A 264,963-nucleotide genomic window follows, 5' to 3' on the forward strand; every position below is an offset into this window, starting at 1 on the left:
TGGACAGGAGTCTTCTGAGTTCATTCTTGTACAAGCAGGTGAGTAACCATCCGAGGAATAGTCTGGGTCCAAGTAGACTGGAAAACAGCACTGGCAGAATCCCTAAAATGATGGTCCCACTGAGAAGATAGAGAAGATAAAGTCATTCTGAGAGCTTATGGACATATTTTTTGACCATACTTTTAATAATGCTATTAGTGGAATCTTTATTTAGCCGCTGGACCACTCCCATTACAACCAGGGGGTTATCGAAAAACTGAAATCATCTGACCTCCAGACGGAGATTTATTTAGTAAATAATGGCTGTTTTATGACAGACTGTATCTGCAGCCCAGAAATTGTATTGACAAGTCGGCAAGGCAAATTGCGCAAATTTGCAAGTAGCCCATAGTCCTGCAGGTTATTATTACAATACTTCTGTGTCTAAAAAAAAAAATAAATGTTTCAAGTAGGAGCTTCAATTCAATAAAATATGTTAGAAGATATACCACAGCAGCATTTTCCATTATTGTTGGGGTTCCGCTGCTTTTTGACAGAAAGAATAGCATAGTCTGCAGTACTGTTCTCACTCAAAATAACAAAACTCCCACTGAAACCTGGCGGACCCCTTTTTAAGTCAATGGGATCTGTTTGAAAACAGATCTGTCATGGCTCCATTAAGAACAGACATTAGTGTGAACAAAGCCTTACATGTACAGGAATATACATTTGATGATGTGGCAGAGCTGAATCTCTCAGATTAAGCAGAGCTTAAAGGGAACACGTTGCATCAAACATGCTGACCGATCTATGACCAGCATGTTATAGAGCAGGGGGAGCTGAGCAGATTGATATATAGTTTTAATGCAAAAGATTTAAGAGGATAATATGTCATTTATTGATTGACTGTGGGCTAAGGAGTCCAATGGGCGGTCTCACTCAGCCTGTAATGCATTTGTGTGGATACAGAAATAACTGCCAATCACTGTCAATCAATGGTTGAGACCGCCCACTAGACCCTCAGTATTTAGGGATTCTAATCAATAAATTACAGGTTATCCTGAATCTTTCCCCACAAAACTATATATCAATCTGCTCAGCTTCTCCTGCTCTATAACATACTGCCTGCAGACTGGACAGCATGTTCGATGTGACAGGTTGCCTTTAATTTGTCATGACACAATTCATCATAATATTAAATTGTTGATCTGGTTTTGCATAGGACTGCATGTAAACCTACTATATAATTCCCAATATGCCAAAACAACGCAGCCACAAAATGGTAAATAATACACAGCTTTGCTACATCTCTATAGCGGAGATTATTAGACAATGTGTATGTCCTTGGGTGAACCTTTGTCTGAGGACAAACATCTGTCTCGTATCATATTTAATATTTGTTGTCCGATAACAGAAGGTTAGTTTGAGGACAATGATGTCCATTAGCACTGCATGGTATTCTCCATTTCACACTTTGCTTCTTGTTAACTACTGTATATTATCATGTTTTGGTAGAAACCCCCTCCTCGCCAAACATCCTCAGGGTGGAGTCTTACTCAAGCACTGCTATGGTTGAATTTGAAGAACCAGACTCTACTGGTGGAGTACCCATCCTCAAATACAAGGCAGAATGGAGAACTGCAGGAGCAGAGACATGGCAAACCTCTAACTTCAGTGCCCGGGATGGTAATTGAAAAGACCATTTTAATTTCCTTTTTCCGACATGATTGTTGTATGTTTCATGAGAAATATTCTGATATAGTATAAAGTTCAGGTTGGTGGTGACCTTTACCTTGATTCTCCGGGGCTCCCGTGCCTAACTGCATTACCTTGGCCTTCTACCTAACGATCTATGAAGTGTGCCATGTGGTTTATACAGTATACATCTAGTACGTGGTATACAACCCACTGTACAGATTATAAGCATGTAGCACTGATTTGTACAGTTAGCACTCAGTGTAGTGTAATCAAAATATTATGGAACTCTCAATACAATCTTCTCCGTCCTCCAGGTCTTGAGCGCTCTGAGATTTCTAAAAACCTTTTGCTTATACAGATGTGTCCTTCCTTACCTTTTGTCTTACCTTAACATATTCTGAGATGTGTGGCGTAGGATGAACAGCTTTATGATTTTGCGATACTCTGTCACGAGATGTCTATGCTTTGCGTCTATGCATGGTCACCCAGTGGTTGTGATGTGAATTACATCCAGTCAAGTGTTTTGCTAGCATATCGTGAGATTGTATTGAAATGGTTTCATGAGAATTTGGAGTCCTTAACCAAATTGAAGAAAAAAAGGTAACGGCGGACAAATCTGTACTCTGCTATTGGAATGTAGTCTTCCACTTTTGGGACCAATTGCCACTAGGAACAACCTACAAATAGCAGATTAGCAGGAAGACCACCATCGTCGGTTTTCCTATTTACACAATAGGAAACCTGAATCAACCCCTTTATGTCCCATATGTGTTATAATGAAGTTCATGTATTCTACAAACAACAAGCGTGGTTCTTTCTTATTATTATTTAACTCTATCAATGTTCGGTGTTTGCAGAGAGTTCAGAGAGCGCTATCACAATCGGAGGTCTTAGGCCTGAAACATCATATGCTGTGAAACTGTCTGCTATCAATGGCAAAGGGATTGGGGAATCATCTCCACCTTATGAGTTTGTGACTCAGCCTGTCCGTAAGTAAATTTAGATCTTCATAGTAATGTGTTATATATATATCTATATCATGTATCAGGTACCCACACAGCCGATCCTTTAGCTATACAAACAGTAGACTATATTTCAAGACATATAGTAGAAAAAGTACACGCTAAATGTATAGATGCAGAATACTATGATGTTGATACCATGGACTATACAAAAGATGCAAAGCTAATTTAATTTATGATCAAAAAAGCCTGAGATAAGGGTAAAGATTTATGTACTTACTATAAGTTATTGGGATTCCTTAATTTGGAAATTTTCCCATATAAAACGTGGATATTTATAGCTGGATTCATTCATGCAATTTTTGATGCAGTTGTTTAAACTAAAGCTCATTGAAGTGGATATGAAAAAAAGCAAACATATAGAGAAAAGACTGACACCTCTCCTGACTTTGCTCTAAAATACTGCACCAAAAACTGCATTAAAACGGCAAGTGTGAATCAAGCCTAAGACTAAATAAGGATTTATCTTTATCGTTTAAGCCTCTTAAAAACTATCTTCTTGGGCCATTTCTATTGGATACAAATGGCAAGAATCAAAATAATTTCTAACATAAGTAATATGAATATCATGTATGCATTTTATATATAATAAGGTGGTTTGGTTGCATGTAAATTCCTACAATGTATATAATTAGTACAGCCATTTAAAAATATGATCAAATTTGTATTTTCACATATGGATTGGATTTGTTATAGACCTCTTTATATTGTGGCATATGAGTGGAATGTAGAATGCATCCAGATGTAGCAGAGCTGAATTAGGCTAGAGCTACACGGCCACTACTGCTTTGCAGTCATTTTAAGTAGATAGAGCCAAGTAGCGAACCGCAAGTTGTTGCGACCATTGCAAGAAATGCACTTCCATTCATTTACATTACTGCGACATAGGCAGTGAGACTCAGCGTTCTTTGGACGTTCTATTTGTGTCACAGCTAAAGTTGTCCTGTAGCCCTAGTCATTTAAGGGTGGACAAGACAGATTTTGTTGCAGAAATCTCTGCAACTGAAAAGCAGTACCATTCATTCAAACAAACGGAATTTATTTTCAGTTGCAGAAATTTCTGCAACAAAACCTGCCATGTGTGAATCCACCCTGTTAGGGTATGTTCACACACTTAACGAAAAATGACTGAAAGGGAAAACAGCTCCTGATTTTCAGACGTTTTTTGAGCAACTCGCGTTTTTCGCGGCGTTTTCGCTGCGTTTTTTACGGCCGTTTTTGGAGCTGTTTTCAATAGAGTCTATGGAAAAATGGCTCCAAAAACGTCCCAAGAAGTGTCCTGCACTTCTTTTGACGAGCCGTCATTTTACACGCCGTCTTTTGACTGCGACGCGTAAAATTACACCTCGTCTGAACAGAACATCGTAAAACCCATTGCAGGCAATGGCCAGATGTTTGCAGGCGTAATGGAGCTGTATTTTCAGGCGTAATTTGAGGCATAAAACGCCTGAATTACGTCTGAAAATAGGTCGTGTGAACATACCCTTAGGCTGAGTTCACACATTGCGCTTTTGTCGCAGATTTGATGCAGATTTGACCCTTTTGCATTCCGAAGGTAAAATCCACAATGAAAATCTGTGACAAATCTGCGACGTGTGAACTCAGCCTTACTTTTCTGCACAAATGCAATAGGTTTACCTAAAGTCTTATTGAAAAACACTGATAACTCTGATACAGTGATGAGCTGTGCCAAATGACAAAGTTTAGGGTATGTTCACACGGGCCATTTTAAGCCGTTTTTCGGGCCGTAAACGCCCCGAAAAATGGCTGAAAAATCGGAAGCAGAACGCCTACAAACATCTGCCCATTGATTTCAATGGGAAATACGGTGTTCTGTTCCGACGGGACGTTTTTCTACGCCTCATTTTCATTTCATTTTTTGAGCCGTTTTTCATTGACTCAATAGACAAATAGCTCCAAAAACGGCTGTAAAAAACGCCGCGAAAAATGCAAGTTGCTTAAATGGCTGAAAATCAGGAGCTGTTTTCCCTTGAAAACAGCTCTGTATTTTCAGACGTTTTTTGTTAAGCGTGTGAACATACCCTAGCTCTGCTGCATTAAGAAACCCAGCACTGCTACACCTCTGTACCTGTTTTCCACTCGTATTACTAAGGCTGATAAGAACTTTATGGGTTTTAACCTGCAAATCTTTATTCAACATTTGCCTTACAAAGAAAACCGCTTACTTTTCAGATGAGTTATCTGGGGAGGGGGAATGAACACATAACCATATAATCATTTTGCGTAATTTGTTGTTTTTTGATTTAAACACAAATTTTTGAATTGACACCTTTTTAAGTTCAGTCTTTTCCTATGAATACCTTCTTGTGCCATTGGGGGTATTAAATGTTTTCGGCCTAAGCACAACTAGAGGTTATCTCATAACGTTGACGTTCTATTGATTTCATTTTCATTGGATTTCATTACTTTGTGTGTTCACATATTTGCTTTAAGTTCATCCTTTCTTTTGTTGTCTCTTTGGCTCCATCTCACTTGCATTCTCTTTTATTTCGAACCATCTCTCTCCTTTCCATCTGTCTGCCACCCTTTGGAATACCACAGATTTTTCACATCCACGTAAGTGCCTCTTTGCAATCTCTCTCTTTCCATGACATCCATTGCATCCCTAAATCTGGCTCTTCCCGCTGCACACATGTTGCCAGGGTTTAAGAGGACATGAAATGCGTTAGGATGGGCCTGCAATGTTTTGAAGGACTCATGAAATTGAGTGATATTATGTACAGACAGGTGATATACATATAATTGATATGTACTATTGGACTATGTTATGGGGTGATATTATAATTTGTAAACATATAACCTTTCATAGGATCTAGTCAGAGGTAAAAAGAGCATTTCTACCCAAGAAGTGTTTAGAAATAGATGCAAAAAAACAGATCATCATGGCGTAACATTAAATAAAAGCATATTCTAAGTGGATACGACTTTCACCCTGCTAAGGTTCTGCTACATGTAAAGTTGAAGGAAGTAAAATAACCCCTATTGCTGCCCACATATTCTGGAAATTTTTTATAACCCCTGGGACCAAGATGAGACCCAAGCAGAAGTTAGAGACTTCTATGAGAGTCACTATAGGACTGTAATTCAAACTTGTAGTGGGCCAGGCCATATTCTTGATTTAAATATTCGTGGGGTGAATGATTTATGACTTCAAAGTGACCACTGAGAATCCTTGTGCGGCTGAATTTGCAGTGTAGTATTCAACCTACAGATTTGTCCTTCCTTACCAATCCTCATATTCCAACAAATCCTGAGATGTGTGGTATGAGATGACCAGCTTTGAAATAAATATGATTTTGTGATACTCTGTCACGAGATACCTATGCTGTGTGTCAATGTGTGGCAAACCAGTGGTTGTAATGGGAATTACAGCCTGTCAAGTGTTTTTTTTTTTTAGCATGTCACGATATTGTATTGAACTGGTTTCATGAGAAATTAAAATCCTTAACTAAATTTAAGTAAGGGTGGACGCATCTGTATATCTACTCAAGACTGTAAATCTATAACTTATAATAGTACAATTTTTATAAAGTGAGCATGAAAATAAAAAGGCAGAAGCCAATAGCAAACTAATGGCCTAGGAAAACGGCAGTTCTACAGGGCCTTGCAAGGGTAGCATTTGCTATAGAAATGGCTGGTGTGTGTTCAGTCTTTGAAGTTTTCCTTTTCATCTGTTAGAAAAGAACAGTCTTCTCCTGGCATAGGGGTAGTCACTACAGGAGGGTTCTGGCTGAAGGTTCTCTTTGCCATCTCCAAAGCAGAAAAGCCATTGATTACAAACAAGAAAGGTGTAGACGAATATCCTTCCAGGGCTTTTGTAAGTTCTGATCTGTGAACAATATGACTGGATCCAAGCTCCACAAAAAATATAAAAAGCCTCCTACAGAGAACCGGGATTTATGATGTCTTACTCCGGTAAACAAGTTAAGATGACTTGAGTCAGTCTGGGTTTGAGTCAAAGGCTTTTTTTCTTTCTCCAGATCACGGCACACATAAACTGTGCTATATTCCCTCACGTTGTATGACTTTGTCAGCTTTAAAGAGGAGAATAGAAGTCTGATTTATAGATAATCACCAAGAAGTCATAGGTTACCTCTAGATATATATGATAACCTGGCACTTTTATTTTCTACACTTCAAAGACAAAGTTTATTTCAGGTACTTATTGTTGAAAAGTTTATTACTGATACTGCTAAGTATCATTTTAAGCATGGACAGGAGGTTCTAACTACAGATTTTGATTGAACTCTATAAACCCACTTGCCCGCTCACGGTAACATTGCGGTGGGGGGTCATTAATGGGTGCCTACTGGACACCATGCAATCACTACAATGTCTCCATGCAACCTGGCAAACTGAGAGCGTTCCTGCCACAAGAAAATGCCCCTGTGGCTCTAGCTACACCACCTGCAGACACAATAATACAGTACCAAAAGAAAACCATTTTTTTCCTTTATGTTTCTGTTTTCTCCAGATTAGTGTTTATGACTTTTTTTTTTTATTGGGTGAATAAGTGAGACTTGTCTGCTCATATATATTGACTTTTTTTTATATAGGTTAACACTATCAATGCCGTCCCTTATTTGTAGTTGTGACAGAGCTGAATTTATGTTTACCTGTTTCTTTATTGCAATGTAATAGCTCACTGATTTGGATAAATTAGTAGGTTTACCTGCCGAACATATAATAATAATACATTGAGTGCTTCATGACACACTCAGCTCTGCAGCATTGATAGATTCACCATTAATCATGACATAATCATATTAATATTTCCCTTAAAGGGTACCTTGAATATTACTGGTATTCTCTTCTCCTGCCAGTAGTATAAATCTGACATTGCGCAGTACCACCCAATCAGCTGCCTTCTTCTCCTGCCATCAGATTTAAAGGGGTTGTAAAGCATAAGAAAAAAAGGGTCTGATTTTATTTCGATAACAGCGCCACTCTTGTCCAAGGGGTGTGTCTGGAATTACAGCTCGGCTCCTTTAACGTCAATGGGGTTGAGCTGCAATACCAGACACAACCCATGGATAAGAGTGGCGTTGTTTCTGTAAAAGAATCAGACCCTTTTTTTCTAATCGTGCTCAATCCCTTTAAACTTCTGGCAGGAAAAGGGAACGCCTGCATCAGTGGGGGTAATTATTATTATTATTTTTTTTTTAAAGTATTTTAATCAAAATCTCAATTCTTCATTACTAGTGCTTCAGGATACATCCTGGGCAGGCACTGTACATTACTATCTGCATAGAGAATAGAGCAGCACTTGTGTAACCCTGCTTTATTTTCTTATGCAGGTCCATATAGGAATAGCCAGTGTCTTATTCCAGACATGCAGTTGACAGAACCAACCGAGAAGAAACCATTTAAAGAGACTCTGTCACCATATTATAAGTGCCCTATCTCCTACATAAGGAGGTGACAGTATAATGTAGGTGACAGCAGTGCTTTTTATTTAAAAAAAAACGATCTGTTTTCACCACTTTATTAGCGATTTTAGATTTATGCTAATGAGTTGCTTAATGCCCAAGTGGGCGTGTTTTTACTTTAGACCAAGTGGGCGTTGTACAGAGGAGTGTGTGACGCTGACCAATCAGTGACCAATCAGCGTCATGCACTCCTCTCCATTCATTTACACAGCGCATAGGGATCCTGTTAGATCCTTATGTGCTGTCTTATACCTACACATTTACAATACTGAAGTGTTTAGACAGTGAATAGACATTCCACGGGATGTCTATTCACAATCTTTGCACTTCGTTACTATTTCTGTGGTAGTTACAGCAGAGGACGCGTAATCTCGTTGTAACCTGCCATCTACAGCTTAGTCTCGCGAGATTACGCTTCCTCTGCTGTAACTACCACAGACAGAGTAATGAAGTGCAGAGACTGTGAATAGACCTCCCGTTCAATGTCTATTCATTGTCTAAACACTTCAGTATTGATAATGTGTTAGTATAAGACAGCACATAGCGATCTAAAAGGATCCCTATGTGCTGACTAAATGAATGGAGAGGAGTGCACGATGCTGATTGGTCAGCGTCATACACTCCTCTGTACAACGCCCACTTGGTCTAAAGTAAAACACGCCCACTTGGGCATTAAGCAACTCATTAGCATAAATCTAAAATCGCTAATAAAGTGGTGAAAACAGATCTTTTTTTTAAATAAAAAGCACTGCTGTCACCTACATTATAGCGCCGATCTCCTTATGTAGGAGATAGGGCACTTATAATGTGGTGACAGAGCCTCTTTAAGTAATTAGCTTTCCCCTGTCAACAGCAGTGGCCTAGATCCGAACGATAAAATCCCAGGGAATCACTTTAGATTTTGTGCAAATTATAAAATGCATAGACCTGGAGCATAAAAACAACACAATGTATAAAACATGATTTATGTACAGTAAATATCAAGCATAGTCATAAATACAGAGGTAGCCATCTTTATCTTGACTCTTAACGCATTAAATACACATCGGCAAGAAATTTTAACTCAACTTTTTTAATGACTTTTCAATCGCTTTTGTTCTGTGATATCTCGTTGCAGCAAGTTATCGGAGTCAAGATAAACATGGCTACACCTGTATTGTAATGCTATGCAATATCCACACTGGACTCAAATGTAAAGGTCTCACTATTATAGACAGAACAGGCTGTGCTTTATCAGTGCTTTTTTTTCTAAGAAAAGTATATAATGTAATACAACATGAATGTTCATATAGCAGAACAAACACTGCTTCATGCAAGTTTGAATATTTTTGCATTCCTCTAGGAACAGTGCCACCTGCCAGTACCACTGAAGATCCTAGTGAGTAGAGCGTCACCAGGGTGGACTGTTTGCTGTGTGCATGTCACAATATTAACAGTTTTCCATGATTTTGCACTAAAGCCGACCATTACCGAGAATTTGCCCCCTATGGCGGAGAATGCGGGTGCTTTATCACAGACACAGAAGTGCAGCTTGGGCTATCATGCAACGTTTGTAAAAACCCTTAACATATATATAATACGAGTGACCCCTTGGATGACAGGGTGGCTGTTTGGCCGCCTCAGCCACCAGGTGCAACTGCAACCTCAGCACTTGATATAGTTATGCCTAGGACTGGACAATTATGACCGAAATAAAAATCATGATTAATTCAACATGTAACCTCGATTACGATTAATAAACGTTTATTTAGGCCACACCCCTTTTTGAATGCCAAGCCCCTTTTTGCATGCTACGCCATTGAATTAATGTTTATCCCGAGCCTGCTGTATACTACTGTATATAACATATCCCCTGAAACTGCCCCACACAGTATATTGCCCCATAGTGCTCCCCACACAGTATATTGCCCCCATAACTGCCCACCCACAGTATAATGCCCTATAGCTGCCCCCACACAGTATAATGCCCCATAACTGCACCCACACTGTATAATGCCCCATAGCTGCCCCCACACAGTATAATGCCCCTATAGCTGCCCTCGACACAGTATATTGCTCCCCATAACTGCTCTCCACACAGTATAATGCTCCCTATAAATGAGCTCCACATAGTATAATGCCCCCCACACAGTATAATGCCCCCATAGCTTCCCCTGCACAGTATAATGCCCCTATAGCTGCCCTCTACACAGTATAATGTTCCTATAAATGCCCTCCATAGTATAATGCCCCCCACACAGTATAATGCCCCCATAGCTTCCTCTTCACAGTATAATGCCCCTATAGCTGCTCTCCACACAGTATAATACTCCCTATAAATGCCCTCCACATAGTATAATGCCCCCCACACAGTATAATGCCCCCATAGCTTCCTCTACACAGTATAATGCCCCTATAGCTGCCCTCCACACAGTGTATTGTCCCCATAACTTCTCTCCACAATGTACAATGCCCCCCATAAATGCTCTCCACATAATATAATGCCCCATAGCTGCCTTCCGCACAGTATAATGCCCCTATAACTGCCCTTCACACAGTATAATGCCTGTGAGCGTCCAGCGATATATAGTGAATGGTAGAGCAGGGACCTTATGGCTCCCTGCTCTACCATTGGATTCAAATGTATCAGATATAGTTGAAAATGCTAAAAAATAAATACATTGAAAAAAAACGAAAAGCACAGGATGACGTCGGTTAATTGCGCTGAATTTTGATTACGGTTATTGTTCGATTAACTGCCTAGCCCTAGTTATACCCATGATACATGGGCAAACGTGTTGGAGGGAGTGAGACATTGCAAAAACGTGGCTCCTCTAACATTGTTTAAGGTTGATGAACTTTCTTCAGGTGCACAGATTCTCAGGTAAACCAGAGATGACTTTCACTTGCATAGTAACCTGACACTATTTAGAGTATCAGCACATGGTAATACCAGTACATTGTAACTTTATACAGATTGACTGTAAACTGCAAGATCCAGAATGGTGAACGCAGGTGATTTTGGGTGCTGTGGTGCATGTCTATTTATATTAACTAACTGTCAAGGCTTTGCCTGGTAAAATGATAGCAGTGTAGAAATGCAAAATGTCCCCTTAGCATGACCTGTCCATTAATAAGTTTCTGATATCGTAGTCATGTTTGTTGCCGGGGTTTGTTATTCTCTACTATTTGATGGGTTATTAGGACTTGATGATTTGTTGGCTCCGTAATGAGCCCATTGCACCATGTGTAGTGTGTGTTACGCACGGGGTGTTGTGTGCCGCCGCCGCCTCGGTGTGAAGATGTTGAGCGGACAACTGCAGTTTATTATGATTGAACTTAGCTGCATGAGGGTGAAAAGTTGGTTCCTCATAACTGCAAATCAAATCACATCATTTACTGCCTCTTAAAGCAGGAGGCACACGACATATCAAAACCCATAAATATATGCTCTCAAGTCTCTTCCCAGTAGTCAAAGGACAAAGCAAAAGTGCTGCAATTTGGAAAAACAAGTCCAGTTTTACAGAGGTGATTAAATATTAATGCAGAATGTATGATAAGGACAGAGTGAATCTGAAGTTGAACTTCTATCTGAACAGAACCCACATACTGTGTTCAATATATCTAAAGCATAGGATGGAAATTCCTTAAAAATAATATAATGATTTACAATAAAAATTTAAAATTAGCATTCAACTTTGTGGATATTATATTGGAGGACCTGGCATGTCCATGTATTACATGTAAAACCCATTGATTTCAATTGGAATTGAATAATTCAATAATCTCACCTATGGTGGCGCTGTTGAAAAATGAAGCACTTACTGATAGATTGATCAGATTACAGCTGATGGAACGGTTTACAGATGTTGCGGTGCCTAGTAGACAGCATAGGTTAGTTCAGTGTTTAAAGGACCACTGAGGATGTTACCTGGAGCACCTACATGTGCAAATGCTAACCATAAAAGATTATTATTGGTGTTTGTTTGTGATATTTAGCCTTGAAATCTCAAACAAATTAACCATATCTTTCGTTAAATCACCTTTAGTCCAAGCAGTTTGATTTTATGGATTAATATAGATTTCAAGTCAAGATGTAAAAAGACATGTTTGCTAAATGTAGGAGGAACTGATAAGAATTTGGTAGTCATGGGTAGTTCACATGGGCTGTATTCACAGAGATCTTGGCATGGATTCTTTTCTTTTATTTCTACATCACATCTTCTCTGTCCTGGCATCTTCAAACATCACCTCATTTTATCACACAATTGACATTGGATTTTACATTGTTTTGGGCCCGATTAACTTATTTTGCATTAACAATTTTCACTCCCTTCGCCATCCTGTGCTGGTGTGAATAAATCTCAACTTTTTTTTATCTTTTAGATTTCTCTGCGACATTTTACATTTTTCTGTGACTTTATTACAGCGGAATTCAATCATAGCCAAATAAATCAAGGTCAACGAAAAACTAAATTTTTACCCCCAGTGCCTACAAAACACTGTGTTATGCTTGTCCTTTTACAATGTCTGTGATTTAGGTTTGCAAGCAAGACATTTGATGAAAAAGGGGGGCAACAAATTTTGCAACCATAACTAGTCCAAAAATTTTACAATTAAAGCCGCCTTTTCTTCTACAGGTGTAATCTTCTTCTGCAAGGACTAACAACTATAGCGGGAACAAATCTCCCCCTCTTCTCTTAGCAACTGCTAACATGTTTTTATCTTTCAGCTCTTTCAACAAGTTGGGTCCCTTAACTCCGTCAGCAGAAATAATCTTGTCCTACCGTGATTGTAATTAACATTATGATGCACTTTTTCCTTGCCAAATATTCCAAAAATGAACCGCTTACCATTTCCAGCTGTAATTTTATTTTATATGTTCCCAGCTTTTTGTCACCTAATGTTTTATGTTACCTTCCCTTTATTTAGCCCTTAAATGTTTCTTCCCTTCTCTCATCGTTTACGTTCTTTTTATATTTTTCATGTGACCTCCCTCCACTTTCCTTTCAACCAATCATGTGCGTGCTATCATGTGAATTGTCATGTGACTTGCATGGTGCTGCTGATGTCCTCCTCGCTGGTGAACAGAAGGTAAAATTCTTTGTTCTGGTTGGTTTTGCGGCATAGTCGGGAGCACTTTTTTTTCTAGGACAAAGATTAGTTGTTTTTAGGTTCCTTCCCACATTTAACAAAGATAGAACGAAGACATTTTAGCTCTGGTGTAAACTTACTGCTTTGCATAGAGGTAACCTCCACTGAATAAATTACCCAGAAGGGTGAGATGCTAATGTATAGACCGCGTATAATAGGCAGAAAAACATATAGCCTTAAGGCTGGCCATAGAAGTGGCTATGGTAACAAAACAATAAATTCTCGCTTACACCAGTTTGAGAATTTATTGGACATTTTTTTCTTTATTACTTGCTGTTACTGCAACTATCATTCAATGACAACTAGCTGAGAAAGTCCCATGTGAACCAATGCAAATAATCATTGCACTGGTGTTTGCTATAGTCAGTTGAATGTCCAATGGGAAAATCATTCAGATCATAGTAAAATATTGTGCAGAAAAATTTAAGTAATTTAAAAGAAATATTAATAAAATTCCTCTAAAATGGGTGTAAATATTTAACATTCATGTCACCTTTTCTGGGATATACAAATACAGTGGACTGTTACACTGTAATCTAATGTCAGATAAATACCCCATACAGTATTATTGCATTGAATACTGCACTGCATTCATATTTTATAATATTTATTCAGTATAAGCTAAATCCAAAAACCAAAGTGATTACAGTTATATATATATATATATATATATATATATATATATATATATATATATATATATATAGCAAAAATTAACATTACATTCTAGACAATTCATGAATATGTCATCTCATCTGACTATACTGTATAAAGCAGTTACAGATGGGGACATTAATCACATTTTAACATATGTAGTTCTTATGTTGAAGTCCTTACAAATGCTATAAGGAATCCAATATTTTGTTTCTTGAATGACATATTACTCCAATCATTGCATTAAAAACAAGGGACCAGTTCAGACCCCATCGCAGTTCCTAAGATAACAAACATTTTATTGATCTAATGATTTTATATTCATGGACAAAATATTATTATTACAGAAATTTACAATATTATTCTGTTGAGACCCCCATATTTTAATTAGCACATTGCACAAACAGTGGCATTTTTCTAGTTGCATTACTAATCCTAATATTAAATCAGCACTACTAACATGCAAAATGTTCCTCCCCATGTCGCATAGACATTGAGAGAACAAAGAACAAAGAAACCGCCTGCTCTGTTTAATTTATTTTTAACTTTGCTATTACCTGAATTATACTAGTTCAGTGATGTCAGACTTGCAGCCCATACAATGTTACACCAACCTGCACTAGTACTTTTCATCTGTACTTCCTTTCCGCGTTACCTGGAGTAATTATGGTTTCTTCCATGAGCTACATCTAAAATTCATTATCAAAAGATCGAAAAGAAATCTTGTCAGAAGAACAGTAACTAATCACCTTCCCAAAGACTCTAGCTCGAAATATAAAAAGACATGGCTATTGACCATGCAGATGAATTCTGAAATATAAGCCTTCAGCAAAAGTATTCAGCATGGTACTATTGAAAACAATATATATTTGCAATTACTGATAGAACATTATTAATTCTCTCACATTGATCTGTTCTGAAAAGCAAATCCAAAATTCGGTCATATCAATATCCAGGACAGCCAAAGTACTTAGACTTTTTCTAATAGCACTTGTAGCAAGTATGGGCTGAAAGTGACCGCAACTCCGATAGTGATTTTCTAAAAATAAGTAGTGTGAACATAGTGGAAGATAAGGGTTGGAAGATGATCACTGACTTTCCCTATCACAATGTAAGTACAGGTGTTGCCTGCAGCAGCATCCAAGGTGCTAGGAGCTTGGTTCATATAAGCTGAGTGTCTGCATCCCACCTAGCCCTGTCACCAAACATAGGTTTCCGAAATGAGAAATTACCCTGCTGCTTGAACTTAGGCTACTGTTTGGCCAACATTAAAAGGCTGTTAATTAAATAAAAAGTCAACCCCATCTTCACTCTGTTTCATAGAAAATTTTCATAGATATTTCATCTCGAGATGATCTTATTTGGTATGCGTTTGCCTTCATTCAACTTGTACAAAAATGTAGTTTTCGGTTTCTAGCTTCCAGAGATTATCTGGATACAAGTTGGTATACCAGAGCTAGTAAATTAACATGGGTGCCTGTTGAATTCAATACATTTTATACAGTAATAGATTTAAAAAAATAAAGGAAAGCTGTGCAATTAAAGTTGCATGAAGGCGCAAACAAAGAAGCAAATTAAAGCTTGTTTGACTCTAGGAAACACCGAACTGGGATAATGAAAGCCATGTTGTTTTGTTCCTTTATTCCTAATGCATGATGCATGAAGTTGCACGTCTCCTGCCTATCAATGCTAATCCGTGCTCATCTGTAAAATCTGGGTGCATGTTTTGACACCATTTATTTTCAGTCAAAGATATTGTCACCAGAATTTCACAACAGCCTGTCAAATCCATCTCCTTCATTTAACCACGTCTTCTGTAACGATTTTCTTTTCCTCAGTGACTATGCCAGATGTATTTTCAAGTGACTAATCTTCCACTCTCTCCTCACTAATCCTCTTTTTCTTATTAGCTGCATTCATCACTAACCCCTGCATTTTTAGTTTGCTATTCCTGTTTACAGATCATTCATTTTTTTCTTTATGCTTTTGTTTTAGTTTTATATATTGTTTTGTTTCTTAAAATTAGCAGGTCCCGTTCGTTGAATAATCTCCATGTAGAGGGCAGTGTAAATCATTTTTTTCTCCATACTAAATATTCCACTCTTCTTCAGTCCCCGGGAAAGGAGCACTAAAATGCCTATGCGACCACTTATGAAATTGGAGTATACAAGAATTATGAGTTTAATCCGCATAGAAACAGTGGATTATCCACTAAGGCTCTTATCAATATTTAAGCGCCATTTAGCTGCTTTTGTGCTCTACAAAGTAAACACTTCAAAAGAGTAACATTTATAAGAATTTATTAAGGAAATGTGTTCAGTTATACAGAATTGAAGGAGAATTTTAGATAATCTCAAATATTGGCCGCTATAGTTAAATTTTTTTGGACATTTTGGAAAAAAGTTATCTGGAAATTACTCTTTCTACTTTATTTCAGATATATGTATATATTTGCAATTTAGTGCATTGGTATTAAATATATTATTATATCCTATTATTAGGATAAATATAAGTGTACAATTTGCAAACAAAAAAATTACTTACTCTAAATCTAATTGGTAATAACAAAATAAGATAACATTTAAAGAACCGGGAAATAGGCTAAATTTATTCTCAGTTGTTTGGTGTAAAGTGTGGCTTCCTATATCTGTTTATATCTAATAGATCTATAACTTTACCAGTGCATGACATATGATTATACATGTTTTTATTCAATACCATTATCAGAAGAAAGAGCATAGCATATAGTAGAGTCAATTGGTATAGACAACTAATCACAGATATACCTGAGTACCTTTCTCTTGAAAAGAAATGAATTGTATATATGTATCTGTCAACCTTGAGTGATTCAATTTGCACTATATTGTTGGCTGATTTTGTATTGCTTCTTTTATTTTAAAGACCTGCTTTGTATGACATTCCAGCTTGTGGAGCTTCAAGTTCAGACTTTAGTGGGTGTTCCCTATAAAGTCTCTCCCTCTTCCTTTCTCTCTCTCTCTCTCTCTCTCTCTCTCTCTCTCTCTCTCTCTCTCTCTCTCTCTCTCTCTCTCTCTCTCTCTCTCTCTCTCTCTCAATGTCATAGCCTGTGTGCCTGTGTCTCCTGCCCTCTCACACTTGCAGGGCTTTTCAGGGTGTGATTTTTGTGACAAAATATTTCTCAGAATTGTCCTAAGGGAAATATAACCTGCTGTGTGTGTAAATAACACTAACCTGCCATCACTATAGACACCTACACAGTACTCAAAAGGTTAGCAAAAAACAGTGGGTTTGCTTGTAGTCTATAACCATGAAGCAGCAGCTGCCTTAACTTGTTATTCATAATTTCACATGGGAGCTGAATACCCAGAGTAGTCAGATATTTTCATTGAGTAGTATTTGCAAAGTTCCTTTTTTATTTTCATTGAAGGCGCAGATAGCCTTTAATTGCGTAAAAGACAAATGTTGCAAAATCCCCCAAAAAAGAAAAAGACTTTCAAAAGGAATGCATACATGAATTCATTTGGTTCAATAATAATAATGCACGGATTTGTCATGTGGGATAATCCTCCTACTCTGTGAACAAGATATTAGTAGATGTTATTAATTGTCTATATTCCAATGTTCTCTGGGTTTACTCTTTATTTTATATTTTATGGGTTTGTAGTTTTTTCTGATATTGGTATATTAAATAAAAATATTGATAACCATTTGTCATTCACTGGTAAAACTTGCTTTGACTAGATTAGAGACTAAGCATTAAATCAGAAGACATTGTTACATTAATCACTGTAAAACTACCCTCTTCTTCTGAGAACGTAATGTTATTTCCACACTTGCTTCTATTTCGATAATGGGTTAAATTTTTATGAATAAAACTCTAGCCCCCAAAATGGATGCCTCCAAATCTTAATGTGATGTGTGTTAAAATGCAGCCAATGAAGGTACATTTATGTACATGAAGGAGATCAGAATTTCCTGTAGGCCATTAATCTTAGCAATCTATTGTAAATAATGAAGAATAAAATGGCTCCTTAGAGGCGCAGGATCTCCTTGGTGCTAATGCTTATATACACAACATGTATAACTAGAATTATGCGTTAGAGCAAAGTTACTGGAGGGGGTTTTACACTGGATGATTATCGGGTAGGGAAGCGTTCATAGAACGCTCGATGCCGATAATTGTCCTGTGTAAAGAGGGCAGCGATCCGCAGATGAACGAGCAAACGCTCGATCATCTGCTGATCGTATCGTTTTAAAAAAGTAAAATATTATCATTGTCGGCAGCACATCTCCCTGTGTAAACAGAGAGACGCGCTGCCGACATGATAATAATGTATGGGGATGAGCGATCGGAGTAACGACCGCTCTTCCCCGTCCATAACTCTTTCTGACAAGAGCAAATGTGCGCCGATGATCGGCGGTGTAAAAGGCTCTGGTCATATAATTATTAGATGACAATTATAAAACAATCATAAACCAATGACGTTATATAAAATAAGTTTTTTTTTAATAACATTGAATATATAATAATACTTCTATAACATAGAACATAAATAGGACGTGTATTCTTAAAAAATGGTTCCTATGGTTAAACAATGTATAGTAGAAACCTATCACAAAGGTCACATACCAAGTGAAATACGCAACTATAACTACTGTTGTATATAAAGCCAATGCAGTCCTTGTGTGAATGTTTTAAGGTCAGTTCACACAGAGTTTTTTGATGCAGGGACCACGTCGGATTCAGCGCCAAACAACGATCCAACTCGCCTTCCATTGATTTCAATAAGAGACAGAGGCAGTTTTTTTTCCTGGGTGGCTTTTGGCTCATCGTGAATAAAATACTGGTATATGCTTTCTGTGAGCGGTTTCTGCCTCTGACCTCTCATTGAAATCTTTGGGAGACAGAAAAAACCTGCGGCGCTTGTTTAGAGCAATTCTTTGCCCCTATTTGTGCAATAGATTCAATGGCTGCGGCCAAAAAACAAAAAAAAAAAGTGTTGAACAACGCTGGCAATGCAAAATTTGCCTTAAAGAAACTCTAAACCGGGTCTTATAACGTTATATTGTGTTGAACGTTTGAATTGCTCCTCTATGTAACAGAGTGCCTATTCCCTTTATCTGGTGTTAGTCCAAAACAAAAATATTCTCTGTGTTTTTTTAAATGAATGTATTTAGTTGGCTTGTTTTAATCGTGTAAGCTACGGAGTATAACAGCTCTAGAAGTCATCTCAGATACATTTACTATAAGTATTGGGCTGTGAATAAAGCTACCAGTTCTCCTCTGTTAGTTATTCAGGTCGTGTCAGCAGTCATTTAACCGTGAAAAACACTGATTCTTTCCAGGAGAACCAAGTGCTCCTAAACTGACAGGCCGTGTTGGAGAAGATGGAAATTCTTTTAAAGTCATTCTCATCAAGCAAGATGATGGGGGCTCCCCAATCCGCCACTACCTGGTCCGCTACAAAGCTGTAAGTACACTATAGTATATGTGTATTTTCTTTGGCTCATTGCTTCTTTTTTTTTTAAGACATTTTCCTGTTGGAATTTTCCTGTTTTTATGGCCAGTACTTTGCCTTCTGTTTCGGGAAGTTGCCATATGGGTCCCTGCCTCTATTCTGCCTGTTTCTGCCTACCTGCACCGATCCTGGGCCTTGTGATAGAGGGAGCATCAGTGATACAGATGCTACAGCTCTGAGTAGTGCCCCATAGAAGTCTATAGTCCCAAGATGTAGCTCCGTTTGCCGCTAATTAATCATGTCATGCCCAATATTCTTCATAATACAGTGCCATATGGAGGCACATTAGGGCATAGTACAGAACCGTGTGCCAACACTACTGTGTGCATTAGGCCGTTTACTCATTTTTACAGGTCAAAGTTTTAGTTCTTTGTACTCTCCTCCCTCTATTAGCACCTCGAGTGCTATTCTTCAATTGTATTATGTGGTTTTGTGTTTGATTACATTATGCTTTATATTATTTATATATCATTATATATCCTTATTTATTAATCATTTATACATGAGTGACAGTAATAGCTAAAATTTGAGTAAGAGTGACTGAGAGAGTAACAAACAGTGTAACGGGTGCAAGCAAGATAATGCGTGTGTAAGCAGGGAATAGTAGGGAAGCATTTACTATAACCTTTATGTATCCATTCCATCTACACTTGCTTTTTATATATAATTCTACATGTCTTATAGTTTGAAAAACTATCAACCATTGGTCTATGCCTATTTTCCTAGAAAAATTCAGTGGACTGGATGCCTGAAATGAAGATCGCATCAGTCAGTGATCACATTATGCTCCGGGCTTTAGACTGGAATGCTGAATACGAGGTGATTGTTGTGGCTGAGAACCAACAAGGAAAGTCGAAGGCCGCGCTCTTTAACTTCAAAACCACCACAAAGCCCACAGTCATTCCAGGTACAGTTTATATCTTACAGCCTCCCCTTTCTGCTTAACCATTAACGCAAGATTGCTGCTTCCTAGCTAATGTGCTTGAACATACCCCTGACCAGCTGCTTGCTTATAACCAATCACCATAACTGGTCTTGCATGCACAGCTTGTGTTGTGCCTGGACCGTGTCTTGATGCAGTAGGCTGAACGTGAATACGTTGCAAATATTACTACAGAGCGACAATTAGACAGTAGATTTCTTGTTGGTTTTGTTGACGTTTTTGTAAATGTCTTGTAAGTAATCTGTAAGGAATGACCGCTGTAAGGTCTCTGCGTCTTTTATATCATTTCAGTGTATTTTTTACTGCCATATACAATGCAGGAAACATTATAATGCCTGTCAATATATGAAGCTGACATAATTCTAGTCAAGGATGCACGTATTGACCCCATATAAAATAAGAATTCTGGGGTAAGTTTTCTTACAACACTTCATTGTGCTGGTCCTCTATTATTCCTCCTGTAAATGTGTGAATAAATTCACAACTGGGTGTTACCATTCCTCTGGTCAATTGGACACTGACACTGTTAATCAGTGTTGACAATGTCAGACTGTGTAGGGACCTACCCTATTGACAATGGGAATGGTCACACCCAGTTGTCAAGTTATTCATAAATTTCTAGGAGGAATAACAGAGGAATATCACAATGCAGAGTTCTAAAGAAAGATGCAGAAAAACTGTTATTTCCTGGGGAATATGAGTATTTACCAATACAGACATGTCAGGAGAGGCAACAGTCCAGTTCTCAAATGGATGACTAAAACAGTCATCTTTCAGAATATTAGAAACTTAATTTACCTTGGTTAGTCAAGTATTTTAACGCTTACACTAAAATCTTATTTGGCTAGAATTTAAGAGAATTAAATTGCAAAGCCATGGGGTATCCATTTCAATTCCCCATGTATGCAAGAGGTTTGAGTATTGTGTCCTAGTTGTGCTCTGGGTTGTCCCACTACAATAACTTATCACCTTTCCACTGGTGATAAGTGCTTGATCGCTGGGGTCCCACCACTGGGGCCCCCACTGATCAAGAGAACGGAGGTCCAAAACCCTTGTATGAATGGAGTGGCAGGTCACACGTGCGCTGCCGCTCCATTCATTCTCTATGGGACTGCCGTAGATAGCCGAGCGCTGTAGTGGGATAACCCCTTTAATTCTATGGTAATGTCATGCATGCCAGATGAGCGAACAGAATGAACTGTATATGGTTCTTGCTTTCTTAAAGGGAACCACTGCATGTCATATTTTCACCTTTAGGAATATACAGTAAAGAAGTTTGTTCTGACTTTATATAGAAAATATGATTTTGTAGCTAATAAAGAAACACTATAAACTGTGCATATGGGTATTTGAGCGCTAAGTCATAGCTTGACCAGATTGGACTGAATTATTCTTAATTGTACTTTATGGAAAAGTTCTGTAGGTTTCTTAGTGGTTTTATGGACAGAATCCTGTAGCACCTAGAACAAGATTGTTTGCGGTAGAAACAACAGGAAGCCCTCGATGAAAACGAATTTTCCATGGGAGAACTTCCGTGTATTTCCAGCGATCTAGACAAAAACAATTCTGGTCATGTGTTATGGGGTCTATAGTAAAATGACCAGATTTGTACGTTATAAAAAAAAATATCTTTTGTACTGTATGAATGGATTGGTCTGATGTTGTTAATGCATTGGCAATGACTGGTGGATTCTGAATGAATCATTTTAGGATAACAGTTTAGGACGTAGTACCCTTATGGGAGGGTGGGAAGTAAAACTTGGGACCCAAACTTTTGGACCCAATTCATTTCCAACATAATTTTAGAGGTAAAATATCATCTTTCAAAGTAATAAGGATTAGACTGGACAAATGTTTCTTGGTCTTACTGTATTATCTCAATTACTTGCTGTAGGAGGCCTGCTGTATGAATATTGTGCTAGTGTCCACTGAATGATCAAGTCATATGATGCAACCATCATCAAGCGTCTGTGGTACAACAGCTTTAATTATTATTCTATGTTCACACGCACAATTAAAAACTGCTGAAAATTATGGAGCTGTTTTCAAGGGAAATCAGCCTCTGATTTTCAGCCGTTTTTGAAACAGAAAACGTTTTTGGAGGCAGCGTATTTCAAGTGTATTTTGAAAAATAAAACGAGGCCAGAGCGGGACGGGGTTAGCAGGGATAAGAAGAGGAGGAGGCCTAACCTGTTTCTGGCTAGGGTGGTGTCTATACCCCAGCAGCGTACAGTGCCTATGAGGGTTTGGCCTCTTTTGGATCCCCAGCAGTCTTTGTTTTCTTATGATTTTTAGTGAGGGTTTTTATTCTGTTTTGTAAAAAAACAAAGAAAGAACAACAAAATTGGGTATTTTTGTTATTATTTTTTTTTCTTTGTTGGTTGTTTTTGCAATAATTTAATCAGTCACAGCTGTTAGTAGATACAATGCTCGTATGGTGGAGTTTGGGCCACTAGGCATCAACATGCCACAGGGTAACCGGTGCTGGACATAGGATGCCGGCGATCTACTGGTTTATGATTGATGTTAATAAAATAATATTAGATGTGGCTGACTCCCACCTAGAAAAGCGGAGTTAATGTCTGTTTCCTTGCTTGGTTATTGAGTGGGCCTCATTAAGGGTAGATCTTTGGATTCTGTATGGCGCTCCCTACAGTCGATCCCTCATTCTACAACATTTTAAAGACACAATGCCGTTTCTATTGTCATGGTACAGAAATCTACGCAAATGTCTGATAGAAAATATGTACTGTAATTGATACTTTTGATTTTGTGTAGACTGCTGTGTTCATATTTGGCAGCTGTTTTTCGCATATGGATAAATTGCAATGTATTATTTTGTTATTGCAGTTTCCATCTCATTTCTAGAATCTTGTGGATAAAGAATAAATTATTGAGTGAAATAATTGTACTTCTCTTTCTGGATATATATCTTGTTTTGGAAACCGCTTTGCTAAATTTTGATAGAAGATACTTTCTCTCGATATTTGTGAGAGGAAATAGACATTTGTTTCATTGGAGATGAGTTCTCCAGAACAGCAATAGCGCTATTTACATTACCGGATATGAAATAAAGACATCCATTGCGTGTTTAAAATCAAGAATCAGTACATTTTAAACAAAGGGGTCTCTGCAATGACTTTGAAGCTAAAACCTAATATAACTTCTAAAAAAAAAAAAAATTTCAATTCAGTTGTGTCTAAGGGTTTGCGTCACGACTTTTCCAGCTCAATGCTATATTTTGTAAAGTTGATGTCGAAATCGCATTCACTCATTATTTTTTTCAAACTCACTGCTTTTCACTTTTTTAGCTGACCACTGTTCCTCTTCGTCCTTATGATAGTTACGGATTCGTGGGCAGGCTTTCAACTCGCCCCCACGTGACCCGATACGTCTCTTGTAACTTGGTACCTCCCTGGACCTCTAGTAAACGCAAGGTGCTCTACTGCGCATGCCTGGGTCCGATCACTGTTTCTGTATGGAAACTGTCTGCTGGCCGGAGGATTTACACATTTGCCAAACAGGACAGGATGCGGTAAACTACCAATAGCGACGGGAATCATACAAAGCGTCTGTCTTGTAAGCTAAGTTGGTAAATAACTAGAAAACTAAATGTATTTTATTTGTAGATTTTCCTAATTTTTCATTTACCATTAAACTAAATCCAATGTTAGTCGTTGGACTACAACCTTTAATATTAAGAGTTTCTCCGTCTAATATATCAGTAAGGGTAAAATAAAAGAACATTATGCGTGCTTCCATTTCCTAATATATTTTCTATTAAAATTACTTTCCGCTATTAAAATATCTGTGGAAGAAACATATAAATAGAAACTACGCCTTCTGCTAAAGTCATGCTTCCACAAGCCAGAGCTTTAAGGGGTTGTCCACTTTTAACCACCCACTTGTTAATAGTGGATAACCCCTTAAAGGGTCCCTCAACAATAGACTGACCACTGACCACCCTCAGCAATCAGCTGTAATCTGTGACAGTAACCTGACAGCAAGTGTTCAATTCCTCTACAGCGCCGCCACAGGTTAAATGAAGCATTGCACAGTTCCGATTGAAATAGGATATTTAAAAAAAAATTCTAAACCAGACATCCCTTCTAATGACTACATTTTATTATAAAATATATTAGGAACTATGAGCACTGCAGCCATATTTGCGTATAGATAGAGGACCACTTTAATTAAGATGTACTTGGATGCTTAAATATGAACGTAACATTAGAACCATGACTACTGATATATATATAACGGAGTGCCTAGAATATCAGTAAAGAAGAACCATATACATATCTAATGCTGTCTCAAAAAACATTATTTCTTCATTTGCGGGTAAAGATTCATATTCATCATTTGTCTGTCAGATCTTTCAACACTTGGTAGGACTTGTTAAAACATCTGCAATTCTGTATATTTCTGTATTGACTCTTGGGATATCTAGGATTTATAGCACTTCTTATTTTAACTTCCCCAGAATGGCAGTAAAAACCAACAATTATCTAAAAAGAGCAATAAAAGATGGAGATCCAGGGCTTGATATAACTTTACATTGGCATTGTATTGGCTGCCGTTATGGGTCACCACCTTTGGAAATTCATTATCTGTTGGACCAAGATTATGGAGAACCTTCTAAACATATACAGGAATATTAAAGGGGAAGACTGACTAAGACAACTCCTTTGCATATTCCTCATTAAGGCATATGGATGTCACAGAATAGGGTCAACCTAAGTATAAGTATCAGCGACTAAGTATTGATGACTCCCGTTCTGGCAGACCTAGGCCTTACTTGTATTACATGGACCGCCATTTAATTGGCCACAACTTCCCCTGGAAATAACAACTGATTACTGGTGGTATAAGAAGCCAGATCCACAGCAATCAGCAGATTGGCGGGCTGACTTTGTTTAAAAAAGGAGTTGTCTTCAAGACAATATGCAAGAGGATAACTCAGGGACTACTCTTTACTGGTATTTTTATTTTAAGGCACAGTGTTTTTTGTTGATGAAGATAGTTGTTTTAGACAGAGGTCTGTTTAAAGTAGTGATTTTAATGAGAATTGTCCTTTTGGGTTAGATCCTCCCAATTTTGCTGAGCATATTTTTTAGCTCTATATCTTGCTCTGGTGTCTTGCGCTTGTCTCCTGTGTGAGCTCTAATTTACTGCTAACAGCTTCTGCTTCTTGGCTTGCCTCAGTAACCATGCTATTCCGTTAACAGCCACCATCTTTTTTTCTTTTCTTGTTTGGCTATGCTGAGTTTTGCTACATTTTTTTCTCTGTATTTGTGACCTGTTCATTTTCTTATCTGTTTTCTCTTTCTTTCTCCTTCCTCTCTTCCCTATGATTTCTCCCGCTTCCTTCCTCTGTCCCTGAATTCTCCCTTGTCTGTTATGTGTCACTTCAACCACCCCTTGGACATCCATTCTTCTACATGCACCAATTACTCTCGCCAACAACCTCTTTCCTTGGAATCATTGCATCAGCAACCAATATCGGGAACTATACTGTGTCATCCACCTCTGCAGCTTTGCTCGCCTTATTTGTGACTGTACTTTTCTCTTAAACTACTTTTTACTTTGCTCCTGTAGATGTTTCTCTCGTCTAGAGAGAGGCAACCATTCAAGCCCATGTCATGTGTCTGAGATTTTATTTTCTAATTATTTTTTCTTTTTTTAAGTTTAGAGAATTTGGGGAATAAATTAATTTATAATCTCCACCAAAATGTTGTCACCTCTGATTGGAAGGGTGACCTTAGTAGGTGGGGTTAGAATTTCACGGAAGGAGATGTCTTATTGAATAAAATGGCAAGTGGTATTCTAGTAGAAAATGGTTTAGGTCAAATTGTGGCAACTTTATTGTACATAATTAACCTTAAATAGTGTCACCTCATGTAATTTTCATTTATTTTTTTAAAAAGGAAATGAGGAACATTTGGTAGGAGCAAATCAAAGAGTGTGTCCATATGAATGTTTTTAAGGTGCATCGATGCTTTGATATCTGTAAATCCCACTACCATGATTTTTTTTTTCTTGGTGACCTTAACTGCAGTATTATATGTGCTATACATTCTGTCTCTGTATTAAGTCAAACAATGAAATGTTCACCAAAAGCATTATACAATATTTCCCTCAAAAGATACAGAAGCAGAGCACACCCCAAAATGATATCACTGACCAATGTAGGAAAAAAGTATTTGCAAAGTGCCATGTTTTCTTTCGAATTGTGGAGATATTTCTTAGGAAATATAATAGTTTTAATGCAATTTTATAAATTCTGCATGGAAAAATAGTATTCAAGGCTAGAGCTGAAGGACGACTTGTGCTGGATGATGCCCAAGGCAAAAGTGTGATGAGATTGTAAAGGGAGCAAAGTGATGCCATGGCAGTGGGACTTGCGTCATGGAAATGATTTTCACACAACAGTTATTAACTGTAACTTTTGCTGGCTGAAATGTTACAGAACAATTGAGTCGCATTGTGACACCGAGTTGTATGCTACTCAATGCTTCTCTTAGGACTTCTCCTTCCAGATAACATCACACAGCAAAAGTTGTCTTCTAGCTCTAGTGTACCCATCCATTGCTTGCATTGGAAGCCTTGTTTTGTGGGCTGAACCAGTGCCTATGAGAATGTAGCTTCAATTTCACATTCACCGATATTACTATAGCAGTCGCCATTGTGTATGTGGTTCCTACGGAAGGTGCATCCCACAGTTCAGCATACTATATATTCATATTTTGTTACTACCATCTCATATTGATTATATTATGTTCTTAAATCAGTGACTTTAATATAATTTAGGACAGTACTAAAATATTAAAACAGTATTCTATATGATCTTTATGAGGAATTCTCACCGTTTAAGTTGTCTTCTGCCCTCACTCTAGTGATATATTTTATTATACCATAATATAGATGCATACAGAGCTTTGGAGATGGAAATCTAGTTTATGAGTAAAAAGGTATTCCACCCCCTGAAATAATCCCATATTCAATTGATACCAAATTATAAAGAACAACATATTGAGGGTTGACCCATGGCGGTTCCCTTAAAATGCATAACCATTTTCCAGATGTGGTACTGCCAGTAAAAATAAAGGTGTAATTAAACTGTTAATCTCAACAAATAGTTCAGAATCCATGGTCGCCAGTGTTTTTAGGAAGCATAATGACAATGTTCGGGGGTTTAACAACCTCTCCTGTGAGTTAGCCATGTGGGAATTAGATGGGTGTCATATATTCATGTACATAAGTAAACAGCACAATGTTTTCTTTTTAAGGGGGTTTCGAGCATAAGAAAAGAATGATTGCTCTTGTTTCAGAAACAGTGCCATTCTTGTCCATGGGCTGTGTCTGGTATTACAGATTAGCCTTATTTGCTTGATGAACTGTAATACCAGACACAACGCATGGACAACAGAGGCGCTGTTTTTGTGAATGAAAGCAGAATTTCCACTCTCATACAACCCCTTTATTAGATATGGTTCCTGTACTATTAGAGACGTTTAGTTCAGCCACTTTTTACATGGAGAGGTAAACAGATTTGTTCATATCCTAAGCACTTCTCCATTCGTTCATGTAATAATTTACCTTCCATAATGTACCTGTTGTAATGGAAGTCAGTACGTAGGCTGTAACACTAATTATCTCTATACAGTTTGTAAATGTATTAGGAACCAAAACAATCTCTGAGCCATTATAAACTGAATATTCATGAATAATGTACCACTAGTGCCTGATGACTCACAAGTGTTACTGGTTCTTAGTTACTTTACTCTTACAAAGTATTTCAATAAAATGTATCTTACATAATAGACTTCCACCATTATGTGTAGGCCATGAATTTCTAATTACTATATTAGCTGATGTCAGATTTCAGTCTACGTTAAGCACATTACCCCGAGCCCTCAGTGTGCCAACTGTGATACACGTTGAACTATGATTTTTATAGACAACTGTGTTAAGGTAATTAACATGTGTAATAATAAAAAGCAACAATTAGAGAAAGAAGTTAAACCATTGTTTTTTAAAAATTAACTGAGTTGATATTGTATTATAATGTTTATTATCTGTCAGTACTTTCCTCATCTTTGATATTTTTTTTAGTTACTGTCTGTATTACGCATTGCAATAAAAGTTTCAAGACACTTAAATATCAAAAGAAGAGATATATTATATAGCTCTTACGTTTACAACCTTGTACGAGGAAGGCAGCCATTCTGTTTTCAGTATTGGTTAAACTGACTTTCTTTAAGGTGATGAGTGGACTTTAACGTTTAGTGTGCAGTATAAGTAACGGGCTATGATAATAAATTCTAGAAACTCCTTCATAACCACCGTGCCAAATTTTAGAAATTAGGATACATTCTTTGCTTTAACAAAATGAGGTCCAAATTCGTATGTACAACTTTTGATGAACGTGTTTATCCTAATTGAATGCTAGAAAGGTGAGATTGATGTAGATTGAACATCACATATCTACAACACTTGCAAATCATGTCTGTCCAGGCTACGGTGCACATGGTGTAGTGTTTCCCAACCTTTGTCCAGGCTACGGTGCACATGGTGTAGAGTTTCCCAACCTTTTGTAGCTTTCGAGCCACATTCAACTTTGAGTGATGGTTGGGAGCCATGTTCAAAATTCAGATATATTTGTAGATAAATATTTCACTGTGAAAGGTAGAAAGGTGAGATTGATGAGGATTAAACACCAAGTATCTACTAACTCTTGCAAATCATGTCTGTCAAGGCCATGGTGTAGATCAGAAGCCCCAAACCTTTAACACCGTGTAAGCCACATTCTAGTAAAATATGGAGATATATTTGTAGATACATATTTCAGTGTGAAATTTAACACACTTGTATTTCACCATCCGAATTGACACTCTTCGGGATTAGGATATGCCCCAATGTTAATGTCATATTGTAGCCAATGCATATTCTCATAATAGGGCACCTATGGTGAGCCACATGTATAGTACACACTATCTGGGGACAAATTGGTGGAGTATATGACTTGCCAACAGTCCTGGATTTAATTGTGCTAAATGTTAACAATTCCAAGATAATTAAATATAAATAAAATGCTAGTGTTACCCAAAGAAATAAAATTAAAAAAAGAGTCGTTTTTCAATATTAGTATAGACTATCATTTGCTAAATATCCTTTGCGATATTCCCAAGCAAGAACTCTAGATTAAAAAGAAAAGTTACGTTTGTTCTCTATCCTTTATGCACCCTAAAAGTGCTTCTTCTTAACCATGAACAAAGAGTATATTCAATGAATGTTCAACATGGGGTTTATATGGGGATCAAGGGGGCCGGAAAGAATTGAAAAGACACCAATATAATGCCAAAGTAAAAAAATAAATAATTGGCAGCTACCCTACTGTAATCAAAGTACCAGCCTTTTTCTAGAATTACTCTTATAATTTCTCTCCATCGTGGCTGCTGCTCAGCAAACCCAACAACCATAAAGATAAAATAAAGGTTACCTGATACATTTAGCTTCCTGTATACCGAAATGAAATATAGGATGTTTAGGTTTCACGCTTAGTAATGTCTGTGGAAATTTTTATTATCATAAAAGCCATGCGTATTAGTAAGACTTATTAACCCTCTTCTATGTAAAATGTCACTTTTGTTACCCGTACATATCTTTCAATGATATGGTCTTCAGAACGGATGAACATCAGCACATCTTTTAGTTTACGCAGCTTCGAATGTTTAGTGACAGCATGCATTACATTTGACGCTCCCGTCTTCACCAGAACCGTTTTTCTCTGTATCTTGTCCATTCTCCTGCTTGCTGAAAGGATTTGTTTGTGAGTGATATTTTAAAAAAAAGAATGGATGGAGCGTGTATGTATAAACATTGAACAAAGCCAAAAGCCATATACATGTATCTCTTGTACAGTTTATTTCATTGGTGGAGAATTTCCTAATAATAAAATTCTGGAAAAAAAGCTAAGTAGTGTGGAGCTTTTTTTTTTTAACAGTCATTTTAGTTGTTTTACAAGGACTCTACAATGTTTACCTATAGAACTCCTATGTTCCGTCATAGACTAGAATTTCCAATTTCAAGATCTTGTGCCAAATTTACTGCTACAAAAGATTGCATGTAGTAGAGATTCCTGCTGTGTCCTTTTCAGCTAAATTGCTTCCCAATTGTAAATCTGTAATTTTGTGAGCACACAGTTAGGGACACCAAGCTGTAAATGGAAAAAAATTGGCAGGAACTTTACTCAGGGCCACATCAGCACCAGGCGAACCTGTGCAGATGCCAGGGACCAGTGTGCTCTATGCTTGCAAAGCTTTGACAAGAAACCCACTTTTACTCTGTTGTCCATGTGGCCACATACTCCTGACGCTAGCCCTTACTTTACTAATTGAAGTAAAAGCCTCTCTATACTGTAAGTCTTTTTCTAAAAAAAAAAAATTGTTCTACCTACTTTCTACTAAGATTCATTTAAATGAAGTCCTCCAAATATCTTGCGATAGAATAATGCTGTATAAATAATGCCACCTCTATAGAATGACTAATTTAGTGTAGTCTTCAGATAAGGAATACTTGTCCGGTGTATTCGTCAACCTTCAGCTTCACTTTAGAGATCCCAGAAGCAAGAATATGGTGAAATCCTGTTCCTTGTAAAACCCCCTCAAAAAACAAGGGGGCACTCCCTCCGTCTGGAGAAAAAAAGGTTCAAGCTGCAGAGGCGACAAGGCTTCTTTACAGTGAGAACTGTGAATTTATGGAATAGCCTACCGCAGGAGCTGGTCACAGCAGGGACAGTAGATGGCTTTAAAAAAGGGTTAGATAATTTCCTAGAACAAAAAAATATTAGCTCCTATGTGTAGAAATTTTTCCTTCCCTTTTCCCTTCCCTTGGTTGAACTTGATGGACATGTGTCTTTTTTCAGCCGTACTAACTATGTAACTATGTAACTATGTAATAAGACGTAAGAGCAGATTTTGGCCATCGTGGATGCTGCACACCGCTAAAAATATATTTTTCCATATATATCATATATAAAAGACAATAAAAAATATTAGCAAGGGAAATGATTAAAATACAGAAAGTAATTTTTTATGTCAAGTATTCTCCAACTTGTTTCTCTTGAATACCGATTTTGGGTCTGCACTGTTTCTGGGTCTGCATTATAAGGCAAGTAAGAATAACCACAACTTTTATCTTTGTCACATGAAGGTTCTACTAGCTTATTGTGAGTTTGGAAGAGCTAATGTATGTTTGGACATAATCATGTCTGCCTAATATTAAAATGAGAAAAGTTGGATGCTTTCTTCCGAAAGCAGCTTCACACCTGTCCACCGATTGTGTGTCGTATTGCTGTTCAGCTCCATTCACTTGAACATCAATGGAGCTCAGTTGCAATAACTCACACAACCCGTGCACTTGTGATGCTGTTTTTGGAAGAAAACTGCTATGGTTTGCTAATGCAGGAAACCCACAACTTTAGCACTTACACTGCTAACAAGGTGCAGCCTGACGTTCTTGGGGCATTTACATTCTAACATCTGAAACCATCATAAGATAATCTCCTGACATGTCGGTTTTAGTAAATAACTGTAACCCCATGAAATAACAATTCTGGAGAATATTTTCTATACATTTTCACTTTCTACTTTTATTCCTCCTAGAAATTTATAAATAAATTGACAACTGGGTGTTACTAGTTGGGGGGGGGGTGTCCCTACACACACTGACAATGCCCAATCAGTGCTGACAGAGTGAGTCTGTGTAGGGACACGCCCCCTTGACAAGGGGAATGGTAACACCCAGTTGTCAATTTATTCATACATTTTTAAGAGGAATAACAGAGGAATTGCACAATGTAGAGTTCTAAGAAAAGGTGTTCCAGAGATGTTATTTCATGGGATATACAAGTATTTATTCAAATAGACGTGACAGGAGAGGTCACAGATCCTTCTTTTAATTATTTAAAAGTTATCAATCATCAATCATGTAATTAAAAGATAATAAAAACGTCAAAACAACCTTAACCTTCTTTACAGCTTTGATAATAACTCAATAGATCACTGTTCTCATATGATATAGTAATAGTTTGACTTATTTCTTGGTGAGTTTAACATTGCATGTATGTTTTGGGCATACGTTATGTAGTCTGATACTGATGTATTAGCAAGTAGAAAGATAGTGGAGTACCACAACTTCAGGATCGGACTTGTCCAGGCAGGCTGCTGACTGATAGTGGTCTAAGCCCCCCGGGCATAATGGTCATGGGCCTGTTATCAACCACCATAGTTATAATGTGATTAGTTGGGTTAACAAATTCTCTTTGATTAGCATTTGCCATGCCCTTAAATTTATATGCATGTGAGTAATGGCCAATGGGCCCCATCAGGCCATGAGCCCTTGGGCACTGCCCTAAGGTTCAGCCCACCCCTGTGTACAGGTTAGAGGCAGCTTAAAGTGGCTCTGTCCCCAGTTTATTAATTCCCTATCACCTAACTAATCTAATAGGCGCTTTGATGCTGTTAACTACAGTGTCATTTGTTTTAAAAAAAACTTTTATTATTTTAAAAGTTATAATAGTATATTTTTTTTATACATATGCTAATTTGGCTCTAAAAGCCAAATAGGATGTTACATTTTATTTTCACTCTGGGTGGTGTAAAAACAACTGTATGACGCTGTCCAATGAGTGTCATACAGGTCTCCTCTTCACAGCCCAGCGTGATCTCGGCTTCAATCACAAGATCACGCTGTGTTGTCACGTCCGGCCGCAGGTCCTTAACCACATCGACTCAGTGGTACTCCAAGTAGACGGTCCCCACATCGCCTATAGCCATGACGGACAACTCTCATCCACAGCAGCAGCACTTCTGTGTATGAGAGTCATCCGTCATGGCTGGAGTCGATGTAGGGACCGTCTTCCTGGAGGAGCGCTGAGTCGATGTGGTGAAGGACCTGCGGACGGAAGTGACAACACAGCATGATCTCGCGATTGAAGCCGAGATCACACTGGGCTGAGAAGAGCGTCAAACAGTTTTCTTTACACAGCCCAGAGTGAAAATAAAATGTAACATCCTATTTGGCTTTTAGAGCCAAATTAGCATTTGTATAAAAATGAACACAACTTTTAAAATAATAAACATTTTTTAAAACAAATTACACTGTAGTTATCAGCATCAAAGTGCCTATTAGATTAGTTAGGTGATAGGGAATTTAATAAACTGGTGACAGATCCTCTTTAAAGAGACTCAATGCATAATCTCTATGAATTCTGGGACTGAATAAAGTATGTCAAAATATACATATTGAGCAGGATTTGTTGCATTTTTTAGCGGTGTGCCTTTGGGTTAACTAATGACTTCTCAGCAAAATATGATAATGTGGTCTTGGCTTATTTTCCTTGTCAGACTAGAGCCATGTAATCTTATCCCCTCAGGTTTAGCTTTTAATTTAAAAACATTGTGATAAGAAATTGAATGAAGTCAGCTCTCTACGTCATAGAAAGTCATTTGCTGCAACGTTTGTGGAAACATAACATCTGCTTTATTGGATGGTTATTAGAATTTCGTGAGTAGCCATATCTAACGGCATTCTCTGTTTTTTTCTTTTTAAAGCCACCACAAGCACCAGCCCTGGTTTGGGTACAGGAGCCATTGTAGGCATTCTCATCATCGTCTTTATTCTTCTGTTGGTGGCCGTAGATGTAACATGCTACTTCCTCAACAAATGTGGTCTGCTCATGTGCATTGCTGTCAATTTCTGTGGGAAAGCTGGCCCAGGTGCCAAAGGAAAAGACATTGAAGAAGGAAAGGCAGCGTTTTCGTAAGTAAACCTGTTATGGTCATATTAGATGTATAGTTTTTTTAATTGGGCCAAATATAAAAGCATTATACATATTTAATTTATTCATATTTCAATAGATTAATTTGGAAAACTTTAGAGTCGTGTCTGTTTCTTCATACATAAAAGGAACAATGAAATGGGCAGTTGCTAAAAGTCGGAAGTCTTAGCATTTTTTCATCACTAACATCTAAAGCTGGCTATATACATTAGATGAAGCTGGTATATCTGATGGATTTTGGTGGGATTCATAGACAATCTAATGTATATGGGGGCAGCCAACATCATATCAGGGCAAACATGGATCAGTCATGATAGATTTGGCGTATCTCCTATGGCAATAAAAATACATGCTCAACCGATTTGATGTGTGGTTATCGGTGAGTTGGAGGATGTTGCTATAGGTTGAGAAAAGGTTTGGCCACCATCTATATTATGTGTATGGCCAGTTTGAGGAGGTTTTTATTAACGTAAAGGCAAATTAGTAATATAGCAAGGGTATTAGAATTTTGAGGCATTTTGAACACTACTTTAGTTGTTTTCCTATTATTTTTTTTGCTATTGTATCTTTTTATTACCTGACTGTAATAGAGGAGGTGGCCTCCATAGTTGGACACAAGCATGGAATAGTAATATACTATCGTACATAGCATGTGAGGCTGAAAAAAGACAAATGTCTATCCAGATCAGCTTATTACCCTGCAATGTTGATCGATCCAGAGGAAGGCAAAAACCCACGAGGCAAAAGCCAATTTTCCTCATCTTAGGGAAAAACTCCTTCCCGACTCAAAATCTGGCAATCATAATAAATCCTAGGATCCACGACCCATCTCCAGTAATCTAGTAAACATAACTTATAATATTATTACACTCAAGAAATGCATCCAGGCCCCTTTTGAACATTGTGAATTTACCATAACAACTTCTAGCAGAGAGTTTCATATTCTCACTGCTCTTACAGTAAAGAATCCCTTTCTTTGGTTGTGTAGAAACTTTCTACACAATGATGCAGCCTTGTAATAGTTACAGTGCTGGGTATAAACAGATCATGAGAGAGTTTTTTGTATTGACAGTTGATATATTTATACATATGTAGTAGGTTATTAGGGCATCCCATCAGCTGTCTTTTTTCTGAACAAAATAACCCTGATTTTGATCCTCTCTCTGGGTACTAAAGTCCACCCATTCCATTTATTACTTTAGTTGTGCGCCTTTGAGCCCCATCAAGCTCTACTTGCTCTACTGGTGCCCAAATCTGTACACAATAGGGCAGATTTACTAACACTGGTTTAAATTTAGACAGCTAAGAATTAGACTAGATGCGCCAAACTATTCACAGTGGCTCATTCTGGATGATAAATTTGGCACACCTTTAGGCACTTCTGTCTGAATTTATACCACCACTTGGCACAATTTGGCACACCTTAATCAACACCTTCATTTCCGCTAAGCCGTTCCCCCTTGTTGAGCAAGTCGCAAATATCTGTTCTTTTTGGCCCATTTCATTGATAAATTTTGCTAAAATGATTTGCGCCAAAAAGAAGGTGCAACTTAGGCCAGAATTCTGGCGCAGCGCCAATAATAAATCTGACCTAATATTCCTTGTTCGGTCTTACTAGTGATTTATCAAGTTCTGAACTATGTTCTCATCATGTGCGTCTATGCCCCTTTTAATGAACCACATGATCTGATTTGCTCTGGTTCACAAACGATAAATTTCTATAATTAAATATTTTATGTTTTCTCCCATAGCCTCAAACTGTAAAAAAAATATGTTATAGCTTTGAATTTTCTGGCCATTGTATTTAAAATAAATTTTTACCCATATTATATTTGTACATAAAGGCAATCGACATTGATGTATACATATATTTTATGGTTTATTATTGTTGTTGTTATTGCTGTTTTTGTTTCTAGTTTTGGAGTTAACAGTTTAGTGTGTATGTTCTTTATACAGAAAAGACGAATCGAAAGAACCTATTGTTGAGGTACGAACAGAAGAAGAGAGGACACCAAACCATGATGGAAGCAACCAGACAGAACCCAATGAGACCACTCCACTAACAGGACCTGAGTATGTGGGATCCTTCATAGTTTAGTGATTTCATGCAAAAGAGGGGGGGCACGTCTCAATCTTTTAAATGTTCTTAATGTAGGAGAAAAGTTATATTAAAATTACATTATTACCAGCAAGTAACATCTCCGGGACCATACAAAATTGAGGATAATGCAAAATCGACAAATGTTTTTTGGGTTAAAGGCAGATTTTGCCGTTTTAATTGATCAAGTTTATATCATTTTAATCAGTCTCATCTCACCTCAGTTAGGGGCTAAGTATCGGAAACATATTTGGAGACATATATCAAAACTGGTGTAAATGGAAAGGGAGCAGCTGTTCATTGTACAGTCTGATTTCATTCTCCAAAGAAAGTCTTCAAAATGAGAGGGGGAAATCTGATTCGTTGAAAAGAGGAACTGCCCAATTTTTCCCTTGCACTAATTTTGATAAATCTTCCCCATTGTTTCCTGTGGCTTCCTGTGAGGCTGCAGGGAAATGTGGTTTAGTAACTGGTTGCCCTTTGCAGCAGCTCTGGCTGATAGGGGACGAGGGACCACCTCGATATCCTAATGCCCTAACTGGTCATATGGAAATTGGTTGTCCTGAAGAGCCATCCCCTTTAAAGAGGTTGTCCAGGATTAAAAAAAGGGTCTGCTTTATTCCAGAAACAGCACCACATGTGTCCATGGGTTGTGTCTGGTAATGCAGTTCAGCCATACACAACCCATGGACAAGAGTAGTGCTGTTTCTCCCAAAAAGTTGACCTTTTTTTGTATCAGAGCGCTTTCTTCTAATGAGCCGTACATCTATGCCAGCTGGATTTGGTTTTCAGCGTCTGCAAAAGTGTTTTGTTCACTGACAGCAAAGAGACATGTTGAAAAATGTTAAAACTTTGTACAAAAAAATCTACCTAACATAACTATTTACAATGCCAGGAAACTGATTTTCTTACATCTCAGTTTTGGACCAGACCACTCAGAGAATATTTAATTTAATGTTTAAAACCATCTGTAGTTGTAATTAACCCCTTAAGAGCGCAGCCTATTTTATGTCTTAATTTTCCCATTGAACATTTATGGCATATACAGGATATGCTATAAATGTCCTATAGACATGATAGACCCTGATTTCCATCCTATGGCTGGGTTCACACTGAGTTTTTTGGCTACAACGTTATCCCAAACGGAATTTTGAGGCAGATTTTCCTCTGTCTGCACGCCGATTTTTGCTGCGTTTTTCGCAGTTTTTTGCCAGCGGCCATTGAGCGCCGGGGGCATAAAACGCAGCAAAATACGCTTTCTCTGCCTCCCATTGATGTCAATGGGAGGTCAGAGGCGTAAACGGTAATATGTAAACGGTAATATGGTATAAGGTAATATGTCCCTTCTTTTTCCCGCGAGCCGGTTTTTCCGCTCGCGAGAAAAAACGCCTCCGCCTCCCATTGAAATCAATGGGGAGCATTTTCGGCCGTTATTTGGCGCGTTTTGCGGCAAGGTTTCCACGTCAAAAAACTCTGTGTGAACTCCCCCTATGTTTTCTTGCTCTTGCTGCTCTCCAGCCACTGACTGACGAGGTGGTAAGGAGCACTGAAACAGCCGTGCTGGATGAGTTACATTGTTTCCGTAACTCCCATATAAATGAATGGGGAGTCAAGGATACAGCCTAGCTCAGTCAGTTTGACTGTTTCCGCGCTCACGACCACCTCGTCAGTCAGTGGCCAGGGAGAAGCGAGAGCAAGAGAACCTAGGACAAGGGTTTGGGAGGCCCCGTTCTAGAAAAAAATGGAGGTCCCAGATGTGGGACCCGCATCTATCAGATATTTATGGCATATCGTTTGGATATGGCATAAAATGTTGAAGATGTAAAACCTCTTTTAGGACGCAGAATTTTTTTTCTTTTTCATCTCCGTATACTGTAACAAAAGCCAGCTTTTTTTTTTTTTTTTATGGCAGAAAATACATATAATGTATTGAATAACTTTTATTAATTTTTTTGGTGGGGAAATAGAAAAGAAAAACAGCAATTTCGCTATTGTTGTCTTTTTTTATTTATTAATGTTTATAACATTCATCCTGTGTTATATGTTAACTTTATTACGATTCCGTCGCTATCAAATGTATATAGTTTTTTTAGGTTTTACTACTTTTGCACAAAAAAAAACCTTTTCTTTATTTTTGTCGCCGCATTCCAAGAGCCATAACATTTTTATTTCTCTGTCAATGCAGCTTTATGAGGGCTTGTTTTTTGTGGGATGACTTGTAGTTTTCATTAGTACAATTTTGGGTTACATACTCTTTTTGATTACTTTATATTCCTGTTTTTGGAAGGGGAGATGAAAAAAAAACCTGCTGTCCTGGCATTGTTTTTTTTTTTCCATTTATCCTCACGCTGTTCACGGTGTGGGATAAATAACACGTTCATTTTAAAGTATTAGCCGGTACTACATTAAAGTATTATTTATTTTTTTTGCTTAGGATTAATTATTTTATTATTGGGTAAACTTTATTTGACTTTTTTTTTCTTCAATATTTTTTAGTCCCGCTAGGGAACTTGACCCTGTAATTATTTTATCGCTCACATACTACTCCTGTGTTGCAGTGTATTATACCTGTTAATCTTATGCTGAGAGGCAGCCTATTAGATTGGCTCTGGGTCTATTAGGCTCTGGAACGTGTTAGACCTGGGCTACATTATTAGGTGGAAAACAACTAAGGTTACAGCTAACACCCGCTGCAGATGGCGGGAGCACAGCTCCTGAGCCCACAGCATCTTTGTACCGTGATTGTACAGCATGGTGCAGGAACTTCCCACTCCCCATCCCGTACTCTTGCGGCGTGGTGCGGGATTGGGTTAAAGCCTAGTTTCATCTTCAGCACTCCCGATACAAACATTATGGAATCTTTTAAGTAGCAATTCCCCCTATAGTCGGCACCATTGTTATAATACAGCAACGTAATTGGGGAATGCTGCCGAAGATAAACCTAAAATGTTCATACTTCAGAAATGTACAGGGAAGAAATAACCCTACAAGGATGCCAACTAACCCGAGCTAATAGTACTTCTCTTCCTTTTTCCACCTTGCCTCTCTTCAGTATGACTATTAACAGTGTTTACCTGTCTAACCAGTAATCACCTCAGTGTTACTATACCTCTGTGTGTAAGATAATGTGTTTGTGCGGTTTACTCTCTTGTGTATCTGTCACTTGTTTTCTTCATTGTCTACTTTCTCTTTCTCTCTGCTCCTATGCTTCCCGCAGGCATCCAGCCGATACAACAGCTACCGTTGAGGATATGCTGCCATCTGTCACAACCGTCACCACTAATTCTGATACTATCACAGAAACCTTTGCCACTGCTCAGAATAGTCCCACAAGTGAAACCACCACCCTCACTTCTAGCAGTGCCCCTCCACCTCCTGACTCAAACTTAGCACAGTCTGCTCAAGCAACTCCCTTGAAAAAAGAGGCACCATCAGCCCCCTCACCTGCTCCTGCTTCTTCTCCAAAGGTTGCCCCATTGGTAGATCTAAGTGATACCCCGTCTACTAACAATTCAGCTAATTCTGCAGCCAATCAAGGAGGAGTTTTGAATCCCAGTTCTGTCACCACTGAGGCTCCCAAAGCCATTGCTAAGCCTCCAGCGCCAGTTCCAGCCGGTACCACAAGCCCTCCAGCTACTCCTGAACAAGTGAAGCAGGCAGCATCGGGCACCAAAAGCCCAGAAAAAGAAGCAGGACAACCCAGCACAGTGAAAAGTCCAACGGAGGCTACCAAGAATGAGGCAGCTTCCCTCAGCAACACAAAACCCTCCCAGGGTGAGGACTTTCAAATTGATGGGGGAACCTTCAAGACTCCAGACATTGACCTTGCAAAGGATGTTTTTGCAGCTCTTGGAACTTCTTCTTCTGCCGCTGTGGCTAGTGGTAAATCTCCTGAGTTGGCTTCTTCCACTACAGACACCTCTGTACCGCCTGCTTCATCCAACACCGAGTATGGCGTCTCTTAATCCTCTTTGTTCGTTATGTCTTGTGTTGTCATTTTGCTGTGTTGTGCTTGTCTTCTCTAACATTATTGCCTTAGCTAACTCATAAAAATGTGTCCCTTATGAGTCCAACCACAATTCTTTCTTATGATGATTTACATTATCTTACATTAATATTTCGCCTTTTGTTTAAGGCTAATGCAGCCATAAAATTTATATTTAGTTTTTGTATTCCAGGCTATCCCCTAGGATCATAAAGGCAATGGATGTGAGACATCTTAGAGCACATAGAGCCTTAATGTGATGTCATAAGTAATCATTTAAATAATAAGTAATATTAAGGATTAAACCTTCTGCATTACAAAGTAGGACGCAATTTTCCGGGCCTCTTTATTCAATACTTGCCTTTTTGGTTATTTGGGAACTTGAATGGAAATCTTCATTGTTTTCTTCAAAAGGATGAAAATGTGTCCTCGTCTTGTAATAATCATGCAGGTGCCCGGCTCGTTACAGTTACAGTACTCATTCTTCTAGTGAGCCGTGCACCTGTGTGATCATCACTTAACCAGGGCAGGTTTTCAACTTCTGGAAGTAAGCAAACAAAGGGGTTTGCCTCGGAAATTTTTAGCAGACAATGTGCTAAAATAATAAAAGAAACATTACTCACCTAGTATATAGCCCACCACTCCAGCACCACCGCTCCGGTGGTCCCGCTCGGATTTGTTAGCTGTCCTGCAGTAAAGACGTGCCGTTTACCTGCACAGGACCGTTGCATCCCCGCTGAGGCTAGCGATTGGCTACAGCGGTCATGTGCGTGTAGGCGGTAGGTCATTTCTCCAGGACAGCGACAAAAGACAGACGGGACCACCGCAGCACTGGAGCAGCGAGCATATATCAGATGAGTTATGTTTCTTTTATGATTTTATCACATTCTCTGCCTTTAGCAAATTTTTATTTTGGCTCGAAAAACCCCTTTAAGCTTCCCATTTAATGACTGCCGGCAGAGATCTTAATCCTTAAGTAACTGATATGCAAAGTATTTGAGAAAATAGCACAAGTTTTCATTTTACAGTGAAAACGCTTTATTTACTGAAACCAGAATTCCCCTGTAAGGAGCCATTTACATTTTTAGCCATGGATATATGATATCCACTGTACATACACACTACCGGTACTATTTATGATGTTACTTTGTTAGCTAATAATTGCCCTACATGTCTGCTTAAATCAGGAAATATACGGCTTCTCCTTGGTAGTCTTTAAAGGGGTTATGTGGGAAGCGAAAAGTATTAGCAGTGTACTGAAGTAGGTGATATACATTCTGGTCCCGCGTCTCGCTGATTATGAGATTGTAGCGGGGCCAGTCACATGACGAAAAGTCTTGTCATCATGAAGAAAGACTGTGCCACTAGACTTCCGATCCCCCGGCAGCGCTATAAAAAAAACTATTAAATCTCATAATCAGCGCGACGGGGGACCGGAATTTATATTAGCGAGTGTACTCACATACTGCAGTGAGTGCACTGATAAAACTTTTTGCTCCTCACATACAGATGTAGCCGTCATTATCTTGACTTTTAATGCATTAAATACACAGTGGCAAGATCCTTTATCTTGACTTTTTCAATGACTTTTCAATGGCTTTTGTCGTGTGATATCACGCTGCAGCAAGTTATCAGAGTCAACATAAAGATGGCTACATCCGTAACTCCTGTATAGACTGCCTGCTGGATCTCATAAAAGAGAATCAATACTTTTTGCTCCCCACATAACACCTTTCAGGCAATGCATCCTGGGGAAAAGTATGGTAGCCACCTATTGATGGCGCTAGAGAGACAGTTCTTATCTGTCTGGAGGAGATCTAATGTGCATGATTTTAATTGAAACCAGAATTGCTATGAAAAACTTTTGGGGCACATTTATCAATGTTATTGCACCTCGGTTATGGCTGGTAATACACCATATTTTTGGTGCATTTTCGTCGCTTTTATTATACTTTTGCAACAAAAAGAATTTCCGCTCGCCACTTTAGGTCATATTTTTAGAATATGGGCATAAATTTATCAAGTCATGAAATGTGCCAGATTTATCACGGTGTGCGCAAGTTTAGCAAACCTAGAAAGGACGATCTTTTCAGCCCACATTTTTTTTTTTGTAAAAGGGGCATTTTGCAGAAGTGAAATATGTCTATTTATTGTTATGGGTATTCTCCATTCACTTTTCAACCAATTGCAGCAGTTTAAAACAGAACTGCAGAAGGTGGTGAAGAATGGTGATATCAATAAAACCAGCGTTTACTTACAGGTCAAACTTTTGGGGATTGTGCTAGATGTCAGTTGTTTGCTCCCACCTGATCATATGTTCTGCTTTCTGATATGGACAGGAAATACTGTGATGTCATACAGGATATCACCCAGCACCAGCACAGACAGATAATATAAATATAAAAAGTAGGGCAGATATGCAAATTAAACCCACCGATTTTGATACTCGGAAAGCTATCATATGGATATTTGGGATTCCAGTACAGTGGCACATAAGTTGACTGTTTAAATTGCTTATCGGAGATTCGAAAAAAGGATCTCATCTTATTTCCAGGAACAGCGCCACCCTTGTCCATTGCCTGCGTCAGGTATTGCAGTTTAAACCTGATTAGGTGAATGGAGCTGGGTGGCAATTCCAGACACAACCCATGCCTTGTTTTTGGGAGGGGAAAAAAGCAGACACTTTTTTCTTGTTTCTGGCAATTCTTTTAAGTTTAATGTCTCTTGACTAATAGTGTGGCCTTATTCGTGCGGCTGTGCATGAAATCTATACAGGATCAGGGTTTTTTTCGGATGATCTCACACTGTTTTTTTGTTTCTTTATCTGTCCTCAGGAAGGCCCCTGTAGAAGAGAACTCTAAGCCAGAGGAATCAGACAACAAGAGCACCCCTGCAGAAGTGAAGACAGTTCCTAATGAAGCCACTCAGACAAATGCAAACGAGAGTAAAGCATGAGTCCTCCTAGAGGGTGCGGGTGTGTTACATGGGAAGGGGAAAGTGGATACTAAAAATAATGTTTGAAGAGCCTCATGCTAGCCATTTACAGAGTGAGGTTCATACACACAAACACGTCATCATTCCTCTTAAATCTTGGCCTTTGTTGTTATAATTATTATTATTTTTGTTTTGTTGCGTTATTTTTGTTTTAAGAAAACCCGTTTGTTTTGTGAGACTGTAGAAAAGGTTCATCTCTTGTGTACACACTTTTTATGAACAAAGCCTGGTGGGAACATTTCAATATGAGATTTCCCATGCAATTTCCCGAAATAAAATTACCATTCCCCAATTATTTATCATACGGGAAGGAAAGGTTTAAGACAGTTAAGACCAATGCATGTAGCCGAGTTAAGGCCTTTACCAACATGGGTTGTCCATGTCAAGTTCTACCAACCCTTAAGAGCCTAGTTCTATTCTTAAGTAATACAATATGTGACAAAATTTGTATGTTTTGCCCTGAAAATTTGCTCTTTTCAGTTGTTGTAGCCAGTTCTACTTGCATGGCTGGCAGTGAGAAGGTTTACATGTTGGCTGTCACATTCTACCACTGTATAGGAAATAAAATTGGAACAGATGGAAAGTAATCTGTATGTGTCTTAAAGTCTTTCATCCTATTATATTAACTAAATGGTTAGTACATGGTTGAAAAATACTGCTTGATGGCTTAATTGTGTGTGGCTAATTCCTTGTATCATTTATTTAAGGGTCACAGAAATTTGTCCCCCATATTATTTCTATCTGTATGGAATCGTCATTATTTGAGCTTTATTCAATAGAAAGCATCAATGCCTTATATTTGGTTATAATAAATAATGGTTGGCAGTTGTAAGGATGGATTGATGTCCAACATGTGACAAAGTAAGTTGGGCATCCTGAATTTTAGTGCATCATGTAAGAACACTCAGGCTGGTCGTGAAATAAAGGGATCTATTGATAAAGAGTGGATGGGTAATACATGGCAGACCCTAGTTTGGCGCCTACACTGGTTATTTGTGAAACCAGTTGGAAAAGGTAGACTGGTCATAGGAGAAAGGTTGAACTTTTTGGTTCCTACTCTGAAGCCATGGTCAGAAACGATGTCCTGACAATTTGATAATGATGTGAACCATGGTTGAGTAATCAGGATTTGCAGCGTACAGAATGGAATATGGACCCCAAACAATGTAATTCAATGTATTTTCTTCTGTGTTTGGTCTTACCACTGAAGGAAGGACCTGGAGTCCGTCATAATCTTGCCAATCTTTGATCTTCATGCTGCTATAAGGTCTGAATGTGTCTTTAACGGATGTATGTCAAACGTCGGGGTTGAAATGTGTTATTGTGTCGGTACATCCCAGTAACAATATATCTCACATGCAAAGTGTTTGTGTATGCACTCTAGCACCAATATTGTTGCTGTTTTAGATATGACTGCTTCAAAATGTGCTTTCTCCATATAGACATATACTATAGCAGGTTGAATTTCAATAATGATATCATTGTAGTGGCTCCATTGAATTTTTCTAAAGCAGTATTTAAAGACATCACAAAAAGGAGGCAGAAATTTGTTGGCTGAAATAACATTTCTGAAATTGATCATGGATTGACAAAGATCAAATCGTACCACAAAGGCAGGAAGTGGAGTAAATTGATAAGATACACGATGCCCCGTCCCATCAATGGCTCCTAACACACAAATGACAACTGTAAAGGGACATTATTTCATTCAAAATGTAAAACCTCTATCTTCTTTTCAAAGAAGAGCCGATCTCAACCACAAGTCTAATCAACATTTGTTTTACCTTCAACCAGTTAGTGCAGTTATCACGCTTTGATGTATAAGTGTGAGAACATAAAATGTAGTCGGTGGAAACCTCTCTCTAGACTTTCTAAAATAATTTTTATAAATGTCCAACTTACAATTTTTTGATTTACCACCTTTTAAAGTTTAGAACCAATTATCTAGCTTCTTCACAACGGCCCATAAGATACTCCATTATAAGTAATATTTTATCATATATTATATTCAGGTTATAATCAGGCTCCTGAAAAAAATATTTCATGGTGTCAATGTATTGGAAATGCACCGCCTTATAATAAGTTGTATCATTCAAAATAAATGCTGTTCAAGTGGACGTGTCTAACCAAAGAAAGGCAAGCCATTTTGGCAGCTCAATTAAAACTTCTAGACATACTACCTATGACTTTCCTTGTAGTTAGTGACATCATTTAAGTATAATGAACCTTGACAATGTCACCGGTTTCCAGGGAATTGCTTTTGCTGAATATTTACTTAGCCCTAACAGTGACTGACTCCACTGTGTAAAACCAATAGGTCAATGAAAGACAAGTCTTTGTAACAATTTGCAATCAGTTATGGTACAGTTGTACAAAGATGGTGTGGGGCAAGAAATTCAAAAAAACAGTTATGTTTAGGTTTTTATCATTTAGTACATAGATTATATTTCCTATTACATGTTATATGAAAGTGCTAATCAGTGTCTTCTCTTGGAGTGATGATATCCAGTTTGTTCACATGATCAGCCATTGTATCCAGATTCACGAAAGTTCTACAATTGTAAAAAATCTTCTCTTTGCTTAAGACAGATTGACTTATACACATTGGTGGTGTATATGTTGTGGGCTAAACCACAATTCAATGTCCTAAAAAGGTCACTGCAACATCGTTGAGATACAAAGTCCCTATACCATTATTGATTTAGGGTCTTTGGAAGCCTGTTCTTAAAAACATAATTTTGGACCACAGCTTGGCTGCCATTACTGAATGTGGGTAATGGCCCCATTGTAAAGCAAGAATGGATGGTAATTATATTAGACCCAACACCTTCATTTATGGGAGTTGGCTTTTGGGGATTTAGCTATTCTGTGAATGTGAACCTTGTGGTCACACTTTCTCTCCATCTCAGCATTGCACAGAATCATTTCGGGATTTGTATATTTTCTGTTTCCTTATGTAGGATGCCAAATGTATATTTTTGCTTTTACGTTATATTTCAATTTGCAGTATTGACATGCACATTTTGTTAGATAATCTTTTATATTTTGTTGTCCTTGTTTACATTGTATTGTTTTTCTCATCCTTTTACAATTCGACATTAGTTTTTTCTGGGGGTTTGTGTAACTGCATTTTTTTTAAAAATAGACATGGTATATATAAATATATATATTAGATTATTAGCATGCGTGCTTTGCAATGAGATGTTTTGAGGGGAAAATAGATGTTTACAATAGACTTGGTCCTGTCTAATTTCACTAATGAAAAGTCAAAATTATCACACAACTCGACATTCAGCAAAATTATTCCACTTTTAAGTCCAGATACAAAGGAATAAAAAGCAAGGGCTGTTATTGAGCCTGTAGAGATGGGAGTCTCCAGCTCAGGTTATCTCCATTCTCCTTCTCTATTATAACCTGCTCCAGATTCCTTCGGAAATAAGCGAAGGGAGGACCAACACTCTGTATCAGATAAGAGAATTGGACATAAGCAAGAACTGGTCCCTTGTGTCCTGGATCGTGGTGGCATACTCAAAGAGTAGGACCCCATTTTTATTTTTGTTGAGTACCCCTTGACTCCCTTTGTATGCCCCTGATAAGCAGTATAGCATGTTGGGCTGCATGCATATTGCAGTATATACTTTGGATAACCAGAAAACTAGATCAGTGAGGTACAGTACAGTTTCTCTCCATACATCAAGACATTAGTTTATTATGGCTAGCTTATTTATGCTGTAAAAGTAACAGTATATTCAACCAATGTAATACTAAAGAGGTGCACTATGGCTGTATTATGTACAAATATGGCTGTATTATGTGAATGTTCGCCATGAAGATGACTCTTATATAAGGACATTCTTTATGGTTCTGGTACTTAAAAGTGAGAATGAAACTCCTAGTAAAGAATAGATTCCTGTACTAACAAATACTGGAAGACGTAACGTTAACTAAATTGTATCTGGTAGACTTTGGGCCAGCAATAGAAACTTAAAGGACAATATCATTTTTTTTTATAGAAAATACTAGTGAAGTGTTTTCTAGCTGTTAAACATTTCTAGAACAGTACAGTGAATGTTAATGTCTGCATTGGCTTTAGAACAGCAGTCCAGAAGCAATACAACAATCTGGGCAAATGGACGTCATAGAGGCATGTCCCCCGATTCTGTGAGCCGGAGAGGAGAGCTGCTAACAAGCAGCAGCCCTCGCTCTCGCAGATGCAGGCTTATTCATTTCAATGGCCGCATGTCATACTACATTTCCCCTGTAGCCGCTGCAGGGGAAGGTACAGACGGGTGCATCTTCCCCTGGCAAAATCAGCTGTTTGCCGAACACTCATAGTTATTGTGGATACTTGTTCGAAGTGAATGCAGACAGTTACTGTGTCTGTTCTATGACATTTGCTTGCGTGTAAACTTTGTATATGAGAGGTGTGTGAGAAACGCGTGGGGCAGTCTTAGTTTCTTATTTAATTGAAGATTGCTACCCCTTCTGTTCACAATAATGCAACAACCACTTCAACTATTTTATGTATTGGCCAATGAATATATGCCAAAAGTCTTTCATTTAGTGCCAGCTCACACGTGTAGTCCTATAAACTTGAATTTGTTATTTTTATTTTATTTTTTTCTTCATATTACTTTTACCACAATGCTGAAACCATTTCAAATACACCTCTTTTCATACTATAAACAATTTGAGTATGTTTGATTGATACTATGTACTATCGTTTTGTTTAAAATTATCTTTGGTAAGGAAATAAAACAAATAAAAACAACAAATTTGTATTAAAATAATTACAAAAGAAAAACCCTTTCCCCATTTTGCTGTCAGCTTGTGCACAGTAAACGCGTGAATATTAGTGTGAAATGTGTTTTTGTCATAGTATCGAAATAAAAAATAAAAGCATCAAAAACGTCTAGTTCTGGTGGTGGAACAATAGTTGGTGGGAATTACGGCCTAGAAGACTTTTACAGTCAAAAATCCTGGTGAATCCTTCATAGGGTTCCTCAGATTATGTCAAGATGACAAAGTTCTGCTACAGTGTGTTTCCATGCATTTAACAGTGGATGAACATTTGGTTAAAATGGAATAGTCATTATTATTATTTTTACTTTTTTTTAAGAATGCATCTTGAAAGTGAACAACGCGAAATACATTTAAACTGTGAAAAAAGGTCTTGTCACAATGCTCCGTGTTTATTACGGTTTGTTTTTTTCTCTTTTTTTGCGTTATCACTAATTCTATTAGGGATGAAAATGGAGGGATTTGCTTAACACTCAATGAGTCTATAGACTTTATGTTATGCCTTTCATGTTTTCTCAAGAAAGTAACATTAAATGTCCTACAAAAATGAGACAAACCTTTGTATCTTGCAAGGACGTAACCAATTATACATCCCAGTTATTCCCAACTTTTTTTACTATGGGAAACCCCTGGAAATATTTTCCCCTACTGAGGAACCCTAAAACTAACCCCCTACAGTTCTTGCTTTTGAATCCTACTGGGGAACCCCTAACAAGGCTCTAAGGAACATCAGTAGTAATACTGAACCCTGGATTGAAAAACACTGATCTAGGCACAGGTCATGTAACATCAAAGATTTTCCAGGTACCTCATATGTCAATGCAGTTATTAGTTCTAGGTATATTTAATAATAACTAGTAAGACTAATTTCTCCAAGTATGAAGCTAGTAAAACATACTGGGTTGTGTAGTTTTGCAACTGCTGGAATGCCATATATTGCCTACCATTGACCTAGAAGAAAGCAACTCAGAAGATGTTTGCAAATGGAGTTCGTCCTTGATGTAATATCGAAAGGCTTCTACTTTTCTGAAAATAATGTTATTTTTTTATGACCAAGTATAGGAAATGAGACACTGAATGTCTAAGCTGAGCCTTGGGTCATAATTTGTTAGCACTACAACACTGTTTTAGGGACCAAGAATATATACACACTTGTCATGTATGAGTACCTATGTATTATTCTAATGTTAGGCACTGTATATTTATCTACAGAGGAGAGCAAGCTTGCATTGCATCCTTGGGATAGTCATTTGTTTTTCTGTGACAAAATGCGTACGCTCATTGCTGGGTTTGAGATTTAAGTTGAAACATTTTGTATATGACACCTGGGTTAGGCCCATATTTTGTGCTGGGCCGACTGCAGTTCAAATGCCTCCATTCACATCCCTACCCAATATTCCCTTCTTCTGGGGCCTTCTCTCTTGTTAAGGAAAAAAACTTTTTACCAAGTGAATCATTGACAACCAACTTTATTCCCATTCTCACTGCTGTAAATACTGAGTACTAACGGAGAACTTTGCATTCTGTCAAAATACTTGTGTTCAATAAAAGTTACAAAAAATGGACAAGTTCTCATGGTTCTTTTTTTGTGTCATGTTTCCTAAAAAGTAGCAGATTAAATTGTCATTTAGCACTCTGTCTTAATTTAAGTATCCAGTTGGATAAAGTAGTCCAACATGTGGGACTTAAGGTGGTTTACAAACTTTACATATGGAAGCCACCATACATATCCTGTACTGTGATGTCACACTCTGAAAAACGACCTCGTTTTATTGGGAAGGTCATTGGGATGTGGAACAATATCTTGGCATCCATGTAACCAAAGTAGTTTGTACCAGTCAATGGTTCGAGTTGAATTAATCTTCCATTATAACTGCAATAATTAAAATTTCGAACATGAATTGCACTCCATGTAACAGTATTTGAGGAGCAAGGTTGAAATGGTGGATGAATAACCTGCATAGTGTCATTGTGTTTCAAGCCTGGAATTAGTTTTGTTTTTTTAATGAAATCGGCTGCATTACAACATTTTGAGTTAAAAGAAGAGTTAAAGGGGTTTTCTTCATAAAACATTAGGGCATATGGACATCATAGAGGGAGTCTCTGTTCAGGACCCCCTCTATGAGTCAGAATGGAAAGCCACTCTGTAAGACTAGCTCCCACTCTGACTAACCTTGGTCATCCCTGAATTACATGGAAAGCCATTAATTTAAACGGCCGCTATTTAAAATTACAATTTCCCTGTAGTGGTTACTGCAGAAGAAATGTCTGGCGAGAAACTGCTTTCCCCACTGGTAACAGCGATCACCATGGGTTAGTGAAGTCGGACCTGCAGCCATTTTTCTGGTTTGAGCTGCTATAAGTTCACCCGCATAAAATAGGGCACCATTACTGTCACGCACAGAATCTTCATGAATAAACAGGGCTTTCAAAAAGAGTATTTTTGCACGACATGTATATTATTATTTTCAAGGTCTACACAATGGTCAAAAATGTGTCATACCTGCTGTAGATACAGTGGAGCCGGAAATACTATGATTCACTTTGGTAATGTTCACAAGTTTTGGGAGAGAATACACAGGGTGACATCTGAGATCTCGGGCATCCCGATGCCAAATGCTCCAGAAGCAATTATTTTTCCTGTACTCACCCTTATGAAGTCACTTTCCAGGTATCTTTCATGAGTGGAGGAACCACTGGCTTAGTCACAAGAAGCCTCCACATGTACACAAAAATATAGTGGAAATGGTTTTCTCAATTCCGATACATCTCCAAATACGACCTGATCGTCTCTTCTGCCAAATTCAACTCTTGGTCTTGAAGCTTGGGGTGTTTCTTCAAAGGAATTTAGTGTATCAAATGATGTTCCTTGCAAGATTGGTTAACAAGAAGTAGGGGACAGATGGAAGGGAGTGTGACTGCAGGATCAGACTACACAGGGTTTGTTTGTAGTCTGTAAACATGGAGAAACAGGTCTACAATGGTAGGTTTTTAATCAAGACTATTTTCAAAGTTACTTTAAAAAAAAAAAAAAAAAAAAAAATTTGTAGATGCATTGCATCCATAAAAAAACAGATTGGAAAGATGAATATACCTCAAGTCCTACAAGATTCTGTGTTCAGACATATCTGCCTTCATGAAACCGGGACTCCGGACATTTGGTATCTTCCAGCAACATTTACTTGTCTTGTGTAATGGCAAACCGTACCACGTTTTCTCATCGTTCATTATTACTGGTTTAATTTCTATATCTTGAAAATGTAATTAAAACTAGAAAAATAGAATTGCAGCAAGTGTTTCCATTAAGATGATGTTTTAGGAGGAGGTCAAGAGCTACTTTTAAAGGGGCTGTTCAAGATTAGTAAAAAGGCATTTCTTTTTTTTCCAGATACAGCACCACTTGTGTCCATGGGCTGTGTCCAGCATTGCGGCTCATCCCCTATTCGCCTAAATAGGTAGAGCTGCAATACCAGACACTGTCCATGGACAGGAGTAGAGCTGTTTCTGGAAAGAATTTGGACACTTTTTTCTAGTTCCGGCAACGTCTTTAAGCTTTGGACATGCATCTGTAAAAAATTTTAATCTACCGTTGAATATATGACATTACTTTCATGCTTATACTGTATTACATTTGAGGAGTAATTTTTGCAAAAATCATGGTATTTCTGAAGCCTTGACTAACTTTTTGCACCCAATTGCATCTTTGTAGACAGATGTCACGTGCCACATTTTAAGATACCAGTGACAGAGACGGGCTCATTTATTAACTTTTCTACACCTGTTTTCTGGAGTAGAAAAGTTGCAAATGGCACACAAGTCACAATCTGCAGGAAATTACGCAGATCTCTCCAATTTTACAAAAAAAAAAAAAAGCGGACCTTATATTGGAAGAGGCGGAGCAGCACGCAGACTGACAAGTTTACCATAATTTATGCCAGAAACTGACGTAAATTATAGCGCAAATCTATGCCAGTTTGCAGCTGGCATAGATTTGACTCTTTGGTGCACGGACGGCCAGAGATGCGCCTAATTTATTAAAAGGCGCGTGTCTCTTAATAAATTGGGCGCATCTTACTCCATCGTATGAAACGCCAGTCCTAGAAAATCTTCCCCACAATATTTATTTTATGCTTAAATAGGGGAAAATATCTTTAAGAATCGTTCATACAGTTAAATAGCCAGTCTGCTAATGATGCTTAATGACAACCAAAATAAATTAGTCTATATTAATATTTTAAGACACTTAGTTAATATAGAAAGATAAACTGTGACAGAAATATATGAAGTCATTACCCTGCACCTTAATTAAAACCGTATCTTCGTGAGTTGATGCAGGGCTATAAAGTTTCATATTAAGCTTGTACTTGTCAGGATGTTGCCTTTATTGCTTCTGTTAATTTAACCAGGCTATTAATCATTAACATTAGCAAGACTACATAGAAGGACAAACTTTCACAAAGTAAAACTGCTAAGTACAAATTTTTAATTATGAGAAATTATTGCCAAATGATAGAAGAAACAAGGTCACGGTCAGACCTCGGGGCAGGAGCGTGGACCCATTGGGTCACTATTAGATTAGACTGAGGGTTAAACCAGGGGGCAGTGTATAAGGGATTTTGTGATTTTTCCACCTTAAAATGCTCATACTTTGTGAAAGTTTGTCTTTTTATGTAATCTTGATAATATTAATGATGGACTTGGTCTTGTCTCACCTGTAGTCTTCACCTCAACCACTGATGGCTTGTAGATGGTATTTCCATAGTGTGGTAACAGAATCGCTAAACAGAAGCATGATCATATAAATTTATGGTTGGAGCTGGCAGAGTTCATTCAATACTATACGATAGATACAGGTCAGGAAACAGTCTGGGTAGCAAACAACAACTCCTTCACAAATGGACAGGAACTAACGAACATTTTTGCTCAGGCAAGATGTGGCAAATCTGAACAGGTTTACACAATCAGCACCAACAAGCTGATATGTGCCTGTCCCTTTAAGATTTCAGGGGGCATGCACTGTGCTTTGGAGAGTCTGCCAGCAATATTCACCTTCCCTGGTGCTCCAGTAGTGATGCATCCCTGCTGCCTTGGCTGGTCTCAGTACATTCGGCCTTTTGGGAATGGCTGCAGCAGTCACATTGGACAAAATGTCCTCACTGGCTGCACAGAAACGGGGAGCAGGAAGGGGTTGCTACGGGAGTGCCCGGGGAGGTGTGTATAGTGTTTTGTTTATTTAAACTGAAAATATAATTTTTTATTTTTTTTAACTTATGGATTCTTCTGCAGGATACGCGGGTAATCCGCAGCAAAATCCGCAATAATTTCCATCTGTCGTGTATATATATATATATACACACATATACACATCCAACTATGAACAATATTTTGTTTGTAGGTAAAACATATGCTGAGTCATTTCAGCGACCACTAGGGGGCGCCTAGGAGCTTACTGAAGTCATATTTATTATTGAGTTCAGTGGGAGCTGTATGAATCAGTAGACGGTATATTCACCCTAATCTCCACTGAAGTAAACTCAGGTTATGGACAAGACATACCCTTGGTGTAACCTGTGTAGCTGCACAGGGCCCAAGTAGATAAGGGAGCCCACTGCTATAGAAATACGACTCACAATTACTGGTGGACTGTTAGCGAAACATAAGGGGTGCTTTATAATAAGCTATTAGACAGCAAGGATCCATATATGGTTCATGCACATGGACTGTCTAGGTCCACCTCTACAACAAGGCAATGACCAAAAACATAGAAACACGTCTGTGCCTGAATGGCAATAGAGAAACACCAATGTTTTGGAGTGGCCTAATCTAAGTCATGTCTTGAGACTAATGGAGATTCTTTTGGCAGAACCTGCAACAAGCAGTTAATGTAAAAAAATCTATTAATGTGTCTGATTTAAAGCATAGAAGAGCAGGTGGAAATTCCTGGAGGAGATACCAGAAGAGTCCCTGTGGACTGTATACAAAGGGGGAGTATAAGTAGACTAGTTTTCTTATGCTTAGGGGAATATACACTCATAGTGACTAGACTGGTCATTATGGGAGACTATGGAACTTGTCTAGGAGTCTGAACATGGTAGCAGGACAGGCATAGTTAGGACAGGTCAAGAGTTGTAACCCGGATGACAAAGAAGACATGGTTGGAACTGGATCGGTGATTTGGTAGCTCTAGAAACAACTAGGAACTGTGAATCAGGAACACAGTGCAGATAGTAAATCTCAACCAGGAACACAGGAGAGGATAGGAACTCTGGACCAGGAACACAGAAGAGGGCAGAAACCCTGAATCAGGAACACAGGAGAGGGCTCGAAATCTGGGCCAGGAACACACAAGAGGGCAGAAACTCTGGACCAGGAACACAGGAGTGGGCAGAAACTCTGGACCAGGAACACAAGAGAGGGCTGGAACTCTGGACCAGGAACACAGGAGAGGGTAGAAACTCTGGACCAGGAAGACAGGAGAGGGCAGAAACCCAGTGACACAGGAGAGGCCACTCTGGGCCGGGAGCGGGCAGACTCAGGATCAGACAGACTTAGGATCAAAGGAGTGGGCAGGGACCCTGGACCAGGAGCAGAGCCACTCTTGCCTATTGGCTGGATTTGCAGCACAGCTGTTTTGACTTGAATGTTGCTGTTTCTGAGGGGGGGGGGGGATGTACACCCAAAAAGTAGGCAGCTGGGAATGGAGTACAGGGGGGAACAATTACATAAGCAAGGAGAATAAAAAAAAGAAATAGACATACTTTAGTGAAGCAGTTTGGCAATTCGGAACCATACTGTTTAAATGGGTACCTTAGATGTGCCCTGGCCTGGTGGGTAAGCCTCTATGTATAGTATGTGTGGAAAGCAAATTGTCTGCTTTTATTTTTCAGGATAAAAAAGTTTTATTTTTATTTTGTTTTTTTTGTTATACCCAATATTTTCATGATCTGATAATACGAAACCTAAGTTGAAAGCTATGACTAACATGCCGCCCGCCCATAGATATGAACAGATCATTTATCATGAGATGAGAAATATATAGCAAATTTACTTTGAATTTAATTTGGGCGTTCATTTCATTTTATGGTAAAATATGAACCAGCAAAATATCAATGCGCTTTTGTGCTTCTTTTGCCCTGTACATGTAAAAAGTATTATTCACAGCTGTATTTTGTTCCCCCCAAGGAGAACCCTCAAAACACTCACTGAATTTGGACGAGAACAAACACAAAATCGGAATTCTCAGCTTTATGCCACTTTTCTAGCACACACGTAGTACCTTATAGGCAGGTGATGTAAATTTTCTGTGTTTAGAACTGCTTGAGATGAGCCAAATTTATTAAGAAGCGTGTGACTTAATAAATTTGGCGCATTTTACTCTGACGTACTAATAAAATCCTCTGAACATGTGTATAATCACTGGTGGTTGCTGCCTGCTAAAAATATTTATGTCTTTGCCCCCATCGAGAACCCCCTGGCATCCCTCCCCATTTCACTGACTGCCTGCTGGGACTTGTAGTTCTTACATGATACTGAGTGACATACTTTGCTATGTTCAGCACACTGTCCATGCTGCAAATGCCTCCAGAAGCATCGTTTTATATAGCGCTCAAGTTTCATGATTAATGAGTCATGGAAAGAAGACTCCTGATTGGCTGATTCTAACAACGAAACCGGCGTTGTTCACCTTTCACTGAACCATTAATGGTTCTAATTCGCTGGGAACAAGTCCAGTGAAACTCATCTCTATTTATCAGTACGCCAGTCTTAGTTTGAGAAGGGTAGGAGTAATTTTTTTAATAGACGCCCACCTCTTCATAAATTTGGCGCGTCTTTAGTTGTCTGTGCAAAATAAATTTTCTATCTCTATGAGCAGGCGTAGATTTGTGATTAAATTTACGCCAATTTCAGGGTAAATTATAGTAAGTTTGTCGGGCCAACAACTTTTCTTACTACTTTTCAAAAGTTGCGAGAGGAGTGAAAAGTCGCACATTTATTTTTTGCAAATATGACGTGCTACATTTGTGATTTTTCCTACACCACTAAAGTGGCATACATTTTTTAAATAATTCCCCCCATGGTTTTCATGTGGGTATCCTGCCGTTTTTCATTGTGTCAATAGAAAAACTGCTCCAAAAACGGCTCCAAAAAACATTTGATGCTTTAAAAACGGCTGAAAATCAGAGGCTGTTTTCCCTTGAAAACAGCTCCGTATTTTACAGCTGTTTTTAGCTTAGCCTATTAGCCCGTAAACGCCCTGAAAAATGACTGAAAATACGGGGGCTGAACGCCTCCAAACATCTGCACATTGATTTCAATGGGAAAAACGCCATTCTGTTCCCACATGGCGTTTGAAATACGCCTGGAAAAACACTAGCAAAACACATACAAACCTTTTCCCATTAATATCTATGGGGAATACACTGTGCTGTTCACATGAGTTGTATTTTTACGCTAATGAATTATAAAAATGCCTCATAACAATAAAGGTATGTTCACGCGCAGTGTTTTCAGTGACACCCGATAGCCGCCCGCAAATCGCTGGCCGTGCACATGGCCGCGGCCATTATTTCCTATGAGCCTGGTCTGCAGAACACGGCCGTAATAAGACATGCCAGTTCTTTCTGCAGTCTTTTATTTAAATCAAACCAATTTTATTGATACGAACACAGAAATGAAATAACACAGTCACATTCACATTTCAATTTTCCAACATCGTATACAATAGTGACAACATATCAGGAAATCCCCAACTTCCCCCCTTTCCCCCCTCCCCGCACGGCCCCCCACTATATCTCCGCCCTTTGTTTCTAGTACCATTCCTGGTCAGAGCATATTACTCTTATCATGTTTCTCCTCCACCCCTTTTTGCTCCAGACTCTATCACCTCCAGTTCCTCAGACGACTCTCGCCCTTATTCTGCTTAGTTCAGGTGTCAGCACCTCAGGACAGGCCAACCATCTGCTCCATTGTTTCTCAAATTTTTTTTCCGTGCCCCTTTTAGAAAATATCTTATGCTCCATCAGGATATTATAGTTCAACATTCCTACAATTTCCCTCATCCCTGGTGGCTCCGCATCCAGCCAGTGTTTAGCAATGCATTTCCTTGTTTGATATAATATCTTGGCAATTGCCAGGCTTGCCATTCTGTCACTCTCCAATTCTCCCACCGCTCCCAACAACAGAACTTTAGGGTCTGCCGCCAATTCCCGACCATACACCTGCTTTATCAGATCCAATATTTCCCCCCATAGGGTCCTCAGAGCCTCACATGACCAAAACATATGCAGTATGTCCGCCTTCTCTTCCGTGCACCTAGGACATTTAGCATCCGCTCTAATACCCATCTGTTTTAATACCCACGGGGTGCGATACACTCTATGTATCAGGAAGAGTTGTGATCTCCTCTGCGCCAGACTGAGCGATAAGTGACATGTGGACGCTAATATCTCCTCCCACTCCTCCTCGGTCAATGGACCAACATCCTGTTCCCATTTCGCTTTTACCAGCACCATTGGGTTTCCCAGGTGTTTGGACAGTAAGCTCCTGTACGCCATTGAGATCAGGCCTTTGGTCATGTCAGCCCTTCCCACATACTCCAGGACCCCAAGAGCACAGACCGTCAGGTCCACCACATGCGCCTGTGCCTGTAAGGCATGACGGATCTGCAAATATTGATAAAACATATTGTGCTCTAGTGGAAATAGGTCTTTCAACTGTTGAAATGATCTCAACCCGTTATCATCATACAAGTGTTGTATTCGTCGAACCCCTGCCAATTCCCATTTTTGCATGCCCTCTAATTGGTATAATTCCCACAGGACCGGATTATGCCATAGGGGAGTATATTTGGTGCACATTCCCACTCCCAGGATCTGTTTGCATTGCCACCATATTTTATGTATCAGGAGTAACGTTGGTTTAGCACTCGCCTCTTTCTGCGGTCTAAGCTCCTGGGCCATGCACGGACCGTGGAAACCACGATCGTGTGCGTGGGCCCGTAGGAATAAATGGGGCCGCAATTCTCACGTGTATTTTTGGGGGAATTGCGGCCGCAAAAGCACGTTCGTGTACATGGGGCCTAAGGGTATGTTCACACAACCTATTTTCAGCTGTTTTTTGGGCCGTCAACCCCCCCCCCCCCCGAAAAATGGCTAAATATACGGCGGCTGAACGCCTCCAAATATCTGCCCATTGATTTCAATGGGGAAAACGGCATTCCGTTCCCATGGCAGCGTTTTTTACGCAGCCATTTTCAAAAACGGCCGCGTATAAAAACACCTCGTAAAGAGAAGTGCATGTCACTCCTTGAGCCGTTTTTGGAGGTATTTTTCATTGACTCAATAGAAAAAGAGAACCAAAAACTGCTGCAAAAAACGCAAGTAGCTTAACAAACGTCTGAAAATCACAGGCTGTTTTACCTTGAAGACAGCTCCGTATTTCCAGCCGTTTTTTGTTAAGCGTGTGAACATAACCTAAGTAGCATGTCACTTCTTGAGGCGTTTTTGGAGCTGATTTTCCATTGACACTATGAAAAACGCCTCAAAAAACGTCTCAAAAGAAGCTGCAAATGAAAAAAAGCTTCATTTTCAGCTTCAAAAAACGCCTTGAAATCAGAGGCGGGTTTCCCTTGAAAATGGCGCAGTTATTTTCAACCACTTGTTTTTGTACGTGTGAATATACCCATAAGGTGGTAGTTGTAGGAAGCTGCTCCTAGGACTTCCTCTGTAGAATTGCTTCTGACAACTATGTCAAGCTTGGGCTTTAAAGGTGTATTTAATCATGTGATAATAAATTAGTAATTAATTGTTATGACAGATCACCTATTACCAAGAGTAGTGGACACTTCTTTACTTTATAGAAGAAGCCAGAATGCTGGCGAAACGCGCGTCGGGTGCTCATTCCTTTTAACTGTCCTTGGTGTAACATATGGCCTGAGTTGCCTCTTCAGGCTAATCGATTGACATCTGCTATTGCTCTCTATAATATCTGGCTGACAGCTGATAGCCTACAGCGCGACTGTGCTGTTAGTGCGGCGCACCCTGCTGTCATAACACGAGCGGCTGGTTGTGTGATTTCTCCCAGCCGCCGCTCTAATCTGACCGCCGGTGTACTTGCCGCGCGGCTCCCTCTATGCTGCCCATTCCGTTTCAATACGGGAACAGGGCTACATGCTTAATTCAGGTCCATTTACAGTGGACCTGTGCTTTGGTATAGAATCTGTGCCGCGTCTCAGCTGACAACTGGGCGCGGGCACAGTCAGGGAACCACAGCTGATCTCCACGCTGCCGCTCTGATACACAGGGACGGTGGCGTGAGAGTGCAGCTGTATGCTGACCATTCACACGCAATGCGGCAGACATGCACGGAGGTGCGTTGGGATACTCACTCTGACTGACAGCACTGTCATGCCCTGCAGGAGACTACAGGCACGAGTGGTTCTTACTTATCCAACCCGTGCATTCTAAATACATGCTACCGTTACTTCATACTGTAACCACTGTTTGTTCATATTAAAATTGTTGCTCTCTAAACAGTTTGTTACACCATAACATTATTATTATGTTTTCCAGCATACCGGGCTGCGATTTGTGCTCTTGCTTTGGCGCAATAGACACACAGCCACAGGGCGCAGCTTGTAGGCTCCTGTTCACATTATACCGCAGTGCAGCCACAAAGTGGTGCAGCAGGCTACCATTGCTCAATCCTGCGCTACCGCCACTCCATAATTTAACCACTGCTTTGCAAGCATAGCAACTCATGTGTTCTTCGTATGAACACTTCTGACACAACCATAATTACTATATCCTAATTATATATGGCCTAGGTATGTGAGTTTGGGGGTCACTCGCACATACCTCTTACACCAAGGATTTTTACAATTTATCTCTATTTTAATGCATATTAATAAAAGTTAAATATTATTTCAGATCATATACTTTCTCCCTCTTCCCTTCCCTCATACATATTTACTTTATATTGCAATGCAAGTGTTTTATTTCTCCACAAGATGGCGATATTGTTAAGTATATAATGCATTTGCTCAAAGTGATCTGTTCAGCAGACCTAATGGTTTTTACAATAGAAAAAGATGTGGCAGAGCTGAGTTTATAAATTAGAATAATTCATAGTAATATCACGATATGTTTCCCATAGTCTACCACAAAACTGCAGGTGAACCTACTGGGTTATCTTAAAAGAGTTTACCCAGGTTTTAAAAAAAACAACAATTCTTTTAAATCCTTTTAATTTATGATATTTCCTGGATAACGTTGGTATATTACTAATATCACATTCCATGAACTGCTAAGACTCTAGTCATACTAGCTTTAACCCCTTAATGACCAGCCTATTTTAGACGTTAATGACCAAGCCGTTTTTAATGTTTTTCCATCGTCTCATTTAAAGCGCTATACACTTTTTATTTTTGCGTCGACGTAGCTGTATAAGGGCTACATGTACCTGGATTTAATTATACTCACTGTATTCTGATTGACCGTTGTATATATGCTCTTTACATCATGAGATTCTGGTGACACAAATATGTTTTTTCGTCATGTACACCATGCCATTGTAGTTCATCATTGTGGGATACCCTAATTCACCGGGATTATACCCCACACTGTTCCCATTTTAGATCTCCTTATATTTTAACAATTTTAATTTTTGTGTTGTATGTCCCAATAAACTATTTTGTACTTTTTCAATATTTCAGTGGCATTTTGGCTTTTTTGTTCTAATTAAGTTTTTTTATAAAGTCCCATAGTGCCTAATAAAAAAATTAAATAAATATTTACCTATCCCCGTTCCCAAGATGAATGGAGGAGATCCCTCTGCTTCTCCACTTTGTGCAGTGTGTGGCTCTGCGCAGACATCTGTGACGTCATCGCGTGTGCCTGTGTCGAGCCACTCACAGCTGGAGCTGGCATTACATGGTGAATGCTGGAGCAAGGAGCCGTCAGCTACCTGCTCCAGCATTGGACACAACTGTATCTGCGTTCTGAGAATGCAAATACAGTTAAAACTGGGACATGCCACCGCTGGGGGACCAGCTCTGGGCCCCACCATCTTAGTGGACCCGGGGCCATCCCCCCGCCCCCCCTGCTAGCTACGCTTCTGGTTTGCTCACATGTAACTTCATGGCTGCTGATAGTGGATGAGAAAGACGTGTGCGGACATAAACAGGTCAGTTATGCATTAATATAAGGCCGGGTTCCCACGTAGGGCAAATGCTGCTGAAATTCTGCAACGGAATTCTGTGTGAAAAATCCGCAGTGTATTACAGTAGCAGTAAAGTGGATGAAATTTGAACAAATCTCGTCCACACACTGCAGAAAAAAATCAGTTGAGAAACCATTCACAAATTGACTTGCGGTGCGTTTTCTTATTCCGCAGCATATCAACATATACTGAGGAGTCATTGTACTTTTGTTGCGGGTTTTTCCCATTGAGTTCACTGGGGAGGTAAAAGCTGCAACAAATAGCGGATGTTGCGATTCTTGTGGCAGAAAAGCTGCATTTCCACCGCAAAAATTGTAAAAAAAAAAACAATCACATTTTTTTTTGTTTAAATTTAATTAAAAAAAGTCTATACTTACCCTGCCTGGCAATGTCACAGCCAAAACTCCTTTTCTTCCCGCCTATTCTCCGTGCAGCCCAGCCTCCTGAGATGACGTATCATCCCGTGTGACTGCTGCAGCCAATCAAAGGCTGTATCGGTGACATGGGCCGCAGCATCACCACAGAAGGCCGAGCTGCACGGAGAACAGAGGGACGCACACTATGCCAACGCCATTGAAGTTGGGAAGTATTGGTTTTTTTCTGCTCTGTTTTCTGCATCGGCATTTCCAGCTGAAAATCTGCACCAGAAATTGGTGAAGAATTTCGGGCGGAATTACCCGCGTTTTCTAGGTCGGATACGCTATGTACTTTTACGCAGCGTTTCCGACCTGTGTGAACATACCCTAAGGCTGACCAGGTGCGAAGCTTGGGGGGCACCAACAAGTCATTCTCATATGGCGAGGGCAGCAATATCTGATGGAATGCCTAACCAGGACTCTGAGGCTGCACTGCAGACACTTACATTATAAGATTTCCATGAGGCTGGCGCCATGAGAACTATTGTGACCAGAATATTTGTCTGATATGGCCTGAGGAAGATGCCGGTACGGCATTGAAACGCGTAGCCTTCAACAAATAAACATAATTTAATAATTCATGCATCATTATTGAGTAGCAGCGCCGTATATGATCCCGTTTTCTACTTTTACTTGATCAATTTGCACGGTGGCCCATTGGCGTGACCGTTTGGGATTTCGGCAGCAGCACTCACTGCTATTCATCTGTTTCAAAGTGATTGATCTAACCTGCTGTGGTAAGCATCCATTCGTCATCAATTGACTGTCATGTTTGGGCTTACTCACACTATGTGGCGCCGTGTGTGTTTCTTTCATTTATATAAGAGATTACAGATGACCGTTTTATAATCTGGAATGTTTGATAATCCGGCAGCTCGCTGGTCCCATACATTTTATTGTATTTGAGTTTTGCTGAGTACGAACTCATTCCCTTAAACACATATTCACAGACTGCACAATTGCTTTGTTTTAGCAGCCTTGGGGGACTATTCGTCAACATATTATTTGCTCAGTTGGCAGATCTTTTTTCACCATATAATAATATTCTGAACTGTGTTGAGTAATGTAATGTAAAAAATATCCCACGTGAGACTTTACAGAAACTGCAGTCATCAACCTATTTAGCTGATTCAACGAAAACCTGAAGTGTGATAGTAACAAGCTCACGTCTGCCCCATTCTGTGTTCACGCTTTTAATGTTTGGTAATATTACATTATTGCCAGGAAAAGCAAAAAACAGCATTTTATGCACCGTACAGTATTATATATGGCCACTAGGAGGCGACATTGTACAATTTATATTTGGATGTCACAGATCGGGTAAATTAGCTGGTACCATGAGCGCCTGATGCCACATATATTTATATATATTTCAAACTAAAATCACCAGCTGCTGCCAATAATGATCATAATAATCGTCATCATCATCCATAGCTACCGAATCTAACATTATATTTATTAGTCTTGGTAGTAGAAATAGTAATATAGATTTAACATACATGGTCAATTTTATTCCCAGTACCAAATGTCTGATGTATGTTTTTTTTTGGTGTTCCAGTAAATAAAATGTAATACATGGTAGCCGTAAATATAATGTACACCGGGTCCTAGATCTGCATTGTTTTGTCTCTTTGGTGATGCTCCAGGAGAATTGTATTATCTGGTATCTAAGGCGGACGTCCATACTTGTTCATGGATAGAGTGGGCCGGCTGTACATTGCTTCTCGATATATGTCAGTGATATTTTATCATGAACTCACACATAGGACATGTACAGTGGCTTCACAACTGAGCTATAAATCACACTGCGGAGCAGTTCCATCAAGGTATGTTCACACGCAGCAGATTTGTTTACTGAAATGTCTGTGCCTGTCCTATTAAGCTTAGTGGGGCTTTCAGCAAAATGCACGTGCTGCAGAAACAACCCCATACAGATGTTTGTGAGTTTCAATTGCAGAAATTTGTGCAACAAATTCAGCAAATGGGGAAAAAACAGGGAACGGGCATGTGAAGTTTGAACATGCTTAATCCTTTGTTCTCAAGGGAGATAAGCGGCTTATTCCCCGCACCCCATTGAGAACACATGCCAGTGAGGCCAAATTGAGCGTGCATGCGTATGGAGAAGTCGGGAGGAATAGCTGTTGCTTGAGCGATCGTTCGGCCGAAGGTGCATGGCCATCTTTAGACCTCATGCGTACAGCCGTCTTATTGATCCGTGTTGTATAAATAAGAAATTCAATGCCCATAGCTTGTTGAACCTTGATGCTGGATTCACACGAGCACATTACATCCATAATGGACGGAACGTATTTCGGCCGCAAGTCCCGGACCGAACACACTGCAGGGAGCCGGACTCCTAGCATCATAGTTATGTACGATGCTAGGAGTCCCTGCCTCGCTGCAGGACAACTGTCCCGTACTGTAATCATGTTTTCAGTACGGGACAGTAGTTCCACAGAGAGGCAGGGACTCCTAGCGTCGTACATAACTATGATGCTAGGAGCCCGGCTCCCTGCAGTGTGTTCGGTCCGGTACTTGCGGCCGAAATACGTTCCGTCCATTACGGACGTAATGTGCTCATGTGAATCCAGCCTTATGTGCCTCTGATTTTCTGGACTTTGATTTTTAACCTGCATCAGAAGTATTCTCACATGAGAAGCATTTCTTCTGGGAAAGAATATGATGCTTCATAGAAGCATGATAAGTAATGTGGACTAGCAGGGACTCTGCGTGCTGCCAGACAGGGCAGCAATTACTTAGCAGAGTAGTAGGAGAATCGCAGTGTGGAGAATGCACAGAATGTACTGAGAAAAAGTTAAAGGCAGTTGTGGAAAAATGCTGCAAAGTAAGAATATTTTTCAAAATAGAATTGTTAATGTTTTTTAAAGAGACTCTGTCACCACATTATAAGTGCCCTATCTCCTACATAAGGAGATCAGCGCTATAATGTAGGTGACAGCAGTGCTTTTTATTTAAATAAACAATCTATTTTTACCATTTTATTAGCGATTTTAGCTTTATGCTAATGAGTTGCTTAATGCCCAACTGGGCGTATTTTTACTTTAGACCAAGTGGGCGTTGTACAGGGGAGTGTATGATACTGACCAATCAGCATCATGCACTCCTCTCCATTCATTTACACAGCGCATATTGTTAGATCGCTATGTGCTGTCTTATACTAACACATTAACGATACTGAAGTGTTTAGACAGTGAATAGACATTCCACGGGATGTCTATTCACAATCTCTACAGCCGAGGAAGCGTGATCTCGTTGTAGCCTGTCATTTACCGCGTAATCTCGCGAGATTACGCGTCCTCTGCTGTAACTACCACAGACAGAGTAACGAAGTGCAGAGATTGTGAATAGACATCCCGTGGAATATCTATTCACTGTCTAAACACTTCAGTATTGTTAATGTGTAAGTATAAGACCGCACATAAGGATCTAACAGGATCCCTATGCGCTGTGTAAATGAATGGAGAGGAGTGCATGAGGCTGATTGGTCACTGATTGGTCAGCGTCATACACTCCCCTGTACAATGCCCACTTGGTCTAAAGTAAAAATACGCCCACATGGGCATTAACCCCTTACCGCACCAGGACGCACCGGTACGTCCTGCACTGAAGATCTTTAAGGCACCGGGGCGTACCGGTGCGTCCTGGCTAAAAACTGTCACCCTGTCAAAGGACAAGGTGACAGAACTGTGCCGTCAACTGTTTATGACAGTTGACCGGCACAGTAAGATGGCAGGGGACCGATCACAGCAGTCTCCTGCCAGCGATCGCTGTGATTGGTCAGTCAAAGCAGACTGACCAATCACAGCTCCATGACGTGCTGTATGTGATGGCGCTGGCTCACCTTGAGCCAGCGCTATCACCACCGGTAATCAGCTGTTTGACACCCCTCTGCAACGGCGAGGACCGGCCGATTAACTCCTTCGATGCATCGATCAATGCGATCGATGCATCAAAGTGTCTTGTAGCCTGTCAGCAACCACGATGGTTGCCACGGGCCCGGGTGTCAGCTGTTTGTCACAGCTGACATCGTGCTCTAACGGCCAGGACCGGAGCTAGGCTCCAATCCGGCCGATTAACCCCTTAGATGCAGCTATCGCTGCATCAAAGTGATTAGATCGCACCCTATGGTTGCTAATGACAACCATCGGCACCCGCAGGTGTTCCGATGGTTGCTATGGCAACCGTAGCCTGACAATCGCTTCCTACTACGGAAGCCTATTAGGCCCTGCCGGGAGGGGACGCCTAGTAGGCTTGCTGTCAGTGAATAGCTGACAGCTCTAATACACTGCACTATGTAGGTAGTGCAGTGTATTAGAATAGCGATCAGGGCTTCATGCCTTCAAGTTCCCTAGTGGGACACAAAAAAAGTTAAAACAAGTTAATAAAAATGTTGTCAAAAAGTTAAAAAAAATAAGTTTCATGAAAAAAATAAGTTTAAAAAAACACTATAACAGCCTTTTTTCCTATAATAAGTATTTTATTATAGGGAAAACCAAAAAACATAAAAAAAGTACACATGTGGTATCCCCGCGTCCGTAACGACCCAAGCTATAAAAATATCACGCTATTTTACCCGTACGGTGAACGCCGTAAAAAATTTTCATGAAAAACTATTCAAGAATCGCTGTTTGTTAGTCCCTACCCCTCGCAAAACAGAATAAAAAAAGGGATCTAAAAGTTGCATGTCCCCCAAAATGGTACCAATGAAAACTACAGATTGTCCCACAACATATAAGCCCTCACCCAGCTCTGGTTGAGAAAAAAAGAAGTTCTGGCTCTCCGAATATGGCGATGCAAAATGTGCAGAGTGTTCCAAAAGCGGATAAGATCTGGCACCATTTATCAGTGCGACACTGGCCACATAACTATGAATTATTATTTATTTACCTCATTATAAAAATCCTCTTATTATGCCCCTGATGTACTCCGCACAGATTACATATGCACCCACATCATAAATTGAAATACCAGCAAAACCCCAAACAAAATTACCACTAAGCAAAATCTGCGCTCCAAAAGCCAAATGGCGCTCCCTCCCTTCTGAGCCCTGCAGCGTGCCCAACGGGCAGTTTACTTCCACATATATGGCATTGCCATACCCGGGAGAACCCGCTTAACAGTTTGAGGTATTTTTCTTCAGTGGCATGAACTGGGCACAAAATATTGTGCACTAAAATGGCATATACCTGTGGAAATTTGCAATTTTCACTTTGCACCATCCACTGAGCATTCATTTCTAATAGAAAAAAAAAACCTATGTGGTCAAAATGCTCACTACACCCGTTAATAAAATGCCTTCAGGGGTGCAGTTTCCAAAATGGGGGTCACTACTTGGGGGTTTGTTTTACTATTTGACCCCAGAGCCCTGCCATTGTGGGCTAATGCTGCGAAAATCATATCCTATGTCATATGTCCAGGCAAATGATAAATGCCTTGAGGGATGTAGTTTACAAAATGGGGTCCCTTCTCAGGGTTTTACACTCTACTCTGGTACCTAAGAGAGCTCTGCAAATGCGACATGGCGCCCCTACACCAGTCCAGCAAAATCTGTGCTCTAAAAGCCACATGGCACTCCTTCCATTTTGAGCTCTGCCATGTGCCCAAACAGCCGTTTAGAGCCACACATGGGGTATTGCTGTAATCGGGAGAAATTGGGTAACAAATTATGTGTTGTTTTTTCTCCTATTACTCCTTGTGGAAAAAAAAATTGGGTGCAAAACTACATATTTTTGGGGAGAAAAAAATATTTTTCATTTTCACTGCCTCATTCTTATACAATCTATGAAACACCTATGGGATCAAAATGCTCAGTACACCCCTAGATGATTACCCTGAGGGGTATAGTTTCCAAAATGGAGTCACTTCTTAGGGGTTTCTACTGTACGGGTACCTCAGGGTCTCTGCAAATGCGACATGGCGCCCAAAAAACAATCAACCAAAATCTACATGCCAAGTAGCACTCCTGCCATTCTGAGCCCTGTGGTGTATCCAAGCAGCAGTTTATGACCACATTTGGGGTATTACCATACTCGGGAGAAATTGGTTTACAATTGTTGGGGCGCTTTTTCTTCTTTACTCCTTGTGAAAATGAAAAAAATGCAACATTTTAGTGGAAAGAATGTAGATTTTCATTTTCACTGCATAATTCCAATAATTCAGCAAAAAAACTGTGGGGGTCAAAATGCTCACTATACCGCTAGATAAATTCCACGAGGGGTATAGTTTTCCAAATGGGGTCACTTTTGCCGGGTTTGCACTATTTTGGCCCCTCAGTGGCTTTGCAAATGTGACATGGGGCCGCAAACGATTCCAGCAAAACTTGAGCTCCAAAAGTCAAATGGCACTCCGTCCATTCTAACTTTTGCCATGTGTCCAAACAGCAGTTTATTACCACATATTGGGTATTTCTGTGCTCAGAAGAGTTTGCTTTACAAATATTGGGGTGTTTTTTCTCCTTTATCTGTTGTAAAAATGAAAAAATCTGAGCTAAAACTACATTTTATTAGAAAAAATTTAGATTTTCAATTTCACGGCATAATTCCCATAAATTCAGCAAAAACCGTGTAGGGTCAAAATGCTAACTATACCCCTAGAAAAATTCCTTGAGGGGTGTAGTTTCCAAAATGGTGTCACTTTTGGGGAGTTTCCACTGTTATGGTCCCTCCAGGGCTTTGCAAACACGACATGGCACCAAAAACCATTCCAGCAAAATCTGCGCTCCAAAATCCAAATGGCCCTCGTTCCCTTCTGAGCCCTGCCGTGGGTCCAAACAGCAGTTTATTACCACATATGGGGTATTGCCGTAATCGGGAGAAATTGCTTTACAAATGTTGGGATGCTTTTTCTCCTTTATTCCTTGTAAAAACTAAAACATCGTATGTTTTTTCAGAAAAAAAGTAGATTTTCATTTTCACAGACCAGTTCCAATAAATTGAGCAAAAAAACTGTGGGCTAAAAATGCTAACTATACCTCTTGAAAAATTCCGTGAGGGGTGTAGTTTCCAAAATGGGGTCACTTTTGGGGGGTTTCCACGGTTTTGGCACCACAAGACCTCTTCAAACCTGACATGGTGCCTAAAATATATTTTAATAAAATAGAGGCCCCAAAATCCACCAGGTGCTCCTTTGCTTCGGAGGCCAGTGTTTCAGTCCATTACCGCACTAGAGCCACATGTGGGATATTTTTAAAAACTGCAGAATCTGGGCAATAAGTATTGAGTTGCGTTTCTCTCGTAAAACCTTCTCTGTTACAGAAAAAATGTATTACAAATGAATTTTGTAAAAAAAAATTGAAATTTGTAAATTTCACCTCTACTTTGCTTTATTTCCTATGAAATGTCTAAAGGGTTAAAATACTTCCTGAATGCTATTTTCAATACTTTGAGGTGTGCAGTTTTTAAAATGGGGTGATTTATGGGAACTTTCTAATATATAAGGCCCTCAAAGCCACTTCAGAACTGAACTGGTCCCTGAAAAAATAGCCTTTTGAAATTTTCTTGAAAATGCGAGAAATTCTAGCTAAAGTTTTAAGCCTTGTAACGTCCTAGAAAAATAAAAGGATGTTCAAAAAACAATGCTAAACTAAAGTAGACATATGGGAAATGTTAATTAGTAAATATTTTGTGTGGTATTACAATCGGTTTTACAAGCAGATACATTACAATTTAGAAAAATGCAGATTTTTGCAAATTTTCTCGAAAGTTTGGTGTTTTTTACAAATAAATATTGAATTTAACGACAACATTTTTTCAGTATCATAAAGTACAACATGTCACGAGAAAACAATCTCAGAATCGCTTGGATAGGCTAAAGTATTCTGGAGTTGTTACCGCATAAAGTAACACATGTCAGATTTGCAGAAATCGGCTGTGTCCACAAGGCCAAAACAGGCTTAGGGTATGTGCACACACACTAATTACGTCCGTAATTGACGGACGTATTTCGGCCGCAAGTCCCGGACCGAACACAGTGCAAGGAGCCGGGCTCCTAGCATCATACTTATGTACGACGCTAGGAGTCCCTGCCTTGCTGCAGGACAACTGTCCCGTAGTATAATCATGTTTACAGTACGGGACAGTTGTCCTGCAGCGAGGCAGGGACTTCTAGCATCGTACATAAGTATGATGCTAGGAGCCCGGCTCCTTGCACTGTGTTCGGTCCGGGACTTGCGGCCGAAATACGTCCGTCAATTACGGACGTAATTAGTGTGTGTGCACATACCCTTAGTCACGAAGCAACTCATTAGCATAAATCTAAAAACGCTAATAAAGTGGTAAAAATAGATCGTTTTTTTAAATAAAAAGCATTACTGTCACCTACATTATAGCGCCCATCTCCTTATATAGGAGATAGGCCACTTATAATGTGGTGACAGAGCCTCTTTAATCAATTAACAACATGCAAAGTAATTGAACAGAAGAGAAGTCTAAATCAAATCAATATTTGGTGTGACCACCCTTTGCCTTCAAAACAGCATCAATTCTTCTAGGTACAAGTACACACCAGTGGCGTAACTACCGCTGTATCAGCCGTAGCAGCTTCTACGAGGCCCGCAGGATGAGGGGGCCTGCGCCGCCTGCCGACATGGCCCCCCCATGCCCGGTGGTACCGCTAGCAGATGTTATAGCTGCTACAGCGGTAAAACAAGCCGCCACCACCCTCTCTTGCACTAATTGTACCTGCATCTATAGCACGCAGATACAATTACATGCATTACCGCTGAATGGCCGACTATTCAGCGCCTTACAATGACGCTGATTGTCTGGGCAAAATGACTTGCCCCACCAATCAGCGTCTTTCAACGTCACTAGCGGCGCAATGACGCTTCCATTGTTGAAAGGCACTGATTGGCGGAGCAAGTCATTTTGCCCAGACAATCAGCGCCTTTCAACGGCGCTAGTGGCTTGAGGATGTCATCGCGCCGCTTCCGTTGTTGAAAGGCCCTCATTGATGGGGCAAGTCATTCTGCCTTGCTAATCAGCGCCTTTCAACTATGCTAGCGGCGCAATGACTTCATCACGCTGCTTGCGTCGTTTAGCCCCAGCAGACCTGACCAGAAGAGAGCAGGTCTGCATTGCCACCGGACGGTGTGGGAACGGGATCATGTGAGTATGTAAAGTTTTGTGTTTTTTTCTAATAAAACTGTGAGTGCCATTATCTACAGGGAGGGGGCCTCCATCATCAGGGGGGTCTATGTGTTGGGATGTGGAGCACTATCTATAGGGGTAGGCTATATCTAGGGCACTATCTACAGGAGTGGGCTATATGTGGGACAGCATATACAGGGGGTGCTATATGTGGGGCACTATCTACAGGGGTGGGCTATATGTGGAGCACTATCTATAGGGGGAGCTATTTGTAGGGCACTATCTACAAGGGTGGGCTATATGTGGGACACTATATACAGGGATGGGTTACCTGTGGGGCACTATCTACAGGGGGCTTTATGTAGGGCACTATATACAGGGGGACCTATATGTGAGGCGCTATCTACAGAGGTGGGCTATATGTGGAGCACTATCTATAGGGGCAGCTATACGTAGGGCAGCACGTTAGCACTATTGCCTTGCAGCTCTGGAGTCCATATGTGGGCACTATCTACAGTGGGCTGTATGTGGGGCACTATCTACAGGGGCTTCTATATAGGGCACTATCTACAGAGGCTCTATGTGGCTAACTATCTAGAGGGGGGCTATGGGGGCACTATCTACAAGGAGGGGGAGCAGGGTGGCACTATATACAAGGGGGAGCAGGGTGGCATATATTCAAGGGGGGAGCAGGGTGGCACTGTATACAAGGGAGAGCAGGGTGGCACAATATACAAGGGGGGAGCAGGGTGGCAGTATATATAAGGGGGAGCAGGGTGGCACAATATACAAGGGGGGAGCAGGGTGGCAGTATATACAAGGGGGAGCAGGGTGGCAATATATACAAGGGGGAGCAGGGCACTATATACCACGGGGAGCAGGGTAGCACTATATACAAGGGGGGCTGTGTGGCATTACATACAAGGGAGACTGTGTGGCACTATATACAAGGGGGAGCAGGATGGCACTATATACAAGGGGGTCTGTGCGGCACTATACACAAGTGGGGAGCTGTGTGGCACTACTTGGGGAGGGCAGTCTGGCACTATCTACCTAGGGGGGGGGGGCCCAATCAAAAGTTTTCTATGGAGCCCAGTCTTTCCTAGTTTCGCCCCTGGTGCACACAGTTTTCAAAGGCACTTGGCAGGAAGTTTCTTGGTGCTTCTTAAAAGACCTTGAACAGCACATCTTGAAACCCCAAGTCTGTTTTGAAATCTTTGCCTGGGAGAGACCTTGCTGATGAAGTGGGTGTTCACACCAAATATTGATTTGATTTCGATTTCTCTTCTGTTCATTCACTTTGCATTTTGTTAATTAACTATTAACACTTCTATGTTTAGAACCATTCGTACTTTTCAGCATTTTCCACGAATTACCTAAAACGTTTGCACATTACTGTACATGTCAGTCAGGGATCGTGGACTACTGGGCGAAGACCCCATAGGTACAATGATGGTGGCTATTATCTCTAGTCACCAAGCTCCTGACACAAGAAAACAACACAGGATCTTCTATTTCCAGGTCACTTCTCTATTGATTTGTCAGGTGAATATAATGACCATTCCTGCTCTGGATTAGTGGGGTTACCAGGTGATCACTTGCTGTGAGGAGCTGATTTTTTAACCATACAATTAAATGTGACATTCAATTTTTTTATCCTAAAAAGTCTATGTGTCATAGTTCTATGTGATTGTATAACATGGGCCGGGCCACCACGGCTGCTGCCTGTGTTCAGGCAGTGGGCAGATTTGACATTATATTTCTCAATGAGCTATTTCTTTACCTGTTAATTATTTCCTATAACATCCATCATAGAGAGTAATCAGTTGTTCTTACATGCCGCACACGCAAACTGCAATAAGCTTTCTCCGTTCATAATGCAAATGAAATTAGTACTTGCATCAAACAAGAAAACGTCAGGGTAATTTGTGTCACATAAATATAACCATCTATCAGTAGTCATGAATATTTTATTAGCTATTGCGTAGAGTCCAAATATAATATTACAGCTCTAGAAAAGTCAAATGGAAAATAAAAAGAATAAAAAGTTTAGAATTTTTCCTTCTATTTTGTTGTTTGATTTTTTTCTTCTAATACATATTTCACTTTAAAGGGCTAATTATCCCCTCACCCCTTGAAATTTAAAGTGACTCTTCGCCCCCCCGCCCCACTAAGACTCTTTTATCTACAGTACCTATATGGGTGGCAATTACCTGATGTTGTTATTTTTCTCACCGGTGGTTTAGTAGACTGCACTTTATAATCATTCTATCCTTGCTGAAATGTAAATCTGCACCAACTTCCAGGTGATCATGTGATAGACTTGTGTTTATACACAGCAGCCAATCTGAAGAGGCAGAGCTGCAGTGGGGAGGGAGAGAGCTGCAGCCTGAACCAATGATGAGACAGGAGGTGTGTCTTAGACTACCTCAGGCTTCTTGTAGGCACTATAGATAAGTTATAGCCACAAATCACAGCTCTGCCCTAATAAAGATGAGCTAAAAACAGCCAAGCAGCAAGAACAGAGAAAAATAAATAGCAGGTAAAAATCACCTAAAAGGATGGACATTTAATTTCTGAGCTCATGACTAGAAGTCCATTTAGGTCCCTCAGTTCTGTTCTTGTATCTTCTGTCTTATACACTGTGTGACACAATAATCCAACCTATAGTCACTGCATGTCATTCCATTACCTGGACATTATAAATAATCCCAATATGTAACAGAGCTGTGCTCATACAGTATATATGAAAACCAATACAAGACTGAGTCTTTAAGCTCAATAAAAAGAAACACTTTATTCATATATTTAAAATATCTTTGACAATATATATAAAAAATTAATCCACATTGATGAACCAAATAGAACTACCATAACAGGGATACTAATATCACATTACTGTACCAATTCGTTAAAATACATATACATATGATACAACGACCACATATGTTAAAGTGCAATGTGTACAGGTAGTCTGGACAAGAAAGGCTAAATTGCTGTTTAGTTAGCGGACGAGTGCAGAAAATCAATAAAGACTCATCACAAGAGCCCCCACATTAAAATATCATCACTACTAACCAGTCATTTTCTCGTTCCCTGGAATGCCATCCTACCCCGACGCGCGTTTCGGCTAGCGCCTTCGTCTGGGGGTGGCATCCTACATAAACTACTCCCTATTTATGGTGCCATTGACCAATCATATATGTATCGCTCCATATGTCTCAATTTTCTAATTACCACAGTCCAATAGTGGCGCCATGTTTCATTCATTCGTGGCAATACCTCCCCGTGAAGAAAGTGTCAAGCACCACGTGATGCGTACACGTGCAGAGGTCGTCATTACATCATGTCGCATCACGTGCACCTGGAGATACTAAATCTTTAGAGGTTGCCATGGACGCCTGAGCCGGAACGGAGACATCTAAGTGAGGCAGAGACGTGTCTGGCCTATTATGTTAACCCATTCGATACCATATTCATTTGAACTTATTTTCTATTCCTCATGGGGGAAATAGCAAGTTATAATTATTTCTAAAAGAAACTGGTATCTAGTTTTTAACCATATATCTGCACCTTTTACAACTAGACACCAAATTAGTATCCAGGTTCAATAAATACTCAGATTCAAAATAACAATATTACATCATAATTTCTAAATATAATAAAAAATTAATAAAGTGTGTGTTAGTGAAAAAAAAAACAAATGTACATCACAAAATAATTAATACTGTGAATGTGTATGATGTTAATTATTCAAAATTATTATTTAAGGTGTATATATATATATATATATATATATATATATATATTGTCAAAGATATTTTAAATATATGAATAATGCATTTATTTTTATCGAGCTTAAAGACTCAGCCTTGTATTGGTTTTCATATATACTGTGTGACACAAGTAAGATTGGTCATTACCAATCATTTACCACACCAAATAATTAAGAGTGATTATATATTCCCTTTTTAGAAACTCTATACAATCAACATATAGAGATATGTTACATAAAAAGTTGAGTAACTTTGTAAATTCATTGCATTGCATATCTTGTACTGATCCTAAGTTACAGTCTGTATTATACTCCAGAGCTGCATTCACAGTTCTGCAAGCTTCAAAAAAAGAAATACACTACGAAGCCACACTGCATTGCTGCAACAAATGCCTTTTTCATATCAGCTCTGAGCAGGAGATGACACTGCAGGAGCTAACAATTGTACATTTTTATTAAAAATCATTAAAAACTGGAGAATTTATGTGGCTACAGTTTTCCCAATATCTCACCACGACTATGTTTATAGGGGTTCAAGAAGTTGAGATCCGGAGCTTTACTTGGAAGAGCTGTTTGGCTGCTTCTTTTGGTAAAAACAAACGATTGAGTTGTCAGCCCTGGTTAGGAAAGGAGGGGAAATCCTTGGTGACTACAATGATTCCTGGATGTCACAGACAGGCAAGAGGGACAGCGAAGGCAGCTTTCCCGTGTGAGGACGCCATTAACCATCTTTCCACATAAGTCCAGGTGCTATATATATATAAGGCTGTCAATAATTTGAGTAGCTGATAGAATGTCAGAAAAAAGAAATTCAGTTACATGTTCTTCTTCTTGTTTTAACTCTTGTTTTATACGTAGTAGTCCACACTTTGAAGTCCACATTGTCCAACATATTATTCTTAACCACAGAATTCTATAGTTCCAGATACCATCTAGCCACTATGGAAAAAGACACATTATAATAAAAAGGGGTTAGTAGCAAGAAGCTATTCATGATTAGTTTTCCCAATATGTGAGTTTGGTGGACCTCTATGTGTGTGACATGTGTAGCATGGGATATTAGGGTTAATGTCCGTCACACCTGACTTCAGGTTCTGCGTGGAATTAGACCTTAAAGTGAGTGTCCTCCTATTAACACCATGTAGTTAAAATATCCACTCTTGAGTACTATTTTGTTATTTTTAAAAATCTAAATTTGACTGTGCATTGCAAATGTATAGGAATTTTTTTCCCCTTACCTGGGATCTTCCTCCTGGATCCTGTGAATATTGTTGAGAATTGATTGATGGAATATTATGTGTGTTAGCCTTATAGATATTTCTATAGGTGTCTGTATTCCCCTCTTAAAGATGGCGCTTCCACACCCGTGGATGGGTGACGTATACGCGGGGTTGAATCTATTGATATGGATGACTCGTGTTACGTTCTTTGGCGTTGTTGTCTTGTGTTATCTTGGTGACCACTGATCACATGCTGGAGTTGACCCAATGGTTGAGTTAGCTATGGGCACGCGCTGTTTGACGTTTAGAATGGCGACGGCTGGAAATGTGTAACACATATGAGTCCAACTATAACGATTCTTCTTTCTAGATTGATGAGTGCCAGCTGTTCTTGTTTTTAATAATTACACTTTGTACATTCAATTAACTTTTAACACTAACTTTTGTACGATATTGATGTTGTATTTACTATATAAATTAATACCTCATACTATGTCTCGTATGAACATTACTGAAATTTATGTCACTGGTCACTTTATACGCTTTGATGTTAGTCAAATTGGAAACTATTGTATAAATATGTATTGATTTTTTTACACTGATTGCTTGGGCTCTACCCTCTATATATACTTATGTATTCTTAACACACATTGCTTGAAAATGCCTTCATAGAGAAGGTGAAACGTTGTAGTGGATGTTGGATAAATAAATCCATTTTTTTCTGAGTGCTGATTCCCTTTCTCTATATTTTTGACGTTCAGTATACAAGGAGAGGTCACTCCTTTGTTTGAAGCATAGCCCTGGCCTAATTAGGAACTTAACCACAGTGCTGCTCCAATCCTTTGTTTTTTGTCTAGGAATCATACCTGGTGCCCTCCTCCTGAATGATCCTTCTGCCGTTCCAGCACACCGGTCTCCCATTACCACGTTTCCAAAATGGCCATCGTTTCAAACTTCCAAATGCAGAGCATTCTTAGGGAGTCAAAAACAACCCCAAATGACTTTCAATGAGTTATTGGCACTGTGACTGAAGAGTCACTTCTTTTGGAGCTCTGTATCAGAAAGAAAAGCTCCGGCCACTATGAAGGTATATTGAGAGATACATCAACACAGAATTTTGAACCTATTTAGATTAAGATGATGAAAAAGGGGCTCAAGGATGGATATTTCCTTTAAGAAATGTCTCTTAAAGCATGGGCCAAACAAAAATTGTACCATAATATAAAGTATGAAGTATTTATACACTGTTTGCCTTGTTCTATTGTTTTTGTATATTTAGTAACATTAGCATCATCCAGAATTCAACTTCCTTCTGTTAACAAGCACAGGAGCAATCACTAAACATTTAAAATCAAGACAGAATATAACCATACCATATAAATCTGTACTGAGAGTGAAAATGAGTGAGATGAAAGTTATGTCTATCCTTCAAAATCTTGCCGCTTGCAGTAAAATAATAAGTACGCATTTACATTTTTTCTTTATACACCTCAGAATAGTAATACCACTGCTCAATAAATCTGTTATTTCTGCTCATTAAATACTGAGTAAATGCCAGAAAACTGTAAATAGTCGTACTTGGTTTGTAAAAATGTGTGTGACAAGATGAAAAGCAATAAAGTAAAGTCCAAACAAGTATAAAAAGTTCTAAAAGAAGTAGGAAAATAATACCACATAAATGTGATGGAAATTTAGTGTTACCCCAACTGTTAGATGTCCTAAGTGAGATACATGTGTAGTTTGTGAGAAAATAATGATAATGAAGCAGGAGTCCGATAAAACCGACAAAACAAGGACAAGCCTGACGAAGATGTCAGCACGAGATCGAAACGCTTTGCAGTTATCTTTTAGTGTTTTCTAATACATCTTCTTTCTCTGTATGGTACTATATAATTGCCTCGACAGTTAGGGTATGTGCACACGATATCGACAATTACGGCTGAAATTACGGAGCTGTTTTCAGGAGAAAACAGCTCCTGCATTTCAGACGTAATTGCTCGTACACGCGTTTTGTGAGGCGTCAATTACGGCCATAATTTGGAGCTGTTCTTCATTGAAGTCAATGAAAAATGGCTCAAATTACGTCCCAAGAAGTGTTCTGCACTTCTTTGACGAGGCTTTTATTTTACGCGCCGTCTTTTGACAGCGACGCGTAAAATTTACAGGTCGTCGGCACAATACGTCGGAAAACCCATTGAAATGAATGGGCAGATGTTTGTCGACGTATCTGAGCCGTGTTTTCAGGCATTTATGCCTGAAAATAGGTCGTGTGAACCCAGCCTTAATTTTATGAACAATCATCTCATATGAAGCCATCAGCGCCCAGTCTTGGAATTTAAAGCTTTGCTTGAAGCTTCGTGTCTCCGATTTCTGGTGCCTTCACTCCAAAAGACAAACGGGTAAAACTTTCTATATAGTGCTGTGACCAGCTCAGCACTTCCGCATTAACCAAAGTCCACAGTAGAGTTGTGCCTATTCAGAGAACAACTCTATCAGGTTAGTGCATTTGCGGGTGGAAAATCTGCAGCGTGTTACAGTACCAGCAAAGTGGGTAAGATTTATTAAATCTCATGCACACTGTGTGGAAAATTTCCGTGCAGAAATTCACCTGCTGTGCAGACTTTTAGTCTGCAGCATTTCCATGTATGCAGCAAAGTGGTTGCGCACCTGCTGCAGATTTTCCAGACTAAGTTCAATAGGGAAGGAAAAATTTGCAACTAATTGCAAATGTTGCGTTTTTTGGGGGCAAAATAAAAAACAAACAAACATTTTTCAACTTTAAAATACAAAAATATTATATTCACCTCCTTTGGCCTCCTGGGATGACATTTTGTCATATGCAACTGCTGCCAGCTCAACATAGAACAGCTAGGGGAGCCTTTGATTCGGCAGAACCAGGGGAAGTGAGTACAATTATTTTTTTTAATCCCTTTGCGTTGTTCTTTTTCGCAGCAGCAAATCAGTCTGAAAATCTGCACTAAACCAATCACAATTTTGTGGAGACTATTGTCCAGAATTCCCTGCGAAATCTAGGTTGGATTCGCTGCAGAGATTTCCACAGCAAGTCCGACCTGTGAGAACTTAAGCTAAGTTTTGCCACATTTTTTTTGCTGCTGTTAAAGTGAAATTGTGGTGAATTGCAGCTGTTTTTGCAGAATCGTGGCAAAACTGCGCAATTTTGCTGCTGTTTTTGTAATATTGTGTCCAAAAAGCGCACTGGAACTGCCACGGGAAAACCAAGCCTTAGAACAAGAAGATTTGTACCAGAATTATATAGATTGGATACAATTGTAGCACAACCTCAGCTGTGAAGTGTTAGGTCCATACAAGTTTTCAATCTCTGGATATCAAAGAACAATATTCAAATTCACCGACAACAAATAGATATCTTATAAAAATGGCGAGGAAATAAAACACAATATCTAATAAAAGTGTTGATCCGCTGTACATGTACGGCGCAGTGATGGCCATTAGCAGTGTGTCTCCGCTCTAACATACAGCTGACACCCTGTTGCAGTGGCTTAGATCGTGATCAATTAACCTCTTAGATGCCGCGGTCAAAAGCGACATATATGGAGTTTGACAGAGCTATAGAGCTCCCTGTGTCAGCCCATTGACACCCTGCAATGATATTATAAAGATACATTTAAACAAGTGTTTTAAAAAATTAGGTGAATAAATAAAATTAAAAAAAACATTTTCAATGAAAAATGCTTTTTTTATGTAAGAAAAACCCCCCAATAACAATAACTATACAAAATAGGTATTGCCGCATTTATTATGACTCGTACTATAAAAATATCCCATTATTTAACGGTAAACGTCGTAGAGAAGACAAACAATGCTAGAACTGCTGGTTTTTATTCATCTCGCGTCCCGAAAAAACGCAAAAAGTTATCAAAGATATATGCACTCCAAAGTGTACTACAAAATGTACCAATGAAAACTACAAGCCATCCCACAAAAAATAAAGTCCTCCTAAAGCATGAAAAACAACAAGACTTCTCAATATGAAGTTCACCTATAAACGAAGATAAAATTCTCATGGTGACACACACTGTACCCCTAAATATAATAGCTCCATACACTGCACCTCTAATTATAATAGCATCATACACGGTGTCCCTGATTATAATAGCAACATACACCGTGTCCCTGATTATAAAAGCACCATACACTGTGTCCATGATTATAACCGCACCCTACACTGTGTCCCTGATTATAATAGCACCATACACTGTGTCCCTGATTATAATAGCACCATACACTGTGTCCCACACACACAGACTGCTCCCCATAGATAGTGCCCCCATTGAGCCCCATGTAGATAGTGCCCCCATAGAGCCCCCTGTACCTGTAGATAGTGTCCCACATATAGCGCCCCCTGTATATGGTGCCCCACATATAGCCCCCCTGTAGATGGTGCCCCACATGATGTAATCACACCGCTAGCATCATTGAAAGGCGCTGATTGGCGGGGCAAGTCATTGTAAGGCAGGTACAATTAGTGCAAGAAGGGGTGGTGGCATCTGGTTTCAGTGGCACCTCCGCCCAGGGCCGATTCTAGCTTTTCTGCGGCCTGAGGCGAAAATTGAAATGGAGCCCCCCAGACCTTGATTGGCATCCCCCTGACTGTTCTACATTACTACCAGCTTTCTCCATTGCCTTCTACTCCCTTGGCATGCATGGTGCAGTGATGAAGCCGGGCAGAGTACACCTCGCTGAATGGTGCGTGCTCATGGAATACATGGCAAAGGCGCATCCAAGAAAGTTGGAGTTATATGTTAGGGATACAATGGATTTTATCCTTAAATTAGAATCGTTGGATGCTCAGGGAGATGGTTTGTTCATTTTGTTTGATGTCGTGAGTCTTTATACTAGCATTGACCACGACAAGGGAATTGATTCTGCTAAACGTTTGCTGGAAGATTCTGCTTTTGATGAAGATTGTAATAGTTTTCTTCTCTCATTACTTGAACTAGTGCTTCATGGGAATTACTTCATGTTCTTGGATCAATATTATATCCAACGTAGGGGCACGGTGATGGGGTCAAATTTGGCCCCTACATATGCCAATATATTTATGCGACTTTTTGAACAGGACTATATATACTCATCCGGCCCCTTCCAATTTGTGAGGGGTTTGATGAGATACATTGACGATATATTCTTTGTTTGGACAGGTACAGAGGAATGTCTCAATGATTGGCTGAATTATTTAAACAGTATTTATGCAGAATTACAGTTTACGTCTGTTTATTCTAGGGATAGTCTACAATTCCTGGATACAAAAGTATATATACAAAATGGTTAATTCACTACGGATTTGTATGTCAAACCGACAGACAGGAATAGTACCCTGAGATATGAGACCCAACATCCCAGAAATATGATTGAGTCCCTACCATTCAGCAAGCTGTTGAGGGTTAGGCGGATTGTTGCGGAAGATGACATTATTGATGTTCATCTCGATGAGATGTGTAATCGTTTTTTAGAGAGAGGTTACCCTAGAAGTTTGGTGAGTAGACAGAGAGAAGATAATGAAACATTCTAGGAAAGATGTCCTATCCGGAAGGCATAAAGTTGAAAATGACCTAGGATCCTGTTTGCCTCTCCCTACTCTAATGTTACTAAAAGGTTGGGCAACATTGTTAAAAAAAAACTTGTCTATACTTCCACAAACTTTCCCTGACATCCTAGAGTTTAACTCTCCTCCCTTATTGTCCTTTAGAAGATCTAAAAATGTAAACGATCGCCTGGTTAAGACTGATACCTTGGGCCAGAGGATCTCTGGCCATGGTAAAACAGGATGCTTCTCCTGTCTGGGCTGCTGCAATTGCAACAGCAAACAGAAGGGGAACCGTTCTGTACACCCTCGAACTGGCAAACACTATTCAATAAAACAATACTTTACATGTAGATCTGATTATGTCATTTATCTTTTACATTGCCCATGTAGGAAGCTATATGTAGGTGAGACCACCCAAGAATGTAGGAATAGGCTCAACCAACATAAATACACTATTCACCAAAAAAAGCTGGATTTACCTATTCCACAACACTTTGAAAAACATTGGCACAAAATTGTCTCACAATTGGGCTTTAGAATTATTGATGGGGTCCCTGAGTTACGCAGGGGAGGAGATAGGGAAGCCATGCTGAAAAGGTTGGAGCTTCGTTGGATCTCTAAGCTTGACTGTTTGGAACCTAAAGGCTTGAATAAGGAATTAAAAATTGTCTCTCTCTTCTAGCTCAACTCTTATATACGTGTCTATACCATGTTTCCGTGGGTTTTTAAATTTATGTGCTCAGAATCTTAAGTTATGCACCTAACAGTCATATTGATCTGTTATGATGTTTTTATGATCTCTTGCTATTATCTTACAATAGAATTAACTTTTTCTTTTTTTAGATTAATTACACCTGTTGGGATCTTGTAAACTCTGTGAAGATGGAACTCCGGACCAATTTGATATAAAGAATTATTTTTTTCAGCTGTTCAATATCTCTCTGCCATACGTATTTCCTCCTGATGTCATAATAAAATGTTCTCTTTATATGGCTTTTGGTGTCATGTATATAACTCATGTATCACGTGTCATGTATATAACTCCATTAGATAAAAACAGCATGGACATTGTAAAGGGAAGTGTCCCTGTTTATATATATATATATATATATATATATATATATATATATATAATGTGTATGTATATGTGTGTATGTGTATATGTATATACACATATTTAGTATAATTAGGCTTGTGATACCGTGTTTATACTGTACTGTGATTAGTTACTGTATTTTATATATGAGAGTGATTACTGTATGTTAATAAATATTACCTTTAATTAATATACGGTCTTATTCCCTTGAGTAGCAGCAAAAGCAATTAGAACGACGTTAGTATAAGGGAAAGGTAGGGGAACTAGGCATAACCCTAGTGACCCTGATTATAAAGGCGATAGTAATAGTGGGTGTCACTAACCAGTGAATCCCGATATTACCCCACCCCCTTTAACAGACATTAACAATCATTTTAAAACTGCGCTGACTCGTGGAAGAATATATATATACACACACACACACACACACACACACACTACATATATATATACACACACACACACGCACTTATATATATATATACACATATATATATATATATGTACAGACACACATATAAACATATATATATATATATATATATACACACACACATATATATATATATATATATATATATACACACACAAATTATATATATATATATATATATATATACACACACACATTCACTCACATATATACATATATATATATATAGACACACATATATATACACATACATACATGCACACATATATATACACTACTGTTCAAAAGTTTAGGGTCACTTAAAAATTTCCTTATTTTTGAAAGAAAAGCACAGTTTTTTTCAATGAAGATAACATTAAATTAATCAAAAATACACTCTATACATTGTTAATGTGCTAAATGACTATTCTAGCTGCAAACGTCTGGTTTTTAATGCAATATCTACATAGGTGTATAGAGGCCCATTTCCAGCAACCATCACTCCAGTGTTCTAATGGTACATTGTGTTTGCTAACTGTGTTAGAAGGCTAATGGATGATTAGAAAACACTTGAAAACCCTTGTGCAATTATGTTAGCACCGCTGTAAACAGTTTTGATGTTTAGAGGAGGTATAAAACTGACCTTCCTTTGAGCTGGTTGAGAATCTGGAGCATTACACTTGTGAGTTCGATTAAACTCTCAAAATGGCTAGAAAAAGAGAGCTTTCATGTGAAACTCGACAGTCTATTCTTGTTCTTAGAAATGAAGGCCATTCCATGCGAGAAATTGCCAAGAAACTGAAGATTTCCTACAACGGTGTGTACTACTCCCTTCAGAGGACAGCACAAACAGGCTCTAACCAGAGTAGAAAGAGAAGTGGGAGGCCCCGCTGCACAACTGAGCAACAAGACACGTACATTAGAGTCTCTAGTTTCAGAAATAGACGCCTCACAGGTCCTCAACTGGCAGCTTCATTAAATAGTACCCGCAAAACGCAAGTGTCAATGTCTACAGTGAAGAGGCGACTCCGGGATGCTGGCCTTCAGGGCAGAGTGGCAAAGAAAAAGCCATATCTGAGACTGGCTAATAAAAGGAAAATATTAATATGGGCAAAAGCACACAGACATTGGACAGAGGAAGATTGGAAAAAAGTGTTATGAACAGACGAATCGAAGTTTGAGGTGTTTGGATCACACAGAAGAACAACTTGTGGGACGCAGAACATCTGAAAAGATGCTGGAAAGGTGCCTGACACCATCTGTCCAGCATGGTGGAGGTAATGTGATGGTCTGGGGTTGCTGTGGTGCTGGTAAAGTGGGAGATTTGTACAAGGTAAAAGGGATTTTGAATAAGGAAGGCTTTCACTCCATTTTGCAATGCCATGCCATACCCTGTGGACAGAGCTTGATTGGAGCCAATTTCATCCTACAACAGGACAATGACCCACAGCACACCTCCAAATTATGCAAGAACTATTTAGGGAAGAAGCAGGCAGCTGGTATTCTATCTGTAATGGAGTGACCAGCGCAGTCACCAGATCTCAACCCCATAGAGCTGTTGTGGGAGCAGCTTGACCGTATGGTACACAAGAAGTGGCCATCAAGCCAATCCAACTTGTGGGAGGGGCTTCTGGAAGCACGGGGTGAAATTTCTCCCGATTACTTCAGCAAATTAACAGATAGAATGCCAAAGGTCTGCAATGCTGTAATTACTGCAAATGGAGCATTCTTTGACGAAAGCAAAGTTTGAAGGAGAAAATTATTATTTCAAATAAAAATCATTATTTCTAACCTTGTCAATGTCTTGCCTATATTTTCTAGTCATTTTGCAACTCATTTGATAAATATAAGTGTGAGTTTTCATGGAAAACACAAAATTGTCTGGGTGACCCCAAACTTTTGAACGGTAGTGTATATATATATATATATATATATATATATATATATATATATATATATATATATATATATATATATTGAAGAAAGTCCCACAGCACGTGTTAGTGAAAAACTAGGTGGTTTATTAAGCCAGCAATTCTCTGTGATTTACAGCATAGCATGCGTAGTCTCGCGAGATTACGCTGTAAACTGTCATTTACAGCGAGATCTCGCTGTGCTGTGCTGTAAATCACAGAGAAGTGCAGAGAAGTGGTCAGGATTCTAAATACAAATCATGTCCTGGCTGGAGGTAATGTATATTCATTGTCAGGACACTGCAGTAATGTTAGTGTTTGTGTATGTGGCTGCACATAGTGATATAGCTATATCGCTAAAGCAGTGTAAATGAATGGAGAGAAGTGTATGACGCTGATTGGTCAGCGTCATACACTCCGCTGTACAACGCCCACTTGGCCAAAAAATAAAACACGCCCAGTTGTCCATTGAGAAAATCATTAGCATAAAGCTAATATAGGTCATAACTCAGTTAAAAATGATTGTTTTTCTAAATAAAAAACACTGCTGTAATCTACATTACAGCGCCGATCACATCATGTACAATATAGGCCACTTATAATGTGGTGACAGAGCCTCTTTAAGTTTAACATTCCTAAAAAACTGATATAGATCCGTCTCCACATGGAACCAGTCCACCTTATTGACCAGACAAAAAGAAACCTTTACGCAATACTTTTAACTGGACATCAGACAATATTTTGGTGGAAATATTTACCACTATGTCCTCTTTTTCATGCTCGCCCCTCGGGTCACAGGTTGGCGAGCTTTGTTGAGTAATGGTTGTGCTCCGCCGGTGATGCTTCCTACCGCCCCTCTTGGTGCGTCTCCTGCCATTAGGGACATTTCCAGGGTTTCCCCTAAAAAAGAAGAAGTTGTCCCTTCATGTGTCCTGTTGTGATCAATTTGAACCCTTTTCTTTATGTTGTCTCTGTCGTATCCCATCCCTTTCTGATCATCGTTCTGCCAGTTATAGATGCGTCCACGACTGTAATCCTCCGCGTCTCTATACCACTTTTTCCTCTTAGTTTCCTCCAACTCCAATTTGAATTTAGACAGAAAAGTATTGATTCCTTCATTAATTTTATCATATTCATCATTGGTGCTTAAAGATTTTAGTTTGGTATCAGTCTCCTGCATGCAGACAGTCAGTGCAGAAATTTCATTCTGTAGATATTCGATATTAAGTAACAAGATATCCATGGCATATTTATTTGAAATTTGTTGAAAGCGTGTGCAAAAAGCCGGATTTTCTGTAAAGAGGTTAGGCCTCATACTAGACCGCATCCCTCTAGGTATCCTTTTTACCTTGTAGTACTCGCCAAGTGTAGTTAAATGGAGCTGTAAACTAGTAAGTATTTTAGATTCATTTTCCTTCCTGTTCTTTAAATCTGCAACTGACAGCATATTCAGAAAGCCAGCCTCTCCCATATCCCCTCCAAGAATATATATATATATATATATACATACATACACACACACACACACACACACACACACACACACTGTATACATATATATACATACACACATATATACATACATACTATATATATACATACACTATATATATATATATATACACATACCCTATATATGCACATGTACACATCACAAACACACAAAAATATGCACATTACAGCACACATTGTGAACATACATGCACTTACTTTTTATGTAGGATATTTGTGAAAGGAGTTCAGCAGGTTGATGGGGTGAGATTCTTTACTCCAGCACTTCTCCTGCTCACAGCCCGACAAAGTGCCGCCGAAGTCTCCCCTCCCCCTCCCTCACGTCTCGACTGGTAACAGCAGCAGGAGGGGAGGTTGTGTGTAGGGACGAGGGGCTGGAGGGGGAGATTTTAAAGTAGCACAGGGAGTTTTAGTAATAGCAGCACAGACCACGGCTGCTGTTACAGTCAGACAGCAGTTCTTAGCTGCTGTGTCGCCACCTTAGAAATGCTGTACCCTGCCGCCTGAGACACTGATCATTTGGGTGGCCAGCAGGCGGCCTACTGTTCACAGCCCATCTGGCATTTGCCATAACTGCCAGATGGCCAGCCCGACCCTGTTTCCAGGGGAATAACAGAGGAATGGCACAACGCAGAGATATAAGAAAAAATTTCCACAATTATTATGTCAAAGGGTTTGCAAGTATTTACTAAAACATACATGTTAGGATATCTGACAGATCCTCTTTAACTGCATATGAAATAATAAGATCAGAAAATCCAATGATGGAGCTGTAGTACTACAGCAGCTGGAGATCCACAAGTTGGAGACTAGAGCTATACAGCAATGCCCAATCCAGTATAGTGATATGTGTATCATAGGAAATCCAGTCCGCAGAACTAGATCAGTTGATTGCCACATTTATGTGTTGCAGTCTATGGATTTTTACTTCTCTCTCTCTACTCTTCTAATATTTCTTTGTAGAGTAAATCACTAATAATCCTATTAGTTTCCATGTAACATGTGTCAGTTGCCTTGATGTTGACATTAACCTTGACATCTACAGTTCTTGTTTGAGGTCTTCTCCTTTATTAATGACAGTTCTGTATGTATTACAAACATGCACTCGATCCTTGATCACGTTTGTTGTCATCTTGAGTTTGTGTTGCTTGTTTTCTTGAAGAATTTGCTTGCCGTCACTTGTAACGCAGCAGAAAAACGTAATAACTCAGCAGGGAAGAGAATGTCATAATATTACTTCTAAAAGGATTTTTATTTTCTACAACCTTTTGATGTATAATTTTACTGGGCTAAGCTTATGCAAATGTAAATCTAAACTAAATTGTATATTTAATACTAAGAGCATGATATTTTTCTTAGTTGAAAGATGGCATTTAAGAAAGAGAAGGAACTAAAGAATAATAATGATTTTTAAAAAATCTTCAATATTATCGTTCTTTTCAAAGAGTTATACATGAGCTCTTAAAAGAATATTAGAAAAATGTGTTTGCATTATAAAGCACATTGCTGTGAATTATATAAGAGCTGCAGGCACATAGATGTAGCAGAGTTGTTTTCAGAGTTTTGAATTTTGCATAACTCATGTTTATTTCTATCATATTTTATATATATGTTTTAATATATTGTAACAAATGTGACATGTTTAGCACATTTTGATCAGATTGTTTTTTAAGGCAGATGAGCTCACACAATCGAATGCAGATGGTTCCCTGTTCTAACTATAATTAGGTTCCAGAAGTTAAAGGCTGTCCACCTTCAGAACCATTATTTTTTTTTTATTATCCTAATGTATTTAAAAGGAAAACTAAAGCAACTTTGCAATAGGTCTTGATTAAAAATGTCCTATCGTTTTGTGCCTACATGTAGATCTGTGCAGATTTCAAACAAACCCGGTATAGTCCTGCAGACATACTTCTCTATATCTGTCCCCTGCATCTTGTTAACTTATGTTCAGTAGGTTACCAAGAAATAGGGGACAGTGCTATGGAACATGACTGGAGGATCAGACTACACAGGGTTGGTTTGTAGTCTGATACCATGGAACCCTAGGTCTGCATAGGAGTTGCAAACACAAAATGGTAGAGATTTTTGGTTGCAACAGTAGACTTAATTTAATTTAGATATTAGGCGGTGCAGACTACTGTATGTGCTGTTTTCTTTTCTTTTTATATTGAGTTGGTTCCTACCTATATTATATACCTTTTCTGTAAATCGTGATTGAATCCCAGACCGTGTAATCAGGAAGGTCTTTCCTAAAGATTTTTCTTTTTATAGAAAATACTTTACTGGTTACACATGATGAGTTCTGATCCCCAAATATATAACTTCCACATGGAGGTATGGGTATAATGTTCTTTTAGGGACATATCTGAATGAGGTCATCTTTTTAGGGGCAGGTGGGCTCACATAAGGCAACTTACGTAGTCTGTATGGCTGCACATGTAGGCTGTGTGCTTGATTCCTTAACAAGAATGTTCCAATTCACTTATAGCAAGCAGGGATATTGAAAACAGTAAGAAATGGTAACACAAAGTATTTTAAAAGTTACACAGCTTTAATGACATTTGCAAGATTACCATTAGAGAGATTTAATCATGATCATACAAAGACGAACTAAACCACATTCCGCTAGTGGTGCCATAATAATATTACTAGTTTATATTAAAAATAACTATTTCCTCACTCCCTGTCGTCCCTATTTCCCATAATAATTTCCCATTTTTTCAACCGAGGTTCATGGCATTGTCTGTCATAGAAATTACAGTATGTAGCAAGTGCAAAACCGTAAGAACAGTCAACTTTGATTTAATATTCTGAGGCCATTCTTTATCCTGAGAATTTACAAGTGACATTCAAGCAAAGTGATTTTAAAAGCCTTCCCTATTCTCTCGTAGGACTTTGACTGAGAAAAAAGTCAATCATTAATATTGTGAAGTTTTGTACATGGAACATTGGTGGATAGGACTCCATAGGAAGTTCAAATAAATAATTTGGCATGTGTGAGTTTATATTTGCAACCAAATTCCACAGAGAGGAAAAAATGTACTCACATTGTCATAAATAATTAAAAACTGTGCGATGAGAGTTATCAAATTTTTATTGGGTTACTTCAACAGGATATAAAATATCTCGCTACACAGAGTACAGATACTTGACAATGATGTTTAAATGTCGCAGGCCAAACTTAACTGGAATTTTAATATTGATTATATAATCAGAGAGAAAGTTATTACTCTACATACCTAACAAAGTGTATATACTCAGTATATGTGTACAGTGGTATACACAAGAGTGTACACAAACATGGCTCCAGACCTCATCCACCAAACTTCCAGCGGTTTAGCAGTTAATGCCACGTATCTCTGGTGGTCTTGGATGATAAAGGAGTTAATATCATATTATATTAATTATCTATACATTCCGCAACAATTATTCTAGGGAGTTAGCGTATTAATTCATAAAGTGCTTTATTTTAAAGTCCTTTAAAGGCAGATCAGTCTTTTTGGATTCAAGCTAAATGGATTTAAAGTCTTTTGGCTGCTATTTATACCCTTTAGAAATTCAAATTTATGTAACGATTTTGTAATATATAGATCTAGTTCTACATCACTTATTTTATGTGACTTTAATCAGGTTTTACATCATAAATGAGATAATTAGTTCGGGATGAATATATTTCAATTTCAACTTTTTCTTCAGATAAATGAGAAAAGTGGCAGCAATCTCATAACATGGGTATCAGTGAAAGCCTTCCTAAGGGGCATTATATATGTATATAAAAAAAAATTCTAACTTTGAAAAACAGCAAATTGGAGCATTCATTGTATGTTGAATTTAAATGTGGAGAATTAGTAGATTGAAAACCCATCTAAGGGAATAAAACCCTATGAGAAGAGGCACACATTAATTACAGCTTTTTGGAAATACAGGCATGTATGAGACTTTAAAATAAGTGTTCATATGGTAGAAAACCAGATAGTTTACTTGCTGAATTTTAAATCATCAGAGCCCAAAATTATTTATTGACGGACTTAATGTGGGGAAGGGTATTTTAGTGATCAGGCCCAGATCAGAGAGGAGGTAGGAAAATCTAATGCAAAACTCCCTTCCCTTTTCCGCATTCCTTGGTTGAACTTGATGGACATGTGTCTTTTCTCAACCACACTATGTAACTATATAACTCTATTCAAATAAATGAGAATTGTTTAAAGAAGTGAAAACACAACATTCCATGTCTGCATTCCCCACCTGACTGTATACCACACTCCACACTTATTTTATGTATACTGTACTTACTGTTTGATCGGCTGCCTTGTCTGTGCTTTTAAAAAAAGCCTCCTTCTTGATTTCTAGATTTCCCCAGGTTTCTCTTCCTTTCTGCTTTGCTATCAATCCCATGACGCCTCAGCACAGCATCACATGACCAGCTAAAGACCATAACATTTCTGCATGCTGGTGGACACTGCACTATATTCTTCTATATTATACCTGCATGACAGGAGCTGTCTAAGTCTCATTGGTAGCTAATGATAGAAGTTTCTGTCCCCCACTGTGCTATACTAGTGTGGTACAGGACTACTGAAGCCTGTGATGGGTGATACATAGATCTTCATAGACTCAAACAGAGAAAGCGTGTCACCGATCCTGGTTTACACTGGTGCTAAGCAACCATTCTAGTCTGATATATAGAGATAGAAGCAGCAAGAAAAATAACAGGTGAGAGAATCACATGGAATACCATAATGGTACACATGGGAAGATGTAGTTTTGGCCCTTAGGGTGTCCCTTTAAAGGAGAAAGCATTGAAGTTTTTGAGTGACTTGAATCTGCCTAGGATCTCACTTTCTGAAATGGGGGAATTGGAGTCCTTTATCTCAGTGAGTTAGTTTGAAATGGCCCAGGACAGACTGGATACTGTGAAGTGTATAAGAGGTATAAAAAAATGTTACTTACACTTTATTGCAAGTCCTAATACAGCATATAATGAATGTTCTGATTCTGAGAAGGAAACTGTAATCACTTTACTTTTAAATCAGACAATTCCATAGCAAAATAAATCAAAAGATACAGCAGCACCCTGCGGACACTAAAATGCATGCAAACATTGAATATTTTTCTTATTTTAAATTGCATTATTGCAATATTTAGTATACTTATGTGAGGTTCTTTGTGCACATTTTAATCAAATTGCGTGACTCCGTCTCTCATGACATGGAGACTTCATACAGATGAGTTTCTATACTAAACATTATACCTGTACAACGTGAAACGTACCTCTCTCACTTGGGCCTGGAGCTACAAAATGCATTCAGGATAGATAAGAACCAGCTTCATTCTATGTTAATTAACCCCTTCCCTCCGCAGCCATTTTTCGGATTTCCACTTTTGTTTTTTCCTCCCCACCTTCCAAAAGCCATAACTCTTTTATTTTACCATCAATATTGCCATATGAGGGCTTGTTTTTTGCGGGACAGGTTGTAGATTTTCACAGCACCATTTTTTGTGCCATATAATGTAGTGGGAAACGAGAAAAATAATATATATGGGGTGGAATAGGAAAAAAACAGCGTTTCCTCAACATTTTGGGTGGTTTTGTTTTTACGGCATTCACTGCACGGTAAAAACGACATGTTAACTTTTTTCTGTGGGACAATACGATTACAGCGATACCAAATCTATATCGTTTTCTGTATGTTTTACTTCTTTTACAAGGAAAAAACTGATTGTTAAAAATAAAATGTGAGTTTTGTCGCCACATTCTGAGAACCATAGCGTTTTTACTTTTCTGTCGATTTAGCCGTGTGAGGGCTTATTTTTTGCGGGGCGAGCTGCAGTTTATATTGGTACCATTTTGGGGTACGTGAGACTTTTTGATCACTTATTTCATTTTTTGTGGGAGAAGAAGGGACCAAAAAACAGCAATTCTGATGTTTTTAATTTTTTACGACGTTCCCTGTGCGGACTAAATAATGATATATTGTAATAGTTCAGACCTTTACGGACGCGTCGATACCAGTTATGTTAGCTTTTTATTTTCTTTACATTGTGCTTGAGGAAAAATGGGTCAAGGTTTTTTTTTGAGCTTTTAATTTTTGTCTTTTTTTTATTTGCTAAAAAAACTTTATTTTACTGTTTTTTTACTTGTCCCCCTAGGGGACTTTAACCAGCGATCGTTAGATAGCTTGCACGATATTCTGCAATACTAATGTATTGCAGTATATCGCGATTCTGACAGTCTCCTATGAAGCCCTGGCGGAGGCCGCCTTGGACAACTGGGACGAGTGCGCGACAAAGATGGAGTCAGTCAACCCCCTTTAAATGTACAATGCAGTAATAAGCCTCCAATGTCTCCGATGCAGTAACAAGTCTCCAATGAAACAAGTCTTCTGTTGTACAGGTGTACAGCTGCTATCACACAGCAGTATTTTGGTCAGTATTTTGCATCAGTATCTGGGTCCAGTACTAGGGCTGGAACCTATGCAGACAAAAAGTATAATGGAAACATGTGCACCTCTTCTGTATTTTGGACCCACTTCTGGCTTTGGTTAACAAATACTGATGCAAAATACTGACATGTGAAAGAGACCTAATGCTTAGTGTAGGGACCCATCTGTATTAAGGGCATCTTGTTGTGGCAGATGGGCTTACACAATTAGAAAAAAGGTGTGCCAAGACCCTCACATTTCTAAGTATATTGAATATAACAGTATTGCAATTTAAAATAATAAAATATGAATTGTTTGCATACATCTTAGTGCTGCTTCATCTAGGTGTTTGTTTGCTTTGCATTGCAGTCACAGCAGATTATCAGCTGTCCATTCATCTCACTTTGTTATTAAGTGTTGACCAAGTCCAAGATAAACCCGCGACAGAATTGACATGCTGCAAGTTTGAAAAACTGCAATATGCCCTCAATTCTGCATGAATTTGTCTGCTACATTTGGATGGTGTTTTGAAAACCTCATCCACATGCATTGTATTGTAAATTGCTGCAGATTTGCTGAGCAGAATGTGTGTCACAAATCTGCAGCATATAATCTCAGCCATATTGTTATTTAAAGGGAACCTGTCACCAGCATTTTAGCTATAAAGCCAGCAATACCTGGTGAAAGTGGGTGAAAAATCATTGTCATCTAAGCTATAAATATGTTCTAAGTAAGCTCTGTAACTTTAGTATTCCGTTTTTCAGCGGTCCCACGCCGTATGCAAATGGGCAGAAAAGAGTCAAATCTTCATCCTAAAAGAGTCAGATTTTAATTCCTTCAGCGTCTCAGAGTGAACTCCACCTCCTTCTTTTTGATTGACAGCTCCTTAGCCAGTCAGGGCCGGACAGGTGGCGGCGGTGGGCGGGGTTAAGAAGCTGCGTCCCAGAGGGAAAAATAATTACCATAAAAGGCGGGAAGAGTTTAAACGAATATATTTACTGACAGAGGAGGACTTCAGGAAAGAAGAGAACAGGAATGAACTCTGGACAGCTGCGGCCATTGAGGAGTCAGGCGAGTTTAACAGGTAAGATGTTGATGACAGGATCCCTTTAAGTAAGTGATTTTATCACCTTTTCGGCTTTAAGATGCAGTTACTTCCATAATAAAGTATATAAGATGCATAATCATCCCTGCAGACACAACTAACAGGAGCTCACTGCATAGGGATTTATACAGCTTCCACGGTCTATTTTAGCAAAAACTTCTATTCCCTATGACCTAACAGTCCTAAAAAGTGTTCTTAGAACTCTGTGTTGTGCCGTTCCTCTGTTATTCCTCCAAGAAAATGATGAATAAATTTACAACTAGGCGGTACTATTTGGGGATGTGTCCCTACACAGACGTTGACAATGTCCAATCAGGGCTGACCGAGTGAGACTGTGTAGGGACACAACCCTTTGACAGGGGGAATGATAACACCCAGTTGTTAATTTATTCATAAATGTCTAGAAGGAATAACAGAGGAATGACATTATGCAGAAGTTTAAAGGGTAAATAAACGTTCAACAAACTTCTGACATGTTATAGTGTCAGGAATTTTGATTGGTGGGGGTCTGAACACTAAGACCCACACCAATCACTAAAATTAAGCGGCAGAAGCGCTCACAGGCTTTGTTTCTGTTAGGAAAGTTTTATTCTAAATTTATATTTACTTCATGTAATGGTTATTAAATGTGCATTAAGCTATGCAAGCGTCTCAGGAAATACTTTAGCTGACAAAGTGTTAAATATGCTTTTAAAGATAAATTGATATCAAGTGTGTGTGGTAGTTGAACTTCTCAATAAAGACTGGAATCTCCAGAGGAAGTTCAACTGTGACCTCATTTCATTCTGAAGTGTTCACATGACAGGAAAGCCACAAACGGTTTTCAGTGAGTCTGAATCCCAATACGCTTTGATATGTGTATATAAACCTGTGCTTATGTGCTGAAGACCAGACAAACTGCTGATCTATTGCCATTTTGTCTCCTTCCCGCAAAAAATAAAAGAAGCGCTTCTCAACTTATTCTGATGAATCCTTGAAACTTTTATTGATAAGAATGGAAAATTCTCCTAACAGTTTCTGTTCTACTTTTTCCCAGAAAGTTGATGTATCGGAGTACGGGCTCATAGACTTTCTATAACAGGTCAGAAGTTTGTCGAACATTTAGATACCCTTTAAGAAAATATGTTCCTGAGTTGTTATTTTATAGGGAATACAACTATTTACTAAAGAAGACATCAGGAGAGGTGACAGATCCTCATTAAACAATATTTAATTCTGGATGGCTTAAAAGGGAGTATGAAAGCCCCCCCCCCCCCCCAAATGCACTCGTGAGCATGTACAGAAATCATTTTTTTGAATAGCAGGGGATATTTTATGGTGCCATCTGCAATTTTCAAGTCTAATCTAAATTTCAATGGATATAATACAATGGATGTACAAACTGACTGCTGACTTCAACAGCAATATCAGAAAACTTTTTCCCCCTCTTCTAGTCATAAAAAATAGTGCTCAGTTCTACATGTGACTAAAGAGACATAAGAACATTGAGATTTATATTTCTTGACACAGCCACAATCGCTTGGATGGAAATTTACATAGGAAAGATCTATCTATAAAATCCAACATTGCAAACCACTAGAATTGAAAAGAATTCTCTGCGCATCCTATTACTTTTCAGCTTTGGAAGGAACTGTTCATCACCAGGCTAGACGGAAATGTTCCGACCTGTATAAATACATCACATCCCAAATATGTACAATTTCCAAAAATAAATAAATAGCTAGCTAGATATATACAGACAGATACTTTTTCTTTATCTTTTCACATTTCCATTATTCATTTCTTTGGTGTATTCATTCCAGTATAAAACAGCAGTTATTGATTAAAACAATGATCCAATATAGTATACAGTAGTTGTTATTATTTTAGCATGACAACGGGGTCTGGTTTAAAAAAACTGAATTTTCGAAGGACCTATTAGGATATTTTGAGCTAATTGAGGGGTCTCTGTTCAGGACCCTCATCTATTGTAGCAGAGAGTGACGACATATAGTATCCTCTGACTCTGAAGGGTTCTGCATGTCTATAAACAGTCCTTTTTATTGTACGGGAACAGAGAATACAAGAATGCATGGACATTGAACCCTTTCTGTAGGGTTCCTTAACAGTTTAAAACCCATTACTTGTGGTTCCAGCAGCAAAACGCCCTGTGATCAGATCATCATTGTCAGACCTTTAGGCGTTGGTCTAATTTCAAAAAGCATAAATAATGGACATGTTCATTCCTTTAATTTCTATGGGATGGAAATTTATTTGCAATAAGCAAAGTCCACTTTAGCTGGTGCATCGATCATAAATCTTTAAGAACATAGTGAGAAAAAGATATGTAAAGCACAACAAGCTTCTAATATTATTCTAGTGATGGATAAATACACTCAGGTACATCCTCAACACTGGGAACCTCTTTTTTTTCTCCGGACCTAATATAGTAGGATGCTGTACTTTTTAGTCTAAGGGTATGTGAACACGTAGTGTTTTCAGGCGTATTTCGGGGCATTTACGCCTCATTTTCAAAAAACGGCGCGTAATAAGACGCCCGCGAAAAAGAAGTGCATGTCACTTCTTGAGCCGTTTTTGGAGCCGTTTTTTATTGACTCTATAGAAAAACAGCTCCAAAAACGTCCGTAAAAAACGCAGCGGAATATGCGAGTTGCTAAAAATGTCTGAAAATCAGGAGCGTTTTTCCCTTGAAAACAGCTCCGTATTTTCAGAAGTTTTTGAGTTTGCGTGTGCACATACCCTTATAGAAGAGTATTTTGGATTAGAAAACTGAAGGCACAGTCTAAATTTGGATCAATCAGCGTATCACTATTTTTACAATCACCTTTTATGTTAAAGAGAATGGATATTTTGCTTGCAACAGTTAAGGGAATATTTTAAAGAATGACCATCATTTTGAGCATGTCCCATAAAAAATTGTACTTCAGAAGGTATAATTTATAGGAGTTTTACAACAAGCAATCAAACCTTCTAAACCACTTTCATATTAAAAATTAACAACATTTTGCTGGTGAATCGCAACCCACTGGTAATTCTAAACTGTTGGAAGCATTAACAGCCACTTTGATGCAACGTAGCAGAATTTTATATGGGGGCATACAGAGTTTTTTTGTTGTATACGGAAATAATCCTTAAAGAGAACCTATCATTTCATTGTATTAAAGGCTATATAAACCTTTGAACTGAATTTTTTTTAAAATAAAAAGGTCAACCCATGTGATTGGTGCAACTTTATAAATAGTTTTTATTAAAAATTATTTTAACTTTTGGAGATACAGCTGCTTTGTATCCTCTATACAGAGCAGCTGTATTGTTTGCTATGACCTGAATCCGTCAGTCCCACAGACCAGATGGGTTCAGTGTCAGCGGGTCCTGCGTTTCTCTGACATGCAGGATCCACCTGTAATCTATTTAATCTAAGTTATGACCTGCGGACCTGATGGAAGCAGGATTTGGGGAACGATACAGCTGCTCTGTATAGAGAATACAAGGCAGCTGTATCTCTAAAAGTAAAAAATAATTTTTTATAAAAACTATTTATAAAGTTGCACCAAACACACTGACTGACCTTTTTATTAACCCCTTCCTGACATTTGACGTATGGCTACGTCATTGCTGGGTTGGGGGAAGTATGGAGCGGGTTCATGAGTGAGCCCACTCAATACAATGCAGGTGTCGGCTGTATGTTACAGCCGACACTTCACAGTAACGAGCGGGATCACAGTCGTTTAACCCGTCAAATGCCGCGGTCAATAGCGATCGCAGCATTTAAATCGTTAGAAAGCGGGGGGCGACCCCCTCTAGCAGCTCATCGCGCCCCCGCAATGCAATCGGGTGACGATGGTTACTATGGCAACCTGGGGGCCTAACGAAAGCCCCCAGGTCGGCAATCTTTGTGCTCCTATTAAGCCCTGCCTCTAGTATTGCAGTATATAGTGCAAGCGATCCAACAATTGCTGGTTGAAGTCCCCTAGGGGGACTAATAAAAAAAAGTAAAAATTATTAAAAGAAAGATTTTTTTGTTATGTAAAAAAAAAAAAATTATAATATTAGAAGTTCTAAAAAAAAAAACCTTTTCCCATTTTCCCCCTAAAGCATTGTAAACAAAGAAAATAAACATAATTGGTATTGCCGCATTCGTAAAAGTCTGAACTACTACAATATATCATTATTCAATCCGCACGGTGTACGCCATGAAAATAAAAAAATGTAAACGCCAGAATCTCTATTTTTTGGGTCACCTCATCTCCCACACAAAATGGAATAAAAAGTGATCAAAACCTTGCATCTCAAAATGGTAGCATTAAAAACTACCACTTATCCCGCAAAAAATAAGCCCTCATACCACTTAATCGACGGAAATAAAAAAGTTATGGCTCTCAGAATTTGGCAACACTTTGTTTTTTCCTTGTAAAAGTAGTAAAACATAGAAAAAACTATATATATTTGCTATTGCTGTAATAGTATTGACCCACAGAATAAAGTTAACATGTTGTTTTAATTGCACGGTGAATTCCGTAAAAACTAAGTGCAGAAAACAAATGGAGGAATCGCTGTTTTTTTTAATTTTCTACCCCACAAATAATTTTCCAGTTTCCTAGTACATTATATGGCACAATAAATGGTGCTACGAAAAACTACAGCTCGTCCCGCAAAAATCAAGCCCTCATAGGACTATATCGACTGAAAAATTTAAAAGTTATGGCTTTTGGAAGGTGTTTAAGACGGGAAGGGGTTAAAAACAATGCCATTAAATGATTACATAATCTTTAACTTCCAAAATTAATATATCTTTATAGTGGAGGGAGCTTAATTTTGTAGGTAACAGAGCTCCAAATCCCTTTGCTTCCCACACACATAATGGCACTGTGCAGAGAAAATGCAGAAGAAACCATGATCTCTTTGTTCTAGGAATCTAATAAGGTCTCAGCCATCTTACCCCAATAAATCAGTAAGTTATGGCAAGTCTTTGTGATAAGCCATAACTTGCTCTCGTAGGAGAACCCCCTTTTAGATAATGAAATTCTGGCTGGCTTTACCCGCCGCTAGGAGCTTACAGAATACATGGTAATTCAATGGAAGCTGTATAAATCTGTATGAGCTCCCCCTAGTGGCAGCTACAAAATGACAGAATTTTTCATTTATCTCTATGGCTGTGTGAAGGGAAGTAGAGGATTCTGAAATCTGGTGCTCTAGCCCTATAAAAATGTATTATGACATGGTCAGCACATAATTTTGGACTAATTGAATTAAATAAAATGCAAGGAACATTATAATGTGACGATTGACGCCCTTTCCTACAGGGCCCTTTTGCAGCTGCATATCATAGGTGCACTCCTGCTGACCATATGGGTTATATTAATATGAAGAGAAGCTTCCTGTTATTGTAATATGTACAGGTCTCTGTTGTATTCATGGTGATATATTCTAGTGGAGCTGGGACCCAGTTAAGTGTACAAACAAATATCATTATCTGCATTATTATAATAAAAGAAAGGTTTCTGGCATGTGTTATGGGAGCAGTCACCGAAGCAGATGTTGGTACATCCTTAGTGCTTTACCAGTACACGACGTGTGAGTTATTAATCTGCATAATCGAATAAGACTAATATAATGACTGTGTAATGATAGGGGTAGGGAAACGGACAAGTGAGCCCTAATCTACCCGCCACTCTGTCCCTGCCTACTTGCAACGACCCGCCCTAGGCGACGGGGTATAACTGGGCGGCGGTCCCTACGCTCAGTAAGTGCACGAGACAAAACATACAAGGGAATATAAAGCAAAGGGAAAGGGGCAGTTGCCCACGGCAACACCATGAGCAACAGAGTGGTGAACGAGCCAAGTCAAACCAGGAGAGCACGAGGTACCAAACGCAGAGCAGAAGAGTAGTCAGCAAGCCAGGGTCAGAATGGAGCAGGATCAAATTGTTAGGAGCTGTAGCTGGGCCAGGAAACCACACGGAAAGAATCACAAGCAAGGAGGAAAAGGAAAGGCAGGTATAAATAGACAGAGGGCGGGAGCTAGCTGAGTCTGGCCAGGCTGCGATAGGCTCTCCCACTCCTAAGCCTGCCAGCCTGAGTGGTGGAAGCTGGAGTCAGTCTCAGAGAGATAGACTCAGGTGAAGACTGATTACCTAAGGAAGTTAACCCTGAAGCTGTGCCTGACAGATCCTTTACAGACTGCGAGTGTTTACGGGATATTTACCACCCGCTACATGAGCAGTGTAGTCATTTATAGCCGTCTAATTAATATTCTGGTGAGAAGTCATTTTTTCGATAGGTAAATGCACTTTTTCAGCATTCCTGCTGTCTTAACCTCCCACCGGTGGCTTGTAACCATCACGCTTATTTTAATTTTTTTATATGATTAACTTTGAAGTGTCCCTAATCATCTCACAGACAGGACACAACGCTTCTCTCTTCTAATTCAGATTTAAAGTTCTATAGCATTTCACAGGTAATGATATTTGCAAACTTTATTGGGGACATGCAGTTTGATTATAAATGCCTGGTTTTTAGGGACTATTATTGTTTTTTATCTTTTTTCTATCATACACAATTAAAGAGTCATCAGATATTTGCTTAAAGGGGTTTTCCTGTTTTATGTAAGTAAAGCTTAAAAGGAGTGCGCTCACTTGGCTGCGTACTTCTCTCCCATAGAGCAGAATGGATAGGGTATACAATTTCAGATCTTCAGCTGGATCTCTAGGGCCCTGTTGTGTAAGGGGCCCATTATTGTGGCAGAGTCTGGACCCCTAAACGATCCCCTAGTACTCTGGTAAGCCAATCTAACCCTGGGTGGACACCAGTTTGTCCAGTCTAAGCAATCCTTTGTGAGCTAAAACAGCCTAGTCTTTCTTCAATGGATTATGGAATCCTGTGGCAGGGATGTAGCTAAAGGGCCATATTTCCTGGGTACTGGGTGCCAGGAGGGTGCCTCCATCCACTCTGCATTGGCCAGGTTATTTAGACACAGGGCTAAGGCAGAGAACGAAATCTTTGCCCGGGTGAAGAAAGTCCATCTACAACTCTACATTGTTGGCCTACTGAACATTAAAGACTACCTCTTTGTTACAGGATTTTGAAGTATGGATTATCTGACTGGTGGACTATTGCACCTTGTTTACTGTTTCTGTTCCAGGTCCGATCTATTGCTATACTCCTTATGGTGGATTGTAATAAAGTGCCACATGCATTTTTGCTGTATTGTATTCAGGGGCGGATTGGCCATTGGCTCTACTGGGAGAAATCCAGGGCCGAATTTCCCAATCAAAATTTAGGAGCTGCATAAGTAAACTTTTAAACAATGCATCTGCAACTACTTGATTAGCTCCGTCAGATGTGCACAGAAGAATAAAAGGAGAACAGCGGGTCAAGTCCCAGGCAGGGGCAGTACTCACCTCCAGCAGTGCAGGGGAATGTAGAAGGAGGGGAGAAGGGGCCACCATATAGAAGGAGAAAGATACATGTGCGTGGCAAGGCGGTGCATGCTGGAAAACGCGGAGAGGATCATAGGTGGCTGAATGCGGCCAGGAAAGCAAGGAGAGTAGAGCTGCAGCCAGGGTATGAAATGGGGCAGAAGACTCGAAGAACAACAGAACACTGGGCCGACTGATTATGCCAGGCTGACCGCAGTCTGAAAGTACCAGAGGGAGGCGGGACACAGGCCAGCTCTGATCAGCCTGACATAGGTGAGTGCATGTGTACCTCTAAACAGGGTGGTCTGTAAATGGGGCAGGTCTATTCTGGGTCTGCAAACAGGAGAGGTCTAGTCTGGGGTCTGTTAACAGGGGGCTTTGGTTTGGGGTCTGTACACAGACCCACCTATATACAGTCCCCGGACCACCCTGTATACAGAGCACCCTTGTATACAAACCCTAGACCAGAGGCCCCAGTACATAGACAAGACCCCTGCTGTTTACAGACATCAGACAAGACAGGGGGTTCTGGCCTGGGGTCTGTATATAGCGTATAAAATGTTTAGGTCTGGGGTGTGTATACAAGAGGGGGGGTCTTGTATGAGGTCTGTATACAGCAGGGGTCTTGTTTGAGGTCTATGTACTGGGGCACCTGGTTTGGGGTTTGTATACAGGGGGGTTTGTATATAGGGTGGTCTGGGGTCTATATATAGGTGGGTCTGTCCTGGGGTCTGTATACAGGGGGTCTGTATAAACAGCTGGGCTGGTGTCTGTCTCTATTTAGGAGGTGTAATGTGTGGTCCGTTTCTTTGTTAAGGGTGTCTGGTGTGTGGACTGTATTCATGTTTTGATCTGAAGGGGGTTCATAAGTATTATTAGCGGTTCAAATAACGTAGGTTGGGGGTGTTTCCTATATAAATGGGCGGGGGAATATGGAAAAAATGTTGTGCGTCACCACTTTGCTTTTCAGTTTTTGTAGCCTCCCTAATGTCCCATCACAAAAGTTGGCAGATATTCATATGCCAATGTAGGCCTATATAGTGGGACACGTCAGAGAGGGCGCTGCATTCCCTACATTCAAAAGATCAGTGGGGGTCCCATGGGTCGGACTTGCCCCAATCATAAAGTGATAGCATATCCTGGTGTTATGCCATCACTTTATAAAATGGGAATACTCCTACAATTAATTTCTGTCATGTTTTCAATGTTCTTCCTTTGACATAATATTGTAGCATGCTGATCTATTCTATCCAGTAAAAACCTAACAGACCTATTATAAATCAATGGGGTCCATTACTATTAAGGCTCTGCCTATCATTGTAGTTTTGCATTGGCCCCAACTACCAAAAATGTGGCTAGGGTTAACAGTTTGTTGGCCCCGCCTACTTGTGTTGGCCCTGCATCCTGCCAATTTGACCCACCTACAACATGAGGCCACTTTTAGATTGTTTTTTTCAGGGCCACTTTAAGTTTCCAATCCGCCCCTAATTATATATATTACCTGTGACAGACCAACAATGTAAATGGTACATTTTTGTAAATAAAATATAAGATTATCATAAATGAAAGCAATGCCCTCTGTGTAACTGCAACCTGGAATACAGAAACTCTTTGACAATTGGTTCTGGATATCATGGTAACCCAAACATCCCTACATATCCATTAACTAGAATATGCTGCTCCACCTGTGCTCAGGTGTAACCCTGCTGAGTATGACTACTTTACTTTCAGGCTCATTACACGCTCATTTAGGCAAGCATTCCACTTACTAAGAAAACACCTGGCTCCAGTCTAGATATTTAGATAAAGTGGCCAATGTGACACCTCTATAACCTGGTATCTTTATGCCACCATTAATCATGGCACATGTTGAAAATAGAATAATCTATACCTTTATGAACCTGATGATTTTGTATGCATGTTCCTCGAGCCGATGAAATGTCACAGTGAAATACTTCAAGGACTTTCTTAAATTAAGTCTGTTTATGAATGGCAGGTGTCGCCCCCCACCCCCACAGTACCAAGACAAAGTCAAATTAACCATGCATATCCACAGGATATGTCAAAATTCAGAAAGATGTGGATTCCACCTCTTGGACCCGCACCTATCTCTAGAACGGGGCCCCCTAAACCCCCTTCTGCCGCTCTGTGTTGTGGCTGAAGCAGGTGAATTCCGACCATAAAGAAGGAATCAGCAAAACTCGCTGAGCTACGCTGTTTCCGTAAGTCCCATAGAACTGAATAGTAGTTACGGAAACAGTGTAGTTCGTATTATATGCTGCTTCCGTAACTGCCATTCACTACTATGGGACTTACGGAAACAGCGTGGCTCAGCGAGCTACGCTGTTTTTGTAACTCCCGGCCATAAAGTCAGGAAGTGGCCGGGAGGCAGCGAGAACAGTAGAAGGTAGAACGGAGTTTAGGTAACCCTGTTCTAGAGATAGGTGCGGCTCCCAGAGGGATCCTGTGGTATTTCATAAATGTCCCTAGTGGGCAAAAAACCCCCTTAGGGGGGCCAACTCCATTATTAAAGTAGCCACAGAGGTGAGGATGGGTAGTGGTCTAGTTACTGATGCTGGGAGTATGTGGATGATGCAAGGAAAGAGTCTATAGGAACGTAGAAGCCAAATAATGTAGTAGAGTTTTATTGTGGGACTATTGCCTTGCAGCGCTGGGGTCCTAGATTCAAAGCCAACCAAGGACAACATCTGCATGGCATTTGTATGTTCTTCCCGTGTTTGTGTGGGTTTCGTCCGGGTACTCTGGTTTCCTCCCACACCCCAAAAATATACCAATAGGGAATTTAGATTGTGAGCCCCACTCGGGACAGTAAGTAAGGACCTTTGTACAGCGCTTCAGAATATGTTGGCGTTATATAAGTAACAGAAATAAATAAATAAAATTACAGTTCTATGTAGTAAGAACTCATAAGCTAGCACCCATAGCCTGTGGTGGGCTCATACTGTATCTCCGGCTTTATGTGGATGCATACAAAGTTTTTTTACTCATCCTTTCTTTTGTATTTTTCTTCCTTTTTAGGGTATGTGCACACACAAAATCAAAAACGTCTGAAAATACGGAGCTGTTTTCAAGGGAACACAGCTCCTGTTTTTTTAGCAACTCGCGTTTTTCGCAGCGTTTTTTACAGCCATTTTTGGAGCTGTTTTTCTATAGTGTCAATGAAAAACGGCTCCAAAAACGGATCAAGAAGTGACATGCACTTCTATTTCGCGGGCTTTTAAAAAAAAAAGGGGCGCGTAAAAAACGCCCCGTCAGAACGGAACAGAACGCCGTATTTCCCATTGAAATCAATGGGCAGATGTTTGGAGGCATTCTGCTTCTGAACATACCCTTAGGGTATGTGCACACACACTAATTACGTCCGTAATTGACGGACGTATTTCGGCCGCAAGTCCCGGACCGAACTCAGTGCAGGGAGCCGGGCTCCTAGCATCATAGTTATGTACGATGCTAGGAATCCCTGCCTCTCTGCAGGACAACTGTCCCGTACTGTAATCATGTTTTCAGTACGGGACAGTAGTTCCACGGAGAGGCAGGGACTCCTAGCATCGTACATAAGTATGATGCTAGGAGCCCGGCTCCCTGCACTGTGTTCGGTCCACTACTTGCGGCCGAAATACGTCCGTCAATTACGGACGTAATTAGTGTGTGTGCACATACCCTTAGATCCACTCATGAATCAAAAACTTCCCTTTGTGTGTCTAGCCTTATCCCCTTCTTGCCTTGCGCAGTACATTTACCGTTCTGGCAGCTAAAAGTTCTTAAAGGGGTATTCCGGAACTAAAAAATTACATTTATTTAAATAAAACAATGAAAAAGATATAACTTTCCAATGTACTTACGTTTCATCAGATGGCTGTAGCGTCGTATATCCTCCTCCGTCGCCGTCCCCTTAGCAATGCAAAATCTGCACTTCCTGTGCAGACCCGTCCATTTGGTCTTCTGCCTTGCTTCCGGTTTCCGGCTTACACACTGTACGGTTACGTCAAAAATGACGTAACCGTACCACGTGCTTCTTTATTGAATTAGAGCATGCGTGGTGAACACACTCCACCGCGCATGCTCTGTGAAATTATGTGGCTGCGTCTTCAGCGGCCGTGTATATTACACTGCGCATGCGCAAGGTTGAAGGTGTGTAGCGGTGTGTATACGAAGTTGCAGGAATAACGGCCGTTTCGGCCGTCTTCCCGACAGGTGCAGGAGCTGTGACAGCTGCTGTCTCGTACAGCAGCTGCCGCAGCTCCTACAGCGGGGACCGATCGCTGTGTCCCCGCTGTCTAACCCCTTAAAAGCCGCGTTCTATAGAGATCGCGGGTTTTTAGGGGTTAAGTTACCATCGCCGGCCTGCTACACGATAGCGGCCGGCGATGGTTACTATGGCAACCGGACACCAAACAAAGGCGTCCGGCTATGCCATCGACGGAAGCCTAGTGGGTCCTGACAAAGTCAGGACCCACTATGCTTGCTGTCAGTGAATAGCTGACAGTTCTAATACACTGCACTACGGATGTAGTGCAGTGTATTAGAATAGCGATCAGGGCCTCCTGCCCTCAAGTCCCCTAGTGGGACAAAGTAATAAAGTAAAAAAAAAAGTTAAAAAAGATGTGTAAAAATAAGAAATTAAAAGTTAAAAAAATCCCCCTTTTTTTCCCTTATCAGTCCTTTTTTATTAATAAAAATATATAAATAAACGATACATAATTGGTATCGCCGCGTCCGTAACGGCCTGAACTACAAAATTATTTCGTTATTTATCCCGCGCGGTGAACGCCGTAAAAGAAAATAATAATAAACCGTACCACAATCACAATTGTTTGGTCACTTCACCTCCCAAAAAATGTATTAAAAATAGATCAAAAAGTTGCATTTACCGAAAAATGGTACTGATGGAAACTACAGTTCGTTACGCAAAAAATAAGTCCTCGCACGGCTTTATTGATGGAAAAATTATAAAGTTCTGGCTCTTAGAATAAGGTAACAAAAAGTGAATGATTTTTTACAAAACGTATTTTATTGTGCAAACGCCATAAGACATAAAAAAACTATAAACATCTGGTGTCACCGTAAGGCCGAGTTTACACGAGCGTGTGCGTTTTGTGCAAGCAAAAAGCGCGGCGTTTTGCGTGCGCAAAAAGCACTTAACAGCTCCGTGTGTCAGCCCTTTATGATGCGCGGCTGCGTGCTTTTCGCGCAGCCGCCATCATTATGACACTCCGTTTGGATGTTTGTAAACAGAAAAGAACGTGGTGCTTTTCTGTTTTCATTCATCCTTTACAGTGCTGTTGCGTGAATCACGCGCGTCCCACGGAATTGCTTCCGTGCGACATGCGTGGTTTTCACACACCCATTGACTTCAAAGGGTGCGTGATGCGCGAACAGCGCACAAATATAGGACGTCGTGCGTTTCACGCAGCGGACATACGCTGCGTGAAAATCACGTACCTGTCTGCACGGCCCCATAGAGTAACATAGGTCCCTGCGACGCGCGTTGCAAAAACGTATAATACGCTCGTGTAAATGAGCCCTAATCGTATCGCCCCATAGAATAAAGTGAATATGTCATTTATAGCGCACGGTGAACGCTGTAACAAAAATAGAATTAAAAAACAATAGAATTGCTGTTTATTAGTCACCGCGCCACTTAAAAATAGAATAAAAACTGATCAAAAAGCTGCATGCACCCCAAGAAAACTACAATGTATTCCTCAAGTGGTCTAGTTTCCAAAATGGGATCACCTTTTGGGGGTTTCCACTATTTTGGTACCACAAGACCTATTCAAACCGGACATGGTGCCTAATAAAAAGGCGGCCTCAAAATCCTCTGGGTGCTCCTTTGCTTCTGAGGCCGGTGCTTCAGTCCATTACCGCCCGAGGGCCACATGTGGGATATTTCTACTGCAGAATCTGGACAATAAGTATTGAGTTGCGTTTCTCTGGTAAAACATTTTGTGCATAAACTTTCTAAATGCTGTTGTGAATACTTTGAGGGGTCTAGTTTCTAAAATGTCGTGTTTCATAGGGGTGTCTAATATATAGGCCCCTCAAAGCCACTTCTGAACTGAACTGGAAGCCCAAAAAAAATAATTAGGCAATACTTCGCTTCTATACGAACTAGTTAGCGATTCACAGTGTGATGAAGTAAGGGGAAGCAGCGCTTATACGAGCGGTGCACCCCCTTCAAACAGCCGATGACTTTTCAGTTCACAGGTAGCAGAGTTACATGATGGGGAATTTGTTTTCCTGTTGTGTAACTCTGCTACCTGTCAATGGAAAAATCAGCTGCCAGAGTGAAAAATGTTTCCACACAGAGGAGTACCGCAAAGAAACACCTGGGAATCAGACATGATGGACTAACATTTTTCCCTGTGGTGGATGACTTTTCAGTTGACAGGTAGCAGAGTTACATGAAGGGGAATTATTTTTCATCGATGGCTAGTTAGGAGCGCTGCTTCCCTTTAGTTTTTTCTTGCTCACTGTGAATCTCCGACACAGGATGCAGCGGCGATCCACAGGTATTGCTCCTTTTATCCCAATTCACATGTTAGAATTCAATTTTTTTTATTTTATATATATATATAAAATACAGTATTTAAAACTAAGACTGTATAAACAGTTAATATACATTTAGAAAACTTATAATTATAAAGACCAAACTTTACGTATCATCATATAGGGTCAGTGTTGTTTAAAAACGCAGATATCCAGTGATTTCAGCTTGTGCTAGCAGTAATAGAATGAGAGCACCAAAATGAAGACTGGGATTGCAGAAGTTAGTAGAGCTGGGTGTAGTAGGCGGAGCAAGTGCACTGCTGCATGCACATTGCATGCTGGGACTAGAGCAGTGCATGCAGGGAGGAGAAACACAGGAAGAGAAGAGGAATGAACTTACTGAGCAAAACAAACCTCTCCAGGTAAACAATAGGGAGTAATGTTACTAAAACCATTTATTATCAAGAAAAAGCTAGACAGAGTGCACTAATATCTTAATAGAGGAACATTGCATTGATTTAAGAAATAAAAAAAAGTATTGGAAAACCCCTTTAAGGTGTTAAAGAGGTTTTCCAGAGTTTGAGAATAGGCTTTTCTTATGAGGAGGGAAAATATCTCTGTATTACGGCATTTAATTGTACGATTTTTTCCCTCTGAGGTATATAGAGGTACCGTACGAGCTCATCTATGGGTACCGTATTACAGCTCAGTACAACTGGGAAATAAGACAGAGTCCTAATACTCCATGTGCAATAACCTCCTACAGTGAACGCACATGTTGCAATCATATCCTGTTTTATGCAGTGAGTTTCCCTAACTAACTTGCAAAAAATCACTTTAATCACTTTAAACAAAAAAATGCGATATGACCCTAATGTGTGAATAGACCCCAGCTACCTCTCTGGCCTGTGTATAAATCAGAGCTGCAAACCTCATTATCCGATAATTATCATAATCCGTACAAACATCCAGACAGTACTAAGAAATGGGATTTTTATTCTGCTGCTAAAACACCAACCACAATTTTTTTTATAAATCCAATTCATTCATGTTTATGGTCTTACCATTGACATGAGAACAAAGAATAATCCTTTACTGTAATTTCTCAGAGACTAATAAACGACCATAAATTAGATATTGATGGCGTCCCACATAGATGTGTAGGCGTTGCTATATGTGTGTGGTCAGGCCTAAAGTAATGGACATGGTTTGTTTCATTGATCCCTTTTCTGAGACATGTCACTGAATGACTGGCATAAGTTTGATGTGCAGATCTGGTCTATCGTTCAGTGACAGCAATCATTTCTCTTTTACTTGCAGGAGCTTTGAATATTTATTCTTTTTATCTTATACACAGATTTATTTAATGTTTAATGTAGAAGCGGTTTAGGGAATGTTTCAGATAAATGATAATTTAAAGGGGTTGTCTGCTTTGGACAATCACTTTTTTGTTAGAAGGGTCCCCTGATGATAATCTGATCACAGGGTGTCCAGTTGTTGGGACCCTCAGATCAGCTTTAATCTGTGGGGGAACCTGACGGCAACTGTTTAATGTCACTGCAGCACCATTATTTCCCAGGGAAATGAAGCATTACATAGACATAGACGTAATGGGTCTTTGAGAAGTCCTACTAGTGAATCTCCTCTTTGGCCAATGAGGGTCCTGATCAGGGAATCACTCCCTATTAAATCAGATTTTTTTCCCGTCTCAGCCCTTTTTCAGATTTGCATTTTTTTATTCCCACATTTCAAAAGCCATAACTTTTTTCTATTTTTGTCGATATAGTTCTATGAGGGCTTGATTTTTGCGGGACGAGTTGTAGTTTTTCATGGCACCATTTATTGCACCATATAATGTACTAGGAAACGGGAAAAAAACATTTGTGGGGTAGAAATTGAAAAAAACAGCGATTCCTCCATTGTTTTTTACGCTTCGTTTTTAAGGCATTCCCCATGCAATTAAACCACATGTTAACTTTATTCTGCGGGTCAATCCGATTACGGAGATCCCAAATTGATATTGTTTTTTTTTATATTTTACTACTTTTACAAAGAAAAAACTAACTGTAAAATATAAAATTAATTTTGTGTCGCCAAATTCTGAGCCATAACTTTTTTTATTTTTCCGTCGATTGAGCGCCATGAGGGCATATTTTTTGCAGGACAAGCTGTAGTTTTTAATGGTACCATTTTGGGGTACATGCAAGGTTTTGATCACTTTTTATTCCATTTTTTTGTGGGCGATGAGGTGACCAAAAAACAATGATTCTGGCGTTTTATTTTTTACATACAGCCGACACCCGCCTTGTATGTAGTGGGCTCAGCCCGTGAGTTGGCTCCATACTTTCCCTACCCGGCTATGACGTAACTGTATGTCATATGTCAGAAGGGGTTAAAACCTGTTTTCTAAACCAGACAACCCTTCACCAGCCTTCACTCACAGAGTTTAGGTCAGGTTTTCCTGGCATTTTTAATAGTGTTTTTTTTTCATAATGTTGTCAACAAAAGACTTTGAAGTTTTCTACTCACTATGGGGGAGATTTTTTCATATGGGCACAGCATGCAATTGGCGCGCAAGTATATTTTACCTGTGAAGCATGCACCAGATTAATCAACAGGGCACATGCCCTGTTGTTGAATCTGTGTTAGGGTCCCCATGTGGCTTTCGATGTGGACCCCTGTGTCTGCCGTCAGTTTGGCACTGGCAGACGGACGTTACCATGACAGATGAACTGGCCTAGAAGGAAGTGTCTAGTACCTCATGTTAAGAAATCTGAAATCAGTGCTTCTAGGAGAGAACTTATATACACAATGGAGCATGCTATAATGTGTTTTTATGCAGTTTCTGCAAAAAATTATAAAAAAAACTCTGTATAATACTTTTATACAGTGATATTCATGGCTCTATTGAAATGCATTAAAGAGGATCTGTCACCTCTCCAGACATGTCTGTTTTAATACATACTTCTATAAAATAACAATACTGGAGCATCTTTTCTTAGAACTTTGTGTTGTGCCATTCCTCTGTTATTCCTCCTAGAAATGTATAATTATATTGCCAACTGGATGTTACCATTCCCCTTGTTAAAGGGGCGTGTCCCTACATAGTCTCCCTCTGCCAGCACTGATTGGACAGTGTCAGTCTGTGTAGGAACACACCCCCAACTGGTAACATCCAGCTGTCAATTTATTCTTACATTTCTTGGAGGAATAACAGTAGGGACAGCACAATGTGGAGTTCTAAGTAAAGATGCTATAACATTTTTATTTCATGGGGAATCCAACTAACTAAATAAGGGAATCCAACTAACTAAATAAAGAGAGCTGACAGGTTCACTTTAATTCTGGATTCTGGATTCTTGTGATACAAATACAAAGGTATGCAAAAGACTTGGTGTGAATATGATCTTTAAAAAACCCATTGACTACAAAATATGACCTGAATGTCATAAGGTGTGACAATAGGGTTCCCTGCTATTGTTTGACAGGATAAATTAAGTTTTTATACAGTTGTGTGAATGAAGCCTAGGGACATGAAGCTGTAGGGACTCTCTTTTCTCCCTTATAATGCTCTTCTGTGCACGACATCATACAGTTTAAGGGCTTGTCTACCCGTAACAGAATTGCTGCGTATTTTCCGCCCGGAATTGCAGACGGAAAATACGCAGCAGAATACAGTAGCAGCAAAATGGGTGAAATGTAACAAATCTCATCCACACGCTGCATAAAATTTCCGACCAGAAATTCATCTGCAGTTCGCATTTTTCGTACCGCAGCAAGTCAATTCCTGCTGCGGAAAGTGGAGTGAATTGCTGCGTTTTTCAAAGAAGTTGTCAGCATCTCCCAGCATTGGGAAAAACGCAGCAAAATCTGCACCATTTTCTGCAGTAAAAAACACAGGAAACGGTGCGGTTTTTCCACAGGGGAATCTCTACTAGTTTCTGCGAAATTGCAGTATATCCATACCTCCCAACCGTCCCAGATCCGGTGGGACAGTCCCGTTTTTTCACCGCTGTCCCGACGTCCCGTCGGTCTGAGCAATGTCCCGCCCTGCCCCAGACCCTCCCTGTTGCCAGCCACGCCCCCTGCAATGACACTGTCTGCGCTAGAGAGGAGAAGAACGAAGCCACAGGACAGTGGTGACTGGTGAGTACACAGTTTAAACAATTTAGTGCCTGGGAACACTAGCATTTATAAAATCATAAAATAAATTACATTATTTTATGGTTTTAGAAAATCTTGTCTCCAGGCACATTCTTTTTGCGGCTCCTGCACCCCCTCGTGCCCCCCATCGCGGCGCCCCCCGTGCCCCCATCTCGCGCCCCCCTCGCTGGACTGCTGTAACTTCTCCCTCTCCTGGCAGGAGAGGGAGAATAGTAATAATAGTGGTAATAAAAAAAAACCCAACACATTTCTCCATTAAACTTCTATCTATCTATCTATCTATCTATCTATCTATCTATCTATCTATCTATCTATCTATCTATCTATCTATCTATCTATCTATCTATCTATCACATATCCAGGATCATAGCTAAAGGCTCATGGGACCGGGTGCAAGAATTCAGCTTGGGCTCCCCTACCCCTCCCCAACACGACCATTATCAGACCCCTGCACACGCCTATGCCCAGATGCCTTGCCCAACAGCCCCCATAGTATAATGCCCCCACACAGTATAATGCTCCGATAGCTGCCCCCACACAGAATGCCCCATAACGCATAATGCCCCCCATAACAGCCCCATACCGTATAATGCTCCCCATATCAGCTCCCACAGTATAATGCCCCACATAGCTGCCCCCATACAGTATGGTGCCCCGCATATCAGCCCCCATACAGTATAATGCCCCCCATATCAGCTCCCCATACAGTATAATGCCCCATATCAGCTCCCCATATAGTAAAATGCCCCCCATATCAGCTTCCCATACAGTACAATGCCCCCATATGAGCTTCCCATACAGTATAATTCCCCTATATGAGCTCCCCATACAATATAATGCCCCCCATATGAGCTCCCCATACAGTATAATGCCTCCCATATCAGCTCGCCATAAAGTACAATGCCCCTATATGAGCTTCCCATACAGTATAATGCCCCCATATCAGCTCCCAATACAGTATAATGCCCGAAATATGAGCTCCCCATACAGTATAATGCCCCCATGTCAGCTCCCCATACAGTATAATGCCCCCATAATCAGCTCCCCATACAGTAAAATGCCCCCCATATCAGCTCCCCATACAGTACAATGCCCCCATATGAGCTTCCCATACAGTATAATGCCCCCCATATGAGCTCCCCATACAGTATAATGCCCCTCCATATCAGCTGCCCATACAGTATTATGCCCCCATATCAGCTCCCCATACAGTATAATGCCTCTCATATCAGCTCTCCATACAGTATGATACCTCCCATATCAGCTCACCATACAGTATAATGCCCCCCATATGAGCTCCCCATACAGTATAATGGCCCCCATATGAGCTCCCCATACAGTATAATGCCCCCATATCAGCTCCCCATACAGTATAATGCCCCCATATGAGCTCCCCATACAGTATAATGTCCCCATATGAGCTCCCCATACAGTATAATGCCCCCATATGAGCTCCCCATACAGTATAATGTCTCCATATGAGCTCCCCATACAGTATAATGCCCCCATATGAGCTCCCCATACAGTATAATGCCCCCATATCAGCTCCCCATACAGTATAATGCCCCCATATGAGCTCCCCATACAGCATAATGCCCCCTTATCAGCTCCCCATACAGTATAATGCCCCCCATGTGAGCTTCCCATACAGTAAAATTTCCCCCATATCAGCTCCCCATACAGTATAATGCCCCCCATATGAGCTACCCATACAGTATAATGCCCCCCCATATCAGCCCCCATACAGTATGATGCCTCCCATATCAGCTCCCCATACAGTATAATGCCCCCATATGAGCTCCCCATACAGTATAATGCCTCCATATGAGCTACCCATACAGTATAATTCCCCCATATCAGCCCCATGCAGCATAATGCCCCCATACAGTATAATTCCCCCATATCAGCCCCCATGCAGTATAATGCCCCCCCATCTTATCAGCCCCCATGCCATATCAGCCCCCCATGCAGTATAATGCCCCCCGCAATATCAGCCCCCCCATACAGTATAATGCCCCCATATGTGCATAATAGAAAAATAGCATAATTACTTACCTAACCCCGTTTGCGGTAGAGAGAGGAGGGGGGGCGTAATTTAATGGGCCCCGCTCTCCACCGCAAACAGCACAATACAACACAATACATTACAAGGCAACACAATACAACACAACACAACACAATACATTACATTACAATACATTACAACACAACACAATACATACTCTGCAGCTCACCTGGAGTCCTCCGCACCGGCTCTTCCACTGCACTGGCTGGAAGACGTGTCATGTGGTGTTACGGTCACATGGTACACTAAGTGTACCATGTGACCGTAACCAGGAAGTGCCGGCTTCACGGCACAGATAATTTATTTACCAGCATGCTGTATGGCAATGGGGGCCCGCGGGCCCCCCAGGCTTAGGGGCCCGGTCGCAACTGTGACCGCTGCGACCCCTATAGCTACGCCACTGCACATATCTATCTATCTTGAGAAAGGCCCATGTGGGCTGAAACGTTGCACTGACGTATGGGTGAATAAACCTTTTTTCACTGAATTGGAACCTGTGTTGTGCTGCCTATTCGTTTGGAAATACATTTGTGGGACTGGAGTCTGAGGTCCTGAGGCTTGTGCACACACAACTACGCATATTTTGCGTTTATATGTGCTGCTCTTCTTTTTTTCTATCTATCTATCTATCTATCTATCTATCTATCTATCTATCTATCTATCTATCTATCTATCTATCTATCTATGACATATCATACTCAATAGATGCAAACAAAGCAAAAACAAATGTTATACCCAAGTTACGAAAACGAAAACAAAGAAGATGTAACCGAATCCATAATATTTATAATATCCATATCGTTTTTTTTGTAATCCGCAGTGAGAATATGCTCTTGTTATTTGAAGGAGGAGCTTGGCTTGATTTGATGTGCTTATGCGAGATATCGGGCGTAGTTAGGGGGCATGGCTTAAAAATATCCCTCTTTTCAAGATTCAAAAGTTGGGAGGTCTGAGTATATTAAATGTGGTTTTCAATAGGAAACCCCTTCACTGCTACAACCAGTCTGGTTACTTTTCTAAATGAAATGACCACAATAAATTACAAAGTCAACCTACTGTACAGGTAAGAGTGTTACAAACGTCTCATCTCCATGTGAAAAGTAAGTGCGGTTTGTGCAGAGAGCTGGGTGTGTCTGGAGGGGAATGCACTGCCAGCAAGGCGTGTGCTGGGGAATTCTGCACTAGGCCTCGGCTTGTTTACATGTTGCTAGGCGACAGAACTTTGGAGCAGCAGTGCGTCAGCTCATGAGCTCAGAACAACTTCTACTTCCTCTGCTGCTTCTGGTAAATATCTTTATAAAATCTCCGCTTCTTATATAATTACAAGTTTATTGCAAATACCGGTTTAATTCTGTTTATCACATACCATTCTATTTCTTTCTATTAAATCTATATGGAATTGTATTTTTACCATTAGCTGCAAATTATGTGTAGGAAATAAGTCCTTGTTAGGATGCACTATTTATATTATTAGTAAATTGCAATGAATCATGGTTTCGCACAATCATAATACGGGCACATTTAATTGATACGGCTGACTTTTGGCTGGATTCACACACAGCATGTCTTTTGCTGTGTTTTTTTGCATGTTTTTTAAGAGTCTATAATGAAATATGAGAATCTACATACACAGCCTTTTGGTTTGTGGTGTTTTTGTAGCGTTTCTGGGGTCAGTGGTGAGTTTTTAACCCCTTCCCGTCGTAAACAACTTTCAGATTTTCATTTTCGTTTTTTCCTCCCCACATTCCAGAAGCCATAACGTCTTTATTTTTCCGTTGATCTAGTACTATGAGGGCTTGATTTTTGCGGGACGAGTTGTAGTTTTTCGTAGCACCATTTATTTTGCCGTATAATGTACTAGGAAACGGGAAAAAAAATATTTGTGGGGTAGAAAATGAAAAAAAAACAGCTATTCCTCCATGGTTTTTTTGTGCGCTGTTTTTACGGAATTCACTGTGCAATTAAAACAACATGTTAATTTTATTCTGCGGGTCAATACGATTACGGCGATACCAAATATATATAGTTTTTTCTATGTTTTACTACTTTTACATGTGAAAACCTAAGTGTAAAAAAGAACATTTATTTTGCGTCGCCAAATTCCGAGAGCCATAACTTTTATATTTTTCCCTCGATTAAGCGTTATGAGGGCTTATTTTTTGCGGTATAAGCTGTAGTTTTTAATAATACCATTTTGGTGTAAATGCGATGGTTTGATTACTTTTTATTTCATTTTTTGTGGGAGATTAGGTGACCAAAAAATAGACATTCTGGCGTTTACAATTTTTTTTATAACCGTGCGGGTTAAATAATGATATATTATAATAGTTCAAAATTTTACGGACGCGGCGATACCAATTATGTTTATTTATTTATTTTTTTACCATGCTCTAGGGGGGAAATGGGAAAAGGTTTTTTTTGTAACTTTTAATATATATATATTTTTTTTACACCCAAAAAAACTTTATTTACCTTATTTTTACTTTTTTTATTAGTCCCCCTAGGGGACTTCAACCAGCGATCGTCAGATATACGTATTGCAGTATATCATGATTCTGACAGGCACCTATTAAGCCCTGCCGGAGGCAAGGCTTAATAGGTGTACAAAGAAGGCGGACCTGGGGGCGTTCATTAAGCCCCCAGGCAGCAATAGCAACCATCGCCCCCCCGCGATTGAGTAGCGGGGGGCGCGATGAGCTGTTAGAGGGGGTTGCCCCCTCTTTCTGACGATTTAAATGCTGCGGTCAGTATTGACCGCGGCATTTAACGAGTTAAACTAGCGGGATTGCGCTCAAGCGCGATGCCGCTACTTACTCTGAAGTGTCGGCTGTAACATACAGCCGACACCATCATCGTATGGAGCAAGCTCACTGCGTGAGCCCGCTCCATACTTCCCCTACCCGACTTTGGCATATGGATACGTCAAATGTCGGGAAGGGGTTAAAAAAGTTAGAATGCTCAATAGCTGTCTTTATCTTGACTTTTAACGCATTAAATACACAGTGGCTAGATCCTTTATCTTGACCTTGTCATGACTTGTCAATGGCTTTTGCTGTGTGATATCACGCTGCAGCATGTTATCAGAGTCAATATAAAGATGGCTACATCCGTATGACATTTATTTTCCTGGCAATTTTTCCATAGGCTTCTTTATAGGATTTCAAAATCGTCAGGAAAAAAAGGCATGTACAAAACGCCACCAATAACGCATTAATCTGATGGCGTTTACATGTGTTTTTTGAAATGCTGAACTAAACGTGTGTGTAAAGGAAAGGGGTTTTCCAGTCCGAAGAAATTGATGGCCTATCCTCAGCATAAGCCATCAACATCTCATCGGTCGGGGTCCGACTCCCTTCATTTTCTTTATTGCTCGCACTGTGAATTGCCGACACACTTGTTTCAATGAGCGCTGCAGCAGCTTTAAATCAGCTGATCAGCGAGATTGCCAGGAGTCGGACCCCGACCAATGAGATATTAATGGACTATCTTGAGGATAGGCCATCAATTTCTTCTGACTGGAAAACCCCATTTATACAATCTTTCTTCTTGTTGTACTGAACCGAACTTGGATCATCATAGAACACTATGTAGCTGCTCTCTGCTTTGGCAAATACTGTAAATGAGGCTATTGAAATGGGGACCCCCATCTATTAACTTAGAATTCCCTCAAAGGGCATTTGAAAATACAATTATTTTATTTAAAAAAAAGCGTCTCCATTTGTGATATCCCACCATGAATTACGGAAACAGCTAGATACTTAGGTATGTCCTAACAACTGCCTGTGTACAATCAGTACACAGGCTAATGTACTGGCGTATAGATCTATGTCAGTACATTAATATTAAAAAATAAAAATCTAAATGAAATATCCCTCTATGGGATTAAAAAAAAAGTTACATTAATAAAAAAAAGTTTTGTTAAATAAAAAAAAACATAGTAAAAAAAAAAGACAGAAATACACATTTTTTTACAATAAATAAGCTTTTCAAAATATAAGTCCCAAAACATGAAATAATATACGCATATTTGGTATCGCCACGTCCGTAACAACCTGTACAATAAATGTATAATGTTATTTATGATGATCGGTGTATGGTGTGAAAACTGCAGCGGATCTGCTTTTTTTTCTACATTTTTGCCAAAATAAAAATTTATAGAAATTAAACGATGATGTAAATATACCAAAAAAATTGTACCTACATAAATTACAACTCGTCCTGCAAAAAAAACAAAGTCTCATACAGCTACATCGGACAAAAAATGTAAAAGTTATGAGCGTCGGGATGCAAAGAGGGAAATATAAAAAAATTGTTCGGTCCTCAAGGCCAAAATGAATCAACCCTCAGAACATCCTGTGGCAAAGTTTCATAGTCTCACCGCTCTCATAGTAAAGAATCCCCATCTATTATGATAGTGAAACTTTTCCCCCTCTAGACGTAGACGTCTTATATTAACTTTGACATCAAAAACATTATATCGACATTTTGTAAATTCTGTAACAAATCATAAGTTCAAAGCTATCAGTGGTTGGCATGTTTTCAAGGAGCTTGGTGCAGTTCGAGTGCTCCCTTTGCCAATCCATCATTATCACGTAGACATGGCTGTAAATCACTTGTTTACTATGTAATTGGTATTAGAAGTATACGTGTAGAGTGCCTCTTAGATCATCGAATATAGCCCCGAAAAAAGAAAATATAGATGTGATGGCTCTGATTCAAATATATAATAATATGGTTTTGAGGAAAATGGCTTCTACAGTGGTGCATCCTCTTCTTTATGCACAAATAGTAATATACACAGAATATACTACATTTGTTGTCTAATTTTATGTTTTTTTATTGTTTTTTAAAAAAAGTTTTACTCTAGTCTACATAGTGTGATAATTTACTAAATACTGTATATAATACCAATATAAAATTGCATAAATGTGGAAGAATAGAAAACATATTACCATGGTCCACTTTAGATTAAGTTATCCATCCATTTTACAAGAAGGCGCCTGTCTAGGAAGGAGGAACTAATAGTTGCACCTAAAAAAATTGCCCCTGAAGTGCTAAGAGCCAAAAGTCGCTGTGTCCATTACTCTGTAGAAACAGAAAGAATAATGTAAAGTGACAGAGCAGCAGGAAAGTGGCTATCACTGGTCTACTGAATACCCAAGTGGGTACACAAAGGGTAGATCACCTACAATTTCTGATTAGTAGCATAGACTATGTGGCAAATTATCTTCCATAGCCTAACTGGCACTGTGGAACACCGTTAAGTGGTTGCATTGGCGCCCTCTGTTGGATCTGACAACTTAGTGAGGCGCAATTAAGCTTTTCAGGTCTAGGTGAAGGTATTACCAAGGTCAGGCGAAGTTGGAATGTTTTTATGTAGTGCATCATGAAAAAGACATGTAGTGTGACAAACCTTTAACAATTATTCCATTGCAAATTTTTACACGCAATTGTGAATGTGAGTGCTATAAACTTTCCTGCGTTTTTGTCTTTCTAAGACTCAGCAAAATGTCTGAAGACCAAAATCTAGAAAAGTTCTTGAAGGATGTGGATGAGATCTGTAAGTTTCCAATTATGTTTTTATTATTATTATTATTATTATTGTTATTGTTATTGTTATTGTTATTGTTATTGTTATTATTATCATTATCTACCAGTTAGGGGTATTTTCATAATAAGTTTTCATTGTTTTATCTTCAGTGTTTGATTTATTTTCCTGAATAGAGTGATGTTTAGAATTACTTTTACTTTTAACCAAAGAATTAAGGATATACAGTGGATGTGCCTTCTAGATTCTACTTGCCTTAAAGACACACAGAATAATTGTTTTTTGAATGTTATATGTAAAATGCTCATGTAAACGTTAATAACAATGACAGATGTTAATATATTTTCACATCCTGGGAAGTAACTATAGTGGGTGTAAAGTTAGAAGTCATTGTCAGTCCCTGGTGCCTGAAGGGGCCCAAAGGTCTTGATGCCACATAAGAAGACACCAGTATTTATAAAAGTCACATATTAGGTGGTGGGGGGGGGGGGTCAGGGGGTTAAAGGCGCTTTACATTCCACCTCTGCATGCATCAGCTAATTACAATGGATTTATTTTTTGGTTAATGGGAGATAATGATTGTGTTTAGTGACACTATGGAAGAGATTTCCCTAAAGGCAGGATACCTAGTATAATCCATAATATACTGTACATAATGTACATAAGTTACATTCAACTCAATTTGGAGCTCCTGGGCCCCAAGGCAAAATCTGTATTGAGATTTATAATACTGATGTCTTCTTCTGTGGCAGAGGGGCTTTGATCTGACTTCTACCTCTGCACCCTCTACAGTTACACCTTGGGTGTAACATCTCTAGTGTATGGTCAGCTATAAACATAGGGGATGTTGTTTCTTTTATCCTAAATTTTGGAGACGGTAACATTTTCGGGTTGGAATATGTCATTTTTAAAGAGTGAGTTTGATTATCATGGTAAGTTCAGGGTCTATCCCCATTATACATAGTTATCAGCATCAAAATGGGGTTTCTTGAGCCCACCAGAGGAGATGATTCTGAGGGCCCACCCTCCATCTATATAGAACATGTACATGTCCACTTCGTTTCATCATAGTCCTTGTTGTTATCATTGTACACACAGGATATATCATCAAAAAGGTCTAATAGATTTTTTTGTGAATCATTCCATAAGAAATAGGCTCTAGTGGCAAGTGATTGGCTCCAAAGAGCTCCAAATGGGGTTGTTTTCTGATGGACCTTGAAGACCCATTATTGTGTTTGAACCTGGGCCCACTGGGGGATCTTCTGGTTCTCTGGTGGGCCAGTCCGACCCCGGTTGTGATGTATACTGCAGATCCTGTACCACTTCCTTAATGCATATTCTATATAGGGGTAAGACGGGTACTTGAAATAAAGCAGGATTCAGACAATTTTTATATAATAAATATTAGAATTTTGTGAGGTTTTACTTTTACTGCGTAAATAAGGACAAACAATCTTTGGCCTTGTGCATGTAAATGAATCAAATTTACATTTCAATTACATACATTTCTCCTATGCAGCTGATATTTTACAAGATCTAAACTCTGAAGACACTTCTTCTCAAGAAAGGGCCATCTTAAGAGCTGATGAAAAACTTACTCTTTCAAAGATAAAGGATGATAAAGATGGAATCAGAGCCAATATTAACAGAACACTTATTAATAAATCTGGCAGTTCAACTCTTTCATCCGTAAGTTCTACATTCCAGTTTTCTAGTAATAATGTATACTCTTAGGCCATGTTCACACGTTCGAGAAGGTGTCAGGAATTCGTTCCTAAATCTTCATAAAATCTGCTCACATTTCCCGGCAATGCATATGAATATGGTATTTTATAACCCATTCATACACGAAGGTAAATATCCCCACGGTAAATACATTTTAAAATCCATATCATCTTCATTATTGCCACGAATTCTGCGCAGAAAATCTGCAGATCAGCTTCATTGAATTACAATTCCGAGTCTCAGCTGCAGATTTCTGCCGTGGGATCTTTTTGAAGAATCCATGACGGATTTGCCTATGGCATCTATGTGACATGTTAACATATCCTTAAACTTACTTTTGTATTTTAATAGTAGCTTGTGTTTATTGTTATCATCATTTGGTTAGATGCAGCAAAATCTATATACAGTGGCAAAGGGGTTTAAATGCTCGTTCTGGAAATTAGTGGTGGTCTGAGATCAGCAAATATCTCACCAATGTATCTATGACGTATCAGAATATTTTGACTTACAATCTGTATGCCATGGAGCTGCGATGACAATCCATGTTAATTGCATTATAAGGTAATAACGCTAGAAGAAATGTAATATATAAATATAAACTGTGTGGCCAAAATAATGTGTGTTCACCTTTCCTCATTATTGAGTTCAGGTGTTTCAGCCACATCCATTGCAAATAGGCGCATAGAATCAAGAAAACAGCCATGCAATCTCTAAAGACAAGCATAGATAGTAGTATGGGTCATACTGAAGAGCTCAGTGACTCTAAACATGGCACTGTCATTGGGTACCAGCTTGGCCACAAGTTAGTTTGTGAAAGTTCTGATCTGCTAGATCTGCCCCAGTCACTTGTAACCACTATTATTGTAAAGTGGAAGCGTCTAGTAGTAACAAAAGCTCTGCCATGAAGCGGTAGACCATGCAAACTCTATGGTACTGTACTCGGCTATCTCCTGCAGTCCCATAGAGAATGAATAGAGTGGCAGTGCACATGTGCATCCGCAGCTCCAGTCGTTCAGGGGACTCTGGACCCCTGCTCTCTTGATCGGTGGGGGTCCCAGCGATCAAACACTTTTCACTTATCCTTTGGATAGGTGAGAAGTTGATGTGGTGGGATAACCCTTATAAGGTGAATTATTGTACTGCATCTAAGGCAGCAACTGCCATGAATACAGCTCTGATTAGTTTATGAATCATATTCAAAACTGAACTGCGTCAGAGCCGAATACCGAAAGAACATAATAATGCTACATTTATGGAACTAGGTAGAAATCAACTATTTAAGGGCAAAGCCACACGTGGCGGAATTGCTCTTGAATTCCGCTGCGGACACTCCGCAGCGTTAATCCGCAGCGGAGCCGTTTCTCCATTGACTTCCACTTCTATTTAGTAGGGTTTGTTTAGACGAGGCTGAAAATTCCGCTGCGGAGAATAGGCTGCGGTGCGGCATTTGGTGTCCGCAGCATGCAATGGATGTTGCGGAGTTGTGGCGGACTGGTTGCGCACTCATGGCGGAATTTCTCCATTGACTTCAATGGAGATTCTAATTTCCGCAATGAAGTCCGCAGCTGTCATGCACATGTTATGTGTGCTGCGGATGCGTCTTGCTTTTTTGACATGACATTTCTTCATTCTGGCTGGACCTATGTATTTCTAGGTTTACAGCCAGTCTGAGGAAGTCAATGGGGCTCCCGTAATTACGGGAGCGTTGCTAGGAGACGTCAGTAAATAGTCACTGTCCAGGGTGCTGAAAGAGTTAAGCGATCGGCAGTAACTGTTTCTGCACTCTGGACAGTGACTACCGATCCCAATATACATAATAAACCAGAGAAAAAGAGTCCATATATATCCACATCAGAAGAAATTAAACATCTTTATTGATAATAAATACATAGAACAAAAAACAGAGAATCTAAAAATGAGTCCTTGACTAAGTCACAATACCAATATAAAACGGAATATTAAGTCACATAAGAGTATACATGTTACATTGATAATCGGAATTACTCCTACACAGGGTATATCTATAAAAATTATATAAATAATAAGATGTAAATACAAAAAGTACAGCAGACCGGACCATTAGACCATTTGCCTAAGGAAACTAGTGTTCCTGGGGAAATAACAAGTGTCCCTATGAATCCAGTGAATGCACTTACCCATATTGAGGAGAATCGTGTGACCCAGAGTGTGGAAGTGCGCCCCGACGCGTGTTTCGCTTGTAGCTTTCTCAAGCAACCTGTAAAAAAAATAGAAGTTCATACTTACCGAGAACTCCCTGCTTCTGTCTCCAGTCCGGCTTCCCAGGATGACGTTTCAGTCTAAGTGACGGCTGCAGCCAATCACAGGCTGCAGCGGTCACATGGACTGCCGCGTCATCCAGGGAGGTCGGGCTGGATGCCGAAAGAGGGACGCGTCACCAAGACAACGGCCGGTAAGTATGACATTCGTTTACTTTCACTAGGGAAAGTGCTGGCCCTTCTCTCTATCCTGCACTGATAGAGAGAAGGGAAGCACTTTTACCGCAGTCCGCAGCAGCTAGTCCGCATCAATTTACTGCACATTTTGGGCAGATCCGCCGCAGAATCTGCAACGCAGATTCTGAGCGGCATTGATGCGGACAGTTGCGGAGGAAATCCGCCACGTGTGGGCATGCCCTAAAGAGGACCTGTCACCTCTCATAACTTGCCTGATTTAGTAAATAATTTTATGCCCCATGCTGTAACAATCCTGGAGGATCTTTTCTTAGAACTCTATATTTCGTCTTTCCTCTATTGTCCCTCCTAGAAATTTACGATCAAATTGACAACTGAATTACCAGTTGGGGGTGTGTCCCCACACAGACTGAGACTGTCCAATCAGTGCTGACACAGTGAGACTGTAGAGACACGCCCCTTTGACAAGGGAAATGGTAGCACCCAGTTGTCAATTTATGAATAAATTTCTAGGATGAAAAACAGGGGAACGGTACAATGCAGCGTTCTAACAAAATATGTTCCAGAATTGTTATCTAATGGGGAATACAAGTATTTACTAAAATAGACATGTCAGGAGAGATGACAGGTCCTCTTTAACATCTTTTTAGATATGTCTCTCTAATGATGTGAGCATTTACTTGTATTTTGCTTATTTTCTTTCTTTGTCCTTTCCTCTTATGCAATCAAGAAGCCTGAGATGAATCAAGGTAAGAACATTTCACTAATAGACAGCTTTAAGAAGGTCATTTAGGATTCCAGCCACTGTGTCACTGTGGTTGGGAATGAGTTGCAGTACCAGGCAGAGCCTATTGATAAGAGTGGTGCTGTTTCTGTAAAAAGAGCAGTCACTTTTTGCTAATCTTGGATAATCACTTTAATGAAAATTGCATTTAATAAGATTGTACAATGAACCAGCTGTCCTTATGGCAAACACAATAAACAATTGTTATATTTATTATACCATTATCACTCCTTATATCACACATTATTTGTAAGCTATACAAAGTTTACTGATGGAGAAAATATAATTATTTAAAAACTGAGAAGAAAGAGGCTTTTCAATGAGGAAATACATCAGATTCATTGTTTCTTTGGCTGTCTGTATGTATGTCCCTTGCTACCCTTGGCATGGTATGGCAGCTCCCCTTTCTTAAGTCATAAATATGCAGTGATACCCAAGAGATGTTCTCCAAATTCTTATAGGTCCATGCAGATGGCATTGTTTGTGCGCAAATCAAGTACAACAGTTCATAACATGACCCATGGGCACTCCATGTGCCAATGAATGATACCTCCATACATAGTTACATAGTACAGTTGAAAAAGAAACATGTCCATCAAGTTCAAGCAAGGGATGGGAAAAGGGGAAGGGATGAAACAAAAGTTCTACACGGTCACATAGCAACTGATATTTTTTCTTTCTAGGAAATTATCTAAGCCTTTTTTAAAGCCATCTACTGTTCCTGCTGTGACGGCTCCTGCGGTGACTATTCCATAGATTCACAGTTCTCACAGTAAAGAAGGCTTGTTGCCTCTGCAGGTTGAACCTTTTTTTTTCCAGACGGAGGGAGTGCCCCCTTGTCTTTTGAGGGGGTTTTACATGGAACAGGTTTTCACTATATTTCTTGTATGGGCCATTCATATTTTGATGTAAGTTAATCATGTCCCCCTTAGTTGTCTCCTTTCAAGGCTAAATAGGTTTAATTCTTTTAATCTTTCCTCATAACTTAGATTCTCCATGCCCCTTATTAACTTCGTTGCTCTTCTTTGTATTTTTTCTAACTCCAGGGCATCCTTTCTATGAACTGGAGCCCAGAACTGAACTGCATATTCTAGATGAGGCCGCACTAATGCTTTGTATTGTGGTAATATTATATCCCTGTCCCGTGTATCCATGCCTTTTTTAATACACGACAATATTTTGCTGGCCTTTGAAGCAGCTGATTGACATTGCATGCTGTTATTTAGTTTCTGATCTACAAGTACACCCAGATCCTTCTCAACAAGTGACTCCCCCAGTGTAGCTCCCCCTAAGACATATGATGCATGCGGGATGTTGGTACCCAGATGCATAACTTTACATTTATCTACATTAACCCGTTAGTGACCACCCCATAGTGTTTTTATGGCGGCCACAAAGGGGGTTTATTCCGAAGCAATAGCCTTTATTCGGCACTGCATCGGAATAAATAAACAGAGCAGGGAGCCGTTAAATCTCCCTGCTCTCAGCTATCAGCGGTAGCGAGGGCTGGGGGCATCCCTGCTCGAACGGGTGAGATCGATATCAGTATGTATCCCACCCGTTTAACCCGTCAGATGCGGCGCTCAATAGCAAGCGCCGCATCTGAGTGGTTTTGGAGAGAGGGAGGGAGCTCCCTCTCATCCCACTGGCACCCTGTGTGTGATCGCAGAGTGCCGGTGTCTTCTATGGCAGTTGGGGGGCCTAATAAAGGCCCCCAGGTCTGCCTGTAGTCTATACCTGCTAGGTCATGCTAGAGGCATGGCCTAGCAGATGCCTGTCCGTTTTACACGGACAGTCAGTAATTCACTGCAATACAGAAGTATTGCAGTGTATTATAAATTCGATCAGAGGATCGCATAGTGAAGTCCCCTAGTGGGACTAGTATAAAAGTTTAAAAAAGTTTAATAAAAGGTGAAGAAAAAAAATGAAAAACCCGCTTTTGCCCTTACAAATTTCTTTATTATTAAACAATCAAAGTAAAGTAAAAAATTACACATATTAGGTATCGCCGCGTACGTAACAACCCCAACCATAAAGTTATCATTTAACCCGCACGGTGAACGTCGTAAAAAATAAAATAAAAAAACAATGCAATAATTGCTGTTTTCTTTGAATCCTGCCTTAAAAAAAAATTGAAAAAAAGTGATCAAAAAGTCGCATCTGCTCCAAAATGGTACCAATAAAAACTACAAGGTGTCCCACAAAAAAAAGCGTTATACAACTGCATCGGCAAAAAAAAAAAAAAGGTATGTCTCTTCAAATATGGAGAAACAAAAACAAACAATTTTGGAAAAAAAGTGTTTTTACTGTGTAAAAGTAGTAAAACACACAAAATTTATATAAATTTGGTATCGTTGCAATCGCAACAACCCGCTAAATAAATTTATTGTATTATTTATATCACATGGCAAACGGTGTAAATTTAGGACGCAAAAAAGTGTGGCAAAATTGCTGTGTTTTTTCTATCCCCCCCAAAAAAAGTTAATAAAAGTTAATTAATAAATTCTATGTACCCCAAAATAGTGCTATTAAAAATGATAACTTGTCCCGCAAAAAACAAGACCTTAGATAGCTATGTCAATGCAAAAATAAAAAAGTTATAGCTCTTTGAATGGGACTATGGAAAAACGTAAAAAATAGCTTGGTCATTAAGGTCTAAAATGGGCTGGTCATTAAGAGGTTAAAGCTCATTTGACAATTAGATGCCCAAACACAGTGTGTCCAAATTAGCTTGCAATTTACGAACATCTTCCATAGACTGAACAATACTACATAGCTTGGTGTCATCTGCAAATATAGAAATAGTGCTATTAATCCCATCCTCTATATCATTAATAAATAAGTTGAATAATAGTGGTCCCAGCACTGAACCCTGGGGTACACCACTTATAACCGGGGACCATTCAGAGTAGGAATCATTGACCACAACTCTCTGGATACGGTCCTTGAGCCAATTCTCAATCCAATTACAAACTATATTTTCTAAACCTATAGTCCTTAATTTACCCATTAGGCGTCTATGAGGGACAGTGTCAAATGCCTTTGCAAAGTCTAAAAACACTAAATCCACAGCGACCCCTCTGTCTAGGTTTCTGCTCACCTTTTCATAAAAACAAATCAGGTTGGTTTGACAACTTCTGTCCTTAGTAAAACCGTGCTGGCTGTCACTTCTAATACTATTTTTTGTCACATAATCCTGTATATAGTCCCTCAATAGCCCCTCAAACATTTTTTCCACAATTGATGTTACACTAACTGGTCTATAATTACCCGGGGGAAGACCTAGAGCCCTTTTTGAAAATAGTCACCACATTCGACCTGCGCCAGTCCCTTGGCACTATACCAGTCACTAGAGAATCTCTGAATATTATGAAGAGGGGGCCAGAAATAAATGGACCAAGTTCTTTAAGTACTCTAGGGTGTAACCCATCTGGTCCCGGAGTCTTATCCACATTTATTTTATTTGATTTAGCTTGGACCATATCTACATTCAGCCAATTGACTATATTAGTTGATGTATTAACAGCACTGGCACCGGCTACATCAGCTGCTCCTTCTGTTGTGTATATATAGAGCTAAAGAACCCATTTAGTAATTTTGCCTTCTCTTGATCCGCTGTGACCAACTCCCCATTACCACTATTTAGGGGTCCTACATGTTCAGACCTTGGCTTTTTTGCATTTGTATACTTGAAGATTTTTTGGGGCTTTCTTTTGCTATCCTTGGCCACCTGCCTTTCATTTTGTATTTTTGCTGATTTTATTACTTTTTTTGCAGATTTTATTAAGCTCTTTGTAATTTACAAAGACTAGAGCTGTATCCTCAGATTACTATTTTTCAAATGCCCTTTTTTGTCATTTATTGCTCTTTTTACAGAAGGTGTAAGTCATATGGGGTTAAATTTTAGTTGTTTATTCTTGTTACCTATAGGAATAAATTTTGCACTATAATTATACAAAGTGGATTTTTAGATCTCCATGAGGCGCCGTAGTCTCCCCTAGAAGCAATGCTTCATAATATGGCACAAGTTAGGGCATACCATTATTTTTTATTCTCGTGAGAAAGCAATCTGTGGTAAAAGAAAACTTTGTGTGCCTTTGTATAAAATCAGAGGCACAGGAGGTACAGCATGGACCGTATTACAGATTCATACCACAGATCTGTAACTTTTGATCAATTATTGTGTTAAAATGCACCAATATAATGATTTCTTTCTCGTTTGCCCTGCCAGAAAACTTCATTGCCTTTTTGGAAAAAGATGCCAGTGAGCGTGCTGAAAAAAAAAGACAAAATAAGACCCTCGCAATTGGTAAATAGAAACAGAATGGAGACTATAGCACCTTTATTAACTTCTATATATATGAAATTGCCCTTCATTTTCGTTAATTGTGCTAAAAAACTATTATGGCTTGAACTAAATAAAGAATCTTAATGTCAGTGGTTTCCGTATTTGTTAGCGAGGTCCCCTGACATTAACTTGACCATAGGGTGTCCTGCTGCTGGGGCCCTCAGCAATAGTCTGTAATCTGTGGTGGAACATAATTGCAATGTTCAGTTGCTCAGTAGCGCCATCACGGGGAAAATACAGCATTACACAGTTCTTATTTAAATCAATATGCTGACTACGTAATACATGGACATGACAGATCCTCCACAGCATTCTTTGTAGACATTCTCTGCTTTGGGTAATAGTTTAGGGCCCCCGAACATGTGACCACCTTCTATTAACGTGGAGGTCACTAATCGGGTATTTAAAATTGTGTTTTATAAACCAGACACCTTTTTTTTTTTTTTTTTTTTTTAAATACAGGCAAATGCTAGTGTGAACCTTGCCTATTCCATTCTATATATTCTAATTTTTACCTAGCACAAAGTTTCAGAAAATGATATGTTGCTTATATTGTTTGTACCAGTTGACTTTCCTTTGTTCAGATAGTAAAACATGACTATGCTTGGACCTCATTATGAGGCAAATGTAGCATTTCACTACTCCTCTATTTATTATTCACAAATCACAAAGAAAAGAACTACAGTATATCAATTTAAAATCACTGAACAGGCCATACTTACTCATACAAGGGCAAGGTATACACCAGTTCCCAGCAGGATGCAGACAAACCACAGTGCTAGATAGAGGAAGATTGCTCAGGTGCAATATACTGATGAACATCCACTCTCACGCCTACTATTCATGAGGGGGGGGGGGGTGGCTGCTTAACGCCCATCTATTAGATTAGGCTTTCTGCCCAGCACCTCCTAAGTGTACCACACTAAGTACTGACACACTATTCTCCCCCAGCATTACAAGGCCTGGCTGCATCCTGAAAAAATATCCATGATAAACTATAAATATTCATGATAAACATGAGATATTTGGCCAAAATATGCAAGCTCGCAATCCGAGTCAAGGGTCGTTTTCTATTTATTAACCGTTTTATTAAAAGATGCTATATCAGAAATCCCATATATTTTCCTTGAAAGTACTGAACTTTTTATTGATGATCCACCTGTAATGGAGGTTTTTGGCTATTGTTAAGTCATGTCCCAATAATCCCATTTAAATACAGGTTGCCAGTTGATTCAATGTCAACATCTGGTGAGTCACAAGCGTCCTGTTAACCCCTTAGTGACCACTAATACGCCTTTTTACGTGATTCACTAATGGGCTTTAGGCTAGGCTGACGCCTGTTCACGTCAGCCTAGTCTAAGTCCTGCACGGGTCTCCCGTGCAGGCAGGAGCCGGGGCTCTGCTGTCTGATGACAGCTGAGCTCCTGCTCCAACGCCCGCGATCGAAGTTTACTTCGATCGCGGCCGTTTAACCCGTTAAATGCCGCCGTCAATAGCGACCGCGGCATTTAACTTTGTTTACAGAGGGAGTGCGCTCCCTCTGTCACCCATCTGCGGCCCGCGAATGCAATCGCGGGTCTCCGATGGGGTGTCATGGCAGCCGGGGGACTGATAAAAGCCCCCAGGTCTGCCCTGGACATATGCCTGTTAGGACGCACCGGAGGCACGTCCTAACAGATTACCTGTCAGATTTACACTGACAGGCAATAATGCTCTGGTATATGAAGTATACCAGAGCATTATAGCAGCGATCGGAATATCGCACAGTAAAGTCCCCTAGTGGGACTAATAAAATCAGTCATCAATGTGAAATAAAGATAAATAATAAAAGTTACAGTAAAAAAATAAATAAAACCATTTTTTTCCATAAAAAGTGGTTTTATTTAGTAAAAGTGTAAAAAAAAAAAAAAGTACACATATGTGGTATCGCCGCGACCGTAATGACTCCATTAATAAAGTTAATATGTAATTTAAACCGCAAAGTGAACACCGTAAAAAAAAACGCAAAAAACTATGGCGAAATTGCAATTTTTTTCCATTGCCCCCCGAAAAAGTCATAATAAAAATGAATCAATAAGTCCCATGTACCCCAAAACAGTACCATTCAAAACTACGTCTTGTCCCGCAGAAAACAAGCCCAAAAAATCACTACATTGATGGAAAAATAAAAAAATTACGGCTCTTGGAAAGCGACGATGCAAAAACAAATAATTTTAGTTCAAAAGTGTTTTTATTGTGCAAAAGTCGTAAAACATAAAAAAACCTCCACATATGTGGTATCGCCGTAATCGTACCGACCCATAGAATAAAGGTAACATGTTATTTACGTCGCATAGTGAACGGCGTCAATTTAAAAACGCATAGAACAATGGCGGAATTTCAGTTTTTTTTTATAATCCCCCCCAAAAAGGTTAATAAAAGTTAATATAAAAATTATATGTACCCAAAAATGGTGCTATTAAAAAGCACAACTAATCCCGCAAAAAACAAGTCCTCATACAGCTATGTAGACGAAAAAATAACAACGTTATAGCTCTTTGAATGCGACTATAGAAAAACAAATAAAATAGCTTGGTCATTAGGGCCTAAAATGGGCTGGTCACTAAGGGGTTAAAGCTTTTACTTGTCAGATTTCTAGTTTTTGGTTATTTTCAATGCACATGAGCAGTCATAGCTGATCCAAAAGCAATCATGCATCATGAAAATCTTAATAATTCCTGAGTTCTGATAAGGTCATAGAGGATGTTTCAGGAGAACCTGAGAATGTGTCATCCTTCCTCCAGGTCTGAAGACCACTGTGAAGAACCCTTCAAGTTCTTAGAAAATCAAACATAAAGCAGTTTTCAGATTTACAATACCTATTACAACTGTAGGAAAACAAACTTTTTAATTGTTTTTAATTCGTTTTTTTAATATTTAATGCCATTTTCAGAGAAGATGATTAGAAAACCTATGTCTTACCTCAGAATTTGACATCACCTTAAGTTAAAAAGAGCATGCAAAAGACTAGTCGTCTTGAAAGCTAATCAAGTAAAAACTTTTTAATGATGATAATTTGTTTTGCCTTTGAAAACAAAGAAGAGAACAGAGATAATAAATCTCATCACAGACAAAGGAAGGTTGTCTGAGATGAGAAGTAATTATTGTTTTGAGCTGCAAATTGGAAAGCAAAAAAATAAAATAAAAATCAATATTAATCTAAAATGAAGTAAGACCAGTGTTCATAATGTCATAAGACTCCACTTAATTGATGGTCAATAAAAGCCTAATATCTATTGCAGGGCTGAATTATAGGGAAGGCACATGCCCTTGGTCTACCTCCATCTTGGGGACGTAGGCGGCCTCCACCACCCACCATCCTTGATGGCCGTTAGGTGATCCTTTCCAGCCAAGAAGAGTGGGCCACGCATGTGTATGTCTTTTGAAGTCTAAGGCTATTTTCATATCTCCCATAGACTTCAGTGGAGAGGTACACAGGCATGTGTGGCCACATCTTTTATGTATGACTGTAATAGGGGGTTAGGTGGGGTCTGGGTTACACACAATTTTTGTGCTCATGAACCCCTACTAACCTTAATCTGACTCTAGTCTGTTGTATTTGTCCATGATAATTGCTTCTACATACTATCTATTTTACAGCACTCAAAGATATGGGAAATGAGGCATTTGCAAAAGGTGACTATGAAACTGCAATTCATTGTTACAGTTCAGGGCTGGAAAAACTGAAAGACATGCAGGTCTTATATACCAACCGAGCTCAGGTATGTGTAAATCTAATACTGATAAGAATTTGGTTATATCTCAATATGATAACTAAATGGTCATATCATATGTTGCCCCATGTTAAGAGCTCAAGAAAATGAACACTGGGTGGTCAAGGTTTGGTCTTAACTAAGAATCCTGTTGGCTACTATACAAAATCGAAATAATCTACATTCAGGAGAACTAGGTGTTATATACAAGTGGGGAGTTATATTCGCACAAAAGTAAAATCGAAAAATAAAAAAAAGTATATTTAGTGGCTTATTATAGTATAAATCCAAGAAAATATGATCGACTAAAGCACATGAAGTTTATAGAACAATGTACAAAATTTTATTAGAATAAAAAACATGAAACAGTAAAAAACTGGAACAGGGAATGAGTCACTCAATAAAAAGACATCAAATCGGTCAGAAACCAGGTATGAATGTTACGTAAGTATATAAATAGTATACATATTATTGGAGCAGCAAAAGAGAATTGTATATAGTCTCATACAAAGCTATGTCTGATAGAGCCAAAGTAAATTTATGAAAAAAAGAACATCCAATGACATCCAACAGATGTGTACAATCCAGCACACCTATGTGAAGGTATATGACATAATTTACATATAGGCGTATGAGCGTAGTAGTTATCTGAGTAGACATAAGGGGTTAACAAAAACCGCAACCCATGATGTGGATGCTGCAAGATAAACACTGGAATGTCAAATGTATAATGTGCATGGGCTCAAACAGACAGAGAGCAGCTATCTAACAAGGAAACAATATGAAACATACCGGTGGACATAGTGAAGATGTGGAAGAGATGTCTGCAATTGATTTCCATCTGTCTGCTCTCTGTCTGTTTGAGCCCATGCACATTATACATTTGACATTTTACCCCTTAAGGTCCAATTTTAAGTTTTTAGTTAATTTTTCACTCCCCGCGTTCCAAGAGCCATAACTTTTTTATTTTTCCGTCAATAGAGTGGTGTGAGGGCTTATTGTTTGCGAGTTGTAGTTTCCTCATATAATGTACTGGGAAACTTTCACATCTTATTATGGTACGCAAGAAGTGCCCATCAAGCCAATCCAACTTGTGGGAGGGCATTCTGGAAGCATGGGGTGACATTTCTCCCGACTACCTCAGAAAATTAACAGCTAGAATGCCAAAGGTCTGCAATGCTGTAATTGCTGCAAATGGAGCATTCTTTGACGAAAGGAAAGTTTGAAGGAGAAAATTATTATTTGAAATAAAAATCATTATTTCTAACCTTGTCAATGTCTTGACTATATTTTCTAGTCATTTTGCAACTCATTTGATAAATATAAGTGTGAGTTTTAATGGAAAACACAAAATTGTCTGGGTGACCCCAAACTTTTGAACGGTAGTGTATTATTTTTTGATCACTTTTTATTGCATTTTGTTTGCGAGCTAAGGTGACCAAAAAACAGCTATTTTGGCGGTTTATTATTTTTTTTACTGCGCTGACCATGTGTGTTAAGTAACGCTATATTGTAATAGTTCAGACTTTTACGGACGCAGCGATACCAATTTTGTTTGTTTTTTATTTTTTACATTACTTTAGAGGAAAAATGGGAAAATACGTTTTTTTTTTAACTTTTAATTAATTTTTTTTTCACTACTAATAACTTTATTAAACTTTTTTTTACACAATTTATTAGTCCCCCCCAGAGACACGGCTTAACAGAGGCAGACAAAAGGCGACCTGGGGGCCTTCATTAGGCTCCCGGGCTGCCATGACACCCACATGCGCCCCCCGATTGTGGTGTAGGGGCGTTGATGAGCTGACAGAGGAGGCTGCCCCTTCTTTTCAACGCTTCAGATGCTGTGGTTGCGATTTACCACAGCATTTTAGGGGTATAACAGCCAGAAACAGCACGTTAGTCTGTGCTGTCAGCTGTAATACACAGCTGACACCCGCAGGGTATGGAGCGCGCTTAGCCTGTGAGCGCCCCCCCATACTTCCCTATGACAGTTATCACGTACATGTACGTGATAATGCGTCAAGGATTTAATGTTGCTGTAGGTCTCCTGGTAGCCTCCCAGACCAATTTTCGTCCTGTCTTTTCATCAAGTTTTGAGGGACATCTAGTTCTTGGTAATGTCACTGTTGTGCCATATGTAATCCACTTCTTGATAACCGTCTTCACTGTGTTCCATGGTATATTTAATGCCTTGGAAATTCTTTGGTACCCTTCTCCTGACCTTTCAACAATCAGATTCCTTTGATTTGTTGCAAGCTCTTTACGGACCATGGCTTCTGCTATCACATGCAACAAAAAAAATCTCAGGAAAATCCTAATAGAACAGCTGAACTTTATATGGAGTTACTCAGAATCACTTGAAATAATGGCATCTGTGTACTGACTACTATTTAACATGAGTTGAAATGTGATTGGCTAATTCTGAACACAACCACATCCCCTATTATAAGGGGGTGTTCACACTTATGCAGCCACATTATTGTCGTTTTATTTTTCCTCCCTAAATGATTTGAGTTTGTTTTTCAATGGAATTGAACAGATCATGGGTCACATTAAAGGTAGAAAAACTTGGCATTTTAACAGGGGTGTGTAGACTTTTTATGTCCACTGTATATATTGACTCATTCCCGACTCCCCATTTAGTGGCATTGCTTAGCCGTTTTGGCCTGTGGTTTGCTATGTATAGCAACTACAATACAGAACATTATTACAATACAGAACAACTACCTTTACATCTTATGTAACTTTTGTTATATATTTTCTTTTGTCACAGGCTTACATAAAGCTAGAAATGTATCAAAACGCGATAAGTGATTGTGAGTGGGCATTAAAGGTAAGTCATTCCTATAACTACTCCTATAACTACATATGATGTGGTTTGAGTATTACTATCTATTGAGTGGTGTAATTTACATTTTATTCGACTCAGGTTTGCCACGTAAGATGGCTCACATTAAAAAGACTATGTAGAATCAGGCCACCATATGACTACTGATTGTTGAGGTATGATGCTAGACATACTAGGAAGGCCGTTAGCGCATAGGAATCATTTCATAATAAGATGTGAAAGCCAAAATACCTTAAATTGAGGGTTCAAAGATGGTCTAAGATTGTCAGTTTAGATTCTTGTAAAGAGGCAGATTTAGTAGACCTATGTCTTCAGTGGCATCTTCACTCTTGGGCAATGCTAAGATTTGTCTGGAGCTGAGGTGTGCCCTTCCTTAAAGAAGAGGTAAGATTTAGGCACAATAAGTCTTAAAACATTGCCTAGAAGAGCTTAGCTAGGACACCTTTATAACTATAATAGGGTCTAGTTTCATATATATTATATATCTTTTGATATTACTTTCTAGATCTTTATGTTTTTATGTTATATAAACTGATATACACTGAATGCCATATCAAGATCTTTTCCCACCTTCAAAAAAACATTTCTATCCGATGCAAAAACACTGCGTACATAACTACCAGACCCAGGCTGGGTTCAGACGACCTATTTTCAGACGTAAACGAGGCATATTATGCCTTGTTTTACGTCTGAAAATAGGGTTCCAATACGTTGGCAAACATCTGACCATTCATTTGAATGGGTTTGCCGACGTACTGTGCCGATGACCTGTCATTTACGCGTCGTCGTTTGACAGCTGTGAAACGACGACGCGTAAAATAACTGCCTCGTCAAAGAAGTGCAGGACACTTCTTTGAAATGTAATTTGAGCCATTCTTCATTGAAGTCAATGAAGAACAGCTCAAGATTACGGGCGTCAAAGACGCCTCACAAAATGCGAGGAGGAGCTTTTACGTATGAAATGACGCAGCTGTTTTCTCATGAAAACAGTCTGTCTTTTCAGACGTAAAAGGAAGCTAGCGTGTGCACATACCCCCACAGTGAAGGTTCCTGTATTCATGAGCATGCTTTGCATTACTACATGACCATAATCGCCAGTACTGCAGTGACTGATAATGGGAGTACGTTCTCAACCCCAAAGAATATTTCTCATTTATCTGTTTTATGCCTCTATTCAAGCCAAACATGTTTTGTCCTGAAAGCCATTTCTATATCAGTTGAGAAGCTCCTAATTTAAACTAATCCCTACAATTTTATTAAAGTGTTAAGCGGGATATTTCTCTACTCAAATGCCTCCGAGGACATGATACGGTTGGCTGTTGTAAAGTGGCAGCCGTGGGGTCAGACATAACATGTAATATGCCTTTCAGGTTTGATTTTATTCCTTCTTCAGGCTAAACTGAACCTAAAGGAGGGATTAGATCAATCCCGAAAATGTGTAGTACTGAATACAACCTGCATTGACAACACCCACAAATACCAATTTTGTTTTACTCATATTTGGTGGATAGTTATTTGGTTGTATTGTATGGAATAGCCTTCGGGAGCAGAGCACCAGTCAAGTATTCCTTAAAGGGAACCTGTCACCAGCATTTCACCTATTGAACTTTACTTATCCCTCCCTGGCCGCTGCTATCAAAAGTTCATTGCCGTTATTCCCCCTCCTAAACTCCTCCTCTGAATGTAAATAACGGTCTGCAAACATTTTGCGCCTTTTATCGTAATAATCCGGTGTCCAGTTGTACGCACATACCAGAGTAGGACATCAATGCGCAAGCTCAGGATTTTGTGTGGCGAGGAGCTGTCAATCAAAAGTAAGGAGGCGGGGTAAACTCGGAAATAGGAATGAAGATATGACTCTTCAAACAAAGATTTGACTCTTTTCAAACGAAGATTTGACTCTTTTCTGCTCATTTGCATAAGGTGTGGGAACACTAAAAAACTGAATACTAAAGCTACAGAGCCGACTAAGAAGACAATTATAGGTTATATAGAAATGATTTTTCACCCACTACCACCAGGTATTGCTGGTTTAATAGGTGAAATTCTGGTGACAGGTTCCCTTTAATGATGATTACTTCTTCATACACCTGTATCAGTGTTGTGCCCAAACTTTGCACAACTCTAGGAGGCAGGGAGATTGCCCACCTGGAACTTTTTCCAATGATGTATTTTTGTCAAACATATTGCCCTATGAGAGCCTCCTCTGATTCTTCTCTTCAATCCACTGATGAGACACTTGTATCAGTAGGCTATAGTGTTAGCAATAGGATATGAGCAGGTAAACGTGTCTCATCAGCTTTAAAAAATATATGAATGGAAGGCTGAATATATAAATGTGGGGGCGGAAATGACGCAGGCAAGAAGAAACATTATATCAGCAACCTGCAATTATATATCTAAAGAATTCAATTTTCCTTTGTATAGCACTACAGCTGTCATGGCCTTAACATATTGTCTTTGTTGCTCAATCATTTGCTTTCAATACTGTATGCTTTTATAAGACCTGTTTACGGGGGAAATCATATTTGCATTCCAATGTTCTCTGTGTCCAACTTAGCCAAAAACCTGACAATTTATGTTATGTTTCTTTTACTACTGATATTATTTCCCTCCAGTTGTGGGCTTTTTTTAGGGCTTTTGTATTTTGAGCTCTACACAATTACAATGCCCAGAGGTAGAAATTCTACAACCCAGGTATTTACTGACGTTAGTAATTTGATTATTTATAACTTGTTTGCGAAAAAGGATTCTTAACTAGGGAGGAGGGGGGACGTTCTGGATCATGTAAGTTTTATCTCCAAACCTAATGAAGCCTTCCATTTACCATGCTTATATAAGCTTTGGAGTATCAAAAGAACATACTTGAGAAAAAAATGAATTTACACCCCCCATGGTGTTACACAGTTATTATGTTCCAGTAATGTTTTACTAAAGGGTCTGTGATTTTGGTTTAGCCATGTTTGACAGATGCCATAGTCAGAGGCAAAGCTAAAAGCTTATGGATCCTGGTGCGAAAATTTTGCTTGGGCCGCTCATGTCCCTGCCTTTCTGGTGGTCTATGGAGGCAGAGGGTTAATGGCAATAAAGGGTAGTGGAGGCATTATTGGTAACATCTTTAGTGGTCCTAGGTAGTTAATATCCCATTAACTCCCTGCTACTTGGAAGTATTGTCCTGCCCTGTACCTAGTCTTGTAACATTTGTGTAACATATAAACTCAATATCCAAACAGTATACTGAAGTGGTCTTCTATCAGTGGCTTCCCAGTTTATGCTACCAGAGACTTGTAATGTAGGATGGGCGTTTTAGTTTTACTAGAACATTGCTGTTCAGCATAGTACTGTATAGTATCCTTCTCAGCCCCCAGAGTAGATCCACTTTCCTTCTCAGTCTCCAGCGTCGCTTCCACTTTCTTTCTCAGTCCCCACCATCCATCCACTTTCCTTCTCTTTCACTAGGATAACCCCCTTCTTCTTGTCAATTTCCAGGATGACCACCAGCATGACTTCTGTCTCCTCAGTATCCAGCATAGCCTCTCTTCTCATTTTTTTTCCACCCAGAATTGCTAATATGTTTTCATTCAAAGGATGGCTCCTTCCTCACAAAGTAGTGGCAGGCTGCGCTTTAGCTTATCGCATGGGCCAAACTCCTGATGTCTGCTGCCTACAGAAATTGTCTCCTTCCCATCCAGCAATCGGTGTCTTGCCCCTCTTTCCTGCATTCAATCAGTCAGCAAGATAAAATATTCAAAGCTTTTTAGCTTCCTCCTCTCCTTTAGCTACCTCCTGTCTTCTGCTAGATTCTTAATTTTGTGGGACACAGCAGTGCAAGTAAGTGACGCATGTGGTCTTAACAAAGGGGGACCCATCATGAACCTGTTAAAAAGAATGGTCACCATGTAGGATAGGGGCCCAAGGTGGTGCACTGCCCTTGCAGGAGACCAGGATCTCATAACAACAAAAAACCTTACCAAGCCGGGGCTGGCAACACAGCTGGCCACAGCCAGCAAATGAACACTTGCTCTGTTTTGGCTTGCTAAATCAAGTGGTTTGTATAAGAAGTGGAGTTACTAAACCGGATTAACTTTCTGTGTTCTTGTGTGGGGTATTGTGTGGGATACTGTGTGTGATATATGAATTGAGTGCTTGCTAATAGAACTTTGCAAAACTGGCACAACTTAAAACACTTTTTTTCCTTCTTAGCTTCTGTCCTGCTGTGCAGCTGACTAGGGGAGAGGTTAACTGCTCTCAGGTGGTATAAATAAGCACTCAGGCCTCTGTAGAGCTTGCTCTCTTTTGGCTTGCTAAAATAAAGTGGTTTGTATATCAAGTGGAGTTACTAAACCGGATATAAACAGAGTAGTTAAAGCCCCTGTAAGTACTCTTCTTTTCTTTTACTTTAACAATTGTTCACTGTTTTTTTGTAACTGGGATAATGGATAGCAAGTTTGGAGGTTTTCTTCAGTGCACAGTTTGCCATATGTATGCATGTCTGGAGCTGGAGTTCCAGGGTGAATACCTCTGTGGCAGATGTGAGCATGTTGTTCACCTGGAAGCTCGCATTAGAGATCTGGAGGAGCAAAAATGCAACACTGAGGGTGATAGACAATCTTGAGCAGAGCATGCTGCTCATTGAGCAAGCAGTTAGTAGGGTAGAACTGGAGGGTGAAGACATGGGTCAGCAGGATCAGGCAAGTAGCTGGGTTAATGTAGTTAGGGGCAGTAGAAAGGGGTCCAAAAAAAGGAAGGCCAATCCTGTTTTTGATATTCCAAGCAAAATTGCCAAGTTGGGTGATGATGCTAGGGTGTCAGTCTCAGAAATGGCAGCCCTAGTGGATACTGATCTCCCTAACAGCTGGGAGAACAGCCCAGCTAGTAGTCGGCGGGATGGTAATGCAGGTAAGGCAAGACAATTGGTAGTTGTAGGGGATTCTATAATCAGGAAGACAGATAGAATAATTTTTCGCCAAGACCACCTCAAACAAATGGTTTGCTGTCTCCCTGGTGCCGGGGTTCGGCATGTGGTGGAACAGGTAGATAAATTACTGGGAGGGGCTGGTGATGAACCAGCTGTTGTGGTTCATGTAGGTACCAATGACAGAATAAATGGTAGATGGAGCAGGTGTAAGAATAATTTTAAGGAACTAGGCTACAAGCTGAAGGGAAGGCCCTCCAATGTTGTATTCTCAGGAATACTGCCTGTGCCATGTGCATCACAGGAAAGACAGCGGGAGCTCAGGGAGTTAAATGCATGGCTTAAGTCTTGGTGTAGAAGAGAAGGCTTTGGGTTCCTATAGCACTGGGCTGACTTTTCATTGGGGTACAAAATGTATTCTGCAGATGATTTGCACCTAAATGGAAGGGGATCTGCTGTGCTGTGGGAGAGAATTCTAGCTGGGGTGACGGGGTATTTAAACTAGGGCTGAGGAGGGAGGTCAATGTAGAAAATAAAGGGGTAGTCAGGTTAGAGAGGGGTCAGACTATATTGGTGGGGGGAGAAACAGACTGTGGGGAGAGGACTAGACAACAGGATAAGGAGATCCTTTTGTTACAAAACAGCAATGAATATAGAAATGCCCAAACAATAGCAAATAATCACATTTTTGAAACTGAAACTTAAAAAAAATTAAAGGCAAGTTAAAGTATATGTTCACAAATGCCAGAAGTCTAGCAAGCAAAATGGAGGAGCTGGAGGACTTGGTACTGGAAGAAAATATAGATATAGTTGGTGTTGCTGAAACATGGCTAGACTCTTCACATGACTGGGCTGTAAATCTACCGGGTTTTACACTGTTTCGGAAAGACAGGACAAATAGGAAAGGTGGTGGTGTATGTCTGTATGTGAGAAGTGATATGAAGGTGAGTTTGAATGAGACATTAGAGGGTGAAGACTGTGAGGAAGTTGAAACCTTGTGGGTGGAATTACAAAGGGAGGTAAACACTGAAAAAATTACTTTTGGTGTAATCTATAGACCCCCCAATATAACTGAAGAGATAGAAGGTCAAATATATAAACAAATGGAGCAGGCTGCACAGGGGGGTACTGTAGTTATAATGGGAGATTTTAATTACCGAGATATTAATTGATGTCAAGGTTCGGCTTCAACTGCAAAGGGGAGAAATTTCCTCAACCTGTTGTAGGAAAATTTTATGGGCCAGTTTGTGGAAGACCCTACTAGAGGTGAAGCTCTGTTGGATCTGGTCATTTCTAATAATGCAGAGCTTGTTGGAAATTACAATGTTCGTGAAAACCTCGGTAACAGTGATCACAATATAGTTACATTTTGCCTATACTGTAAAAAACAAACACAGGCTAGGAGGACAAAAACACTTAATTTTAAGAAGGCCAATTTCCCCAGGATGAGGGCTGCAATTTAGGACATGGGAAGAACTAATGTCAAATAATGGTACAAATGATAGATGGGAGATTTTCAAATGTACTCTGGGTAATTATAGTGCAAGATTTATTCCTATAGGTAACAAGTATAAACGACTAAAATGAAACCCCACATGGCTTACACCATCTGTGAAATGGCAATACATGAGAAAAAAATTGAAATTGAAAAATACTAATCTAAGGGTACAGCTGTAGCCTTTTTAAGTTATAAAAGAGCTTAATAAAAACTGTAAAAAGATAGTAAAATCAGCAAAAATACAAAATGAAAGGTGACTGGCCAAGGATAGTAAAACAAATCCCCAAAAATTATTTAAGTATATAAATGCAAAAAAATCCAAGGTCTGAACATAAGGGACCCCTAGATAGTGGTAATGGGGAGTTGGTCACAGGGGATCAAGAGAAGGCAGAGTTGTTAATATATCAGTTGATATACTGAATTGGATGAATGTAGATATGGTCCAAGCTAAATAAAACAAAATAAATGTACAAAAGACCCCGGGACCACATCGGTTGCACCCTAGAGTTCTTAAAGAGCTTAGTTCAGTTATTTCTGTCCTCCTCTTCATAATATTTCGAGATTCTCTAGTGACTGGTATAGTGCCTAGGGACTGGCGCAGGGCAAATGTGGTGCCTATTTTCAAAAAGGGCTCTAGGTCTTCCCCGGGTAATTATAGATCAGTAAGTTTAACATCCATCGTGGGGAAAATGTTTGAGGGGCTATTGTGGGACTATATACAGGATTATATGACAAAAAATAGTATTATAAGTGACAGCTAGCATGGATTTACTAAGGACAGAAGCTGTCAAACCAACCTGATTTGTTTTTATGAAGAGGTGAGCAGAAGCCTAGACAGAGGGGCCGCTGTGGATGTAGTGTTTTTGGACTTTGCAAAGGCATTTGACACTGTTCCTCATAGACGTCTAATCGGTAAATTAAGGACTATAGGTTTAGAAAGTATAGTTTGTAATTGGATTGAGAATTGGCTCAAGGACCGTACCGAGAATTGTGGTCAATGATTCCTACTCTGAATGGTCCCCGGTAATAAGTGGTGTACCCCAGGGTTCCGTGCTGGGACCACTATTATTTAACTTATTTATTAATGACATAGAGGATGGGTTTAATAGCACTATTTCTATTTTTGCAGATGACACCAAGCTATGTAGTTATGTTCAGTCTATGGAAGATGTTCGTGAATTGCAAGTGGATTTAAACAAACTAAGTGTTTGGGTGTCCACTTGGCAAATGAAGTTTAATGTAGATAAATGTAAAGTTATGCATCTGGGTACCAACAACCTGCATGCAACATATGTCCTAGGGGGAGCTAAACTGGGGGAGTCACTTGTTGAGAAGGATCTGGGTGTACTTGTAAATCATAAACTCAATAACAGCATGCAATGTCAATCAGCTGCTTCAAAGGCCAGCAAGATATTGTTGTGTATTAAAAGAGGCATGGACTCGTGGGACAGGGATATAATATTACCACTTTACAAAGCATTAGTGAGGCCTCATCTAGAATATGCAGTTCAGTTCTGGGCTCCAGTTCATAGAAAGGATGCTCTGGAGTTGGAAAAAATACAAAGAAGAGCAACGAAGCTAATAAGGGGCATGCCGTTGACATCGATACGTGCATCTTCCCGTGACGCACAGCGGAATATCCGCTGTTGAAATACTAATATCGCTGGTGATGAGGCCAGAGTTACCAAGATACGGACCCCTGAGGATGAGTATCTGAAACGCGTAGGGTCTTTTAATGTTTAAGGAATGTGTGCATTGGGGACAATATATTGTGTGAAACCCAGCGTTAGGAGATCCGTAATTGTCGGACACCTATGCTATAATTAGGGCTTGTACTACTGTTGTGCCCTGGGTATATGCTGATTCCTACAAATATCGTTTATACACAGAGATATAGGTATCATAATAACTCAGTGTTTCCTTGTTTAATACATTTTTTAAATTTTCACGGTGGGGCTTATGTTACAGTGGTGTGTTACCCCTGTTTTTAAACTAGTTACTATTAAAGATATCTTTTTACTCAGTTGTCAATTCAGTGAACCTTATAATTAAAATTCTTTTTATTGTGAGAGCACAATTAGATTCTATCTAACTATACAGTGAAATTATATTTAATCTATACAGTCAATAATTTTGCTTTATCTGGGTATGGCGGCCTTTGCACTCTCAGATTTAAATACAGAAGGGTGGATGAGTGAGGCTAAAAGTGTTTTCTCTGAATGTGAACTGGTGTATACAGTTCAGGGTGTGTCTCTTAAATCTACCTTTAAAAACCTTAATAGATTGCATAAAGATTATACGAGAAGTTGGTGGGAGATCCAGAGTCTGGAAAATTATTTAAAGAACAAGATAGTTCCCAGAGGCCTCAGGGTCCCCATTGTCCCAGCATTGAGATTAAAAACTGCCAATATAAAAGAAAGGTGGGAACAGGAGATTACAGGGAGTTCACTTAGGCTTATGCAGATTTTGGTAGAGGAGGAAAAAATTCAGTTCGACTTTATTAGTGCTGAGCTTAAAAAAGAGATTGAGGCAGCTAAATCCCTGGTAGATACCCCTGGTTTTGATAAACGGGATAAAATCCTTCAACAAACTTTAGAGAGATTTACCAATCATCTTAAGGAACGCAAACACTTCCAATTCCAGAGAGATCTACAGGAATTTAGGGAGAAAAAAGCGTATGATTTTGTCCATACACAACAACAACAATATCAACAGACCAATAGGGGGCCGAGGGAATCTGACCCTTCCACATCAGAGAGTGAAACCACAGACTCTGAAAGAGTGGGCCCATTTTTCGGTGGTAGCGGTGGGAAACAAAAGTTTAGGGGAGGAGCTAGAGGTAGAAATAGAGGCCGTGGTAGAGCCTCTTCTAATAGTGGCAATAATTTTTTAGCCAACAATCCTCCCATTTCCCGCTATATGCTGAGGGGACAAAAGGATTAATGAAGGGAAAAAATATGGATAGACTACAAATCATTAACCTATCTGAATATAATTTGAGCGCATCAGAGAACACATTATTAGAGAAAGGACTTTCCTTTGTCCCCACAGTTAAATTTGACTCTTTCTCGTGGATAAAAGATCTTAATTTATTTGCTCGTAAACTCAAATGGATTAAATTTTTCAAACATCATAATAGAAAAAAATGTATGGAACTTGGGTTGGAAGAGTCTGATATGGAAGGCCTTGCAGCCTTGGAGGGGTTATTAGAGGAATCTGGAAGAGCTCCAGGTCTAGGTCCCTTTACCAACCTAAAAATGAAGAGTAGAAAGCTGCCACCTATAGGAGATTTTACCAATGTGGATTTATTTGTGGATATGGTGGGAGATGAGATCAAAAATCTTAGTCAGGATAGTAGGGGCATGGATAACAATTTGTCCTGGTCCGAACGATTAGCTCTGACCACTCTAGAGAAAAAACAGAACATCGTGTTAAAAGCATCTGATAAGGGTGGTAACATTGTGGTCATGAGTAGGGATGATTATAAAAAAATGTGTGAGGACATATTGTTTAACCATAATTGTTACACCATTTTAAAGGATAACCCCACAGCACTATTCAAGAAGGAGTTGCTGAGCATTCTGAGTGATGCAAAGAGCAGATCCTTGATTAGTGCAGGAGAGTTTGGGTTCCTGTACCCACAATTTCCTGTTATGGCGTGTTTCTATAGCCTGCCCAAAATCCACAAAGGGTATCCTCCCTTACGTGGCAGACCCATTGTTTCAGGCATTAACAATTTAACTCAAAATGTGAGTACTTATGTTGATCAGGTGTTGCGCCCCTTTGTCTTAAGTCTTACATCATATGTACGTGACACCATGGACGTCTTGAAACAGATTGATGGTATTTCTCTGGAGAAAGATACAATCCTGGCTAGTTTGGATGTTGAGGCTTTGTATTCATCCATACCTCACAAATGTGGCTATAAAGCGATTGAGTACTTTTTGGGATCAAGAGGCACACAGTTTGCTGCTCATAACCAATTTGTTTTGCAGTTATTACAGTTTGTTCTTGAAAAAAATATATTTATATTTGAAGATAAGATCTTTCATCAGCAATGTGGAACTGCAATGGGGAGTCCCGCTGCTCCCACCTATGCAAATCTATTTCTTGGCTGGTGGGAGGAGACAATTGTTTTTGGTGACAAATTTGTAAATTGGACTTCATCCGTTGGACTGTGGATTAGATATATTGATGACGTGCTTATTCTCTGGAACTCTTCAGTAGACGAGTTCCATAAGTTCGTAGCAGCCCTCAATAAAAATGATGTAGGACTTAGGTTTACATGTGAGATCAGTGAGAATGAACTGTCCTTTCTAGACTTGAAAATCATAAAAACGGAAGGAGGTACAATTCGCACAAAGGTACATCGGAAAGAGACAGCAACAAATAGTTTTTTGCAATGGAATAGCTGTCATCCTTATTCCCTCAAACGTGGCATTCCGAAGGGCCAATTTATGAGAGTACGTAGGAACTGTAGCTCTATGGGTGATTTTGAGTGCCAGGCCCAGGAACTCAAAACAAGATTGAAGGATAGAGGTTTCCCCAAGAGTGTTATTAGAAAGGCCTATGAGGGAGCTAGGGATGCAGATAGGCAATGTCTTCTGGTCCCTAAAAAACGGAAAGAGGAACAAGTTACCAGACTCATAGGCACCTATGACTCAAAACAGAATGACATTATGCAGATACTGAATAGGTATTGGCGTATTCTCAGTTCTGATATAGATCTAGCAGATCAGATCACACAGAGGCCTTCTGTCACGTATCGGAGAGGGAAAAATATAAGGGACAGAGTCATGCACAGCTGTTTTGACCCCATTTCACCTAGGGGTACATGGCTGGATAGACAAACACCAGGCACTTTTAGATGCGGTGGTTGTAAAGCTTGTGATTTCATTCTTAAAGGAAATAGCTTTACCAGTGTTGTCACCCAAAAACAATACAATATTCGGGACTATGTCAATTGCAAGACAGCTGGAGTAGTCTACCTCATTACATGCCCATGCCCCCTAAATTATGTGGGTAAAACAGCACGACAATTTCGTCGTCGTATTAGGGAGCATGTTGGAGACATTATTCATGGTAGGGACACTCCAATATCTAAGCACGTGCATGTAAAACACCAAGGCCAGGCAGCAGTGTTAAAATTTCAAGCAATTGAACTTGTCAGACCCCCCAAGAGAGGAGGGGACTGGGATAACCTGATTCTACGGAAGGAAGCGCAGTGGATCCACAGACTGGAATGCATACAACCACTAGGTCTAAATGAGCAGACTAACTATACATGTTTTATTTAAAATGTGTGATACCATCCCCCTATAGGTGTTTCACCCTGGGGTGGGTGAGTGTTTATCTGCATTTGTGCATTACTTATTTGAGATGGCTATACTTGTTAGCCAACATACAAAGAGATCGTTTTGTCAGTTTTTCTAAGGAATAGGGACCTCAGCAATTTCTTCCACCTCATATGTGTCTTTTTCTCTTGAGTTGCTTTGTGAGGTTGCCCACTTGCGGTGGTACACTGTGCCGCAAGATATACTTACAATATATTATCTTTTAGCGCTTACCTCCTCGTGTTTGGCAGTCCGGGCGACACGTCCTTGGCTTCCACTGCGCCTGCGCGTTCGGCCTGATGCGGCCGATGATGACCCCTGGCTGTCAGCTGACGGCGGGGGGTCACATGGGCAGGTGTCACGAATTGAGAGGGTGTTGTGATTGGTCAATTCATGTTTTGCCGCCGTACACGATGGGTGGAGTTTAGCGTTTATAGTAACCTAGCGCCTGCTATGGAGTATGCCGTTGACATCGATACGTGCATCTTCCCGTGACGCACAGCGGAATATCCGCTGTTGAAATACTAATATCGCTGGTGATGAGGCCAGAGTTACCAAGATACGGACCCCTGAGGATGAGTATCTGAAACGCGTAGGGTCTTTTAATGTTTAAGGAATGTGTGCATTGGGGACAATATATTGTGTGAAACCCAGCGTTAGGAGATCCGTAATTGTCGGACACCTATGCTATAATTAGGGCTTGTACTACTGTTGTGCCCTGGGTATATGCTGATTCCTACAAATATCGTTTATACACAGAGATATAGGTATCATAATAACTCAGTGTTTCCTTGTTTAATACATTTTTTAAATTTTCACGGTGGGGCTTATGTTACAGTGGTGTGTTACCCCTGTTTTTAAACTAGTTACTATTAAAGATATCTTTTTACTCAGTTGTCAATTCAGTGAACCTTATAAGGGGCATGGAGAATCTAAGTTATGAGGAAAGATTAAAAGAATTAAACCTATTTAGCCTTGAGAAAAGACGACTAAGGGTGGACATGATTAACTTATGTAAATATATTAATGGCACATACAAAAAATATGGTGAAATCCTGTTCCATGTAAAACCCCCTCAAAAAACAAGGGGGCACTCCCTCCGTCTGGAAAAAAAAAAAGGTTCAACCTGCAGAGGCGACAATCCTTCCTTACTGTGAGAACTGTGAATCTATGGAATAGTCACCGCAGGAGCTGGTCACAGCAGGGAGAGTAGATGGCTTTAAAAAAGGCTTAGATAATTTCCTGAAACAAAAAAATATTAGCTCCTATGCGTAGAAATTTTTACCTTCCCTTTTCCCATCCCTTGCTTGAACTTGATGGACATGTGTCTTTTTTCAACCGTGCTAACTATGTAACTTCTCAGCCTTAAAGGGACCGTTCTTTCAAGTTGCGGTTCAGGCTGGAGGTTAATGGCTGGCCCCTTTTATTTGTTGGATAGAGTCAAGGGCACTCCTCCCTGATGCTGGGGACGTCCGGTAAATTCAGTCCTACTAAGCTGCAACTGACTGCACTGGCTGCTCTACTCCACTGTCTAATGTCGCACGTTACCCACAGACAACAGCTCACGTGACTGCACACATACAGGGAGGCTCCTGTCTATTAACCGTATCCAGCTCCAGGACCCACAGACTACAGTCCACCAGCTTGTGTTGTGACACGCACCACACCACACCACACACAGCTTCAGCAGCTCACTCGTTACACCAGGTTCCTCCACTTCTACCCACTCACTTAATACTCTTGGAGGGAACAGCAGCAGTTTATACAATAAGTGTCGTTCCCAGCATGAGACCGCGGCTTAGCTGCGCTACAATGTGCTGGTGCAGTTATGGCACAGCATAACACCAACCAAGATGGAGTCTTGCATCAAGTAGTTTAAACCACCAGCGAACCAACCATCATCCACCACACCTGTACTAAATAAAGAATCGCTACAGTGCAATAAACTGCAGCACAACATAGAAATGAAAAGCAGGACAGGCCTAACTTCTTAGTGAATGCCACTTTGGGGGGGGTTCTGTCATCGAGGTGGTGTTCTGAGGAGGCTTCATTGTATAAACCTTATAGAATAACGATGGCAACATAGCAATCATGTTGGTAGCAATGGAATGTTGGTAGCCAACAGAAAACGTCTAAAGGTTTTTGATTGTGGTTAATATACTGACTTTATGAGATATTATTTCCAAAGGCATTTATTAAAAGAATATTTTGAGTTAAACAAACTGGCTGGTGTTTACTCAGAAATCCCCAGTCAACTTCATGAAAAACATATTCGAAAAAATAAACTGAACTGCTGGGATGCTTTTAAATCCTACAATTAAAGGATTAATACCTTTAGCAATTGAATAAAAAAATGTCTGTTTATTGACAAATTCTTATTCTGAATTCTGCGCACACCTTGGGTGGCAATAGAAAGTCATTTAAGTACTTTGCAATTCAATTTCAGTCCCCCCCACAGTCAATGGAAATTTAATAAAAGCCATTTTAACTACAAACTGCTCCTATATATGTAATCTTTTTACTAACTCTCAAGTCTCTGGGGGCTCAGATAAACAGAGTGTAATTTAAATTGAGTTAATTAAAATTTCAGAGCTGGCCCTATTATAATGGCCATGAGATCCATCTGCGGTACTTCTTTTACATATATATACACTACCGTTCAAAAGTTTTGGGTCACCCAGACAATTTTGTGTTTTCCATGAAAACTCACACTTATATTTATCAAATGAGTTGCAAAATGACTAGAAAATATAGTCAAGACATTGACAAGGTTAGAAATAATGATTTTTATTTGAAATAATAATTTTCTCCTTCAAACTTTGCTTTTGTCAAAGAATGCTCCATTTGCAGCAATTACAGCATTGCAGACCTTTGGCATTCTAGCTGTTAACTTGCTGAGGTAATCGGGAGAAATTTCACCCTATGCTTCCAGAAGCCCCTCCCACAAGTTGGATTGGCTTGATGGGCACATCTTGCGTACCATACGGTCAAGCTGCTCCCACAACAGCTCTATGGGGTTGAGATCTGGTGACTGCGCTGGCCACTCCATTACAGATAGAATACAAGCTGCCTGCTTCTTCCCTAAATAGTTCTTGCATAATTTGGAGGTGGGCTTTGGGTCATTGTTCTGTTGTAGGATGAAATTGGCTCCAATCAAGCGCTGTCCACAGGGTATGGCATGGCGTTGCAAAATGGAGTGATAGCCTTCCTTATTCAAAATCCCTTTTACCTTGTACAAATCTCCCACTTTACCAGCACCAAAGCAACCCCAGACCATCACATTACCTCCACCATGCTTGACAGATGGCGTCAGGCAGTCTTCCAGCATCTTTTCAGTTGTTCTGCGTCTCACAAATGTTCTTCTGTGTGATCCAAACACCTCAAACGTCAATTCTTCTGTCCATAACACTTTTTTCCAATCTTCCTCTGTCCAATGTCTGTGTGCTTTTGCCCATATTAATCTTTTCCTTTTATTAGCCAGTCTCAGATATGGCTTTTTCTTTGCCACTCTGCCCTGAAGGCCAGCATCCCGGAGTCGCCTCTTCACTGTAGACGTTGACACTGGGGTTTTGCGGGTACTATTTAAAGAGGCTATGTCACCAGATTTTGCAACCCCTATCTGCTATTGCAGCAGATAGGCGCTGCAATGTAGATTACAGTAACGTTTTTAGTTTTAAAAAACGAGCATTTTTGGCCAAGTTATGACCATTTTCGTATTTATGCAAATGAGGCTTGCAAAAGTACAACTGGGCGTGTTGAAAAGTAAAAGTACAACTGGGCGTGTATTATGTGTGTACATCGGGGCGTGTTTACTACTTTTACTAGCTGGGCTTTCTGATGAGAAGTATCATCCACTTCTCTTCAGAACGCCCAGCTTCTGGCAGTGCAGATCTGTGACGTCACTCACAGGTCCTGCATCGTGTCGGCACCAGAGGCTACAGTTGATTCTGCAGCAGCATCAGCATTTGCAGGTAAGTAGCTACATCGACTTACCTGCAAACGTCGATGCTGCTGCAGAATCATCTGTAGCCTCTGGTGTTGATGTGTCCTCGCTCGTCTGACAAGATGCAGGATCTGTGAGTGACGACACAGCGTGATCTCTGGAGAACACGGCTGTGTCTGCACTTCCAGAAGCTGGGCGTTGTGAAGAGAAGTGGATGATACTTCTATGCACAACGCCCAGCTAGTAAAAGTAGTAAACACGCCCCGATGTACGCACATAATACACGTCCAGTTGTACTTTTACTTTTCAAAACGCCCAGTTGTACTTTTGCAAGCCTCATTTGCATAAATACGAAAATGGTCATAACTTGGCCAAAAATGCTCGTTTTTTAAAAATAAAAACATTACTGTAATCTACATTGCAGCGCCTATCTGCTGCAATAGCAGATAGGGGTTGCAAAATCTGGTGACAGAGCCTCTTTAATGAAGCTGCCAGTTGAGGACCTGTGAGGCGTCTGTTTCTCAAACTAGGGACTCTAATGTACTTGTCTTGTTGCTCAGTTGTGCAGCGGGGCCTCCCACTTCTCCTTCTACTCTGGTTAGAGCCTGTTTGTGCTGTCCTCTGAAGGGAGTAGTACACACTGTTGTAGGAAATCTTCAGTTTCTTGGCAATTTCTCGCATGGAATAGCCTTCATTTCTAAGAACAAGAATAGACTGTCGAGTTTCACATGAAAGCTCTCTTTTTCTAGCCATTTTGAGAGTTTAATCGAACCCACAAATGTAATGCTCCAGATTCTCAACTAGCTCAAAGGAAGGTCAGTTTTATAGCTCCTCTAAACAGCAAAACTGTTTACAGTGGTGCTAACATAATTGCACAAGGGTTTTCAAGTGTTTTCTAATCATCCATTAGCCTTCTAACACAGTTAGCAAACACAATGTACCATTAGAACACTGGAGTGATGGTTGCTGGAAATGGGCCTCTATACACCTATGTAGATATTGCATTAAAAACCAGACGTTTGCAGCTAGAATAGTCATTTAGCACATTAACAATGTACAGAGTGTATTTCCGATTAATTTAATGTTATCTTCATTGAAAAAAACTGTGATTTTCTTTCAAAAATAAGGAAATTTCTAAGTGACCCTAAACTTTTGAACGGTAGTATATATATATATATATATATATATATATATATATATATATATGTATATATATATATATAGAGTATATATATATATATATATATATATAATGAATTAATGTTTAAGTTACTTAAATATAGAAAAAAAACGTAGAACTATAGTTAAAGTATTAGGGTATGTGCACACGAGAAGTGGCCTTTACGTCTGAAAAGACAGACTGTTTTCAGGAGAAAACAGCTGCGTCGTTTCAGACGTAAAAGATCCTTATCGCATTATGCGAGGCGTCTTTGACGCTCGCAAATCTTGAGCTGCTCTTTATTGACTTCAATGAAGAACGGCTCAAATTACGTTGCAAAGAAGTGCCCTGCACTTCTTTGCCGAGGCAGTCATTTTACGCGTCGTCTTTTGACCGCTGTCAAACGACGACGCGTAAATGACAAGTCGTCGGCACAGTACGTCAGCAAACCCATTCAAATGAATGGGCAGATGTTTGCCGACGTATTGTAGCCCTATTTTCAGCTGTAAAACGAGGCATAATACGCCTCGTTTACGTCTGAAAATAGGTCATGTGAACCCAGCCTTAGTATTAAAGTAGAACTATGCATAAAACATGAGCATGTAAATCCTAGGTGTCCAAAATGTCAATCATTCAAATATCCATTCCACCAAAATTCATTAATTTGAGGATCTAAAAGTGTATTAAATCTCAAAAGGGTTGTTTGAAAAACAATAAAGCTTATTTATTGATTCATTAAAGGTTATACCATTTTCCCAATATAGTTTCTGTATTATTTCCTCATGATCTTTAAGATCTCTTCTTGCTGTCATTCAATAGAACCCTTTATTGTTTACTGTACCTCCAGAGGATGAAAATCTGTCCTGATCATGTGATGGACACACAGGTTCCGGACTCGTTACAGTACAGTTTTCAGAACTCTGTCTTGTAACGAACCATGTGCCTGTGTGTCCATCACATGACCTGGACAGATTGTTATCCACTTACACTAAATAATGTAAGATCTTATTCAATGACAGCAAGCAGAGATATGAAAAACTTTGAGGAATTCACACAAAAGTATAATGGAAAAGTTGTCTAACATTTGAACAATGAACATGATTTATTTCCGGAAACCACAAAACTCCTTTAAATTTGGACACTGGATTTCTGAAATGTTCTGAAAGACCGAGTTGGACGTTTGACACCTAAATGTGGTTCTTTCTTGTCTCGAACTGGTGTTTCAAAGCAAGTTGATATAAAGATCATACTATTAATGCCAGAAAGGGGGGCATCATAAATTCTTAACAAAACACGGATGGATCCTATGAACTAGCAATTTACTGAAAACAAATATAAATACAGTCTGCAGGTACCTAGAGTATCACTGAATATTTCAAACCTAAAATATATCTTTGGCTTCGTTCACATCTGCGTCAGGGCTCCGTTTAGGGGTTCTGTCGGAGATTTCCGTCAGGGGAACCCATGAACGGAACCCTGACTGAATCAAACGGAAACCATAGGCTTTCGTTTGCATCACCATTGATTTCAGTGGTGACGGATCCGGGTCAAATGGTTTCCGTTTGTCACTGTTGTTTAAGGATTCCATCGTTTTGAAGGAATGAATAACGCAGTCGACTATGGTATTGCTGGGTGTCAAAACTACAGAACACTTGCACAACGGAGACAAACAAAAAACATTTGCACCAGATCTGTCTCCATTGAAATCAATGGTGATGCAAATGGAAACCTACGGTTCCGTTCATGGGTTCCCCTGACAGAAAGCTCAGATGGAACCCATGAACGGAGCCCCGATGCAGATGTGAACGAAGCCTTAATAATACTCCACAAAAATATTAGACCATAGTTAAATCTATATAGGAAAAATACAACCAAATATAAAGACATATCAATAAGGGCATCAATGTGTTTTATACACAAATATTAGCATGTGTTCTGAAACGCCTGTATTGCGGTTGCCATTAGCAACTGGTAGAGATAAGCAAACTGACTCAGCACTAATCGAATTCGGTTTGAATTTCCCAAAAGTTTCAGATTCGCCGAAATCCAAAACTTCTGGGGTTCGTGGTGCAAATATTGTCAACCCTTTAAAATATAAGATAAGCAAAAAAAAATAAATCTGAAAAAAAGAGCATTTACATACTATATTTGGAAATTTAATGATGCATTTGTAGTAATATATGTATATATATATATATATATGTATGTATATGTATATATATGTGTATATATATATATATATATATATATAGATTTAGAATAAAAAAACAACAAAATATATATATATATATATATATATATATATGAATTTTACTTGCCAAACTATGCGTACAGCGTAGAGATGACATTTGACCACTTGCTGCAAAAAACTGGGTTAACCAAAAGCCGTTGAAGTTTTATTGATGTCTTTGTCGATGATATAAAATGGATGTCTGTTCTGTTAAAGAAGAAGTGTGCACAGTCATAGTATAGTGACATGCAGTATTTATAGGTACTCCCAGGGGTATAGTAAAACTCATCACCAAAGCAATTTACAATATTTATTAGTACTCCTGAGGTTGTAAAAAACACAGTTGCAGCAATTCCCCACCATAGCTGTAGTAGAGCCCAAAGTCATGGTAATTTACAGTGTTTATTAGCCTTGCATTGAAGTTGTAAAAGGGCTAGTATATTAGTGGGGTATACTGGGTCGTATCGTCCACTATTACTACCTCTTTTTATTAGGGTTAAACCTAGCTCCCCTACCTTTTCTTTTGAATAACGCTATCTATTTGCCCTGCTACTAAGTGTGTGCACAGTTATAAGATATTAAACACAAAATACACAACATCGTAAATATTCATGGTATAGTATCAGTATGCCTCAATACACATAATAACTTAATATGTATTAAGTATACTAATACTACACGTGACACAGTACTATTACAATACATTACAATACTATACTAACACTCACCCATGTACCTAAACATACATATAAAATACAGTACACTCACGCTTACTTCCATGTCCCACCCCCACCTGACTCTAATTGTCCCTGTTCTTTTGTACAGTTGGGGTAATTAGAGATGTTTTTCCAGGGGAAGTGAAGGGTTAAATACTAGGGGAATCGTGTAGGCAAGTGTAGGTGAAGGTTAAATTTTAGGTAGTGCAAGGGTTAACCAGTGTGTGGGCTAGGAGAGGTAAAGGGTTACCAGGGGATGTGCAGGAAAGGGTTAACCAGGAGAATGTGCAAGTATTAAGGGTTAAATATCAGGGCTAGGGGAGGTTTTAAGGTAAGTATAAGGGGAAAATATGCAGGATCAGGTGGGGAGGTTTGTCCAGGGGAAGTAGGGGTTAAATGTGAGGGGAGAAGGGTAGGATAATGCTCATTGTATAGGGGATGTAGTTAAGGGTTAATAATGGGGCACCAGTTCGTTGTATAGGGGGAGAGAGAGAAAGAGGAGTTGTTCTCGTTGTCCAGGGGAGAGAGAGGTGGAGGATACTTAGTCTTCCAGGGATTGGTTTGTTGGTGGAGCGGTAAGTTGTTGGAGGGAGCAGGGCAGAGAGGTCCTCGTTGGTGTTGGGAGCAGGAAAAAGAGAGCCGGAGCGCTCCGGAGGAGGGCTGTTTAGTCCCGCCGGTGCGCTTGCCCCTGAGCCAGGCAAAGGCACAATAGTGCCACTCGCACCCGGCTCACATGGGTCGGCGCGGTGATATAACGTCACCGGCCGACTCATGAGCGCCCAGGGAGGGAACGAGACAGCGTGTCTCCAGCCCCCCGCTGAGTAGGAAGGTGGGAGAGTACAAGGCAGACACTCCTGTCTCCCTTCGGCATTCCCAACAAGACCATGACTAATTGTCTTGTCCAGTTTTGCCTGGAGCAATTTCCCATGGTTCATGGGACACATATAGATAGATATACATTTATATATATATTATACATCTATCTATCTATCTATCTATCTATCTATCTATCTATCTATCTATCTATCTATCTATCTATCTATCTATCTATCTATCTATCTATCTATCTATATATCTATCTATCTATCTATCTATCTATCTACAGTGAAGGAAATAAGTATTTCATCCCTTGCTGATTTTGTAAGTTTGCCCACTGTCAAAGACATGAACAGTCTAGAATTTTTAGGCTAGGTTAATTTTACCAGTGAGAGATAGATTATATATAAAAAAAAAAAAGAAAATCACATAGTCAAAATTATATATATGTATTTGCATTGTGCACAGAGAAATAAGTATTTGATCCCTTTGGCAAACAAGACTTAATACTTGGTGGCAAAACCCTTGTTGGCAAGCACAGCAGTCAGACATTTTTTGTAGTTGATGATAAGGTTTTCACACATGTTAGATGGAATTTTGGCCCACTTCTCTTTGCAGATCATCTGTAAATCATTAAGATTTCGAGGCTGTCGCTTGGCAACTCGGATCTTCAGCTCCCTCCATAAGTTTTTGATGGGATTAAGGTCTGGAGACTGGCTAGGCCACTCCATGACCTTAATGTGCTTCTTTTTGAGCCACTCCTTTGTTGCCTTGGCTGTATGTTTCGGGTCATTGTCGTGCTGGAAGACCCAGCCACGAGCCATTTTTAATGTCCTGGTGGAGGGAAGGAGGTCGTCACTCAGGATGTGACGGTACATGGCTCCATCCATTCTCCCATTGATGCGGTGAAGTAGTCCTGTGCCCTTAGCAGAGAAACACCCCCAAAACATAATGTTTCCATCTCCATGCTTGACAGTGGGGACAGTGTTCTTTGGGTCATAGGCAGCATTTCTCTTCCTCCAAACACAGCGAGTTGAGTTAATGCCAAAGAGCTCAATTTTAGTCTCATCTGACCACAGCACCTTCTCCCAATCACTCTCAGAATCATCAAGATGTTCATTTGCAAACTTCAGACGGGCCTGTACATGTGCCTTCTTGAGCAGGGGGACCTTGCAGGCACTGCAGGATTTTAATCCATTACGGCGTAATGTGTTACCAATGGTTTTCTTGGTGACTGTGGTCCCCGCTGCCTTGAGATCATTAACAAGTTCCCCCCGTGTAGTTTTTGGCTGAGCTCTCACCTTCCTCAGGATCAAGGATACCCCACGAGGTGAGATTTTGCATGGAGCCCCAGATCGATGTCGATTGACAGTCATTTTGTATGTCTTCCATTTTCTTACTATTGCACCAACAGTTGTCTCCTTCTCACCCAGCGTCTTACTTATGGTTTTGTAGCCCATTCCAGCCTTGTGCAGGTCTATGATCTTGTCCCTGACATCCTTAGAAAGCTCTTTGGTGTTGCCCATGTTGTAGAGGTTAGAGTCAGACTGATTAATTGAGTCTGTGGACAGGAGTCTTTTATACAGGTGACCATGTAAGACAGCTGTCTTTAATGCAGGCACCAAGTTGATTTGGAGCGTGTAACTGGTCTGGAGGAGGCTGAACTCTTAATGGTTGGTAGGGGATCAAATACTTATTTCTCTGTGCATAATGCAAATAAATATATATAATTTTGACTATGTGATTTTCTGTTTTTTTTAAATATAATCTATCTCTCACTGGTAAAATTAACCTAGCCTAAAAATTATAGACTGTTCATGACTTTGACAGTGGGCAAACTTACAAAATCAGCAAGTGATCAAATACTTATTTCCTTCACTGTATCTATCTAGACTCTTCCCCTTATAGAAGCTTACATAAAATCTACAAATTTTAATTGAAACTTTAAAAATCAATATTCATGGTCCCTTGTATCTGTTAGTTTGGAGAAGACTGACATACTATTAGGATAAAAATGTTCATCATGTCCTACATAGACAGTTCTTTTTCCTCCATATTCATATGGGCTTAGATGCTTCCTTGAGTTACTGTGGTCTTCAGCACGGTCAGCTCAGACTCACAAATCAGTGTCAGACCAGGTTCTTTCGTCCCACCAGAGGAAATAATTCTGAGGGCCTTCAGCTATCCATCGCAACCCCCATCTTTACAGAACATGTGCACGTCCACTTTTTATTGTTTTGTACTTTTTATTACTGTCACTGCATACACAGAACATATCATCAATTATATCTTATTGGTTATTTGTGAATCAACCAAAATAGATAGAAACAAAGACAGCTCTGAATGGAGTTGTTTTCTGCTGGATCTTTGGGGCTCTATATTTTTTGCCCATTATTGTGTCAGAGCTGGGCAGACCAAAAGTTCCTGTGTAGGCCAGTCTAACCCTAGTCAGAATGGATATACTATATAGGGCAAGTGAAGTAATGGAACGTTTCTATGCATATCCATGTCTATGGACTAGACATAAGTCAAGAGAAGAACACTTGAGAATGAAGTTGTAATAGACATACATTAGGGAGATGAATTATGTTTCTTAGTCAGATATTTATTGTGTATAGTTTATAGTTTGTGTAATACATATATGATTTTATTACTCTCTTTTAGTGTGATGATAAGTGTGTGAAGGCTTATGTGCATATGGGCAAGGCTCATCTGGGTCTGAAAAATTATGAACAGGTAAGGCCGACAATCAGTAATCTGGACATAGCTCTAGAGACAGGATCAATGAAAATTAGAGTTCATTTAAAGTTGTTTCATTTTCAGCAAATAAAGTGCAGATGAAAAGATATACAATTACATACAGTACTGTGTATTTGTTCAGCATGGTTTTCAAGATTTCTGAATGCAGTCATTGAATAGAAACCTTCATTATTTACTTTGGAGGATGAATATTTGTCCTGGTCATGTGATGACCACACAGGAACACAACTCAGTACAGTTATAGTACAGTTCATCGATCTGTCTTGTAATAAGTGGTATACCTGATTTATTTTAAATAATTTCATTCAACTGCAGATTTGTAATTCAGAAAAATTGAAAAGGAAAGAGAAGACTGTCAGCTGTCCCGCAGGAAGAAAATATTACTTTTTGTGCATTGCAAATGTCCTTTTCTTAAACCGATGTGAAAACCCAGCCACCTGTCAAAAAAAACAATAACTTACATTTTGAGCACAGAAGCAGAGCCGGCCTTAGGGCACCCTGTTCAGGAATATTTTGGTGCCCCCTCCCATATTACATACCTTCCACCAGTGGCATAGAGGTCGCAGTGGCCTCTGTAGATAGTGCCACACCCCCTGTAGATAGTGCCTCACAGTACCCTCTGTAGATATGCCAAACCTTGTAGCTAGTTCCATAAACCACCCTGTAGATAGTGCCACAACTCCCCCTATAGATAGTTCCAGACACTGCCCCTCTAGATAGTGCCATGCACAGCCCCTGTAGTTAGTGCCACACATCCCCTGTAGATAGTGCCACACACCTCCCTGTAGATAGTGCCAAAAAACAGCCATCTGTAGATAGTTCCATACAACCCCTATAGATAGTGCCACACACTCCCCCAGGTCTTAGCGAACGATACAGCTGCTCTGTATAGAGAAGACAGAGCAGCTGTATCTCAAAAAGTAAAACTAACTTTTAATAAAAACATTATAAAGTTGCGCCAAACACACTGATTGTCCCTCTTATTAAAGAAAAATAAAATCCCTTTCAAAGGTGCACATAACCCTTAAGTGAATCTCAACCTTTTATTATCATGTCATATTTAGTTACAAAAGTCTGTGTTGCCACTAGAAAGAGATTTACTGCATGCAGTGTTATTATTTAAAGGGAACCTGTCTCGTTGAAAATGTAGTCCAATCTGCTGGCAGAATGTTATTGAGCAGGAGGAGCTAAGCAGATTGATCTTTTTCTTGTGGTAAAATATTCAGTATAACTTATAATTTAATTTAAAGTAATTTATTTATTTAAACCTCTGCTCAATCTGGGTTTAGGAGTCCAGTGGACGGCCTTACAGCCTTCCCTGGATGAGTGTCCTTACAAAGTTAGCTGTCAATCACTGAGCAGGTCCACTTACTGGACTCCTAAAACCAGATTAAGTAGGGGGTTTAAATAAATAAATTACAAGGTATACTAATAATTTTCCCACAAAACTGTATATCAATCTGCGTTCGGAAAGCCAAACGGAAACCATAGCTTCCGTTTGCATTACCATTGATTTCAATAGTAATGCTTTGCAGTTGGTTTCTGTTTGTTTCCGTTCCACAACGTTTCTGTTTTCTTTCATGGAAACAATAGCGCAGTCGACTACACTATTGTTTCCGTTAAAAAAACTGAAACTTTACGGAACGGAAACAAACGGAAACCAACTGCGACTGAAGCATTACCATTGAAATCATTGGTAATGCAAACGAAAGCTAGGTTTCCGTTCGGCTTCCCGTTCATGGGTTCCTCCGACAGAAATGTCAAACGGAACCATTGAATGGAAAACCAATGCTGGTGTGAACTCAGCCTAACAAATTAATTAGTGCAGAAATTGAAACTATTTTAAATTTAAAAACAAATCAAATGGTATTCCAGGATCTGTTGATATTCAATATCTGTATTTTCTATAGGCAAGACTATGTTATAAGAAGATTACAGACACTGACTTTACAAAAGAGAGACTTGTGAAAGGTAAGTGACTTTTCTAGTAGCATGCCTGTGACTTGTGTTAAAAGCGTAGTATTACCGCACCATGAGAACGTTTCTCTATGGGAAAAACAGTCACAAGCAAACTTGTGACATTACAAGAAATCCAGTCACTTGTGACCTCCATAGAGAAACATTGAGGTCATATTAAATTTGTGGTAATCCCAAGATTTTAGTGTGACTTGAGGGCAACACTGTGTCATTGTGGAGCCTAAGGCTATGTTCACACAGAGTTTTTTGCAGGCGGAATTTCTGCCTCAAAATTTTGTTTGGAAGTTTGAGCCAGATTTTCCTCTCCCTGCCTGCCGATTTTCGTTGCGTTTTTCGCCCCCGGCCATTGAGTGCCGCGGGCATAAAACGCTTTTTAAATATGCTTTCTCTGCCTCCCATTGAAGTCAATGGGAGGTCAGAGGCGTAAACGCCCAAGATAGGGCATGTCCCTTCTTTCTCCCGCGATGCGGTTTTACCGCTCGCGGGAGAAAACCGCCCCCGCCTCCCATTGAAATCAATGGGAGGCATTTTCCGCGTCAAAGTAAAAAAACTCTGTGTGAACATAGCCTAAGGGGGGATTCACACGAGCGTGTATTGGGTCCGTGCGGGCCGCGTGGTTTTCACGCGCCACGCACAGACCAATACAAGTCTATGTGGCAGTACAGACAGTCCGTGCTTTTTGCGCAGCGTTTGTCAGCTGCGCAAAAAGCGCGACATGCTCAATATCTCTGTGTATTTCACGCATCACGCACCCATTGAAGTCAATGGGTGCGTGAAAACCACGCAGGTCGCACGGAAGCACTTCCGTGCGAACCGACTGAAACAGCGCACCAGCTGTCAAAAGGATGAATGTAAACAGAAAAGCACCACGTGCTTTTCTGTTTCCAAACATCCAAACGGAGTGTCTTTGAGATGAGCGAACCCGGACAACCGAACCGAACTTCACCGGGTTCGGCCAAAATCGTTTTGGCCGAACCCGGCAAAAAAATTTCCGGTACGCAACGTCAGGAGATAGTCACTGTCCAGGGTGCTGAAAGAGTTAAACTGTTTCAGCACCATGGACAGTGACTTCCGATCCCAATATACATGAACCTGTAAAAAAAAAACAAAGTTCTGACTTACCGATAACTCCCGGCTTCTTCCTCCAGTCTGACCTCCCGGGATGACAATTCAGTCCAAGTGACAGCTCCAGCCAATCACAGGCCAAGCACAGGCTGCAGCAGTCACATGGACTGCCGCGTCATCCAGGGAGGTGGGGCCCGATGTCAAGAGAGGTGCAGCACCAAGGACGCGTCACCAAGGCAACGGCCGTGAGCGAAGTTCTCGGTAAGTACGAACTTTTTCTTTTTTTTTAACAGGTTTCTCGATATTGTGTTCGGCATTCACTGTCGAGGGTGCTGAAAGAGTTAGCTCTTTCAGCACCTTGGACAGTGACGGGCGTCGACTAGCCTCATCTCTATGATGGCGGCTGCGCGAAAATCACGCAGCCGCGCATCATACACGGATGACACACGCAGCTGTCAAGTGTTTTTTGCGCGCGCAAAACGCCGCGTTTTTTGCGCGCGCAAAAACGCAACGTTCGTCTGAATCTGCCCTAAGGCTGGGTTCACACTGAGTTTTTTGCAGGAGGAAAATCTGCCTCAAAATTCAGTTTGGAATTTTGAGGCAGATTTTCCTCTGCCTGCACGGCGATTGTCGCAGCGTTTTTCGCCCGTAGCCATTGAGCGCTGTGGGCATAAACCGCCACGAAATACACTTTCTCTGCCTCCCATTGATGTGAATGGGAAGTCAGAGGCGTAAACGCCCGAAGATAGGTTTCGGTTTTTCCGCTTGTGGGAAAAAAACGCCTCCGCCTCCCATTGAAATCAGAGGTAGGCATTTTCGGCCATTTTTTTGCCCCTTTTGCGGCGTGGTTTCTGCGTCCAAAAACTTGTAAAAAAACTCAGTGTGAACTCCCCCTAAGGCTTAAATATAAGAATAAATGCAACACCTATCAATATTTTGAAGCTAGTGGGAGTCATGTTGCCTTTATTCTGCTTTTCATACATTGATTTTAATACAGTATCAATTTGGGCTTTATTCCAAAAAGATCAGAAAGATCGAATGCGAAATATTACATAATCTGTTGAAAAAATTGTCCAGGTTCATGCCTCAGTATTGTTTTTATAGTGTACCTCTGGCCCAGCATAGGGTCTGCCTTTTAGGGGTTCACTTATTTTTCATTTTTCCCAATATTTCCTATGTGTCCCAGAGTTACCAAGCAGTAGATAAATGCAGAAGAAGAAATGCACTTGTTCTATATGGCTGGATTATTGGTCCAAAATCAATTCTTTTGATGGATGCGACTACATATCCCGCAGCTCTGTACAGACATTGTCGTCACTCACATCATTTCTCTGCTTCAATGGGGCTCACAATCTATATTCCAATTATATAGGATGCTAGATTACCTATTTTATAGATTTGATTGCCTATACAGGTAAAATGGAAAGATTATATTGCAAAAAAGGAAAAGTTAATTTTCACATAGCAGCATGTGTGCAGATTTGTATTGAAAACTGTAACTGCTTGATACTACATAAGCAAAGTTTATAATTGTCATTAGTCTCAGCCCGGGGTGTGAGGGTACTCTCTGTCAGCCCTGTATATATGTTAAAAATAGTCGTTTGCTTTTCTGAGTTGGAAGAAATAATGAGGAAATAAGGTCAAAGTCAAACCTGTCAAGAGGTCATCATAATGGGACTAAGGCTACAAAGGGCATGTCCAGGAGTATAACATGAATAAGAACATTATATAATGACAGTGAAGCCGTATTTTAGAGCTTACATCAAAGCAAAGCCAGTGCCACCAGGAATGAGTCTGGAGTATTCATGAGCTGCCGCCCCTTCGCCGCTAATTGACAGTTTTCTTCCTTTGCACAGCAAGTGGGCGGACGGTGCGACAGCTCATGATACACCGGACTCTTCTCTGTCTTCGCTCTGCATGTAAGTTTAAAAAAAAAAAACGGCTTCACTTTAGCAAATAAGTGACAGACCGCTGAAATCTACGTGTCTGTCACTACAATATGTTGCCCATTAGTTAGGGCAGGATAGTGTAGATGACAGGTTCCCCTTAAGCTGCCAATGCACATGAGAGTAAAGTTGGCAAACCCATCAATATTGCCGGATAAGCCTTTGATTTCATGTGTATGGGGGGACTGCAGAACGTTCCCGACGATGTTGAATTTCACAGAAGATAGGTTGCTGCCAGAAGGGTAACTTGTTCATCGACTAACCACTGCCCAGTAGTGATCTCTGTTGTGTCTTGCCCAGTGTTTACAAGGTGTGCAGCTGTGTATATAAAGATAAGGCCTCATGCACACGAACGTGTTTTTGCGGCTGCAATTCACCCGCAAATCTGCGGGGTGGATTGCGGTCCCATTCATTTCTATGGGCCCATGCACACGACCGTGGTTTCCACTGTCCGTGCATTGCCTGGGAGCCTGGACCGCAAAAAGATAGAACATGTCTTATTACGGCTGCATTTTGCGGTCCGGGCTCATTGAAATGAATGTACACGGCCATGTGCACGGCCCATGATTTGCGGACAGCCCGCGGATGACACGCCGCTGCCATTCAAGTCGCAAATCACGCGCAGTGCACACCACTACCATCGTGTGCATGAGGCGTAATGATAGCGCTTCAGGCTTGGTACACTTTTTTCCCGTGTTGGCACACACATAGATATTAAAATGTGGAAAAATTAATTGTGTAAGTCACCTTAAAGGATGACTCTAAGTGCACATAATATGCGCAGCTGTAATTTCTTTAAATGTCAGGTCACTACTTCTAGATGTATTTATATTTGACTTCATATAAATTTCCCTCTCATGCAAGGTTTATCCCATTTAACACACTCTGAACAGAGACTACTGATGTTGCTAATTGAGTTTGACATCGTATTTTTTTAAGAAAAGCCTGAGAGGTTTCTCTTCCTAGCACATAACTATTTGGCCCTTAGGCCGTCACATTCTGTCCAGCACTCTGTGAGAGTCAGTATACACTTCACCATTTGATATCCCAAGGAGAAGGGAAATAAGGTCAATTTCACAACTATGAAAAATAAATATTGGTTGAAGCTGGGTACAATCCTCAGTTTATGGATGTGTTTGCTGTAAGGCTATGTTCACATCTGCGTTAGGGCTTTGTTTCGACTTTCCGTCTGAGCTTTCCGTCGGAACGGAGCCCTGACTGACACAAACGGAAGCCGTAGGTTTCCGTTTCCATCACCATTTATTTCAATGGTGACGGATCCGGTGCCAATGGTTTCAGTTTATCTCCGTTGTGCAAGGGTTTTGTCGCTTTGACGGGATGAACACCGTAGTCGACTGCACTATTCATCCCGTCAAAATGACGGAACCCTTGCACAACGGAGACAAACTGAAACCATTGGCACCGGATCCGTCACCATTGAAATCAATGGTGATGAAAACGGAAATCTATGGTTTCAGTTTGTATCAGTCATGGCTCCGTCCTGACGGAATACTCTGACGGAACTTCGGAACAGAGCCCTGACACAGATGAGAATGAAGCCTAACCGCCTCGCTGTTGGCAGTGTGCCTTTTATATTTTTTATTCTCAAAATATTTTTTTTGCCTTTTCATTTCAACAATATAGTGAAATGTCAATAGAAGTATTGCTGGTATATAAAAAATAATCTGTTGTTTTGTTTGTTTTTTTACAATATTTACATAGTGGACATATGGATAAACATGTGAAATAAAAAATATGGATTGTCTTCATTTCTTCTAGTGATAAATATACAGGGCAGTATGTAGGCAAGGCCTTCCACAAGCTTCCCTGGTATCAAAAAAAGAGAACTCTGATATGTAGCTAACAACTTGAATTATTCTACAGTATATACAGCTCTAGGTCATCAGTCCTCTGCAGTCCCAGTGGCAGCTTGGCTGCTACATCATCATCTCACGAGGCTGACCTGATAGCAAAATTCATTTGTAGATCAACATGATTTTTTTGCAATATTAGAAGAGTTGGCAGGAGGTGTTGGTATGTGCTTACATTGCATCCCGACATGCAGTTCAGATATCCTTGACCCAGCGAACTATGGTGATTCCTACTGCTTCCTGTCATGCTGTAAGCCGTGTGCAAAAAGCTCATATGGCAGCATACAGAGTCCCTACAGCTCCTCAATACAAACCCATAGGCACTTCATGTGTGGTCATATGGTTCCTTCATATGGCCCCATGTTAAAAAGTTATTCTCACATGGAAGCAATGCATCTATCTATCTATCTATCTATCTATCTATCTATCTATCTATCTATCTATCTATCTATCTATCTATCTATCTATCTATCTATCTATCTATCTATCTACTACTTTCGGGGCAATGGACTGAGGACCCAGATCAGGTTGACCCATGGGTTGAGTGAACTTGCTTAAGAGTCCCCTCTCTACATGTATCAAGCAAGATCAGGGAAGCAGCAATAGTGTCATATATTCTGTTCCTCAGTTATTCAGTAGTGAATATTATTTTCCATAATAAAAACGATTTATTGACAGAAACATAAAATATGTTCTGTTTTTATTCACGGTGATAAATACTAAAGGTCTTCCAGCAAGAAACTAGATGTGAACTTCACGTAATATATCTGTTAAAGTTATGTCCCACTCACTATATAAACCGGCCCCAAACGTAATAGATGTACATATATTTTTCAAGAGGAATTGCTTTTAAATTCACATTCCTCCTGGGTCATTAAATATTAAAACATTTTATGATATACATGCATCATTTTTTCAAGGTACCTTTTAAATGCTTTGACATAAGTATTTATACATTGATGTTATAACCTATCCTATATAAATATAACATGAGGGGGAAAACAGCTTCCTCTATAGACTCCTTTGTGGATTATACTGGATGCCAATTTATAGGAAGTTAAAGGAGGCCAATTTGGCTGCTCATTGCTACTGTTACTTTGCCAGTATTAAAAAGACCAATATTGTAGTTCACATACTGTAGTGTGGGTCAGAACTATTGGTCAAACTCGTGCAGAGGAAAGGAGAATTTCCAGGAGGACTTATGTTTTAAATTATTGGTATCTATATTAATGAAAATTGTAAGTGTCTATGTTAGTCTAGATGTCTGTTTCTTCATGTCTCACAGACTACCTGAATCAAGTGAACTTCCAGGAGAAGAAGGATCTACAAGAGCAGAAAGCCTTGGAGGATCTAGAGGCTGGGAAAGAAGAGGCAGTATATATTTCACAACTGCTTACAAAACTATCCAAAGCAGAGCAGAGTCCACTCTATTACTCTGGAGGGATACAGCTTCTTGTTCAAGCCGTAAAGGATTGTAAGTGTCCACCATACTGTATTTTATCTAATTGCATTTCATGGCTAGTGGTATCACAGGGCATAGATTACCTTGAAGCTTAAAGAAATTCTCCAGAAAATAAAAAAAATTCAAATAATAAAATACATTACTGTACATAAATACCTTCAATTATTTATAAACTCTTGTCTTGACTAGGTGGTAATCATTAGGTTAATTAAAATGGCTGCTGTCACGTTAGTAGACGCAAAACCCATCCTGTATTGGAGAGCATACACAGCAGAGCAGGACGGGTTACGTCAGGGTAGAGAAGCCTTCCTTCCTGCTCTGGCTGTCAGTAACCAGCAAAGTGAACGAGAAGTCAGAGTTCAACTTATTGGCTTTATACCTATACCAGCCGACCCTCATCTCCGCTGTGTCTGTGTGGCTGAATGTACCAGATGGAGTATTTCATTAAACAGAATGCAGGAAGGACCATAAGGCTGAGTTCACACGCTGCATACTTTTTCTTGCTACCGATTTCACAGCAAATAAGTATCTTTTACTGGATTATGACGCAGATATTGGTGTGGATTTCACCCTATACATTGCGAAAAAATGGATATGCTGTGATATGCCCACAATTCCATGCCGATATTTTCCACTACATGTGGATGGGGTTTTTAAAACCGCATCCGCATGTATTGTACTGTAAATTGCTGCAGAGTTTTAGTGCGAAATCCACACTGAAAAACCACAGCAATTCTGCAGCGCATGAATTCACCCTGATCACAACCAAAATCCTGTCTTCATGGATTTTGGAAGATGGAAGCCTGACTCTAACCTGGGGTGAAAACGAAACTTTTTATGTCACATTAATCTCTGCATTTACTTTGTGCTATGATTGTTCCAGATTAACATATTTTTTCTGTTTGCATTTATACCAGGTACAGCTCAGACTTTATTTAGAGCTGACAATGGATTCAGTGTTATAGGAGACAACTCTATTATAAATAGGTAAGAATGACTCTTTAATGGTCTTTAAAGGGGGATTGTGGAATAAAATAAAATGTGTAAATTGTAGCTACGGGTATAGTTACCAGGGCAGCAGATATAGCAGCTGCTATGGGGCCCCGCAACTTAGGCTTCGTTCACATCTGCGTCGGGACTCTGTTCATGGGTTCCGTCGGAGCTTTCCGTCAGGGAAACCCATGAACGGAATCCAAACTGAAACAAATGGAAACCATAGGCTTCCGTTTGCATCACCATTGATTTCAATGGTGACGGATGGTTTCCGTTTGTCACCGTTGTGTAAGGGTTCCGTTGTTTTGACGGAATCAATACCATAGTGGACTGCAGTATTGATTCCGTCAAAACAACGGAACCCTTACACAATGGTGACAAATGGAAAACATTTTGCACTGGATCCCGACGCAGATGTGAACGAAGCCTTAGTGGGCAGCTCCAACCAAAAAAAAAAGCGCAGTAAGTACTTTGGTTAGCAATAAAGGCTAATACAGTATATAAATGTATCTGAATGTATGAATTGCCATTCTTGTAATAATGATATGTTTTTGTTTTTAAGGAGTTTGATCTCTAAACAAGCAGATACAATAGAAGCCGACTTGTGTCTTTCTGTCCTGTCCTTATGGGAAGTAGTCTGCAGTAGAAATGGTAAAAAAAACGACATCAAGGATTTCGTATTTTTGTTTGACTGATTCACTTGTATTTTTTATAGCACTTGCTGTCTATGTGAAAACATTTCTTTAGTGGAAATCTTTATTCTCTCTAAATATCTGTTATTGTTTTTTGCTAGAAGAGAACCAGCGGGTGTTGATCTGACAACCTAATACGAACAGTCAGATCTTTACAATGCTGACCTCGGAGATCCCTGAGATACAGAGCAAGACATTGGCCCTTGTAAATGTGTATTTATCAACAGAAGAAGGAAGATATTTGCTTCTGAAACATTTAAACCCATCTAGGTATGTCCACATATTCCATGATTTTATTAAAATATAGTATCTAGAAAGGAGAATCAGCAGTAATTGCTATTGTTACAAGGAGATTTTATTTTTTATGATATAAGACTTATGGAATTGTATCATATCTCAATGAAAAAAAAGAAAAACTCTGAGTGAGAGCCTCAGAAAATGATGTGTTCATGGTCTGTTATTTTACAGTATTTTCAAGATAGTAGACCAGAGGATAAAAATTAAAAATGAACACATTGTTTGTAGTCACTAAAACCTTTACGTGCAAAAGCTTTGAGGTCACAAATAATGGCAGGATAATAACTAATGTTATTGTTCAAAAGTCTACTGTATTGTAAAAAGAAAAAAAGAAACACACTAAACAAGAATTATATGCAGGAAAGCATTACTTTTAAGTCAAAACCAGAAATGGATCCAGGAAAGCAGACCTATAAGACCTTCCTTTATATATTTCTTCTGTTTCCTTTCCTGGTTTTGCAATACCACTGTGTGAACAAGGCCTTACTGTTCTAACGTTTGACAAAAACTCCTTGAGGATCCAAATTCCTATGGAACATATTTAACAAAGGCAACCCTTGCAGCTGCTATGAGGCATGTGGAGTTAGGGGACCCAGCTCAGGTCCCTGACCTCTTCTCTATTAGTTGTACGCGCACACGCTCTCCTCTCTCCAGCTCTTGCTGTGACACTGTCCATAGCTGATTGGATAGTGTCACAGCCATGTTACACGCCCCCTTGCCATTACACGCCCCATTGACAGTTCAGGGGGTTATTTCAATATTGGGCATCAAATATAACGGCACCGATATCTAAATAACGGAGGAGGGTAGATTTTTTTTTTTAACGTGCCCCAGGATTTGTGCAGCCCTGCCTATTACATGCTGCACTCAGCTGCACATGTATGGGCAGGTGAAAGGTTCTCTTTAAAGCGTACCTAACCTTTCAGATAACTTTCAGAATAAGCTGTCATATGTGTGTACATGAGGAATTACACTATTTCTGGCCACTATATGATATGTAGTTTACACTTTTGATAGCAGTTTCCCCTCTACAGGCTCTATCTCTAACTCTCAGTTTTCGCTGAGCTAGTGACTGCTATCATGTCTTCTATACACTACACACAGAGAAGAGTAGAATCCTGCTATCCTATCTCTATCTATTGCATATATATTAAATATATATATAGAAACAGCAGCATAGAAAACATTTTACAGCAATAATAAGCAGTATAGCTGTGAATCCAGCACTGGGGTGAGATGTAACACTTGCTAGAAGCTGCTGCATTGTCTGTGTCCCTGCCTCCCTCTCTCTCTCTCTCTCTCTCTCTGCTTCTGCTCTCCTCCTACCCCCTCCCCTCTCCATAAACTTATTTATGCAACCTGATCCCTAAGTGAGCTAATGTTCCAGCACCTTTCGAGGAGATGGAAAATGCAGTAAATTCAGAGTCAGTAAACACTTGGAGGGAAGGGGGAGACTTTGGAAATACACAACAGGATGTCATGTTTTGTAGAAAATGGTCTTGAACACAATGACCATTTATAACAGAAGATAGTACATAATAGGAGTCAGGTAAAGCCTCAGGAAACTAATGCATTATGATGAAACTTTTTCAAATAGTTAATAGAAAAAAAGTAATTTTCTAACCATAATTCTATGTTATAAAACCGGAAAAGTAGATTTGTACTACACATTTTTCATGTTTAGTCAGCTACAAGTGGGCCAGTAGTATAATATGCTGACATCAACCTTGACGACTTTTTAAATAACTTGGTGTTCAAACTATGTCTCTGAGATGCATCCAGCATTGAAATTTTATAATTTGTTTTTCATAGAAATGCAATGTATATATTTTATAACTAAAGGAAACAGGAACAAGATCAAAACATAACTTTTTATTCAAGATTCAAACAGAAACATTTTTAAAATTGATAAGGAAAGGCTGATACTGCCTTTGAACATAGAACAATATGTTTGGTTAATGTCAAGTGCTATAGAACTGACAGCAGAGATCACAAAATAGGTAGAATATACAATGCTAAGAAGAGAATCATATAACAATGTCACAAATTGCTAATGGATTCCCGGGGATGTAAGTTTAAGTGCAATGGAAACTGTAATAATGCTGAAAATAAATATTTAAAAAATCCACATAATAGGCCTTTATCCATAGTTATAAAATGTCAGGAGGTGGCTCTTGGCTTCAGCTAATATAGTAATTATCACTGAACATAACAGTAGTAAGTCATCAACGGAAAGAGGTAGTGTCCTTTGTTGCCACATATTCACAGAGACCTCATGACTTTGCTTAAACTCCAGTGCAAACCTAGAACTGTGCTTAGTTTTCCACTTTCGTTAATTAAATCACCATTTTGTGTCTACAGCTCCTATGCAGATTTATGTGTCTTCATGGTTACAGACCACAAACAAACCTTCAGTCTAGTCTAATTCAGAGGCATAACTTGAAGCTCTTGGGTCTCAATGTAAAATCTATAAAAAGGCCTGCAACTATCGTGTCATTTTTAATACTAGTGTCTTCTTATGTGGCAGAGGGGCATTTAAGTCTCCTCAGACACCAGGGCCTGGGTGCGACTGCTACTTTTGCACCCCCTATAGCTACGACCTTGGTCTAATACTGCGGTTATGTGGTATTTTCTTCCATCTGCTCTATCTCTTACTGTCTGTGGGTTACCAAAAAGAGGGGAAGATACAAGGGAGTAAAACATGGCTGCAGGAACAGACTACACAGGGCTTGTTTGTAGTCTGTAACCATGAAAACACAGCGGTCTGCATCGGAGCTGCAAACAGAAAAGGTAGGAGATTCTTAATCAACTTTGTTTGCAATTGCTTTGTATTTTATTTTAGATTCAAGGACTAGGAGATGCCATCACTTGCTGATCAGTTAGGCACTGACTGCATGGACCCCCATCATTCACAATGGGGCCGAGGCTGAAAAGGTTTCACTTTCTTTGGTTGGAAAACCTCTTTAGGGCTAGAGTTACTGATCATGGGAAAGGTGCAACAGCAGATAGATCACACACCTTCTGGTCCAGTTTCTCCCGCTCACATTGGATCAAAGAACAATGGTGTTGGGCATAATCACGCTTGCCCATTGTGTTGAGGCTCTAGTACACTATAGTATCTTGTTTATGAGCTATGATGGGATTTATGGGCATGAACTGGATAATGCAGGTAAGTTTCTGGCTCATGTACTAACTTCCATTATTGTCTATTATAATACATGTAGTCTATTGTAAACGTGCTTGAAATTATATTTGTATATTTTGAAATATAAAATTTTTCATATTTCAGGCTGTTTGAAAGTCTCATAAAATGTGTAACATTAAAGGATGTAAGAGCAAGTACAGCGATGGATATATTATATAATCTTACACGAGAGGAAAGGTAATGCAGCTTATTTTGCCATGTATTCATTTGTGCACTGATAAAAAAGCTTTTAAAGATATATAATTTTGTAATTTGTGGGAACTAATGGCCTGTAAATATCTGTGGCAAATGGAATAGAATGTTTTTTTTTTTATAGTGTTTTTTTATTTTTTTTTATTTTTCTTATGTATCTTTAAGTAGGTTAATGAATCCGCAGAATGTTCTGTTTTTACATTTTCTGTCTGCTTTTCTTTCACTAATGTGATTTCCTCTTGCCTTGACTCTTGACTTTTGTATATTCTTTGCTAACATTAGCTACATAATCAACAAAAATAAAATCTAGTATTTTTTATAATGCCTCATACCTTTTTGAATGTTCACAAAAATAACTTTATGCTGCTAGATGTTATTGCTGCACTGTTTTCACAGGTTAACTAACCTGTTCAGATGTAATGTATAAGATGAGTTGCAGGATGTATTAAGGAGACACTACCTCCCTGTCTTTCCTTGTAAAAGATGTAGGCACAGACAGTACTGTATCCTTGTCTCTGTGAGCATTAAGCCATGCTACATTAATTTTTCTTAAATCTACCCCCCAATTATAAAGAACTTTTTGCATGTCACTGAGATATGTCAGAAGCTCTCATTGGTGTTCTGGGTTCTGAAAGACAACCAATAGCTAGAACGAAAAAGGTTTGACGCTCTGCTGAATGAAGTCTTTGTTTTTTCAACTCCCGTTGGATTTTCTTGGCTTACATTTTGAATGGGTTGCCTAATTTGTATAACCCCTTTCTGTCTGGCAAGTCGACCATGAGGACCAATATATTGCTTTCGGATATATTTGCTATTTTATTACAATTGGAGTATTGTTATACATGGAGAGAGATGGACATGAGCAGATTTATAAGATATGTTTTAATACTGTATATACTTACCCCATCCCCTGTAGAGGGTCCACATCATTCCCTGGAAATTAGGAGGAGAAGTCTAGACTATCTGGTAGATTCCTGCTAAACCTGCATTAAAGTTTCACTGTATATTTTGAATGCAACTTAAAGTTATAACTGTATACAAAGTACTACCTCATAACATCTATTTCTGCTTTGAAAAATTTAAGGATTTCTGTCGGGTTCCGGAATCTGATGGCAAAAATAGTGCTACAGACTGTAAAAATACACCGAAAGCTTGCCTGAACTGCTTAAAGGGGTTGTTTTAGCATGGGGCAGTTTTTCATACTTATGACCTATCCACAGGACAAGTCATCAGTATATGATCGGTGGGTGTCCGGCACCCAGACCCTGCATCGGCTACCCCCGGCACTGGAAGTTTTGCAGTGGTCGGTGCACTTGAATAGGAGCAAATCTGAAGTATTGCAGCGCGGCGCTATACAATGGTCAGAACCTTTTGCTTCTGGCATTGACATCTGCAAAATGTCCGGTGCCTCTGGCAGCCGGAACAGCTGATCGCTGCGGGGTCCTGGAGTCAGATCCCACCGGTCATATACTGATGACCTGTCCTGTCAATAGGTCAACACTATAAAAAAAATGTCCCATGCCCAGTCAATCCCTTTAACACAAGTGTGGGCAGAGCCTTACCTAGATATTTTTATTTAATACATTTTGCCTTCTTTCTCTATTGGCCTGTTCCAGCAGAATATGTTGTTACAGATGTAGCAATCCTCAACTTAAAGAGAACCTTTCACCTCCCCAAACATGTGAAGCTGAGTGCAGCATGTTATAGGAAAGGCTTCACAAACCCTGTCTCACTTAAAATAATTTTTCTAACTTCCTCCATTATTTACATATCGTTGCCGTTATATTTGGCGCCCGACATGTAAATAAGCCCCTGAAGAGTCAATGGGGCGTTTCTAACTAACTAAAAGGCAAGGGGGCGTGATGTCTTCGCTCTGACACTGTCCAATTAGCTGCGTACAGTGTCAGGGCGGCTTGTGCTGTGTTCCCTCTGGTGAGAACACACACAGACTTGGTCGTTCGCGCGCACATCGATGGATGTAAGTAGATCTCCTCCTCGTCTCCTTCTCCTCACCTCTGCTTCTTCTCCTTGTCTCTACTTCTCCTCCTCGTCTCTTCTCGTTCTGTGGCTGCAGGAGTGGTGACGTCGATGTGTGAGCGAACGGCCGTGCGTGCACGTGCGTGCACGTGCGCGCCCACGCTATCTGCAGCACAACTATATTGAACTCATAACGCGTTAAATATACAGTGTTAAGGAACTTTAACTTGACTTTTTCAATGGCTTTTGCTGTGTGATATCATGCTGCAGCAAGTTATTCGAGTCAAGTTACAACTTTTCTACATCTGTACATGGTTCCCAGGCTTTCTAACCAATTAATGTGAGAGAGATAGGCTATTATGTATTGTGTAGGAGAGAAATGAGAACATTATTACAAATATCAGTCTCAAATTCTTAAATAACTTAACTGGAAAATAGTTTATTTTCATGTTTTACAGACAGTAATGTGGGTTTATACTGAGGTGACAGGTTCACTTCAACATAATGATGTGAACTCATAGAGATGGATCCTTTTATCTAACCCAGAGGAAATTTATGTGTTCACTTGTATGAGCCTGGGCCTGGGGATGGACAAATCTCTGCAAGTTACCGTGTCAGAAATACTTTTGATCAGAGTCTGCATCCTTTTCATATTCCTTTCTCAGACTGTGTTTCTTGTTATTGAAATGCAGGTTGAGACCGTATTTCAGGGCCAACTTTTCATCAGAATTACTGCCCTCGTTCTCTTCTTTATTGGTAAGAAAAACTTTAATTTAAGTTATCACGTTTCGATACAAACTTTCTGTACATACATATGAATCGACTTCTTCCATGAACATGTAAATCAATAATACCTGAATAATCTGTGCATTTCTACATCAGGGTGTGTTAGTTATACAGTTGTAGGCAACTTTTTTTTTTCTGTGCCAGAGATCTGTACAGAAGGGATAATCTTCTACAGAATCCTTTGATGCTACAAGGTTTCATTGTCTCGCTCTGTCTCTGTAATAATTCATAGATTGATAATGATGGGAAGACTAGTTGTCCTGTGCAAAGCTATTTCTCAGAATGGGAACAATACACATGAATGGTTAATACCAAGAGGAATAATAGCTGGCAGTGATAGCAATGTTTTTGTAACACAATTGGTACAAATGTTATGGAGTCTTGAGACTGCAGCTATTATGGGGGAAGTTTGGTTGGTGCCATTATGAGCACACTTTGACTCATATTTTTATGGAGGCCCTGTGGATGGTAGTTTTTCTTTTGGTCCAATTTTACTGCCACTTATATGGGCCATTTTGACTGGTCCAGTATTGGGGCACTGGTAACAGTTTTTCAGAGGTAAAGTGTCCGCAGCTATATGTAGGACACTGTAGTTGTGCTGTTTTCAGGGAACTGTAACTGGCTATGTTCTGGTGGTGCTCTGGCACCTGAAAAAAAGCATCAGAAAAATAGCTCTGGTTCTTACTTTGTGCTCTTATACAAAGGAATATATTATTTTCTTGAAGTTCATAAACAAAAGGATTGTCTAGTTTAGTTTGGTGGAAGGTTCTTCCAGCATGGCTCTTGGCTTGGCATTCCCATCCGCTTTAGTTTAGAAATAGTAGGTACCACATATTGCTTAATTTTCCATGCAAAAAAAATTGAATAATTTACACTGCAGTAATAGCTGGCTTTCGGTTAACCACCTGCCACCAGCAGCTGGGAGGGGAATCTATGAACAAAAATAGTTCAAATGATCACATTGCATCACAAACCAGACAACCTGTATAATTTCACTCACAAAACACATGTTTGTGTGTATATATATCTATATATATCTATATATATATATAAACACAGTCGAGTGACATTATTATGACCATGAGCTTATATCCATATAGACCGCCGTGTTCAGCATGGTCAGCAGCAAGGAGGGACTCAATAAGGTGCTGGTAGGTTGTCTCAGGTATCTGGAGCCATGCTGACTGCAGTGCATCCCACATTTGCTGGAGGGTGCGTGGGGGAGGATCCATAGAGCGAAGAAGACGATCGAGGTGGTCCCACAGATGCTTAATTGGGTTCAAGTCTGGTGAATTAGGGGGCCAGGGAAGTACTTGAAAGTCTTGATCGTGCTCTTCCAACCACTGTCGGACATTTCTAGCCATGTGGCATTGTCTTGCTGGAAGATTCCATCTGCCCCAGGGAAGACAAACAGCATATATGGGTGGACGTGATCTGCAATGATGGATTCATGCCCAAATCGGTTCAGAGTGCCTTCCACATGGATGAGTGGGCCCAGAGAATGCCATGAAAAAATTTCCCAGACGCTGCCGCCACCAGCTTGTGTTCTTCCAGCAACGGTTGCAGGGTTTTCGTTCTCTGATGTTTCTCGCCTGTCACACCAACGTCCATGCATTCGATGAAGCAGAAAATGTGACTCATCGAAGAAGGCAACCCTTTGGCAATCATTGGTGGTCCAATTCTGATACTGCCGTGCAAATTTAAGCCTTTTTTTCCGATGCATCTATGTTAGCACAGGAGCAGTTACCATCCGTCTGCTTCGGATCCCCATACGCAGTAGGGTACGCTGAACTGTTGTTTTAGACACACGTCTGGCAGCCCCCTGGTTGATTTTCACGATGAGCTGCTCTACTGTAGAGTGTCATTTAGCCCTCGCGCACCTACGTAGCAGACGTTCATCTCTCACATCAATGGCACGTGGTGCTCCGCAACTTCCACGTCGATTATTCCCAATGGGGCCATTTGTCCACTTACGATACAATTTCACCACAGCAGTACACGAACAGTTCACAAACTGCACTGTTTGAGAAACACTTCCACCCTTGAATCCCATGGGACTTTGAATCCCATGGGACTTAATGAAGGCTTCACTTTTGCAGCCTTTTTATGATTATCAACTAAGGATACACTATCTCTAAACCTCTCTTTTGGGTTTTATAACAAAAATACTTTACTAAATATGGATACATTTTTCCATAATAATGTGTTCTGATACAGAGGGGTCTCTGTTTGTAGAGACTTTACCTCTTTGAAACATAATGACAAATACTGTTTACTATTTACTTTCATTATCGAAGCATTGTGTAGTCTTTACTACAACAAATTGACAGCCACGCTGTTTTCCGTTTTCGGACACATACATTTATCCTATAATTGAGTATCCTTTATGGATTCCATCTGACAGAGAAGTCTGTATAATATACCCAGCAGATTAAAGTCTCTGGGACTTCCTAGTTTTTATGTTATGCCATGCTAGTAGCTACTGGTCTTCACAGTGGGAAAGTGGAATGACATTTCTTGCGCTAATAACGGGCACATCAGTATTTTTCTATCTCTGCGAAATTTTCGTATGCGCATGCGCCAACCTGACTACAACATAGGCCACTTACACAGCATTTTCATTGGCCAATACGGGTGTTCATCACACTATGAGAGGCTTGACCTCTCTACCTGAATCGGATTGGTCCATCATCCAGTCACTCTATTGGCTATCGCTTTGAAACTGACACAGGACGGTCTAAGTGCCTGTCAAAATTATGGGAGGTTTCACTCTGCCGATAACATCTGATTGGGAGACTTCTTTCTCACTGCATCCTTCTGGACTCTATTTTAATTCCAGAAATCGGCGGCACGCTGTCATTAGCCCCAGTACCCCTGAAGACACCACTTGTGTGGTGAAATATGTCGGGGGGGCTCTCAATAGACTTTTAAATATCGTGCTTTTGCTGCTGGCTCTGTCAATTACACCTCAAATTGGGCCTGGCGTTCTGCAGTCGCCGGCATCATTGATATTGCACTTCTTACCTTGCGTAGGCATTGTCCTACGGTGTTACTTTGTTCTAGCAGCAAGCACGTTTAACTTTTAATCATGTGGTTCGTCTTATTTGCTTTAATAGCCTAATAAGAGTTACAAATTATTCTTTAGGGTTAGTTGGGAAAAGGGTTTATTTTGCCAAAAGCAAATTTGTATATATGACACTTCCACCCTTGGCCCGAAAGCCAATACTCATTCCTTTTTGCAACTCTGATAAATCGCTCCTTTTTCCCATGGCAACAACAAGTGATGTGTGTTCAGACAACCTATCGCACACCTTATATATCCACCAAGCCAGCTCACGACACATCACTTCCTTCATGGGCTACGCGCTGCCGACGTTGAAAGTAGGAGGTGGTCATAATAATGTGACTGTATATATGTATATAGAATGAAATCCTGCAGCACTCCGGTATGGAAAATAAAGGTGATTTATTTCAAACAGCAAAACAGGATGCAACGTTTCTGTCCAACCTTAGGACCTTTTTCAAGCTTGATTGGTTGTTATTTCTACCCATGAGCATACTTCAGGCTGCTGCTAAAAGCAGTGAACTACAGTCTGCTGTAGTGAGTTTGACTTTTTCTGCAGTCATATTTTATTAATCCTCCTATAAGGAAATGTATTCACATATTAACATAATATTAGGAATGGCTATTTATTAAATTATATAAGGCCCCATGCACACGACCGTGCTCGTAATTACGACTCGTAATTACGAGCATGGCCGGGCACGGCCGGCCACGGGCAGCCGGACGTTTTTCCGAGCCGTGCTCCCATTATAAAGTATAGTAGCACGGCCCGTAAAATAAAAAAATAGAACATGTTCTATCTTTTTCAACGGCACGGGCACCTTCCCGTAAGAAAACGGGAAGGTACCCGTGGCCAACAGAAGTCTATGGGCCCGTTATTTCGGGTCGTAATTACAACCCGTAATAACGGGTGTTTTTACGGTCGTGTGCATGAGGCCTAATGTACTGTACATCGGAAGTGACTCTATTGGTTCCCATTAGAGCCATGACATATACAAGACATATTTTAGTAGGCTAGCAATGTGTGTGTAGTGTTATTTTTATGATACATGTTTATATTAATGTTGCTTGTGTTGACTGCTGTGTCTATATTTTACTCTCTGGCTCAGTGTTCCCCAATCAGCGGCTCAGGAGCCATATGTGGCAATTGGGCCCCCCCGGTATGTGTCTCTTCAGCTGTTGGCATCTCTTCATACTGTTGTGCACTAATGGCACAAAGGATTTCATAGCATTACTAGAACTTGAAAAAAGGGTAAAAACATATTCCTGGCAGTAAATACTATGGCAAAAGCAATATCAACAGACCATATATTTATTAGGACTCTTCACTTTTACTATTCAGTGTGGATCAACACTGTCTGTCTTATTTAAAAGTGGCTCGCAACCTACAAATGGTGGCGACCACTGCTCTAGTTTATATGAGTATATTGCTTGCAACATAAAAATCTGATGAACCGTACTGTACTTGTCAAATATGTCATCCATTTGTCTGACTTAGAGCAATTTGTATATTCTACAGAAGAACCTGCATTTATCTCTAGTAAATATGGAACATTGCGTCCGATGTATTGCTATAATAGGACATCTTACTGAGGATGAAGTTATGAGGAGGCAGATGGCAGGTTCATTAGAATTCTGGGACGCCTGCTTACTGGTTGTGGTAAGTGACCCTTAAATTATAAGTATTTGTTTTTATTAGCCTGTTATGTGTCACAGCATTTGTATCATTATAACATGTTAAGATATGTTTGCTATGTGTCTCATTGATTTTCTGTCATATTTCTGTAAATAATGGGAAATATTTCATTCTGGTGAAATTCATAGGTAAATCTTTAGAAACCAACATTTTAAAATTATTACTAAATAATCCGTACCATCTGCGGGTAGCATATTATAGATATAGTTTTGTGCTAAAAGATTCAGTGTAAGTTGGAATTTATTGATCTAATTCTACACTCACTCTGGGCTTCAGAGTCCAGTGGGCAGTCTTACTCACCTAGTAACAGAATTCCCTGTGTGAGCATGCATATAGCGATTACAGTCGATCAGTGAGTAGGACCACCCACTGGACTCTTAAGCTTAAAGTGACATGCTGCCCATAGATAGGACAGCAAGATCAACACAATATGTTTCCTTAAACTTATCTTCCTACATGCTGAATAGGTGGTTGTCTATAAACTTGAACCCCCACAAATTTTCAGAACAAAATGGTTTTATGTAGAAAGCCCAAACCCCAGTTTTGTGTCAGAAGTTTAGTTAAGACATTCCAAAACAAATTTGACCTACAATATAAAGTTAGTGGCTGACAAAATGTGTAGGAGATTTACAAAGTAAGTGATCAGATCACCAGTATAACATTGTAATGTACAGCTCTGGATTCTGAATAATTGATTAATTGGTCGCTCGTCGTTTTAGTTGCATTTATAAATAATCTCTGATGTCTTTAACTGTGGGATTACGCCTAGCTGGCATCTTTGTTTAGTTTACGACTCCTGCTCTGACAAATTGATAGCTGCTTGTCCCGGTGATGTGGAGAATCTCATTATCCAAATAGAAGATGTTTTATCAAAATATGCAACATCCATTCTAATTCTCCTTAATATATCATGTTAATTTTATGCAGATGAAATACAAATTAAGAATGCCATCATTGACACTACTTAATGCTGGATATGCAATGCTTAAAGGAACAGTGTCATCACAAATTATTTTTTTATATGTTAAAGATGTTAGTGCTTTATTAAAAACGTTTATATTTATTTGTGTGTTTGTGTTTTACTTTTTCTTATTTTTACACTTTTTCTTCCCTATGGGGGCTGCCATTTTTTGTTCCATTTCTGTATGTGTCGATTAACGACACATACAGACATGGAATACGGCAGCCACAGTCCCATAGGGACTGCGAACGGCTCCCGTCCCATTCACTTGTGTGTACGGCGTCTGTGTGGGAACTGCGCATGCGCCGCTCCCACACAGTCCAATTTGAAATTGGCGCCGTCCGGCGCCATTTTCCTGTGGACCGGAAGTCGCGGCCGGACAGTAATATTACTACTTCCGGTTGCGGCTTCCGGACTTGTGCACTTGGACCAGCGGCAGCAGACGGAGCGGACGGGTCGGAGGGAGCCGCGGCGGCAGGAGCAGGTAAGAGATTTCAATGTATGTTCGTGTTTGTGTGTGTTTACTACTGTATGTAAACCTACTACACTGTGTGTTAGCTCAAAAAATGGCGACACACAGTGTAGGAGGTTACACCGTTCAAACCCCTCGTTTATCCCGGCACTAGCCAGGATAAAGGAGGGGGGGGGATGCTGAGAGCTCACTAGAGCGAGGGCTTTTTACCCAATTTTGCAATGCTGCAATTTTGGGAATAGCTCCATCTAGTGACCAGAAATGGGAAATATTATAGATTAGAATTAATTTATAATATTTCCTGACTCGTGAAAAAAATAAAAAAAATTTGAACAATGTTTAATCACCCACACACTAAATGTTTAATTAAAAAAAAACAAACATGTTTTTCTGGCAACACATTCCCTTTAATTTTACAGTATTTACCTTTCAGCTTCCTTCACAAGGTAACCCAAAGAGCAGAGCTCCAGAAGTCATTTCATAATCTAAGTTGGACTTGTATAAGCTTGATTCCTGCCCCCTATAACTATCTTATTTTACATTACTATATGTGTCTTTACTTAATAAGGCGTTTTGGTTTAGGAAAGAATCCTAGTATCTATGCTTGGACGTACATGGCAGAGGCGTATTCTGAATTATATCCTGTACAACTCAGAAATTGTGCTGAGCCATAATATGGCCATAATCATGAGGCCGTATTTCTACAGTAACAGTTAAACCTATGCTGCAATGTTGGTACAGAGGAAGGCAAAACAACGAACTTCAAATGTGGCAATGAGAATAAATCTATGGATCAAGCCTTGGAGTGAGAGAGAATACAAGGAACCCACTGTAATGAGTAATTGTGGAAGAGAAATAAAAAATAGTGAACCATATACAGCGCTGCTGGTATAAAGTTGGAAGGAAATAGGAGATATTTAAGATAGCACAAGCTTTATTGCAAGAGGCTACGCGTTTCGACACTGAACTAGCATCATCATCAGGCCAAGTATCAGGCCAAGCTTTTTTCTTTCTCTTTCACAATTAATCCTAGTGGTAATTAACTCTAGTTACCGCTTTTGAACCAGGCAGCAGTTTCATGGTCCTCCTATAGTCCATTATAGAGTTGTACTTAACCTCCAGAGGTCAGCACAATTACTCCTGGTGATCTGCACTATATGGCGCCGTGCTTTATTCGCTTTTATTTCTACTGTAATCAGTAGACCACCATGGCACAGATGCCATGCCAAAAAAGTCATATAAAAAAAAAATGGTTGTAAATACAAATGCACTTTTAGGTTTTCATTAAAATAAGAAATGTTTGATCTATTTGTATGATATTGGAGGCATGCAGAGGTTTAGTAGGGCCCCATAGACGTATGTTATGGCCCGAACTACATGGAAGTTGTACAGAACCATAATAATGACATGTGAATAAGGCTGAATTATCCATTCTCATCAAAAGCACGACTGTCCTACTGCAAGGATGTGCCTCGAATCAATGCCTAATGTCACTATATGTCTTTTAGGATGAGTGCAACTCCCCTGCTCTGGGAGAGGGACATAGAGACATTCTGGCTGCAATGCTTGGACTAATGTTTAATTTATCACTTGAAGCAAATTATGAAATCAAGGTAAGTGATATATTATCTATCATGTGATCGTATTCATTTAAATTAAAATGATTCAGCTACTTCTTTTTACTTAGAGGAGAAATAAACATAAGCAGCAATGATTTATAAAAAGTGGTGCAAAGGAAAAGTGGAGAAGTTGCCCGCACCAACAAATCAGGTTGCTTTTTTCCTTTTCTTTTTTTTTATAGGGGGTCGCTAAATGAGATCTGGAATCTGATTGGTTGTTATGGAAAACCTCTTCACTTTTCTTTTGCATCGGTTTTGATAAATCTCCCCCAATGCGTTGTATTCTATAACAACCAATCAGCTGCTCTTATACTGTAGCTAAATCAGTATAAATTAAATTGAATTGACAGATTATTATTGTACTACATGTTTTTATTTTGCAAAAAGTTTGTACTTTTTGTTTTTTGTATCAGAAATGAATTATTGTATAATTAAAAATGATGCAACTTCTAATATACTCTGTGTTTCATTCCGTCACCATTTTATAGATTTCTGTTTTCTGTCAGTGAATAAAAACATTTTTGTTTACATCTAGAGACTTACAATATGTCCTGGTATTTCTCTCAGCCGAGAGTTTACTACACTTTTATTAAATCTCGATAATTCTCTGTCTAAATACATCAGCAGCACAAATCACTCTCCTGTCCTGCTTTTGGTACAATGTTTGATAAATGTATTAGCCTGGAGTCCTGGCTATTTAGCTCACAGAAAATTGCCTGTATACAACTGTATCCGCTCCTGAGCTATCGGCAGGACTACGTCTGTACAATTTATCAGCCATTCTAGACAAGAATGTCTTTGTTCAGTAATAGCAAGCAGAGATCTTTAAAATTGTAAGGAATTTAAGCAAAACATTTACGAAAATTAAATATAAGAAAGCTTGAGAAGTTTTCATGATACAATGATTAAGCATTATTTACAAAAAACAACAACAAACAACTCTACATGTTCCAACAGATCCGTATTGGTACAGTTTTTAGGCCATAGAAGTCAATGTGTTGATTTTAAAAATATATGTTCCTTTTTTACATAGTTCACATGAGCATAATTTACCTCCGCATATCAGTGACATTACAAAAACATCCAAAAAATAATTAAAGGGAACCTGTCACACTGAATATGCAGTCCGATATGCAGGCAGAATGTGATACAGCAGGATTTGCTGAGTCGATATATTTTTGTAGGAAAAGATTTAGTGTAACTTGTAATTCATTGATTTTAATCCCTGTTTACCCTGTTTACTATGTGCTTAGGAGTCTAGTGGGCGGTCCTATTTAGCGAATGACCGTTATTTCTGTAGACGCATACATGGAAGGACTGTCCACTGGACTCCTAATCTCAGAATGAGCAGGAATTGAAATAAAAAACCAAATCCTGCTCTATAACATTCTGCACGCAGATTGGACAGAATATTCGATGTGACAGATTCCCTTTAAAGGCTTTGTACACATTTAAATTGTTGTTTTTTTTAAATTAAATCAATGTGTTTTGTGTTTTTAAGCACTTTTCTGATTTACTTTTATTAATGTTTGTTTCCACTTTTTACGATACAGCTTCTATGTATCCTGTTATGAACTTAGATTTGATCGCTATTAGGCCTCATTTACACGAGCGTATTATACGCGCGTGCGACGCGCGTGCTTTTCACGCGTGTCGTACGCACCTATAATAGTCTATGGGGCTGTTTAGACGATGCGTGAATTTTGCGCTGCGTGAGTGCGTTGCGTAAAACTCACGACATGTTCTATATTCTTGCGTTTTTCACGCAACACGCACCCATTGACTTCAATGGGTGCGTGAAAACAACGCATGCCACACTGACGGTCCTGCGTTGCATGCGCGAAAATCACGCAAGAGCTGTCAAACTCCTGAATGTAAACAGAAAAGCACCACGTGCTTTTCTGGTTACAAACATCCAAACGGAGTGTCAAATTCGAGATGAGCGCACCGAACTTCACCGGGTTCGGCCAAACTCGTTTTGACCGAAACCGGTAAAAAATGTTCGGGTACGCGACGTCAGGAGACAGTCACTGTCCACGGTGCTGAAAGCGTTAAACTGGTTCAGCACCATGGACAGTGACTTCCGCTCCGAAAATCCATGAACCTGTAAAAAAAAAAAGACGTTCTGACTTACCGATAACTCCGGTCCGACCTCCCGGGATGACAGTTCAGTCCAAATGACAGCTGCAGCCAATCACAGGCCAAGCACAGGCTGCAGCCAATCACAGGCCAAGCACAGGCTGCAGCCAATCACAGGCTGCAGCGGTCTCATGGACTGCGGCGTCATCCTGGGAGGTGGGGCCGGATGGCAAGAGAGGGACGCGTCACCAAGGCAACGGCCGGGAGCCCGGACTGGGGGAAGCAGGAAGTTCTTGGTAAGTATGAAAGTCTTTTTATTTTCACAGGTTGGTGTATATTGTGATCGGCATTCACTGTCGAGGGTGCTGAAAGAGTTACTGCCGATCAGTTAGCTCTTTCAGCACCTTGGACAGTGACGGGCCTCGACTACCTCATCTCTATGATGGCGGCTGCGTGAAAATCACGCAGCCGCGCATCATGACACACGGAGCTGTCAAATGCCTTTTGCGCGTTTAAAACGCAACAAGGCTGCGTATACGCAGTGCATACGCCATGCATACGCGCGCAAAACGCAGCGTTTTTTGCGCGCGCAAAACGCATACGCTCGTGTAAATGAGGCCTTAGATGGATTCTGTGTGTCAGAGACACACAGGATCCACTCTCATTCAAGCTATCAGTCCAACTGAACTGACGGAATTGGCTGAGAGAGAACGATACAGCTTCTATGTATACAGGACGCAGCCTTTTTTGGCCTTCAGGACACAGCCAATTTTTTCAAATCTGACATATTTCACTTTATGTGGTAATAACTTCGGAATGCTTTTACCTATCCAAGTGATTCTAAGAATGTTTTCTCGTGACACATTGGACTTTATGTTACTGGCAAAATTTGCTCGATACATTAAGTATTTCATTGTGAAAAACACCAACATTTATATGTATCTGCTTGTAAGACAGATAGTAATACCACACAAATGTTGCTAATTAACATCACCCATATGTTTACTTTAGATTGGCATCGTTTTTTGAACATCCTTTTATTTTTATAGGACGTTACAAGGCTTAGAACTTTAGCAGCAATTTCTCACATTTTCAAGAAAATTTCAAAAGGCTATTTTTTACAGGGACCAGTTCAGTTGTGAAGCGGATTTTAGGGACTTATATATTAGAAACCCCCGATAAGTCACCCATTTTAAAAACTTTACCCCTCAAAGTATTCAAAACAGCATTTAGAAAGTTTCTCATTTTTCATCTATTTTTTTGTAACACAGAAAGTTTTACCAGAGAAACGCAACTCAATATATATTGCCAAGATTCTGCAGTTTTTAGAAATACCCCACATGTGGCTCTAGTGCACTTATTGACTGAAGCACTGGCCTCAGAAGCAAAGGAGCACCTAGAGGATTTTGGGGCCTCCTTTTTATTAGAAAATATTTTAGGCACCATGTCAGGTTTGAAAGGCTCTTGCAGTACCAAAACATTGGAAATCCCCCAAAAGTGACCCCATTTTGGAAACTATACCCCTTGATGAAATTATCTAGGGGTATAGTGAGCATTTTGACCCTGCAGGTTTTTTGCAGAAATTATTGGAATTAGGCCGTGAAAATGAAAATCTACATTCTTTCAAAGAAAATGTAGGTTTAACTAATTTTTTCTAATTTCCACAAGAACTAAAGGAGAAAGTGCACCTCTACATTTGTAAAGCAATTTCTCCCGAGTAAAACAATACCCCACATGTGGTCATAAACGGCTGTTTGGACACACGGCAGGGCTCAGAAGGGAAAGAGCACTATTTGGCTTTTGGAGCTCAAATTTAGCAGGAATGGTTTGCGGAGCCCCTGTCGCATTTGCAAAGCCCCTAAGGGACCAAAACAGTGAAAACACCAAAAAAGTGACTACATTTAGGAAACTACACCCCTTGAATAATCCATCTAGGGGTGTAGTGAGCATTTTTAACCCACAGGGGTTTCATAGATTTTATTACAATTGGGCAGTGAAGATAAAAAAAATCCTTTTTTTCCAATAAGGCTTAGCTTTAGCTCAAAAGTTTTCATTTTCTCAACAAATAAAGGAATAAAAGAACCCCAACATTTGTAAAGCATCTTCTCTGGAGTACGGCAATACCCCATTTGTGGTCATAAACTGCTGTTTTGACACACGGCAAGGATCAGAAGAGAAGGAGCGCCATTTGGCTTTTGGAGCACAGATAGCTAGCTCCGGTTCCTGCCTTTACAGTGGGATGTCCGCTGTAACATACAGTGGACACCCACTGCTGATGACGCCGGCTCAGCTTCTGAGCCGGAAGCTGAGCCGGCGCCATCTTGCCGATGGTACCGGAAGCCTTTTGGGCCCCGCCGACGACGGGGCATAGGAAGATTCCGTTACTGGCAGACCGGGAGGTAAATATTAGGCCTCCAATCGCCTTTGCAGCCACCGGCAACCCAGCGATCACGTTGCTGGGGTGCCGGTGGCTATAAACTCCTCACATGCCTCGATCTCTATTGAAGCATGTGAGGGGTTAATCGGTCGGATCGGAGGCTAGCTCTGGTCCTGGCCGATACCTCAGGGTGCCAGCTGTAGCATACAGCTGTCACCCTGTGGTGATGTCGCTGGCTCAGCTCCTGAGCCAGCTCCATCTCTTCTACGTGGAATTGCGGGAAAACACCAGCTCCCATCACGTAACTGTACGTGAAATTGTGGGAAGGGGTTAAGGGTATGTGTATATGCTTAGCAAAAATCTTCTGAAAAGGGGAGTCTATGAAAAATGGCTCCAAAAATGGCTGAAGAAGTGACATGCACTTCTTTTTCGTGACCGTGTTTTTACACAGCAGTTTTGAAAAACGGCCACGTAAGAAATGCCCCGTCTGAACAGAACGCCGTTTTTCCCATTGAAATCTATAGGCAGATGTTTGGAGGCGTTCTACTTCTGATTTTTCAGCCGAAAATAGCCCATGTGAACATATCCAAAAAGTAAAAAAATGTTTTTTTGTTTTTTTAAAAGGAGCACTCTAATGAATGCTTTTATTGTGGCACCCGTTCGGAAACTACTCTTGGTAAAAGGTAGGGCAGGTCATTCTCTTACCTGGCATTTCGCTTCTAAACTATCCCGACTCTTGCTATGTCACGTGACCACACTGTGACTGGCCGATTTCTACAGCGTCTGAAATGATTACCGGAAGTCACTTTCACTATACATTCCTGTGAGACGCTCAATGTGAGTCTCATGGGAATGTATAGTGAAAATGACTTCCGGTCCACAATGCAGATGCTGTAGGAATCGGCCGGTCACAGTGAGGTCACTTGACATAACCATAGTCGGGATGAACTGCCCTACCTTTTAGGAAGTGTACATTTCAAACGGGTGCCACGATAACCGGAGTGTCTTTTTAATAAAAGTAATACAATTATGGACAAAAAACGGACAACTCAGAACATAATACAAAACAAAAACGGATACAATACAGAAACAAAAACGTAACAAATTGTAAAAACAAAGATCCGCATTGCGCATCTGTAATTGATCTGTATTTTCATACACAAGTGTGAAGGAGTTTACTTCAGAGTTAAATATTCACAGATATTCACATTACTGATTCCATTTTTAGGAGCGAGGAGTTGATATAAGTAGAAGATGTTTGTCTCTGCTTAGCAGTAACGAGGGAATCATTCTAACTGTAAGTAAATGAATTGTTCTTATAATCACTTGTTATTACACTGTAGCCGCGCTCATACTTTACACTCCAGCTGCATTACTAAATGGTTTATATTCTAATAATCCGTAGAACTGAAAGTCAATTTAACTTTGGTGAGAAAAATAATCTCCAATTTACAATCCTTGTTAACCCTTTAACCCTTGTTTCTGCATTGATGCTCAAAACAATATCAATGAATTAGTTGGTCTGTATGTTTTGTAGGCAAACATTTTCAAACAGAATTAAAATAATTCTTCCATATTTTTTCCTTTATATTCTGTCTTAAGGCAGCTTGTTTAATGAATATTATTTCATACATGAATTCTCCAATTCCCCCGTGCATAGCAATGCCAAATATGTGTACATTGTAACAAATGGCGTCCCTATAGCGTCAGGGACCAAGACCCTATTTTAGTTTTAAATGATAATTATTTAAGTACAGAATTTTTTTAATGAAGGTGCAAAAGCAGATATGTCTGGAGTAGAACACTCAGAAATTGGTGACTGGGAGTAATTATTGTACGTTTAGGGTAATGTACAGTCTATGTGACAGGAACATATTATTGTCTGAGCTCCTGACGTCCATGCAAAATGTGTTTGTGTCATGCAGTCTGTCTAATACTGGTGCTTTTGGGTTTGAGAAATACTTTTTGGGAAGAGGAACTTTTTAAATTCTTATTTTTTTTAATTGTTTTATTATATTTTTATTGTTTTATCTATTTTATTTTTTTTACATTTTACTATATTTATTCATTTATATATATTTTCCCTTCTGTCCCCATACACAGAGCATTGATAACAGTGATCTCATGGTAACAGCCTATTAGATTACTGTTACTAGTGATCTGTATACACCTACTTGCACAAAAGATGAGATCACCTTTATCCATACCCTGAGGCGTCTTTCAAATATGGTGATACATAGAGTAAGTTAATAATAATTATTGAATTATTAATAATAATATTTTGTCACTTAAATCATAATTGTTTTCTTTCTACAGAGATCAGTGGGCATTCTTAGCAGGATTCTCCCTCAATGTACTGCAGCAGTAGACCTATCGGTACATGAAGGCATTGGTAAAAAGCTCATCAAATTGCTTAAGGTAAATCTGTAAATGATCAGGAATAAAAAAAAAAAATTGGATATTGGGATTATTGAATCTTTACGTCTATATAAATCATTGCACTGGGTATGATAAGTATGCCAGACATTGCAAGGATGCAGTCGGAAATATCCGTGTGACCTTATATAATATGGGTATATTGTAGATAATTGGATGCACTTCACATTGAGTTTAGCTCAGGAAAACAGTTCTCTGTCACATAGATAATTATTTATTAACCCCTTAATACCGAAGGTATTTTAAACCTTAATGACCGAGCAATTTTTTAGTTTTTTCCATCGTTGCATTCAAAGAGCTACAAACGTTTTATTTTCCCGTCTACATGTATAAGGATTTTTTTATTGCGGGACAAGTTTTATTTTATAATAGCACCATTTTGGGGTACAAATAATTAATTGATTAACCTTTTATTAACTTTTTTTAGTGGGGTGCTGGAAAAAAACCTGACATTTCGCCATTTTTTCTGCGCCTTAATTTTACGCCGTTTCCCATATGACATAAATAACATAATAACGTTATTCAGCGGGTCGTTATGATTGCAGCGATACCAAATTTTATAGTTTTTTTTATGTTTTTCTACTTTTACACAGTAAAAACACATTTTTTTCAAAATTATTTGTGTTTGTGTCGCCATATTTTAAGAACCATAACTTTTTTATTTTTTGATCGATGCAGCTGTATGAGGGCTTTTGTTTTGGAATAGAGGCGACGGTTTTATCACTTTTTATCAAATTTTTTTGAAGGTAGAATGAATAGAAAACAGTAATTCCGGCATTCACCGTGCGGGTTAGATAATGCAACCGTTTTATAGTTGGGCTCGTTACGGACGCGGTGATACCAAATATGCGTAACTTTTATTATGAAGAAAAGTAAAAGTATTTTGTAAGGGGAAAACGTGGGTTTTTAATTTTTTTTTACTTGGGACATTTATTTATTTATTTCAAACTTTATCTAACTTTTTTTTTCGTTTTTTTTTAGTCCCACTAGGGGACTTTACTGTGTGATATTTTGATCACTATTAGGGTATGTTCACACGGCCTATTTTCAGCCGTTTTTCGGAGCGACGGAGTGTTTTTTGCGGCGTTTTTTTTTTACGTGTAAAAAAAAGGCAGCGAAAAACAAGTGCAGGACACTTTTTGAAACATTTTTGGAGCCGTTTTTCATAGACTCTGTTGAATAAAGCTCCAAAAATGACCATAAAAAAAGCAGCGAAAAACGCAGCGAAAATCGCGAGTGGCACAAAAAACGACTGAAAATCAGGAGCTGTTTTCTCTTGAAAACAGCTCCGTATTTTGAGACGTTTTTGACTCTGCGTGTGAACATACCCTAAGGGTATGTTCACACGCTAGACTAAAAATGTCTGGAAATACGGAGCTGTTTTCAAGGGAAAACAGCTCCTAATTTTCAGACGTTTTTTGTGCCACTCGCGTTTTTCGCTGCGTTTTTTAAAGCCGTTTTTGGAGCTTTTTTCAATAGAGTCAATAAAAAACGTCCCAAGAAGTGTCCTGCACTTCTTTTGATGAGCCGTCATTTTACGCGCCGTATTTTGACCGCGACGCCTAAAAAAAATGGCTCGTGGGAACAGAACATCGTAAAACCCATTGCAAGCAATGGGCAGATGTTTGTAGGCGTATTAGGGGCGTTTTTCTGGCGTAATTCGAGGTGTAAAATGCCCGCATTATGTCTGAAACCACTGCGTGTGAACATACCCTTATAATACAATGCAATACTTCAGTATTGCAGTGTATCATTGCCTGTCAGTGTAAAACTGACAGGCACCTGTTAGGTCATGCCTCTGGCATCACTAAACAGGCAATCACTAAAGGCAGACCTGGGGGTCTTTGTTAGGTTTCTGCCATAGAAACCATTGGCACCCCGCGATGCACGGGGATGCCAGTGGGATGAGAGAGGGAGCCCCTTCCCTCTAAAATCACTCAGATGCAGCGCTCACTATTGAGCGCCGCATCTGTGGGGTTAAATATGATCGGTCTCCGATCGTTGCCCTGAAGCCAGAGGCTGTTAGCAACAGCATGGGCTTCAGTAGATCCCCGCACGATGCGAGAAAAGTTCATTTGAACTGCCGATGTGAAAAGGCAGCGCTTCAGAAGAACTACCCCAAACGGCCGAGTTAAAAACACTATACGCCAGTCGTTAAGGGGTTAAGCGAACGGCTAAGGGTATTATGCCATATGAGTGGGGCACGTAATTTTCATATGAGTTGGGCACGTAATTTTCATCAGCTAGACATGAATTGGTTGTGTAGATGAAAGCATGTTAAATAAAACTGTTACAAGCTTTCTATTACAGTCTTGGCCAAAAGTTTTGAGATTGACACAAATTATGGTTTTCACAAAGTCTGCTGCTTCAGTTTTATAGTGGTAATTTGCATTAACTCTAGATTGTTATGAATTGCAATTAATTGCAGAGCCATTCCTTGCAATGAAAATTAACTTAATCCCCCCAAAAAAAAGAACATTTCCACTGCATTTTAGCCCTGCCACAAAATGACCTACTAATATCAATACAGTGATCTTCTCGTTAGCTCAGGAAAAAGTTTTAACGAGTCCAAGGCAGCTGACATCACTCTGTTATGCTGACTGAATTATAAGAGCAGACCGGTTGCTTTAAGAGGGGGATAGTGCTTGCAATCATTGTCTTCTTCTGTTAACCATGGTTACCTACAAGGAAACATGTGCAGTCATCACTGCTTTGCATCAGAAGGGGTTACATGCAAGGACATTGCTGCTTGTAAGATTGCCTCTAAATCAACCATTTATCGGATCATCAAGAACTTCAAGGAGAGAGGTTCAATTGCTGTGAAGAAGGCTTCAGGGTGCCCAAGAAAGTCCAGCAAATACCAGGAACGTCTGCTAAAGAGCTATGGGATTGGATCAACTCCAGTGCAGAGCTTACTGAGGAATGGCAGCAGGCAGGTGTCAGTGCATCTGCACACACATGGGTGAAGGCTTTTGCAGGCAGGTCTGCTGTCCAAGAAGGGCAGCAAAGGAGCCACTTTGGACTGACATTCTATGGGAAGTACAGGAAATGAACTGCAGAGGACTTGGGTACAGTTATTTTCTCTGATGAAGCCCCCTTCAGACTGTTTAGGAAATCTGGAAGAATGATTGTCTGGAGGAGAAAAGGTGAGCGTTACCATGAGTCCAGTGTCATGCCAGCAGTAAAGCATCCTGAGACTATTCATATGTGGGGTTATTTTTCATCCAAGGGAGTGGGCTCACTCACAATTTTGCCTAAGAATACTTCCATGAATAAAGAATGGTAACCTAACATTCTCCAAGAGCAACTTCTTCCAACTATCCAGGAGCAATTTGGTAATGAACAATGCTTTTTCCAGCATAATGGATCTCCATGTCACAAGGAATAAAGGATAACTAAGTGGCTCGGTGAACAAAACATTGAAATTTTGGGTCCATGGCCAGGAAACTCGCCAGATCTCAATCCCATTCAGAACCTGTGGTCAATCCTCAAAAAGCGGTGGACAAACAAAAATACAGAAATTGTGATAAAGTACAAACACTGATTAGGCAAGCATGGGTTGCCATCAGTTAGGATTTGGCCCAGAAGCTAATATCCAACATATTGAGTCTTTGCATAAACTTGATGTATTTGTCAAGAAAAGTTTAAAAACTTATGAAATGCTTATAATTGTACTTCAGTAACCATGGAAACATCTGACTAAGGCCGAATTCAGACGACCGTAGTATACATACGTGTGACGGCCATTAAACTAACGGCCATCACACACATGTATTTCAACACAACCGTTGTTTTAGCGGACCTCGTGAAGGGTCCGTTGATAAATAGAACATGTCCTATTTTCATCTATTTTCATGGATCCCTTGACAAACTCACGTTTATGGGGATCCGTGAAAACGTGTCCTGCACGGGTGCAACTTGGACGTGAAAAACTGCTGTTAATTTAACCATTGCGCCATTCTTCTTCTCCCTGGTATCTGAGCAGATTGAACAGGGATGTTTGTAATGAGTCTCCCCCTGATGGGCCAGGATTCTCACATTATATTCGCACATTACAAAGTTTTCCTACCTCAGTAATATTGATCATTGCCCTGAAGTGAAGTGATATGCTGCTTCCCTCTGGGATCTCAGCAGTCCTTCTAGTGAGGAGGATGAAGAGACAAATGTGGTCACTCACAGCACAGGGTCCAGGGCTGCCAACACTAAAGGCGCACAGCGCAGCTGCTCCATTTGCCCTATGATTAATGCCAGTTCTGCTAGCTCACATTACATTGTCCAGGGGCGTAGCTAGGGGGGGCAGGCGGGGCATGTGCCCCGGGCGCAGCTTAGAGGGGGGCGCCAGCACCACCTCCTCCTGCACTATAATTGTACCTGTGTACCTGCGTTCAACCCCCTGGAGACCTGCGCAGAAGAGAGCAGGTCTCCAGGGCTGCCTGACGGCGTGGGAGCGGGAGTAAGGTGAGTTTGAATAGTTTTTTGTTTGTTTTTTTAAATTTGTAATAAAAGTGTGTGGCTGTATCTACAAGGGGGACTTTATCTACGGGGGGGGGAGCTTTATCTACAAGGGGGACTTTATCTACGGGGGGGTGTCTATCTACAGGGGGGGATATATATTGGGGTGGGCTATCTATGGAGCACCATATACAGGGGTGGGCTATAGCTACAGGGGGGGCTATATAGTATATAGCCCCCTGTAGATATAGCCCACCCCTGTAGATATAGCCCCCTGTAGATATAGCCCACCCCTGTAGATATAGCCCACCCCTGTAGATATAGCCCCCCCTGTAGATATAGCCCCCCTGTAGATATAGCCCACCCCTGTAGATATAGTCCCCCTGTAGATATAGCCCACCCCTGTATATAGCCCACCCCTGTAGATATAGCCCACCCCTGTAGATATAGTCCCCCTGTATATAGCCCACCCCTGTATATAGCCCACCCCTGTAGATATGGTCCCCCTGTAGATATGGTCCCCCTGTAGATATGGTCCCCCAGTAGATATAGCCCACCCCTGTATATAGTCCCCTGTAGATATAGCCCACCCCTGTATATAGTCCCCCTGTAGATATAGTCCCCCTGTAGATATTGTCCCCCTGTAGATATAGCCCACCCCTGTATATAGTCCCCCTGTAGATATAGCCCACCCCTGTATATAGTCCCCCTGTAGATATAGCCCACCCCTGTATATAGTCCCCCTGAAGATATAGTCCCCCTGTTGATATGGTCTCCCAGTAGATATAGCCCACCCCTGTATATAGTCCCCCTGAAGATATAGTCCCCCTGAAGATATAGTCCCCCTGTAGATATAGCCCACCCCTGTATATAGTCCCCCTGTAGATATAGCCCACCCCTGTATATAGTATCCCACAAATAGCTCCCCCTATAGTGCACCACAGAAATCCCACCCCTGTATATAGCCCCCTTGTACATATAGTCCACCCCTGTATATAGTGCTCCACAGATAGCCCACCCCTGTATATAGTATATACAGGGGTGGGCCATCGGTGGAGCACTATATACAGGGGTTGACTATCTAGTGGAGCACTATATACAGGGGTGGACTATATGTACAAGAGGGCTATATACAGGGGTGGGCTATCTGTGAAACACTATATACAGGGGTGGACTATATGTGGAGCACTATATACAGGGGTGGGCTATATCTACAGGGGGGCTACATACATGGTTGGGCTATCTGTGTAGCACTATATACAGGGGTAGGCTATATCTACAGGGGGGCTATATACAAGGTTGGGCTATATCTACAGGGGGGCTATATACAGGGGTGGGCTATCTGTAGAGCACTATATACAGGGGGCTATATACAGGGTTGGGCTATACGTGGAGCACTATATACAGGGGGCTATATACAGGATTGGGCTATACGTGGAGCACTACATACAGGGCTGGGCTATATCTACGGGGGGCTATATACAGGGCTGGGCTATCTGTAGAGCACTATAGGGGGAGTTATTTGTGGGACACTATATACAGGGGTGGGCTATATGGGGGCACTATCTACAGGGGGCTCTATGGCAGACACTATCTACAGGGGGCACAGTGTGTGTGTGGGACACGGTGTATGGTGCTATTATAATTAGAGGTGCAGTGTATGGCACTATTATATTTAGGGGTGTAGTGTGTGGTATAATGATAACTTTATATTTATTTATAGGTGCAGAAATGTTGGAAAAGTGAGAAGCTGAAGACATCTAAGCGGCAAACTGCAGAAATGGCTGTGACCGGGAGAAGTCATCATAGAGGTCTGGACCGGATGGAGAAAAATAACTAGAATCTGAGACGTCACCGGTGAGTCACTTAATGTAAATGTTTATTCTGCCTCTAATCAGTAATGTAGTCACTGTATGATCTGCAGTGAGATGATGGGTGGAATGATTATGATAAGATGTATTTTTTGTGAAACAGCAACTCCCAGCATATCCTTAGCATTGTTTGGGCCATGCTGGGAGCTGTAGTTTTACGCCGTACATACCTATACGGCAGGGGTTGCACTAAATTGAGCTGTATTTGTGCTGGTGCTGTATATATGTACTGAGCTTGGTTCTGGTGTTGTGTATAGAACCATATTGCTTGTAAAATGTACAAATGTTTTTATGCTCGCGTTACATAAAAAGAAATGACACGTCGATTGGTAGAGAAAACAAACACGATGAGGGGGAAGGTGATGTCGGGAAAGAGGTTAGGGGGGGGCGCCAAACTGAATCTTTGCCCCGGGTGCTGGAGAACGTGGCTGCTGTAATCAATGTCTTTATTACCTACCAACTTCTCTCTACTGACACACAACCCGTTTCCAAATCCCGGTGAGAATTCGAGTTATTTTAGAGCTGATCAGCCAGATATTTATGCTGCCCTGTCCGAGGGCAGTATAAAGAAGTGGCAGACACGCTGATTTCAGTGTGCTGTCACTTATTAGTAAATGTGCTGTAGAAGGATGGGGACAGCATTAAAATATAGACTCAAGCTTACAGAGTGAAAGCACGCTAAAACCAGTGTGTCTGTCACTTCTTTATGCTGTCCTGGGACAGGGCACCACAAATATATGAAAGATCCACTTATCTTTCTCAGCAGGGAGGAAGTAAAGGGCTGCAGTAATTCAAGTCTCCTCCTACCCTGGCCCAGACTGAAATTATTGAATTATGCAAATTAAAGGTGTTGTCCACTACTGGACAACTGAGGACCTATCCATCGAATAGGTCATCATCAGTACATGATCTGTGGTGGCTCGACACCCGGACCTCGCACCGTTAAGCCGGTCCGGCTGCCACTGGGCATCGGACGTCCATGCTGGAAGCAGGTGGCTCCGGTCATGGAATTACGGCCGAGCTGCAGTATTGCAGCTCTTTTCCTACTCAAGTGAATTGGAGCAGAACTGCACTTGGGCAGCACGGCCGCTATGCAATGTACGGAGCCAACTGCTTCCGTCTCTGTACATTGCATAACATCCAGAGCCCTCAGACCACAGGAACAGCTGATTGGTGCGGCGTTTCAGGTATCGGATCCGCACTGATGATATACTGATGACCTATCTGGTGGATAGTTTGTTAGTTGTCCGGTAGTGGATAACCCCTTTAATGAAGCTAATAAACAGCATAGAGCAGTCTATTATTTAATTCTAGAATAGAAACTTGAATTTACACATTGAGAAGAAATTTTTAAGTGGATCACTGGAGGTAGTCTTTAACATATTCGCCCTGTGTAAACTTTGTCTTAGGCCGATTTCACAAAGCCATAATGTGGCTGCAGTTTTTACTGAACCAAACTTTATTCACCATAGAACTTCGCTTATAGACCCCCACCCTCATGGCTGTCATACGTGAATAAATTGGTAATGTATTCTTCTCTAGAGTGCCAGTTAGAATCTATAAATATGGTGGCATACAGCAATCTATTGGAAGATAGAGTGGGGTATTTGTGATTTCCATTGTGTAGATACCAGTAGCCTTCGCTACTGCTTATAGTAATCAATAGTTGCTGCAGTTGTTTTCACCCTATATGGCAGGAAATCATGCCCAACAGTCCAAAAATGGAAAGGGCTTTTACCAGCATTCCTGATATTTTAGACAGCCCAAAATATACACTATATACCCTAGTTCTTGAATCTGGGCAATGGCACCAAATATGCATGATTAAATCAATTGTACGCATATATCTCCAAAATTCATGATGTCTATCAAATATGACAAGTCATCCAAGTCCTGCAGAAGTGAAGACCATCACACTACCACGACCATGTTTGATTGCTGGTATGATGTTCTCATGGTGGTATGCAGTATGAGCTTTATGTTAGAAGTAGTGAGACCAATGTCTTTCAAAAACTTCCACATATGACTCTGCAGTCCACAGAATATTATGCCAAAAGTCTTGGGAGTCATCAAGATGTTTTTTGGCAAATGGGAGATAAGCCATTGTATTCTCTTAGGTCAGCAGTGGTTTGCACCTTGCAACACTCCCACGAATGCCATTTTTTCCCACAGTCTCTTTCTTATTGTGGAATAATTTACATTGACCTTAACTGAGTTAAGTGAGGTCTGCAGTTCTTTAGATGTTCATCTGGGTTCTTCTGTGACCTCCTAGATGAGTCGTCATTGAGCTTTTGGTGAAAGTTTGGTATGATGGCCACTTCTCGGAAGGTTCAACACTGTTCCAAGTTTTCTCCATTTGTGAATGACGGCTATCATTGTGGTTCGATAGAGTCCCAGAGTCTTAGCAATGGCTTTGTAACCCTTTCCAGACTGGTAGATTTTAAATGACTTTGTTTGGAATCTGTATTTGAATCTCTTTAGACGTAGCATCATGTGCTGCTTTTTTTAAGACATTCTACTCTGCTTCACATTGCCAGACAGATTCTGTTTAAGTGATGTTTCGATTCCGAAGGTCTGGCAGTAATCATGCCTGGGTGTGGCTAGTGAAATTAAACCCAATTGTCGATTGAATTTAGTTTACTGGTTGATTTAGTAGCTAAGTAGTTTGATGATATGAAACATTCAAGTGTGACAAATATGCAAAAAAAAAAGTAATTGGGAAGGGGTCATCTATCAAAATATTTGATTGTATGGTTTATGTTATTTTGTTTGCATTCTATTTATCCTTTTTTTGTCCATCTATATAGGCAGGTGGAAAGAAGACATCACTATATGCTGTAAAGGTGCTTGCTGTATGTACCAAAGAGAATACCCAAGTGAGGAAAGAAGTTTTTAAGTATGATAAAAGTAAGTGTTACTTGAGTAACAGTAAGGGCATGCCCCCACGTGGCGGAATTCCTCCGCAACTGTCTGCATCAATGCCGCACCTAATCCGGGTTGCGGATTACGGCTGCGGATCTGCCCAAAATGTGCAGTAAATTGATGCGGACTAGCTGCTGCGGACTGCGGTAAAAGTGCTTCCCTTCTCCCTATTATCAGTGCAGGATAGAGAGAAGGGACAGCACTTTCCCTAGTGAAGGTAAACAAATTTCATACTTACCGGCCGTTGTCTTGGTGACGCGTCCCTCTTTCGGCATCCAGCCCGACCTCCCTGGATGACGCGGCAGTCCATGTGACCGCTGCAGCCTGTGATTGGCTGCAGCCGTCACTAAGACTGAAACGTCATCCTGGGAAGCCGGACTGGAGACAGAAGCAGGGAGTTCTCGGTAAGTATGAACTTCTATTTTTTTGACAGGTTGCTGTATATTGGGATCGGTAGTCACTGTCCAGGGTGCAGAAACAGTTACTGCCGATCGCTTAACTCTTTCAGCACCCTGGACAGTGACTATTTACTGACGTCTCCTAGCAACGCTCCCGTAATTCCGGGAGCCCCATTGACTTCCTCAGTCTGGCTGTAGACCTAGAAATACATAGGTCCAGCCAGAATGAAGAAATGTCATGGCAAAAAAGCAAGACGCATCCGCAGCACACATAACATGTGCATGACAGCTGCGGACTTCATTGCGGAATTTAGAATCTCCATTGAAGTCAATGGAGAAATTCCGCCATGAGTCCGCAACCAGTCCGCCACTGCTCCGCAACAGACAGAGCATGTTGCGGACACCAAATTCCGCTCCGCAGCCTATGCTCCGCAGCGGAATTTTACGCATCGTCTAAACGAACACTTCTAAATTAAAGTGGAAGTCAATGGAGAAACGGCTCCGCTGCGGATTAACGCTGCGGAGTGTCCGCAGCGGAATTCAAGTGAAATTCCGCCACGTGTGAACCCAGCCTAAACCAAACTATAGTATTTGATTCCAAAACATGGAAAATGTTCATGACAAAATCACTTTGGCCAACCATGATGGCAATTATGTGTAAAGGACTTGGCATAGTCTGTGGTGCAAGGACATCTTTATAAGTGGTTTAGGGGCCCTAATATCATTATTAATGTGAACTTGAATTGTCAAAAACAAAAAGCAAATATCAGTATGGAGAACGATTCAAATTGTCAAGTTTAAGAATCTCAGCATGAGACTTTGTTCACATATGCACTACGATTTCCGTTATTCTGTTCCATCAGCAGAACAGAATAATGGGAAAAACTGAACTGCTGAATCCATCTGGAAACCAGTGGTGCCCAGACGAAACCCATTGACTAATGGATTTCCATCATGATTTCCGGCGCTTTTACAGACAAAGAAAATGCATTTGTCCAGCAAAAATGATGGATTCTCTGATGCAGATGAGAAGAGCGCCTAATTTTTAAAGATTGTCTCATCTCTTTTTATGAAGGTGTGATACTTAATTTATATCCTATCAGCAGAGGTTCTCTGTGGCCCCCAATGATTGCTAGAAATAAGTCGCAGCAGCACATGGAAAGCTTATCCAACTTTATCTCATAACTGCTCTGCTTTCACCTGAGGCTTCATGGTTGGCCATTGACGATGTGGCCTCCAGAGTAAGCCGTCAAGAACTGAAAGAGACAAAGTGGCAAAGTGGTTTCCTAGCGCCATTGACACTCAGCATTCGGCGGGTGTCACAGTGGTCGGACTCCCACCGATTGAACATTGATAGCAAATCCTAGCAATATGTCATCAATGTCTATCCTGAGACAAATTTTTTTCTATAAAATACCCTTACTAGTGGATCCCTTGAATGACTTGTGGATCCCTTGAATGGAATTCATTGGTCAGTGGTTATTCTTGCACCTACCAGTATAGTGCCTTTAAGGTATCTTAAGAATTACATAAAGGGCTTTGCCCATAAGGGAAATTTACCTCTGGGATCCGCACCTATCTCTAGAATGGAGCCCCCTAAACCTCGTCCTGCCTCCGGCCACTTCCTGATTACATGGTTGATGGTTACATGGCTACGCTGTTTCCCTAACTCCCATAGAATTGAATGACAGTTACGGAAGCAGCGTAGCATGTGAGCTACGCTGTTTTCGGCATTTCCGACCATATAATCAGGAAGAGGCCCGGGAGGCAGCGGGAACCGAGAAATGTAGAACGGGGTTTAGGGGGCCCCGTTCTGGAGATAGGTGCGGGTCCCAAAGGTGGGACCCACATCTATCTAACATTTATTGCATATCCTGTGGATATGTCATAAATGTCCTTGATGGGCGAACCCCTTTCATATAAAGCCCTATGTCTGTTGATGGATCCTATTTTAGCAGCCATGTGACCATAGAGTAACTGTTTCACAAAGGGAAATAAATCGAATAGTTCTAAGTGTGATGCAGACATTATCTCTCATCACCTCACAAAGTTTACTATCAATTAGATAGAAATTCCAAGCAATTCTAAAAATTGATTAACAGCAGACTTCCTAATTAATTATTGAACATGAAGGCAGCGATTACGGAGTTTAATCTTCTCTTTATTTATCTATGATTAGAGTAGAACTGCATAAATTCCTGCATTTTTAACCAATTACAAGTATACATTTTTGCTTTTTGTTAACATTTTAGAAACTTTCCCATGCTATGAAACTTAAATCAGTATACACAAACTTTATAGCTGGTGAGATGTTGAAGATTCGCTGAAAGATGATGAAAGACTGATGTAATGTGTGTGATAAAACTCACTGTCATGGTTGTATAGAACTTGGTAGGAAACTTGTGGCTCCATAGCTGTTTTGAATTATATTTCCCAGCATGCACTCTCAGTTGGCCGTGCCTAAGTGTCTTCCATTTTTGCCAGTATGCTCTGCATGTCAGAATTGTAAAGCAACTGGAAATCTATAGTTGGTCTGCCCATGCATTATGGGAAGATTCATCAAGATTAGGGAGGTTTGTCCTAACATAAATATGTGTAGTGAAACATACTAAGATTTTTTGGCTTTTTCTTGCATAAATCTTTGTTGATAAATACAGTGTTAAAAGATAGAAAATAAGGAAAATAAATATACCATGAACTCATTAAGTGAACTGAAATGTTTGAGACATCTAAATAAAACAATTCATGTATGATAAGTGTGGCCAATAAACTGCAAATAGGAGGAGTGCACTCTTATTTTGCCAACTTAAACTTGGCCCTACATCCTTATTAGCAATTTTCAGACATATGTTTTTATATCAGGTCATTCATTAGTGCGTATATACCGACCCTGATCTTAGTATATGAGCAGTTCTTCTTTCTTCACATGAATTCTCCTATGATTAATGACTCTAGTCATAAGGAAATATATACTGTTCAGCCAAAACATTAAAACCACCTGCCTAATATTTTGTAGGTCCCCCTCATGTCGCCAAAACAACTCTGAGCCATCAAGGCATGACTCCATGAGATCTCTGAAAGTGTCCTGTGGTATCTGGCACGAAGACATTAGCAGCAGACCCTTTGAGTCTTGTAACTTGCAATGTTGGGCTTCCATGGATTGGACTTATTTTTGCAGCACATCCCACAGATACTCCATTAGATTGAGATCTGAGTAATTTGGAGGCCAAGTGAACACCTTAAACGCTATGTCATGTTCTTCAAACCATTCCTGAACAAGTTTTGCAATATGGAAGGGCAATTAAGATCAGCTGAAAGAGGGCACTGCCATTAGGGAATACTGTTGTCATGAAGGGGTGCACTTTGTTTGCAACCATCTTTAGGTAGGTGGTAAGTGTCAAAGATGGATCCCAGGTTTCCCAGCAGAACATGGCCCGGAGCATTATACTGCCTCCACTTTGCCTTCTTCCCATAGTGCACCCTGGTGCAGTGGCGGACACAGACTGCAAAAGGCCCCTGTGCAGATAATGTGCCAGGGCCCCCCCGCCCCCCCCCCAATACCGACAAAGTTACCTAAACATATATATGCATATAAAAATAAACCTTACTAATAAAAATTATGAAGGAAGATTTATATTGTACATTTTATTACCAGTTTAGAACACAAGTAACACATTTTTTTCCGGGTTAAATTCTTATCTAAACTAAGTCCCTAAATGTGGGCAAAGAAAATGAAAAACCTATACTCACCTCCTCCGGCGCCTCCGTTCCCCCTCCGCAGCCCCTATCCCTTTCTGTGTTTACAAAGCTGCTGTGGTGACGCGCGGTCGATGGCACATGACCGCTGCAGCCAATCAATGCCCTCAACAGCGATTTGCTGTGGAACTACTGTCCTCAGCAGCACACCAATGAGGAGTTATTGGCAGCAGCGGTCACGTGCCATCGGCAGCGCGTCACCAGTGCAGCCTTGTACACTTGTAACACAGACCGAGACAGGAGGATGGGGGCTGCGGCGGGTGAACGGAGGCGAGGGAGGAGGTGAGTATAGTTTTTTTATTTTCTTTGCCCACATTTAGAGACTTAGGTTAAATTGAATCATTGAATATAACACAAAGCACTCATGCAACTGAGATGCAATAATTTAGATGATCTTATCATGCTTAGCTTACTGCACTGTTACCTATCAAGCAGGACTGAATCTCAAGATATCTACAGAGGGGGCTGTATGGCGTTATCTACAGGGGGGACTGTATGGCGCTATCAACAGAGGGGGCTGTATGGCGTTATCTACAGGGGGGACTGTATGGCGCTATCTACAGAGGGGTCTGTATGGCGCTATCTACAGGGGGGTCTGTATGGCGCTATCTACAGGGGGGACTGTATGGCGCTATCTACAGGGGGGACTGTATGGCGCTATCTACAGGGGGGACTGTATGGCGCTATCTACAGGGGGGACTGTATGGCGCTATCTACAGGGGGGACTGTATGGCGCTATCTACAGGGGGGACTGTATGGCGCTATCTACAGGGGGGACTGTATGGCGCTATCTACAGAGGGGGCTGTATGGCGTTATCTACAGGGGGGCTGTATGGCGTTATCTACAGGGGGGCTGTATGGCGTTATCTACAGGGGGCTGTATGGTGTTATCTACAGGGGGGACTTTATGGCGTTATCTACAGTGGGGTCTGTATGGCGTTATCTACAGGGGTTCTGTATGGCGTTCCCTACAGGGGGGGTCTGTAGGGAAAGTCATACAGCCCCCCCCTGTAGGGAACGCCATACAGACCCCCCTTTAGGGAACGCCATACAGACCCCCCTGTAGGGAACGCTATACAGCCCCCCCTGTAGGGAACGCTATACAGCCCCCCCTGTAGGGAACGCCTTACAGCCCCCCCCTGTAGGGAACGCTATACAGCCCCCCCCCTGTAGGGAACGCCATACACCCCCAATCACTCAAAAAAATGCGACCTACAGTGTGAAAAGACAAAAGACATGTATCCCCTATCCACAGGATAGGGGATACATGTGTGATCGCTGGCATTGATAGGGAGAGCGGGGGACCGAAAGTCCCCCGAAGTTCTCCATCACTCACCTCTGACTTCCGGTGTCTGCGCAGCTCAAGTGTGACCGGCGCTCCATTCATTTCTACGGAGCTGCCGACACAGACCCCGGAAGTCCGAGGTTTGTGATGGAGAACTTCAGGGGACTTTCGGTCCCCCGTTCTCCCTATCAATGCCAGCGATCACACACGTATCCCCTATCCTGTGGATAGGGGATACATGTCTTATGTTTAATGGCAGAGCGGGGAGATACTCCCTGCTCTGCCGTAGTGTTCCGTGGCATCGCGCTGTAGCAGCCATAGCGGCAGCTAGCGGAGATTCCGGCCAAGGTGGGGGCCCGTGCCGGCAGGTGACGCGGGCCCCCTCATGCCGCGGCCCCGTAGCAGCCGCTACGGCTGCTATAGCAGTAGTTACGCCCCTGTGTTAGGGGGAGTTCACACTGAGGTTTTTTTCGCGAAAAACGTCAGAAAGTGCCTCCCATTGAAATCCATGAAATTTTTCCTGCGAGCAGTAAAAACCGCATGCGGGAAAAAGAAGCGCAATGCCCTTTCTTCGGGCGTTTCTGTCTCTGACTTCCCATTGACAACAATGGCAGGCAGAAAATGCGTTTTTTGCTGCGTTTCCCTGCCCACGGCCCGATGGCCGAAAAACGCCACAAAAAAACGCAATGAAAAACGCGGGAAGTGTTCTACCGGCAGGTCAAAATATGCCTCAAAATTCCGGAAGGAATTATGAGGCAGATTTTTCTACATAAAAACTTCTCCCTTCTGACATGAACTTTTTAACTTCATCTACCTGTCCTCTGCAGTCTGCACGTCCTCCACTCGTCCTGTGTCTGTCCTCCGCTCATCCTATGAGTTCTCCGGCAGTCCTGACTGTACTGTCCAGCCGCCCGAAGTCTTACGTCGCACCGCCCCCTGTCCTCTCCCCTGCCTGAGCGCTCCTCCTACCACCAGCATCGCCGTCCTGTCCTATTCATCTGTGCCAGATTGGCAGTGCAGTGTAGCGGCTATCACCGGGCCCGGGCACCCGCCCCCTCCCTCCCGATTGGTAGTGCAGTGTGGCGGCTATCACCGGGCCCCCGCCCCCTCCCTCCCCTCATGCCTAGTGTTGTGATGCTACTAGGCATGAGGGGGCCCGTGCCGCCAGGCCTGGTACATAAAATGTAATGTGCCTGTCAGGGCGACACGGGCCCCCCCATGCCGCGGGCCCCGTAGCAGCTGCTACGGCTGCTACTGTGGTAGTTACGCCACTGAACGGGCCCCCTTCCCACGCGGGGCCCTTGTGCAGCTGCACCGGCTGCACATGCGGTATGTCCGCCCCTGCCCTGGTGCTAGCTCTTCCCCAGGTAAGTGATGCACACGCAACCAGCCATCCACGTAATTTATCAGACCTTCGTCCATTGTTTTGAGCTTACATTCCCTTTGTAGGTACTTTTGGTGGTGGACAGGAGTCAACAGTGGCACTTTGACTGATCTGCGACTGCAATGTACTGTGTGTTCTGACACCTTTCTATTATAGTCAGCATTATTTTTTTCAGCAATCTGTGCTACAATAGCTCTTCTGTGGGATCGGACTAGATGGGCTAGACTTTGATCCTCATGTGCATCAATGAGCATTGGGCGCCCAAGTCCGTATCACTGGTTCTCGTAGTTCTTCCTTGGACTACTTTTGGTAGATACTAACCACTGCATATCAGGAACACCCCACAAGACCCGCTGTTCTGGTGCTTTTCCGGTCCCATCTAGCCATCACAATTTGGTCCTTGTCAAAGTCTCTCAGATCCTACACTTTCCCATTTTTCCTGCTTCCAACGCATAAATCTCAAAAACGAACTGTTCACGTTACTGCTAAATATCCCACCCCTAGAGAGGCACCATTGTAATGAGATAATCATCTGTCAGTGGTTTTAATGTTATGGCTAAACGGTGTACATTATGATTTAAAGGGTTGTCTCCTGTTGACAACCCATTTGTGTAGGAATTAGTATCAGTGAAAGCTGATTTTGCTGTAGGCTATACATTTTTTTAATAGCCGCATGAAAGGGAAATATAGTATTACATGCGGCCATTCAAATTAATGGGCAACCATGTAATACATGGATTTCTCGAGTCTGTCAGTGGGAGAGTTGCTGTTTGTTAGTGGCTCCGCTCCCTAGCTCATAGAAGCAGGTCCACGTGAGACAACCCCGTACAAGTGTGTCTGTGTTTGTCAGTAATAAGCAGCGGAGCAGTTATTGACCCCCATCAATCAGTTATTGATAGCCTATCCTGAGTATAGATATTCAGGAAAACGGCAGCACAGCCACAAAAAATTCTTCAGTGTGAAAGGACAACTCCCCAAACATGGGTGGTGCACACAGCAAAGAATCCCAGGTCCAAGGGAGACAATCAATATGCAATCGAATAAAGGAACTGCAGCACTCAAGATAATCCAAAGAAGTGTATTTGATTTATTCACCAAGCATAAAAACACTTGCAACGTTTCAACCCATGAATGGGTCTTTATCAAGCATGGTGACATAGATACGTGACATCATTTCCCGTACATCATTTCATGTAAACAAAGTGTTTAACCCCTTCCCGACATTTGACGTATCCATACGCCAAAGTCGGGTAGGGGAAGTATGGAGTAGGCTCACGGAGTGAACCCGCACCATACGTTGCGGGTGTCGGCAATTTGCTACAGCCGACACTTCAGAGTAACGAGCGGCATCGCGCTCGAGCGCGATCCCGCACGTTTAACTAGTTAAATGCTACGGTCAATAACGACCACAGCATTTAAATCGTTAGAAAGAGGGGGGCGACCCCCTCTAACAGCTCATCGCGCCCCCCGCAACGAAATCGCGGTGGGGCGATGGTTGCTATGGCTGCCTGGGGCCTAATGAAGGCCCCCAGGTCCGCCATCTTTGTGCACCTATTAAGCCCTGCCTCCGGAAGGGCTTAATAGTTGACTGTCAGAATCACGATATACTGCAATATATTAGTATTGCAGTATATCGTGCAAGCGATCTAACGATCGCTGGTTGAAGTCTCCTAGGGGAACTAATATAAAAAAGTAAAAATGAGTTAAATAAAGTTTTTTTTGTGTAAAAAGAAAATATATATGTTAAAAGTTCAAAAAACCCCCCTTTTACCATTTTCCTCCTAGAGTATAGTAAAAAAAATAAAAAATAAACATAATTGGTATCGCCGCGTCCGTAAAAGTCTGAACTATTACAATATATTCTTATGTAACCCGCATGGTGAACGCCGTAAAAAATAAATAAATTGTAAACGTCAGAATCTCTATTTTTTGGTCACCTAATCTCCCACAAAAAATTAAATAAAAAGTGATCGAACCGTTGCATGTACACCAAAATGGTATTATTAAAAACTACAGCTTATCCCTCAAAAAATAAGCCCTCATATAACTTAATCGACAGAAAAATAAAAAAGTTATGGCTCTCGGAATTTGGCGACACAAAATACATTTTCTTTTTTACACTTAGGTTTTTACTTGTAAAAGTAGTAAAATATAGATAAGACTATATATATTTGGTATCGGCGTAATTGTATTCACCCACAGAATAAAGTTAACATGTTGTTTTAATTGCACAGTGAATTGCGTGAAAACAGCGCGCAAAAAACCATGGAGGAATCCCTGTTTTTTTCATTTTCTACCCCACAAATAATTTTTTTCCCGTTTCTAAGTACATTATATGGCAAAATAAATGGTGCTACGAAAAACTAAAACTCGTCCCGCAAAAATCAAGCCCTCAGTACTATATCGACGGAAAAATAAAGAGTTTATGGCTTTTGGAAGTTGGGGAGGAAAAACGAAAATGAAAATCTGAAAAAGGGCTGCGGCGGGAAGGGTTTAAAAAAGTAAATACATCCATAATAACATTTATAAACATCTCCACATGTTCCTTGTGAGAAAACCTTATTAAAAATGTGTGAATCGACACTCAACATATCTGCACAAAGTACTCCGAACTCATCTAACACTCAGCGTCCTAAGATTCCCATTGCGCATGTGCCTACATCTGAATTTCAGGATCCCCAATGATGTCATTTAGGAGACCACCTAACCTGAAGGATCGTTTAGTACGTGCCGATATTGGCTCCCAACATAAGATGAATATTAATAAAAAATGATGTTTTCCATGCTTGTGATACAGTGTCCCTGTGTATATCTGTACGTTGGGGAGACAACTCAAGAATGTCAGTCACGTATCAATCAACATAAATATACAATATAGGGGATGGTGAATAGAATAGTGGCATAATTTATACTAGATGTAAAAACTCACCATTATCAACTTCTGGTTGTTATAAAATTGGGATTTCCATCTTTTGAAATGAATTAAAAGGATAGTTTTTCTTCAAATATCTATCTTAGTACTTTTAACAGAACTTAAAATGGGGTTAGGTGATTCTGAGGTTTTTTTAAAGGCAACTGCCAGGATCAGTTTTTTCCTTGAAATATGGAAACTGTGTTTGGACATTCAGCCAAATCTAAGATTGGATCTGAATGAGATAAGTATACATCTTTCTTTTATACGATTCCTCTGTTTAGGATCCACCTGGATTTTGGGGGTTAGTTGTGTCCCTTTTTTAAGAAATTAGTGAACAATGTTCATTGTGTTCAAATATTTCTATTTTGTAAACATCCTAATTCATATTTTCTTTAAGACTTTAACACACTGGTGAACCTGCTACGTTCCGAGGATGAGATAACAGTTGGGAACACTGCTTTATGTTTGGGAAACTGCTTTGATCTACCTGGAGCTGCCTCAACCTTGTTACAGACTGATATCCTAAAGTTGCTTCTGACCCATGCTGGTGGAGTCTCTTCGAAACCCTCTGTACAACACAATGCTGCTATAGCATTAGGGAAACTCTGTTCTGCAGAGCCAAGGTAATTTATTGTCTCATCATGTGCAGTAAATGAAATCCAGAAGTAGGTAGTCTATGGCAAACTTTTTCCTGTATGAATTCTACTATACTATACTAATCTATTCTCATACTATAAGCATTATTTCTGTGCTGATTATATAAATAATATATCATTACAAAAGTTGGATACTTTTTTTTCTGATACTGAGCTCCAAATTCACTGCTTCCCATTCATAGATTTAAAGGATATGTATATGTTTGCAATACATTTTTGTATGTTTCAAAGCATCAACAATAAAATGTGAAGCAAATTTGCACAGTCTGAATTGAAAAAAATCCTGCTACTTTGTTTGTTCAGCTCCTTTTTTGATTTATAGATATCCATGGTTACAGACTACAAACCGTGTGTGTGTGTGTGTGTGTGTGTGTGTGTGTGTGTGTGGTCTAATACTGCAGTCATGTATTACTTTACTACGTCTGATCCCTCTTCTACAATCTGTAGATTACCAATATAGAGGTATATTGAAGAGGGAGTAGAGTTACTCATGACTGCAGTATCAGACTACACACTGGGTTTGTTTGTAGTCTGTAACCATGGATACAAATAGGTCTGCAGAGAAACCTTATCCTAAATATGGTAGGAACATGGAGTTAAATCATAACTATTAGCAATGTTACTTATTTTTTATTTTAGATGCATTGGAACAATAAATAAATAAATGGGCTGCAAAAGTATCAATATTATTTCAATGATAGAATTCTGGCTGCCTGCAGCCACAACTAGGCGTAGCTTATTTATATACTGGTTCATACACCTCCCATTAAACAAAATAATACCTTGTAAGTTAATTTCTAAGCTCCCTCTGTGGGTTGTTGTAGGCAACCATTTTTAAAGAGGTTTTCTGTTTTTTGGAAATATAAAGGTTTGCATTATACTTACATATAGTCATGTCCAGATTCTTGTCTAAGGACTTGTCATTCATGTTAACGATACACTGTTTGACTGCAGCAGCCAATTGATTCTTGCAGTGGTAACATGTCCTCTATAGTGAGACATTTGGCTGCTGCAGTCACATGATGTGGAGAATGCGTCACCATGTTTCTGAGTATGTAGGGTGGAGGGTAAGTCAACTATTTGAGCGGTGTTGCATCCTAGGTTATAGAGATAGAAACAATGGGCTTTTTAGGGTCTTTCTGAGGAATTTCTAATAAGTGTGTATCCAAGCAAGTTGAGTACTTTAAAGGGGTATTCAAGTCTACAGCTTGTTTTACCTATCCCCTGAATATATGATAACTGCTAGATCAGTAGGGATCTGACCGCTGGGACACCCACAGATCGCCAAAACAGGGACCCTGGTCCTCCGATTCTCCATCCACTAGACAGCGGCTGGGAGGAGTTTTAATGGAGTGGAGGCGAGTATGCATGGTGCCGCTCGATTCAAAATCTATGGGGTTGACAGAAACAGCTGAAGACGGTGCTGTTCCAGTCAAAGTCTATGGAGCAAACGGAAAAGGACCAGCTCTGTTCTCGACTATTGCCGCTATCCCCATTGACTTTTAATTGAGCAGCACCGCCTATGCCCTGCCTCTGCTCCATTCAAATTCCTCCTAGCAGCTTTCCTAAGAGGACAAAGGGGTATGAAATCCTGCAAGCATTTTTTCACCTATGCACTGGATAGGTGATAAACGCTAGATTGGTGGGGGTCTCAGTGGTTGGATCCCCACCAATCTAGCATTTATAAAAAAAACAACTATTTTGAGGACAATGGAATGTTTGTACATTTTTATCATACATTACATTTTAGTTATAATTAACTGCACATGGAGACATAACTGATTTAGCTACCAGTCATTTACACAGGAAGATTTAGATTCTATGTCCCCACACAGCTCCACCACAGCACCTAAGGCCTTGTCTTGAAGCTTCTCGTATTTATTTTGTTTCTTTGTACTTTTTTAGATACATCATGCCACTTCGAGAACTTCATGGAATTGAAATTCTGAACTCTTGCATGAAATACATCAAATGATTTTAATCTTTTAACCTTTAACCCTATACAAGTAACAATAAAAGTGTTAGCAGCCAGAGGCTACAGTTTATAAATAATAGGCAAAAGCTAATAAATTAGTTTTCAAATGTTTTTTTCCAGTTTTTATAGTAAAACCTTAAGGTATTGTTGGTGCTATAGAACTACAGAACCATTTCTGCTGATGGCCCATTACTTGTTTTATATAGCAATATAGTAATAAATACATATAAAATATATACACATGTACAAACATTCAAAGAGCAATTGAAAAACCACTAAATAAAAATTTGGGCAACCGGTTTGATGTATTTATTGCACTATTATACCTGAATACGTGTTGGACCAGTGTATGATTTTTTTTTTTTGTATGAATTGAACCTTTGCTGTTTTCACAATAATATAATATACCAATAAAAGTTTTTTTTTTTTAAGTTGATTTGTGATCAGGTTGACTTATATACTAGCAAGTGAAAAAAAAAAAAATTCTATATTTTGGGACGACTATTGTGACACTGTCTGTTTTGTTAAAAAGGAGAATAATAGTAACACTCTCAGGGGATAGTATAAATAGCTTCTTTTTTTTCCTACAGATATTAAGTCTCAGGAAAGGGGATATATTGTTAGAAGTTATTGAAGAAGTTATATTGTTAGAAGTTAAATTATTTAAATTGTTTGCAGTGGGTCTTCCTAATACTTGTGATGCCACTAGTCCCGCCCCTTCCCTTTGAAAAATAGCCATTTGCCTCTGCGATCTGACAAAGCTGAACTTCTTTTTTGAAATACCTTATCTGTGTGAGACCAAAATAAAGAATATATTTATACTATCATCTGAGAGTTCACACTGAGTTTTTTGACTAGTTTTTTTTACGCGGAAAACGCGCCGCAAAACTCATCAAAAATGGCCCGAAAATGCCTCCCCTTGATTTCAATGGGAGTCGCGAGCGGTAAAACCACCTTGCGGGAGAAAGAAGCGACATGCCCTATCTTCGGGCGTTTACGCCTCTGACCACCCATTGACTTCAATGGGAGGCAGAGAAAGCGAATTTCGCGGTGAAAATCGGTGAGCAGGGAGAGGAAAATCTGCCTCAAACTTCCAAACGGAATTTTGAGGCAGAAATTCCGGCTGGAAAAAACTCTGTGTGAACATAGCCTAAAGGCTATGTTCACACTGAGTTTTTTTTACGGGGAAACTCCGCCAAAAGACTCGCGGGAGCAAGGAGCGACATGCCCTATCTTCGGGCGTTTACGCCTCTTACATCCCATTGACTTCAATTGGAGGCAGAGAAAGCATATTTCGCTGCGTTTTACGCCCGTGGTGCTCAATGTCCGCGGGTGAAAAACGCTGCGAAAAACGCAGCGAAAATCGGCGTGCAGGGAGAGGAAAATCTGCCTCAAACTTCCATTGGCTCCATTGGAGTCCTCCATTGTAGATCCGTCCGAAATTACAAGAGACTATAGTACAGAATTCTGCACTATTGTCTCTGATAAAATCACGGGTTCGATGGGTTCTATTGGCCGCCGATGGTGTCTGTTGTGCAACTTAACCGTTGCTTCCACCATTTTCTTGTTCTGCTCCTCTGATGGAGCAGAACAATGGAACACACCGACGCAGGTGTGAACGAAGCCCTAGCATGTCAGCACACATTCTGCATATACATTCCATACTGCAGATATTATATCCATTGCACAAATGCAATTCACTATTGCAGGGTGGCTATGACTGAAGTTGACACATAATCTGATGGGTTTGTTTGTTAAACACAAAGATATAGAATACATGAGTCACCAAATGTTAAAGGCTATAGACACCTTTGAGGAAATTATTATTTTTTTTCTAAATAAATAGCTTAGTCAATGTGACTAGTGTAACTTTGTAAATAGAATTTATTAAAAATATAGTTGTTCTGTATTCTCTATACAGAACAACTGTATCGCTCGTTTTACACTGAATCCGTCAGTCCTGCAGACCTGATGGATTCAGTGTCGGCGGGATCTGCGTGTCTTGACACGCTGGATCCACGTGTACACATCTAAGTTCATAACCTACATGTGATTGTTTAAAGTTGAATCCTGCGTGTCACAAACTTGCTGGACCCGCTGACACTGAACCCGTCAGGTCCGCGTGACTGACGGATTCAGTGTAAAACGAGCGATACAGCTGCTCTGTATAGAGAATACAGAACAGCTGTATCTCCAAAAGCCCTCAAGTGTCAAAGTTTGAGGTGTTTTAATGTTGTATTTTTTTTTCTGTAAAAGAGGGGTAACGACCCCTGTTTGCATGGTATTGAGGATCATTTTGGTTGTCGCACAGCTTAACCAGGAACAGATGTAATTAAAAATTGACGGAATAAAACGTTTTATCTGCATTGACATATTTTTTTATTGTTGTGATTTTTGCTGCAATTTTTAGTCCCTTAGGCTGGGTTCACATCAGCGTCGGGCTTCCGTCCTTCGGTTCCATTCGACCTTTCTGTAGGAGGAACTGATGAACGGAAAGCCAAACAGGAACCATAGCTTCCGTTTGCATTACCATTGATTTCAATGGTAATGCTTCCGTTGCAATTGGTTTCCGTTTGTTTACGTTCCATAAAGTTTCCGTTTTCTTTTTTTTGCGGAAACATTAGCGTAGTCGACTTTGCTATTGTTTCCATGAGCAAAATGGAAACTTTAGGGAACGGAAACAAACTGAGACCAACTACAACGGAAGCATTACCATTGAAATCAATGGTAATGAAAACGGAAGCTATGGTTTCCATTTGGCTTTCCGTTCATCGGTTCCTGCGATGGAAAGGTAGAACTGATGTGAACAGGCCCTTAGTTTGCCAAAATTACAGTACAATACATAACTGACATTCAGTGGTGGATCCGTTTTCGTTGGCTGATTGGGGCCAGAGGCTCCCGGGGGGGCCATGGCCGCCCAAAGACCCCATCACAGTTTTGTCACATTTTTGTCGCAAATCACATTAAAAACCGTAACTGAAGGCCCCTGGACTCAATTGACGTCACTGGCAAGGAAAGGGAACCATCGGTTTCTCTCCAAGACGTTCAGCCTTATTTTGAGATGCAGGCAGTGCGATGTACCGTATCTACAAGTGGCTGTGTGTGCCGTATCTACAGGGGGCTGTGTGTGCCGTATCTACATGGTGCTGTGTGTTTAATTTCTTCGTTTCTACATGTAGGCTATGTGTGTCATATCTACAGGGGGGCTGTGTGTGCCATATCTACAGGGGGGCTGTGTGGCGCTATCTACAGGGGACTGTGTGCAGTATATACAGGGGGCTGTGTGATACTATCTACAGGGGGGGCTGTTTTTCACTATTTACAAGGAATTTGGTGCTATCTACAGGGGGGTGTGGCACTATCTACAGGGGGGGGTGTGTTGCGCTATCTAGAGGGGGCTGTGTGTGGCACTATTTACAGGGGGCACTGTGTATGTGGTGCTTTACTTTACAGTGTTTGACACAATTACATTCAGGGGCACAGTGTTTGTTACTATTTTATTCAGGGGCACAGTGTATGATTATTATTATATTTAGGGTCACAGTGGTAAGAGTGGTAATGTTGGAAAAGTGTCAAAGACATCTCAGTGGCAAATTCTGCAGAAATGGGTTATGGCCGGGGGAAGTTGTCATGAGGTCTGCACCACATGGAGAAAAAAACTACTAATCTGAGAAGACGTCACCTGTGAGTCGCTGGATTTCCCGACATATATATTTTAGAAAAATCTTGTATTTCACAAAAAGTCTTTGTGCAGTCCAGGAATGGGTGTTACAATTCCCCTTGTCAAGAGGATGTGTCCCTGCACAGTGTGATACTGTCAGCAATGGTTGAAAAATGTCAGTATGTAGGGACACAGTCCTTTGACAAGGGGAATCGTAACACCCATTTGTTAATGCTTGCACAAAAAGGTAGTGTTAACAATAGTTACGGCGTGGCAGGGCGGCAGTGGAGAAGGGGGGCCCAAGTTTGGGTAATAGCCCAGAGCCTATGTCCTACTTAATGCACCGCTGCTGACATTCAACAAAAAATAAAACGGCATTAACTATTATGCCAAAACTGCACAAAAACAGCAACAAATACAACACGTATATACAGCCGTAGTGTAACCATACTCCGTATAAAATATCTATATTTCTATTTATCTACCTATATTTACTTCTATATGTGTTCTCCATACTAATAAGACATTGTTCATAAAATGCCCACAATTTATACACTGAACGTATGTATGGCCTCGCCGTCTGCAAACACGTGCCATATTGTTGCATATGTTGCTCATTGAATTGCATTGGAATTGTATTTTTTAAGGGATCCCATTTTATAGAAAATCTACTGTATCTCATATCTATTTATCGATCTAACTATTTATGTATTACATTTTACCGCATGCAAGCAACATATACCTGCCAAACATATACACTCTTTTGGCATATATCGAGTGCACTATGCCCTGTGGATATATAGCTGTATATATCAGGAGTTTTTCCTGATATATATAACAAGTGTAGGGAAAATATAAAATTTGAACATAGCTTAAGGGTATGTTCACACGGCAGCGTCCGTAACGGCCGAAATTCCAGGAGAAAACAGCCCTGTAATTTCAGCCGTAACGGCATGTGCAGGCGCTTGAACGCCGCATCCATTATGGACGTAACTGAAGCTGGTTTTCCATGGAGTCCATGGAAAATGGCTCCATTTACGTCTGAATTAGTGACATGACACTTCTTTGGCGCGGGCGCCTATTTACGCGCCGTCTTTTGACAGCGACGCGTAAATATACGCCTTTTCGGACGTAATTCGAGGCGTAAAACGCCCGAATTACGTCCGTAAATAAGCCGTGTGAACATACCCTAACACCGTGGTTACTTGCAATAATTGCATTGAAACTAAGTGCTGGTAAATTTTTCATAGTGGTCCTTTAAGTAATGTATTGCAAGGTTCTTCTTAGTCATCTATTACATTATACACAAACTTATTCAAAAAGTAGATGGTAGAACTAGTATCCCTTTACGTGACAACCCCCACTAGTTCTGTATTCACTTTCTCCATTCAGTCCTTATCAGATGATTCCACTCTACGGCTTCTCCGGTGTTGCTGGGCAACCTTTGTCCTCATCGATTCATGGTAACTTATCTCTATAAACCTCCTTAATCATATTCATGTTGCAGTAGTGTCCTGCACTGTGGCAGACATAATACATTGGCACATTAACTTTCTGTGCATTGTATAGAATTGGCAATCTAGGTCGATCATTGAATATGTACAAGAAATGTGTCCGGTTTACATAGGGACAAATAACACTGAGCTGGTATGTCTGGATTTTACATGGAGCAATGTGCATTGTTATTATAGCTATAATGCTCAACACTTACAGAATAATGACATTCCAATAATAATAATAAATTCCAGTCATCGCATTCAGACCTAATTCTAACTCAGAATATCCACGTCTAATCTTTCTGGGTCTTAAAGGAACTGTATTACCTATATATTTTATTCTTATTATTTAAAACGTCTCTATTATATGCAATTAGTGGAGAAGAATAACTTTGCCCTTTTCCAAGCTTCTTTCTTCACATGCACTAGTACTGGAGGGTGCAAAAGAAAATAGAAATGATTTCTACTGGATCGCATACAGAAGATTTAAAGGCGATGTACACCTTTGAATGGAACACATTTTTTTGCATCAATGTGTTTTTTGTTTTAAGCATTTTTTTAATTGACTCTTGTTAAATTAGATTTTTACTTTTTATGATACAGCTTCTATGTATCCTGCATACATAGAAGCTGTATCAATCTCAGCCGATTCTGTCAGTTCCGCTGAACTGACAACAGCGGTGAGAGAGGGTCCTGCATATTTCTGACACACAGGATCCAACTAATATTGATCACATTTAAGTTCATAACTAGTGTAAGTTCAGCTGAACTGACGGAATTGGCTTAGAGAGAATTATACGGCTTCTATGTATACAGGATACATAGAAGTTGCATCGTAAAGAGTAAAAAACATTTTTAATTAAAGTCAATTATAAAATAGATTTGACACTACACAACAATTGTTGCATCAATATAAAGGAGATATCCGTTCACTTAATTGATTGGAATTGTATCACTGCCTATATGAACGATTAAAATAGAATTTTATTATAGAAAAAACATTCTAAAATAGGGCTAAATAGCCAAAATTACTAATAGAGGCGTAAGCACAGTTGACCAGCACAGGATGGGGGCAAATGAGGGTACTGAGTGGAAGTACCACACACTGCTGAACGGTAATTCCCCCTAGCTGTGTTATAGAATAAACACCTGGTCAATCCGTGCCAATAAACGTGTCCCTACGCGTTTCCGCACCACTAGTGTTCAAGGTGCTTCATCAGGGGTACACTGATGTACTTTTAACACATCTATATATACGGCCGGAAGACACCTATTGCGTGTCTTATAACATTCACCCGGCTCGCGCACGACACTAGTCAGCTGGTCGAACACGAGCCGAGTGAAATGCCGGAGATAAGTAGTGTTGGCCACTCCGTCCCAGGGATGACGCAGCGGCCGGGCAGCCAATCCGCCACAAGCCGTGGCGTGACGCGGCCCGAGCCGGGCCGACCCCCGGATGTACGCTGACATCGCGGGAGGGAGCAACCAATTAGCGTCCCTAGTAACCACGGATCGTAAGGCGGCTGTAAGAATAGCTGGTGTAGAATAAATGGCCAGGAAAGAGACCAGCAACAAGGGGCATTGCAATCATAAGGGCAAAGCAATGGTACAATAGATCGCTGTATGTCACTAGGAAAACACTCACATGGCGTCCCCTAGCAACAGAGGCAAGCAACGGAGGATAGCATGCCACAGCAAAGGGAGGGGGGAGGGGGGACCAAGATCAATGTATTAGGGATGAGTGGAAGGCATTATGGAGTATGACGGAATGATGGATCACCCAGGCATAGATCGAACAAGAAGGGGATAGGGATCAGAGGAAGCAATTAAACGATATCTGTTCGTTAAGGCCCGCCGGTTTCATGGTATGCATGCAGAAGATCCATTGGGCCTCTTTCTGTAGAATCCTCTTATCCCAATTACCCCCCCCCCCTGGCCGATGGACGTATATGCTCGATCCCCTGAAATTTAATAGCATGAGTATCACCGCCATGATGTTCCCAGACGTGCCGTGCCACTGGGGTATCCATATTGCGACGAATGTCGCCTATGTGGTCTCTGATCCGTCTCCTAAACTCTCTGATTATCTTGCCGACATATTGCAGTCCGCAGACACATGAGATAAGGTAGACGATGCCCTTTGTTATGCAATTAATAAATTATCTATTTTCGAACGTCCTGCCCTTGTTGCTGGTCTCTTTCCTGGCCATTTATTCTACACCAGCTATTCTTACAGCCGCCTTACGATCTCTGGTTACTAGGGACGCTATTTGGTTGCTCCCTCCCGCGGTGTCAGCGTGCGTCCGGGGGCCGGCCCGGCTCGGGCCGCGTCACGGCGCGGCTTGTGGCGGATTGGCTGCCCGGCCGCTGCGTCATCCCTTGGAGGGAGTGGCCACTACTACTTATGTCCGGCATTTCACTCGGCTCGTGTTCGACCAGCTGACTAGTGTCGTGCACAAGCCGGGTGAATGTTATAAGACACGCAATAGGTGTCTTCCGGCCATATATATAGATGTGTTAAAAGTACATCAGTGTACCCCTGATGAAGCACCTTGAACACTAGTGGTGCGGAAACGCGTAGGGACACGTTTATTGGCACGGATTGACCACGTGTTTATTCTATAACACAGCTAGGGGGAATTACCGTTCAGCAGTGTGTGGTACTTCCACTCAGTACCCTCATTTGCCCCCATCCTGTGCTGGTCAACTGTGCTTACGCCTCTATTAGTAATTTTGGCTATTTAGCCCTATTTTAGTATGGTTTTTCTATAATAAAATTCAATTATAAAATAGCTTAAAACATAAAACTTATTGACTTAATAAAAAATATCATTTAAAAGTGTACACAGACTTTAAATTTAAGGATATGTCCACCTTTGAACACCTTACAATTTATATAAAGATACTGTATATATATATAAAGTTAAGTAATTTTGTGAATACACTGCATTACTTACATTGTACTGATCACAAATTACAACCTGTATTACTGTCCAGAGTTGCGTTCAGAATTCTACAGGCTGAAATTTCCTAGCATTTTATCAGACATATACTGATCATTTGCAATATTTTATGGTAAATGTTTTGTAATGTTAAGAAGGGATTATTGCTTCTTCAACATAGGCTAAAGATCTCTACTTCTAACCCCCCATGGTGCTATTATATTACTGTTATAAAGGTTTAGCAGACATTTTTAATTACTTTAGTATGAGGACTTTGGTCATAGTTTTTGCTCCGGTCAATATGAGAAAAAAAAATTATCTTTTACATGGTATGTTGTGTACACCCACAAAAGTGATTTTTATCCAGGGTCTGCTGCTAATATGGGCCCCAAATCTAATGCAACTCATACACATGAGATAGATGTAATTTGGCTGAAAACTATCTCCCCCAGCTTCCAATAAACATCTATGCTCAGACAGGGTGTGCAGTTGTATTTCACCTACTGTAATGCTCAACTCCCATAAGAACGAAAGATTGGCATGTCAAAACGTTGAGGGACAGTCGAGTTGCGCCATTTGCATTAGATTGTTGAACGATCCAACCAAGATCATGTTAATCTAATGTGTTTGGCAAGCTTTTTAAGTGACCTTTCTACCACGGATATCCTAGTACTAACACAATGATGACATAAGACCTTAGATTGCCCATGTATCCAGAGGTGGAACTTAAAGCACCTGGGCACCAATGCAAAATCTGGAACAGACCCCTACAACTACCATGTGTATAGTTTAGAATACTGATGTCTCCTAATGAAACCAACTACTACCCTGGCATCAGTGGCGTAGCTATAGGGGTCGCAGCAGTCGCAGTTGCGACCGGCTCCTAAGCCTGGGGGGCCCACGGGGCCCCAGTTGCCATACAGCATACTGAATAAATTAATTGTCTGTGCCGTGAAGCCGGCACTTCCTGGTTACAGTCACAAGGTACACTTAGTGTACCATGTGACCGTGACGTCACGTGAGGGGCGTTCCAGCCAGCGTGGAAGAGCCGGTGCGAAGGACTCCAGGTGAGCTGCAGAATCTGTATTGTAATGTAATGTATTGTGTTGTCTTGTAATGTATTGTGTTGTGTTGTATTGTGTTGTCTTGTAATGTATTTTGTTGTATTGTGCTGTCTGTGTTTGCGGTGGAGGGAGAGGTCCCATTAAATTACAGCCCCCCTCCTCTCTCCACCGCAAACTGCACAATACAACACAAAATATTACAAACTGTGGGTCTTGTGAAGACCTCAGGGGGGTCGCGTGTCATTCACCGAGGTCCCGGTTCTATTCTATGCTGGAGCAAGGAGCTGACGGCTCCTTGTTCCAGCATTCACTGTGTCCTGAGCGGCTCGATGCAGGCAGGCGGGATGTAGCGGCATCATCGCGCCTGTCTGCGCCGAGTCACTCATAGGACACACTGGAGGAGGCGAATGATCCTCCACCCGGTGTGGGAACGGGGATCGGTAAGTAATTATGTTATTTTTCTATTATGCACATATGGGGGCATTATACTGTATGGGGCGCTGATATGGTGGATGGGGGGGGCTTTATACTGAATGGGGGGCTGATATGGCAGGGGGTATTATACTGTATGAGGGGCTGATATGGCGGGGGTATTATACTGCATGGGGGGCTGATATGGAATGGGGGCTGATAAGGTGGGGGGCATTATACTGCATGGGGGGCTGATATGGGGGATATATACATGGGGGCTGAAATGGGGGACATTATACAGTATGGGGGGCTGATATGGAGGGCATTATACTGTATGGGGAGCTCATATGGGGGCATTATACTGTATGGGGAGCTGATATGGGGGCATTATACTGTATGGGGAGCTGATATGGGGGGATTATACTGTATGGGGGGCTGATATGGAGGGGCATTATACTGTAGACGAGCTCATATGGGGGGCATTATACTGCATGGGGAGCTGATATGGGGGCATTATCCTGTATGGGGAGCTGATATGGGGGCATTATACTGTATGGGGACTGATATGGGGGGATTATACTGTATGGGGACTGATATGGGGGGGATTATACTGTATGTTGAGCTGATATGGAGGGTCATTATACTGTATGGGGGTCATTAAACTGTATGGGGTCTGATATGGGGGGGCATTATACTGTATGGGGGGCATTATACTGTGGGGGCTGATATAGGGAGCATTATACGGTTTGGGGCAGTTATGGGGGGGCATTATACTGTATGGGGCAGTAATGGGGGCATTATACTGTGTGGGGGCAGCTATGGGAGCATTATACTGTGTGGTGGCATTATACTATGGGGGCTGTTGGGCAAGGCGGCTGGGCATAGACATGCGCAGGGGTCTGGTGATGGTGGTGTTGGGGAGGGGTAGGGGGCCCAAGCTGAATTCTTGCACCCGGGACCATGAGCCTTTAGCTACGCCCCTGCCTGGCATGGATCCTAGGTCATACAATTTCTGATTTTTCATTGTGTCTTATTTTGTTTTTGCAATAAACAGAATGCGAAATTCTTTTACAGAAAAACTGAAAATGTCACCTTTCTGCTGTCCCTATTGCATTCATTTTATCAGCAAAACATATCTCTACTTTTTATAGTATTTATCAAAACTCAGCACATGAAGGCTCTGAAATACAATCTCCATGCATTTATGACAGCAAAAGCTATACAAAAGACCCAAGAAATGGAGCTCAACACAGTATCGAATATGACAGCAGAAAACGTACAGGATCATAACAGAAATTAAATGAACCAGAGAACAGAAACATTTTAATTGCTGATTTCTGGTTGTGGAAAACTAGTGACACATTCTAGCCAGTAGATGGCACAAGTATACCTTGCTTGTTGGGCACCTGTCATATTTTAGGATTATTCGGTTATTTTTTTTACTTACAATTGTATATTATAATTTCCATGCATTTTGTTATTTGACACACTTTGCAGCATTAACTCTCTTATCTCTGATTTCATGCCTGGTAAAGCAGCATATTACAAGTGACATACCGCTTCACTCAGACACACTGCAACTTCTTTCTGTCCCTAACACAGATATGGTGTCAGAATGACACACATTTCACTCCTCTCCGTCCACGTCATTGACACATCCCTCTCAACGCCTCAAAACTCACACACATGACAACGAATAACCTTCAATATGTTTCTTTTTTAGCTCTATGGTTTTCTGAAAGAGTATATATATATACATCTATCGATAGATAGATAGATAGATAGATAGATAGATAGATAGATAGATAGATAGATAGATAGATAGATAGATAGATAGATAGATAGATAGATAGATATGAGATATATATATGAGATAGATAGATAGATGATAGATAGATAGATAGATAGATAGATAGATAGATAGATAGATAGATAGATAGATAGATAGATATGAGATAGATAGATAGATAGATAGATAGATAGATAGATAGATAGATAGATATGAGAGAGATAGATGATAGATAGATAGATAGATAGATAGATAGATAGATAGATAGATAGATAGATAGATAGATAGATAGATAAATAGATATGAGATAGATAGATAGATAGATAGATAGATAGATAGATATGAGATAGATAGATAGATAGATAGATAGATAGATAGATATGAGATAGATAGATAGATAGATAGATAGATAGATAGATAGATAGATAGATAGATAGATAGACTAACATTAGGCCATATGCACGTTACCAGTGAAAGGATGAATCAACTCCTTGGAATGGAATAACCAGAAGGAACAGAAGACAAGTAACAGCACCAGGACTTCAAAGTTGAGCCGATGTTGGTTTATTCACCACCAGGTGGCAAGAATGAGGAACATTTCGGTTCACACCTGAACGGCTTGAGAAAGGTTCAGGTGTGAACCGAAACGTTGCTCACTCTTTCCACCTGGTGGTGAATAAACCAACATCTCCCCAACTTTGAAGTCCTGGTGCTGTTACTTGTCTTCTGTTCTTTCTGGTTATATATAGCATAAATGACTTTATATTATCGTAAGAGATGAGCGAACTTATGAAAAGTTCGGTTCGGCTGGTTCGCCGAATTTCACGAAAAAGTTCGATTCGGACCGAACTAGTTCTGACTGAACCTGTAATTTCCGTGCGCCGAGCATGGTACTGTCCAGGGTGTTGAAAGAGTTAATGGGCTGCACTAACTCTTTCAGCAACCTTGACAGTACCATGCTCGGCGCACGGAAAATACAATTTTAATGTAATAAAAAAATAAAATAAATACGTTCATACTTACATTCCTCCTGTCCGGCCTCCAGCGATGACGTTTTATCCATGTCGCCGCTGCAGCCAATCACAGGCTGTAGTGGCGGTCACGCACGTCATGTGACCGCCTCTGTAGCCAATCACAGGCTGCAGCGGCCTCTGCAGCCAATCACAGGCTGCCGCGGCCTCTCAGCGTCATACACTCCTCAACATCTGCACGCTCCTCTCCTGAAATATTCTGTGCTGCTGTGAACTCTGCTCTTACCATTACGTAGCTCTCAGTCTGTTACCTCTCCTCCACTCCTGTCCTCAATAACACCTTCACATGATTGGCAAGTCACCACCCCGCACAAGATCCGCACGCTCCTCTCCTGAAATACTCTGTGCTTCCTTAAACTCTGTGGACAGGTCAGGACCCTGTTTCTTTTAAATGCTGCTGGGGAACCCGCTCGATCCACTATATAAGGCTGCGCTACAGTGCAGCATTTAAAAGAAACAGGATCCTGACCTGTCCACAGAGTTTAAGGCAGCACAGAGTATTTCAGGAGATGAGCGTGCGGATCTTGTGCGGGGTGGTGACTTGCCAATCATGTGAAGGTGTTATTGAGGACAGGAGTGGAGGAGAGGTAACAGACTGAGAGCTACGTAATGGTAAGAGCAGAGTTCACAGCAGCACAGAATATTTCAGGAGAGGAACGTGCAGATGTTGAGGAGTGTATGACGCTGACTGGTCACTGATTGGTCAGCGTCATACACATAAACACGCCCAGTTAAAAACACAATACACGCCCAGTTGGACATAACGAAAAAAAAACGCCCAGTTGTCCATTTCAAAGCTCATTTGCATATATGCACACGACCGTAAAAACTCCCGTTATTATGGGTCGTATTTACGACCCATAATAACGGGCTCCAAGACTTCTATTGGCCACGGGTACTTTCCCGTTTTCTTACGGGAAGGTGCCCGTGCCGTTGAAAAAGATAGAACATGTCCTATTTCAGGCCGTAATAACGGCACGGGCAGCCCATAGAAGTCTATGGAGCTGCCGTAATGATGGGTGGCTACATGTGTGCACCCGTCATTACGGCAGCGTTGCTAGGCGACGTCAGTATATAGTCACTGTCCAGGGTTCTGAAAGAGTTAACTGATCGGCAGTAACTGTTTCAGCACCCTGGACAGTGAATTCCGATCAGAATATAGAGTAACCTGTAAAAAAAAAAGACGTTCATACTTACCGAGAACTTCCTGCTTCCTCCAGTCCGGTCTCCCGGCCGTTGCCTTGGTGACGCGTCCCTCTCGACATTCGGCCCGACATTCCTGGATGACGATTCAGTCCAAGTGACCGCTGCAGCCAATCACACGCCAATCACAGGCTGCAGCCAATCACAGGCCAATCCAAGGCTGCAGCGGTCACATGGACTGCCACGTCATCCAGGGAGGTTGGGCTGGATGTCAAGAGAGGGACGCGTCACCATGGCAACGGTGACGCGTCCCTCTCTTGACATCCAGCCCGATTGTGATTGGCTGCAGCCTGATATGAAGGTAACCTGTAATAGTACACGGAGTGCCTATAGCTACATAGTACAGAGGTACAAGGACGATGTCTGCCTCTGTATAGGCTCAATGCTCATGGCGGAGCTGTGTGCAGTAAGACATTTTTAACAGTGACTGACAAATGTTTAGCTTGTGTATAGACACATGTAAAATAAAGCTGTCAACAATAAGGTGTTTTCATGGTTGCACCACGAGAAGTAATTACGGTTTTATCCTTCAATTTTCTGTTTTACTATTACTTCTGTTATTTCCTTTTCTCATTATCCTTTTATTAACTTATTCTAAGGAATTGGAGGAACATTGCAGCAGTTTCATTGCCAGGTGGTTGACCTGAATATCTCACAAGAAGGTCATCTGTTTCTGCAGCCAATCACAATCGAGCTGGATGTCAAGAGAGGGACGCGTCACCGTTGCCTTGGTGACGCGTCCCTCTCGACATCCAGTCCGATCTCCCGGGATGACGCGGCAGTCCATGTGACCGCTGCAGCCTGGGATTGGCCTGTGATTGACTGCAGCAGTCACTTGGACTGAATCGTCATCCCGGAAGGTCGGACTGGAAGAAGAAGCAGGGAGTTATCGGTAAGTAGGAACTTCTATTTTTTTTACACGTTGATGTATATTGTGATCGGAAGTCACTGTCCAGGGTGCTGAAACAGTTACTGCCGATCGTTTAACTCTTTCAGCACCCTGGACAGTGACTATCTCCGCCGCTTTCGGTCAAAACGTGTTCGGCCGAACCCGGTGAAGTTCGGATTCGCTGCGAACCGAACTTTTCCCGATGTTCGGACCGAAACCAGGTTCGGTTTTCCCGGTTCGCTCATCTCTAATTATCGTGTTTGGTGATAAGATCTGAGCGGCAGCCATCCCTCCAAATCACCCCAAAGAGTTTGAGGTCAGGTTTATCATGCTGGAACAAGAAGGCATTTGCCAAACTATTTTTACAAAGTTTGAAGTAACAATTCTGTAGAAAAATGGACTCTTATTTAAGGGGCTCTTGTTTAGAAAATTAATTTCAATATCCTATTAGCGAATTCGAATTCTAATTTTATAGGGGCAGATCCCCTATTCAGGACCTTCAGCATTAGCTATAGCACAGCTACAAAGTCACTCCGGAGGACCTGACATGTCCATGCATTACGTGGACAGCCTATTGTTTTTAATACTTAATTACATGCGTGCTTGTAATGACCGGGGGGTAGGGAAACGGACAAGTGAGCCCTAATGTACCTGCCACTCTGTCCCTGCCTACTTGCAACGACCCGCCCTAGGCGACGGGGTACAACTGGGCGGCGGTCCCTGCACTCAGTAAGTGCACGACAAACACGACAAACATACAAGGGAATACAAGCAAGGGAAAGGGGCAGTTGCCCACGGCAACACCGTGAGCAACCAGAGTGGTGAACGAGCCGAGTCAAGCCAGGAGTGTGCGAGGTACCAAACGAAGAGCAGAAGAGTAGTCAGTAAGCCAGGGTCTGTATGGAGCAGGAACAAAATAGAAGGAGCTGTAGCTGGGCCAGGAAACCACACGAAAAAGAATAACAAGCAAGGAGGAACAGGAAATGCAGGTATAAATAGACAGAGGGCGGGAGCTAGCTGAGTCTGGCCAGGCTGCGATAGGCTCTCCCACTCCTAAGCCTGCCAGCCTGAGTGGTGGAAGCTGGAGTCAGTCTCAGGGATGTAGATTCAGGTGCTGACTGATTAATTAAGGGAGTTAACCCCGAAGCTGTGCCTGGCAGATCCTTTACAGTACCCCCCCTTTTATGAGGGGCCACCGGACCCTTTCTAAGTGGACCTGGCTTACTGGGGAAACGCAGGTGGAACCTCCTGACCAATACCCCAGCGTGAACATCCCGGGCGGGTACCCAAGTCCTCTCCTCGGGCCCATAACCTCTCCAATGGACCAGGTACTGGAGGGAGCCTTGGACCATCTTGCTGTCCACAATCCTGGCCACCTCGAATTCCACCCCCTCAGGGGTGAGGACGGGAACAGGAGGTCTCCTCGAGGGAGCCAAGGACGGGGAGCAGCGTTTAAGGAGGGAGGCATGAAACACGTCGTGTATACGAAAAGACGGGGGTAACTCCAGCCGGAAGGAGACAGGATTGAGGACCTCAATGACCTTATACGGCCCAATAAACCGGGGAGCAAACTTCTTGGACGGAACCTTGAGACGCAAGTTCCTAGACGACAACCACACCAGATCCCCGACCATAAACAAGGGGTTAGCAGAACGTTTTCTATCAGCCTGAGTTTTTTGTACGCTCTGGGACGCCTCTAGGTTCTTCTGAACCTGGGCCCAGACTGTGCACAGTTCCCGATGAACGACCTCTACCTCTGGATTGTTGGAACTACCAGGTGAAACGGAGGAGAACCGTGGATTAAACCCAAAATTACAGAAAAAGGGAGAGACCCCTGACGAGTTACTGACCCGGTTATTAAGGGAAAATTCGGCGAGGGGAATGAATGAGACCCAATCATATTGACAGTCAGAGACAAAACACCTTAAGTATTGTTCTAGAGATTGATTAGTCCTCTCCGTTTGACCATTGGTTTCAGGATGGAAGGCAGAGGAGAAGGACAGATCAATCCCCAACTTCATACAGAAGGCTCTCCAAAACAATGAAACAAATTGTACCCCTCTGTCCGAAACAATATTGGCAGGGACCCCATGGAGACGCAGGATGTGTTTGACAAACAAGGTAGCCAACGTCTTGGCGTTGGGTAGTTTCTTGAGGGGCACAAAGTGGCACATCTTACTGAAGCGGTCTACTACCACCCACACCACCGACTTGCCTTGGAATGGAGGCAAATCGGTGATAAAATCCATGGAGATATGTGTCCAAGGTCTCTGGGGAATGGGCAACGAACGCAGTAAGCCCGCTGGTCGGGACCTGGGAGTCTTGGACCTAGCACAAACCTCACTAGCGGCGACGTAGGCCTTAACGTCTTTAGGCAACCCAGGCCACCAATAATTTCTGGTAATGAGGTGTTTGGTACCAAGGATGCCTGGATGACCAGATAGTGCGGAGTCTAAATCAGAATCGATCGAGGAAATGATTATACCTGGAGGCAAAATACAAGCAGGATCTTCCTCCGAAGGAGGGCTGGCCATGAAGCTACGCGACAGTGCATCAGCCTTAATATTTTTAGACCCAGCCCTATAGGTAACCAAAAAATTGAATCTGGTAAAAAATAACGCCCATCGAGCTTGTCTCGGGTTTAGCCTCTGGGCAGATTCTAGGAAAACCAGATTCTTGTGGTCGGTAAGGACCGTTACCTGGTGTCTAGCCCCCTCCAGGAAGTGGCGCCACTCTTCAAATGCCCATTTAATGGCTAAGAGTTCGCGGTTGCCAATATCATAGTTACTCTCAGTTGGCGAAAACTTCCTGGAGAAGTAGGCACAGGGGCGGAGATGGGTGAGGGACCTGGTACCCTGGGACAAGACAGCCCCCACTCCCACCTCAGATGCGTCAACTTCCACGATAAATGGCTCCATTTGGTTGGGCTGAACCAGCACCGGGGCCGAGATAAAGCACTTCTTAAGGACCTCAAAAGCCTGGACAGCCTCAGGAGGCCAGTGGAGGAGATCAGCACCTTTACGAGTGAGGTCCGTAAGAGGCTTAGCGATGACCGAGAAGTTAGCAATAAATCTCCTGTAATAATTAGCAAACCCCAAAAAACACTGTAACGCCTTCAGGGAGGCAGGTTGGACCCATTCCGCCACAGCCTGAACCTTGGCGGGGTCCATGAGGAATTCATGAGGAGTGAGGATTTGACCCAAAAATGGTATCTCCTGTACCCCAAACACACATTTTTCGGTTTTGGCAAACAGTTTGTTTTCCCGAAGGACCTGGAGCACCTTCCTGACATGCTCAATGTGGGAGGACCAGTCCTTGGAAAACACCAGTATGTCATCAAGGTACACTACAAGAAATATCCCCAGGTAATTTCTCAAAATCTCATTTATGAAATTCTGGAAGACCGCAGGGGAATTACACAACCCAAAGGGCATGACGAGGTATTCGAAATGGCCTTCGGGCGTGTTAAACGCAGTCTTCCACTCATAACCCCTCTTTGATGCGAATAAGGTTATACGCCCCCCGTAGATCCAATTTAGAGAACCATTGGGCCCCCTGAACCTGATTAAAGAGATCAGGAATCAAAGGAAGGGGATACTGGTTCCTTACCGTGACCTTATTCAGGCTACGGTAGTCAATGCATGGCCTAAGACCACCATCCTTCTTCCCCACGAAGAAGAAGCCAGCACCTACCGGAGAAGAAGAGGGACGAATGTAACCCTTGGCCAGGGATTCCTGGATATACTCTCTCATGGCTTCACGTTCGGGACAAGAAAGATTAAATATCCTACCCTTAGGAAGCTTAGCTCCTGGTACCAATTCGATAGCGCAATCGTATTCTCTATGAGGAGGTAACACTTCGGAGGCCTCCCTAGAGAAAACATCAGCGAAGTCCTGAACAAACTCGGGTAGCGTATTCGCCTCCTCAGGGGGAGAAATAGAATTAACAGAAAAACATGACGTACAACATTCATTACCCCATTTGGTTAGCTCCCCAGTATTCCAGTCAAACGTGGGATTATGCAACTGCAACCAGGGAAGGCCTAGAACCAAATCGTACGATAATCCCTGCATCAACAGTACAGAGCATTGCTCCAAATGCATGGAGCCAACAAGGAGTTCAAAAACAGGGGTATGCTGTGTAAAATAACCATTAGCAAGAGGAGTGGAGTCGATACCCACTACCGGGACAAGTTTAGGCAAATCAATCAGAGGCATAGCAAGAGACATAGCAAATTCCACAGACATAATATTAGTAGAGGACCCTGAATCCACGAAGGCACTGCCGGTAGCACACCTACCACCAAAAGAGACCTGAAAGGGAAGCAAGATCTTAGTACGTTTCCTATTTACTGGAAATACCTGTGCGTGACCTCCCCGATGATCACTTAGGCGCGGAAGTTCTTTGGCTGCATTCTTACGCTTAGGACAGTTGTTCACTTGATGCTTGTCATCCCCACAGTAGAAGCAGAGACCATTCTTCCTGCGGAATTCTCTACGTTGTTGGGGGGACACGGAGGCCCCGAGTTGCATGGGTATCTCTGAGTCTTTCCTGGAGGAACGAAGCAACGGAACTTCGGGAGGCATCATGGGGGAGTCGGAGGAGAAAACACATAAACGTTCATGTTGTCGTTCCCTGAGACGTCGGTCAAGTCGTACCGCTAAAGCCATAGCCTGGTCTAGGGAGTCAGAAGAGGGATAGCTAACTAGCAGGTCTTTCAGGGCATTCGACAGACCCAACCTAAACTGGCACCTTAAGGCAGGGTCATTCCACCGAGAAGCTACGCACCACTTCCTAAAGTCAGAGCAATACTCCTCAACAGGTCTCTTACCCTGACGTAAGGTCACCAGCTGACTCTCGGCAAAGGCAGTCCTGTCAGTCTCGTCATAAATAAGTCCGAGAGCAGAAAATAAACAATCAACGGAGGAAAGTTCAGGGGCGTCAGGAGCCAAGGAGAAGGCCCACTCTTGGGGCCCTTCCTGGAGCCGGGACATAATTATACCCACCCGCTGGCTCTCAGAACCTGAGGAATGAGGCTTTAAACGAAAGTAAAGCCTACAACTCTCCCGAAAGGAGAGAAAAGCCCTCCGGTCCCCTGAGAACCGGTCGGGCAACTTGAGGTGGGGTTCAAGAGGTGCGGTGAGGGGAACTACCAAGGTAGCATCAGGCTGGTTGACCCTCTGAGCCAGGGCCTGGACCTGTAGGGAGAGACCCTGCATTTGCTGAGCCAGGGTCTCACGGGGGTCCATAGTGGTGTCAGGGACCAGGGTAGACTAGGTATGGGCTTTTTATTATGTAATGACCGGGGGGGTAGGGAAACGGACAAGTGAGCCCTAATCTACCCGCCACTCTGTCCCTGCCTACTTGCAACGACCCGCCCTAGGCGACGGGGTACAACTGGGCGGCGGTCCCTGTACTCAGTAAGTGCACGACAAACATACAAGGGAATGCAAGCAAGGGAAAGGGGCAGTTGCCCACGGCAACACCGTGAGCAACCAGAGTGGTGAACGAGCCGAGTCAAGCCAGGAGTGTGCGAGGTACCAAACGAAGAGCAGAAGAGTAGTCAGTAAGCCAGGGTCTGTATGGAGCAGGAACAAAATAGAAGGAGCTGTAGCTGGGCCAGGAAACCACACGAAAAAGAATAACAAGCAAGGAGGAACAGGAAATGCAGGTATAAATAGACAGAGGGCGGGAGCTAGCTGAGTCTGGCCAGGCTGCGATAGGCTCTCCCACTCCTAAGCCTGCCAGCCTGAGTGGTGGAAGCTGGAGTCAGTCTCAGGGATGTAGATTCAGGTGCTGACTGATTAATTAAGGGAGTTAACCCCGAAGCTGTGCCTGGCAGATCCTTTACAGTGCTGCTGGGTTCCACCATAAATAACATTTATTTGTTCTGGGTTTCAGTAGCAGGACAATCTGTTATCTGTTTTTTTTCTGGAAACCCTTCTAACAAAAAAGAATTATGAAAAGCGGAATACCCCTTTATACTTTTCTTGTGTCATAACCCTCTTTGGTGAAGCCTATGGACCCAAAAAAACATATCTGTAATGTGATAAGCAATTATCTGGATGTTATTGGTAACATATTATGCTAATGAAAGAGGTTTTTTTTCTACATTAATAACTAAATGAAACAAAAATGTCAGAGCATAGTCAAAAAAATAAATGCAATTTTAACCTTCCAAGTTTATGAAGCCCCTGAACTCTATCCACAGACCCCTTTAAGTTCCATGAAGGCCAGGTTCAGAACATCTGCTCTAGTATAGTATTGCAGGCTATAGCGTTACCTGTCACTGAAGCAAAGATATCTAACCATGAAAAACAGGCCCAGAAGAAGGGCATGGCTGACGAGGACACACCTGTGCGCAGCTTCTTGACTCCTACCCTTACAATTATTGATTACTTTATTGTGCAACATGTAGAAATTAAAGATGGTTGGCACTGCCTTAGCTTGCAATGTCACAGACTCTGTGCTTCAGCTGGCTGGGACCTGTAGTTCAACAGCCTTTGTCTGGTGGTGCTCAGTGCATGTTGAAGTTAGTTTCAGCAAATGACAACATGTAGAAAAGAAGAAGGCACGGCACTCACCATTTGCAAAAGGTTTCTCTTTATTCCAAGATTGAGGCAGGCAACTCCGGATTCAAAAGACAACAGAGCCGACTGTTTCACGTCCTTCAGACGCTTTATCAAGGCATACTGGGATTCAGTGCACACACACTTATATACCCACACCTTGTCTCATCATAGCACTTCCTCTTCTCACAGTAATACAAATAAAAACATCAAATATTTATAGAAACACATACATGTTACAAGTATCAGATGGATAAGTACAATATGTCAAGCATACCTATTTCAAGGTTCTATTTTATTTTGAAAAAAGCTGATAGGTCATTCCTATCATTCAGACCTCACACGGGGCGAACACACGTTGTATTCCAGCAAAAGATAAACATTTTGGATTTCCTCCATGTACTTCCCGTATATGGGATATCAATTTTGGGGAACCCTTTCCTGTCCCAATACATATGTTCACGAACGCGTTTGAATAATGGGCGAATAGTTTTCCCTATATAGAAAAATTGACAAGGACAAAACACGGCATATACCAGGTAATTCGATTTACACGTGATCAGGCTGCTAACATAATGTTTGACTGCACCCATTTGGACATTTGTCCCTGTTTTCATCTGTCCACAAAATGAACAGTCACCACATTTGTGGTTACCTTTTGGGGCCATATCTTTGAGCTAGTTACTTTTTTTATTACTTTGAGTTGCCGAAAAACGGCCTGTAACTAATTCATCTCTCAGGTTTTTGCATCGTCTGAATGAGACCACAGGGGGATAACATGCTTTCTCCACTAAATCCACATCTGCCTCTATAATGTGCCAATGTTTCCTAATGGCGCTATTTATGCGATCTGCAACTGGGCTATACGGAAAAGAGAACACAAACCCTTTATTTCTATTTTTCTGTCTTCTTTTGAAAAGTAATGTATTACGATCGCACCAAAGTGCTCTAGAGAAAGATTCTGACAGTAATATATCATTATATCCTCTAGCTCTCAATCGTTCCATTAATTCCATAGATTGTTCCAAAAATTTGTTATGATCACTATTAATTCTATTTAGCCTAAGAAATTGACCATAAGGTAATGATCTTTTAATATGAGGTGGATGAAAACTTTTATGATGTAAGAGGGCATTAGTAGCTGTGGGTTTGCAAAAACCACTAGTATGCAAACCATTCTTATCTACTGTTATTCTAACATCAAGGAACTCTACAGTAGTACCTCCAAATTGAGCTGTAAATTCCATATTCACATCATTGATATTAATGTACTCCACAAATTCACCAAACTGTTCTTGTGTCCCCGACCACACTATTATGACATCGTCAATAAATCTTGACCAGTGTCTAATATATTTAATGTACGGATTGTTAATGTTATATATATATTTTTCTTCCCATCTGGCCAAAAATAAATTTGCATATGTAGGAGCAACTGGGGCCCCCATTGCTGTACCAGTACATTGTGCAAACCATTGCTCTCCAAAGCAAAAAGCATTATGAGTGAGCACAAAGTGAAGTGCAAGACGTTTTACGCCTCGAATTACACCTGAAAAAACACCCCTAATATGCCTACAAACATCTGCCCATTGCTTTCAATGGGTATTACGATGTTCTGTTCCCACGAGCCTTTATTTTACGCGTCGCTGTCAAAAAACGGAGCGTAAAAAGAAGTAGCATGTCACTTCTTGAGGCGTTTTTTGGAGCTGATTTTCCATTGAAAACTATGAAAAACGCCTCAAAAAATGCCTCAAAAAACGTCTGAAAAGAATCATCAAAACAAGCTCCAAATTTCATTCTCAGCTTCAAAAACGCCTGAAAATCAGAGGCCGTTTTCTCTGAAATCAGCTCTGTATTTTTCAGACGTTTTTTGTTAAGCGTGTGAACATACCCTAAGGGTATGTTCACACGGCAGCGTCCGTAACGGACGAAATTACGGGGCTGTTTCCAGGAGAAAACAGCCCCGTCATTTCAGCCGTAACGGCATGTGCAGGCGCTTGAACGCTGCGTCCTTTACGGACGTAACTGGAGCTGGTTTTCCATGGAGTCCATGGAAAATGGCTCCATTAACGTCTGAAGAAGTGACCTGACCTTAACGTCTTTTGACAGCGACGTGTAAATATACGCCTCGTGTGAACAGACAAACGTCAGCCCATTGCTTTCAATGGGCAGATGTTTGTCAACACTTTCAAGCCGTAATTTCGGACGTAATTCGGGGGTTAAAATGCCCGAATTACGTCCGTAAATAGGCCGTGTGAACATACCCTAATAGTGACTAACAATTAGTGCTGTGTTCACATCTCAGTATATAAACACAGTCAGTGTAAAGGGAGAGGGCAGAAAAAGAAAGTTGGAACCAGCGCTGAAAGTGATGAATCTGCTAAAAACGGGAAACTTCTTCCAAGTTTTAATGTTGCTTTAGTAATGACTTAGGACCCAGCAGGGGTCTGAAACGCGTAGGCTACCGCCTATTTTCTCATCACCCTCTGTACTGCGGACATTACCCGCCCGTCACCACCATTTCTTGTTCATTGTTTTTACTAAAGCAACATTAAAACTTGGAAGAAGTTTCCCGTTTTTAGCAGATTCATCACTTTCAGCGCTGGTTCCAACTTTCTTTTTCTGCCGTTTCCCTCGCGTGTGCCGACACGAGGATCCGTGCGCTGACTACCATACCTGTGACAAGGTGAGCTGAAGGAAATTCCCCCCCCCTTTTTTTCTGTAAAGGGAGAGCTTCATATGTATACTTTAAATGTAGTCTTAGCTCCCATTCACGAGACAGAGGACTGTATACGAAAGCACAGTTGGTTACCACAAAAAAAAGTATATGGCGCAGTAAACATTTTTTTGTTGTGGCCAATTGTCGAGATATTCTACTGTAACTTTGCAGTGGCATACGTCAAAGGTATACGTCGGAGGTATACATTTGGGAGTACTCCCTAGTGTGATGTGAACAACGCCTAAGGAATGTTGAAGTGGGCATAAACATTTTTGTTGCCTAAGACAGGGTTTTAAAATGTGCTTGGGTCCCACCTAAAAAGGCAAAGTGTTTTTTTTTTGTTTTTTTTTAGTACTCAATAAATGTGCCACTCCTAATGGAGGCTGCCACCTACTTAACCTACCCTTCTGATGTTGAACTTCAGTACCAAGCAATCATAGTTCAGCTTTCATTTTCTAAACTTGATACAACATGAGCTCTGATTGGCTGCTGAGGGCAACACAGACACTTTAATTTCTGCAGATAAAATAAAGTTAACATATTAAAAGTAATGCTCCCATTGTCTATATGATATTCTTGAGGAAATATGAGGCACACAAAAGTAGTCACTTGACCCCCAGGTTTTAGAATTATATAAGTAGGCCTATAAATGTTTTCTTTTCCAATATTCACACATTTTTAAAGCAGTTTTTGTAAACCAGGGGACCAGGCAATTCCTTTTTATAAGCCCCCTTTTGCCCAGGGCATCATCGAGTGCAGTTTTTGGTATTGGAGGACCACAAGGTGCTGACGGAAATGGATTTCAATTGTTTACGGCAATAACAATGAAAACATTGCTCTAGCCCATAGCATATATAATGAAATAATCTATACCAGAGCAACATGACTTATAAATGGGAATCTTTAGCAACTGTTATGTTAACATTTTATTGCGTCAAAAAAAATAATAAACCCCAAACATTATCTGTTCTCAGCAGATCTAGATAAAAGTTTATCCATGAGCCTATGAATGTAGCATTGTTATTATGCAGTGTGCGCCATCTCAGCTACATCTATTTCCTCATGTTAGACACGGCAAGAATAGCTAATTGAAAAGTAATAATACAGAATGTGATCTCACAGACCTTGAAATCAAATCATTATGCTATACATAATCCCTCATTAAGCACAAATTTCTCAAGTCTTTTTCATTGTCGCAAATCAGATGTTATTATTGTACCTTGTTTATGTGCCCATTTACTTTTCATCTATTTTTTTCTTTTTGATAGAGAATTCTGTTAAGCTTAGCTGCAAAAATAATCTCATCATAAGCTATGATAAGTCTTCTCAGTGACCTGTACTTGATTTATATGATTAAAGACATCGACCTATTGCTGCTCAACCTTCAATATTCATTGTGACCATGACTGTGCGAGATGAAGTCTTCTCAAAATACAGTAAGATCATTATTGTGGAAGTTTAAGGCTCTTTTACACAGGCAAATGATTGGGTATCAGTGCCCTGTGTGAACAGGGCAACGATTAACCGATGAATGAGCAAATGCTCGGCTGATCTGGCCGGTTCATGTGGCCAATAAAATGGTTACTAGTCAGCAGTGCATTTTTCTGTGTAAACAGGAAGATGTGCTGCCGACATGACAGACATGTATAGGGATGAATGATCGCTCATCCCCATACATAACCGATCATTTCTCCTTGTGAAAGGAGCAAACAATCGCTGATCTACAAGCTGTCTCGTCGATTGCTGCTCGTTTTCACAGCCCATATCGGCTTGACTGGGCCAAGAATCCACATTGTTTTCCTCTTATAATCACTTTTGCCCCTTCCGCTCAAAGATCTTTTTATCGCCAAGATAATGTTGACGGCATTGCCGTAGGAATGAATAAAGGTCCTTTAACACGGGCAAATACGGATTTAGCCATCTTTAACTTGATTCTGATAACTTGCCGCAGTGTGATATCACACAAAAAAAAGCCATTGAAAAGTCATTGAAAGAGTCAAGATAAGGGATCTAGCCATTGTTTATTTAATGCGTTAAAAGTCAAGATAAAGATGGCTACATCTGTAATCGGGCAAACGAGCGTTCAAATAAACGCTGATTCCCGACCATTGCCCTGTGTAAACACGGCAGGATAAGTGATCATAGTAACAAGCGCTGGTCCCCATACATTGCTCATTGTGAAAAGGGCAAACGAGCGCCGATCAACGAAGCTGTCTCGGGCCATTTTGGGCCGTGTACGAGTATCCTAAGACTGTGATGGGTATCTTACATACAATAGTAAAGAACTAGCTCAACCGTGTTTCAACCATTTCTAGTTATCACATAGTTGGAGTTTTCATTTTTGGTTCACAGATTAAACTGAGCCGTTTCCAGAGCATTATGCTATGACTAAGGGCGCCACAGCTCAAAATGCGTAAGCAAATCGTTGCTTTTATATGTTTGAAGTCCAATAAAGATGTGTTATTAAAGAGACGAAAGAGTGATGGATATTTCTACATAAAATCCTATCTTACAGACCTCCATCAATGTTATTTTGACACACAGTATTCTTACGATAGATACAACATTAAATCAACAGCATCCACAGTGCACAGTATTTTATTTGCACAACATTCTCATATTCAACAATGTTGTAGTCCCAGTGTGTGACATTATTGGTATAGAGGAGAGGTTGGGTCCTTCTTAAATTGAATGTGCTTCCTACATGCTGCCATTATATGACAAGTCAATAGATGACTAAAACCAAAGGGTTCCTTTTAAGAAACATTGCATGGACACAGTAACCTAGATCACTGATGCTGAATGTATTTTGTAAGAGCCTCAAGTTAAAGTCCTACGTTATTGTACAAGCTGGGTCCAAAAAAAAAAAGATATCTCTCATAAAAATGAACAGTACATGTATAAGATACTTAAACAGAAAAAATGGGACATAAATATCATCAAAACCACAAAAAAGGCCATACTCACTAGGTAGGTGGGTGGGTGAAAACCCGTTCCCATCAGGACGCAGACGGGTCAAAGAATGCTGCAGAAGGAGTGTGCATTAAATAGTGATAGCCCCTCCCACTAGTCTTGAGGGGAGTGGCGGACTAAGTGCTCAAAGATGTGCGATAAATGTGTGTCAGTGTAGTGCTAGGGTGTGAATGGATGGTAAAAAAATAAATATGTATGTATGAAAGTGTCGGAACTGTGTAATAATGTAATAAAAATAAATAAATAAAATAAATGTGATGAATAGGGGTCAGTGCTGTGAATAGTACATGGGGTGTCAGTACTATGTGTAATACGTGGAGGGATAATGTGCTGGTCGTCAGGCATGGCGTATCTTGCCGAATAACAGCCTATTTGTAACGCCGCTAGTGTTAGCTAAAGCGGGCTGCTCTGCATTCCAAACCAAACGCCAGCACATCATGCCCTCCCAGCATATAAGACCCGGCTGCGTCCTGAAAAAAAGTGTAGTATACGTAGTAAGAAATATCCATGAAACATGGGGTATTAGTTGTTATTTTGGCCAAAATACGCAAAGCTCGCAACCCAACGTCAAGGGTCCCCAGTGCCTTGCGAGTCCCTAACCAGAACTTTTCGTTCCTAATTTAAAAACATAAACAGAAAAAATGGGACATAAATATCATCAAAACCACAAAAAAGGCCATACTCACTAGGTAGGTGGGTGGGTGAAAACCCGTTCCCATCAGGACGCAGACGGGTCAAAGAATGCTGCAGAAGGAGTGTGCATTAAATAGTGATAGCCCCTTTCATACATACATATTTATTTTTTTACCATCCATTCACACCCTAGCACTACACTGACACACATTTATCGCACATCTTTGAGCACTTAGTCCGCCACTCCCCTCAAGACTAGTGGGAGGGGCTATCACTATTTAATGCACACTCCTTCTGCAGCATTCTTTGACCCGTCTGCGTCCTGATGGGAACGGGTTTTCACCCACCCACCTACCTAGTGAGTATGGCCTTTTTTGTGGTTTTGATGTATAAGATACTGTTCACATTAGCATCATGGCTTCCATTTATAACGAAGTCATGACCAATTTATTTTCAAACAGATGCTAATGAATCCTAACAGATCCCATTGACTTATATGGACTGTTCAATAAGGCTAGTGTGAACAGAGCCTAAAAATGCAGTGTTTTCCAAGGGTTTACTTCTAAGGAACAGGTTTCTTACCGGATTTGGCTTACATGGTATTCATATTGGTTGATATGATAAACGATGCACCAAGATCTAGTATTATTCGCATGCTTTTAGATGGAAGTACATTCAACAGTTTATAGTTAATTGTTGCTTACAGTAATCGTGCTTATACCATGATATTGAGGTTATGTAATGCATCTTACCATACTCAGGATTACCTCCATAAATACGCTGGAGCTAATTAGTATGTATTTCTTTATATGATTGTCTTTGAGAACAGTCATCTATAATGAGGTGTAGTATATGAGTAATGTGAAATGTATGGCAGGGTAAGGATAAGGCAGGTCTATTAATCCAGCATGACACGGTAGCATTTAAGAAACATGAGAATTAATTATTATGATATATCTTTGCAATTCAAACCTGTTATTTTATTATAGTTATTTAATTACTTTATTACAATTTGAGTGCACTTTTCAGATATTTCCATATAACGTTATCTCTAAACCAGTCTCTACCCAATCATTTTATAGAGTTAAAGTAGTTGTACGAGGATTAGCGGCTACTATTGTCCACTGGCTGTGTCTGCTATGGCAGCATAGCCCAATTTGAGTTTTTTCCCCCTGTTATTTAATACTATGGTATATTGCTAGTCTATGCCATAACATTATGACCGGTGCGCTATAGCCCCTTCATTTTAAAAATCTGTGGGAGACCTGAGTCCCTGGACCACCATCAATTAGTAAATTATGGCAAATCCTAGCGATATTCCATTCTGTCTTATAGTAGGAAAACCCCTTTAAGTCAAATTGAGCTGTGATACTAGACATGTCTCATTGACAAGATTGGAGATTTTTCTGGCAAAAACTACATACCTTTTTTCAAATTTTATACATAGTTTACTCTTCAGGATTTCACAGAAAAATAAGCATTAACATTGAAGTACTGATTATAAATTTATATTATTGGATAGTGTCATATATGGAGTTTTGTACTAGGTTTCTTTCAATGTGTTTTTCATTCAACCAAATCTCAGGAAGGTCCTCTACTGTGTTTGTAGATGGTTCAGGGTAGACCATGTCCATCGTCAATCATAGTTTTAAAGGACAAACGGCTAATATTTACTTTTTGTTAATAAAAATAGCCTCCTGAAGTAGTTCAGGGTGATTCTGTAAGCTCAAGAAGAAACGTGACAAATTTCCTGCGGCTCTGATACCTTAAGGTAAGGAAAAGTCCTGTCTGTAAGCAGTCAGGGTAGAGGGCTTGCTTCTATTTGCCCCCTGATTGACTTCAGCGGGCAACCATGGTCGCTTGTTCCGTAAATGGAACTTTACCCTATTAATTGGTTGACTTTAAACTATAAATCTTGCAACTAAAAGACCCTATAATACTGGTACTGGGCAACACATTACAAACACTAGTTAGTACAAGTATACAATATGAATGGATCCATTAAATCTTCCTCCTGTATGGGATATTGTACCCTGCTGTGTAATGCACCTCATATGCCAAGTGAAGGGAGGTAATGGAAGTCACATCTGCTCTGTGCACATTCCACCTCAGATATATACCTTCGTGCCTATTGAAATAATCATTGGAATTAGAAAAAAATAATAATCTTTAATATATTTAATTACATTTATTAACATAGAATACAAAAGAATGTTAATATACATACTTCAATATCTTCTTTACGCCCCCCCCCCCATATTAACCCCCCCCCACTCATGGCTCAGCAGGAATTTCGTAACAAATGTAACATCTTTACTTCATCAACGGTTATTTTTATGGATAACAATACAGACCAGCATGATCTGTTGGTTACTTTACCTTAGTCTAATCACCTGATTTCACTAATTGTTTTCTTAAAGGGGTTGTCTCATAACAGGTAACCCCTTTAATAAGAGATCCTCCACGGCGATCAGTTGATTGACATCCGTTGATAACACCCCAAGCAACATTTTGCAGGAAGAAGTTCCTGTCAGCTGCTCATCGCCCCTGCAGTGGCCTCAAGAGGGGAAATGTAGTATTACATGTAACCATTCAAATGAATTGCCATCTATGTAATATATGAATGGCCCAAGTCTGCCAGAGTAAGAGCTGTGGCTTATAGTAGCTCTCCGCTCTGGCTCAGGGGCTCCCGGGCATATGGACAGGCATTGTGATGATGGGATAACCCTTTTAATAAAATTCACAAACAAACTTTTCATTTTGTATTAGTTTCTTTAAGATACAATTAATTGTAATCACATAAAGTATATACGAAATTGGGTTTGTTATGATATATTAAGTAATTGATCTACATTTCAGATTCTATTGAACTGAAAGTACTGTACAGTATGCTCAATAATAAAGGCATAATAAGTCTCTGAAATGGCTTTGGATTAAAGAATTGAAAACTGGAGGTTATGAAAAGATTTTGCTATTTCAACTTGAAACTTTTCTCAGAAGAAATCTATTTCCTTCTCAGGAAGATGCCAAATTATAATTTGCTGAAGCCACTTATTTTAGATGGGAACTGTTGATTTGTAAATGACGATATCCCGTGCCACCTGCTCTGTCAAACTAGTAACCTTACTTCAGGATGCTTTGAGACCCTTTATCTGAAAAGGAAATAGTGTGATTAGTTATTAACCCCTACTGTTCTTAAAGAAGTTGGGAGATTCAAGGTTACACTGCTCCATCAGTCTTAAAAAACTGTTAAAGTAAATGATTTAATTGTTCTAAAAAAGCCTCCAAATAACATTAACAAAGTTGTTACCACTGTTGGTATTTTCCATTGGCTGAACCATATCTTGACGATAAAGACTTCTGTAGGGCAGAAATCTCTTCACTGCCATGTGGTACTAAGTAGGAAGTTATATGAGTGACAATATTATTCTTCACATGCTACTTCTTTCAAGTGGATACGTAAGAGCATAGAGCGGCAAGTTAATGGTGCTGTTTAGGGACTTTTTGACTTGTAATAATGGGCTCTGTGGCTGGCAGAATGAACCACTTTGGCTGGCACTGTATGTGAGCTCTTTGGCTGATTATTGAGACTCTTTGGTTGCCAGTGAGGGTTCTGTTGTTGGCACTGTATGGGAGCTCAATGCATAGCATTGAATCAAGGGCTTTGTTATTGATACAGTATGGGAGCTCTATGTATGGTACTGTGCTCTATGTTTACTATTTTATGCGGTACTATGTGGCTGGCAGTATATGGGGTTCTGCGGCTAGCACTATGTTGGGGGCTGTATCGCTAACCCTATTATAGAGGTTATGACCTTGGCTGGCAATGATAAATGGTTTCAATAACTGGCTGACACTGTTATAGGGGCACCAAATGTGGTTGGAAAGGGAGCTCATGTGATTATATATGGCTATTAAAGCCCCTGTGTACACCCATGAGCCAAATGTAATTTACTTCATGTATGTTCACTCTGCTTCGTTTTCCTCCATTCTTTTCTCTTTCCTTTATTCATTCCTTGCCCTAGCTCACCTTCGCATCAATGTGGTATTCTGATTTGATCTGATAACTTGGTGGGCTATATATTACATTCACACTAATGCAACTTTGATGAATGGTGTGAATACATACTGTACTGGTTTTTAATTTCCCCACAATGATCGACACAAAGTGGTTTTCTTATTCCAGAAATGAGAATGCTCTATGTGCACTCACGAAGGAAATATTCTAAAAGCTTGGTTAAATCTAGAGCTTGATAAAAAAGGGTTATTTTGTACCTATGTGGTGTAGATTGAAATAGATATATAGTGGATGAATGATGGTGTATAGCTAATGCAAAGTTCAAAGCCATTCTCTGTCTTAGTATGCCTCTAAATTTATTAGGATGTGTGCGTGTGTGTGTGTGTGTGTGTGTGTGTATGTGTGTGTGAGTATATATATATTGACTGTCACTATGTTATATACTTGGAATGTATCACATGTTATTTGCTCGAGAAAGGCTCTAGAGGACAGAGCTGAAACGTTGCACAGGGGGCAATAAAAGTACCCTATTTTCACATTTACTGCGGTGTGCTGCCTATTTTTTTAATATTATATATATATATATATATATATATATATATATATATATACAGTCCAATGGTAGATGAACACAGCACTCCAATGGTTTCCAAAAAATCAGGCCATGTGCTCGTTACCTGGGGGTGAATCAATTCCCCAAGAGAATAGAGAGAAACATAGAACACAGCAACGGCACCAGGACTTCAGAGTAGATGAAAGCAAAAAGTGGATTTATTCACCTCAATAAAGCAACGTTTCGGTTCAACAGGAACTTGGCTTGAGAAAGGTTCCTGTTGAACCGAAACGTTGCTTTATTGAGGTGAACAAATCCACTTCTTGCTTTCATCTACTCTGAAGTCCTGGTGCCGTTGCTGTGTTCTATGTTTCTCTATATATATATATATATATACACACACGTATATTTCTGACATCTGCAGAAAGAAAGAAAGAAAATAAGAAAGAAAGATAGAAAAGCCACTCTACTCTTACCGTGCATGCCACTCTTGCCCATGGATGCAATGTTTAATGTACAGCTGCTCATAGGAAGCGTAATTTATTTTTTTTAGCATTTAGAGAATTCCTTTAGTGTCTTTTAATAAATTAAGCACAATTCCATGCTGTGGACAGAGCTTTTAATGACCGACAACTGATTAATTCTGTATGACCGAAAGAAGAAAAGATGCAAGACAAGAACATATGAGAAAATAGAAAAGTACTTTAATGAAAATTACACATAAATACACAATAATAAAAAGAATCCATCAACCAACAGGTTAAAAAAGACATACACGCCATGCACTATACAAGGTAAGTAACGTCTAAGATAGACAAAAAGTATAATCTGGTAATGAGGGTACGTCGGTACATAAATATAAATAAATGCAAAATGACTACAAATGTATACCAAATGTAATAGTCAAAGGAGAAGTACTCAAAGGTATGAAAATAATACCATGAATGAATGACATCAATATATGGACAAGTATGAACAACATATGATGATGATGAATCACGTACCCATTAAACATCCAGGTGAGTGCACGGCAATGTGTCTGCCCCAACGCGCGTTTCGGCGCAACTGCCTTCGTCTGGGGGTAGCATTTGAATGGTGTGTACACCACTATATGTAGGAATAAGCCAGCCAATCGTGGAGTAATGAGGAAACATGTGATGATACGTGTATCGCTACATATTTACCGGTCGCTTACCTCGTGGTGAAGGAGGTGGCCGCACCTACCAGAAGCGCCAATCACGAGAGGCCAGGACCGGATGCACGTCATCGCGTCAGAAGACGCGGTCACGTGGAACCGGAAGCCGGCGCGTCATGAGGGCGGGACGGAGGCCGGGCACCCATTCACCAAACAGAGGGAGCGACGCAGCGAAAGGGTAAGTAACCCAGGATACGCCAGTGTATACAAAAGTGGCCGTGAAGCCAGATGAATCAAGACATCAGTAAACAACATATATGTCTATATGATATACATTTGAACGAACAAATTTAGATAAAATATAACAATCTGGCAAGAGACAGCATGAGAGAGCATGAATAAAGTGAAAAAGTAATATTAATCAAAAAAGTTTTACTAAATTAAGTTTTGAAAAATCGTGAAGGAAAACAAATACACTAAACAACAGTGCCTGAATAAAAAGAGCAACATAATAAATGCTGCATGAGTGAAAATAAATATGAAAAAATATGGTGATGTGATTGAAGAATAAGTGAAAAAGTGAAAAATAATAAAAATGAGGAATGTGAAATGTATGTATATGTATGTGTGTGTGTGTGATGGTGAATGAGTGATAAATGTAGAGTGAATGAGAGATGAAGACAATGAATGGAATAGTATTACATTCAATAAATATACAATATACAATGAAAAAATGAAAATTAAAAAATTGCTTAAGTATATATATATTCAAGTGAAGAAGAATAATATAAAAAGTGACATGATGAAGTTTAATTTAATTTACCATCTCTTGACAAGATTAGTTAAAAAGTGCACAAAACATTACACTAGTTATTGTATTACAAAAGAATAAATCATAAACAAAGTACCAAAAAGACATACACAAATACAAATACAAATTGTATATTAGCTAGTCGCTGCGCATCACGAATAAACGAAAACGACACAAAAATATATGCTGGCATCCCAAAAAGTGGAAGACAAGGAATCCGAATGATGAGAAACAGAATCACATCAAAGATCTAGTCTGTAATGAAATAAAAAGTATTAAAATCATATATAAACACCTTGTCTTCCACTTTTTGGGATGCCAGCATATATTTTTGTGTCGTTTTCGTTTATTCGTGATGCGCAGCGACTAGCTAATATACAATTTGTATTTGTATTTGTGTATGTCTTTTTGGTACTTTGTTTATGATTTATTCTTTTGTAATACAATAACTAGTGTAATGTTTTGTGCACTTTTTAACTAATCTTGTCAAGAGATGGTAAATTAAATTAAACTTCATCATGTCACTTTTTATATTATTCTTCTTCACTTGAATATATATATACTTAAGCAATTTTTTAATTTTCATTTTTTCATTGTATATTGTATATTTATTGAATGTAATACTATTCCATTCATTGTCTTCATCTCTCATTCACTCTACATTTATCACTCATTCACCATCACACACACACACACATACATATACATACATTTCACATTCCTCATTTTTATTATTTTTCACTTTTTCACTTATTCTTCAATCACATCACCATATTTTTTCATATTTATTTTCACTCATGCAGCATTTATTATGTTGCTCTTTTTATTCAGGCACTGTTGTTTAGTGTATTTGTTTTCCTTCACGATTTTTCAAAACTTAATTTAGTAAAACTTTTTTGATTAATATTACTTTTTCACTTTATTCATGCTCTCTCATGCTGTCTCTTGCCAGATTGTTATATTTTATCTAAATTTGTTCGTTCAAATGTATATCATATAGACATATATGTTGTTTACTGATGTCTTGATTCATCTGGCTTCACGGCCACTTTTGTATACACTGGCGTATCCTGGGTTACTTACCCTTTCGCTGCGTCGCTCCCTCTGTTTGGTGAATGGGTGCCCGGCCTCCGTCCCGCCCTCATGACGCGCCGGCTTCCGGTTCCACGTGACCGCGTCTTCTGACGCGATGACGTGCATCCGGTCCTGGCCTCTCGTGATTGGCGCTTCTGGTAGGTGCGGCCACCTCCTTCACCACGAGGTAAGCGACCGGTAAATATGTAGCGATACACGTATCATCACATGTTTCCTCATTACTCCACGATTGGCTGGCTTATTCCTACATATAGTGGTGTACACACCATTCAAATGCTACCCCCAGACGAAGGCAGTTGCGCCGAAACGCGCGTTGGGGCAGACACATTGCCGTGCACTCACCTGGATGTTTAATGGGTACGTGATTCATCATCATCATATGTTGTTCATACTTGTCCATATATTGATGTCATTCATTCATGGTATTATTTTCATACCTTTGAGTACTTCTCCTTTGACTATTACATTTGGTATACATTTGTAGTCATTTTGCATTTATTTATATTTATGTACCGACGTACCCTCATTACCAGATTATACTTTTTGTCTATCTTAGACGTTACTTACCTTGTATAGTGCATGGCGTGTATGTCTTTTTTAACCTGTTGGTTGATGGATTCTTTTTATTATTGTGTATTTATGTGTAATTTTCATTAAAGTACTTTTCTATTTTCTCATATGTTCTTGTCTTGCATCTTTTCTTCTTTCGGTCATATGCAATGCTTTAGGATGCTTTATGGGTATACACCCCAGGATCTGGTTCATAATTGAATACATGCTTGCTGACGGCTGCATCTTTACTCTATCTGAACCATTTTAGATCCATGCTGTGTTTTTCGGTTATATTATTTGCTCTGTTTCTGTTTCCTACAGATATTTCCAGCAATCCAACTATGGACTTTCGGGCCAGGGAACAATCTTGGCTTTCCCAAATTTCGAATGTTTTTAAAGATGGATCCATGGCCACAGGTGCTGGCAGTCAGAGAGATGTTAGGGAGTCTCAAAATTATTTTAAAAATCTCATGCATAAAAGAATGAAGATATGGTGGAATCGCGCCTTTCTTCAGAACTATCTGCAGTATAATCTTATACCAAGGGGTTTGCGGGTCCAGGTGTTCCCATCGTTTCCCATTGAGGATGAGTCCTTCACATCCTCGTGGGAAAACAATTGTAACGCCTGTTCCCGCAAAATGATGGATTTACTTATTGATCTCAACACCAAATCCATTAATACAATGGATGTTGAGCTAGAATCCATCCAGTTACGTTTCAAATCGGAGATGTCTAGGGAAAGTCTTGAGACCTTTAATGTCCATCTGGAACAACAATGCACCATTTGGGAGAAGGAAATCGAATCAATTAAAACCAAAAAACTGATTCGTGATCACGATGATTTCATTCAAAAACGGATGTACAGATGGAATCGCCGTGCACCCATTTTGAACACCAGCCGTTCTCCGTCTGTTTCATCTGTATCGTCCCTTAGTGATCAATATGATATGACTATACGTAATGCAGGCCCGGGACGTATTAACACCAGACAAAAACGCAAAGTCAACTATAATAATTCAGTCTATCCGAAGAGAAGAGCAAACAGAGGAACTGATTATAATTCCAGACAAATGCATTCTATTTCAACTCCGGCTCTTGACTTGGGTCTCCCACACCTTAAGGTAATCAATCTGTCTCAACATTCACTTACATGTAGTGACATGTCTCTTTTGGAAAGGGGGTTAACCTTTTCCCCTGCCTCTTCTTTTGACCATTTTTCAGCAGTAAAAGATCTGCAACTCTTCGGCAGATCTCTGATTTTTAAAAAGTGGTACTTCAGAGAGGAGGATAACATCTTTACGACAGTACAGGAAAAAGAGACACTGCGTATTTTGGAGGAATTAGTTGATCAAGATGAGAGTATACCTAAAGGTAAGATACCAACATGTATTAAGAACAAGTCAACTAAATTTCCCCCTCTGTCCATCTGCCCAGCAGTTGATTTATTCGTCAAATTAGTCTCTAAGGAATGGGGTAGTATACCTAATGGCATTGTTCACGACAACCTGAATCGGTCCGAGCGAGCAAGTCTAAATAAAATGAAAGCTTGGGATGATGTTATAGTGAAACCGGCGGACAAGGGGGGCAACGTGGTACTTTGGCCACGCCAATTGTACATTCATGAAGCTAACCGCCAACCAAGGAATACAATTTGCTATCAAAAGCTCACTTTCAACCCCTTGTCTTCCTTTAGATCGCAATTTTATGGAATCTTGCAAAATGCTGTGGCAAAAGGCACAATTACAAAACCTTTGAGTGAGTCTTTATTCGTACCAGAACCTACTATACCAACGATGTATCTATTGCCTAAAATTCACAAAGATGCAAAGAACCCGCCAGGTAGGCCGATCATCTCGGGCACTGGGGGCCTTATGGAAAAGGCATGTAGGTGGATTGATTTTCATCTGAAACCCCTTGTTGAGTGTTTACCATCTTATTTGCGTGACTCAGCTGATCTGTTATTAAAGATCGAGGGGATTCACATTGATTCAGACCATTTACTTGTTACATGCGATGTTGAATCCCTTTACACCAGTATTCAACACAGTGATGGTCTACATGCAGTCAAGAGCTTTTTGTCCATGAGTGACATTGAGGGTGAGGTCTCTCAACTCATTCTGCTGTTGTTAGACTTCACACTCAAACATAATTTTTTCACTTTTAATGGATCGTTCTTTCTACAGCTCCAGGGGACGGCGATGGGGGCGGCATGTGCACCCTCATATGCCAATTTGTTCCTGGGGCTGTGGGAGAGGGATCTTTTTCTGTCAGATCATGAGCCATCAATGAATCGTGTCCCTTTTTGGGCACGGTTCATTGATGACATTTTCATGATCTGGCAGGGCACTCCTGAAGACCTTTCAGCTTTTATCAAAGTTTTGAATTGTAATCCACTTAACATCAAACTCACATACAAATGGAGTTACTCTAGTGTCGACTTTTTGGATATATTAATTAAGAAAGATGGTAATGGTTTTTTACAGACGGATTTATACCGTAAGGAAACTTCTACCAACTCACTCTTGCATGCCACTTCATCGCACCCTCGTCATACCATCGATGCTATCCCAGTGGGCCAATTTTTACGTGTAAAGAAGATTTGCTCCACCAATGAAGATCTTAAATTTCGCTTTAAAGAACTAGGCGACAGATTTACTCAAAGGGGTTATAGTCAACGCAGTATACGCAAAGCTCGGGATCGGGCATCCAAGACCAACCGACAACAACTTTTGCAAGTCACTCCAAAGTCTGACACAGTATCAAAGGTGAGATTTATTACCACCTTCAACTCTCGGTGGACAGAAATGCGCAGTGTTTTGAACAAATTTTGGCCGATATTGCTGACTGATCCCATTTTGTTGAAAGTTCTTCCTCATTATCCTGCCATGGCACCCCGCAGAGCTCCCAATCTGCGCGATGCCATGGTACGTAGTTACCTCTCACCCACTCAACCTGGGAAGGTTTTTGGTACTAAGGGACCAAAATGGGGCTGCAAACCATGCGGCGACTGTATCAGTTGTCCCAATATTGAACGAATAGGGAAATTTACAGATTCCAGCGGAAAACATGAATTTAAAATCTGTTGGCCCATATCCTGTGGAACTAAGGGTGTTATATACTATGCACTTTGCCCCTGTCCGATGATATATGTAGGTATGACCACTCGTGAGTTACGTTTGAGGGTGAGAGAACACGTACGGGACATCGAGAATGCAAAAACGGCTGATAACATCGAGCAGCTCAAGACAATCCCTAGGCACTTCCGATCACACCATGCTTGTAATTCCAAGATGCTTAAAATCAGGGGCATTGACCACATTAATCTTGGTATGCGTGGGGGTAATCTTAAAAAACGTTTATTACAGCGTGAGTGTAAATGGATATGGAGACTTCAAACTATGTACCCCGCAGGTCTCAATGAGACCGCAGGATATTCATCATTTCTCTGACTGTCAGCAGCTTTTAATGGTGTTGGAGTTCTTTTGTTATTTTTCATATAGGATCCTGTGTGTTTATATATGATTTTAATACTTTTTATTTCATTACAGACTAGATCTTTGATGTGATTCTGTTTCTCATCATTCGGATTCCTTGTCTTCCACTTTTTGGGATGCCAGCATATATTTTTGTGTCGTTTTCGTTTATTCGTGATGCGCAGCGACTAGCTAATATACAATTTGTATTTGTATTTGTGTATGTCTTTTTGGTACTTTGTTTATGATTTATTCTTTTGTAATACAATAACTAGTGTAATGTTTTGTGCACTTTTTAACTAATCTTGTCAAGAGATGGTAAATTAAATTAAACTTCATCATGTCACTTTTTATATTATTCTTCTTCACTTGAATATATATATACTTAAGCAATTTTTTAATTTTCATTTTTTCATTGTATATTGTATATTTATTGAATGTAATACTATTCCATTCATTGTCTTCATCTCTCATTCACTCTACATTTATCACTCATTCACCATCACACACACACACATACATATACATACATTTCACATTCCTCATTTTTATTATTTTTCACTTTTTCACTTATTCTTCAATCACATCACCATATTTTTTCATATTTATTTTCACTCATGCAGCATTTATTATGTTGCTCTTTTTATTCAGGCACTGTTGTTTAGTGTATTTGTTTTCCTTCACGATTTTTCAAAACTTAATTTAGTAAAACTTTTTTGATTAATATTACTTTTTCACTTTATTCATGCTCTCTCATGCTGTCTCTTGCCAGATTGTTATATTTTATCTAAATTTGTTCGTTCAAATGTATATCATATAGACATATATGTTGTTTACTGATGTCTTGATTCATCTGGCTTCACGGCCACTTTTGTATACACTGGCGTATCCTGGGTTACTTACCCTTTCGCTGCGTCGCTCCCTCTGTTTGGTGAATGGGTGCCCGGCCTCCGTCCCGCCCTCATGACGCGCCGGCTTCCGGTTCCACGTGACCGCGTCTTCTGACGCGATGACGTGCATCCGGTCCTGGCCTCTCGTGATTGGCGCTTCTGGTAGGTGCGGCCACCTCCTTCACCACGAGGTAAGCGACCGGTAAATATGTAGCGATACACGTATCATCACATGTTTCCTCATTACTCCACGATTGGCTGGCTTATTCCTACATATAGTGGTGTACACACCATTCAAATGCTACCCCCAGACGAAGGCAGTTGCGCCGAAACGCGCGTTGGGGCAGACACATTGCCGTGCACTCACCTGGATGTTTAATGGGTACGTGATTCATCATCATCATATGTTGTTCATACTTGTCCATATATTGATGTCATTCATTCATGGTATTATTTTCATACCTTTGAGTACTTCTCCTTTGACTATTACATTTGGTATACATTTGTAGTCATTTTGCATTTATTTATATTTATGTACCGACGTACCCTCATTACCAGATTATACTTTTTGTCTATCTTAGACGTTACTTACCTTGTATAGTGCATGGCGTGTATGTCTTTTTTAACCTGTTGGTTGATGGATTCTTTTTATTATTGTGTATTTATGTGTAATTTTCATTAAAGTACTTTTCTATTTTCTCATATGTTCTTGTCTTGCATCTTTTCTTCTTTCGGTCATATGCAATGCTTTAGGATGCTTTATGGGTATACACCCCAGGATCTGGTTCATAATTGAATACATGCTTGCTGACGGCTGCATCTTTACTCTATCTGAACCATTTTAGATCCATGCTGTGTTTTTCGGTTATATTAACTGATTAATTCTGGTCCCTATAACTCCCTGAAATCTGGATCTGCAATGCGAGTTTTTTCTTTGCTACTCAAGACAATGACGTTAATGTATTTTGGAACAACTCAAAGACCATTCTATGCCCCCATAAAGACATATGAGAGATGCTTGAGAACCGTTTAATGAGAAACAAATTACTAAAACTGTCTTGAGTGAAAACAATACCAAAGCACTAAATAGATTAAGATATATAAATCTTAGAATGTCCTAAAGCTGTCCATATACTGGTGTTATAGAACCGAAAAGGCAGATTTACTCTATTTTCTGCCAACTGACTGGTGTGACAGATGCCAACCAAAGACATATATCTGTGGTTAATTTAATCTGCCATGTTGGAATTTTTCGGTCGTTGTTTGGTGCAGTCTTGTAAAGTTGTAAATGCAAAATGACAGGTATGCATCCCTTCAATAGAAGCCAGACCAGGCCACAGATCAGGACAGCGATCGATCAATGATTTGTCATTTTAGCTTTTGGCATTGTCTAAACCGTCAATCTTCATAGACCAAACGTGACCGACAAATCATTAAAAAAATACAGCCGTCTGAAATCATTATGTATGGCCAGGTTAAGTAATAGTCTTTGTGGTTGATATTACTATGCTGGGTCTGCATTATTGAGAAGATGTATGGAAGGTCACATATGTAGCTCATTCAGGTATATTGACCCAGTACTGTTATTACTATTATATTGTATTCAGATAAATTAAAGCTTAGGCATTGAAGACGTACAAAGTGGAGACTTAATAAAAAAATTTTTTTTTAGAGACAAGTCCTGCATATATTTTATGCATTCATCCATGCTATAACGCAAATTCCAGCCACATCACAGGCTACATAGGATTGTCCACGCTACTATGGTGTACATTGATCCAGCTTTGGTATTGAGTTCTACAGTGTCTCCTGATGACTCTGCAAAGAAAGAAAATGCAAAACCACCCAAAGCTTGTACATCACTAGTTTGTATTTGTCTTTGACACTTTTTTACTGACATTATGAATTCTGTTAAAGGTTGACATTAGGCAAATACAAAAAGGAAATGGCTATGGTATCCCTTTAAAAAATTAAAAAGACCCGAAGACAATGTACCTTTGGCTTCCTTCTTTTTTTGTCAACTGTACTCCATAAGAATGTGTGGCATAGCTTCAACTAATCCTCCATCCCTCTTTGTACTCTATACAAATGTATTACAAATCAGTTATCTAAGTAACATGCTAATTTTATATATATATATATATATATATATATATATATATATATATATATATATATATATATGAATAAGTTAGTCTAACTTACTACAAGTTTCATGGACAAGTCGCTGTCATAATTACAACACCTGCTGGATTGCAGAATGAAACCTAAAAATGATTATGTAACACAGTTACTGCTTACATGATAAAGGATCTCTATTAGTAGAAATAGAGTTTAGGAGGTGGATTACTTATAAATATAAAAATGAATTTCCTTGTCAGCAGTAACACAAAGTACTGAAGGCAGATCAGGACATAGTGTGGGTGGTTTGGAGATTTTTCCTGAGGTTTTTTTTTATCAAGCTTAAAGGTAATGTATCATCAGAAATTGATATATTATTTAAATCAAATTTTTTATCATAAATGTATATTTTTGATATGTTGGTGGTGTTTTCATATTTTTATGTGACTATCCATTTACATTTTTTTTTTAATATTCCAATTTTCACACTAAACTCTAGAGCAGCCAATAGGCTGACAATTCCTGTTTTGTTCAGCTCACTTGTCTGCTTTGCTGTGTAAACTGGGACAGAAAGAACAAATCATGTCATTATCATTAGAAGGTGGGCAAGTTAATGACAGCTCTAGTTCTATTGTACTGGTGGAGGCCTAGATAAGGCAGGCTTGTAACACAATACACAGAGAAGGCTCTGTATGCATCTTTGCTGATCTCTGCGCACGTCTTGCCATCAAAAGTGACAGAAGCCTCGATGAAAACCCTGTTGAGGCCACCAAACGACCCAATGGGTTTCTGTTAAAATTGTTGACCTGTTACCCAAGTAGTTACTAGGCCAAACACAATGTTTGAAATGTAAATCCAGTTAGTTACCATATTTAAAAAATGTAATGATGTCCACACACATCCCCCCCTGAGGAAGCACCTTTTTGCAAACAGCGCGTTGGGGTTTTTGTGCTGGAGCGAGCACTGAATACTATCTCTCCTTGCATCTATGGGTAAGCTATCGCTATCTGCTCTAGACACTTTATTTATGCATTAGCACTTTATTTGAAGTATTGGTCTATCATGTTCTCCTATCTTATTATTTGACGTACTATATTTTTCATATGGTTTACTAACTTCTAAACAGGGGAACCTATCTTATGTGAATATATATATGACCAATATTCTGTGATACAGATACCCATTACTTTATATTGCAAGTGTCAGTAATCGCTCCCATATCTATACTAGGGTCTTGTCCTTTCATTCATTTTTTAAACCCTGTTTGTCATATATGTTAATAAAATTATATATTTTATATAATATTGGCTATAAGCTCTTGTTTCTTCTTTGTGGCCGTTATATATTATGGAGCTGCCTTTGTCGTAACTTATGGGGGGACGCTTCTGTTTGGAACCGTGCCCAGCCCGCAGTACAAATGCTTTTGGAGTGCACATATTGACTATAATTTAATAATGTATATAGTTTGAAAGAGTTATAATCCTAGAAGGATCTATAATATATTTTGGAATCACCTCAGAGTCATTAGTCTCAAATGATCGAGACAGGGCATTAGCCTTCACATTTTTATCAGCAGGACGGAAGTGAAGCAAGAATAGAAATCGGGCGAAGAACAACGACCACCTGGCTTGGCGAGGATTTAGCCGTTGTGCTGACTGTAGGCACCTGAGGTTCTTGTGATCCATATAAATGGTAATAGGGTGTACCGCGCCCTCCAGCAAGTGTCTCCACTCCTCTAATGCCAACTTGACGGCCAGCAACTCCCGATCCCCGATGGAATAATTACGTTCAGCCAGAGAGAATAGTTTCGAAAATAAGCCACAAGCCACCATCTTGCCCTTAGAGTTTTTTTGACATAGTAGTGCTCCAGCACCAACGGAGGATGCATCCACCTCCAGAAAGAACTGCCAAGATGCATCAGGGTGATGAAGAACGGAGGCTGAGGTGAAAGCGTTCTTGAGGTTTATAAACTCTGATGCTGCCTCCAGAGGCCAAACCTTAGCGTTTACCCTCTTCTTGGTGAGGGCGGAGATTGGGGCAGTCAGAGTTGAGAACTTCGGGAAAAATTGCCGATAGAAGTTTGTGAATCCTAGAAATCGTTGTATGGACCGAAGCCCTTGTGAACATGGCCACTCTAAGACGGATTTCACCTTCTCTGGATCCATCTTGAGTCCATGGTCGGACACTATGTAACCCAGGAAGGGCAGAGAGTTCCTCTCGTACACACACTTCTCAAGTTTAGCATACAGGAGATTCCCCCTTAATTGACACAGAACTTGGTGAACATGCCTCCGGTGTGTCGTCAAATCAGGATGTCGTCCAGATAGACCACCACACAGACATACAGCAGAACTCCTGGAACACAGCTGGAGTGTTACACAGTCCAAAGGCCATTACGAGATATTCATAGTGACCATCTCGGGTGTTGAATGCGGTTTTCCTCTCATCACCTTTGCAGATACGGATCATGTTATAGGCCCCGCGTAGATCCAGCTTCGTGAACACCTTAGCCCCGCAAATTCTATCGAAGAGTTCTGAAATGAGCAGCAAGGGGTACTTATTCTTGACCGTGATTTGGTTAAAACCACGCTAATCGATACAAGGACGAAGAGATTCATCCTTCTTTTTCACAAAGAACAATCCGGCTCCGGCCGGGGAGGAACACTTTCGGATGAACCCTCTCTCCAGATTATCCTTAACATAGGCAGACATGGCTAGAGTCTCTGGCAGGGAGAGGGGATAGACTTGCCCATGGGGTGGTGAGGCATCAGGAAGTAACTTGACTGGGCAATCATAGCTGCAATGGGAAGGAAGAGTCTCTGCCTGCTTCTTATTGAAAACGTCCGCAAAACTGACATAGTGTGAGGATAGATCAGAGAGTGACTGAGGCAGTGGAAGTAAAACTGGACGAACTCGTAGCAGGCAGCGGTTAAGGCATTTGGGGCCCCATTGGAGGACTTCCTTGGAAATACAGTTGAAAACCAGAGCGTGTAGACCAAGCCATGGCAGGCCAAGCAGAATAGGGTTGATAGCTTTAGGCAGTACAAGGAAGATCTGTTCTGAGTGAAGAACTCCGACTTGTAGTGTCAATGGTTCCATGATGACTACAATTAGATCGGGCAATGATAGACCATTCACAGAGCCAACAGCCAGAGGTCTCTCCAAAAGAACTGTGGGTAGATGTAAGCGATCCACTATATCCTGCTGGATGAAATTTGCAGCTGCTCCAGAATCAAGATAGTCAAAGAAGGCATGTGATGTCTCTCCAGATATGATGGTCACAAGAATAGATAGTTTGGAAGAGGTTTTGACATTTGGAGACGTCCCCCCTAGAGTTGCCTATCCAACCAACCCTAGGTGCTGGAATTTCCAGGCTTCTGTGGACATTGGTGCAGAAATGACCCTTAAGGCCACAATACAGACATAAACCAGAAGAGCGTCTGCGCTGTATCTCTTGTTCAGACAGCCAGACACTGTTACCTGCATAGGTTCTTCAGGTAGCGCACTAGGGGAAGGCAATAGTGATCTCTGGACCGAGGGTGCAAGTCTGTGAAACTGGCTCTCCTGTCGAACCTCCTGAGTGCGCTCCTGAATCCTCATGTCAACCCGAGTGGCCAACAGAATGAGGGCATCCATGGTAGAAGGAAGGTCGGGGGCTGCAAGCTCGTCCTTGATGTGTGAGGACAGTCCCTTTCAAAAGGTCACCACCAATGCCTCATTGTTCCATGCCAACTTTGCTGCCAGGGTACGAAAGGAGATAACATACTCTATTACTGTGAAACCTCCTTGCTTGAGGGTCAGCAGAGTGCCCGCGGCAGGAGATGTTCGGCTCGGCTCCTCGAACATGACACAGAAAGACTGCAGGAACAAGGCTAGGTCCGAGGACTCAGGCCCCTGTTGTTCCAAGATGGAATTCGCCCATGCGAGGGCCTTGCCAGTGAGGAGGGAGATAATAAACTCTACTTTGGCCTTCTCAGAGGGGAAGAGATGAGCTTGTAGCCTAATATGAACCGTGCATTGGTAGATTAACCCTCTACAGGCTCTGGGATCACCGTCATAGCAAGGAGGAAGAGGCAGTGAAACAGTGGATCCGGAACAAACAGGAGGAGCAATGGGCAGTGGAACGGCAACTGTCTCTGGAGGAGGAACCAGAGGTGGAACAGTAAGTTGATCCAGACGGGCCATGATGGAATTTACAGCCTCAAGGAGTTTATCCTGATTTGTCCGTAGGTAATGTATCTTGGTCTGTATCCTCTGAACTGCGATCTTGGGCTGGCCAGCGGGTTCCATGATCTGAGCCTACTGTCACGATCTAGGGGTATGTGGACCCACTAGGCCGCTCCGTCATAGCGGAGAGGCAGCTGGTCTATGCAAAAATCTGTGCAAGTTCGTAGCACAAGGGTACCCGAAATAGTCCAGATGGTGGCAGGGGCTCTGGCACAGATGGTAGTAGGTGCATCAGGCTGCACAAACGTGGCGGATGACACCAGGTTGCGCCAGACGTGGCGGATGACAACGGGGGCAGCAGGACACGACTCCAATCACTAAACAGCCTCAGGAACCATAACACAGCACGGGATACAAGATACAGGTAGCGGGGCATGGGAACACTGAGAGCAGGACAACACTAAGGAACCATTTTCAAGACTAACATGGGAATTACAAACAACGTTCCGACAAGGATCAAAAGGGCATGGCCCTTTTCATAGTTTAGGGTGATCTGAGCATAATAAATAAATTAATTACATATGTGCGCGCTGGCCCTTTAACGCCGGGAACCAGCAGGCACGCGCCCTCTATTGAACATTATGGGACAGAGCAGACGCATGTGCTGGTGTCTCCAGGTAGGGAGATGTCAGCAGGAAGAGGAAGATCTGCGGGAGGCAGGTAAGTGGAGGTCGCGGTACATGACCGCGGCCGTAACAGAATGTATTCGGACACACCTCTTGATCATTGAATTCAGGTGTTTCATTCAGTTTCATTGCCACAGGTTTATAAAATCCAGCTCCTGGCCATGCAGTCGCCTTTAGAAACATTTGTGAAAGAGTAGGTCGTTCTAAGGAGCTCACTGAATTCCAGCGTGTTACTGTAATAGGATGCCGTTGTTGTAACAATTCAGTTCCTGAAATTTCTTCCCTCCTAGATATTCCACAATTAACTCTGACTAATATTATTACAAAGTGGAAGCGTTTAGGAACCACAGCAACTCAGCCACGAAGTGTTAGATCATGTAAAGTTACTGAGCAGGGTCGCTGAGTACTGAGGCCCATAGTACATAAAAAAACGCTCTGCTGACTCAATAACTGCAGAATTACAAACCTCCTCTGGCATTAACATCTACACAAGAACTGTGCCCCGGGAGCTTCATGGCAAGAGTTTCTATGGCTGAGCAGCTGCATGCAAACCTTACATCACCAAGCACAATGCAAAGTGTCGGATGGAGTGGTGTAAAGCACGCCGCCACTCAGGGGCGTAGTTAAAGGCTAATGGGCTCCAATGCAAAGGTTCCTCTTGCCCCCCCAACTTCTAATGGCCGACGTTCCGCAGCTTTCAGCTGCATCACTGGGTCTCCTAAGTGACCCAACGATGCAGCACTAGCAGCCAGGGGTATCGCTAAGGTCTTGAAATGGCAGGGGAAATAGCCCCAATACATATACACCCAAAAAAATGTGTGTGCGTGTATGTATATGTGTATATAGGAGTCAGCATATCTATAGCACTACGACCCTATAGCTATTGATAGGATTAAATATAGTGGCTCAGCAGACAGTATCACTCATGATAGGATTAGATATAAGGCCCAGCAGACAGTATCACACATGATAGGATTAGATACCGTGGCTCAGCAGACAGTACCACACATTATAGGATTAGATACAGAGGCTCAGCAGACAGTATCACACATGATAGGATTAGATATAGGGCCCACATCACTGATATTGCGGCTCCAGCGCTGGACCCAGGAAAGGTAAGAATAATAATTATTTTGCTTTTTTATGTGTTATCAATTATTTTTGCGTGTTTGTGTTTTTTTTTACAGGTTCGGTTGTTGGACTACTTTGGATTCGAGGACAACTTCGATAGCGGCATTTTTTTTATTCTCAAAAAATGGATAACGAGGATTGTGTGGGGGATTTTTATTTCAATAAAATATTTTTTCTATGTCTTTATATTTTTCTAAACCTTATTACTACCATCTTAGTAATGGCCGCTGTCTGATTGACAACGTCCATTACTAAGGTGAGGCTTAATGTTAGACATGAAGAGGCTATCACTAACCTCCATTATTACCCCGGTACCCACCACCACCAGGGGTACCGGGAAGAGCCGGGTACGATCCAGTACCCGACCATCTGTAGTGATGGTTGGGCACTGGCGTGACCGCAGGCTGGTATTATTAGGCTGGGAAAGCCCAAAAACCATGGCCCTTCCCACCCTGGTAATGCTAGTTTGCTGTATGTTGTATGTGGCTGGTTATAAAAATGGGGGAACCCCACATCGTTCTTTCCAATTATTTATTTATTTTAAAAAATTACGTGGGGGCCCCCCCATTTTCCACGGAGCCGTAGAGCTGTGGAAACATGTTCTGTGGAGTGATGAATAGCGCTTTTCTATCTTGCAGTCTGATGGATGAGCCTGGGTTTAGCGAATGCCAGGAACGTTACCTGTCTTACTGCATTGTGCACTATGAAGTTTGGTGGAGACAAAAGTAATGCTATGGGGTTGTTTTTTAGAGGTTGGCCTAGGCCTCTTAGTTCTAGTGAAGGAAAATATTAATGCTTCAGCATACTATGACAGTTTGGACAAATTGTTGCTTCCAACTTTTTGGGAACAGTTTGGGGAAGGCCCTCTTCTGTTCCATCATGACTGTGCCCCAGCGCACAAAGCAAGGTCGATAAAGACATGGTTGGGTGAGTTTGGTGTGGGAGAACATGACTGGCCAGCCCAGAATCTTGACCTCAACTCCATTCAACACCTTTGGGATGAGATTGTGAGCCCGGCCCTCTCATCCAACTGTAGTGTCTGATCTCACAAATGCTCTTCTAGATGAATGGACAAAATTCCCACAGATACAATCCAAAATCTTGTAGAAAGCCATCCCGGAGGAGTGGAAGCTGTTTTAGTTCCATATTCATGCCCATGGTTTAAAAATGGGATGTTATAAAAGTTCCTTTAGGTGTAATGAGTAGGTGTCCCAATAAGTTTGTCCATATAATTGTACAATATTTGCTGATAGGGAATGATAGGGATGAAAGTGGATTTATTATAGGATTCTATATTGAATATTTTTAGCCTTCTGTAGCTCCTAATGTACATACAGCAAGACTACAAAAGGATCTTAACAATGTTTTTTTAATGGCCAGCTTAGCTAAATATATCCTTGTGCTGATAAAAATAGATGTTAAAAAACACACCACATAATATGTTATAAGAGGACATGCACACAGCACAGACCTTAGAAAAGATGATTCAGCATTGTTATTTTTTGAGTAACAATTTTGATCTAGTCATTTGTTCCTCAAGTACTGTACATTAATTCTAGCTATGGTTAAGGTATCATTAAATTTTTTTGCCATCCTTGAGATTCTCAAGTCTTTGCTAATGTCAAATTTATATACTTTATTTTGCTTCTTTTTTCCTACTTTTCACATCCATACAGATTCAAAGTCAATACTGCAAAGTACATATTCTCTAGGTCCTTATCTAAAAAGGTTACTCTTATATCCTTTTCACACTATGTTTTTCTTGTTTTGTTTTTTATCATTTGGCATACCTTTTGTGCAAAACGTAATAAATCTAAAAGAGAAAAAAAGGAGATGCACGGCGCTACATGCTGCAGATCACCAAGGGAGGGATGTTTTTAAAAAGTGAGACAAGTAATGAACTCACCTATGGTGGTTTTGCTAATTCAGGCACAACCCTGATGTCAGCGAGGTATGAGATTCCAAATGGTCAGCTGCAGCCAAGGTCCAAACCGGCAACGGGGACTGTTTCCACCAGGTACAGAGGTTTAGTGTTTAAAGCAAAGATTGAACCATAGATTGGCACTGCTGTTAGTTGATAATTCCAAGTCCAGGAAATGAGTATAATAATAAATAGGGTTATTAGAGTAAGGCTACGTGTTGTAATGCGTAGCTTTATTCTAATAAACCTATTTATTATTATACTCATTTCCTGGACTTGGAATTATTACCTAACAGCAGCACCAATCTCTGGATCAATTTTTGCTTTTAAACACTAAACTTAAAAGATGACTTTTTGGTGTTGGCAATAGTGTAGGATTATACTTTATTCTTTATGTAATGTATATGTTTTTAATAATGGTAGTCATAGGGGGGGGGGGGGCATATGGTCATGTATGTCATACTTTGGTGTTAAACATATGCAAATGTAGCCCATAGGTTTGCATATCTGCAACATATAGTGTAAATTTTCTATTGCATCTCTGCAACATATAGTGTACATTTTCTATACACATTTCTGGCACATTTTTGCACACTTTCGGCAACCTATATGTTTTAAATAAAGAATTTGTACTTTGCCAAACAATGGTTGTAAGGGGACTATAATGAATTATTCCACTAATACAGAAGGGAAGCTGGATGTATTGAAATAGCCCATGACTTTCCTTTTAATCCTTCAGCAGACTACAGACTGTTTTGACCACACTTTAGTCAGCATCTCATTCACATGCTATAAAATTCCCTAAACAGCAGCCTGTATTCTGCTGACAGCCTGTGGTCTATTATCTGAATGCTCCTGCCGCTGAACAATTCTTATAATAGTATACTGTATTAGAAAATTGATTTTTTCTTCTTCATCTCCATAGGTTCATCAAAGGTTAATGTGCAGGCTACTTCTGCATGTTTCTCACTCCTGTACTTGTGCCTGTAAATCTCACTCCCTTTAAGTCAATAATTTAATATTCCTTTTGCAGGTGGCATAATGACGCTCAACGAAGCATAACCTGAAAGAAACCTTGCTTAGTAAAGTAAACACAGCATATATACATAAAATTCATGCAGATTGTGTGGTCAGGTTTTCTTAAACATATTGACTTCTGTATTTTAGGCCAATTTCACATGAGTTTAAAATGGGTACATTTCTGTGCTTATACAGGGTGGGCCATTTATATGGATACACCTAAATAAAATGGGAATGGTTGGTGATATTAACTTCCTGTTTGTGGCACATTAGTATATGGGAGGGGGGAAACTTTTCAAGCTGGGTGTTGACCATGGCGGCCATTTTGAAGTCGGCCATTTTGTATCCAACTTTAGTTTTTTCAATGGGAAGGGGGTCATGTGACACATCAAACTTATCGAGAATTTCACAAGAAAAACAATGGTGTGCTTGGTTTTAACGTTACTTTATTCTTTCATGAGTTATTTACAAGTTTCTGACCACTTATAAAATGTGTTCAAAGTGCTGCCCATTGTGTTGGATTGTCAATGCAACCCTCTTCTCCCACTCTTCACACACTGATAGCAACACTGCAGAAGAAATGCCTCCCGATCTGACCCCCTTAGACTTTTATCTTTGGGGTCATCTGAAGGCAATTGTCTATGCTGTGAAGATACGAGATGTGCAGCAACTGAAACTACGGATACTGGAAGCCTGTGCTAGCATTTCTTCTGCGGTGTTGCTATCAGTGTGTGAAGAGTGGGAGAAGAGGGTTGCATTGACAATCCAACACAATGGGCAGCACTTTGAACACATTTTATAAGTTGTCAGAAGCTTGTAACTTTCACTTTCCGTTGCGGGGTTCACCCGACAGAAACCTCAGACGGAACCCCGGAACGGAAGCGAACGGTGATGTGAACAGGCCCTAACACAAAAGTTTTGTATTTTTTTAAGCTGGTTCACAAAAAAGAATAATTCCAAATTCTACTGGACCAACTGCCTATTTAGAGACCGGCAGCAGCTCCAGGAGCGACATCATAAGGAACACACTAGGCGGATATGCTGAGTAAAACTACACAGCTTATCCGCCCCGGTAGCCGCAGGGAATTCCGCCAGCAAAACCGCACCAAATAGTGGCGCAGGTTTCGTGAGGCGTGTCCGCTGCGGGAATCCTGCAGGAAAAAAAAAGTTTAGACTTGCCCTGGCCGTAGTTTAGGTGACGCATCTCTCTCTTCTGAATGTAGCCCCGCCTCCTGGGATGACACTGTAGACCATGTGACTGCTGTAGCGGTCACATGGGATGAAACGTCATGACAGGAGGCGGGGCTGCGCTAAGAATAGAGGATCGCGTCACCAGGACTACGGCCGGGGTAAGTCTAGACTTTTTTATAAATTTAAAAAAGTGCCTTTTTTTTTTTTCTCATTTGTTATTTTTGCGGCAGAACCGCAGCATTTCCGCAACAGAGGAGCAGCGATTCCACAGAATACATTGACATGCTGCGGCTTAAAAAGCCACACTGCAGGTCAATTTTTTTTGCAGCGTGTGGATGAGATTTGTTCAAATCTCATCCACCCTGCTGCGACTGTGATACGCTGCGGATTTTCCACAATAAAATGTGTTGCATAAAATCTGCAGTGTTCATGCCTAGTGTGTTCCTACCCTAAGGCCGGATTTACACGAGCGTGTGCTTTTTGCGCGCGCAAAAATGTGGCGTTTTGCGCATGCAAAAGGTCCATAACAGCTCCGTGTGTCAGCAGCGTATGATGCGCGGCTGCGTTATTTCTCGCGCAGCCTCCATCATTATGAAACTCTGTTTGTATGTTTGTAGCACGTGGTTCTTCTCTGTTTTCATTCATAGTTTATACGGCTGCGGAAGTGCTGGGCGTGATTTTCACGCACCCATTGACTTCAATGGGTGCGTGATGCGCGAACAACGCACAAATATAGGACATGTCGTGAGTTTTACGCAGCGGACACACGGACACACGCTGCGTGAAAATCACTGACAGTCTGCACGGCCCCATAGAGTAACATAGGTCCGTGCGAGGCGCGTGAAAATCACTGATAGTCTGCACGGCCCCATAGAGTAACATAGGTCCGTGCGAGGCGCGTGAAAATCACGCACATTGCACGGACATATTACACGTTCGTCTGAATAAGCCCTAACAATAAGGCCCAGTTCACAGAGTTTTTGGGCCTTGATATTGACTTGGACACTGCGTCAGAATCAGCACCAAACAACTTCCAAAACCGCCTCCCATTGATTTAATCTGAAATCAATGGGAGCCAGTCGCGGAAAAAAGAAAAAGCAGCACGTCCTTTCTTGCCGCGGTTCCGCCTCTGACCTGCCATCGAAATCAATGGGAGGCAGAAAATGCATTTTTCGCTGCGTTTTCTGTCTGCTGTCCTCAATCGCC

The 264,963-nt window shown here is 40.5% G+C and overlaps 2 protein-coding genes and 1 long non-coding RNA gene across 8 annotated transcripts in view; 2 read left to right on the top strand and 1 right to left on the bottom strand.

Moving 5' to 3' along the window:
* Positions 1 to 49,665, top strand: part of NCAM1 (neural cell adhesion molecule 1) — a 274,090-nt gene extending 224,425 nt beyond the window's left edge. For 3 of the 6 annotated variants that reach the window (XM_075839728.1, XM_075839729.1, XM_075839731.1), the window contains 9 exons: positions 1 to 38; positions 1,495 to 1,665; positions 2,535 to 2,666; positions 19,262 to 19,386; positions 20,161 to 20,341; positions 33,994 to 34,201; positions 36,177 to 36,293; positions 39,536 to 40,267; positions 43,138 to 49,665. The exon at positions 1 to 38 is cut by the window's left edge and continues 59 nt beyond it. In XM_075839728.1, coding sequence (XP_075695843.1) covers positions 1 to 38; positions 1,495 to 1,665; positions 2,535 to 2,666; positions 19,262 to 19,386; positions 20,161 to 20,341; positions 33,994 to 34,201; positions 36,177 to 36,293; positions 39,536 to 40,267; positions 43,138 to 43,258 — 1,825 coding nt within the window. In that variant the 3' untranslated portion in view covers positions 43,259 to 49,665. Of the gene's footprint in view, positions 39 to 1,494; positions 1,666 to 2,534; positions 2,667 to 19,261; positions 19,387 to 20,160; positions 20,342 to 25,870; positions 30,315 to 33,993; positions 34,202 to 36,176; positions 36,294 to 39,535; positions 40,268 to 43,137 lie in introns of those variants that run through there. The other 3 variants (XM_075839732.1, XM_075839733.1, XM_075839734.1) reach the window with 2 other exon arrangements.
* A 25,384-nt stretch (positions 49,666 to 75,049) lies between these two features.
* LOC142662756 (uncharacterized) lies at positions 75,050 to 105,244 on the bottom strand. Its single transcript, XR_012850976.1, has 2 exons — positions 105,147 to 105,244; positions 75,050 to 75,552 (listed from the first exon to the last, which is right to left on the bottom strand). It is a non-coding gene; the product is annotated as an uncharacterized LOC142662756 (long non-coding RNA).
* A 2,916-nt stretch (positions 105,245 to 108,160) lies between these two features.
* TTC12 (tetratricopeptide repeat domain 12) lies at positions 108,161 to 211,955 on the top strand. The gene is given in 22 exon segments (XM_075840981.1): positions 108,161 to 108,215; positions 119,521 to 119,582; positions 121,090 to 121,259; positions 124,458 to 124,476; positions 128,743 to 128,820; positions 132,499 to 132,620; positions 135,388 to 135,447; positions 158,737 to 158,808; positions 160,743 to 160,803; positions 166,977 to 167,165; positions 168,071 to 168,140; positions 168,709 to 168,797; positions 168,940 to 169,108; positions 172,425 to 172,517; positions 175,202 to 175,265; positions 179,879 to 180,019; positions 182,997 to 183,101; positions 188,792 to 188,860; positions 189,880 to 189,981; positions 199,130 to 199,229; positions 209,379 to 209,604; positions 211,543 to 211,955. Coding segments are annotated over 22 exon segments (2,163 nt in total). The 5' UTR covers positions 108,161 to 108,183; the 3' UTR covers positions 211,613 to 211,955.
* The last annotated feature ends 53,008 nt before the right edge of the window (positions 211,956 to 264,963 follow it).

This window comes from Rhinoderma darwinii, chromosome 10 (genome assembly GCF_050947455.1).
Source record: "Rhinoderma darwinii isolate aRhiDar2 chromosome 10, aRhiDar2.hap1, whole genome shotgun sequence".
Lineage (NCBI taxonomy): Eukaryota > Metazoa > Chordata > Amphibia > Anura > Rhinodermatidae > Rhinoderma > Rhinoderma darwinii.